Below are 288,358 nucleotides of genomic sequence, written 5' to 3'. Positions count from 1 at the left end.
CAAAGATTTCTGGGTTTTGCGAATTACTACCGGAAATTCATAAAGGGATTTTCTGCCATTGTGGCACCTATTACTGCTCTAACCAAAAAGGGGTCTGACCCAGGTCACTGGTCTTCTGAAGCTGTAACAGCGTTCGCCCAGTTGAAAGCAGCCTTTATGTGCGCTCCGGTACTCCAGCAACCAAATTTTTCAAAACCATTCTTCTTGGAGGTCGATGCTTCCTCGGTCGGCATCGGTGCCGTGCTTTCACAGTACTCCTCTGACGGGAAGTTACATCCATGTGGTTTCCATTCTCGCAAGTTCTCTCCTGCTGAACGAAACTACACCATCGGAGACCAGGAACTCTTGGCAATAAAATCTGCCCTGGAAGAATGGAGATATCTATTGGAAGGTGCTAAACACCTAATTACGATTTATACCGATCACAAGAACTTGCTGTATCTCAAGACAGCCCAGTGCTTGAATCCCCGTCAAGCTAGATGGGTGCTCTTCTTCACTCGATTCTCGTTTGTCATTAAGTACCGGTCCGGGACGCTTAACACCAAAGCTGATGCTTTATCTCGTTCCTTGACGGCTTCAGATGAGGAGAACTGCGTTGGAAAGGCTTTGATTCTCTGTCCAGTTTCTATTTCGGCAGATCCCACCGCTTTGGGTCCTCCTCCTGGGAGAATGTCTGTACCAGCTGAATTTCGACCGAAGTTGTTGCAGTGGGCTCATACCTCCAAGTTTTCCGGTCATCCTGGAGTTCAAAAAATGTGGGAGTTTCTATGAAGGTCATACTGGTGGGACACTATGAAGAAGGACATACAAGATTATGTCAACTCTTGTCCTCAATGTGCTCAGCACAAAATTCTTTGTCTGCCTCCTGCAGGGTTGCTTCAAAGAAAAATGAAAGAAAAAAGAGGTGCAAGATGGAATTGTCCTTGGGCCCTCCCACCCACCCTTATGTTGTATAAACAGGACATGCACACTTTAACTAACCCATCATTTCAGCCACAGGGTCTGCCACACGACTGTGACTGAAATGACTGTTTGGTTTGGGCCCCTACCAAAAAAGAAGCAATCAATCTCTCCTTGCACAAACTGGCTCTACAGAGGCAAGATGTCCACCTCCTCCTCATCGTCCGATTCCTCACCCCTTTCAGTGTGTACATCCCCCTCCTCACAGATTATTAATTCGTCCCCACTGGAATCCACCATCTCAGGTCCCTGTGTACTTTCTGGAGGCAATTGCTGGTGAATGTCTCCACGCAGGAATTGATTATAATTCATTTTGATGAACATCATCTTCTCCACATTTTCTGGACGTAACCTCGTACGCCGATTGCTGACAAGGTGAGCGGCTGCACTAAACACTCTTTCGGAGTACACACTGGAGGGGGGACAACTTAGGTAGAATAAAGCCATTTTCTGCAAGGGCCTTCAAAATGCCTCTTTTTCCTGCCAGTATACGTACGGACTGTCTGACGTGCCTACTTGGATGCGGTCACTCATATAATCCTCCACCATTCTTTTAATGGTGACAGAATCATATGCAGTGACAGTAGACGACATGTCAGTAATCGTTGGCAGGTCCTTCAGTCCGGACCAGATGTCAGCACTCGCTCCAGACTGCCCTGCATCACCGCCAGCGGGTGGGCTCGGAATTCTTAGCCTTTTCCTCGCACCCCCAGTTGCGGGAGAATGTGAAGGAGGAGCTGTTGACGGGTCACGTTCCGCTTGACTTGACAATTTTCTCACCAGCAGGTCTTTGAACCTCTGCAGACTTGTGTCTGCCGGAAAGAGAGATACAGCGTAGGTTTTAAATCTAGGATCGAGCACGGTGGCCAAAATGTAGTGCTCTGATTTCAACAGATTGACCACCCGTGAATCCTGGTTAAGCGAATTAAGGGCTCCATCCACAAGTCCCACATGCCTAGCGGAATCGCTTTGTTTTAGCTCCTCCTTCAATGTCTCCAGCTTCTTCTGCAAAAGCCTGATGAGGGGAATGACCTGACTCAGGCTGGCAGTGTCTGAACTGACTTCACGTGTGGCAAGTTTAAAGGGTTGCAGAACCTTGCACAACGTTGAAATCATTCTCCACTGCGCTTGAGTCAGGTGCATTCCCCCTCCTTTGCCTATATCGTAGGCAGATGTATAGGCTTGAATGGCCTTTTGCTGCTCCTCCATCCTCTGAAGCATATAGAGGGTTGAATTCCACCTCGTTACCACCTCTTGCTTCAGATGATGGCAGGGCAGGTTCAGGACTGTTTGCTGGTGCTCCAGTCTTCGGCATGTGGTGGCTGAATGCCGAAAGTGGCCCGCAATTCTTCGGGCCACCGACAGCATCTCTTGCACGCCCCTGTCGTTTTTTAAATAATTCTGCACCACCAAATTCAATGTATGTGCAAAACATGGGACGTGCTGGAATTTGCCCAGATGTAATGCACGCACAATATTGGTGGCATTGTCCGATGTCACAAATCCCCAGGAGAGTCCAATTGGGGTAAGCCATTCTGCGATGATGTTCCTCAGTTTCCGTAAGAGGTTGTCAGCTGTGTGCCTCTTCTGGAAAGCGGTGATACAAAGCGTAGCCTGCCTAGGAACGAGTTGGCGTTTGCGAGATGCTGCTACTGGTGCCGCCGCTGCTGTTCTTGCTGCGGGAGGCAATATATCTACCCAGTGGGCTGTCACAGTCATATAGTCCTGAGTCTGCCCTGCTCCACTTGTCCACATGTCCGTGGTTAAGTGGACATTGGGTACAACTGCATTTTTTAGGACACTGGTGACTCTTTTTCTGACGTCTGTGTACATTTTCGGTATCGCCTGCCTAGAGAAATGGAACCTAGATGGTATTTGGTACCGGGGACACAGTACCTCAATCAAGTCTCTAGTTGCCTGTGAATTAACGGTGGATACCGGACACACGTTTCTCACCGCCCAGGCTGCCAAGGCCTGAGTTATCCGCTTTGCAGCAGGATGACTGCTGTGATATTTCATCTTCCTCGCAAAGGACTGTAGGACAGTCAATTGCTTACTGGAAGTAGTACAAGTGGTCTTCCGACTTCCCCTCTGGGATGACGATCGACTCCCAGCAGCAACAACAGCAGCGCCAGCAGCAGTAGGCGTTACACTCAAGGATGCATCAGAGGAATCCCAGGCAGGAGTGGACTCGTCAGACTTGACAGTGACATGGCCTGCAGGACTATTGGCTTCCCTGTGTAAGGAGGAAATTGACACTGAGGGAGTTGGTGGTGTGGTTTGCAGGAGCTTGGTTACAAGAGGAAGGGATTTAGTGGTCAGTGGACTGCTTCCGCTGTCATCCAAAGTTTTTGAACTTGTCACTGACTTCTGATGAATGCGGTCCAGGTGACGTATAAGGGAGGATGTTCCTAGGTGGTTAACGTCCTTACCCCTACTTATTACAGCTTGACAAAGGGGACACACGGCTAGACACCAGTTGTCCGCATTTCTGTTGAAATAATTCCACACCGAAGAGGTGATTTTTTTTGTATTTTGACCAGGCATGTCAATGGCCATATTCGTCCCACGGACAACAGGTGTCTCCCCGGGTGCCTGACCTAAACAAACCACCTCACCATCAGAATCCTCCTTGTCAATTTCCTCCCCAGCGCCAGCAACACCCATATCCTCATCCTGGTGTACTTCAACAGTGACATCTTCAATTTGACTATCAGGAACTGCGGGTGCTCCTTCCAGCAATTGCAGGGGACGTGCAAATGGTGGAAGGCGCAACCTCTTCCCGTCCAGTGTTGGGAAGGTCAGGCATCGCAACCGACACAATTGGACTCTCCTTGGGGATTTGTGATTTAGAAGAACGCACAGTTCTTTGCTGGGCTTTTGCCATCTTAACTCTTTTAAGTTTTCTAGCAGGAGGATGACTGCTTCCATCCTCAGGTGAAGCTGAACCACTAGCCTTGAACATAGGCCAGGGCCTCAGCCGTTCCTTGCCACTCCGTGTCGTAAATGGCACATTGGCAAGTTTACGCTTCTCCTCAGACGATTTTGATTTAGATTTTTCGGTCATTTTACTGAGCTTTATTTTTTTGGATTTTACTATGACATTGTGCATCGGCCTTGGCAGACGACGTTGATGGCATTTCATCGTCTCGGCCATGACTAGTGGCAGCAGCTTCAGCACAAGGTGGAAGTGGATCTTGATCTTTCCCTATTTTACCCCCACATTTTTGTTCTCCATTTTTTAATGTGTGGAATTATATGCCAGTAATAGATCAACGTATAATACTGGTGGTCACTGGTCAGCAAAACTCTGCACTGTACTCCTCCTATATAATATACTGGTGGTCCCCAGTCCCCACAATAAAGCAGTGTGAGCACAGATATATGCAGCACACTGAGCACAGATATGGAGCGTTTTTCAGGCAGAGAACGTATAATACTGGTGGTCACTGGTCAGCAAAACTCTGCACTGTACTCCTCCTATATAATATACTGGTGGTCCCCAGTCCCCACAATAAAGCAGTGTGAGCACAGATATATGCAGCACACTGAGCACAGATATGGAGCGTTTTTCAGGCAGAGAACGTATAATACTGGTGGTCACTGGTCAGCAAAACTCTGCACTGTACTCCTCCTATAATACTGCTGGTCCCCAGAATAAAGATATTTGCAGCCCCCTGAAACAAAGTGAGAGGACGCCAGCCACATCCTCACTATCATTTCCAATGCACGAGTGAAAAATGGCGGCGACGCGCGGCTCCTTATATAGAATCCGAATCTCGCGAGAATCCGACAGCGGGATGATGACGTTCGGGCGCGCTCGGGTTAACCGAGCAAGGCGGGAGGATCCGAGTCGCTCGGACCCGTGTAAAAAAAAGGTGAAGTTCGGGTGGGTTCGGATCCCAAGGATCCGAACCCGCTCATCACTAGTTTATAAACACACATAATATAGACTATATTGTGGAGAGGGGGCCTGGACTGCACACCCTGGCTTCTTATAATGGGATGTGCTACTTTGTGCTAGCTATAAGTATGCTAGGACAACTAATACAATTACATGGTTTTAGTACTAGATTACAGGATATTTGCATACACAATGGTCACATGACAATCCTCATACATTTACTTGGCAAACCCAAGAAAGCACTGACCTAAATTATCTGAGTGGGATCCGTTCAGGAGAGGAAGGGAGGGGGGGGGGGGGTTGGTTTAGGCAACACCAAGGACAGGACCGATCCCAGACCTTGTGGAGCTCAGGATGAAAGTTTCCTTTGGCGTACTCCCCAAACCCCTCCCCCAAAGTCACCGCCACCACCAGCACAATATTAAAAATATGGAATATAGGGGTTTGGCTTCATGGGGAAGGGCACAGTCACAGAATAGTACCAATTCACATTACACCGCCCAATAGTGTCTGTTATTCACATAACAACAAACAGTAGTGGCCCTTATACACAATATGCCTCACATACACGTTTAGAGCATATCAATGAAGAACTTGTGAAAAGAGTGTATACAGTGTATCACTTAATTTGTGTCACTATGCAGTACAAAGTATCAGTACTGTATGTCACAACAGCAGCAGGAACCATAGACCACACATACAACACACACACTTTAATGTTTACAGCTCTTTTAGTGAAAAACTGTAAAATAAGAAAAAATAGGAAACAATAGAGAAAAAATATAAACAACAATGAGAAAAAAATAAGAAAAAATAACAATAAAAAAATATGAATAAAGCCTATTGCACCACCTGTTGTCTGCCAGCCGCCCGGAAGGAGAGAAGCATCTGAGGCCGTGTTGTAACCGCCGGTTCCGTTTGCCGCACGCTGCCTGCCGGCAGACCTAACAGAGGACAAGCTCCGGTGCCACACTGCAATAGACGGCTTCTGGGGTCACTCATTTACAGACGACCAGGTACGATTGTGGGACCGCCTACTCTTGTTCCTCCCTCCGACGTTGCCTGGTACTTACTCTCCCCGGCTCTGCTGTTAGCGCCACTCACTATTTATCAGCTGCCCTAGGTTGATAGCGTTAGGGTTACTGGCCCTAATCTCCCCCTCTGCACTGTCTGGGATGCTGGCTTAGCAAAGCAATTTGTCCTACCTGGACCGCAATAGTTTTTTTTATACCTTTCCCTTTTCTACTTAACATACATCCAACAAACAACGTCTGTGTCTCTTTTTACATTTGTGATACCCCGCCTACCCTCTCCATTTTCCCATAATGGCGCAAAGAAACAAGAAAAAAACACGCAGGCCCCCCACAAATTTTTTGGGAAAGAAATCTAAGGGCCCCCCAACTCCTGCATTGCTCACGGATTCTCCTTCCTCCCCCTGCTCATCGGAGATGGGTATTGACCTACAGATCCAAGCAGTTATGACCAGTTTACTTGAAGGGGTACAGTCCGCCTTTAAGAAAGAACTTTCTACAGCTATCGCCGAGTTCAAATCTGATCTCACAGTCCTTGGTAATCGTACAGACGCTCTTGAATCGAAGACAGACGACCTTTGCCGCTCTCAGCAGCGTCTTGATTCGGAGCTCTCCAGACTCCATGATGAGCTGGAGTACCTCAAGGAACGTCAAGAAGATCAAGAGAATCGCTCCCGTCGCAACAATTTGCGCATCCGCAATGTGGTGGAATCAATCCTTAGCTCTGCACTACCGTCTTTTCTGAAAGACTTCTTTCAACACATCTTACCTGACCTTTCAGATGCTGATTATCTTTGTGATAGAGCCCACAGAGCGCTCCGAGCGAAACCGGCCCCGACACAGCCGCCCAGGGATGTCATAGTTCGTCTACATTATTTTCGTTCAAAGGAACATATTCTGATGTCAATACGAGACTCTCCAGTGATCGACTTCCGGGATATGCAATTGCAAGTTTTTCAGGATCTGGCCCCCTCCACCACTCAAAAGAGACGGGACCTCCAACCTGTTACTCGTATACTACGCCAACAACAAACACGATACAGGTGGGGATTTCCCTTCATGTTACAAGTTACAGTGAACAATTCTACTTACTACATCAAAACCTTAAATCAAGGTCAGGATCTGTTGGCTAAACTTGGTCTCCTCCCTGCACCGTCACCTGATGGTGGGACTGCCTCTTCCTCTGGGCCACGACACTCCCAGATGCCCCCGCCTGAATGGACGAGGGTAACTCGTCACCGCAACGACACCAATGACCCTCCTTGATTTTGGCAAACTCTTTCTGATTACACTTGGACAGTTCTCAACACTTTAGAAATGTGTCTCCTGACGAGAGGAGACTATTGCTATCATCTTCCATTGTTTAATGTGCTTGTCATGGGCTCTGATATTGCTCACCAAGATTTAATGTTTGTCATGTGTTTCGCCTAGCCTGGTACTACTACGCTGGGCTTATCCCATTTGCCTTGTCTCCCCCTTGTCCCCCCCCCCCCCCCTCCACCCCCTTCCCCCCTTTTTTTTTTTTCTCCTCCTTTTTTTTGTTGGTTATGACACAGTATGTTTTTGTGTATTGTTTTTCATATTTTGGGTTACATTATTGTATCTTCGGCTCCAGCCAACTCAACTATTGCGGTCCAGAGGGACCCGCTTCTCCTTCATTAGTTTGCTGTTCCCACTACCCCCGTGCTCCCTTTATTTGCTACTTCAAAGTATGATGTTTTATATTTGTGTAGCGGTCCTTGATTGGGACCCTATCATTCAGGGTTTTCTCCCGTATGGGTTCTCTATCACTTTCTTTTCTTCTATATTTCTGATTCTTGTTTTCTGCTGTTCTTCTTTCCTTTTCCTTCTTCCCCGGGACGGGTTTACACTGCTCCTCTTTTGTTCTTTGGTATCACATGGCGCTTAAACTGTTTTCTATAAATGTTAACAGGCTTAACTCTCCCAAGAAACGTACAGTGATGTTGTCCGCCTGTCGGAGAGAGAAAGCTGATATAGTTTTCCTCCAAGAGACCCATTTCACCGGTACACACTCTCAACTTCACGGTAAGCAATTTGCCCAGACCTTTTTTGCCTCTGCTGACTGTAAAAAAAGGGGGGTAGCTATATTGATCCACCGCAATATCCCATTTGTCCACACTACAACCATAGCTGATCCAGATGGCCGATACCTGATAGTGATTGGAACGCTCCGCACTGATATTGTAACGCTCGTGTCTGTATACGCCCCTAATCAAGACCAATCCGTTTTTTTCGCACACTCTTTGTGCGTCTTAATAGAGTAGCACAAGGCCACATTATTTTAGGTGGGGACTTTAACACTGTGCTTGATCCCTTCTTAGATAAATCTACTCCTCCTAAAACTAAGAAGGAAGCATCCCCGTCTGATGCTGCCATCACATTGACATCCTCCCTCACGCAACTTGATTTACGAGATACCTGGCGTCTTAAACACTCCAACGCTAGAGACTATACCCACTTCTCTGCACCTCATCAGCATTACTCTAGAATAGATATGATACATGCATCTCACTCACTTTCGACGTTGATATCTGATTCAGGCATCACTCCCTGTTCATGGACGGACCATGCAGGAGTGTATATCCTGGTCGACCTCTATGGAACCCCTAATAAGTCCCGTAAATGGCGTCTTGATGATACTCTTCTTTCGCACCCCTCCACTCTCTCAGACACTAAATTGAACCTGAAATTTTTTTTGAGGAAAACGCCTCCCCAGAAGTCTCTCCTAGCCTAGTTTGGGAAGCACATAAAGCCACTATTCGCGGCCACTTTATTTCTAAGCCCTCAGCCATACGTAAGAAAGCAGCACAGGAAGTTTCCTCATTGGAATCTCAAATTTCTACGCTTTTGGCCCAACATAAAACTGCCCCACGCGACTCTCTACTCTCCCAGATAAATAACCTCAGAGGTCAGTTAAACACCCTTTTATCGCGGAGAGCGGCAGCTATACTACAGAAGCTCCGTCAAAAATTTTATGATAAAGCGGATAAAATAGATAGTCTCTTAGCTAATAAGTTAAGAAGTTAGCGAGCTGTGGGACTGATAGAAAAACTACATTCTTCTACACTTGACGCACTCACTTATGATCCTAAATTGATGGTGGAGGAATTTTGGAACTATTATAGCTCCTTATATAATCTCCCTGCCCCCCCTCTTCCCTCCGATAGTCCGGAGGGAGCATGTTCATATTTGTTGGGTGCCCCCTTGCCGGATTTGACAGAGCAACAGATTTCTCTTCTTAATGCGGATATATCGCTGGAAGAGACGGTTGTCGCTATCAAATCTATGCGGTCGTCAGCTGCCCCTGGTCCAGACGGCTTTACCGCTCAGTATTACAAAACATTCCATACGGAATTGGCTCCATACATTATCTCGCTCTTTAATAGTGTTCTAGAGGGAGCATCATTTGCGCCAGCGACTGTACAAGCTGACATTATTGTGATTCCAAAGCCAGAAAGGGATCCCACGCGATGTTCCAACTAACTCCCGATTTCCTTGCTGAGCGTAGATCTTAAGATATACGCTAAAATCTTAGCCAACCGCTTAGCTCCCCTACTTGCACAACTGATACACCCGGACCAAGTGGGCTTCATTTCTGGCCGCCAGGCATCCGATAATACCAGGAGAGCCATAGATTTGATTCACTCTATCCATAAACAGAAACTACCCTCGTTGTTGCTAGCATTAGATGCCGAGAAGGCTTTTGACAGAATTTCCTGGCCCTTCGCTTTCTCGGTACCCCGGAGGATGGGTTTTTCTGGCAAATTTGTGGAGGGTGTTTCGGCGCTTTACAGATCCCCCTACTGCCACGGTTTCTGTTAATCGCCTCTCCTCTTTCGCGTTCAATATCACTAATGGCACCAGACAGGGATGCCCGCTCTCCCCATTGCTATTTGCCCTGGTTATGGAACCGCTGGCAGCAAGGATCCGAGCCAATATAGATATAGCTGGAGTGCGGGTGGGCCCTACTGAACATAAAATTGCGTTATACGCTGACGATGTCCTAATTTCTCTGGGATCCCCATCTCAGTCGCTGCAGCCGCTCCTTTCTGAGATAGAACTCTACTCTAAACATTCAGGTTATAAACTTAATACGAGTAAGACTGAAATATTGAATTTTTATATCCCCGGACCGATTAAGCTCTCTTTGGAAAATTCCTTTCCATTTCAATGGCACAAGCAAAAGATTAAATACCTAGGTATTTTTCTAACGCATAGCCATCATCAACTTTACCAAGCTAATTTCCCTAGGCTTTTAGATCGAATTAAGTCGGATTTGTCTTCTTGGTCTAGCCTCTTTATCTCCTGGATAGGTAGGGTTAACTCGGTGAAGATGAACGTGCTCCCTCGGATACTTTACCTGTTCCAGACCCTCCCAATATTTATTCCTCCATCTGTTTTTAAATTCTTACAATTTCATACGTCACAATTCATATGGGCGAATAAGTGTCCCCGTGTCCGATTGAAACTCTTACAGCACCCCACATTTAGTGGCGGCCTAGGCATCCCAGATTTTAGAAGATATTATTTAGCCACACAGCTCTCATCCTGCGTACAATGGTGCAACCCCGAATCTAGAAGGGTCTGGGTATCTATAGAAGCCGCCGAAATGGGTCTCTCTACTATCTCTTCTCTTCTCTGGCTTTCGAAATCCTGCCGCCCCAGAACTGTAGCATCCCACCCCGTGGTTTCCCGCTCACTAACGGTTTGGGACTTGGCCAATAGGAAGTATGGCTTGGCCCCAGCCCCATCCCCTATCATCCCAATATTACACAACCCTGCATTCCCTCCTGGTACAAATAAATCACTGTTTGCTCCTTGGCAAGATAGAGGTATCTTATATCTGAATGATATTACCAGGGATACTAGTTTTCCACAGTTTTCTGAGATTTAAGAAACTATTGACATTCCCTCTAGGTACTTTTATCAATTTTTACAACTCAGACATTTTCATTCCTCAATGGGCCGCATCCTCTCTAGTAGACCTCTGACCACGTTTGAGACTATATGTTTCAGACGTCACTCAACCAAAGGCCTAATTTCCCTCTTATATACTACTCTCACTGGGGACACTTCCTCTCAGCGTGATCCTCATGAGAGAGCATGGGAAACGGACCTAGGCTCGGCTTTAGATGACGAGGAATGGTCTGAGGCCTGGGGTAACGCGGCGTCCAGCTCCATCTGCGTTAGAATCAAAGAGAATGTCTATAAATTATTGTATAGATGGTATTATGTACCATCTCGCTTGGGCAAAATGTACCCAGATACGTCGGATAGGTGCTGGAGAGGATGTGGCGCAGAGGGCTCTTTTCTACATATATGGTGGTCATGTCCTAAAATAGTGCATATGTGGAGGGAAGTGATTAACTTTATATCTAGCTTGTTGCAGATTTCTATTCCTTTTGACCCTAAATACATTCTCCTCCCCTTAAACCTGTCAACGCTGACAAAATTTCAAAATAAATTGTTACGTCATATAGTATCCGCAGCAACATGTCAACTAGCTGCAGATTTGAAAAACCCTATCCCGCCTTCCATGCAGTCTATAATTGCCCGTATCTGGTACGTTTACCGCATGGACTACATGACTAGCATTATAAACTGCTCCTCTAAGTCATTCGATAAAATATGGAGTCCATGGCTGGCCTCCTAGCATGCCCCTTCACCCTTTAATTTGTGATACCCTGCACCATATTTGATGGGACCCTCCCGGGGACTCTATCCTATTCTATTTTGTCCATTCCTCTCCTTTTTTCTCTTCTTCTCTGTCTTTTTTTCTTCCTGACCTTCTTCTACTCTTACTCTTTAACGTTAGTCGGTTAGCTGCGCTACTGACTGGCCTTTTTTCTATTTTATACCACCCGCTCTCTGGGTCAAAAATGGGTCACTGTTTTTTTCCAGCTATCTTTATAATTACCAAATGTTATGCTATATTTGCAATGTAATTAGCTGAAACCACTATCTGTTGGTATCTGTTTGCATTTGTGATCCCATGAATAAAAATTATTTAAAAAAAATAATATGAATAAAAGTATAGAAGGTGTGCTTTCAGCGATGTTAAATTTGGGCCCCATCGACACTGTTCCAAAAAATCAGTAGTGAAGGTAGAAAAGTGATGCCTACAGCCCCCAAAGCTGCAGGCACTGGAGAAGAAGGAGGCAGCGGTGATGGCCTGTCCTTATGGAGTGGGCATTGATGTCCTGTCGGTGGCACGGGAAGTGAGTGGTAGCTTGTCAGAAATAGAGAGAGAGGGGATGGCAGCAGCTGCCGGTGCTGGAGGGATGGAGGTCGGGAGGGATGGAGAGAGAGGGAGGAGGGAGACAGAGTGTCGGGAGTGGAGGAGGCAACTGTGAGGAGCAGCTGAGATACGGGTGGGGATGGCGGCAGATGCAGCTGGGACAGGCGGCAGCCGCCCTCACAGCTTGAGTGACAGCGTCCGGACTTCTGCTCCCCTTCACCTCACACACGGCAGGCCCAGGGCTCCCCACAGCCTGCTGCTCATGAGTCATGGTGGCGGGCAGCAAGAGCAGGCACTGGCGGAGTGACTGCTACACCCTCAGACCGCAACGCCCTGGACAGTAGCCCTGCTTGCCTGCCCCTAGACCCGCCACTGAACAGGGAGGGTTAGGGTTAGGCTGCGGGTGGAGATGGTTAGGTTTAGGCTGATAGAAAGGAGGCCATTCGCAATGCTGGCATTCGGGATGCTTGCGGTCAGAATACCGAACGTGGCACCCAGATGTGCAGAATCCTGACAGGGGAAGGTAAGTACACTTACCTTCCCCTGTCAGGATTCTGCACATCGGGGTGCCACGTTCGGTATTCTGACCGCAAGCATCCCGAATGCCAGCATTGCAATCCCAGCTCGTCTGAATAGGGTCTTGAGCTGTCTTACCCACCAGGCCAACCTCAGTGCTCTGTGCCATCAGCTGTAAGGATCTCTCATACTTACCTACTCTTTTGCATCGTGCAAGAGGCTCCTAGTTCAGGAAACATTACCCCTCTGTCCAGGGGTGTCAGAACATTTATAGGTTGGAGGGGGCCAGATAGACCCTCATTTTGGTGCCCCTGGGGGCGGAGCCACTGGAGAGGAGGCGGTACTATGGGGACAAAATAGGGGTGGCACCATGGTGGGAAGAGAGAGGAAGAGTGTCAGGGATGGAAAGAGAGAGAGAGAGAGACAATGTCAGGGAGAGAGAGGAGCAAGAGGAGAAAGAGTGTTAGGGAGAGAGAGAGGGGGGAGCAATAGGAGAGAGAGTGTTGTGGGGGGGAGAGAGAGAGGAGCAAGAGGAGAGAGAGTGTTAGGGAGAGAGAGAGGGGAGAGCAATAGGAGAGAGAGTGTTGTGGGGGGAGAGAGAGAGGAGCAAGAGGAGAGAATGTAAGGGAGAGAGAGATGGGAACAAAAGGAGAGAGAGGAGCAAGAGGAGAGAGAGTGTTAGGGAGAGAGGAGCAAGAGGAGAGAGAATGTTAGGGAGAGAGGAGCAAGAGAAGAGAGAATGCTAGGGAGAGAGGAGCAAGAGGAGAGAGAGTGTTAGGGAGAGAGGAGCAAGAGCAGAGAGAATGTTATGGAGAAAGGGAGGAACATGAGGAGAGAGAGTGTTAGGGAGAGAGAGAGAGCAATGGAGTGGAGTGAGCCAGGGAGAGACACTACCTGATTCATTACTCAGCAGCACAGCCACAGGTCTGTCATGGAGACGGTCGCTCCTTAGCATTAGGCCACACCCCCTTAACACCCGCGAATCGTGGCACTGCTCTGCTGGGCATCGGGGTAGGGGAGCATTGCTTAATCCCTGCAGTGCACTGCATGGAGGTTGTGATGTGCAGTCTTTCAACTAATCTCCTCCTGTACATTGGCTGGCACCTCTCAAGATTGGGGAGCACTAACTGCCCCTTCCACCCCCCCCCCCCCTTCCCTGTTCCAACTGCCCTGGAAAGCTAATTAAAAACCCTGGATTCCCCTGCCCCAGTATAATTTTGTCTCACCTTACTACACGGAAACCTGAATTTTGCAGAGCGTCTAGATGCATCTGCATCATCTATGCTCGCCGGCAGGTGCAAGGGCTCCTGTTTCCTGTCACCCACAGGACCCTGAGGTGGGAGAGACTGAGCTACAGGCTACAGCCGAATGGCTGGCCCAAAAATGGGACGAAATGTAGGACTTACACCCAACACACAGCAGCCACCCACCCAGGAGACTGCTGTACATACACAGAATAACATGCTACATGTCAAGAGTGAAAATGCATTACAGGTTGAGTATCCCTTATCCAAAATGCTTGGGACCAGAGGTATTTTGGATATCGGATTTTTCAGTATTTTGGAATAATTGCATACCATAATGAGATATCATGGCAATGGGACCTAAATCTAAGCACAGAATGCATTTATGTTACATATACACCTTATACACACAGCCTGAAGGTAATTTTAGCCAATATTTTTTATAACTTTGTGCATTAAACAAAGTGTGTCTATATTCACACAATTCATTTATGTTTCATATACACCTTATATACACAGCCTGAAGGTCATTTAATACAATATTTTTAATAACTGTGTGCATTAAACAAAGTTTGTGTACATTGAGCCATCAGAAAACAAAAGTTTCACTATTTCAGTCTCGCTCAAAAAAGTCCGTATTTCGGAATATTCCGTATTTCGGATATTTGGATATGGGATACTCAACCTGTATTACAATTCTATCAGACTGTAACATACCTCCCAACTTTTGCAACTCATGACCCTTGCGTGTGCAAGTCCAAAAAGGAAGCATGACCTCAGGTGGGAGGGGGCATGGCCCCATGGCAGGACCCTATTTTTGACATTTTGGGGGTGTGCCAATTGCTCCACGGCATCACCACCAGCAATGCCTGCCTGACACAGACCCTCCTTAGTAGCAGGGAACAGACCAGCACTGGGTCATGGTTAGCATTAACATTGCCTGGTTAGCATTAATGGTTAGCATTATTGCCTCACAGCACTGAGGTCATGGGTATATTCTCCCTGTACTTGCGTGGACTTCCTCCAGGTGCTCCGGTTTCCTCCCACAACCCACACATATACTGGTAGACTGATTGGCTCCCAACAAAATTAACCCTAACATGAATGTGTGTGCATGTACATGTGGTAGGGAATATAGAGTGTAAGCTCCACTGGGGCAGTGACTGATGGGAATGGCCAAATATTCTCTGTAAAGCGCTGCGGAATATGTGTGCGCTATATAAACTGGCAAATAAATAAGTCACTGACTGCTGGAGTCTGCAGATCAGGGGAACTCTGCACCGGGATACGGTCATTAGGTCGACACAACTTAGGTTGACAGTCATTAGGTCGACCAATGAAGGTCGACATGAGCATTAGGTCAACGTGTACTAGGTCGACATGTGCATTAGGTCAACATGTACTAGGTCGACAGGTCAAAAGCTCGCCATGCGAGGGGACACGGTGCACTAATTCGGGTTCCCCATCACTTTCCGAAGAAAACAACACAAAAAAAGTAAAAAACCTCATGTCGACCTTTTTACCTGTCGACCTAGTGAATGTCGACCTAATGCTCAGGTCGACCTTCAGTGGTCGACCTAATGACTGTCGACCTAAGTTGAGTCGACCCAACGACCCATACCCTATATAACTGGTAATAAATAAATAAGTCACTGACTGCTGGAGTCTACAGATCAGGGGAACTCTGCACCCCAGTTACAGGCCGCTTTATATGTTATTATAACTTTTTCAACGCAAAAGTTTTGGATGGAAGTAACTGTTTGATGAACACACATATTAATTATACAACAAATAGATTTCAACTCTACAATGGTGTCTGATCTGTCATTGATTATTATTTTCATGATAGTTGTTAAGTTAAAAGAAAAAGAAAAAAAGAGCCAAAGAAAGAAATACATTAGTAATATTCAGATATTTATTTTCCACACTAAATAAATAAAACTTCTTATAACCAATGCATGATTCATTACCATCTATCAGAGCCGAAACTAGGGGGGGGGGGGGCTAGGGGGGCACGCGACCTGGGCGCGGAAAAGGAGAGGGCGCCGGCGCGAGGCAGTAATCGGGAACGAGCAGTGCAGGACGGCGCAGGGTTGAAGAGGAGCCGTCCCGCTCCGCTGCACCAGGACGCTTCCGTAGCGTAGAGGCTAGTCAGAGCTGCTTCCTGATAAGAAACACAGCCGTCGCTTCTGCCAGCGCGGTGTGTGTGACTGTGACAGCGCGCTTCGGAAATGGAGAGGAGGGGGCCCTGACTGACACAGCAGATCAGCACTAAAAGTAGGTAGGGAGAGGCGGGCAGCTATATATGTACAATATGTGTGTGTGCAGTGTACTTTAACCTAATGTGTGTGAGCAGTGCAGTGTAACCCTGAGTGTGTGTGTGTTGAAGCAGTGCAGTGTAACCCTGTGTGTATGTGTGCTTGAACAGTTCAGTGTAACCCTGTATGTATGTGTGTTAGAGCAGTGCAGTGTAACCCTGTGTGTGTATGTGTGTTGGAGCAGTGCAGTGTAACCCTATGTGTGTGTGCATGTGTTGGAGCAGTGCAGTGTATGTGTGTTGAAGCAGTGAAGTGTAACCCTGTGTGTGCTGGAGCAGTTCAGTGTAACCCTGTGTGTATGTGTGTTGGAGTAGTGCAGTGTAACCCTGTGTGTATGTGTGCATGTGTTGGAGCAGTGCTGTGTAACCCTGTATGTGTGTATGTGTGTTGGAGCAGTGCAGTGTAACCCTATGTGTGTGTGCATGTGTTGGAGCAGTGCAGTGTAACCATGTGTGTGTATGTTGAAGCAGTGCAGTGTAACCCTGTGTGTATGTGTGTTGGAGCAGTGAAGTGTAACCCTGTGTGTGTATCTGTGTGTGTTGGAGCAGTGCAGTGTAACCCTGTGTGTGTATCTGTGTGTATGTTGAAGCAGTGCAGTGTAACCGTGTGTGTGTGTGTGTGTGTGTGTGTGTGTGTGTGTGTGTGTGTGTGTGTGTGTGTGTGTTGGAGCAGTGAAGTGTAACCCTGTGTGTGAGTGTGTGTGCTGGAGCAGTTCAGTGTAACCCTGTGTGTATGTGTGTTTGAGTAGTGCAGTGTAACCCTGTGTGTATGTGTGCATGTGTTGGAGCAGTGCAGTGTAACCGTGTGTGTGTGTGTGTGTGTGTGTGTGTGTGTGTGTGTGTGTGCATTTGCTGGGGCAGTTCAGTGTTACCCAGTGTGTGTCTACTGGAGCAGTGCAGTGTAACCCTGTGTGTGTACTGGAGCAGTGAAGTGTAACTGTGTGTGTGTGTGTGTGTGTGTGTGTGTGTGTGTGTGTGTGTGTGTGTGTGTGTGCATTTGCTGGAGCAGTTCAGTGTTACCCAGTGTGTGTCTGCTGGAGCAGTGCAGTGTAACCGTGCGTGTGTGTGTGTGCGTGTGTGTGCATGTGTTGGAGTAGTGCAGTGTAACCCTGTGTGTATGTGTGTTGGAGCAGTGCAGTGTAACCCTTTGTGTATGTGCATGTGTTGGAGCAGTCCAGTGTAGCTGTGTGTGTGTGTGTGTGTGTGTGTGTGTGTGTGCGCATGTGTTGGAGCAGTGCAGTGTAACCCTGTGTGTGTGTACTGGAGCAGTGCAGCGTAACCCGGTGTTGTGTGTGTATGCTGGAGTACCCGGGGTGCGTACATCATTTGTATGTATAGGAAGGGTGTAATTAATCACAGTATATTGGGGTATGTGTATATACAGGGGCACGTATATATGTTAATTTTGGCAGTATGTGTATATTCAGGTGCTGATTATTGATGGTGTGTACATGTATGGGAGGATGTATTTCTGTATAACAGGGGGGGGGCGCCAAATGACTGTCTTGCCCCGGGTGACAGAAACCCTAGTTTCGGCCCTGCATCTATCTTTCACTCTATACTGTAACCAGCCACCCCTATCAGCCATTTCTCTGCTTCACTCACACCATACTTGCCTACACTCCCGGAATGGCCGGGAGGTTCCTGAAAATCGGGTGACGCTCCCGGCCCTCAGGAAAGGTAGGTAAGTGTCCCGCATCCGCCTCCAGCACCCGCAACCCCCCTTGGCCACCCACACCGGAGCACCAGTGGGCGGTCCGAGGGGGACCCAATGACGCGATTCGCGCTGAATTGCATCATCATAGCTCCTCCCCCCACTCTCCAGCGCCTGTTTCCTCGGCACTGGATAGCAGGGGGTGGAGCACAATGACGTGTTTCATGCTGACACGCCCCCTCACTACCAGACACGCCCCCCTGTTCGCCGACCAGGCTGCCCCCTCCCGGAAGAGGGGGCAGCAATATCGGCAAGTATGACTCACACCCACTTCCCAATAATGGGGGTAATTCAGACTGCATCGCTGCAGCGGCAGCAATCGCAGTCTGAATTACTGTGCGCAGTGTGCACGTGCGGTGGGCGCACTGCGCATGTGCAGCCAGTGAGATGCAAAACCATCTCACTGGTGCGATCGCCTCTGCCTGATTGACAGGCAGAGACGGACGCGGTGCGGGAGGAGGGCGTGCCAGTGGCGTTAGAAATAGAATGCCGTTGGTGGGGTGCGGTCCGGACAACGGAGGCGAGTCCGGACCATTGGGGGGGCGGGCCGTGGTGGCTGCGTGACGTTACACGCAGCCGCTGTGACCCGGAACACGGCGGGTAGCTCCCTGCCAGACCGCAGGAGCTGCGCAGGTAGGGAGCTACTCGCCAGGTACAAAAGCATCACCGCCATGCAATGCTTTTGTACCTGTGCGGGGGGAAGGTAGGGCCTGACATGCGTGGCAGACTAGCCCTGTGCTGGGCGTCCCCCCGCATGTCAGAGTAAATGATCGTAGATGTGCTAAATTTAGCACATCTACAATCAACTCTGAATTACCCCCTATGTCCCAAGTGAGAAACTGCAGGACCTTAACACTTGCTGGACTTTAAACCTCTCTTGTCCATCTTATATACTCCAGTATCAGAAGCAGATCTGTGATCCCATTATATAATGATGTAATTAGAAGCTGTCTTTATATCCAGTAATATGTCTGTTTTCTCCATAACTGTCCCTTTGTCTGTAGATCCATGAGATTATCAACCAAGTGTAAAAGTCCCCTGTGTAACATCTGTGAGATTATTCCCTCATCCAGTCATCCAGCAACTCTTACATCACTGATGACATCACGTCTCCTGTGACTGATGACATCACTTTCTGGTTCTTTCTTCAGCACAGTGAATGGATCAGTAATGCTACACATCTCCTTAATGGACAGCTCCTCCTTCTGCATTTCCAGCTGTGTGATCAGATCAGAGACTGACATCTGCTCTTCCTGCCTGGAGATCTCACAGAAGACCCCCCTTCTCCAGAGTGTTACTTCTCCCTAGTGATAACCATCGGTGTGTTCACCATCTATGGTTGCCATCGATGGTGAAACTGTGAGTGGCCATTGATGGTCACCAACTATGCTATGGGAGACTATTGATGGTTTCACTCATCGTTGGTCATCCCTGTTATTTTACTGAAAGACCCATTTGTCAATCACAGCCCAGGAGCGGGCATTCACGGGTGTGTGGGTGGAGCTGTGCTCCCAGTCTCGGCACCTTGCATAAAAAAAAAAATGTTTATGCTGTGCCATCGATGGAGGGAAACCATATGGTTCTCAGTAACAGGTTTCAGTGTCTCCTTTTTCTCCTCTCTCCTGTGACCATGCAGACTCTGAGCTCTCCTCTCAGGGTCCTCTCTCTCAGTCCTCAGGGTCTCAGTAACAGGTTTCAGTGTCTCTTTTTTCTTCTCCTCTCTCCTGTGACCATGCAGACTCTGAGCTCTCCTCTCAGGGTCCTCTCAGTCCTCAGGGTCTCAGTAACAGGTTTCAGTATCTCTTTTTTCTTCTCCTCTCTCCTGTGACCATGCAGACTCTGAGCCCTCCTCTCAGGGTCCTCTCTCTCAGTCCTCAGGGTCTCAGTAACAGGTTTCAGTGTCTCTTTTTTCTTCTCCTCTCTCCTGTGACCATGCAGACTCTGAGCTCTCCTCTCAGGGTCCTCTCAGTCCTCAGGGTCTCAGTAACAGGTTTCAGTGTCTCTTTTTTTTTCTCCTCTCTCCTGTGACCCTGCAGACTCTGCACTCTCCTCTCAGGGTCCTCTCTCTCAGTCCTCAGGGTCTCAGTAACAGGTTTCAGTGTCTCTTTTTTTTTCTCCTCTCTCCTGTGACCCTGCAGACTCTGCACTCTCCTCTCAGGGTCCTCTCTCTCAGTCCTCAGGGTCTCAGTAACAGGTTTCAGTGTCTCTTTTTTTTTCTCCTCTCTCCTGTGACCCTGCAGACTCTGCGCTCTCCTCTCAGGGTCCTCTCGCTCAGTCCTCAGGGTCTCTGTAACAGGTTTCAGTGTCTCTTTTTTCTTCGCTCTAATGTGACTCTGCAGACTCTGCGCTCTCCTCTCAGGGTCCTCTCGCTCAGTCCTCAGGGTCTCTGTAGCAGGTTTCAGTGTCTCTTTTTTCTTCGCTCTAATGTGACTCTGCAGACTCTGCGCTCTCCTCTCAGGGTCCTCTCACTCAGTCCTCAGTTTTAAAATTAAGTTTTTATCACAAAATGAAGCTTCACACTGCAGACAGATTTTAGTAGCCAACATCGGAGCATCACAGTATGTACAGAAGGTCTGAGTGTCCTCCGGCTCTATCCGACTATATAGGAAAATGTCCACAATGTTACTCAGCTTCCTGTTCTGCTGCAGTACTGGGCGCTTTCTATATTCTGTTATGCATTCTGGACAGAAATAGTCCCCAGCTCCCTCCTGTGCATCCAGCGCCCTCACGATACAGGCCCAGCAGAAGTTGTGCCCACATCTCAGGTATACAGGATCTGTATAAATGCTCAGGCAGATGGAGCAGCACAGCTCAGCTTCCAGGTCTGCAGATGCCATTCTTGGAAATAGGGACTAGCATACGCGCACGCAGGGGGGGTTTCTGAGTACCTGGAAACCCCCCCTGCACACCGATATATTTCGGCGCAGCTCACCGATTTCTAATGGAGGAGCAGGCACTGTAGCTGTGTTCGCTCGGATGGTAGCTTCATAGGGGGAACTGCAGCGCGAATCTCCCGGCTGCCACTCAGACTAGCAGTACCCATGACAGAGCACTGACAGCGATGTGTGCTCGCATGCTTAGGGGATCCAGTCGGGGAGGCGGCGGCATGTCTTCATTCTGATGTCCCTCCCGCCCGGGAACAAATTGGCCGAGCGGGATTTCCAAGGTACTCCTTTCTCATTAGTAGCCGCGGCCTGGCAGCACTGCGGCCCGCTGTCATGTAGTGACAGCGCTGCGGCCGCACTAGGCACTAATCTCAGATGTCAGAGGAGGCGAGGCTTGTACATTGCAGCTAATTGTGTGGATGTGGATCAGCAGCAGTGGTGCGCTGCAGTCTTCAATGGCCATGGCCACACAGCTCTCACCTTCCTCACTGGTTGCTCCCATCCCCACAACAGCGCAGTGGAAGCATGCTGCGGGACCTCCTACTAATCTATGAAGGCCTTGCACGCGGTGTGACCGTGGAAGCAGTGAGCAAGCTGGTAAGCACTCACTGAAAATGGGGTTATTTTATTGTGTACAGTAACTATTGCAACCTTGCAGGTTTCATTCCTCTGTGTTACTTATCGATCCCTTATCAGTCCCTTGTCTCTGTCTCTCCACTATCTCACTCTATCCCTCCCTCGTCTCACTCTTTCTCTCTCCCACATCTCTGCCCATGTCTTACTCCCTATCCCCATGTCTCTCACCCCAATATATCTTGTTCTCCCCCACTGCTAATGCCAGCCTATCCTCTTGCTCTGCACTGCTACTCACATCCTTCCCCTTATTCTCACTACTAATACTCCCGGCCGCTTGCCTCAAAAGGTTATAGACCGTATGGAGTTCATGCTCCAGGCGTTGTCTCTGGTGGGGGGTGATAGGCTAACCAGCCCTATCCCCTAGCCTCACAGCACAGTACCACCCTAACCACCACCCCTGCCTCCGGAACATACCCATAATCCATTTTACCGCCTGGTGTCCGGAACATACCCTAGCACCAGGCCCCTTAGACATACAGTACCCCGCGGCCCCAGGGACATACACTGCTTGCTCTCCCACTTCTCCTCCCCGGCTCCAGGGATGTACACAACACACCATACCACCACCCCTCTTGCCTCAGGGGCATATACTGCCCCATATACTACCTAGTGTTAATTCTAGCACCCTACACCTTATTAATGAGGACATATTTTGAACGACTGCAATGATACATCACCTTTATAATTTTTCCCTTAAAAATATAAATATGCCCTCCTCACCGATTAGGTGGAGGGTAATGTAATGAACACTACCAACCTCCCACCCCACCTCCCTGCACTGGGGATATACACTACCCCTGCCCCATCTTTCTCCTCTGTGCCCCTCTCTCTCTCTCTATCCATGACTTTCTTGCTCTCTCTCTCTCCCCCATGCCTCTCTCTCCCCCAAAAGCCTCTCTCTCTCTCCCTATGCCTCCCACTTTCTCTCCCCCTTACATCTCTCTCTCCATGGCCCAGCTTCCAGCTTCTCTCTCGCTCTGTGATATAGAGATATAGAGATATAGAGATATATATATATATATATATATTTATTTATTTGTGTGTGTATAATCTGGAAACCCCCTCTTAAAAATCCTGCGTTTGCGACTGATTAGGGATGGCAGTCATTTGAGGTTTCTCCCCCGATGTTTCCTCAATGTTCTCCAATGTTTTTTTCTTGTGTGCTGCTGCTGTGGCTGAGAGACACTCTGGTCAGCCAATCAGCAGTATCACATAGGTCAGGGGGCAAGCTGGCTGGCAGCTATTGTAAGGTCATCAGTGATTGACAACGTCATGTGCTGGATAGATAGATAGATAGATAGATAGATAGATAGATAGATAGATAGATAGATAGATAGATAGATAGATCTATACGACACCCATAGAAGGAAAATAGAACCTGTGGCGAGCACAGCGAGCCCGCAAGATGCTTAGTTGCGCTCGTGCCCCTGTATACTGACATTCAGCATCCCGTGCGGTGGAAAATCATACTGATCCCACATGACATATGACCCTGTAATAGGGTTATATAAAGCAGGGGCGGATTGGGATAGAAAACCGGCCCGGGAAATTTCTGGATGCAGCCCTAATGGAGGCGGAGTGTTGAGGGGGGGGGGGGGGGAGTCTGTCACACGGGGCAGGAAACTCGCGCCTCATAGGGCCTGATTCTGTTGGATGCAGTTGCAGCCTTCCTTGGGTCTTTTACAGAAATTGTGTCTGCTGCTTTCTGCTAATGCAGTTCCCTAGTTTACGTCCATGCGTATGAATGAACAAGGACTGAGATGCCCACTGGGTGCAGGGGCTTGTGTGTCATTGTATGAGGTGCTGGATACAGGTATGGGACTCAGGGTCGACATTGGTCGACACAAGTATGGGACTCAGGGTCGACATTGGTCGACACTCAGGGTTTTAGGGTTTTGGTCGACACTGATGAGGTCAACACCTATTGGTCAACCTTGACTAGGTCGACACTAGAAATAGGCCGACATGGCCATTAGGTCGACATGAACAAGGTCGACATGAAAAAAGGTCAACATTACTTTTTTTTTTGGTGTCGTTTTCTTCGTAAAGTGACCGCGAACCCCAATTAGTGCACCGTGTCCCCTCGCATGGCTCGCTTTGCTCGCCATGCTTCGGGCAAGGTGCCTCGCTCTGCTGCCGCTGCACTTGGCAGAGGTTACCGTTCCCAATCGTCAGGGCCGGATTAAGCCTTTGGGGGGCCCGAGGCACTTAAGATAGGGGGCCCTCCACCTCTTGTCTGCACTGGCTCCCTGGATGTGCCCAATGTGTGTCTGTGTGTTCCTCCTTTCACATGAGGCAGCATCACCAGTACAGGTCTTACCTGCACAATGGCAAAGAACCCACCTTGTACATCCGAGTATATCTGCTTCCTTGGGTTCTCTTTAGAGAATGTAATGTCTCCTGTAAAGGTGCAGCAAGCAATACAGACACAGACATTTATAGAGATCCTGGGCTTTGGGATGGGCAAACACAGAGGAGAACTCATATCCTAAGAAGTGGGACCTGGGTGGCAGAGAGTGGGTACTGATGGTTCTAGGGTGATATCAGTTCTCAAGCTTGGAGAAGACTGCAGATTGCCTAAGGGGAGAGGTGGCAATGGCTGCCGAGGGCTGCACCCCTCCATCCCGGGTGGAGAGCTCTAGGCTGCTCCTGGCATGGACACACAATCCACTGAGCAGCAGCATATATTATGGCTGGTGGTTGCTTTCCTGGAGTGGGGAAGAGAAGGTCTCCTCCAAGCCTTGGGACTAGTGGGCAGCAGTTATGTGATGATGGCCAGAATGTGGGGTGAGGACACAGTAATACATGAATCAGGGTACTTACTTGCTAGGAGAGGACTCAGTTCTTCTAGCTGCTGCTCCTGGCTGAAGATGTGCTCGGATGGATCTCAGCATGTGGCAGGGTCATGGCAAGCTCCTGCTGCAGCCTCTCTCCCTCTGCATACATATCCATATGATGCGTGCACCACAAATGGCAGGTAACCCAGCAGGGGTGGATTGGGATGGAAAATCAGCTCTGGAAATTTCTGGAAGCAGCCCTATTAGAGGGGATCCGGTCTGAAGATCGACAGTATCTAGGTCGACAATGTTTAGGTCGACCACTATAGGTCGACAGTCACTAGGTCGACATGGATGGAAGGTCGACAGGGTTTCTATGTCGACATGTGATAGGTCGACAGGTCTAAAGGTCGACATGAGTTTTTCACATTTTTTTTATTTTTTTTATTTTTTTCATACTTAACGATCCACGTGGACTACAATTGGAACGGTAATCTGTTCCGAGCAAAGCGGTAGCGGAGCGAAGGCACCATGCCCGAAGCATGGTGAGCGAAGCGAGCCATGCGAGGGGACGCGGTGCACTAATTTGGGATCCCGGTCACTTTACGAAGAAAACGACACACAGAAAAAAAAAATCCTCATGTCGACCTTTAGACCTGTTGACCTAGCACATGTCGACCTAGAAACCCTGTCGACCTTCCATCCATGTCGACCTAGTGACTGTCGACCTATAGTGGTCGACCTAAACATTGTCGACCTAGATACTGTCGATTTGATGAGCCACACCCCTATTAGAGATGGGGTCTTTTGAGGGCGCGGGAATACTCTGTCCTCACAGGGCTTGATTCTGAGTTGGACACACTTGTGACCTTTCTTGCGTTTTTTGCTGCAGTTGCGTCTGCGACTTGATGCTAATACTGCTACACTGCCCTTCCCTAGTGCAAGGACTGAGACACCCAATGTCAGTGTATACAGGCTGTACAATCATGCTTTGTGCATCAAGAGACACCACCATCGGTTGCACCACTGACACTTTCATCAGCCCTATGTGAGGGTAGCGGTGCGGTGTAGTGCCTGCTGCTGTGCAGGTGTAGAGTCACTACTTTCCAGGCGCCGCACCCTCTCACCTTCAGGTCGTGGAAACCCCGACAGACCTGGTATACCAAATGGACCCGGACACGATGACCTAAGGTGAAGGAGATTGTTAAGTGCCGTTTCTCCTAACTGCGGACCGAAACGCCCTCTGAAACTAAGGGAAATAGAACTTTCGGGCTAGGTGAAGGCCATCCACGGCACTCAGCCTCAGAGCCCGAATTTCACCTATTGGTACTCTCGCACCAGGTGTAAATTCAACCTTGCACATGCGTGCTAGGTTCACCATTTGCCCTGAATGAAGGGAGACAGATAGGGACAAACACACACAGACAGAGATGTTTCTCACCGTCACAAATCTTGCACGCTGAACTTCTTCTTCGCTTACAGGTCCCTGTAAGGAGATAAGAGCCACACTACCGTGCAGGGCCTAGCCTAGTGTACACCACTACATTAACTACAACAACAGAGCCCTCCAACTAACTGTGTGTGTGTGGTGCAACAAACTCTAAACACAACTATAACGAGCTCCGCCCTGTACGTAACCAACATTCATCACAATATCACAGTACAAGAATATATAACGGTGCTGTCCCTTTAAATTACTATCTGCTAACTGTTATGACTACGTGTGTAGAGCTAGACCGCTCCTCCACACAGGGGAAAAACGACTTTTGAATTACTGGGGAGTGGGCGCCGTACATCCTGCCCACCTCCTCACACACTCACTCGGGCCTACTGCCCCCCTAAATGCACACAGGCCGGAGGCCTGACTTTACCCATGGGCCTAGAGCCCACCTATCGTGGGGCCGGGTGGAGTGACCTGGGCCTAATGCCCAGATCACTCTTATACAATGGGGTGCGTTGAAACTGAAATCTAAACTGCAGTGTAGAAATAAAGCAGTGAGTATTTATCCTGCACAGAAACGATATAACCCACCCAAACAGTTATCACAGGGGTCGCAGCTCATCCAGTGCACATGCTGCACCCCATGACCCCATTTTAGCTCCTCCCCCTGTCCTTTGCTGCTCTTCTTCCCGCCCGATGCTCTTTTCCTGGTGCCACTCAAAAAGCACTGGGCCAGGTGGTGGGAAGGATGTTCCATCAGATTGAGTTTTCCCCTCAATGGCCAGGGTCATCATAGCAGCGTTGGATGTGGTTCAGATGGTGCTGCAGCTGCCTATGTCCGACCGCATCATTCATGCCCCCTTAGAATATGTCCCACTTCCCCTTTTATCACCTGTCTTTTACCCCTCCCCTCCCCACCTATGTTTCTGCCCCTTCACACCTGTGCCACTGCTTCTTTTACCCATACTTACCGACATCTCAAATCTCCTCTCAGGGAGATGCCCGGAGAGGAGAAGCAGGTGGGCGGTGATGAGGGCGGGGCTGAGATAATGACGTCATTAAGCCCCGCCTACTCGCCAGGAAAAGCCCACAGTAGGTTAATTTTGCATAGGGGCGGAGCTAAATGATGTGATTAGCATATAATCACGTCATTAGGCTCCGCCCCCTCCACCCGTCCGCGATTTTGCTGTATCTTTCTCCACATTCTGCCCACTTCACTAGGAAGTGGGCAGAATGCGGGAGGTGTGCCCACTCTTCTGGGGCTGCGGGGGACTACTCGAAAAATCGGGTGTCTCCCGCAGAATCCGGGAGAGTAGGTAAGTATGCTTTTACCATCTGTTCCCCCTCTACTCCTCTCACTTGTGCCTATGTCCCTTCTCAACGTGCATCTCTGCTCCCTCCCCACCTACTGTATATCTCTACCCCCTCTCCACCTGTGTCTCTGCCTTCTCTTGTGTGGGGAAGTAGTTTAGTACTGGGATATAGGTGGTTATTCAGAGCTGTTAGCAAACCAAAAAGCACATCTATGGGCAAAACCATGTGCACTGCAGGTGGGGCAGATGTAACACGTGCAGAGAGATTTAGATTTGGGTGGGGTGTATTCAAACTGAAATCTAAATTGCAGTGTAAAATGAAAGCAGACAGTATTTACCCTGCACAGAAACACTGTAACCCACCCACATCAATATCTCTCTGCACATGTTACATCTGCCCCACCTGCAGTGCAGCATGGTTTTGCCCATTAGCATGTTTTTTTTTTTGTTTGCTAACAAACCTGAATAAGGCCAATGTGTCAGGAGATAGTATAATAGTGATATATGGGGGTTTTCAGGTTTGTTAGCAAATCAAAACAGCATCCTGGGAGGATGAGAGTGCTCCTATAGATTGTAAGCTTGCGAGCAGGGCCTTCCTACTTCTATGTCTGTCTGTTTTTGCCCAGTTTTGTTCTATAACCATTGTTATAATTGTAAGTGCAACGGAATATGCTGCGCTATATAAGAAACTGCTAATAAATAATAATAATAATAGGGGGGCGTGGCTTGACAGCAGACTCGGGTAGATGTGCTGAGCTGGAGCTCCTGCCTTGGGAATACATTTTATGCTATTTAAACTGCTCCCTGCTGATTTGGGGTACACCCTCCCGCATATTGGAGACCCCCTGCATCGGATGGTGTGGTTCGAGGAGCCGACGGATGTGCCCTGCATCTGTGTGGGTTGCGGCCTACCAATCCTTCAGAAGCCGGGGCCTCAATTTGTACACTGACCCGAGACAGCAGACCCTCAACATCACCTTACCTCCTGTTATGCCCTTTGGCTCTCCCTGCCACCCTTGGGTCTGCCCACAGCTGTGAGAAGGTACCTGCTGTGCTGGGCCCCGTTTTTGCAGCTCCCTGAGACCGCGGCCTGCTGCACCTCCGGAAGCCGGGGACTGAAGTTGCGGGACTGCCCGGAGACGGGCTCCGTGAGCGCTGTGCGGCCCGACGGAGGCTCCTGGCGGCCTGAAGACACCTTCCCCACCTGCCGCAGCCCTCCCTGCTACCTCCGCACCTTGGTGGGATCCCCCTGGAGACCCGCCGGCCGCTATCCCCGTGCCGCACTGTCCGTGGCGTCCTGCGGCCCGCGCATCCTCCGGGGACCTGGAGTTTGGAGGTTCCCCGTCGCGGACTTCCGGGAGGCGCGGGCTGCAGCTGTCTGGGGTCCGGACACCATACCCTGGTTCCCGCTGGCCTCCGCACCCCCTCACCACCCCTCCTGCACCTCCGGCCAGGCTCTTACCTGCGGTGGTGTCCCCAGAGGGCCTCTCAGCTCCTGGGCCCTGTGTTGAGGCAGTCATCACCCCCTCTCTGCTGGTCTGGTGTTAGAGGGGCATCTTCCTGCTGCTGCCTGAGCCCTGTTCTTCCTGACCTGCACAAGAATGAGCTCCGGAGCCGTGTGGTAGCCGCCGGCTTCGGTGCCGCACATCGGGGGTCAGCTGCATTGAAACTACAGTCATCGAGCCACCACCTCCTGTCTCTCCCCCCTGACACAGCGTAATCCGCGTTTGCCCCAGCCTGCAGGGGAGTCAAACCACTGGATCGCAATATTTCAAGGCAACTCCTGTCCTTTGCACATCACCCAGGATGATGACCTAATACTGCAATTTGTCCTACCTGGACCGCGACAGTTTTCTTAATACCCACCACACCTTTCTATTTAACATACATCTGCCAAGCAGCGTCTGTGTCTCCTTTTTACGTTTGTGACGTCCCGCCTATCCTATTAGTCCACAATGGTGCAAAAAAATAAAAAAAATTCACAGGCCCCCACAAACTTTTTTGGGCCAAAAGCCAAGGGCCCTTCTCCTCCTGCATTGCTCACGGACTCTCCTTCCTCCCCCTGTTCATCAGAGATGGGTATAGACCCACAGATCCAAGCAGTTATGACAAGTTTACTTGAGGGGGTCCAGTCTGCCTTTAAGCAAGAACTCTCCACAGCTATTGCCGACTTCAAATCTGACCTCACGGCCCTTGGCAATCGTACAGACGCTCTTGAATCTAAGACGGATGACCTCTGCCGCTCTCAGCAACGCCTAGACTCGGAACTCTCTAGACTCCATGATGAGATGGAGGATCTCAAAGAACGACAAGAAGATCAAGAGAATCGTTCCCGTCGTAATAATTTGCGTATCCGCAATGTAGCGGAATCGATTCTTAGCTCGGCCCTACCGTCCTTTTTGAAAGATTTTTTTCAACACGTATTGCCTGACCTCTCTGATGGCGATTGTCTCTGCGATAGGGCTCACAGAGCGCTCCGAGCGAAACCAGCTCCTTCACAACCACCCAGGGACGTCATAGTGCGTCTACATTATTTTCGCTCAAAGGAACGGATCCTAATGTCGGTTCGAGACTCCCCAGTGATCGACTTCCGGGATATGCAACTGCAGGTCTTCCAGGATCTAGCCCCGTCTACTATTCAGAAACGACGAGATCTCCAGCCCGTTACTAGGATACTACGGCAGCATCAAATACGGTACATATGGGGATTCCCTTTTATGCTACAGATTTCAGTGAACAATTCCACCCACTCCGTTAAAACTTTAGCTCAGGGTCAGGATTTGTTGGCTAAGCTAGATCTCCTCCCTGTACCATCACCTGATAGCGAGACTGCCTCTTCCTCCGGTCCACGGCACCCTCGGATCCCACTGCCTGAATGGACAAGGGTGACCCGTCATCGCAATGGCACTACTGACCCTCCCTGATCTTAGTGGACACTCTTGATTACAATAAGATAGTTCTCACTATTCTAGAGATGTGTCTCCTCCTCAAATGTTCTTTGTTGGCAGGTGGGGGCCACAGCCTCCGTCTTACTTCTTTCAGTCAACTGTTATAGGTTTTGGTATGGCTCACCGGGCTTTGATATTTGTTTGTTATATGTTAAGCCTAGCTCTATGTTATTGTGCTGGGCTGGCTTTGCTTACCCCGATTTTCCCTTGTCTCCTCTTCTTTCCCCTATTTCCCCCCCCCCCTTGCCCATGTTCCCCTCCCTCTTTTCCCTTATTTCCCCCCCCCCCCTTTTTTTCTTTTTTTTTCTTACGACACAGTACGTTTTTCTCTCTTTTGTGTGTGTTCCGAGTTATATAGCTGAATTTTCGGCTGTTGCCGACTTAACTGTTGCGGTCCAGAGGGACCTGGTTTTCTGCTCCCACTACCCCCGTGCTCCCTTTATCTGTGATTAAGTATATAATGTCTATTATTTGTATAGCGGTCCTTGACTGGGACCCTATGTTTCAGGGTTTTTTCCCGTATGGGTTTTCTATCACTCTCTCTTTCTCTATATCTCTGCTCCTTGTTTCTTGCTGTCCCTTTTCTTCCTCTTTTTCTCTTCCTCCCCGGGATGGGTCTCCGTTGATTCTTTTCCATTCTGTGGTATCACATGGCTCTTAAGTTGTTCTCTGTAAATGTTAACGGGCTTAATTCTCCCAAGAAACGTACAGTGATGTTGTCCGCCTGTAGGAGGGATAAAGCTGACATAGTCTTCCTTCAGGAGACCCACTTCACTGGTACACACTCTCGACTTCAAGGTAAGCAGTTTGCACAAACCTTTTTTGCTTCTGCTGATTGTAAGAAAAGGGGGGTGGCTATACTGATTCATCGTAGTATCCCATTTGTACATACCGCAACAATAGCTGACCCCGCAGGCAGGTACATTGTGGTAATTGGTACACTTCGTACAGAAACCCTAACACTTGTGTCTGTGTATGCCCCGAATGAAGACCAATCACGTTTTTTTCCGCACACTCTTTCAGCGTCTTAACAGAGTAGTGCAGGGCCACATCATTTTAGGTGGGGATTTTAATACTGTGATCGATCCCCTCTTAGATAAATCTAACCCTCCTAAAAATAAGAAGGAAGCATCCCCGACTGAGGCCTCTCTCACGTTAATTTCCTCCCTCGCACAGCTTGATCTGAGAGATACCTGGCGTCTTAAACACTCCACTGCTAGGGATTATACCCACTTCTCTGCACCTCACCAACATTATTCTCGGATCGATATGATCTAAGTGTCTCAATCACTCAAGACACTGATTTCTGATGCAGGTATCACTCCTTGCTCATGGACAGACCGTGCGGGGGTCTATAGCCTCATAGAGATCTATAGAACCCCTAATAAAACACGTAAATGGCGTCTAGATGACACCCTTCTTTCACATCCCTCCACTCTTTTAGACACCAAATCAACTTTGGATTTTTTTTTCAAAGAAAATGCCTCCCCAGAAGTCTCTCCTAGTCTTGTTTGGGAAGCGCACAAAGCCACTATCCGTGGTCACTTCATGTCCAAGGCCTCCGCTATACGTAAGAAAGCAGCACAGGAAATTTCCTCATTAGAATCAAACATATCTGCGCTCTTAGCCCAACATAAAAATGCCCCGAGCGACTCCCTACGCTCCCAGATTGATAACCTCAGAGGTCAGTTAAATGCTCTTTTATCGCGACGCGCAGCTGCTATACTACAGAAGCTCCGTCAGAAATTCTATGATAAAGCGGATAAAATTGATAGTCTCTTAGCCAACAAATTGAGAAGCAAACGTGCTATGGGAATGATAGAAAAACTTCACTCCAATACATTGAATATGCCTACTTATGGCCCAAAACAGATGGTAGAGGAATTTCGGGAGTTTTATAGCTCCTTATATAATCTTTCTGCCCCTCCTCTCTCCTCTGATGGTCCAGAGGGTATATGCTCGTACCTATTAGACACCCCCCTGCCATGTCTGACAGAGCGACAGATCTCTCTTCTTAATGAGTCTATCTCGTTGGAAGAGACGGTTGCCGCTATCAAATCTATGCGATCGTCAGCCGCACCTGGCCCAGATGGCTTCACCGCCCAATATTACAAAACTTTCCACGCAGAATTATCTTACCTCGCTTTTTAATAAAGTTTTAGAGGGGGCATCGTTTGCGCCGGCAACTGTGCACGCTGACATTATTGTGATCCCGAAACCAGAGAGAGACCCCACACAATGTTCCAATTATCGCCCGATCTCATTACTAAATGTTGATCTTAAGATTTATGCAAAAATTTTGGACAACCGACTAGCTCCCCTGCTTACGCAATTGATACACCCAGACCAAGTGGGCTTTATTTCTGTCCGTCAAGCCTCCGATAATACCAGGAGAGCTATAGATCTGATATGTTCTATTCATAAACAAAAACTACCCTCATTGTTACTAGCACTGGATGCCGAGAAGGCTTTTGAAAGGATATCTTGGTCCTTCACCTTCTCGGTACTCCGAAAGATGGGCTTCTCTGGCAAATTTCTGGATAGTGCCTCGGCGCTTTAAAGATCCCCTCACCTCCACCGTTTTCGGAATCACTAATGGCACCAGACAGGGATGCCCGCTCTCCCCCCTACTATTTGCCCTGGTTATGGAACCACTGGCAGCAAGGATCCGAGCTAATACAGATATAGCTGGAGTGCGGGTAGGCCCTTCTGAGCATAAAATTGCATTGTACGCAGACGACGTCCTCTTGTCCCTTGGATCCCCGACTCAGTCGTTGCAGCCGCTCCTCTCTGAAATTGACCTCTACTCTAAGCACTCAGGTTATAAAATCAACGCGAGTAAAACCGAAGTATTGAATTTTTACATTCCTGGCCCGGTTAAGCTCTCTTTAGAAAAATCCTTCCCATTTCAGTGGCACAAACAAAAGATTAAATATTTAGGCATTTTCCTAACACATAGCCACCACCAACTATACCAGGCTAATTTCCCTAGACTTTTAGACCGCATTAAATCGGATTTGTCTTCTTGGTCCAGCCTTTTTATCTCTTGGATAGGTAGAGTGAATTCAGTGAAAATGAACGTGCTCCCTCGGATACTATACCTATTCCAAACTCTCCCGATATTTATCCCTCCATCTGCCTTTAAATTCTTACAGTTTCACACATCACAATTTATATGGGCAAATAAGCGTCCCCAAGTCCGACAGAAACTATTACAGCGCCCCTCATGTAGTGGCGGTCTGGGCATCCCAGATTTTAGAAGATATTATTTAGCCGCGCAGCTTTCACACTGTGTGCAATGGTGTAATCCAGAGTCTCAGAGGGTCTGGGTAACTATAGAAGCTGCTGAATTAGGTCTTTCTACTCTATCTTCTCTTCTTTGGCTCCCGAAACCCTGCCGCCCTAGAAATATGGCCTCTCACCCCCTGGTGTCCCACTCACTGACGGTTTGGGACTTTGCCAATAAGAAATACAGCTTGGCCCCGGCCCCCTCCCCCATCATCCCTATATGACACAACCCAGCATTTTCCCCTGGTACACACAAATCACTATTTGCCCCCTGGCAGGATAGAGGTATCTTATATCTGAATGATATCACCAAAGACACTAGTTTTCCTCAGTTTTCCCAGATTCAGGAAGGTATTGACATCCCGTCCAAATATTTGTATCAATATTTACAACTTAGGCACTTTCATTCCGCAATGAGCTATGTCCTCTCTAGCAGACCCCTGACCACGTTCGAGGCAGTGTGTTTCAGACGTCCTTCAACCAAAGGTTTAATTTCCCTCTTATATGCCGCTCTCGATGGAGAACCACCCTCTCAACGTGATCCTCACGAGAGGGCATGGGAACTGGATCTGGGCTCGGCCTTAGATGATGAGGAATGGTCTGAGGCCTGGGGTAACGCTGCATCTAGCTCCATCTGCGTTAGAATCAAAGAGAACGTCTACAAATTGTTATATAGATGGTATTATGTACCATCTCGCTTAAGCAGAATGTACCCGGATACATCGGATAGATGCTGGAGAGGATGTGGCGCAGAGGGCTCTTTCCTGCATATATGGTGGTCGTGTCCTAAAATTGTAAATGTTTGGAGAGATGTGATTAATCTTATTACTAATTTGCTACAGATTCCCATTCCTTATGATCCTAAATACATTCTTCTCCCCGTAAACCTGCCAACGCTGACAAACCATCAAAATAAATTGTTGCGTCATATAGTTTCTGCAATGACATGTCAATTGGCAGAGCCGGCCTTAGGCATAGGCAAACTAGGCAAATGCCTAGGGCATTTGGTATGCTTAGGGGCACCAGCAGCTTCTGCTGATTAAAATTATATGCGGCATGCCTATATTCTGTGTGTGACTGCGGCTGTATCTGCATACGAAATGCTACGTTGCAGTGTATTCTTGGAAATCACTGTAATGTAGCATTTCGTATGCAGATACAGCCACAGTCGCACACAGAATATAGGCATGCTGCATATCATTTTGATCAGCAGAAGCTGCTTGTGCATCATAGCCACATAGCAATGCAAATAATATGATGCATTTTCATAAACAAAAGGCACCCGACGTTAGCAGAGGTGACAGCTGACTCATGCCAGGCATCTCCTGCAGAACTAGTGACAGTGCTAGGGGGCACCAGCCAAAATCTTGCCTAGGGCATCATATTGGTTAGGGCCGGCTCTGTCAATTGGCCGCGGACTGGAAAAACCCCATTCCACCTTCCATGCAGTCTATAATCGCCCGCATATGGTACGTTTACCGTATGGACTATATGACTAGTATCATTAATTGCTCCTCCAAGTCATTTGATAAAATATGGGGTCCTTGGCTGACTACACAACATGCCCCTTCACCTTTCAACTAATAATGCCCTGTGTCATATCTGATGGAACCCTCCCGGGGATTCTAACCTACCATATTCTATCCTTCTGTATCTTCCTTTTTCTCTTCCCCTTCTCTCTCCCTTTTCATATCCTATCCTATACTATTTCTCAATATTAGTCGGTTAGACTTTCGGCCGACTGCTATTCTCTCTGTCTTATTATACCCGCTCCCTGGGTCAAAAATGGATCATTTTATCTTGATTCCCTATATACGTACCAACTGTTAGGTTGTATTTGTACTGTATTATGCTATAATTGCCATCTGTTGGTTTCTGTTTGCTGTCTGTGATCCCATGAATAAAAATTATGTTTAAAAAAAAAAAAAAAAAATAATAATAATAATAATAAAAGTAACTGGGAAAAGCCATGTTGCACTGCAGGGGTGGCAGATGTAACATGTGCAGGGAGAGTTATGTCCCATACACACTATGCAATATCGTTCACAATCTGAACGATATTGTTCAGTCCTAAATGATATTGCATAATGTGTATGCATGATCCAACGTACAATGCTCGCTTCCCCGAGGCGCACGTGACGTCGTACATTGTACTGCATGCAGTCTTGATGAGGTGATATTGTGAGGTTTTGAACTCCAGTGATGACTTTGTTTCTAGACATCGTTTGACATTGTTTGTAGTGTGTACACACGATCCGATCTGATATGATATCTTATACAATATCATATGATATTGTATCGTATTAGATCGCATAATGTGTACATAGCATTAGATTTGGATGGGGTGTGTTCAAACTGAAATCTAAATTGCAGTGATATATAACTATATGAGATATAATGTGGGGAGGTAGTGTATGGATATATGGGCATATTTATCACAATAATGTGAAAAAGGGTGTTTTCACATGCTTTTCATATTCTTTTAGTATCACCGTAATGTATTAAAGGGTTTTTTTGAGCAGTTTTCATGAAAAACTACTGTAAGCCCTTTAATTTGCTTATTTTATGTAGGCAGATCGCATTTCCCATTACAAGAATTTACTAAGTGGAAATGTGGAAAAATACTGGAGTGGAGCCCTGCGATAACAACTTTATCTAGAGATGGCGTTAAGCAGGTCCCTCAGCCCCATCTGTGGCGCTAATCACACCCACTGCGCGCACACAATAAGGCCTTCATAAATTTAATCTCTAATCCCATGTGGACCTTAATCTGGTACTGGTGTCACATGGCATGGTTGAGGAACTAAGAAACTGTGCAGTGCTGGAAAGGCATTTGAAGCCGCCTACTGTGCCAACGTGACAGCACTATGCCTCACGACTGCTGGTATTTGAATGGCTGGTGGGCGGACCGGCGGGAGTAGTGTTTTCAGTGGGTGGGTGGTTAACCAGGCTGCAACAGAAAAACATTTTTTCCTGCCTCCGGCAGCTTTACGAGCAGCAGCCGCTGGCCTATTTTAATGGGAGGGCTGGAGCTGCAGCTTAACCCAGCTCATTGTTAATCCGGCCTGACCAAGTGGATCAACAGAGTCCTGGATACCTAGGAGTGTATTCAATTGAGGTCGGATCCATTCTGACATGCATTTGTCGGAATTGATCCGACAAGCTATTCAATGCCCATCTCAATTTGACTTTTAAAAAGTAGAATTGAGATGAGGGACCGAAGAGGGGAGAGCCGCGGACAGACGGCGGACAGCCGCGGGCAGATGGGGACAGTAGCGCTGCAGGAGGATGTGGCACAGCCGCCAGACCTCATGGCAGTATCCACACGGCTCCAGTAAGCGGGACCTCACTTGCTGGAGCCGGGTGGACGCTGCCGTGAGCGGCGGCTGAGCCACATCCTCCTGTAGCGCTGTGCTGTAGCGCTGCTGTCCCCCGTCTGCCTGCGGCTCTCCCCTGTCTGCCCGCAGCTCTCCCCCTTCTCCTCCTTTCAGGTCCCTCATCTCAGTTTGACTTTTTTTTAAGTCGAACTGAGATGGTCGGGAACGGGGCCAAAACCTGTCGAATTCGGTCCCGTTTCCGTCAGAAGCACGTGAATCGGCAGCTATACCGCCAATTCACGTGCTATTTGACAAGTCGAATTCACCGACTTGTCAAATAAAAATGCTGGGGACTGAATAGGTCGGAACCTCTTCAGACCTGAAAAAGTCGAAAACTGACGTCTTTTCGACAAGATGGCAGTTTCGACCTTGATTGAATATACCCTGTCGAAGTCAAAAAATATTACATAGAGAGAACATACAGACTCCACACATTATGAGTAGCTAAGCTTGCAAATACGTGCAGCGAGCACAGCAATATATGGTAACATACGCATTTACACAGACATGCCACAGAGATAGATTCGACACATATTTCATACAGCACATAATTATAACATATCAAGCGCCAGACATCATAATGTTTTAATTATATAATGGAGTAACATCATGTATGTGTATTATTGGAGCAGAGCAAGATATACATGTCGTGTTTGGTATTACAGTAATCAGATTAATGTGTAGATTCATTTGATACTTGTTATTAAGTTGTAGGACATTGCTATGAGTAGTTATGATTAAATGTATGAAAGCTAAAGTCACTCTTATTAGAACAATGGACATTCCACGCATGTGGTGGACAGGAAACTCAGGCCATCCCTTTTGATGTCTTCAAGGCTGAACTTTGTTTGCATATGAACTGATCAGTGACTCATCATGAATGAGAAAGTTCCCTCCCCTGGACTAGATGTGTGCACTCCCCCAAACTACATAGTACATTGCTGATCAGACACACGGAAGTTGCTGTTTTGTCCCAGACGATGGTGGAGTTGCTGCCAGTCCGGTGCCTACATGATTTTACAGAGAGAGAGAGAGAGTGATGTGGAGGGAAGACTTTATATGAGAAAGATATGGTAATTGTATCGCTGGCCTGTAACTGTATGTATTTGATTTAGTTTGTATTAACTGCTTACTGTATAAATTGTAACCATGTAATATATATATATATATATATATATATATATATATATATACATATACTGTACCTTGTGGTATATTGAATACATATCCTTTTAATAACAAATATACACATCAATGAGCTTTGGAACGCAGATAATGTGGGGGTGTAGTGTTTTCTCTTAAGGGATGCAGTGTTTTGCGACATACAGCGCACTTTTATCGTATATGGTAATAAGATGCGCCTGGCGTCCGCAGAATATATTAGAGCGGGCATTTTAAATATTTGTTAGAAAGCAATTTGGTATTTACAGATGAGGGCTGCGTCCGCGATATCACGGTCTTAATGATGCACTGTACATTACAAATGCGGCTGTGATCGACCGGCTAACGATGGACGCATTGCGACGCTGACAAATAACATCCACGTGTATTGTTGTGTTACCAGTAAGCCTCTGATATGAAATTCAAGGGACAGTTTTTTTCTCATAATATTTAAGATGCTAAAGCGTATTTTTATTGTTGCAAAACAAAGTTCAAATAAGTCATATTGTGTTTGATTCAGATTGGATTGTTTATCTGTTAAGTAGATTTAAAAGTACATTTAAGGGGGGCGTGGCCTGGCTGTGATTGCGGGAGGTCGTGCAGCACTTGAGCTCCTGCCCTAGTAGCAGTTCTAACTGCTCAAAACAGCGAACAAATTAGAAATTATTATCTACCCTTTACCTGCTTGAGCTCCCCCAGCACTGAGTGAGGTGGTTGCGGAGCCGACGGGTGCCTCCTGGACCCGTGCGGGTTGCGGCCTACCCTGCCAGTGGAAGCCGGGACCTCGAATCTGGAGCTGCCCCGGACCGGAAGTGCGGTGCCCTGCGGCGGAGAACCTCACCGGAGATATCCCCTCCATCCCTGGAGCCCCCACACACCTCTCCTTACCTCAGTGAGTCTCCCCCCCGCTGGGCTGCTACGAGCGGCGGCTCCCCGCGGGCCCGGCGTCTAACTCCGTGTGCAGGAGAGCGCGGCGCCGATCACGTGGTGCCGCTCCCGGGACCGGACGCGGCCGCCGCTGCCTCCAGCACTCGCCGCACGCCATCTGAGGCCCCACACAAGCTGCTGGGACGTCCACCAATACCACCACCGAGCTTTATCCGCGGGCTGGGGCTGCATGAGGCAGTCATGCAGGCACTGGAGGGTGTGAGCCTGGCGGCGCCATCTTAACTCCTGGAAAGGTGCCCACACAGAGTAAGAATACAGGCATTGGGATTTTCTGGGGGCGTGGCCTGGATGTCCTGGAGAGTAGATGTGAATTCCACAGCTCCTGCTTTCCCGACCCTCATATTGGTCCCCATCCTCTACCGACCACCGCCAGACTGCCCCAGCTCCCCTCACAGGGACCCTCTGTACCCACCTGCATCTGCTGTGGGGGACCCGCGGAGTCGGGGAGTGCTTTTAAGCACTCCTGCGGATTGCGGCCTTCCCCCCGGCCTAAAGCCTGGGGCTCGAGTTTGGAGCTGGGCCGGATCGACGGGCCGGGACAGACGTCTCGAAGAAGCTCGTCGCCTCTCTCCCTTCTCCCCCGTGCCCTCCATCAACCCTGAAGTGGATCCGGAGGGCGATCTGACCAGCTGAGGCCTCCTGTGTCCCTGCACGGAAGACGGCGCCCGGAGCTCGAACTGCGGACCCGCTGGCCGGAGGGAGCCGGGATCGAGGTCGGGCGACGGGGTAAGTCAAGAGTATATCTCCCCCTGCGCCCCTTGCCCTGCGACCCGATCCCTGGTGCTGCGGCGAGCTGCGGCCTACTCCGTGAGCCGGAGCCGGGACATCAAGTTTGACGCCGGCCCGCCCGCGAGCCTCAGACCCGACCTACCCACGTTGGGATCCCCCACAGGCACCGGAAAGGCCCTTCCCTCCTGCTCTCCACACAACATACCACCCCCAAGCTAGCTCTGCCATTGCTGGTTGCTGGGGACTCCCCAGAGAAGCACTGCAGCTACCCTCCGTCCCCTCTCAGCTACCATCCCCATAGGGGTCAGACGTGCTGCTGGCCTCCGGTCCTGCAAAAGACCCGGCCTACCTCTGCATTGGGGCTCATCACAGCTTATTCCGGACCCTGCCGGTGGACTCCCCTCCCGCTACTGGCTGCAGACCTCCCTCACCGCTGAGTGGTGCTGCCCCGGTCACTGGCTGGTCCGTGACCCGGAGCACGCCTCCGCGATTCCTGGTCGGTGGAGACCCTACGTGAGTCCCCCTCTCAACCCCGGATATCTGCCCTCCGGGCCCTCCACGGGTCACCCCCATGGACCGGACACAGATAACTACAATATAATGCACCCGTAATGCTCTCGGCCTGCCTTCCCCGGTCCTGAGTCTCACCGCTGGAGCGCCGCCCCCAGCATCTCCCCTGCTGTCTATCCCCCCCTCCCTACTCCCACGATGACCAGAGGTAATAAAAAATCCCAGGGGTCCAATCTTACACCATTCCTAACCAAAAAAAACACCCCGGCCATGAACAAGTCTGTTACTCCCGGGCCCTCCCAGGCCCCTTCCGAATCGGAAGCCGAGGAAGACGATCATACGCCCCTTACCCGCAGAGACTTCCTCTCCCTCCTTAAGGAGATGCGGGATATCAAATCCTCAGTCCAAGCTCTACACTCCCTCAAATCAGATATCGCTGACATCGGCTCCAGAACTGACCAACTCGAAAGAAGGGTCGAGGAGGTGGTAACGTTCCAGCAAACGGTTGAAACCGACCTTCACCAAATCCGCCAAGATGTCGCTCACCTTAAGGAGGAGCATGAAGATCAAGACAACAGAGCAAGGAGAAATAATTTGCGGATCCGGGGTATCCCCGAGGAGGTCGAGCCTACTCACCTTGAGCTCTACCTCAAACGCCTCTTTGCACACCTATCGCCTGACACCCCTGAGGAACATCTCCTCCTGGACCGGGCCCACAGGGCCCTGCGGCCCCGCTCCCAGGACTCCTCCCAGCCCAGAGATGTCATCCTCCGACTACATTACTTCACGGCAAAGGAAGCCGTCATGAGGGAGGCCCGACGATTAGGATCTGTGACTTTCCAAAACACCCCGCTTCAAATTTTTCAGGACTTATCCCCGCTCACTCTAGCTAAACGTAGGGACTTTAAACCCATTACCTCCCTACTCTCCCGCCACAACGTGAAGTACCGCTGGGGTTTCCCTTTCCGGATCCTCGTATGGCACCAAGGGAAACTTCTCACAGCCAAAGATCAATCAGAGGCCCAAACGCTCCTCTCCAGGCTGGGCATCTCCACCCCTGACCAAGATGCTCACCCGCCGCGCTTCCCGCCGCGGTCACAACGGGACACACCCCAATCTCCTCGCTCAGAATGGATCACGGTCCCATCTTCCGCGACCTCCCAAGCTCCACCTCCAGTTACCTGAGAACTTTCATCCCTCTACACAACCGCTTTTCACACAAAAATGGTGCGACCACCCCTGGTCGCACTCTCCCAATAGAAATCTTACGCTATTTCAGGTTCTCCGTAACCTGATCTCTTGTTTCCTCAGTTGTTGTTTTACAAATGCTTTTTCTCTATCGTCCTAGTGGATGCTGGGGTTCCTGAAAGGACCATGGGGAATAGCGGCTCCGCAGGAGACAGGGCACAAAAAGTAAAGCTTTACGATCAGGTGGTGTGTACTGGCTCCTCCCCCTATGACCCTCCTCCAAGCCTCAGTTAGATTTTTGTGCCCGGCCGAGAAGGGTGCAATCTAGGTGGCTCTCCTAAAGAGCTGCTTAGAAAAGTTTAGCTTAGGTTTTTTATTTTACAGTGAGTCCTGCTGGCAACAGGATCACTGCAACGAGGGACTTAGGGGAGAAGAAGTGAACTCACCTGCGTGCAGGATGGATTGGCTTCTTGGCTACTGGACATCAGCTCCAGAGGGACGATCACAGGTACAGCCTGGATGGTCACCGGAGCCTTGCCGCCGGCCCCCTTGCAGATGCTGAAGTAAGAAGAGGTCCAGAATCGGCGGCAGAAGACTCCTCAGTCTTCTAAAGGTAGCGCACAGCACTGCAGCTGTGCGCCATTTTCCTCTCAGCACACTTCACACGGCAGTCACTGAGGGTGCAGGGCGCTGGGAGGGGGGCGCCCTGGGAGGCAAATGAAAACCTATTTTGGCTAAAAATACCTCACATATAGCCTCCGGAGGCTATATGGAGATATTTAACCCCTGCCAGAATCCGTTAAGAGCGGGAGACGAGGCCGCCGAAAAAGGGGCGGGGCCTATCTCCTCAGCACACAGCGCCATTTTCCCTCACAGAAAGGCTGGAGGGAAGGCTCCCAGGCTCTCCCCTGCACTGCACTACAGAAACAGGGTTAAAACAGAGAGGGGGGGCACTAATTTGGCGTTAGAAATATATAAAAAAGATGCTATAAGGGAAAACACTTATATAAGGTTGTCCCTATATAATTATAGCGTTTTTGGTGTGTGCTGGCAAACTCTCCCTCTGTCTCTCCAAAGGGCTAGTGGGTCCTGTCCTCTATCAGAGCATTCCCTGTGTGTGTGCTGTGTGTCGGTACGTGTGTGTCGACATGTATGAGGACGATGTTGGTGAGGAGGCGGAGCAATTGCCTGTAATGGTAATGTCACTCTCTAGGGAGTCGACACCGGAATGGATGGCTTATTTAGGGAATTACGTGATAATGTCAACACGCTGCAAGGTCGGTTGACGACATGAGACGGCCGACAAACAATTAGTACCGGTCCAGACGTCTCAAAAACACCGTCAGGGGTTTTAAAACGCCCGTTTACTTTAGTCGGTCGACACAGACACAGACAGGGACACTGAATCCAGTGTCGACGGTGAATAAACAAACGTATTCCTTATTAGGGCCACACGTTAAAGGCAATGAAGGAGGTGTTACATATTTCTGATACTACAAGTACCACAAAAGAGGGTATTATGTGGGATGTGAAAAAACTACCGTAGTTTTTCCTGAATCAGATAAATTAAATAAAGTGTGTGATGATGCGTGGGTTCCCCCCGATAGAAAATTATGGGCGGTATACCCTTTCCCGCCAGAAGTTAGGGCGCGTTGGGAAACACCCCTTAGGGTGGATAAGGCGCTCACACGCTTATCAAAACAAGTGGCGGTACCGTCTATAGATAGGGCCGTCCTCAAGGACCAGCTGACAGGAGGCTGGAAAATATCATAAAAAGTATATACACACATACTGGTGTTATACTGCGACCAGCGATCGCCTCAGCCTGGATGTGCAGAGCTGGGGTGGCTTGGTCGGATTCCCTGACTAAAAATATTGATACCCTTGACAGGGACAGTATTTTATTGACTATAGAGCATTTAAAGGATGCATTTCTATATATGCGAGATGCACAGAGGGATATTTGCACTCTGGCATCAAGAGTAAATGCGATGTCCATATCTGCCAGAAGATGTTATGGACACGACAGTGGTCAGGTGATGCAGATTCCAAACGGCACAAAGGTGTATTGCCGTATAAAGGAAGAGGAGTTATTTGGGGTCGGTCCATCGGACCTGGTGGCCACGGCAACTGCTGGAAAATCCACCGTTTTTACCCTAAGTCACATCTCTGCAGAAAAAGACACCGTCTCTTCAGCCTCAGTCCTTTCGTCCCTATAAGATCATATCTGCCCAGGGATAGAGGAAAGGGAAGAAGACTGCAGCAGGCAGCCCATTCCCAGGAACAGAAGCGTTCCACCGCTTCTGACAAGTTCTCAGCATGGCGCTGAGACTGTACAGGACCCCTGGATCCTACAAGTAGTATCCCAGGGGTACAGATTGGAATGTCGAGACGTTTCCCCTTCGCAGGCTCCTGAAGTCTGCTTTACCAAGGTCTCCCTCCGACAAGGAGGCAGTATGGGAAAAAATTCACAAGCTGTATTCCCAGCAGGTGATAATTAAATTACCCCTCCTACTACAAGAAAAGGGGTATTATTCCACACTATATTGTGGTACTGAAGCCAGAAGGCTAGGTGAGACTTATCCTAAAAAAATTTTTGAACACTTACAAAGGTTCAAATCAAGATGGAGTCACTCAGAGCAGTGATAACGAACCAGGAGAAGGGGACTATATAGTGTCCCGGGACATCAGGGATGCTTACCTCTATGTCCCAAATTTGCCCTTCTCACTAAGGGTACCTCAGGTTCGTGGTGCAGAACTGTCACTATCAGTTTCAGACGCTGCCGTTTGGATTGTCCACGGCACCCCGGGTCTTTACCAAGGTAATGGCCGAAATGATGATTCTTCTTCGAAGAAAAGGCGTCTTAATTATCCCTTACTTGGACGATCTCCTGATAAGGGCATAGTCCAGGGAACAGTTGGAGGTCGGAGTAGCACTATCTCGGATACTGCTACAACAGCACGGGTGGATTCTAAATATTCCAAAATCGCAGCTGATCCCGACGACACGTCTGCTGTGCCTAGGGATGATTCTGGACACAGTCCAGAAAAAGGTGTTTCTCCCGGAAGAGAAAGCCAGGGAGTTATCCGAGCTAGTCAGGAACCTCCTAAAAACAGTGCATCATTGCACAAGGGTCCTGGTAAAAATGGTGGCTTCCTACGAAGCAATTCCATTCGGCAGATTTCACGCAAGAACTTTTCAGTGGGATCTGCTGGACAAATGGTCCGGATCGCATCTTCAGATGCATCAGCGGATAACCCTATATCCAAGGACAAGGGTGTCTCTCCTGTGGTGGTTATATAGTGCTCATCTTCTAGAGGGCCGCAGATTCGGCATTCAGGATTGGATGCTGGTGACCACGGAGCCCAGCCCGAGAGGCTGGGGAGCAGTCACACAAGGAAAAAATTTTCCAGGGAGTGTGATCAAGTCTGGAGACTTTTCTCCACATAAATATACTGGAGCTAAGGGTAAATTTATAATGCTCTAAGCTTAGCAAGACCTCTGCTTCAAGGTCAGCCGGTATTGATCCAGTGGGAAAAACATCACGGCAGTCGCCCACGTAAACAGACAGGGCGACACAAGAAGCAGGAGGGCAATGGCAAAAACTGCAAGGACTTTTCGCTGGGCGGAAAATCATGTGATAGCACTGTCAGCAGTGTTTCATCCCGGGAATGGAAACTGGGAAGCAGACTTCCTCAGCAGGCACGACCTCCACCCGGGAGAGTGGAAACTTCATCGGGAAGTTTTTTCCACATGATTGTAAACCGTTGGGAAATACCAAAGGTGGACATGATGGCGTCCCGTCTGAACAAAAAACGGGACAGGTATTGCGCCAGGTCAAGAGACCCTCAGGCAATAGCTGTGGACGTTCTGGTAACACCGTGGGTGTACCAGTCGGTGTATGTGTTCCCTCCTCTGCTTCTCATACCTAAGGTGCTGAGAATTATAAGACGTAGAGGAGTAAGAACTATACTCATGGCTCCGGATTGGCCAAGAAGGACTTGGTACCCGGAACTTCAAGAGATGCTTACAGAGGTCTTATGGCCTCTGCCGCTAAGAAGGGACTTGCTTCAGCAAGTACCATGTCTGTTCCAAGACTTACCGCAGCTGCGTTTGTCGGCATGGCGGTGGAACGCCGGATCCTAAGGGAAAAAGGCATTCCGGAAGAGGTCATTCCTACCCTGGTCAAAGCCAGAAAGGAGGTGACCGCACAACATTATCACCACATGTGGCGAAAATATGTTGCGTGGTGTGAGGCCAGGAAGGCCCCACAAAGAAATTTCAACTCGGTCGTTTCCTGCATTTCCTGCAAACAGGAGTGTCTATGGGCCTCAAATTGGGGTCCATTAAGGTTCAAATTTCGGCCCTGTCGATTTTCTTCCAGAAAGAATTGGCTTCAGTTCCTGAAGTCCAGAAGTTTGTCAAGGGAGTATTGCATATACAACCCCCTTTTGTGCCTCCAGTGGCACTGTGGGATCTCAACGTAGTTCTGGGATTCCTCAAATCACATTGGTTTAAAACCAGTCAAATCTGTGGATTTGAAGCATCTCACATGAAAAGTGACCATGCTCTTGGCCCTGGCCTGGACCAGGCGAGTGTCAAATTGGTGGTTTTTTCTCAAAAAAGCCCATATCTGTTTGTCCATTCGGACAGGGCAGAGCTGCGGACTCGTCCCCAGTTCTCTCCCTAAGGTGGTGTCAGTGTTTCACCTGAACCAGCTTATTGTGGTGCCTTGCACCTACTAGGGACTTGGAGGACTCCAAGTTGCTAGATGTTGTCAGGGCCCTGAAAATATGTTCCAGGACGGCTGGAGTCAGGAAAACTGACTTGCTGTTATCCTGTATGCACCCAACAAACTGGGTGCTCTTGCTTCTAAGCAGACTATTGCTAGTTGGATGTGTAATACAATTCAGCTTGCACATTCTGTGGCAGGCCTGCCACAGCCAAAATATGTAAATGCCCATTCCACAAGGAAGGTGGGCTCATCTTGGGCGGCTGCCCGAGGGGTCTCGGCTTTACAACTTTGCCGAGCGGTTATTTAGTCAGGGGCAAACACGTTTGTAAAATCCTACAAATTTGATACCCTGGCTAAGGAGGACCTGGAGTTCTCTCATTCGGTGCTGCAGAGTCATCCGCACTCTCCCGCCCGTTTGGGAGCTTTGGTATTATCCCCATGGTCCTTTCAGGAACCCCAGCATCCACTAGGACGATAGAGAAAATAAGAATTTACTTACCGATAATTCTATTTCTCGGAGTCCGTAGTGGATGCTGGGCGCCCATCCCAAGTGCGGATTGTCTGCAATACTTGTACATAGTTACAAAAATCGGGTTATTATTGTTGTGAGCCATCTTTTCAGAGGCTCCGCTGTTATCATACTGTTAACTGGGTTCAGATCACAGGTTGTACAGTGTGATTGGTGTGGCTGGTATGAGTCTTACCCGGGATTCAAAATCCTTCCTTATTGTGTACGCTCGTCCGGGCACAGTACCTAACTGAGGCTTGGAGGAGGGTCATAGGGGGAGGAGCCAGTACACACCACCTGATCGTAAAGCTTTACTTTTTGTGCCCTGTCTCCTGCGGAGCCGCTATTCCCCATGGTCCTTTCAGGAACCCCAGCATCCACTACGGACTCCGAGAAATAGAATTATCGGTAAGTAAATTCTTATTATTGTTGCCCCCTGTTGAAACGTTTCAATGTTGCGAATCTTAATGCCTAAATGCCTAAAATTACAAATGTCTCTGTCCTGAAGTGATTCCATGCTATCCTCTGAGTTAAGTCCTTCCATCCTTCGCCCCCCCCTCTCCTCTTCTTAGCCCCACGGGGCTGGCGCTCCAGCTGTCTTCTCTTCCTGTCCTCTCTCTAGCTTTCTCCCTCAGGCTCCCCCCGGGGGAGGCTTGCCTACGATTATTTCCCGAGCGGCTCGTGATCCACGAACTGGGCCCCATGCCGCGCCCCCACAGGGCCACGCGCCCTACCGCTGACCTAGGTGCTCACCCGACGCCTAGTACTCCCTCCCATTGTCAGCTCTACCGGTCCTGGCCCCCAATGCCAGATGACCAACTACCTTCCCACCCCTTCCGGTCTCCTCTCCCCCCCCTCCCTACGTGGACTACACTCTTTCCCACCTCATATACCTCCAATCTATCTCCCCCCCCCCTTCCTACATCTCTAAACATTTCCGCTCTTTTTAATCTGCCTACTTCGCTGTTGTTTCCCCATGGGTCTCCGGGTTCTTTCTCATAATGTGAAGGGTCTGAATAGCCCTCAAAAGAGAGGTAAACTGTTTGCCTCACTTAAACACCACAGAGGCGACCTGATCTTCCTACAGGAAACTCACTTTCTACACGACTCCCATCCTACCCTCCATTGCAAACCATTCCCTGTCTCCTTTCACGCCTGCGATCACTCAGCCAAAAAACGTGGAGTAGCGATCCTATTTGCCCGTCACCTCACCTTCGAACTCTTAGACTCCCATACCGACAAAGACGGTCGATTCCTTGTCCTGGTGGGGAAACTTAATAATAAATTATGCACCCTGGTCAACGTCTACGCCCCCAACCAACGACAGGAACGATTCTTCACAAGGCTGGATACTCTCCTCACACGAGTCCGACGGGGCGACCTCATACTTGCGGGGGACTTTAACTCCGTTCTCAACCCACAGCTAGATCGTTCTACCGCCTCCCCTGCCCCTTCCCCGTCGGACTCCCTCCGCTCTAGATCCCTCCTCCGTCTCATGCGCTCTCAACTCCTCTATGACTCTTGGAGGATAAAAGATCCCTCTGCCCGCGATTACACCTTCTACTCCGCCCCACATAACTCCTACTCCCGAATTGATATGATCCTGCTCAGCCATGATCTGGCCTTGAATCTCCGGGATGCCCATATTCACCCACTAATTTGGTCCGACCACGCCCCCATATCCTGCGACCTGACAGGCTTGGTTTCTCGCCCTCGCCCCATGACATGGCGTCTCAACGATTCCCTCCTACACAACCCTGAGATAAACTCTCACCTCCAAAACATGATCTCTGATTACTTCGCCTTAAATGACCATCCCGACATTTCTAGGTCCACCCTCTGGCTGGCACACAAGGCTGTCCTTCGGGGGCACCTCATTAGCCTTGCCTCAAAAGCCAAAAAGCAAACCCTCTCCCAATACAATAGACTCTCCATTAAACTCCACGCACTCGAGACCCTACACAAGGCGTCTTCCGACCCGACGGTCTTGTCCGAACTTCGCACCATTAAGGCGGAACTTGATCTCCTTCTCACTACACGGGTGGCCAAGCGTCTTAAGTGGCTTCGCCAGACCTTTTATGAGAAGGGCGACAAGGCGGACAAGATTCTGGCGGCACGACTCCGCTCTACGAGAGCCACAACCAACATTGTCACTATCAGGAACTCTCTCAACCAACTTGTTCAAGACCCCATAGCCATTAGAGCCGCTTTTCAATCCTACTATACTGATTTATACAACCTCCCGCCTCCCCCACCGGGTGCCCCCTCCCAACCCCACGCTGACCTCATTTCCCACTTTCTCTCTGCTTCCAAACTACCCAGACTACCCCAGGACGCATTGGACTCCCTCAACAGGGAGATCACGGTGGAGGAGATCGCCCAGACTATCCTCATGCAAAAAACTGGCAAATCCCCGGGCCCGGACGGGTTTACGGCACTATACTACAAAAAATTATCTGCCCTTCTCTCCCCACACCTGCACTCTCTCTTTAATGGGGTTGTCCAGGGCGACCTCTTTCCCCCTGAGATGCTAGAGGCCAGAATAGTGGTGATTCCCAAAGAAGGCAAAGATCCCCTTAACTGCGCCAGCTACCGCCCCATATCCCTCCTGAACCTAGACCTTAAAATTTTTGCCAAGATCCTGGCCACCCGTCTTAACCCATACCTCCCTTCCCTAGTTCACTACGATCAAGTAGGATTTATCCCGGGCCGCCAGGCAAGGGACAACACCAGGCGTGCTATTGACCTCATACATATCTCGAATTCCAGGAAAGCCCCCACTATCATACTCTCCTTAGACGCCGAAAAAGCATTTGACCGAATCTCCTGGGATTTCTTGAGACCCGCCCTAGAGGCCTATGGCCTATCTGGCGGCTTTCTCACAAGCATCCTAGCATTATACTCCACTCCCACTGCCACCGTCCTTATCAATGGTATCCCATCCGCCCCACTTAGTATTGCCAACGGCACACGTCAGGGCTGCCCTCTCTCCCCTCTAATATTTGCCCTCATTATAGAACCACTTGCTTCTCAAATTAGAGCACACCCGGACATACACGGTATACAGGTGGGCCCCACAAATCCCAAAATTTCTCTCTTTGCAGACGACATCCTACTCTCCCTGTCCCAGCCCCTCATCTCACTCCCAAATCTATTCTCGCTACTACAAGCCTACAGTCTTATATCAGGATATAAAATCAACTATTCCAAATCTGAGGCCATGATGCTTCATACCCCCCAGCGTGAGGCCGAGTCCCTCCATACCAACTTCAATTTTAAATGGCAACCCACAAAGATCAAATACTTAGGGATATACCTAACCCCTCGATACGACTGCCTCTTCCGAGAAAACTTTCCACCCCTACTTACCAAAACACTAGCTGACTTGACCTCTTGGAACAGTCTTTTCATCTCATGGCTGGGCAGGATCATAGCGGTTAAAATGACCATTCTCCCCAAATGGCTCTACCTTTTCCAGACCCTTCCCGTGGCAGTCCCGACCACCTTCCTCCGCACTATCCAACGAGCCCTCACACGCTTTATTTGGAACCACAGACCTCCCCGCATAGCCGCCAATACTCTGAAAAGACCAACCTCCGCGGGTGGTAGAGGCCTTCCCGACGTCAAACTATACTACCTTGCTTCCCACCTATCCCACATTGTCACCTCATACGCTCCTCCAGGATCGGTGTCCTGGCTGGACATCGAAGCAGCCTTCATGGGCATGCCAGACCTGTCCCCCCTATGGGGCCTCTCCCCCACCTCTCGATCCCCAGCCTCTAAGCATCTCCCTACCATCAAATTCAATCTCAAAACATGGGACGCTCTCTCTTTGAATTGGGGTCTCACTACCATACCCTCACCCTTGACCCCCATCTGGCAAAACCCCAAGTTTCCCTCCGGACTCTCTGTTACGAGATCCCGAATGTGGACAACACTGGGCCTTAAATTTCCAACGGACTTTGCCGATCGAGGCCAATGGTTGTCCCTGCCCAACCTCCAACGGAAAACTCCCTCACAACCACTTAACCCCTTCCAATACCTACAAATACGCCACTTTCTGGCCTCCTTCCCCTCTACCGCCTTACTCCGCGCCCTTACTCCCTTTGAATCCCTATGCGTCAACTCCCATTCCTCCAAAGGTATAATCTCCCAACTCTACTCTCTCCTACTAGACTCCTCCCTCCCTTCTTCCCGGCCCCATGAACTCGCGTGGGAACAAGACCTCGGACCTCCTCCAGAAACAGAGGACTGGGAGGACATGAGGCTGGGGATCGCTAAAAGCTCCATTGCCACTGCCTTTAAGGAAACGGCCTACAAAATCTACTACCGCTGGTACTACACCCCCGACCGACTTAACAAAATTTTCCCGTCCTCCTCCCCGTCCTGTTGGAGAAACTGCGGAGCTAGAGGCACTATGCTCCACATATGGTGGACCTGCCCAGTAATTGTGCCCTTCTGGGACTTGGTCTACTCCCTCCTTAACTCACTTCTAGACCCTCCTGTCCGGAAAGACCCCTGGACCTCCCTGCTATGTTATCCCCCCCCACTCCTCAATAAATTCTCCCAAAAGCTAACCTCACATATTTTAGCAGCAGCAAAATCATTGATTGCCCTCAACTGGAAGAACCCCTCCCCACCTTCCCTACTCTCCCTTAAAGCTAAAATTTGGCACATCGCCTCAATGGAAAAGATCACATACTATCTCCACGACCGGGGCCACGTCTTCGAGCAGGTTTGGGCTCCTTGGCTCGCCGCCGAACGTAGAAACTAGTCTTCCCTCCTTTAGAACATCCCCCTCCCCCCCAGGGACCCATGGGCCCCTACCGCTCTCTCCCTCCGACAATTCTCTCTAACCCACCACCCCCCCCGCTCTAACTTCCCTTCCTCCCTGCTGCTCTCTTCGTCCACACCCCCTTTCTGAATCTCCTCCCCCCTCTTAATCTGACTTTACTTGTTCTCATGGTATACATCATGTATAGACACAAATGTGGTCCTCCCCCCTCCCCCCCCAAACCCCATGTTTGAACTTGATTGTCTCTCCCTCATTGATTAATCTTGTTATATGCTTGAAAAATGTGGTCTACCCCGGATACTGGCTATGTTGGCCGCCTGTCCCATGTATTTTCAGTATGATCTCTGTACCTACCTGACCACGCATAAATAAAGTATTTCAAAAAAAAAAAAGTACATTTAAAACTTGCTCCATATCCATGATATGGCTGTGTTAGCATGCTGAGAAATTTTGTATATTTTTTTTTTTAAACTCAGGCCTAAAGTAACTTTGGTGCCAGTGTGGAGTGTGATTTCTTTGTGACAAGGAAGCCGCATGGTCTGTCCTCCATTTTGGACTAACCACATGACCTGTCCACCATCTTGTGTAAACTTAATGGATGTGGAAGGGGGAGGAGCAGTGGCCATTTTAGGAAGGTCACTTTCTAAATAGCTGATTTTCAATGTGCTCAGAACAATCAGTTTCCTTTGTCACATCCAGCACCATTTATGAGTTACCAATTAATTTATTTAACCCATGCCATAGTCAATTACAAATAGTTTCAATTGGGCCTAGTGAGAGTAAATGGTGAGATACGTTAATTTTTTTCCTTCTTGTCTGTGAAAAAGAGAAAGAAAAAAGAGTTTTTTTTTCTTTTCTTCCAAGACCTGTAGAGTCTGCTTACTAGGGAGTATAGCCATTGAAATGCAAATTAACCCGTGTAACTATTTTTTTTTAGTAGTGAACAGCAAATATCTTTGATATGCAAATTAGAGGCAGTGAAGAGGTGTCTCATAGGAGGCCAGTAAATGATACATATATATAATATTATTATAATTATGTGTATATTTATATCAGTGTATGTTCTGCAAGATAGCTATCCAATCTGAATCATAGCATTTAAATTATAGGTTATTAGTCATTATAGATCTGTGGGAAATCAGATACATTTGTTTGCTACATAGATAAATTTGAAGTAAATGTATTTAAGGGAGTAATTATAAAAACACAAAATGCAGTTCTGGCCCTGTCATAAAGGGTTATACAGAAAGAGTGTGGGTTGTGTTTGTGGGCGATTATAGTTTGTATTGCTCACATTTATAGAGATTGTGTGATTTGTTTTATTGCGGACGCACGTTTGAACACGTGGTCCGGACAAAGTACAGGAGAGGGCTCGTGTCGTAAAAGGCATGCTGGTCGCGTGTTTACGCAAGGTTGCATAGGAATACGGACGCTAAGTACAAAGCACACGATATTTGTTCAATTAAAGGCGGGTTAGTATACATTTAATACAATAGCACATAACTATCCGATTTCAAAAGCAGGTTACTCTAAATTTAGTTTAAAAACTGTAAGCACCGACCTAAAGGGAGTAAAACTAAATTTTCTGTACAGAAAAGAAAAACAAGGTGTATTTGAGTGAGTGAAAGTGGAGTGAGAGGATTTGAACCCCGAAAATTCGGGTGCCGTGGGTACACCAAGTAAGAGGAGGCTTGGCGGCGATAGGCAGCTGACTTACGTTAATAAAGGTAAAGGTAATACGCAAATCGTGAGGTGATTTGTAGAGGAGCGTGATATAGGATTGTGCATTGTGCAGAAGTATAGAAATTGTGAATTGAAGTTTAAAGGTTTTGTATTACACTCCGGCTAAGGTTTTGCAGCTTGTGATTCGATTCCAGTGGTCGTAGGGTGGATAGGTAACAAGTACCTTTACGCTGTGCGACTGGACCACATGTTTGTTGGTGCGATACATAGCGCAACTTGATACCCCTTTACGAGCTTTTATGTAAAATTGCGGTATCATTAGCGCTGTGTAGAGCATGCGCAAGCGTGATTTGTGTAAGTCAAAAAGGGAAGTCTTCGCTGGTCTCTCTCAGGAAAATCTTCAACGGTGGATATTCACTAGAAAAGGTAAGTTATTCCTAAAACTTCCAGTGAATAGAAGCCAGTTAGGGCCTCACTGGGCACGCGGTGGTCACTATTTCAGTGAGTCGTGGTACGTCAGCGGAGAAGGAGCGAGTGAAAGCGCTAGGTGTCTTTCACTGTCTATTTGCGGTGTGCATAGGGGATTGCGTTTATTGGCAAAAAGTCCGCGATGGGATCCAATTGCACAAGCAGTGGGCATTTAGTAGCTAGGGTTCAGGCTGAAGAAGTGGGATCGAGAAGGTTAGAAGTGCGGCCGAGAGGCTCAGCAAGGTTTATTATGTGTGAAAAATATGGTTCACACACGGAGGCTTTTTGCAATGAATGGTTACGTATGACTGCGGAAGATAAAACCCCATTTCCAAGGATGGGCAGCTTTGAGCCAGGGGTACTGCAGAACATAAAGGATTAAAATATATCTGATTAAATCCAGAAAACAAAGGGTCAGACATACAAATTGTTTAAACCTGTGGCAGCAAGAGGGGTTGGTGAGTTTGATCCTAAGGTATTGCAGGTGGTATGTCTAACCAAAGTCATATAAGACAAGAATGGAAATATAAGAACTGTTTGAACTTGTAGCAACAATAAACAAGTAGGAAGAAAAAGAGAAAGCAAGTACACCGCCTTATGTAGATGTGGAAGCAGTTACGGCCAGCATACAAACTATAGAAAATAATAAAAATATGAAAAATATGAATGTAACCTATATATGTACTAATGAATGTTGAAGTTTTATTTAGGAGGAGAAGGCGACCTGATTGGTTTCAGCCATTTCTCATGCACTCAGAGGAGTATCCAACCGGTAAAAGAAGAGCAGTAGCCTGCGGGGGAAGTGGCTGAGACCAGTGGAACTGGTAAGTATGGTATCATTCGTGTACATATATAGTAAACCCCCCCCCCCCCCCCACACGCAAAATTTTTTTTTAAATAAAAATCAAGAAAGTAACGTCAGAAATGGAGAAAAACCCGTCCGCACATTAGTATTTGCCAGTAGGAAAGCAAACAGAGACAGGGTAACCCCCGGGTATTTATTTCAGTTACCATATAAGAAGTATTCATTCCTAGTAATGCCCCTAGTCAAGATGAGCTCAGAAATGTTTGTTGGACCATGTACAGACCCTTAATACGGGATGAGAAGGATTGAATGAATACTTCGCATGACCTAGAAGCTTGTTAAAAAAAATTTTTTTTTTGTCTTTTGCAGTAATAGAAAACTCTCCGTCTAGATAAGATCCCTGGTAAACACTAATTCGGCAAATGGGAGGTGGCTGTCTCTGCGCTAATGGACGGGCTCAATAAGGCATTGAGGGACAGGGTGCAGACTTCTTTGCCAAATTGGAAAGGGGTCACAGTAGCTAATCTTAGATAGTGTGCTACTGAACATCACAAGAATAATGCTAGGCGCAGAGAACAACAGGTGGAGAGGTTGAGGACGGTAAGTATACAGGCACATACAGGAAAGATCCATCAGTCCAAACCCCAGATCCCTAATGGTAAGTCAAGGTCAATAATATGTTACACTTGTAGGAAGGAAGGGCATTTTGCCAGAGCTTGTAGGAGTAGTAGGACACATAGTCAATATAGACCCCCTAGACAGAAAACACAAGCCACATTATTAAACACATAGGGGTATATTTACTAACATTCGTAATTTTCGGAAAAAGGTCAAAGTTCAATCACGAATGACATCGAAAGTGTAAAACTGCAACTTTTTGAATTTATTACGACTAATTTACTAAGCTGTCGTATTCGGATTTTTCATTTGTTCCGATGTCGATGTCATTCGTGTTTTTTTTTACCTTTTTTACGGCAGTGATTAGCAAAACACTGCCGACTTTTTCAAAATGAATCTCGGCCGGATCTGTGTGATCCGTGCTGGGGTTAATTTTTTTTTTTTTTTTAAATAAACACTGTAAAACGGAGAGAAAAAATGCGTGGGGTCCCCCCTCCTAAGCATAACCAGCCTCGGGCTCTTTGTGCCGACCCTGGTTGCAGAAATATGGGGAAAAAAATGACAGGGGTTCCCCCATATTTAAGCAACCAGCATCGGGCTCTGCGCCTGGTCCTGGTTCAAAAAATACGGGGGACAAAAAGAGTAGGGGTCCCCCGTATTTCTAAAACCAGCACCGGGCTCCACTAGCTGGACAGATAATGCCACAGCCGGGGGTCACTTTTATATAGTGCCCTGCGGCCGTGGCATCAAAAATCCAACTAGTCACCCCTGGCCGGGGTACCCTAGGGGAGTGGGGACCCCTTCAATCAAGGGGTCCACCCCCCAGCCACCCAAGGGCCAGGGGTGAAGCCCGAGGCTGTCCCCCCATCCAATTGGCTGCGGATGGGGGGCTGATAGCCTTTTGTGAAAATGAAAAGATATTGTTTTTAGTAGCAGTACTACAAGGCCCAGCAAGCCTCCCCCGCATGCTGGTACTTGGAGAACCACAAGTACCAGCATGCGGCGGAAAAACGGGCCCGCTGGTACCTGTAGTACTACTACTAAAAAAATACCCCAAAAAAGACAAGACACACACACCTTGAAAGTAAAGATTTATTACATACATCCACACAAACATACAAACATACTTACCTATGGCCCCACGCAGGTCGGTCCTCTTCTCCAGTAGAATCCAAGGGGTACCTGTTGAATAAATTATACTCACCAGCTCCAGGGTCCCAGGCTCCTCGTAGCATCCATTTGTAATCCACGTACTTGAATAAAATAAAAAAACGGACACCGAGCCACGCACTGAAAGGGGACCCATGTTTGCACATGGGTCCCCTTTCCCCGAATGCCAGAAACCCACTGTGACTTCTGTCTAAGTGGGTTTCTTCAGCCAATCAGGGAGCGCCACGTTGTAGCACCCTCCTGATCGGCTGTGTGCTCCTGTACTGACTGACAGGCAGCACGCGGCAGTGTTACAATGTAGCGCCTATGCGCTCCATTGTAACCAATGGTGGGAACTTTCTGCCCTGCGGTTGACCGAAAGTGACCTCACCGCTGAGCAGAAAGTTCCCACCATTGGTTACAATGGAGCGCATAGGCGCTACATTGTAACACTGCCGTGTGCCGCCTGTCAGTCAGTACAGGAGCACACAGCCGATCAGGAGGGTGCTACAACGTGGCGCTCCCTGATTGGCTGAAGAAACCCACTTAGACAGAAGTCACAGTGTGTTTCTGGCAGTCGGGGAAAGGGGACCCATGTGCAAACATGGGTCCCCTTTCAGTGCGTGGCTCGGGTCTCCGTTTTTTTATTTTAATCAAGTACGTGGATTACAAATGGATTCTACGAGGAGCCTGGGACCCTGGATCTGGTGAGTTTAATTTATTCAACAGGTACCCCTTGGATTCTACTGGAGAAGAGGACCGACCTGCGTGGGGCCATAGGTAAGTATGTATGTATGTTGTGTGGATGTATGTAATAAATCTTTACTTTCAAGGTGTGTGTGTCTTGTCTTTTTTGGGGTATTTTTTTAGTAGTAGTACTACAGGTACCAGCGGGCCCGTTTTTCCGCCGCATGCTGGTACTTGTGGTTCTCCAAGTACCAGCATGCGGGGGAGGCTTGCTGGGCCTTGTAGTACTGCTACTAAAAACAATATCTTTTCATTTTCACAAAAGGCTATCAGCCCCCCATCCGCAGCCAATTGGATGGGGGGGACAGCCTCGGGCTTCACCCCTGGCCCTTGGGTGGCTGGGGGGGGGGACCCCTTGATTGAAGGGGTCCCCACTCCCCCAGGGTACCCCGGCCAGGGGTGACTAGTTGGATTTTTGATGCCACGGCCGCAGGGCACTATATAAAAGTGACCCCCGGCTGTGGCATTATCTGTCCAGCTAGTGGAGCCCGGTGCTGGTTTTAAAAATACGGGGGACCCCTACTCTTTTTGTCCCCCGTATTTTTGGAACCAGGACCAGGCGCAGAGCCCGATGCGGGTTGCTTAAATATGGGGGAACCCCTGTCATTTTTTTCACCATATTTCTGCAACCAGGGTCGGCTCAAAGAGCCCGAGGCTGGTTATGCTTAGGAGGGGGACCCCACGCTTTTTTCCCCCCGAAAATAACCACTTTCCCACCCCTTCCCACTGATATACATGCACGGATCTCATGGATCCGTGCATGCCTATCCAATCACGGGGAAAAAAAGCAGGTCTGTTTTTTTTTAGCACTTTTTTACGAGTTGTAATTTTTCACGGCAGTGTTTTTTTTTTTTTTGCTTTGCACTTCTTAGTAAATTACCGAGATTCATACTTAAACAGCCGCGTTTTGACCGATGGTGTATTCATTCGTAATTTTTTTCTTGGACTTCCAAAAAATTACGAATGCCCTCATCACTGCCGTGATTTGAGTTTAGTAAATTACCGAGATGACACTTTGAAGAAAAAACGGCATCTCGGTCAAAATCGGGACCTTAGTAAATATACCCCACAGACGGGACCAAGGGACATATAGTAAGGAATCACAAGCCATATAGAAAACACAGATTCGGCTAATGGGAAGAACAAAATAAATGCAACATTACCCTTTGACAAAACTTGCTAGGGTTAAGATGGGGCCTCTAAACTTTTGCTTCTTTTTCCTAGCAGAAATGGCCCCTGATTAACTTAACAGGAGCTTTATTAGATATGATATACATATAATGTGCTCCCGCTCAGGAAGTACAAAGTATGTTAGACACCCACGAAGACTAATGTTACATTTCACTGTTCTAGATTCATATCCATCACAGGTAGAGGAAATTATCTCACAGATACAGGGTTCCCTATGAACTTAGGGTGGACAGGACACTGGATTGATGGCTGGAATAGTCCTAATAACGCAGAGCCGGCCATAGGCAAAGTAGGCAATTGCATAGGGCATTTGATATACCTAGGGGCATCAGCAGCTTCTGCTGATTAAAATGATATGCGGCATGCCTACATTCTGTGTAGCATTTCATATGCAGATACAGCCACAGTCTCACACAGTATTTAGGCATGCTGCATATCAGTTTAATCAGCAGAAGCTGCTTGTACATCCTAGCTACATAGCAATGCAAATAAGATGCATTTTCATAAAAAAAGGTGCCCGACGTTAGCATTGAGGCAAGATTTATGAGGACACATTTGTATCCAAGCAGAGGCAGAGGTCACAGTGTTAGTGGCAGTGTGAGTGCTGTGTGCATGTGAGTGGGTTGGTTGTGCAGTAGTGTTCGGAATATGTGTAAGGAGCATTATATGTCATGTAAAAATGCATTAATAATGTGCAACATATGTGTAAGGGGCACTATGTGTGTCATTATGTGTATAAGGGCATTAATAATGTGCGGCATATGTGTAACGGTACTACTGTATGTGTGTCATTATGTGTATAGGGGCACTAATAATGTGATGTGAATAAGGGGCTGTACTGTGAGGAGTAACTTTTATAAGGTAAAGTGATACTACTGTGGGATGTAATATGAATTATGGACACTATCGCATGATCAAATGTGAATAAAGTTGCAGTACTGTGTGGCGTAATTGGAATTGGGGTTACTATTGTGTGGTCATGACCCTTCCCAGCAAAAATACCCCTTTTTGGGCTGTGCGCCAAATGTGCAAACTGTTCCTATTTAAAATATAGGGGGTACAAACACCAAAATATGGACTGCTATGGGTGAGGGGTGATGGTGCTAGGAAAGAGGTGCAAGGTCAGAGGCGGAACCAGCAGTGGTACTAGGGGGCACCAGCCAAAATCTTGCCTAGGGCATCATATTGGTTAGGGCCGGCTCTGCAATAACGATACAACAATACAGAAATACAGAATTTTTTAAAGGGGAGTAGACCAAGTAGAGAATCACTTCCCCGTAGTGCCCAATCCAGTTGTCAAAAATTTTAATAAAATCTTCTCCACCTCTACAAACTCATCTGTCACCAACCTCTATTCTGTTTCTCCACAGTTTCCTCTTCATCTTTTGCGTTCACACAGGGTGGTACAATACATGGACCTGATTACAGTTCAAACACTACATGCCTAATTGGTCCTTCAGAGTTCTGCGCGAACCAGCATATCCAATGGTGGGATTCAAATAAATTAACAACAGGTTCTATGTCCTAATGAGATATATATATATATATATATATATATATATATATATAGTCTTCCAGCAGCATCCGCACTCATATGTAAAAGAACAGCCTGCTCCTAGTCAAATTACCATACACCTCCAAAAGAACTCAGCACTCAGAGACAACAAACGGTAGAAAAAGTGTTTATCCAATGGTCAACGTTTCGGGACCACACGCCCCGTCGCCAGGACATAAACAGCATGTGAACAGTAATACGATACACTTACCCTCCTAAATACCCCACCGAGACTGATCCCCGCCACATCTCCCGCTCTGCACACTGTCCCCGTCACCACGTCACTTCCGCCATGCAGTTTCCAGTCATCGCATCGCTCGTAGTCTGGGAGACGGCTGCTTGCGTTCCACCCAGTACACGGCATGTGGTCTATGGTCACATGTGATCGGAAGACAGCTGGAGAAAAAATAGAGAGATAAGCTGCAGAACAGTTCGGTAAGAGATCCTATCTGTGGCGGGTGGTGGGGGCAGCAAACGGTTCTCAGAACCATACCTGACATTAGGTATCGGTTCTGCAGAACCGGTGCGAACCGGCTGAATCCCACCACTGAGTATATCTCACCAGCACGATAACACCAGTATTACTGCAGTGTGCCTTGTCATGCACAAAGGGTGGAGGAAGGATGAGAATACTGGTGAAGGAACATTTTGTATAAACACTGATATGCCTGTTGGTGAATGGCAAACCTGACATTTTTAATTTTCTCCTTTTTTCTCTCCTCTTGAGATGTTTTTTTTTTTTGGAGTTATGCTCATGGTACTCTACATTGCAAACACACGACTTCGTACAGTTAACACCCTTTAGGAATATTGTTATGTATTGGTGTGCACTGATGTTTTCTCAAACTGGGTAGAGGCATTTCCTGCCGCCACGGATGCTGCTGTGTTTACCGCAAAGAAAAATTGCGCAGAAATTTGTGTGTAGATAATGGTATCCCTAGAAGTAGGAGCAAAGCTTGAAATTGGACTATTGTGATCATAGATACTGCCACTAGTATTATGTAGCATCGGAACCACTCCCAGATCTTCACTTAACAAATCACCCTCTTCGAAATTTGTTTTTGTTTTTGTTTTGACCCCATATTTGAAGATGAGAGCATCCAGAGATGTCAGTCTAGCAATAAGGTGACAGACATCCCTTGAGTGATTACCACTCACCAGTGGGTAAGGTCTTAAACCAAACGGAATGTTGGATATGCTCACAGGTACCTCTAAGACGAAAAGATGCAGGATTAGTGTCATATTTTTTTTTAGAGTTAGCTAAGGTACTTGAATTACACGGAAGGGGGAGGGGAACGGTGGACCCCCTAGCCTTAAGATCCACCAGTACCATAGATAAATCCTCGTTATGTTTAAATCTCACCAATTTCAGGAAATTGGGAGGTAATCAGGAACAATCAGACAATGGCTATTCACACATAGCAGATAAAGAGCTCATTTATATGTGTAATAGAAAGGTTTATGAGTGTCTCTCCCCGAACTCCGAAGGTTTATGTTATTTAGGAAGGACACTACTATAACCCTTGTTCAATGACTAAACAGACCTAGCATACGTTCCAGAAATGGAAACAATGTTCAGAAAATGATAGGAATATGTAAATCATGAAAATTTTATATGTCACTTTCACGATTTGTTTGTGTCTTCTTCATGTACCCAACAGAACCTCAATCGAATCCGAACATCAGTGTACAAAAACGTAGGTACATGTATATGTGTGAAATGTTCGTCCAAATCAGACATTATAGGCAAAAGCACTGTCCCAGCATACTCTATAGGTTGAATGTTGTCCCACACCCAACCAGTGGTCCCGTGACCGCCGAGTGCATATAGAGGATTTCTCGTCCTCCTCCCTGTCTTCCCCAAATATGGCCAAACATCTGATTTGCGAAATTAATACATACGTGTGTCTAGGTCACCGATTATTGTCTGAAATATTTTTTTCTTATGTTAATAATTGATGGCAGTTATTGTTTACTGCCAAAGGGTGGACTGTCGAAGTCAAAAAATATTACATAGAGAGAACATACAGACACCACACATTATGAGTAGCTAAGCTTGCAAATACGCGCAGCGAGCACAGCAATATATGGTAACATACGCATTTACACAGACATGCCACAGAGATAGATTTGACACATATGTCATACAGCACATAATTATAACATATCAAGCGCCAGACATCATAATGTTTTAATTATATAATGGAGTAACGTCATGTATGTGTATTATTGGAGCAGAGCAAGATAGACATGTCGTGTTTGGTATTACAGTAACCAGATTAATGTGTAGATTCATTTGATACTTGTTATTAAGTTGTAGGACATTGCTATGAGTAGTTATGATTAAATGTATGAAAGCTAAAGTAACACTTATTAAGAACAATGGACATTCCACGCATGTGGTGGACAGGAAACTCATGCCAGCCCTTTTGATGTCTTCAAGGCTGAACTTTGTTTGCATATGAACTGATCAGTGACTCATCATGAATGAGAAAGTTCCCTCCCCTAGACTAGATGTGTGCACTCCCCCAAACTACATAGTACATTGCTGATCAGACACACGGAAGCTGCTGTTTTTTTGTCCCAGACGATGGTGGAGTTGCTGCCAGTCCAGTTCCTACATGATTTTACAGAGAGAGAGTGGTATAGAGGGAAGACCTTATATGAGAAAGATATGGTAATTGTATCGCTGGCCTGTAACTGCATGTATTTGATTTAGTTTGTATTAACTGCTTACTGTATAAATTGTAAACATGTAACTATATATATATACTGTACATTGTGATATATTGAATACATATCCTTTTAATAACAAATATATACATCAATGAGCTTTGGAACTCAGATAATGTGTGGGTGTAGTGTTTTCTCTTAAGGGATTTAGTGTTTTGCGACGTACAGCGCACTTTTATCGTATATGGTAATAAGATGCACCTGGCGTCCGCAGAATATATTAGAGCGGGCATTTTAAATATTTGTTAGAAAGCAATTTGGTATTTACAACCCCTTAGCGTCTCACCGATTAGTTCTTCTGGGGAAGACCCTTACTATAAAAAAAAAGGTAACAAGTAGCGAATAAATAATAAATAAATAAATAAACAAATGGAAGGAGACACCATGGGCTCACACAACATGAATTGATTAATTAAAATGGACCAGGATTGGGTTATTATTCAGCATCAGTCTTGAGTGGAAATAACTTACTGATTAATATATAGATAGATAATTTTTTATTATTTACAAAATACAAATAGATCTAAAAATTTAGCCACTTCTATTTTCTTTCTTATTAATTACTAGCTGGAGAACTCGGGCGTTGCCTGGGATTTTAAGAATGTCTGTTTACAAAAATAAATGTAAATATTAAACACACAGTATAAATAACATTGTAGATAGCTGAATACCCGTGCTTTGCTATGGGATGAGGATGGTAAATTAGTATGATAGTTGTTTGTTAATTTACGTTGGTTGGAGATCTAGTATATAGGCATATCTTGCTTCCCTGACGCACTTTGTGTAGTGTCCGGACCCCTTTTTGGTTCCCCAGGGGACCCTGCTCGTCCCACTATACAACTCTCAGTCTGTGGCTTCCTGTTGCCTCCATTCCCCTACTCACATCATGTCAGTGCCCCTGTGAAATGATCAATTTTTTTACAGTTTCTTATATAGTGCAGCACATTATGTATCTCCTGATATACTCTGTGCTCCTGGGGGACCGTGTTACTTCCACTATATAACTGTCAGTGTGTGGGTTTGTGCTACCTGCATTCCCCTCCTCACATCATGTCACTGGCCCTGTCACATGATGCAGCCTGTCCTCACTGACATATCATGCATGTCCTGATATAGTCTGTGCTGCTGGCCCAACCCCTAGGGGTGCTAGTGGTGTGTTACCCCCACAATGTTTGTTCCCAGAGTGTAAGTCATATGTGTAGCAAGTTTGGTGTAAATTGCTCCAGGCATTCCAGAGTTATGCTGTCTGCCTAAATACTCTGTGCTGCTGTCCCACACCTAGGGGTGCTAGGGGTGTCTAACCCCACAGAGTTTGTCCCCAGATTGTAAGTAAGAGGTGTCACAAGTTTGGTGTAAAGTGCTCCAGGCCTTCCACGGTTATGCTGTCTGCTGACATACTCTGTGCTGCTGTCCCACCCCTATGGGGTGCTGGGGGTGTCTTTCCCCCTACAGTGTTTGTTTCCAGAGTGTAAGGCAGATGTGTTCCAATTTTAGAGTACATTGATCCAGCAATTCCGGCGTTATGCTGTCTCCTGATATACTCTGTGCTGCTGTCTCTCCCCCCCCCCCAAGGGGGTGTTAGGGATTTCACATTTTTTTAGTTGCCTCCGGAGTGTTTTAATACGCTCGTATGCCAAATTTCACGATCTTCGCTTGTAAACTGGATTTGTATAGAAAGACAGAAGGACAAATTTTCACTTTTATATAGTAAGTAGATTATGTGGAACAAAGGGCGATTTATCCCTAGCGCCACCTAGCGTTCCTGGATGAAATTGTCAGTATAGCACAGCGATCCATCTTTTCCTGCGCCACCTAGCGCCACAAACTGGGTACTGCAAGCTCCCTCCCTAATCTCCCTCCCTCCGCTCCTACAGGAGAGACAGACAGAGCAGGCTGCAAGGACCCAGACGAGAGACAGCTCCCTGGGAGGATGAGAGTGCTCTGTGCAGCCTAGAACAGCAGCGGGGACTGTGTGTGGGGGGAGCCTGGGCTGCTGCATGCTGTGTGGGGCGGCAGCAGGGGATCCCATGCGATGTGAGTGAGCTATGCATTTTGGAAATGGCCAGGCTGAAGTCCTAAGAAAAGATGGCGCCTCCCCCCTTGCCCCGGGACTGCGGCTCTGCCCCCTCTTCCTTCTCGCCGCTGGGCTCTTGCTGGGGCTCGGCTCGGGGGCAGACTCGGGATGGTGCCAGCCCTGCCCGGGCAACTGCTGGTGTGGCAACGACTCGTGCCTGGTGAACTGCTCCGGTGCGGGGCTGCAGCAGCTGGAGGCTGTCCCTGCCAATGTCACCGTCCTGTGAGTATACGAGAGCCCCTCCAGTACCCCTGCCCCCCAATAGTAGCACTTAGGGGTACCTGGGAGTCATTGTCAAACTTTTATTGTACTCTGCAAAGTTGGACAAAACTTTTCAAAACTTCTTGTCACTTAGTTTAAATTAGTTTCCAATTTGTTCTGAGACTAGCAAAGTAGGGGTTAATGTTCCTGCACTCACTGCTGCTGATTTTGGAACTACTAATTATTTATCTATTTATTTAATTTTTTATTATTATTATTATTATTATTGTTGTTGTTGTTGTTAGTGTAGACCTTGTTGCGTTATATACAGAGGTTGATCAGGACACGAGTAGTGATGAGATCTGAGCCATCCTCCGCATCCCAGGATGACGGGGTGGTAGCCCCTCTTCTATGTGACGTTATCCATCCCTCTGGAATTTCCTGTCCAATGTTGTGCCACTAGGAGAAGGTTGCTGCTCAGATGCCATCCTGCTCGCCGTGCCCCTGGCTGTATCTTGCATAACCGTGTTTTTCTCATTTCTAAGGTTATTTAAAAAATTATATATATTGAGTAAAAGTTTAAGTAGCAGAGTGCACGCTGCCATGTACAGTTTCAGATCGGTTACATCTCCCTGTATGCCATACACAGCAACACCACCAGTGACGGCTGAAATGCCATGGTTTGTCTCACCCTTGTTGCTGCAAGTAAGGAGAGTCATCCTCGTTGTATTAATATTATCGCCAGTTATTTATATAGCGCGCACACATTCTGCAGCGCTTTATAGAGAGTGGCCCAGATTTATCAAGCCTCAGAGAGTGATAAATTGCACAGTGATAAAGAACCAACCAATCAGCTCCTGACTGTCATTTTTCAAATACAGCCTGTAACATGGCAGTTAGTAACCGGGGCAAACCCACTTATGTGTGAGGAGAACATACAAACTCCACACTGTTAGGGCCACGGTGGGAATCGAACCTCTAACCTCAGTGCTGTGAGGCAGTAATGCTAACCATTACACCATCTGTGCTGTCATAGGTTCATGTTTATGTGCTGTCATGTTTTCAGGGGTCCATCTCTATTGTATGCATTGATTCCTTTTTAAAACATCTTTTGCCTTTTTCTATGAGAATTTTTTTTTTTTTTTTAAAGTTTAATCACTGATGAAAACTCCCTGTTACCGTTTTATCCCGCTGAGTTCTCGCCATGGTAACTGGGAGGTGGAATGTGAGCTATGTGTAAATGTGCATTGAAGGGATACGAGTGAGGATCTCCCAGTTGCGACCTGTACAGTCTTACCAGCAGCAGCTGCGGCGATTGGGGCTTTTCCACCTATGTCCGCCTGCCTGTGGCCCACGCACAGTAGGGGAGATGTATCAAACACTGGAAAGAGAGAAAGTGGCGAAATTGCCCTTTGCAACCAATCCGCTACTAACTGTCTTGCACAGTCCTATAAAAATGACAAACAAATTACTTCCTATGGACAACTTATCCACTTAGTCTCTCTCCAAGGTTTGATGCCTCTCCCCCAGTAAAACTTATGCAACACATTAAAGGTAACGCGTTTCCTTGGTGCCTGCGGTTCAAGGGAAAGTTTTTTTTGTGGAGCTTCTCCATCTCTTTCATACAGCACCCACAAGTCTTTTGACACTCGCCATTTTAAAATGGCCGCCAGGATGGTAAGATCGGCAAATTACTTCTTTTTAACTTGGCAGTGACAGTTTTCCTCTCAGCGTGAACCAGTATGGCCGTTCTCCTATGACCTCTCACACATTAAACAGAACTGCCACTCACTAGATGTTTTTCATTTTGCGCATCATTATCTGTAAACGCTATAAACTGTTGTACGTAAAGATCCTAGGGAATCAGGAGTTTCTGAGATGCCCAGTTTACCCTGTCTGGCACCAACAATCATTTCATGGGCAATGTCCTGCTCCTCTGGACCTCACTGCCTCACCAAGTTAGACTTTCTGTGATGTTCTCTCAAAACTCGCATTTCATTAAAGCCTCCGCCCTTCTCTCCTCCCCTGTCCTTCACTTCTCTCCAGCTGATCATCCCTCCTCTTAGCATGTAGGCTTTCACAGGCAGGACCCTCCGTCCTCATGTAGCTGCCTAGCACTGTCCTTCCTTCCAGTGCCCCATTTCTCTGGTCTCCTAGTCTTTCAGCGACTCTGAATCTGTGTGCCTACCTATCATTCGGTACACGCTCATTGGGTACTGATCGTGCTCCCCCCCCCACTTGCCTGTCAAGAAACAGTGAGTTCCCTAACCATCACCTCTAGTCCACATAAGACCTAGTTTGACGGTGTATTGCTCTATGTTGTTCCATAGATATGGCACCTTAAAGTCAATGTACCATTGATATGTCGTGTTTTACTGTTACTCACTCTGCGGCGCTGCAGAAACTTTGTGGCGCCTTAAAAATAAAGAATGGTAATCAGATTAATAAGACACTTAGGGTGAAATTCAATTGTTTGAAAAGTCGGTTGGGTGTCTATTTTTTCCTGTCTATTAGATAGGAAAATTGAATACCACCCTTACAATACATCTCTTACCCTTTCTGATGCTGTTCTGACCAAAAAACAGGGACACTTATGAATCACACAGGTTCTGTGGCTTATTAAAACCAGGGGAAATGCAGCCTTAAAGTCAGCCAAACACTAGTTAATTTTTATTGATTAACAAAATGCAAAGTGAATGAACAGAAGAGAGATCTAAATCAGATCAATATTTTCTGTGACCACTCTTTGCCTTCAAAACAGCATTAATTCTTCTAGGTACACTTGCACACAGTTTTTGAAGGAACTTGGTAGGGAGGTTGTGCCAAAAATCTTTGAGAATTAACCACAGATCTTGTGTGGATGTAGTCTATCTCAAAGCCTTCTATCTCTTCATGTAATCCCAGACAGACTCAATGATGTTGAGATCAGGGCTCTACGGGGGCCAAGTCATCACATCCAGGAGTCCGTATTCTTCTTTATGCTGAAGATAGTTCATAATGACATTGGCTCTATGTTTCAGGGCGTTGTTCTGCTGTAGAATACATTTGGAGCCAATCAGACGCCTCCCTGATGCTATTGCATGATGTGTAAGTACCTGACTATATTTATCAGCATCGAAACACATAGAAACGTGCAACACTTAGGACTGTAGGCGCAGTGGTCGATCAAGGAATCTTAGTGCATAAGATGAAAGACACATCATGCTTACTTCCCATGGAAATTAGAAGATGTCCAGCAGTGTCATCAGCTTAGGACTGGCAAAAACCAGTGAGATCCAGGTACACCCATCTACTGTTTGGAGAAGTCTGGCCAGAAATGGTCTTCATGGAAGAATTGCGTCCAAACAACCGTACCTTTGATGTGGAAACAAGGCCAAGCGACTCAACCATGCATGAAAACATAGGAACCGGGATGCAGAAAATAGCAGCAGGCGCTCTGGACTGATAAGTCAAATTGTGAAATATTTGGCTGTAGCAGAAGGCAGTTTGTTCGCCAAAGGGCTGGAGAGCAGTACAATAATGAGTGTCTGCAGGCAACAGGGAAGCATGGTGGAGGGTCCTTGCAAGTGAGGGGCTGCCCTCCAGCAAGTGGAGTTGGGGATTTAGTCAGGAATAATGGTGTCCTCAATGCTGAGTAATACAGATGGGTACTTATCCATCGTGCAGTACCACCAGGGTGGCGTCTGATTGGCTCCAAATATATTCTGCAGCAGAACAATGACCCCAAACATACAGCCAGTGTCATTAAGAACTATCTTCAACGTAAAGAAGAACAAGGAGTCCAGGAAGTGAGGATATGGCCCCCACAGAGCCCTGATCTCAACATCAACGAGTCTGCCTGGGATTACATGAAGAGACAGAAGGATTTGAGCAAGCCTACATCCACAGAAGATCTGTGGTTAGTTCTTCAAGTTGTTAGGAACGGGATGTGGTTACAATCTCGACGGTCGGGATCCTGACGCACGAGATACCGGTGCCGGAATCCCGACACACAGTGAATGCTAACGCCAGAATCCCAAAAGGGGACAGGAAACCGACAGCGGATTCGCAAAAGTTGACAGCTGGGCGATAATTAATGTACCAGGGACCGGAGGGGTTCAGTTTAGGCGACCCTTTGGGTTAGGTTGCTGTGGGGGGGGTTTAGGTTTAGGCTGCAGGGAACAGATGATTAGGTTTAGGGTGCAGGGACGTGAATTTAGGTTTAGGTGCCACCCGGAGGGGGGGGGGGATTAGGGTTAGGGTTAGGCACCTAAAACTGAGGGTTAGGTGAAGGGTTAGGCTACTTACCGCTCATTGTCGGGATTTTGATTGTCGAGATGCTGCTGTCGGTCTCCGACAGTCGTTATTTCATACCTAGCCCGTTTGGAACAACCTCTTTGCAGAGTTCCTTCAAAAGCTTTGTGCAACTGTACCTAGAAGCAGGCCGGATTTAGATGTTAGTGCACCCCTAGGCATGACAATAATGGCTACCCCTGCCACCCAATTTTATTATTTTCATTCTATGGGGTCAATTCTATTCGGCAACTTAAGAATAGCGCCGGGAATTAGCTCCCGACGCTATTCAATTCAGCTCCAGTTAAGTCGGCGATGTCCCGTTCTCGCCGACTAAACAGGTTGAATTGTCGGGAGAACGGGCATTCTCCGACTTAACTCCCCGGCGCGAGGGTGATTCCCGACAGAATCAGCCTCGCGCCAGCCGCGAGGCAGCACTTTTGTCGGGTTTCTTCTCTCATCCCCCGGGGATGAGAGAAGAATTCCCGACAATTGCGGGTCACTAGCAGCTGAATTGAATAGCGTCGGGAGCTAATTCCCGGCGCTATAATTAAGTTGCCGAATAGAATTGACCCCTTTGATTATAAGCACTAATTTTGGTAATTGGTAGTTTAGTGTAATAATAAAACAGAATAGAATGTAGAATGTATTTGCTATTTATGTGCAGTATACATATTTACTAAGCGGGACAGCTTACAGGGCAGTCTGACCATGTCCTACCCATTCAAACGCAACTCAAGATGGTGTACAGTACATTAGAGTACAGTTACTGGGAACTTTTGCACAATACTTTGTGTCTGTATATCAGTGTTTTACAACCACTGTGCCGTGGCACACTAGTGTGCCCTGAGCAGTCTCCAGGTGTGCTGCCATAGAAGCACAGCCAGGCCCGTCAGTGTTTTGCCGCTACTGAGGCCCTGGAACGATCAATACTGGTGGGTTTAGTGGTTGCAGAGCCAGTTCTAATTTCGGGCCCAGGCAGTGTTGGGCTCTTCTGGCTTTCTCAGATGTGGCTCAGGCGTTACCTATGGAGAAGCTGCGACATGACGTCCTAGGACATTCAACTGCACCATGCATCACCATTATATTTGAATGTGCCTTGGCAATATTTAAATCGTGTTCAGTATGCTGCGAGTTGTAAAAGGTTGAAAATCTCTGACATATATATATATATATATATATATATATATATATAAATATGGGTTGCACTCACGTTTAGACCAAAGTCCATCCGCTGGGGTGTCATCCACAGAAGCTCTCACGAGCATCCACTTATAGAAACCAGAAAATGGAGCACTCACCAGTCTTAGTCCTTAAATATGCACCAAATTTATTTAATTGACAGCATAATTCAGCTGCATTTTGCAGCATAATAAAGGTTTTCTCAAACGTTTTCGGTCCCACACAGACCATCATCAGGAGAATATTAACAGATGTAACGAAAGCTGTCTCATCCAGATCCAAAACCATCAGCTGCATATCTGACCATGCCTCACCGGCTCCTTAAATACCCTCAAATATATTATACTGTATGTATGTAAATATATATTAGTATGTATATATACTGTATGTGTGTGTGTATATATGTGTATGTATGTATATATATATATATATATATATATATATATATATATATATATATATATATATAATTATACATTAGTATAGGGTAGATTAATCGGAATTGCACCCATACCACCAGCAATACTGACCACTGTTACATATAGAAATTGTTAGAGATGAGCGGGTTCGGTTTCTCTGAATCCGAACCCGCCAGAACTTCATGTTTTTTTTCACGGGTCCGAGCGACTCGGATCTTCCCGCCTTGCTCGGTTAACCCGAGCGCGCCCGAACGTCATCATGACGCTGTCGGATTCTCGCGAGGCTCGGATTCTATCGCGAGACTCGGATTCTATATAAGGAGCCGCGCGTCGCCGCCATTTTCACACGTGCATTGAGAGTGATAGGGAGAGGACGTGGCTGGCGTCCTCTCCGTTTAGAATTAGAATAGATTAGAGAGACACTTGATTTACTAATTTTGGGGAGCATTAGGAGTACTCAGTAGTGTACAGTGCAGAGTTTTGCTGATAGTGACCAGTGACCACCACTTTTATTTATAATCCGTTCTCTGCCTGAAAAAAGCGATACACAGCACACAGTGACTCAGTCACATACCATATCTGTGTGCACTGCTCAGGCTCAGGCCAGTGTGCTGCATCATCTATTATCTATATATAATATTATATATATCTGTCTGACTGCTCAGCTCACACAGCTTATAATTGTGGGGGAGACTGGGGAGCACTACTGCAGTGCCAGTTATAGGTTATAGCAGGAGCCAGGAGTACATAATATAATCCGTTCTCTGCCTGAAAAAAGCGATACACAGCACACAGTGACTCAGTCACATACCATATCTGTGTGCACTGCTCAGGCTCAGGCCAGTGTGCTGCATCATCTATTATCTATATATAATATTATATATATCTGTCTGACTGCTCAGCTCACACAGCTTATAATTGTGGGGGAGACTGGGGAGCACTACTGCAGTGCCAGTTATAGGTTATAGCAGGAGCCAGGAGTACATAATATATTATATAGTGAGTGACCACCAGACACACAGTGCAGTTTATTTAATATATCCGTTCTCTGCCTGAAAAAAGCGATACACACAGTGACTCAGTCAGTCACATACCATATCTGTGTGCACTGCTCAGGCTCAGGCCAGTGTGCTGCATCATCTATATATATTATATATCTGTCTGACTGCTCAGCTCACACAGCTTATAATTGTGGGGGAGACTGGGGAGCACTACTGCAGTGCCAGTTATAGGTTATAGCAGGAGCCAGGAGTACATAATATTATATTAAAATTAAACAGTGCACACTTTTGCTGCAGGAGTGCCACTGCCAGTGTGACTAGTGACCAGTGACCTGACCACCAGTATATAATATTAGTAGTATACTATCTCTTTATCAACCAGTCTATATTAGCAGCAGACACAGTACAGTGCGGTAGTTCACGGCTGTGGCTACCTCTGTGTCGGCACTCGGCAGCCCGTCCATAATTGTATATACCAGTGACCTAACCGTGGTTTTTTTTTCTTTCTTTATACATACATACTAGTTACGAGTATACTATCTCTTTATCAACCAGTCTATATATTAGCAGCAGACACAGTACAGTGCGGTAGTTCACGGCTGTGGCTACCTCTGTGTCGGCACTCGGCAGCCCGTCCATAATTGTATATACCACCTAACCGTGGTTTTTTTTTCTTTCTTTATACATACATACTAGTTACGAGTATACTATCTCTTTATCAACCAGTCTATATATTAGCAGCAGACACAGTACAGTGCGGTAGTTCACGGCTGTGGCTACCTCTGTGTCGGCACTCGGCAGCCCGTCCATAATTGTATATACCACCTAACCGTGGTTTTTTTTTCTTTCTTTATACATACATACTAGTTACGAGTATACTATCTCTTTATCAACCAGTCTATATATTAGCAGCAGACACAGTACAGTGCGGTAGTTCACGGCTGTGGCTACCTCTGTGTCGGCACTCGGCAGCCCGTCCATAATTGTATATACCGCCTAACCGTGGTTTTTTTTTCTTTCTTTATACATACATCCTAGTTACGAGTATACTATCTCTTTATCAACCAGTCTATATATTAGCAGCAGACACAGTACAGTGCGGTAGTTCACGGCTGTGGCTACCTCTGTGTCGGCACTCGGCAGCCCGTCCATAATTGTATATACCACCTAACCGTGGTTTTTTTTTCTTTCTTTATACATACATACTAGTTACGAGTATACTATCTCTTTATCAACCAGTCTATATATTAGCAGCAGACACAGTACAGTAGTTCACGGCTGTGGCTACCTCTGTGTCGGCACTCGGCAGCCCGTCCATAATTGTATATACCACCTAACCGTGTTTTTTTTTTCTTTCTTTATACATACATACTAGTTACGAGTATACTATCTCTTTATCAACCAGTCTATATATTAGCAGCAGACACAGTACAGTGCGGTAGTTCACGGCTGTGGCTACCTCTGTGTCGGCACTCGGCAGCCCGTCCATAATTGTATATACCACCTAACCGTGGTTTTTTTTCTTTCTTTATACATACATACTAGTTACGAGTATACTATGGCCCTCATTCCGAGTTGTTCGCTCGGTATTTTTCATCGCATCGCAGTGAGAATTCTCTTAGTGCGCATGCGTAATGTTCGCACTGCGCATGCGTCAAGTAACTTTACTAAGAAGAAAGTAATTTTACTCACGGCTTTTTCGTCGCTCCGGAGAACGCATTGTGATTGACAGGAAATGGGTGTTACTGGGCGGATGTACGGCGTTTTAGGGGCGTGTGGCAGGAAACGCTACCGTTTCCGGAAAAAACGCAGGCGTGTCTGGAGAAACGGTGGGAGTGCTTGGGCGAACGCTGGGTGTGTTTATGACGTCAGCCGGGACCGAAAAGCACTGAATTGATCGCACAGGCAGAGTAAGTCTGGAGTTACTCAGAAACTGCTAACTCGGTTTTGATCGCAATATTGCGAATACATCGGTCGCACATTTAAGATGTTTAGATTCACTCCCAGTAGGCGGCGGCTTAGCGTGTGTAACTCTGCTATAATCGCCTTGCGAGCGAACAACTCGGAATGAGGGCCTATCTCTTTATCAACCAGTCTATATATTAGCAGCAGACACAGTACAGTGCGGTAGTTCACGGCTGTGGCTACCTCTGTGTCGGCACTCGGCAGCCCGTCCATAATTGTATACTAGTATCCAATCCATCCATCTCCATTGTTTACCTGAGGTGCCTTTTAGTTGTGCCTATTAAAATATGGAGAACAAAAATGTTGAGGTTCCAAAATTAGGGAAAGATCAAGATCCACTTCCACCTCGTGCTGAAGCTGCTGCCACTAGTCATGGCCGAGACGATGAAATGCCAGCAACGTCGTCTGCCAAGGCCGATGCCCAATGGCATAGTACAGAGCATGTCAAAACCAAAACACCAAATATCAGTAAAAAAAGGACTCCAAAACCTAAAATAAAATTGTCGGAGGAGAAGCGTAAACTTGCCAATATGCCATTTACCACACGGAGTGGCAAGGAACGGCTGAGGCCCTGGCCTATGTTCATGGCTAGTGGTTCAGCTTCACATGAGGATGGAAGCACTCAGCCTCTCGCTAGAAAACTGAAAAGACTCAAGCTGGCAAAAGCACCGCAAAGAACTGTGCGTTCTTTGAAATCCCAAATCCACAAGGAGAGTCCAATTGTGTCGGTTGCGATGCCTGACCTTCCCAACACTGGACGTGAAGAGCATGCGCCTTCCACCATTTGCACGCCCCCTGCAAGTGCTGGAAGGAGCACCCGCAGTCCAGTTCCTGATAGTCAGATTGAAGATGTCAGTGTTGAAGTACACCAGGATGAGGAGGATATGGGTGTTGCTGGCGCTGGGGAGGAAATTGACCAGGAGGATTCTGATGGTGAGGTGGTTTGTTTAAGTCAGGCACCCGGGGAGACACCTGTTGTCCGTGGGAGGAATATGGCCGTTGACATGCCAGGTGAAAATACCAAAAAAATCAGCTCTTCGGTGTGGAGGTATTTCACCAGAAATGCGGACAACAGGTGTCAAGCCGTGTGTTCCCTTTGTCAAGCTGTAATAAGTAGGGGTAAGGACGTTAACCACCTCGGAACATCCTCCCTTATACGTCACCTGCAGCGCATTCATAATAAGTCAGTGACAAGTTCAAAAACTTTGGGTGACAGCGGAAGCAGTCCACTGACCAGTAAATCCCTTCCTCTTGTAACCAAGCTCACGCAAACCACCCCACCAACTCCCTCAGTGTCAATTTCCTCCTTCCCCAGGAATGCCAATAGTCCTGCAGGCCATGTCACTGGCAATTCTGACGAGTCCTCTCCTGCCTGGGATTCCTCCGATGCATCCTTGCGTGTAACGCCTACTGCTGCTGGCGCTGCTGTTGTTGCCGCTGGGAGTCGATGGTCATCCCAGAGGGGAAGTCATAAGCCCACTTGTACTACTTCCAGTAAGCAATTGACTGTTCAACAGTCCTTTGCGAGGAAGATGAAATATCACAGCAGTCATCCTACTGCAAAGCGGATAACTGAGTCCTTGACAACTATGTTGGTGTTAGACGTGCGTCCGGTATCCGCCGTTAGTTCACAGGGAACTAGACAATTTATTGAGGCAGTGTGCCCCCGTTACCAAATACCATCTAGGTTCCACTTCTCTAGGCAGGCGATACCGAGAATGTACACGGACGTCAGAAAAAGACTCACCAGTGTCCTAAAAAATGCAGTTGTACCCAATGTCCACTTAACCACGGACATGTGGACAAGTGGAGCAGGGCAGGGTCAGGACTATATGACTGTGACAGCCCACTGGGTAGATGTATGGACTCCCGCCGCAAGAACAGCAGCGGCGGCACCAGTAGCAGCATCTCGCAAACGCCAACTCTTTCCTAGGCAGGCTACGCTTTGTATCACCGCTTTCCAGAATACGCACACAGCTGAAAACCTCTTACGGCAACTGAGGAAGATCATCGCGGAATGGCTTACCCCAATTGGACTCTCCTGTGGATTTGTGGCATCGGACAACACCAGCAATATTGTGTGTGCATTAAATATGGGCAAATTCCAGCACGTCCCATGTTTTGCACATACCTTGAATTTGGTGGTGCAGAATTTTTAAAAAAACGACAGGGGCATGCAAGAGATGCTGTCGGTGGCCAGAAAAATTGCGGGACACTTTCGGCGTACAGGCACCACGTACAGAAGACTGGAGCACCACCAAAAACTACTGAACCTGCCCTGCCATCATCTGAAGCAAGAAGTGGTAACGAGGTGGAATTCAACCCTCTATATGCTTCAGAGGTTGGAGGAGCAGCAAAAGGCCATTCAAGCCTATACAATTGAGCACGATATAGTAGGTGGAATGCACCTGTCTCAAGTGCAGTGGAGAATGATTTCAACGTTGTGCAAGGTTCTGATGCCCTTTGAACTTGCCACACGTGAAGTCAGTTCAGACACTGCCAGCCTGAGTCAGGTCATTCCCCTCATCAGGCTTTTGCAGAAGAAGCTGGAGGCATTGAAGAAGGAGCTAAAAGGGAGCGATTCCGCTAGGCATGTGGGACTTGTGGATGCAGCCCTTAATTCGCTTAACAAGGATTCACGGGTGGTCAATCTGTTGAAATCAGAGCACTACATTTTGGCCACCGTGCTCGATCCTAGATTTAAAGCCTACCTTGGATCTCTCTTTCCGGCAGACACAGGTCTGCTGGGGTTGAAAGACCTGCTGGTGACAAAATTGTTAAGTCAAGCGGAACGCGACCTGTCAACATCTCCTCCTTCACATTCTCCCGCAACTGGGGGTGCGAGGAAAAGGCTCAGAATTCCGAGCCCACCCGCTGGCGGTGATGCAGGGCAGTCTGGAGCGACTGCTGATGCTGACATCTGGTCCGGACTGAAGGACCTGACAACGATTACGGACATGTCGTCTACTGTCACTGCATATGATTCTCTCAACATTGATAGAATGGTGGAGGATTATATGAGTGACCGCATCCAAGTAGGCACGTCACACAGTCCGTACTTATACTGGCAGGAAAAAGAGGCAATTTGGAGGCCCTTGCACAAACTGGCTTTATTCTACCTAAGTTGCCCTCCCACAAGTGTGTACTCCGAAAGAGTGTTTAGTGCCGCCGCTCACCTTGTCAGCAATCGGCGTACGAGGTTACATCCAGAAAATGTGGAGAAGATGATGTTCATTAAAATGAATTATAATCAATTCCTCCGCGGAGACATTGACCAGCAGCAATTGCCTCCACAAAGTACACAGGGAGCTGAGATGGTGGATTCCAGTGGGGACGAATTGATAATCTGTGAGGAGGGGGATGTACACGGTGATATATCGGAGGGTGAAGATGAGGTGGACATCTTGCCTCTGTAGAGCCAGTTTGTGCAAGGAGAGATTAATTGCTTCTTTTTTGGGGGGGGTCCAAACCAACCCGTCATATCAGTCACAGTCGTGTGGCAGACCCTGTCACTGAAATGATGGGTTGGTTAAAGTGTGCATGTCCTGTTTTGTTTATACAACATAAGGGTGGGTGGGAGGGCCCAAGGACAATTCCATCTTGCACCTCTTTTTTCTTTTCTTTTTCTTTGCATCATGTGCTGATTGGGGAGGGTTTTTTGGAAGGGACATCCTGCGTGACACTGCAGTGCCACTCCTAGATGGGCCCGGTGTTTGTGTCGGCCACTAGGGTCGCTAATCTTACTCACACAGTCAGCTACCTCATTGCGCCTCTTTTTTTCTTTGCGTCATGTGCTGTTTGGGGAGGGTTTTTTGGAAGGGACATCCTGCGTGACACTGCAGTGCCACTCCTAGATGGGCCCGGTGTTTGTGTCGGCCACTAGGGTCGCTAATCTTACTCACACAGTCAGCTACCTCATTGCGCCTCTTTTTTTCTTTGCGTCATGTGCTGTTTGGGGAGGGTTTTTTGGAAGGGACATCCTGCGTGACACTGCAGTGCCACTCCTAGATGGGCCCAGTGTTTGTGTCGGCCACTAGGGTCGCTAATCTTACTCACACAGCTACCTCATTGCGCCTCTTTTTTTCTTTGCGTCATGTGCTGTTTGGGGAGGGTTTTTTGGAAGGGACATCCTGCGTGACACTGCAGTGCCACTCCTAGATGGGCCCGGTGTTTGTGTCGGCCACTAGGGTCGCTAATCTTACTCACACAGCTACCTCATTGCGCCTCTTTTTTTCTTTGCGTCATGTGCTGTTTGGGGAGGGTTTTTTGGAAGGGACATCCTGCGTGACACTGCAGTGCCACTCCTAGATGGGCCCGGTGTTTGTGTCGGCCACTAGGGTCGCTAATCTTACTCACACAGCTACCTCATTGCGCCTCTTTTTTTCTTTGCGTCATGTGCTGTTTGGGGAGGGTTTTTTGGAAGGGACATCCTGCGTGACACTGCAGTGCCACTCCTAGATGGGCCCGGTGTTTGTGTCGGCCACTAGGGTCGCTAATCTTACTCACACAGCTACCTCATTGCGCCTCTTTTTTTCTTTGCGTCATGTGCTGTTTGGGGAGGGTTTTTTGGAAGGGACATCCTGCGTGACACTGCAGTGCCACTCCTAGATGGGCCCGGTGTTTGTGTCGGCCACTAGGGTCGCTAATCTTACTCACACAGTCAGCTACCTCATTGCGCCTCTTTTTTTCTTTGCGTCATGTGCTGTTTGGGGAGGGTTTTTTGGAAGGGACATCCTGCGTGACACTGCAGTGCCACTCCTAGATGGGCCCGGTGTTTGTGTCGGCCACTAGGGTCGCTAATCTTACTCACACAGTCAGCTACCTCATTGCGCCTCTTTTTTTCTTTGCGTCATGTGCTGTTTGGGGAGGGTTTTTTGGAAGGGACATCCTGCGTGACACTGCAGTGCCACTCCTAGATGGGCCCGGTGTTTGTGTCGGCCACTAGGGTCGCTAATCTTACTCACACAGTCAGCTACCTCATTGCGCCTCTTTTTTTCTTTGCGTCATGTGCTGTTTGGGGAGGGTTTTTTGGAAGGGACATCCTGCGTGACACTGCAGTGCCACTCCTAGATGTGCCCGGTGTTTGTGTCGGCCACTAGGGTCGCTAATCTTACTCACACAGCTACCTCATTGCGCCTCTTTTTTTCTTTGCGTCATGTGCTGTTTGGGGAGGGTTTTTTGGAAGGGCCATCCTGCGTGACACTGCAGTGCCACTCCTAGATGGGCCCGGTGTTTGTGTCGGCCACTAGGGTCGCTAATCTTACTCACACAGCTACCTCATTGCGCCTCTTTTTTTCTTTGCGTCATGTGCTGTTTGGGGAGGGTTTTTTGGAAGGGACATCCTGCGTGACACTGCAGTGCCACTCCTAGATGGGCCCGGTGTTTGTGTCGGCCACTAGGGTCGCTAATCTTACTCACACAGTCAGCTACCTCATTGCGCCTCTTTTTTTCTTTGCGTCATGTGCTGTTTGGGGAGGGTTTTTTGGAAGGGACATCCTGCGTGACACTGCAGTGCCACTCCTAGATGGGCCCGGTGTTTGTGTCGGCCACTAGGGTCGCTAATCTTACTCACACAGCTACCTCATTGCGCCTCTTTTTTTCTTTGCGTCATGTGCTGTTTGGGGAGGGTTTTTTGGAAGGGCCATCCTGCGTGACACTGCAGTGCCACTCCTAGATGGGCCCGGTGTTTGTGTCGGCCACTAGGGTCGCTAATCTTACTCACACAGCTACCTCATTGCGCCTCTTTTTTTCTTTGCGTCATGTGCTGTTTGGGGAGGGTTTTTTGGAAGGGACATCCTGCGTGACACTGCAGTGCCACTCCTAGATGGGCCCGGTGTTTGTGTCGGCCACTAGGGTCGCTTATCTTACTCACACGGCGACCTCGGTGCAAATTTTAGGACTAAAAATAATATTGTGAGGTGTGAGGTATTCAGAATAGACTGAAAATGAGTGTAAATTATGGTTTTTGAGGTTAATAATACTTTGGGATCAAAATGACCCCCAAATTCTATGATTTAAGCTGTTTTTTAGTGTTTTTGGAAAAAAACACCCGAATCCGACAAAAAAAATTCGGTGAGGTTTTGCCAAAACGCGTTCGAACCCAAAACACGGCCGCGGAACCGAACCCAAAACCAAAACACAAAACCCGAAAAATTTCAGGCGCTCATCTCTAGAAATTGTCCTGTTTTTCATGTGATATTCATGCGGGCAAACAGTGTGACATCCAGATGGGAAATGATAATGTGTGAACTGGTTCTTAAACCTGGCCGGAAAGGATGTTTCGCCTGTATTTTGGCCGCAGCAAATGGGATTGGAAGAGGTGTTGGGGCTATAAATTCAGAGATATTCTGGAACCCGTTTTGCAAAGACTTGCCAATTTACAGAATAACATGCGTACAATACTGCTTACATCCATGCAGACCGGCTTACGGACTTATGTAACCGAATACTTGGCGATGGTTATGTAACAGCGTCTGATGCTACAAATATAGAAGGATACAATAGCGGAACAATTATTTTGTATTGCTGTTTGTATGTTGGATGGTGGCAATCGCCCCACCGCTCCTGTTACTGGACTGTTTGGGGAGAGGATTTTTTTCTTTCTTTTCATTTCTTTTTTTTTAAACTAGTTTAAAAAAAAAAAAATATGGTCCAACTTTAGCACTTTCTGTTTTTGCAAAAGGTTTTGATGTATGCCAATGGTTCCAAAACACAGTTCTCAAGGCACCCTAACAGTCCAGGTTTTAAGGCTATCCATGAATGAGCACAGATCGTTAAATTAAATTTATTAAGGTACTAATTTAAATCACGTGTGCTCAAGCTTGGTTATCCTTAAATCTTGGCCTGTTAGGGTGCCTTGAGGACTGCGTTTGGCAACCTCTGATGTATGGATTTTATTGTAATAATTACATCCTAAACAAATGTGTAGATTTCTGAACTATGAGGACTATCTTAGGGGCTATACCAGTTGTTCACAAACTTTCTTGAATGATGGCGCCCTAGAGTATAGGCATTTTGTTACAGCATCTTTCTCCGGCAGGGTCTGCAGGATAACAATGGGATATTACGAAGCGACAGCGTATTGCCACCAAACGATCAAAGCTGTCCGGCCTCCCAGCATGCAATGGGCCCGTCCATATATCCCCGCTTCCTGGCTCAGGCAAATCAGTTTTTTTTTTTTTTTTTTTTAAACACATTTTATTGGATGGATCATAAGATAAGTACAATGATAACATAACAGAACACCCGAACATCTTGGGTGCTTAAAGAACAGACATAATTAGGGTGAATTGTTACAACAACAGAGTAGATCCGATTTTTGTTTTTGTGTTTTCCCATGTTTAGAGATTCAAGTCAGAGAATAAGAGATGGGGAACTCTCGGCAACGGAGTGGCCTTCCGTCATAGAGAGTCAGCAGAAGAGATGAGAGGAGGAAAGTGCTCAGATAGCGAGCAGGAGGGAACAGGAAAGCATAGGAGGCTGGGCACCTCCGGTTGAAGAGAAGAGGTGGGGGAGTAGAGAAAGGGTGATAGGGTGGAGGGGTAGCCTTCAGGGGCAGGAGGTGAATAGGGCCTTGGCATGTCGTGTCAGGTTATAAATGGAGACGGAGCCTGTTGCAGGATTAGCCACGGGGACCATACTTTGTCAAATCGCTTCGAAGTGTTACGAATGACTGCGGTCATGTATTCCATTTTGTGGACATACCATATCCGGGAAATTATCACCGGCATTGGTGAGGGGGTCGGGTTCTTCCAGTCTGTGGCAATTTGGCAAGTCATTGCCGAAACTATGTGTCGGAATAGTTTGTTTTGGTGTCTATTGAGGGTGGGTAGGGTCATGGGGAGCAAGAAGTTTTGGGGATCAGGGGAGATGGAGGTGTCAAATAGGCGTGAAAGCAAAGTGATGAGTTCACCCCATATTTTATAGATTTTGGGGCAAGCCCACCATATGTGTAAGAATGAACCACTGTCCGTACAGCCCCTCCAGCATCCATCTGGGGTGCCGGGGAACATAGTATGCAGACGGGACGGGACATAGTACCATCGGTAGAGTAATTTATAGATATTTTCTTTAATTCTCACACATATGGAGCTGGAAGCGGCATTGTCCCATATATCTACCCAGTCTTCATTGTCTATAGCAAGTCCCAGTTCCTTTTCCCATGCTGATTCGTGAGGGGCCCGGGATGTTGTGGGGAGGTCGTCCAGGAGGGCGTAGATATCTGATATGAGGCCTTTAGTGTTGGTGCGTTTCCAGCTAATGTATTCGAAGGGGGATAGATGTCTGTGGAGAAGAGTAGTGGTGGTGGTGGAGTGGAAATGTCTAATTTGCAGATAGCGAAAGAAGTCCGATGAGGGGATTACTGTTCCTTCACGGATATCTGTGAATTGTGGGAAAGTAGCTGTGGAGGTGATATCATTAACATATAGTATACCACTCGAGCGCCAAGATGTATGCGTGGCTCCACTCATACCTGGCGGAAAGGCTGGGTTGTGAAACAACGGGATTAGCGGGGACGGGTATGGGGCCAAGCTGAACCGTCTGTTTGTCAGGTCCCAAGTCGCTAGGGAGCGACTTACTACAGGGTGCGATAGGGCCGCACAGGGACGCCGGTTCCGGTGGAGCCACAATAGAGAAGATAGCGTGGCTAGGCCCGTCTCCTCCGCCTCAATCCCCACCCAGACCTTCCTTGTCCCGCCCTCGTTGCACCATTGTGCACATTGAGCGAGTTGCGCGGCGTAAAAGTATTTCTTAAAGTCCGGGATACCCAGGCCGCCGCCTCTGGAGGGGCGTTGGAGCAGTTTAAGTCTGACTCGTGGGCGTTTGTGGTTCCAAATAAAAAGGGAGGATTGGCGTTGTAGGGTCTTGAAGACGTAGGTAGGGACGTAAATCGGGAGGGTCTGAAATAAGTACAGGAATCGGGGGAGCACGCTCATCTTAACGGAGTTGATTCTGCCTATCCACGATATAAAATAACTGGACCAATCCACCAAGTCCTCCTTAATTATCTGTAATAAACGGGGATAATTTGCTTGGAAAAGTTGGTGGTGATGGTGAGTCAAGTACACACCAAGGTATTTAATTTTCTTGGTATGCCAGTTACAGGGGAGGGTAGTTTGAAGGTCCTGTTTAAGAGCTGCCGGGATATAAAAGTTGAGGGCCTCTGTTTTGTTCACATTTATTTTATAGCCAGAGAGCTGTGAGTATGAATTGATCTCGGATAGAAGAGCAGGGAGAGATTGGGCTGGGTCAGTGAGAGAGATCAGGACGTCGTCGGCATATAGCGCTATCTTGTGTTCGGAAAGGCCTGTGGGTATTCCATGGATTGCACTGTTATTACGGATCCTTGCTGCTAGGGGCTCCATGACTAGTGCAAAAATTAAGGGGGAAAGGGGGCATCCCTGCCTGGTACCATTGGTGATTCCGAAACTGGAGGAGGAGACACCGTTAACCATGACCTGGGCTGACGGGGAGCGGTAGAGTGCTTTGATTCCCTCCAGAAAGTTTCCGGAGAATCCCATTTTGTCAAGGACTGCAAAGGCAAAAGACCACGATATGCGGTCAAAGGCCTTCTCCGCGTCGAGAGCCAAAATGAGAGAGGGAAGTTTCCGTTTTTGGATTGAGTATATTAGATCTATTGCCCTTCTGGTGTTGTCAGACGCCTGGCGTCCAGGGATGAAGCCGACCTGGTCCGGGTGGACCAGGCCGGGCATCAAGGGACCCAGACGGTTAGCTAGTATTTTCGCGTATATCTTCAAGTCAACATTCAGTAATGAGATTGGTCTGTAGTTTAAGCAACTAGTCGGGTCTTTGTCAGGCTTTGGGATTACCACTATGTTGGCCCGGGTTGTCTCCGGCAGGAAGGAGGCTCCCTCGAGGATACCGTTAAATAAGGAGGCTAGGTGTGGTGCCAGTTCCTTCGCGAAGAGTTTATAATATTGGGCTGTGAAACCGTCCGGCCCTGGAGCAGCCGACGAGCGCATAGATCGTATGGCGGCTATTGTCTCCTCCTCCGAGATTCGACTGTTAAGGGCTTCCAATTGATTGTCAGATAGGGTTGGGAGGGGGGTATCAGATAAGTATGAGCGCACTCCCCCAGATCCGTCAGGAGACAGCAGGGGCGGGTCAGGTAGGTTATAAAGGGAGCTATAAAACAGGCGAAAATCTTCAGCCATCAGTTCAGGGTCATATGTATAGGTTCCCCTTTGTGACGAGTACAATTTATCTATTGCGCCCAGCGCCTGCTTACGACGGAGTTTGTTGGCTAGTAGGGTATCTATTTTATCCATTTTGTCGTAGAAGCGTTGTTGCAGTTTCCGAAGTATTAGTGCCGCACGGTTGGATAGGAGGGTGTTTAGCTGTCCCCGGAGGGAGTCTATCTGAGTGAGTAAAGAGGGATCGGGGGATACTTTATGTTTGGATAGTAAGGTGGCTATTTCTGATTCGAGGGAGGCTATCTCCTGTGCAGCTTTTTTCCTAATTGCCGACGATTTTGCTAACAAGGTGCCGCGGATCGTGGCTTTGTGAGCTTCCCAAAGGATATTAAGTGGGATGTCAGGGGACATATTTTCGGTGAAATAGTGTGCGATCGCTAGTCTAGTTTCCTCTAGTACAGAAGGGTGTTGTAGAAGCGAGTCGTTAAGGCGCCATTTGTATTTCCTATGAGGCGCTCGGTGTATATCTATGAGGAGGTAGACCCCAGCGTGGTCCGTCCAAGTCAGTGGTGTGATGCCCGTATCCGAGATCAATGGCACTAGGGCAGAGGATATGTGGATCATGTCAATCCTGGAGTAGTGTTGATGTGGAGCAGAGAAGTGCGTAAAATCTTTGATGTGGGGGTTTTGGGAACGCCAAGTGTCACAGAGGCCGTGGAGTTTCATGGTGGCGGTGAGTGTGCGGGAAGCCCGGGGGAGAGTCGTTATAGAAGCGTGGGGCGGAGGACTGGATCTATCTAGCAAGGGGTCAATTATGGTATTAAAGTCGCCACCCATGATAATGCTTCCCTGTGCTTCTCGTGATAGGCGTTTAGAGAGAGAGTCAAAAAACAAAGATTGGTCTTGATTGGGGGCGTAGACGGAGACCAACGTGAGAGCCTTAGAACGTAGGGTACCCATTACCATAAGGAACCGTCCATCTGGGTCTATCACTGTCCTGGAATGGATAAACGGGATATTACGATGAACTAAGATGGCTACACCCCGTTTTTTACAGTCTGCTGAGGCAAAATAGGACTGGGAGAACCATTTGCCCAGAAGCCGGGTGTGGGGACCGGTGAGGTGTGTTTCCTGTAGGAATGCTACGTCAACTTTCTCACGTCTGCAAGCACTCAGGAACCCGGTACGCTTCCTAGGGGAGTTCAGGCCATTTACATTGACCGAAAATATTTTAAGAGACATGTTTATTTACGTGGGGGAGTATGGCGTTTTGCCGGGTATAGTCCAGCAAGGTACAATTTATGCCAGGCGAAGGCCACCCCTCCAGGCCAAGCGAGAGAAGGAGCGGGAAGGTCGAGCAGAGGCCACAAGAAAAGAGAGAGAAAGAAGAACATAGAGAAGAAGAAGAAGTACCCCAAATGGGGAAACATCCCTGTGTTTGTGGGTCCCATTCAGGGGCCGCACGGGAAAAGCATCGAATAAGTAACATTATTAACAACAGTAAGGGATTATGGGGGGGTAACTGAGCTACCATGTGGGAGGAAATGAGTCTCCCGGGCCACAAGGGCTGAGGGTGGCTATAACCATTTTACATTTATGGCAGACATAATATAATATAGGACTCTGAGAACTGTGTCCTAGCAACAAAAATGCAAACATAAAAACAAAAATAGGGAGGGGGAGGGGAGGGGGGGGGATTGGGCAAGAGGGAAGGGGGAAGAAAGAGAGAAAAAGAGGGGGGGGAGGGAAAGGGGGAGGGGGGGTGAAGGAGAGGGGGGGGGGGGGGAATACCACAGGGGTGCAAACAATCATAACTTAATTATAACAGCATTAACCGAGGATAGTTACGATACTGGTATTTGAGCTGAGGTCGAGTTCTCCACTGCTCCCACTCGTTTCGAGTCGTGGAGGCGTTGCATCGTCAGTTCGTGCACTATACACGTCGGGGGGGTTTCCCCAGTTCAGGGAGGATCCTTGTCCACATTGCGCTGTCGGGTCACCCGTGTCCAGTCAGGAAGAGGGGGCTGAGGGTGTGGCGGTTTAGATGCTGAGGCCGCCATGTCATCTTCAGCTGATGTTGGGAGGAGATCTAGCTTTGCCAGCAATTCCTGTCCTTGGGTTAGGGTCTTGACCGAGTGGACAGAGTTATTAACCGAAACGTGTAAATGGAAGGGGAATCCCCATCTATATCTGATCTGGTGTTGTCGTAGGATCCGGGTGACCGGTTGGAGGTCTCGCCGTTTTTGGATGGTGGAGGGTGCCAGGTCCTGAAAAATCTGCAACTGCGTGCCTTTGAACAGGATCTCCGATGAATCTCGAACTGAGGACAAAATTTTTTCCTTCGAGCGGAAGTAATGGAAACGGACAATAACATCCCTGGGTGGTTGGGCGGGAGACGGTTTTGCCCGGAGTGCTCTATGTGCCCTGTCGCAGAGACATTCTTCGACCGTAAGGTCCGGTACCAAGTGTGTGAAGAATTCTCTCAAGAATGTTGGTAGCGATGGGCCGAGGACCGATTCTGGAACGCCGCGTATGCGAAGATTATTTCTACGCGAGCGATTTTCTTGGTCCTCTTGTCGCTCCTTGAGGGTCTCCATTTCCTCGTGCAATCTAGCGAGTTCACTGTCAATGCGGTGTTGGGAGCGGCAGAGATCGTCTGTCTTTGTTTCCAATGCGTCCGTCCGGTTACCGAGATCTGTAAGATCCGATTTAAATTCAGCTATAGCGTTCGAGAGTTCCTGTTTGAACGCGGACTGCACTCCCTCCAGTAGGCTCGACATGACCGCCTGTATCTGGGGATCGATACCCGCTTCTGAGAAACACGGGGAGGGGGGGGGAGCTTGCGGCCATGGTGGGGTTCTGTGGGCCTTTAGTCTTTGAGCCAAAGAAGTTAGTCGGAGCTTGCGTTGCTTTTTTGTTTTTGGACATAGTGGTATATATCAAAAAAAGGGAGGATAGGAGTGGTGGTAAAAAAGGAAAAAGGGAAGAAAAATTATTGATAGGAGGACACAGGTCAGAGTCCGTTTAATGAGCAAGTAATCTGGTCAGGTCTGATCCTCCAACCGCGGGGCTGGGGGTAGGGTGCCAGAGTGTTATATATGGAGTCCAACCATTTAGCTATGGCACATGTAGTATATTATTATTTTGCGTTAAATCATCTTGCGAGTCGTCTTAAGGATAGGTCTGGGATGTATGGATCCGAGTGTCATAACGCTGAGACCGCGTCTTTTCCAGGCGCCAGCTCCGCTGTCGGGGCAGGTCGCAGTCCAACCCCCTATTCAGTGGCCCGGTCACTCATGGTTGGTATTAAAGCACTTCCATAGCCGTCGCCGGAGCCGGCGGTGGTGTAAACAGAATCTGGACTCTTACAGAGGTGAGGAGTGTGTGGTATAGTGCGGCTTTTCTTTACTCTGGCTGGGTGCCAGAAAGTAAAATGGCGACTCTGGGTTCCTGTCGTGGGTTTCTATGGAGCAGGGGTGCAGATAAGAAATAGGTGCTGTGGAGACAGCGGGTACTCACAATATTGCAGGTTGGCTGGATGCTGCAGGCCCTTTTTCTTTTTTCTTTTTTTTCTTTTTGGCTGTGCTGCAGAGACTTCTAGGACGGCAGGTGTGCACAGCCTTTTCCAGTTAAAGCTCCAGGATTCCAAGATGGCCGCCGCAGCATTTATAGAGCAGCTTCCCTCCTCACTTTCACCCCTTGTGGGGCTGCCTGTGGCACAGAGGCTCCCTGAGGGTGTTGTGGGGCGTCCAGCCACACATATAGTGAAGATCCGAGGTCTCTGGGAGCCCGTCGCGGCCGCGCTCCGCTCCCGGAGCTCACGGCCGGGTCGTCCCCGAACTCTAGGCCCCGGCTTTAGGACGCGTGGTAGGCCGCGGCGGCCGGAGATAGCAGGGGGGCCGCAGGCCCGTTTCAGCTGCCGGACGGCTCCGCCGGAGGATCCACAGAGGGGATATGGCCACCGTAGGCCGTTACCAACGGTCCGGAAGGGGGGAGATGAGCGTCCCAAGTCCCGCGGACGGCTCCGGAGCCCAGGCCCGCGACGTGCCGAAATCGAGGCCCCGGCTTCACGGGAAGGGGAAGGCCGCAATCCGCAAGGGCAGCCAAGGCCACCCTCCGACTCCGCAGCACGTTTCCCCTGGCCGGGTTGATATGAACAGAGGCAGTGGGGTAAGTGCAGGGGACACCAGGGCACCAAAAGGGATATATTTAGGGTTTATATCGGCCAGTTAGCAGGAGCCCATAGAAAATGCCTCCTCTCCCATTGCCAGCTAGGCCACGCCCCCGGCAAATCAGTTTTTTGTTTGGTGCGGTAGGAGCCGGACCATGGTCAGAGGGCTGCTGGTTTTTAGCAGCCCTAAGCTTTCTTATTTTATTTTTATAGTCTTACGATTTTTTCTGAGCAATCTTTCTAAACAGCGTCTTATTCGTACCTTAGTCGCACCAACAACTCTCCGCCGGGTCGTGACAGCGCTTACCCACGAGTACATTGCTGTTTTGGCGAGCATTTATGTCGGATATACTAGCAGGTCCAGCAGGCTGTGGCCGGAGCACAGGGAGAAGGTAAGGCATCGGTTCCGCTTAGAAGGGCAATACGAACACAGCCGCACTGTTTTGGGAGGAGACTACCAAACAGTCGCTGACGCGGCTGCCACCCCGGCCTTAGGGATCAGAGGCTCCAGGAGTAGCATGAGGCCGCGATCCCTAGGGTTGATGTCAGCAGTGGGGAGACAGACGCTCTCCTGGTCGCCCCTCCCCCTGGTTAATGACCAGTTTCCTCCGATTCTCCCGCCATGAACTGTTTCCTGCATCCGTCTCAGACGCTGTACACGAAGGGGACGCAGTTGCAGCATAGGCAGCTGTGTGACTGGTGCATCTGTGTTCACTGAGCGTCTGTGTTCACCATAGGTTCATGGAGCGTCAGTGTACACTAGTAGCGCCTAGATCCACTCAACGTTCGCTAACGTATTGATCGGTCCTGGAAGCGAGGTCAGTCTCCCTGTATCCCACTCTCCTGAGTACGGTAATACAGCACTAAGTCTCTATCTACCCTTTTGAGTACGAATAGTTAGATAAGTGCCTATTGCATATGAGTCTATACATTTACTGTTGTTTCTTTCGCATTTGCGTCTGTATACGTTAGATCTGTTTAAACATGATTCAGTAATATGTTCTCCTACATACTTAAAATGTAGTTGATGATGTGCTCATATTGCTTATTATACTAATGTATAACATGTGACTGACTGCTAGTGTGTTTGCTGACTTTACTATATTTCTGTCAGTTTTGTTTTATTCCGATTCTCAATGCCGTTGCATGGGTAGGGTCGGATTGTGTGTCACTATAACAAGCTTAAAGTGATTACAGTCACAAATTGTGTAATACACTGTGGAAGTGTTGATTATTTATCATGTCTAAGAGCGGCAAAGGTGAGGAAGGTACACTCACAGCAACACCAACACTTATATCATGTTTGTCTTGCAAAGCTGTGTTATCCTCTCAGGATCTAGTTCAGGATGGTTTGTGTGCAAATAGTTTTAGCTTTCACTAGGGGTTATTGAAAAATACAAGGCAGATTCAGGTGCAGATGGATCCACCTTGGGCTCTGTTTGCACAGACTTTATCCAGTATAGCTGAATGGATAATTCCTCCAACTCCTGTACCAGGCATAGGTTACACTATTAACCCTTACATGCAGCTCCCCACCTATGGTGTATCACTTCCAGCAGCAGCCTCTCAAAAGAATCAAGCTGATAAGCCGGTGGTAAGTAAATCTTCATCCTCACAGGCTACACATGATTCAGATTAAGATTCATCGGAAGATGAAAGCTCAATTAATTCTACTTCGGCATACGAAGAGGAGGAGGAAGGTCTCAGCTCAGTGGATATAGCTGAGTTAATTAAAGAAATGAAAGCCAATCTGTCCTTAGAGGATTCAGCAGAGCCTGTGTTAAAAACCAAGGCACCTGTGTTTAAACATCCCAAAACAGTTAAGGCTGAGTTTCCAGGATCAGATCAACTGACGGAAATTATGGAAGAGGCTTGGGCTACGCCCAATAAGAAGTTTAGAATTCCTAAGAAATAGAATTCCAATTATCCTCTTCCAGCTGGGGATTGTTTAAAAAGGGAGGTGGCTCCTAAAGTAGATATGCATGTAATTCGATTAGTGCGAAAATCTAATTACCTTTGCCTTCAACATCATTAAATGATGTCACAGATAGGAGAGTGAATGGTTTTCTAAAAAACATTTTTTCCCTGTCTGGGGCAGTCATAAGGCCAGCTATGGCTTCAGCTTGGATGGCAAAGGCAGTGGCTGCCTGGGCTGATGCATTGGAGGGGGATTTTTCAATAGCTTCTAGAGAGCAAAAATCCCATATAGCACATATAAAACAGGTTGCAATGTTCTTGGAAGAAGCAGCATTGGATATGGGTACTATTGCCTCCAGGGCATCAGCTTCAACAATAGCTGCTCGCAGAGCAGTTTGGCTACGTATGTGGAAAGCTGATTCAGAATCTAAGAAGGTTTTGGAATCTTTGCCCTTTTCTGGAGATATTCTTTTTGGTAAAGAATTGACAGATATTCTGGAGTCAGAATCAGACTCCAAGAAGGTCAAGTTTCCTTCCATATACAATTGCAAACCTAAAGTACCGGCTTTTCGGCCCTTTCGGTCTCAAGGAAAAGCTCAAGGAAAAAGTGATGGCAAGCAGCCCCAATACAAGTCTGGCAAGACTAAAAAGCATTGGGCTACCAGAGGACCGGTTGGAAAAACAGATAATAAGCCATCAACCTGATGGTGCGGGCCTCCACCTGGTGGACCCCAGGGTGGAGGTCCGACTTCTTCAGTTTGCACAGATCTGGCGGCAGTCTACAACAGATACCTGGGTGCAGGAAGCGGTATCTCTAGGTTATGCTTTTGCCTTCAAGAAGCACCCTCCTCGAAGGTTTTTTTTTGTACCAGCCCGTCTCGGGTAGAGACGAAGGCAAGGGCTTTGTTAGAGGCAGTTCAGAAATTGCTTCAGTCAGGAGTTCCATTCCACAATGAGGACAGGGTTTTTACTCTATCTCAAAGTGCTGAACAAATACATTTGGGTACCTCGGTTTCACATGGAGACATTACGTTCCATTATTTTGGCCATGGAGCCAGGGCATTATATGGTATCCCTGGATGCTTACCTATAGCACTGTCCCATCAGTGCAATCTGAGGTTTGCTATCCTTCAACAGCATTTTCAGTTCCAGGCCCTACCTTTTGGTTTAGCTACAGCCCCCAGAGTATTTACCAAGATTATGGTGGTAATGGCAGTTTATCTCCGCCAGCAGGGGATAAGAATATTTCCATACCTCGATGATCTTTTAATCCTGGCACAGACGCAGGAATTGCTCTTATGTCATCTGCAACAGACAATAACGTGTCTGCAGAAACACGGGTGGTTCATAAATTGGGCAAAATCGTCTCTGGTTCCGTCACAGCGAATGACTCGGCGGCTGTACTGGATTCAAGTCTTCAGAGAGTAATTTTACCTCTGAACAAGATATCCAAGGTTCAGTCAAAGATTCAGGACTTGTTACACAGTCAAAAAGTATCCATTCACGCAGCAATGCGCGTGATGGGTTTGATGGTGTCAACATTCGACATGGTGGAGTATGCACAATTCCACTCGAGGCCTCTGCAGCGTCTGATTCTTGCCAAGTGGAATGGGTTGCATCAGACGATAAAAACACAGACTATGGTTCTTACGATAGAAGTAAGAAGTCATTAGCCTGGTGGCTACAGACATCCCATCTGGACAAGGGGAGACCCTTTTGGATATCAGATTGGGAAATTCTGACGACAGATGCCAGTCTCCTAGGCTGGGGAGCAGTATCAGTAAGGTTGTGTTTTCAGGGGCAATGGACCAAGGAAGAAAGTTGCCTGCCAATAAATATATTGGAACTTCGGGCCATATACATGGCACTGATTCGGGCAAAGGACATTCTTCGGGGGGAAAACCAGTCCAGATCCGCTCAGACAATGCGACGGCAGTAGCGTACCTCAACCTTCAGGGAGGAACTCGCAGCCGAAAAGCAATGAAGGAGGTAAGTCACATACTAAAGTGGGCAGAACTTCATCATCCAGCCTTGTCCGCAGTGTTCCTTCCGGGAGTCCTAAACTGGGAAGCGGACTTTCTCAGTCGACACGCCATTCAGGCAAGCGAATGGGCTCTACACCCGGAGGTCTTCCAGACTCTAGTAGACAAGTGGGGGTTGCCAGAGATAGATCTCATGGCGTCCCGTCTGAACAACAAAGTGCATCTGGCTTATGTGTTTCCTCCAATCACCCTATTACTCAGGGTGGTGAGAAAGATAAAGCAAGGAAAAGGTGCCGTGATACTAATAGCTCCGGCTTGGCCCAGAAGGCATTGATACACAGATCTGCAGAGGATGTCGATGGATGTTCCACTTCTGCTCCCTCAACGTCTAGATCTACTGATGCAGGGTCCTTGTTATCACAGACATCTGGATCGATTGTCTTTGACGGCGTGACTCTTGAAACCTCTATCCTGAAGTCAAGAGGATTCTCACAACAGGTAATTCAAACAATGGGGGTAATTCCAAGTTGATTGCAGCAGGAATTTTTTTTAGCAGTTGGCCAAACCATGTGCACTGCAGGGGAGGCAGATATAACATGTGCAGAAAGAGTTAGATTTGGGTGGGTTATTTTATTTCTGTGCAGGGTAAATACTGGCTGCTTTATTTTTACACTGCAAATTAGATTGCAGATTGAACACACCACACCCAAATGTAACTCTCTCTGCACATGTTAAATCTGCCTCCCCTGCAGTGCACATGGTTTTGCCCAACTGCTAAGAAATTTCCTGCTGCGATCAACTTGGAATTACCCCCAATGCTCAGAGCAAGGAAACCTTCCTCAGCTCGCATTTATCACCGAATATGGCAAACCTATATTCATTGGTGCAGTGAACGGAAAATGGGCCCTAACTCCGATATTCAATTTCCCGCACCGATTGCGGGTGTTAAAGTTTCGCTGGGGGGGCTATTTCACCCGAAAACACACAAGTTTCACTGAACCTGTGTGTTTACGGGTTTAACTGCAACTTTTATCAGCCGAGCTAATCAAATAGCCCGACCCCAGCACCCGAAGACACATCGGGGGTTTTTACTCCCGATTTCTCTTCGGGCACAATTGAATATCCCTACAAGTCTTTCAGAGTTTCCAGGTTGTTAGCATTCCTTCAGGCAGGAATGGATAAAGGTTTGAAGGTGGCTTCCTTGAGAGTGCAAGTGTCGGCATTGACTGTATGGTTCCAAAAGAAAATTGCCAATTTACAGGATGTGCGTACTTTTTCCAGGGAATACTGCGCATTCAACCTCCTTTTGTTTCTCCAACAGTGCCTTGGGACTTAAGTCTAGTCCTGTAAGCCCTTCAAGTTGCCCCGTTTGAACCACTTAATAAAGTGGATCTTAAATGGTTGACAGCTAAAGTTCTCTTTCTGCTGGCTATGGTGTCAGCTAAAAGAGTATCAGATTTAGGGGCATTATCATGTCATTCCCCATTTCTGTTTTTTTTTTTTATCCAGATAAAGCAGTTCTCAGAACTAGATCTGGGTATCTTCCGAAGGTGGTGTCTAAATTCCACCTTAATGAAGAATTTGTAGTCCCGGCTTTCCAGGTACTGGGCCTTTCTGCTGGAGATGCATCGCTGGATGTGGTCCATGCATTAAGGATCTACGTGGATCGTACCAGTGCCATCAGAAAGACAGATTCTCTTTTCATTCTCTACGGATTTCACAAGAGAGGATGGCCTGCTGATAGACAGACGCTGGCAAGATGGCTTCGAATGACGATTTCATAAGCATATTATTAGGCTGATCTCCCTGTTCTGGCTAATGTCTTTGCTCAATCTACTCGTAAGGTAGGTCCATCATGGGCAGCACAATGTGGCGCTTCAGCAGAACAGATATGTAAGGCGGCCACATGGTCTTCCATTAACACATTCATTAGACATTATGCCTTGGATACTTTTGCCTCTCATGACGCTGAATTCGGGCGAAGGATTCTCCTGTCCAATCAGGAGTGTCCCCACCACTAAATTGCTTTGGGAAATCCCATTGTTATCCTGTCGATAACCCGTGGCCCCTGCCGGAGAAATATACGTTATGGTAAGAACTTACCGTTGATAACGGTATTTCTCTGACGTCCTAGTGGATGCTGGGGACTCCGTCAGGACCATGGGGATTAGCGGCTCCGCAGGAGACAGGGCACAAAAATAAAGCTTTAGGATCAGGTGGTGTGCACTGGCTCCTCCCCCTATGACCCTCCTCCAAGCCTCAGTTAGGTTTTTGTGCCCGTCCGAGCAGGGTGCAATCTAGGTGGCTCTCCTAAAGAGCTGCTTAGAAAAAGTTTTTAGGTTTTTTATTTTACAGTGAGTCCTGCTGGCAACAGGCTCACTGCAACGAGGGACTTAGGGGAGAAGAAGTGAACTCACCTGCGTGCAGGATGGATTGGCTTCTTAGGCTACTGGACACCATTAGCTCCAGAGGGATCGAACACAGGCCCAGCCATGGAGTCCGGTCCCGGAGCCGCGCCGCCGACCCCCTTGCAGATGCCGAAAAGTGAAGAGGTCCAGAAACCGGCGGCAGAAGACTTTTCAGTCTTCATGAGGTAGCGCACAGCACTGCAGCTGTGCGCCATTGTTGTCGCACACTTCACACCAGCGGTCACGGAGGGTGCAGGGCGCTGCAGGGGGCGCCCTGGGCAGCAATGAGAATACCTTGTTCTGGCTAAAAAATACATCACATATAGCCCCTGGGGCTATATGGATGTATTTAACCCCTGCCAGGTCTCAGAAAAACGGGAGAAGAAGCCCGCCGAAAAGGGGGCGGGGCCTATTCTCCTCTGCACACAGCGCCATTTTCCCTCACAGAAATGCTGGTGGGAAGGCTCCCAGGCTCTCCCCTGCACTGCACTACAGAAACAGGGTTAAAACAGAGAGGGGGGGCACTTATTTGGCGATATGATTATAGATATTAAGATGCTATAAGGGAAAAACACTTATATAAAGGTTGTCCCTGTATAATTATAGCGTTTTGGTGTGTGCTGGCAAACTCTCCCTCTGTCTCTCCAAAGGGCTAGTGGGGTCCTGTCCTCTATCAGAGCATTCCCTGTGTGTGTGCTGTGTGTCGGTACGTGTGTGTCGACATGTATGAGGACGATGTTGGTGAGGAGGCGGAGCAATTGCCTGTAATGGTGATGTCACTCTCTAGGGAGTCGACACCGGAATGGATGGCTTATTTAAGGAATTACGTGATAATGTCAACACGCTGCAAGGTCGGTTGACGACATGAGACGGCCGACAAACCAATTAGTACCTGTCCAGGCGTCTCAAACACCGTCAGGGGCGTTAAAACGTCCTTTTACCTCAGTCGGTCGACACAGACACGGACACTGACTCCAGTGTCGACGGTGAAGAAACAAACGTATTTTCCTTTAGGGCCACACGTTACTTGTTAAGGGCAATGAAGGAGGTGTTACATATTTCTGATACTACAAGTACCACAAAAAAGGGTATTATGTGGAGTGTGAAAAAACTACCTGTAGTTTTTCCTGAATCAGATAAATTAAATGAAGTGTGTGATGATGCGTGGGTTTCCCCCGATAGAAAATTATTGGCGGTATACCCTTTCCCGCCAGAAGTTAGGGCGCGTTGGGAAACACCCCTTAGGGTGGATAAGGCGCTCACACGCTTATCAAAACAAGTGGCGATACCGTCTCCAGATAGGGCCGCCCTCAAGGAGCCAGCTGATAGGAGGCTGGAAAATATCCTAAAAAGTATATACACACATACTGGTGTTATACTGCGACCAGCGATCGCCTCAGCCTGGATGTGCAGCGCTGGGGTGGCTTGGTCGGATTCCCTGACTGAAAATATTGATACCCTTGGCAGGGACAGTATTTTATTGACTATAGAGCATTTAAAGGATGCATTTCTATATATGCGAGATGCACAGAGGGATATTTGCACTCTGGCATCAAGAGTAAGTGCGATGTCCATATCTGCCAGAAGTTGTTTATGGACACGACAGTGGTCAGGTGATGCAGATTCCAAACGGCACATGGAAGTATTGCCGTATAAAGGAGAAAAAGACAACGTCTTTTCAGCCTCAGTCCTTTCGTCCCCATAAGGGCAAGCGGGCAAAAGGCCAGTCATATCTGCCATGGGATAGAGGAAAGGGAAGAAGACTGCAGCAGGCAGCCCATTCCCAGGAACAGAAGCCCTCCACCGCTTCTGCCAAGCCCTCAGCATGACGCTGGGGCCGTACAAGCGGACTCAGGTGCGGTGGGGGGGTCGTCTCAAGAGTTTCAGCACGCAGTGGGCTCACTCGCAAGTGGACCCCTGGATCCTACAAGTAGTATCCCAGGGGTACAGATTGGAAATTCGAGACGTCTCCCCCTCGCAGGTTCCTGAAGTCTGCTTTACCAACGTCTCCCTTCGACAGGGAGGCAGTAGTGGAAACAATTCACAAGCTGTATTCCCAGCAGGTGATAATCAAAGTACCCCTCCTACAACAAGGAAAGGGGTATTATTCCACACTATATTGTGGTACTGAAGCCAGACGGCTCGGTGAGACCTATTCTAAATCTGAAATATTTGAACACTTACATACAAAGGTTCAAATCAAGATGGAGTCACTCAGAGCAGTGATAGCGAACCAGGAAGAAGGGGACTATATGGTGTCCCGGGACATCAGGGATGCTTACCTCCATGTCCCAATTTGCCCTTCTCACCAAGGGTACCTCAGGTTCGTGGTACAGAACTGTCACTATCAGTTTCAGACGCTGCCGGTTGGATTGTCCACGGCACCCCGGGTCCTTACCAAGGTAATGGCCGAAATGATGATTCTTCTTCAAAGAAAATGGACGATCTCCTGATAAGGGCAAGGTCCAGAGAACAGTTGGAGGTCGGAGTAGCACTATCTCAAGTAGTTCTACGACAGCACGGGTGGATTCTAAATATTCCAAAACCGCAGCTGTTTCCGACGACACGTCTGCTGTTCCTAGGGATGATTCTGGACACAGTCCAGAAAAAGGTGTTTCTCCCGGAGAAGAAAGCCAGGGAGTTATCCGAGCTAGTCAGGAACCTCCTAAAACCAGGAAAAGTGTCAGTGCATCATTGCACAAGGGTCCTGGGAAAAATGGTGGCTTCTTACGAAGCGATTCCATTCGGCAGATTTCACGCAAGAACTTTTCAGTGGGATCTGCTGGAAAAATGGTCCGGATCGCATCTTCAGATGCATCAGCGGATAACCCTGTCTCCAAGGACAAGGGTGTTTCTTCTGCGGTGGCTGCAGAGTGCTCATCTACTAAAGGGCCGCTGATTCGGCATTCAGGACTGGGTCCTGGTGACCACGGATGCCAGCCTGAGAGGCTGGGGAGCAGTCACACAGGGAAAAAATTTCCAGGGAGTGTGATCAAGTCTGGAGACTTCTCTCCACATAAATATACTGGAGCTAAGGGCAATTTACAATGTTCTAAGCTTAGCAAGACCTCTGCTTCAAGGTCAGCCGGTATTGATCCAGTGGGACAACATCACGGCAGTCGCCCACGTAAACAGACAGGGCGGCACAAGAAGCAGGAGGGCAATGGCAGAAACTGCAAGGATTCTTCGCTGGGCGAAAAATCATGTGATAGCACTGTCAGCAGTGTTCATTCCGGGAGTGGACAACTGGGAAGCAGACTTCCTCAGCAGGCACGACCTCCACCCGGGAGAGTGGGGACTTCATCGGGAAGTATTCCACATGATTGTGAACCGTTGGGAAAGACCAAAGGTGGACATGATGGCGTCCCGCCTGAACAAAAAACTGGACAGGTATTGCGCCAGGTCAAGAGACCCTCAAGCAATAGCTGTGGACGTTCTGGTAACACCGTGGGTGTACCAGTCGGTGTATGTGTTCCCTCCTCTGCTTCTCATACCCAAGGTACTGAGAATTATAAGACGTAGAGGAGTAAGAACTATACTCGTGGCTCCGGATTGGCCAAGAAGGACGTGGCACCCGGAACTTCAAGAAATGCTCACAGAGGACTCATGGCCTCTGCCGCTAAGAAGGGACTTGCTTCAGCAAGTACCAGGTCTGTTCCAAGACTTACCGCGGCTGCGTTTGACGGCATGGCGGTGGAACGCCAGATCCTAAGGGAAAAAGGCATTCCGGAAGAGGTCATTCCTACCCTGGTCAAAGCCAGGAAGGAGGTGACCGCACAACATTATCACCACATGTGGCGAAAATATGTTGCGTGGTGTGAGGCCAGGAAGGCCCCACGAAGAAATTTCAACTCGGTCGATTCCTGCATTTCCTGCAAACAGGAGTGTCTATGGGCCTCAAATTGGGGTCCATTAAGGTTCAAATTTCGTCCCTGTCAATTTTCTTCCAGAAAGAATTGGCTTCAGTTCCTGAAGTCCAGAAGTTTGTCAAGGGAGTATTGCATATACAACCCCCTTTTTGTGCCTCCAGTGGCACTGTGGGATCTCAACGTAGTTCTGGGATTCCTCAAATCGCATTTTAAACCGCTCAAATCTGTGGATTTGAAATATCTCACATGAAAAGTGACCATGCTGTTGGCCCTGGCCTCGGCCAGGAGAGTGTCAGAATTGGCGGCTTTGTCTCACAAAAGCCATATCTGATTGTCCATTCGGACAGGGCAGAGCTGCGGACTCGTCCCCAGTTTCTTCCTAAGGTGGTGTCAGCGTTTCACCTGAACCAGCTTATTGTGGTACCTGCGGCTACTAGGGACTTGGAGGACTCCAAGTTGCTAGATGTTGTCAGGGCCCTGAAAATATAGGTTTCCAGGACGGCTGGAGTCAGGAAAACTGACTTGCTGTTATCCTGTATGCACCCAACAAACTGGGTGCTCTTGCTTCTAAGCAGACGATTGCTCGTTGGATTTGTAGCACATTTCAACTTGCACATTCTGTGGCAGGCCTGCCACAGCCTAAATCTGTCAAGGCCCATTCCACAAGGAAGGTGGGCTCATCCTGGGCGGCTGCCCGAGGGGTCTCGGCATTACAACTCTGCCGAGCAGCTACGTGGTCGGGGGAGAACACGTTTGTAAAATTCTACAAATTTGATACCCTGGCTAAAGAGGACCTGGAGTTCTCTCATTCGGTGCTGCAGAGTCATCCGCACTCTCCCGCCCGTTTGGGAGCTTTGGTATAATCCCCATGGTCCTGACGGAGTCCCCAGCATCCACTAGGACGTCAGAGAAAATAAGATTTTACTTACCGATAAATCTATTTCTCGTAGTCCGTAGTGGATGCTGGGCGCCCATCCCAAGTGCGGATTGTCTGCAATACTTGTACATAGTTATTGTTACAAAAAAATCGGGTTGTTATTGTTGTGAGCCGTCTGTTCAGAGGCTCCTACGTTTGTCATACTGTTAACTGGGTTCAGATCACAAGTTGTACGGTGTGATTGGTGTGGCTGGTATGAGTCTTACCCGGGATTCAAAATCCTTCCTTATTGTGTACGCTCGTCCGGGCACAGTATCCTAACTGAGGCTTGGAGGAGGGTCATAGGGGGAGGAGCCAGTGCACACCACCTGATCCTAAAGCTTTATTTTTGTGCCCTGTCTCCTGCGGAGCCGCTAATCCCCATGGTCCTGACGGAGTCCCCAGCATCCACTACGGACTACGAGAAATAGATTTATCGGTAAGTAAAATCTTATTTTCTTCTAAGTCCACAGGATCCACAGGGATCCCACCCTGACGCACCTGATTTGAGGATCCTTTTACTCAACTAACCTCTTCCTTCTAGTACGGAAGGGTGTGCATGTGTGTTCTTATCGCCTGATTAGGGCTATCTATGATGCTCCTGCCTTGAGCTTTAGAATACAACTGATTTGCCTGAGCCAGGAGGTGGGGATATATGGACGGGCCCGTTGCATGCTGGGAAGCCGGAAAGCTTTGATCGTTTGGTGCCAATCCGCTGTCGCTTCATCATATCCCATTGTTCTCCTGTGGACTTAGGAGAAATACCATTATCAACGGTAAGTTCTTACTATAACGTATATATCGAACCTGTAACTCCCCACCCCCACTTAGCCGTTTACGTCTAAAAGTCATCCCAGTCTATGCCTAATTGCCTGACTTGCTTTATATGTTTGTTTGTATGTGTTATTTGAATATCAGTAGGTACTGATTTGGATTTTGCATTTTGTGCATATCTCAACTGATAGGATTCTTATCATTTGTAGCATTATGTACCCATTTTTTCTGATCAAAATGTTTATTTTGTGTCCTTGTTACTTAAAATCAATTAACTTATATTGCGGAAAAAAACAAAACAGGAAAAGCGTGGGTGCCTCAGCTGAGCTATCAGAGGGCCACATGCAGCCCTAGAAACATAGAAACATTGAATTTGACGGCAGATAAGAACCACTTAGCCCATCTAGTCTGACCCTTTTTTTTCTCTTAACGCTAGGGCCACCTGTTGCCCCTTATATCACTTTCACATATCAAACCCGGGTCCGACCCGGGAATTTGAACACGGGTCCAACCCGCCATCAACCTCTATCCTCTATCTTCGTGTTCTAAGTTCTAACTGTGTGGGTATTTATCATCAATTTGTTATTAACCAATAAGAGGATGTCCTTACTCTTCTGGATCTTAAGAAATGAGAGCAAACGTCTCATTGATTGCTACGGGTTACAGATCCCTGGCTATATGTCCGTAATGGAGGGAGATAGAAAAGGAAACGAGTTTTACTGTTCTGGTAGTCAGTGACGATATGTATGTATGGAGGGGAGACCATTGAGAGCAACGGAGACCACCGGAGAGGTAGGTATCTTTATTTTTATTTATTTTTTACTTCACTCACTGCAGGGTTTTCAGCACTGAACACCCCGCAATAATTTTTTTAAATTGGACACCGCAGTTATCGGGAGAGCGCATACCTGCAGTAATACAAAATTGGGCGCAAGGCACTCAAGGTTTTTAACATCGCTAAACCTTGCTCCCAGTTGAATTCCCCCCGGTGGTGGTGAGCTGAAGTACTGATATCGCACACATCGGCAGCAACATTTGAATACTGCCGGCGGGCGCGATGGAGGGGAGCACAGAAGATTTGAATCACGCCCAATATCTGCAATAATGACATGACACCTGAAAGGCCCTGTGACAGTATTGTACCAGTAAGAGGCGCTTTTTCTTGGCCTCCGTTACCACACCCCCTTCCGCAGAGCGTCACTCAGTCCCGGGTTTGTGGCTGGTAGGGATGGACTCCTAAGTCGACGCAGCTTTCACTTACACTTTGTATTTTATGTTTTTTTTTCTTCTTTGTGGTCTGACATTAAGATCTCCACCGTGCCGCGTTATTGGCGACCGTTACATCACGGTCCATTTCCTCATTAAATTTCCCATCCGCAGCCCAGAATGTGTCAATTTATAAATTTAGGGTGTGTCGATAGGAAGAGGCAGGATGGAACAGGCTTGCATTGTACGTGGATGTATCAAATTCTGCTTAACGCTCATTTATCTTTGTTTTCCCAGTCAACCAATTTCTGCCCTGAGTTAGGATTCTTGGCTTACAAACCGAAACTGCTAATTACTATCCAATTAACCGTCATCTGCCAGCCAGTGGTTCACACGCGTAGCGGGATGGAGAGAATGGATCAAATCCAGAATATAAACGGTTCATCTAGTAATGATGCCAAGCTTTTCTCACACTGAACTGCTGAGCTTACAGTTGTACGTTAAAAAGTACAGTATGTCGTAATAGTTGACCCTCTCATGGGTTATTATTATACTACTTTATAGAGATCCATTGCATTTCCCAGCACTTAAACAAACCCTGAATCTTTATTCATTTAAATTACTCTCTGCCTCGTTGGAGCTTACGATCTAATTTGCCTACCATATACACACAAGCACAGACGCACACACACCAGAGCTAGTTGGGCTTCCTGTGTAAAGAATTGAGGGTGGGTAAACAAGTTGGGTATGGGATCCCGGCAGTCAGGATGCCGACGGTCAAATGCCGACAGTGGCATTCCGGCTGTCAGAATCAAACACATTTTGGTAACTATTGTAACCCTTACGCTTCCTGTAGCCCTAACCCTTCCCTTCCGCAGCCTAACTCTAACCTCCTCACCCCTACAGCCTAACGCTAACCCTAATACATACCGGCTCAATGTGTCTGGATTCGGTCTCTAGGTCGACAGTAACTAGGTCGACCACTATTGGTTTACAGTAACTAGGTCGACAGGGTCTCTAGGTCGACATGTTCTAGGTCGACAGGTGAAAAGGTTGATATGAGATTTTAAAAAAAAAATTCTTTTTTTTGAACTTCTTCATACTTAACGATCCACGCGGACTACGATTGGGAATAGTAACCTTGCCCAAAGCATGGCGAGTTCCTGGTCACTGTACGGAGAAAACGATAACCACATTTAAAAAAAAACCCTCATGTCGACCTAGAGACCCTGTCGACCTAGCTACTGTCGACCTAGTTACTGTCGACGTACCAGTGTCAAATATTGTATTAAGTACAATATGAGTATTTTTGACCAATGTGAACTAGAGCAAATTTTTGTTTACATTTTCCATTGAAATCCGTACAGTTCTCATTTCACTACTTTTTGGAATTTTTGCTCCCTAGATACGTGTGAGACATTGGTCTGGCCGAGCGATCAGTGTAGTTTATGTGGGATACCTGTTATCAAGACATATTCTCTGTAAGTGCTTGTGTTGATATAAAACAGAATTTCGCCCCCAAAGCCAAAAATTTTAGCTGTGGATGTAGAGGATGGAGCTAGGATAGAACATAGAAGCATATTTGTGGTGTTCACTGGGGCTGCTAGGGTCCCTGATGGCTGTAACTGTCCTGCGCCACGTGAAATGGGCCAGGTAGTAAGTGCAGTGCGGCTGTGGAGGGGGGAAAGGGGGGGGGGGGGGTCAGTACAGGGGCCATTACGGAACTAGTGAAAGGAAAGTACGTTTTTGTATTTCATAAAGATGGAGTGCAGTGAGGTGGACATGTACTAAGCAGTGATAAAACTGGAGAAGTGAGCCAGTGGAGAATTTGCCCGTGGCAACCAATCAGCTGCTCTGTATACATTTATATATGCAAATTATAAATGTTACGTCAATGCGGATTGGTTGCCATGGGCAACTTCTCCACTGGCACACACATACACATCGGGTGCTAAAAATATTAAGCTTTAAAAACCTCACTGTTCAGGAACATTGTTGCTAGCCCAATCTAATTTCCCTAACGAACGCTCATACTTATTCAGAAAGCCTATTAACCCTGATAATATGTCTTTGGAGCACCCAGGCGAAACCACCCAAACATGGGGAAATATCAAAGCCATGAAAATGACTTTCCCAACTGCTAGGGCAACATTAACATTAGAGCCTACGACGGACAACCTCTGTTTATGGCGTCGTTCAGTAACATTTTATGGGCTGAGGCATAATATTGTATCAGATGAGGGGTAATCCTGTGTCTGGCCATTGCCGCAGGGCGCCCATTCCTTGCATTTAGGTAGAGATAGTGCAAGCAGGCTGGTGGGAAGCGTGGTATCTTCTCAGCAAGTACAGGTCACAGGGGAATACGTGGTTCTGGCTACTGACCACTCTGGAATCGCTTTCATTGCACAAATTTTTGGCTTTACTCCTCTTCAGTGTTCTTGTACCAAGGTGTGGCAGTGGGAGAAGCAGGATAAGGCGGATTATTGACTTTAACTGTTAGTGATATCTAGGATGGAAATGTGTCCTCCAATGTATATATTAGTGGGCCTAATTCAGATCTGATTTAGCACATCTACGATCAGTTTCACAGACATGCAGGGGGACGCCCAGCACAGGGCTAGTCCGCCCCGCATGTCAGGCCCGCCCCCCCCCCCCCCCCCCCCCGCACAGGTACAAAAGCATTGCACGGGAGAGATGCTTTAGTACCTGACGAGTAGCTCCCTGCCAGAGCAGCTCTGCGCGCTGGCAGGCCGCTACTCGCTGCGTCCCGGGTCGTAGCGGCTGCATGTGATGTTACGCAGCTGCCATGGCCCGTTCCCCCCCCCCCCCCCCCATTGGTCCAGACACGCCTCTGTTGTCCGGACCGTGCCCCGCCAACGGTGTTCTAACGCCAATGGCACGCCCCCTCCCTCCCAGCGACCGCCAAGTAGGCAGAGGCAATCGCAGCCCTGGGATGCTGATAGCATCACACTTGGCTCCCGGGGTGCGCGTGCTCAGTGCGGCTGCTGCGCGTGCGCACTCTGCAAAGTAATTCAGACTACGATCGATGCCGCTGCAGCAATGCAGTCTGAATTACCCCCAGTGTCCGCTGCTCCCTATTATTTATTTTTTATAATCAATAATTCTGCACATTCCATTAATAACATCAATGTGTTTATGTGAACGCTGTGATTCTGTCACATTGATTGTATTATGTTTTGGCGGTGCGGAGGTGGGAGTCATCCCTGAGTCACGAGCTCCTGATTCCCCGTGGCAGCAGCCGCAGAATTCTCCTCCGAGAATCTCGCTCCCTCTCTCCGATGCCAGATCGTTAAGTGGTAAAAGGGTTGATCGGCCCTCTTACTCCCCTAGGTCCTGTGAGCCCTGACTGAACACTGGCTCTCTGTTGTGCGCCGTGCAGCCGGAACAGTCTCTGCGCCCTGCGCCAGCCATTCCGCTGACGGTGCTGGACGGGGTCCTGCTGGGGCCCAGTGCACCTCCCTGTGTAGTAACTGTGTGTAGCTTGGCGGAGGACTGCACATCTGTTGTCAGCTGGCCGGAGAAATGTGCGTTTTTCAGCCAGTGTTGGATAATACATGGATTTGTTTATTATAACCCTGAAATTTAGATTTACATTTTTTCCTACAATATTTAATTACTATGGGATGGACAATGGGAGAAATCTGTATATGTTGACTCTACACATGCATTGTCCTATGTAACAAATAATTGTATGTAGAGTGAGGATGACGATCGTAGATGTTAATATAAATTTTTTGATGTAAAAAAAAATCAAGGTGTCGCTAAACGTACAGGATCTCATTTATTTTGATGTTACAATATCTATACATATAATAAAACTGTAAGGGTTTCTAGGGACTGTTTAAGAACGAAAGAGACACAAACCTTTATTTCTGAATTTGTGTCTGTTTCTCCGGCATTTTAAAACTTACTGGATGAATTTGGGGGATGTAGTTATGCGACCGAGCCCGCAGCGTGCCCACAGCGCAGTGAGCCCACAAGGGGCTCCATTGCGCTCCCCCCCCCCCCCCCCAGCCGGCATGCTGCGTCCGGGATCCCCGCACGGCGGTAACACAGGCCCTACCCGAAATTTGGATCCCTTTTTCTCTTTGTATAGATTAGTGACCTAGAGGTACATTTACTAAGCAGTGATAAGAGTGGAGAAGTGAGCCAGTGGAGAAGTTGCCCATGGCAACCAATCAGCACTGCAGTAACATCTATAATTTGCATACTATAAAATGATACAGAGCTGCTGATTGGTTGATGGGGAAATTTCTCCACTGGCTCACTTCTCCGCTCTTATCACTGCTTAGTAAATGTTCCCCTTAGAAAGAAACTGAGGTATGTGTGATCTCGATGTGACATCAGGGAGAGGAGCAATTAAGGAAAACCCACAACGCAAGTGAAAACGCCAGTATATTAATATGAATGTTCTTCCACTTCCCAGAAAATAATTTATTGCTTGTAACCAGTACCTCCTTAATATTAATCAGGCTTGCTTAATACTGGCCGTCGAGTGTGTCGGCAATGTCATCGGTCTCCAATGAACTGTATTTGATATATTGGTTTATCTCCAAAAATGACACCGCTTCAAGTGCTATTTCAGTTGTAAAAATAAAAGTAATCTGAGGAAAATGGGGGGAGATTTATCAAAGCATGGAGAGAGTACCAACCAATCACTGTTCAGGTAACATTTATAAAGTGCATTCTATAAAATTATACGTAGCAGCTGATTGGTTGCCGTGGGCAACTTCTCCACTGGCTCACTTCTCCACACTTTTGACTGCTTCATGAATAGACCCCTAAGTACCAGCCATGCAGCTCCTGTCATTTTTCAAACACAGCCTGTTACGTGGCAGTTAGGTGCTGATTGGTACTTTATCTCTCTGCAAACTTTGGTAAATCTCCCCTATAGTTGTTTATGGGGGGATAAACACGTACCCTCACGTTTTACTGCTCTTCTCACGATTGCTCTGGGCAGATTAGTATGCAGTGATCCACCAGAGCTGAAGTGAAGTAGTGAGGTGGAGAGTGGGGGGGAGTTAATCATTTGTGATATATTGTGATTCTTGGCATGTGACAGCAACGGGGCAGTTTACGCTCTGTCTCTGCTTGTGTCCACCTTTGTCCTTGAGCTTTCAGCTTTCCACTAAGCAGCGAAGCCCTCGCATGATCAGGGTAGCGCCCTGCCTGCACAACCTAGTTGAGTAGGCAGACAGTGGCGTGCCATGATATGGGTCGCAGCGACTGCGTGTGATGTCACGCAGCCGCCGCAGCCCGCCCCGCAAACCGTCCGGACACACCTGCGTTGTCCGGACCGCGCCCCCCTCCCCCCCAATGCCTCAAAGCTGCCCTAGAAATGCTGCGTTGACGCCCCTGCCCTTCCCATGAATGAATGAGGCGTACGCATAAGTGAGATGCCGTTGTACTTCACTGTGTGCACGTGCGCACACTGCACAAGGGCTTCAGCATGCGACCGCATCGCAGACGTGTCTCATGCTGAATTAAGGCCAGAGGGGACATGTACTAAGCAGTGATAAAATTGGAGAAGTGAGCCAGTGGAGAAGTTGCCCATGGCAACCAATCAGCATTGACGTAACATTTTTATAATTTGCATACTATAAACATATACAGAGCAGCTTATTGGTTTCCATGGGCAACTTCTCCACTGGCTCACTTCTCCACTTTTATCACTGCTTAGTAAATGTCCTCCTTTGACACTATGCAGGTCCTATGGGAGCAATATCCCTGTCTATGTGTTACAAAGTTGATCTTTATGTTGCAAGTAAACCCCATATCACACTTTGCACGGTGCGGGGCCAGCACACATTATAATGTGATCATTATTTTTTTCAATAATGATTTTTTTATTAATTTCCAAATATAGAGAAAAAAAAACAAATAAATGTACATGAACAGAGGTCGTATAAAGAGTACAACAGTGAGCTAATACATGAGACCCGATCATACATAGCAAATCTGGATTCAGAAGCTCAGTTCACTAATAGTGTACATAAATTCTCTTAACTATCAACCATAGAACCATAAAAGTAATAAAATAGAGAGCACAGTAGAGAGGGAAAGAGGGAAAGACATAACAAGACAGCGACACACGAGGGAAGAAATATAGACAAAGAGAGGAGAACATATATGTCAGGGGAGTACCTTACTCAGATATTGTAACATAAAGATAGATAGATAGGGGGCATCCGTCACACACGGGTATTATCAGATTGTGGAAAGTGCAGAATTGCCGTGTTAATGGGATCACTAAAAATTACAGATTGACCCTGTCTCTCCCGGAATTCACTCCATTTACACCTTCTCATATAGATAGAAGAAGGAGATGAAGAGTACACGCATCCCGCTGTTTCAAAAAGGAAATGCTTATGGGTATTATTAATAACCGTCTGAATGTGAGGTATGGACTGTGATTTCCACAAATGGCCTATCGCTGCTTTAGCTGATATTAAGACGTGTCCTACAATATACTTGTCGCAGATGAGGAGAGCGTGAGGAGAGTAGTAGAATAAGGCAAATAGTGGATCTAGTGGCACAGTCGCTCCCACCACTTCCCCCAAAAGGGCGAACACTTCCGTCCACAGAGGCCTCAAAACTGGGCAATCCCAGAAAATATGTAGAATGGTACCTACATCACCACAGTTTCGCCAGCATAGCTGGGAGGTCGAGGGCCAGATACGGTGAAGCCTCTGCGGAGTGAAGTATGCCCTATTGCATAGTTTATAGAACATTTCTGAATGCTGGAGACATTTATAGATTTTAAAGCACTGTGAGGAAATTGTATCCCACTCATCCTCCCGAAGTATAATAGAAAGATCCCTCTCCCACTTAATCTGCGAAGGTAGTTTACCGGTTTTATTCAAAAGAACTATATACTGATACCATCTGGATACCCCACCCCTATGACCAGAGGTAGACAATCTAGAGAGCATAATAGCAGGTAGAGGAAAGGGACTACTAGACCTGTCAATATAAGAATGGAGCCAATGGCGTAGTTGTAAGTACTTGAAAAAATCATGCTTTGATATCCCAAATTGAGACTGAAGCTGAGAGAAGGGAATCAAACCATCATTCAAGAAAAGATCTTTCAGTCTCACAACTCCAGCGTCAATCCAGTTGTTTAATATAAGATCAGGGATAGTATAAGCAACGGTTCTGATAGGAAGATCCGCTGTAGGTAATGCAATAGTTGGGTCAGACACAACCACTGAGTGCCATAACTTCAAAGTACATCTAATCGCATCCCCAGGCCCAGTCCATTTCGGAATGCTATTTATAGGCAGAAGAAATAGATCTGTAATGTTAATCGACCCTAGCAAGGATTTTTCAATAATTACCCATGGTTTGGGGGAATGAGCGGCATACCAGTCTCGGGCCTGGCTAAGAAGGCAGGCGGAGTGATATGCATCTAAGTTGGGGTAAGCAACCCCACCAAAGCCTTTGGGCAATGACAGAACCTGCCTAGAGATACGCGGTCTAGATCCCTTCCAGATGAAGTGTGATAGAATTTTATTAGCCCTAACACTAAGAGGTTTAGGGAAGTTGCGGGGGATGGCCCGAAATAAGTAAAGGAGTTTAGGTAGCAGTATCATCTTAGTTGCAGAGATACGCCCCAGCCAAGAGATTTCATGTAAAGACCACTCTTTGATCAATTTTTCGAAGGCGCTAAACAGAGGTGAGTAGTTACAGTCATACAGATCTCTGTCAAGCGATAGATGTATACCTAAATATTTAATAGTTCTCACTTGACAAGCATATCTGTATCTATCCTTAAGTAGAGCCAGGATATGTGGTGGGATATGAAGCGGTAGCGCCTCCGTTTTGGAAGTATTCAGTTTATAGTATGATAGTCTAGAATACTTATCTAATATGGCATGGAGACCGACAAGGGAGGATTCAGGGTTGGTCAAACAGAGTAGAATATCATCTGCGAAAAGGTTGACTTTATGACCCAATCCTCCTATCTCGGGTCCCGAGACCCTCGTATCAGACCTAATAGTCTCAGCCAGGGGTTCAATAGCCAGGGCAAAAATAAGGGGAGACAAAGGGCACCCCTGTCTGGTGCCGTTAAGAATATCGAAACCCCTGGATAGACACCCTTTAACATACACCTTAGCAGAGGGGGCAGAATATAATGCAAAAATGGAATCCAGAAACCTTCCCCGGAAGCCAAACTTACCCAGGACTGATCTCAGATACCCCCAGTGTAACCTATCAAACGCCTTCTCAGCGTCCAATGATAGGACGAGGAGGGGCGCTTTATTAGCATCACAATACTCCATGACATTGTAAACTCTCCGAGTGTTGTCCGGGGCCTGCCTGCCCGGGACGAAGCCAACCTGATCAGCAGCTATAAGAGAAGGCAATAAAGGGCAAAGACGGTTAGCGATAGCCTTAGCAAAAAGCTTTACGTCTGTATTCAACAGAGCTATCGGTCGGTAATTTTGAACGGATGTGGGAGATTTACCCGGTTTAGGGATAGCCACTATCCGCGCTTCAAGCATCTCCCTCGGGAACCTCCCAGCCTCCGACGCCTCGTTGAAAACTGCTAATAGCACTGGTGCCAATTCTGCTTTATAAGTTTAGTAGAAATTAGACGGAAATCCATCTGGCCCCGGCGCTTTATCTCGTGGAAGACCGTCAATAGCTGCCTCGAGTTCAGGAATAGTCCAGGGAGAGCTGAGGGACAGGCAGGCCTCGGAGTTCAGTGTCGGTAGGGACAGGTTTTTTAAAAAGGACTGGATTTCAGCTTCAATGGGTTGGGGAGTATTAGGATCTGACTGTAGGTTGTATAGTCGGGAGTAATACTCTGCAAAGGTGTCTGCTATACCATAAGGGTCAGAGACTCTAGAGCCCGTAGGAGAGTAAACAAAGTGAAGTCTAGCCTTAGCTCGCTGGCCTCGCAGTTTCCGTGCCAAGAGACGCCCTGCCTTATTTCCAAATACATAGAATCTCTAATTTAATCGAGCGAGATTGCGTTGTACTTCCCGAAGAGAAAAAACGTTCACCTTTCCCTTGCGGCAAGCAAAAGCTTAAAGGCAGTTTTATTCTGCGGGTCAGCCTTATGTGCTAGTTCTAATTTTGCAACTTCGCTTTCAGCTAAGAGACGTTCAGCATTTTGAGAACGTTTCAGCCGTGAAGCAGCCTGAAAGGCAGCCCCCGCATTACAGCCTTACAAGAGCACCAATTATTAAAGTCCGAAGTATCTTCGGGTTTGTTAGTTTCTAAATATACCTTTAAGGTTTGATGTATGGCAAGTGAAGCCTCTTGATGGCATAACAGGAAATTTCCTAGTCTCCAAGGGCCTGGAGATACTTCACTTGCCCCAAGTTTCCACACCACCTTCAGCGGAGAATGGTCAGACCATGACATCGGTAATATATAAATTTTCGTAATGGCCGGTAATGACACTCTGTCAGTCAAAACGAGATCGATTCTAGAATATGAGGAGTGGACATGTGAATAAAAGGAGTAATCTCTAACAGTAGGATGTTTAGTTCTCCACGCATCGTAGAGATCGTACTCTCCTAACAATTGGCGAAGCCCAAGAGTATTAACCGGGGAAGTTCTGGGTTTAGCTAAGGGGCTTCTAGTGGGGAGAGATCTATCAACAGAGGGGTCTACAACTAAGTTGAAGTCCCCCAATAGCACGATGGCACCTTTAGCATGCTTCTGTATCAGGGAGAATAGTTTCCTACAAAAGGAGAGTTGACCAGAGTTGGGTGCATAACAGGAAGCCAAGGTAACGGTAGTATCTTCGAGCTGCCCAATTAATATTAAATACCTTCCTTCGGGGTCTACGATTTGGGATTCTAGAGTGAATGGGCAGTCACGAGAAATTAGTATAGCCACTCCGGCCTTTTTTACGGGACCATTAGCCATGTAGCAGGTAGGGAAATGATTATCATAGAGTCTGGGGGGGGTCTAATTTCCTAAAATGGGTTTCCTGGATAGCGACCACATTCGCCTTCAGTTTATAGAAGGAAGATAAGGCCAATCTACGCTTCTGTGGGGAATTCAATCCCTTAACATTCAGTGATACCAAATTAACCATAACAAACTAACCAGGAGGCGGAGCATCCACTGAAACCAAAGAATGCAATTAAAAAAGTACAATACCCTGAACACAGAGTGAAAGAAGAAAAAAGCATGGGGGGGGACGAGACACAAAGGGAGACACACTGAGGAGGACAAAGAGAGAAAAGAGAAAAACACAGTGCACAAAACAAAGAAAGTCGACTCCGTGCAGAGACGAAGTCATAGTAAGACGCCAAAACATACAGCGCCTCACCCAACAAGGTTGGGAGGTTAGTGGCCAACCTCCCCGCAATCAAGTAACCAAAAATTTGTAAACATTATAAACAAACAATCGCACATGGCATATCAAAGGAATGTCGTTAAGAATGGAATAATAGGCTAATTTGTAATGAGTCACAGGATCCTGGAACCGGCAAAGAGTAATACTGTAATTACAGCAATAAGACGGCCCAAAGGGGAGCATACAAACCAGACCAGGAACCCGTGAAACCACAACAATCGTTAAAGAGAAAAGTCCCGCCATACAATAGCATAAAAGGTATTAAGCATGGAATAACAATACAATTGACTTATAGTAAACACTGAAATTAGTACTATCTTATAGAAACAGCGCTAGTCCTATAAATGGCCATTCTTGGCAGGGAAAGTACCGCAGTGGGAAGGGCCTACTTCCCAACCGTCGACCAGTCCGGCTGAAGTCGGCGGTCAGGAGAGACGGACCCTTGATCTCCAGCTATATTCCATTTGTGAAGAAGTCTCATACCGTCCTCGACTGAAGACACCACAATAGTTGAACCTTCTCTAGAAATCAATAAACGCGTGGGGAAACCCCATCTATATATGATTCCAGCTTTCCGAATGGCCGCGGTGACGGGCTGAAAGGAACGTCTCCTGATGAGGGTGTATTGTGATAGGTCTCCAAAAAGTTGAAGCGGGCCCAAAGCTTTCACCGTGTCAGAGGCAGGTCTAGCCGCTTTAAGCAGGGATTCTTTAATGTGGAAAAAAATGGACTCTTATTAAGATATCCCTCGACGCTCCTTCGGGAGCACCGCGGGCCTTCGGGACCCTATGAATACGGTCCAATATCAAGTCCGCAGATGTAGCGGAGGGTAGCAGCTTCTTCAATATTTCGATTGTATAGTCATGTAGGCTGCTATTAGATACGGATTCAGGAACCCCTCTGAGCTTGAGGTTATTTCTGCGTGAGCGGTCCTTCAAGTCTGCTACTTTATCCCGCAAAGCCGCCACCTCCCCCTCAAGAGTATCATGGGAGTCGATAAGGGTATTATGAGAGCCCACTACCTCACCCATCTTTGTTTCCAAATGTCCGGTCCTCTCGCCCAAATCCTCAACGGAGCGCTGGCAAGATTGCAACATAGTACGAAATTCAGACGCCACCTCATCTTTAAACTGGTGTAACAAAAGCTTCATGGCGCCCACCGTTAAGGCTTCACTGTCCTCCAGGCGTGGAGAGGAGGGGGGATCCTGAGATGAAGATAGAGCCATCATGGGCGAGGAAGTTGTAGGCGGGGGATCCGATCCGGTGGCAGAAGCCCCAGGCCCTTGAGACTTATTACGATAAGGGGAAGGCTTGAAAAAGGCAACTTGAGAGATTGATTTGGAGGCTTTATGCTTTTTTGGAGGCATCATGTATAACCTTGAGGAAATAGAAGAACCCCAGTAGAGAGGAGAATTCCGTCAGAGGCCCAGAACGGTAGATATCTTCTATGCCACGTGCGTGATTGCGTCAGCTAAAATGATTGCGGGGAGTTACGAGGAAGATACATTGGAGAGGTGTCTACATCCTATAGGTACAGTAGCGTGCACGACTCTGGGGAGTTAATGTTGTCGATTTCTCAACAGATAGGGCCCAGTGGACCTAATGGAGAATGTGGAGGCAGCTGCAGAGTCAGAGGACTCCGACCTCTGGACTGGTCATGCAGGTAGACAGGGCTTCAGGAGAATAATCTGAGCTGCTGAGGTGCAGAGTAGTGATAAAGCAGCTGATATGGCAGCACAGTGTCCTGGGCTCTCCTTATGCACAGCAGTGTGAAAATGGCCGCCACCTCCTGTCTTCTGGGCCAGATATTCAGTCCCAGATTATGAGCCCTATTCTGTGGGGGAGAGGGCCCTAGAGGAGAGGATCCAGAAGGGATATAGGGGCCAGTGCTGGTTGTTGCTGTGGAGCCTCCTGGGTGTCCGTTTCGGCCGTCGCGTCCGCGATCCGGCCACAGAGCTCGCCGCCGGGCAGGAGTATAAAATCTAGCCCCCGGCTTCCGGAGCTGGAGTAGGCCACGTGCCGGAAACCTCTTCTCCGGCGGTCCCACCACCCGGGGTGAGTGCTGTGGGCTTCCCACCACCGCGGGTAGCAGCAGGAGGGTTGTATGGGCTGCAAAGGAGGCAGCAGTCGGGCACTTTGGGCATATAATAGCAGGAGCTCCCTGAGTGCACTTCCAGTCAGCTCCGCCGCTAAGCCACGCCCCCCAATGTGATCATTATTATGGATGCAAGTCAGGTGTGTGTGTTTGTTTTTGTTTATATACGTTTTGTTCTTGCTCCGTCCTATTATTGTGTAGCCACCGGTTAGTGCTGGAGACATGTGATACCATTAGCGCAGTGTGACACATCCTCACAACTTATGATATGCTGGCTTCCCCAGGGATAGTGCTGGACAAATCATCGCAGCTGGCGTGGATCCATAGCAGAATCCTATCAAATCCCATTAAGCTGTACCGCTTGGTTTTACTACTAGAACAGGGTCTGCCAACTCCAGTGTAATACTATTTGAAGACATGCTGCAGGTCTAGGGAGCAAGTGTCACACATTAATCTATATTCCGCTTGCAGGGAAGACACATTTTATAAGCTAGATGTTTGTAGCACATATATGCGACGCTCCAAATATATAATTTCAGGACTTGTAAATCGGGACCACCCTGCAAATAATGTAACGTGTGTGTAAAATATCAGATGTAGACTACAATTATGCAATACATCTGGCCAATTCCACAATTCTGTTTTTCTTGGTGTATCTGCAACTACAAAAAAAAAAATGTAGAGATAAATAGAGGGGCGATTCACTTGTTTGAGAGAATTAGGGGTACATTTACTAAAGCTTCTAAAAGTGAAGAGAGATGTCTATCATTTCTCTATTGCATCCTAGAAAATGATAGAATCTGATTGGTTGCTATTGGCAACATCACCTCTTCACTTTTAGAAGCTTTAGTAAATTTACCCCTTAGAGTCTGTCTACAGTGGGCAGGAAATAATTCAATTGTCTGCGCGATCAGACCTCCGACTGCCGCATGCTCGCATGAAAATGCACAGGATTAGCGTTACGCAGCTTCTGTCGCGCTAAGTGCCAGCCGCACTGCAGTTACGGCGCACCCAGCACTGGGGTCCAGCCCGTGGGCCCTACGTTACGTGGATTTCTGCTTACACCCCAGGAGGCTGTTATATGTGCAGTATTGCAGCTGTTCGCCCCAAAGCAATTAAATTAGCTCTCAGCCATTTTAGACGGGAAATTTTATGGAGTGAAGCAATATTAAGACAAGACAGATCCGATTGAGTCCCGCCCACAGGTATGCTATTTCTGATGAATCCAAAGGTTGTGTCAGGTATTTGGGAAAAATACCCCATACCTTTCCCAGTTTAAGAAGCCGCAATGTTGGGCGTCATGGGGACATAAAGTGCACATTGGTTCATCCTGGAAAATGTCCGCCTTCTCTCTGTGCAGGCCCAGATTTGTGGATCCATTACATAGGTTCAGGGGTGTATTCCTATATATGTCTGGCATCATAAAGTAGCATGTATTTCTTTTACACGGTCAAGTCACATTATTATGACCACCTCCTACATTTGACGATGGCCGCATATACCCCATGAAGTACGTCACGTGTTGTGCGCTAACTTGGTGGGTATATAAGGTGTGTGATAGGCCGTCTGCACACATATCACTCGTTGCTGTCATGGGCAAAAGTGGCGATTTATCCGAGTTGCTAAAAGGGATGATTATCGGCCAAAGGTGGCAGTATTTCTGACGCAGCGCAGTTTGTGAACTGTTCACGTGCTGCTGCGGTGAAGGTGTATCGGGACTGGAATAATGGCACCATTGCGAATAACCAACTTGGAAACTGCGGAGCACCACGTGCCATTGATGTGAGAGGTGAACGTCAACACAGAAGGTGCGTGAGGGCCGACCGCCATGCTATGGTGGAGCAGCTCAACATCAAAATGAACCTAAGGGCTATCGGACGTGTCTAGAACAGGGATGGGGAACCTTCGGCCCTCCAGCTGTTGTTGAACTACACGTCACAGCATGCCCTGCAACAGTTTTAGCATGGGCCAATAGCAAAACTGTAGCAAGGCATGCTGGTATGTGTAGTTCAGCAACAGCTGGAGGGCCAAAGGTTCCCCACCCCTGGTCTAAACAAACCGTTCAGTAGGTCTATCTGCTGTCCGTGCTGCACACGGCGGTGACTCTGGCTATTAGCTGGTGGTCATAATAATGTGATTTTACCATGTATAGTTGCAGGTGGGAATACATTTCTATTTATAAGGATTGTCCACAGCGGAGGTTAGGGGTGTGGCAGTGGTGAACGGGTGGTGGTGCAGCAATGCCTTGGGGGTCACCTCCAGGACGCGGCTGTCTCCTCTCGCTGATATACCTAGGCCTCCATGTTATAAGCTTTCCGAGCCGCATGTGAAGGAGAGGATGTGATCTCTTACCCAATGTGTCTGGAATCCGCAGATGTTTACTCCTCGCTGCTCCAGGCCTTTCCCAGCCTGTTCATTATTCCAGCTGAGGGTCTTCCGGGACAGTCCGATCTAATCTACCGGGGGCTGGGCTTTGAGTCCTGGATCAATGGATGATGTTCTTAGCTCAGCTGTGGAACTGATGTTGTCTTCCCAAGTAAAAAAAACTGTGGTGTCTGTGTTGTTGCATCAATTTCAAAAAACCCTTTCATCATAATACAACATTACCCCCCAACCCCCCCACCCACCCCCAGATTACAGCTAGTGCTTGGGCACATTGGCCCTCATTCCGAGTTGATCGCTCGCTAGCTGCTTTTAGCAGCAGTGCAAACGCTAAGCCGCCGCCCTCTGGGAGTGTATCTGAGCTTAGCAGAAGTGCGACCGAAAGGATCGCAGCGCTGCTACAAAAAAAGATTGTGCAGTTTCTGAGCAGCTCGAGACTTACTCCTAGCTTGCGATCACTTCAGACTGTTTAGTTCCTGTTTTGACGTCACAAACACGCCCTGCGTTCGCCCAGCCACGCCTATGTTTCCCCAGCCACTCCTGCGTTTTTCTCCGACACACCTGCGTTTTTACACACACTCCCCGAAAACGGTCAGTTGCCACCCAGAAACACCCACTAACTGTCAATCACTCTGCGGCCAGCAGTGCGACTGAAAAGCGTCGCTAGACCTTGTGTGAAACTGCATCGGCTTTTGTGAAAGTACATCGCACATGCGCACTGTGTGCCATACGCATGCGCAGAAGTGCCGCTTTTTTACCTAATCGCTGCGAACGAAAGCAGCTAGCGATCAACTCGGAATGACCACCATTGTTGTATTATTTTGCCTTGTGTTACTGATCAGCAGGTAAGATTATACAGGTATTATGTGCTTCCTAAATTCATGGATATTGGCCTCACTTAACCTCCAGATGATCATTTTTTTCTCAACCTTCCAAGTGGAAAAGCTCTAATATTTTAAGACCCCTACCCAACTTTCCCGTCCACACCGGTCCAGCTGCAATGCTCCGCCTATTTCTCAGACACAACCTGGATGTAAAGTAGCGTTATTATATAGTAAAATATAATAGCCATGGTTACTGGTGAATTGACTATCTGTTCAGCCCAAAACAATGGCTGCCTCTGTGGGTGAAGGTGTCAAGTCCACTTAAGGAAGAGTAATGTCACCCAGTCTCTATACTTGCGTACCTGGATGACAAGGAGGCTCCTGCATTTCGGGGATTTCTCCTGGACACTCTCTAGGGAGCAGATTAATGAATTGGCCAGTTTTGGGGCTTTATTGATGTTCTTTGCGGCTAATCGCGTTATCTTGCCCTGCACCCCCACTTCACCATGGCAGCATAGTGGTAGCAGAGGCAGGGCTGAGATGGTGCAATGTCCACTGAAGCTCCCATTAGGACCTCCCTTCCCGTACCTCTCAGAGGGGAAGATAGAAAAGTCAGCAAGTATATAATAGCTAAAGTCCTCAGTGCCCTGTTTTATCATTGTAGACATTGCTGACTTTCTGTTTCAATGGGGGACATTTACTAAGCAGTGATAAGAGCGGAGAAGTGAGCCAGTGGATAAGTTGCCAATGGCAACCAATCAGCACTGAAGTAACATCTATAATTTGCATACGATAAAATGATACAGAGCTGCTGATTGGTTGATGGGGCAACTTCTCCACTGGCTCACTTCTCCACTCTTATCACTGCTTAGTAAATGTCCCCCAATGTCTCCATATTAAGAATGATAGCTGGTATTAATAAGAAGATTGTAATTGGATGCGTTGCTACATGCATGGTAGCAGACATAGTCAATCAAATCTGTGTATGCATTAAAGGGATTTTCCCCCTCTAAAAACCTATTTGATTAAATACATTTCCTTGATAATAATACTTTAGTGAGTACTTTTCATTACACTGTACTCATCAGGGTCCCGCAGATTACCTGAACGCAGAACATCTGATGTTCACCTCTTGGCGTTGTTCGTTTCTCTCCGTAGCAGGGAAGATCCGAATAAGGCATATGGCCCATATTTATCAAGCCTTGGAGAGTAATAAAATTGCACGGTGATAAAGTATTAACCAATCTTCTCCTAACTGTTATTTTTCAAACACAGCCTGTAACATGGCAGTTAGGAGCTGATTGGCTGGTACTTTATCACTGTGCAATTTATCACTCTCCAAGGCTTGATAACTCTAGGCCACTTGGCCCACCTAGACTGCCTTTGGCACATTAAAAAAACTGAAATCACTATCCCTGTGATGAAGTAAAGTGGGCTTTATTCGCATAGATAGGAGTGAGCTACCGCTAGCGAGACCGCCACGCTTCTAAGCCTGACACTCAACGGTGCCAGTTGTAGCCGCAGCGGGCCTCAAAAACAACATGGCAAAGGGTTTTAAGAGGCAAATGCAGGCGACTTTGTGTCTGAACATTTTGTTGAATTTCGGCCATGCCTTGCCAGGCCTCATAAATACGGATTTCCTTTTTACATGGCTGGTTTTCAAGCGTTGTCCTTCTCCTGTGGAAATAATTCCGATATTGTAATTTAACCCCCACATGCAGAAATGGGTTAAATATTGCCACCTACGCACCCTCGTGACGCCGCCTCTCCTTTCTCCAAAAAAAAAGCTTTGGACCATTGCTGGTACATTGTGACTGGGGCCTCTGGAAAACCACAGCCGGAACACAGTTTCCATTAGGAACAGAAGCTAATTTGGGGAGGGGGGATGCATACTCTCCTGAAAGCTGAATAAGTGCTTCTACAGAAGGCTTAGGTCGACTGTAACGCTGTCTTATTGCACTGCATCTTCCAGCAATGCTTGAACAAAGGCTGAAGGATGTTCTGTTTTGTTCTAGATTCGACGAAAAACCAAAACCGTTTTTTTTTTAATGTAATGTACAGATTCTCAGCATCTTCTGGCACTATAAAAACAAAAAACACTTTTTGCCTACGTAGAAAGCTGTACATTTATTTTATTAATATTTAACTTTTTTATGCTAATAGTTTGTATTTGTTTATCTGTAATCTCGAGCGATCTGCAGATTTCAGTTTCAGGGCCCATGTTGTTATATTTTACTAAAGTGCTCCATTCTTAGAAATTGGTAAAAGGCCCAGATTAGATTTAAAATCATTGCTCGATTTCCTGAACATCTGTTTTTAAATGGATGACGTGACTGCAAGTAATTTGTTACAGGAACAGGGTTTCTGCCCAGTACCCTGACTTACACCACCGATCCTTGGGTATGAATGGATACAAAATAACAAGTCTGGGGCCTATCCATTTACTAGGAACTAGTGACATCACTGAAGCAAGAGGCATTTGCTTCAGTGATGTCACCTGTTTCCAATCTATTGAATTTTGGTTTAGCCCAGAAAGTGCCTACCTATACTATGGGTTACATTTACTGTAACTAAGCAGTGATAAGAGTGGAGACATGAGCCAGTGGAGAAGTTGCCCATGGCATCCAATCAGCACTGAAGTAACATCTATAATTTGCATACTAGAAAATGATACAGAGCTGCTGATTGGTTGATGGGGAAATATCTCCACTGGCTCACTTCTCCGCTCTTATCACTGCTTAGTAAATGTCCCCCTATGCGTTGGAAATCCACTTTAAAACTCTGTCATGTTTTTTTTTTTTATCAAACAATGTTTTTTGTTTTTTTTGTAAAGTGTATTTAACATCCAGTTGTTACAAAATAGGCCTATGCTAAGCACCGGGAAAGATTGTAAGATTTTACACAACATGAAGGTTTGACAAACTTAAAGTATTTCACAACAAAGAGAAACTTCAACAGACATCAATTTAAGACACAGCGCCACCTACTGTACTTCCAGGAAATCTTCTCATGCAATACTAAGCCTGCTGCTATTGCTATGCTCTGTCTCCTTCAATGATGCAGATATTTTATGGTCTGGATCCATATTAATGAGTATGTAGTTTGTTTATTTCCTAGTCGAGGGCGGAATTGAGTACTGGTGGTTTTGATAGGCTGCGTTCTCATAAATATCAATTCAGTCCTCTATAGGGATTCCTCTGTATTGTGTAACGATGGGAAGTGCTTGTTACACCCATCTACCGTTTACTGCTCCTTTCAGTCACTAGTTCCTGAAAGAGAATTTATAAATATCAGTGGTTTATCATGGGTCCCCGCTTTGGTGATCAAAAATGTTAATCCATTTTCCCAGAGCTTATCTGTTAGTGGTCTCTAAAATGGCTTTCCAAGTTCAGATAACTTTAACTTATTGGTTCACGGGCGCCCTCTTGCTACTTTTACACAATATATACTGCTTTATCCTTCTGAAAAATGACAGATGTGCAAATCAAATACTGTAATAAAATGACAAACCCAGTGGGTCACACCTTAGATTGCTGATTGCATACTCATTATACATATATTGCTGCTTTCCAAAATGTCTAATATTACGTTTCCTATTAATTTACAATCTATGTTGCAAATTATTTGTCAGACAGCATGGATTTCTAAGTGACCAAAGTATAAAAGAAGCATTAACAGTCTAGTCTTACACATGTTGCGTATAAACGCAACGTAAACATAATGTTTTCAGATTACGGCAAACTCTTAACCAGCAATTTAGGAAGCATTGTAAGGATCAGTGTAATATCTTCCAGACATGAAAGTAGACTGTAATAAGGAAGACAAGGAAAGGTAAATAGGTTCGGTGACAATTACACTTTGAAGATAAATACTCTTCAGGTCTGGTTTCCGTGTTTTGTTGTGTTGTATCCTCTTCTTCCTCTTGTGTGTATTGTGCAGTAATGCGTAATAGGGCCTTTCCGTCTTATTACACACAGACGTAATATATATACACCATCTGTATATGAGGTAAAACTTTCTGCATAGTCAATACAGAATCTTGCTGATATTTTAAATTTAAGAAATCCAGGCATCTTTAGGTAAATTACATTTTAGGCCATAAACCACTTTGGCAGTCTGTAAGAAGAATTTTGGTTTTTAGCCTTTGCCATTGATTTGTTTTTTCGGGTTGGGATCGGGTGACCGCCAGTCGGGATCCCAGCGGTCAGCATACAGACGCTGGGATCCCGGCCGCCAGATTGCCGGCGGGGGAGGTGGGAATAGTGCCTATTAGTCGGAATGCCGACTGTCAGGATTTCCAACGGTCGGGATTCCGGCGTCTGTATACTGACCGGCGGGATCCCGACCGCCGGTAACATGACTACATCCCGTTTCTTCAGGCTTCTATTAATGATGTATAATTCTGTAGAGTGTCACGGGATTGCCATATTAGTGGCTTTTTGATGAGGGCTGAATTGGCATTACAGGGTGGCAACTGGAGGCAAAGGAGAGTTGCATGTAAGAGACGCGTGTTGTGATGGTGTCGGCTCTTGCAGCTAGGCGGCGGTACAATCGAATAGACTCCGAATACGGCACATAGGACTTGCAGTCACTGTAGTCCTGATATTTTACCTAGTTTTGTGCATCTCCGTATAAGGCCCCTAAGTGTGTTTGGCGTGTCAATGAGTTTAGTACTTTGTGTGGATTGGAAATTACTGCAGGAGCCTATGGTGTTTAGGGTTTACATTGCTATCATATTTTAACATGCCATGTTGTACTGTGAGGCGGCCTGTGGCTCTGTTGTGTTTAAGGTAATGACACGATTGCTGAAAAGATTTGACCATTGAAAAATGGCGTTTTCTTAGCACATATATAGAGCTGTATTCATCTCGAGATGTGTCTGTCTTTGCATGGGTATACAGGGGTGTGCTTTAGGCAGCCTTAACCCCTACCTAAGTGTCTCCAACCTGGGCCTCAGCCGGCTGCTAGGGAAGAGGCAGCCTCTTTTTGAATCCAAAATGGCTGACGTGATACCGCTGGTTCCTAAAGAGAGCAACTTCACATCTGTCATCTTGGATTCAAAATTAAGCTGTCTCTCACCTGGGAGCTTGCTGATATGTGGGGAGGAGACAAAACTGGTGACCGCTGCCCTGGAGGGTGGTGGGTGGAGTGCTTGGGGGGTGTTTTGGGCGAGCATCCTATGTCAGGGTGGGGGTGGGTGGAGTGTTGTCACTCTACCCTTGCTTTGAGCCTGCGCACACTTCTGCATGAGTACCAAATGCGTTTATTTCACCTCACGTCACCATCATCGGTGTGTATTTTGAAACTGGTGCCGGTCCTAATATTGGCCTACGCAAGAATACCCCTCCACACACCACCTCTCCAGTTGTAGGTTTACATACAATCGAAAAGCATTGTGCTTGTGTGTGCGCTCACTTTTTGAGTAAACAATGTGCAAATTCATGTTACATATGCTGAGCAAGATGGTGTATGGTCAGGTCAGCACCGTCCCCATTGTGAGCAAAGTTGCAGATGCTGGGAATCCTACAAACGCCTATCATTCTTGTTGCAGATCTGAATGTTTGTGAAGGTGAGTACTCCAGTCTCTGGTCATCTCTTGTGTAGTGGTTGTATATGTCACATGCACTTACTTTCAATGCCCAGCTTTATTGGCTAGTACAGACCTGGCCAACCTGTAGCTCTCCAACTGTTGTCAAACTACAAGTCCCAGCATGCCCTGCCACAGCTTTGCTATTAGGGAATGCTAAAACTGTGGCAGGGCATGCAGGGATGTGTAGTTTTACAACAGCTGGAGAGCCACAGGTTGGCCAGGCCTGGGCTAGTAGTTAGTCGGCGTTATTAGTGCACTCTCTGTTTAAGGTTCTTCTAAGCAAATGGAAGGCGGCTTTAGGTTGCCCACCAGTTGTATAAAGTGACATCTATATGCACACCATAAAATAATAGCAGGGTGGCTGTCCTTGCAAGTGGCGTTGTACAGAACCTTCTAACTGCTTACAAGTAGTAGAACGATGTAACGGAGAGAACGGCTGGGGCTTGACTCAGTGTTGAATCAATGCAGGAGCAATTGTGCGCGCGTTCTGTGCTGGAAATAAATGTAGATCTCCGCCTGCGTTCAGTGTTGACAGCAGCTGTGTGACTGATTGTGCAGGAGACCATCTGAAGTCTGGATGAATCTCTTCATAGACCGCAATTCCTTCTACACGTCAACAACACACCCACGGGAAACTTACCTTAAATGTGAATACATAGCTGCCAAGCAGTTACACCCACTCAGCTGCAAGTAGAGATAGGACTGCTAAAATCCGGTATCCAGACTCTAGGTCGACACCCATTAGGTCGACACGCGTTGGTCAACAGTGAATATGCCGACACTAGAAATAGGTCGAAACACAAAAAGGTTGACATGAGTTTCTCGTTTTTTTTTTTTTTTTAAACCCTTTTCATACTTTACGATCCATGTGGACTACGATTGGGAACTGTAACCTGTGCCAAGCGCAGCGGTAGCAGAGCGAGGCACCTTGCCCGAAGCATGGTGAGCAAAGCTAGCCATGTGAGGGGACACGGTGCACTAATTGTGGTTCCCGGTCACTTTACTAAGAAAACAACACCAAAAAAACATGAAAAACTCACGTCGACCTTGTTCATGTCGACCTAATGGCCATGTCGACTTATTGTCGATCTAGCCACTGTCGACCCTGAGTCCCATACCCTTAACATCCGTACGAATCTGAATTGCCCATGTTTGCTATAAGTTGCCCTTACAAGACCCAACACGTGCCGTTTACTAATAGCCCATGGGATTCGTCCACAGATGGAATTACAGCTGTTTTAGGGACTGTGGGGTCTATATACTAAGCCTTGGAGAGAGATACTGTAACGTGACAGGAGATAAAGCTTCAGCCAATCAGCTCCTAACTGCCATGTCACAGGCTGTGTTTGTAAAATCACAGTCAGGAGCTGATTGGTTCTTCTTTATCTCTCTCCACTCTCTCCCCCCAAGGTTTAGTACATAGACCCTGAGGTAGTTGTGGTGTAATTAGAAATCTCAGAGATTATAGAATACTGTCCACGGTCCGATGGTGCCTCCTACAAATCATTCTTTTTCAAAATCTCTCTGGAGGTAGGCATGTATGGCTGCCAGCCTCTCACAGAGAGGCTGGAAAGCATTTGGGACTTCTCAGTGTGTAGGCAGCCTCTATGGGCATGTGAGGGAGGGTGTAACTGAGAAGGTCTCTGAGGGGCTTTCCAAAGCCTCTCTGCTCACTGCTTTTGCTAGAGTGTACTCACTGACACTGCACATAACAGGACTTCGCCATGATATCCATCTTATGCACTTAACTTCTTTATGCGGTAGTCAGTCCTTGCAAAACTTCCCGCACACCTCTGTGGGATACGAGGAAAACGTTACCGGGATGCGGCTATTACCAGCAATTTAATCATGAGTAAAATCAGAATACGTGGAAATGTGGAACAATGGGATTGCTGCTTTAAGATGTAGATCTAATCCTAGAACAAGAATCTTTGCCTTGGTTATGACCACATGGGAGCAGAAGGGAGGAGCTCAGGCTAAAAATAAAATCTAGAGAGTGAGCTAGTGTGGAACGATCTGTACCATACACTGTGTAGGACAGATGTAGGCAGTCTGTATAGATGTGAACTACAAATCCCAGCCTGCCATGGCAACAGATGCCTGTTGGTAGTTTAGTGCCAGATATAAAAGGGGCAGCTGGCCTAACCTGTTAGAGGAACGTTGGACAGATCACCACAAGCCAATAACAAAACAGCACCAGCTGCCCGATGTTTTGATCTGCTGTGTGTGTGTGTGTGTGTGTGTGTGTGTGTGTGTGTGTGTGTGTGTGACCATATTAGGTTACCTCGGTGCAGCAAACACATCTGTCTGAGAATACACAAAGCATCATCACATCATGGAACAAATCCCTGTCAGCACAACTGGGGATTGTGGTTATTATTACACAGGCAGCCATCTCTCACCGAGACCAGGGAAACAATATGTCCCAAAGTAGCCGAAGACCTATTGCAAAGCTTCCGATTCTTACCAGAAAAACCCAAGTACAATATTTCTAACAAGAAATATGAAGTATTGTGCTCGGCTGCATGTATGGACAGCTGCAAAGCGGACGCAAGAGGGTGTGAGAGCGTTGTACAAGCAAAAAGGCGCAGGATCTTCGGGGGCAGAGTAACACGATGAATTGTACGTGCAGATACAAATATTAATAAAAATAAATTGGAAGATAAAGGATTTTTAAGTGTGATATATATTTACTATTTATTTATTATTAGTTATTTATTACCAGTTATTTATATAGCGCACACATATTCCGCAGCGCTTTACAGAGAATATTTCACCATTCACATCAGTCCCTGCCCCAGTGGAACTTATACTTTATGGCCCAAATGTATTAAGCTTTAACAAAAGATAAAGTGGTGACAGACAAAGAGTGATAAATGACCAGCCAATCCGCTTCCTAACTGCCATGTCACAGACTGCGTTTGAAAAATGACAAGGCAGCTGATTGGCTGGTCATTTATCACTCTTCATCCGTCTCCACTTTCTCTCTTGTTAAAGCTTAATACATTTGAGCCATATTCCCTACCAGATGTACACACACACACATTCATGCTAGGGTTAGTTTTTTGGGGATCCAATTAACCTACCAGTATATTTTATGAGTGTGGGAGGAAACCAGAGTACCCGGAGGAAACCCACGCAAGTACGGGGAGAATATACAAACTCCACACAGTTAGGGCCATGGTGGGAATCAAACCCATGACCTCAGTGCTGTGAGGCAGTAATGCTAACCATTACACCATCTGCATTGCCCTATACCTTGTCTATATGTATTCTTTATCTGTAATAATTGACATTATATATATATATATATATATATATATATAGATGGATATATATAGATAGATAGCTTTAGAGCCACTTGTGAATATAGTATAGCACGGAATTCAATAGTGAAAATAATATAGAACACTACCTTATTTTGTAGGCCGTCAGCTGACCCCATTGTAGGATAGCGATGTAAGTCGGTTGGATAAACTGTGAAGAGGGTTAATAGGGAGCACTGGAGTCCCAGCATAAAACATAGACCAAATTCTGTCTTTTAAAGGAGAAATTAAAAAAAAAATCTTTTTTGGGGTAAGAACAGGAGATGACAATTTATTAAACAATTAAAATACACATATACTATAAAAAATATTGTCATCTCCTGTTCTTAACACACAATTTTTGGGGGGGTTTCTCTTTTAAAGACACAGATTCATTTGGTATATGTTTTATGGTGGGACACCAGAGGTCTCTATTACCCTTCTTCACATTTTTACATAGATAATCAGGCTAATCTCGAGAACTGCTGGACAGATTTTGATGCTGTTTTCACCATTTTATAGAGCATTTGTCGAGGAAGGTTTAGGTGTATGAAACATTAATCTATGAAAAAAAGGAGCTGAGCAGTGACAATTTTTCATAAGATTGACAATTTCTGTAAGAGAATAATAGTGCTCTACTGTGCGCATAGTGGCCAAGAGTGATACTGCAGTAGCTGTGCTGCTGGATCAGCTTCCCTGTCCCTCCTCACTCTAGTAGAAGGCTTCACGGTTCTGGAAATTATCACAGCTCATTCTTCACATATGTCCCTGTCTCCATCTCTCCTTAATGCTCCTCCTTCACCTGCTTCCATGAGTCATCCGTAATATAGGCAAGTCTTTCCCATGAGTTCCTCTGCCCCCTGCCTCCCGAAGTGTGCGTCTGACCCCTCTCCCCATGGCTGCCTCTGCCTCCTACCTCCTCATGTGCACCTATCATCTCCCCTCCCCATATGTACCACTGCCTCACCAAGCCTGCCTCTTCCCTCTCCCCTTGCCACAAGTGCCTCTGACCCCCTCATCATGAGTGCTTCAGCCACCTACCTCCCCATGTGCAACCTTCATCTCTCCTTTCCATATGTACCTCTACCTCCTGCCTGATCAAGCTTGCCTTTGACCCCCTCTTCCCCATGAGTACTTTTGACACGCACACGCACACACACACACACACACACACACACACACACACACACACACACACACACACACACACACACAAGTGCCTATGCCTTCTGCCTCCCCATGTGCACCTGGAATTATCCATAAAGCTTAGTAGAAGGGAGTACCTGTAAAGGGAATTATCAGTAAAGCCCAGTGGAAGGTGAGTACCTGTTATGGAATTCTCTGTAAAGCTTATTAGAAGGGAGAACCTGTTATGGAAGTATCCATAAAGCCCAGTAGAAGGGGAGTACCAGTTATGGAATTATCCGTAAAAGCCCAGTAGAAGGGGAGTACCAGTTATGGAATTATCTGTAAAGCCCAGTAGAATGGGAGAACCTGTTACGGTATTTTCCATATAGCCCAGTAGAAAGGAAAACCTGTTATGAAATTATCTGTAAAGCCCAGTAGAAGGGGAATAGCTGTTATGGAATTATCCGTAAAGCCCCGTAAAAAGGAGAACCTATTATGGAATTATCTTTAAAGCTTGGTAGAAGGTAGAACCTGTTAACGAAGTATCCATAAGGCCCAGGTGAAGGGAAGAACCTGTTATGAAATTATCCCATAAAGCCCAGTAGAAGGGGAGTACCTGTTGTGGAATTATCCGTAAAGTCCAGTAGAAGGGAGAACCTGTTATGGAATTATCTGTTAAGCCCAGTAGAAGGGAGAACCTGTTATGGAAGTATCCGTAAAGCCCAATAGAAGGGGGTACCTGTTATGAAATTATCTGTAAAGCCCAGTATAAGGGGAGAACCTATTATGGAATCGTCTTTAAAGCTTGGTAGAAGGTAGAACCTGTTGACAAAGTATCCTTAAGGCCCAGGTAAAGGGAAGAACCTGTTATGGAATTATCCCATAAAGCCCAGTAGAAGGGGAGTACCTGTTATGGAATTATCCGTAAAGTCCAGTAGAAGGGGAAAACCTGTTATGGAATTATCTGTTAAGCCTAGTAGAAGGGGAGTACCTGTTATGGAAATATCCGTAAAGCCCAATAGAAGGGGGTACCTGTTATGAAATTATCTGTAAAGCCCAGTAGAAGGGGAGAACCTGTTATGGAATTATCCGTAAAGCCCAGTAGAAGGGGAGAACCTGTTATGAAATTATCTGTAAAGCCCAATAGAAGTGGAGTACCTGCTTCGGCTTCGTTAAAACTGTGATATTTGTAGTCTCCGGAATACAGCAAATGTATTTTACTGTCATAAATGAAAAATAAAATGTGCCGTTATTGGAAAGTTCCACAGTAACAGAACCCTAAACTAATACCACTTTCTTACTCCTTTTTATTTATTATATTTTCATTTAATAAAAAAAAAAAATATTCCCATTAGATTGTAAACTCTCAATAGCGGGGACTTCTTTCCTCATGTGCCTTTCCTTTTCTTACTTACACTATCTTATACTCCATACTCCCTTTGATGGCACCTAACCCCGGGTTTTCTATACCTGTCATATTTTGTCTTGCACTGTAAGTGCTGTTTTCTTGTTTGATCATTTGATTATGTACTGTGTAATGGGCGCTGCGGATCCCTTGTGGCGCCATATAAATAAAGGATAATAATAATAACTAGACAACATTGAGAATTTGTCCAGTTTTGTGCAGAATTGCTGTGGGCTGCTCATCCAGCAGGGAAAGGGTTACCAGTCTAGCACAAGGTACCGCTTTATGACATAAAGTTTCCTCCAAATCTCAGGAGTTGGAACATTTTCCTTTGCACAAACCTCAGAGCTTCCTCTCTGCTTTTTGAAGCGGAGCATGCGACGGCCTCCGCCCCCGTTTAAGAAACAAAAGTGGTGTCAGCTGAAAATGGGGCGAGTTAGCACTCAGATTTAGCCCTCACCCCTGAAATTATTCTGGAGGAAAATAAGATGTGTGTTTCCTGAAAGGTGCTCTTAGGAGACTCTACGCAGATGCTTACTGGCCCATTAATGTTTGTCGCCATGAAAGCTGTACCTTAACCATTTCCCTGAAAGATGGGACACTGAGACCAAACTCCATTTATGGAGGTCTGAAATTTCTGGCAACGCTGTTCAGATCTGCAGTTTATTTTATTCCATTCACTGTTGTCCTATGTGATAACATCACAAATCAGAACGCCCACCGCTCCTAATAAATAGACATACATAGGTGCTAAAATTTTAAAATGATCACTATAATTTCTCGCAAGACTGATTTTGTTGGTGGTATTTAACCTATTAATGAAACACCAAACTCACAAATAAGGAGACGCATGCCCTCATGACAGAGGGGTGTGGTCATGTGGGTGCGTCGCTGCCCCTTTACCCTCCTTTACGACCACTTCCTAAATGTCTGTACAGGGCCGCAGTGAATGAAATATGTGCACCAATAGTGTTCCCTCTAGAAATTGTAGAGTGCAGGGCGCCAGCCTGTGGGGGCATATGTGTGCGCGCGTGTCCGAAAACGGGGAGTGGCCATGCAAAATAGGGGACGTGGCCATGCAACGTCATTTAAGTGGGGCGGTGCGGCCCACAGACATTACTACAGGGGGCGTGGGCAGCCGGCTGCGTCACTGTCGGGGTCATGCCCAACACCCAAGCTCTCTACCCTAGCATGAATTGATGCCGTGCGCATGCGCACAGCATCTCTACACGCTGGGAGGGCAGAAAGCGGGCGGCTGTTTTAGCAGGGCGCCGCAGAAAGGGCAGGTACGATTTTGCCCTTAAAAAATCGGGCAGGGCGCGGTGCCCTTCTAAAACAGCCTAGCGTGAACACTACACCAACCTTCCAGCCCATTTGGGATAATGCTGGAAGAGTCTGCTGGGCAGACACCCCCTATCGCCCCTTCCCCCCCAAGACGGACTGGCCCTCCTAAATTAGGACAGTTGGGAGGTAGGCTAAGTGCTAGTGTCTATTTACAAGAGAATCAGCTGTTGTGCTTTGCTGATCAGCCTGCCCTTACCATATGTACTCTAGAGACATACACAAAATGGTAGTTTCTCAAATCTATCTATAGGCCCATTACAGGTTCATGCAGGGTGGTTTCATATAGACAAGACAAGACAAATGAAATTCCCTCAGCACACTGCAGATGGGCCAGCAAAGGAGATTTACATTCTGCATAATAAGAGTATACAGAGCTCTCGGTTACATCTAACATGGTAATACACCAGCCACGCCAAGGCGACTCTGCTTTTATTTGTATTTTTTCCGCAACCCAAAAACAGATCCGGCCCATCTAGAAGGTTACCGCTTAGCGCGGGATGTACTAATAGACATCACCGCCCAACGCCACGATGCTAATCGCATATGTACTTACATTTGCGATTAGCATTGTGGAGGACTGCTCTTCCCCAGTGGCTGCCTGACTTCCGGGATTCGGCCCAGGGAGTCCGTCTGCGCATGTGCAGGGTGACACGGGCGGGCGCGGGGCATGCTGGGGGGAATCCGATTGGATCCCTCACACAGCGCTGCAGAGAGAAGCCCATAGGCTTCTGTGCGTTTTTTTTAAATATATATAAATTAGCAAAAATCTCAAACACTTTTTCACTGGCTGGGTCCACAGGATAACATTGGGATATTGTCGAGCGACAGCGAAAATGGCACCAACACGGTCACGAGCTTTCTGGCCTCCCAGGATGCATTGGGGCCTCCACTATATAGTCCCACCCACTGACTCAGTCAGATCAGTTTTTTGCTTGGTGCGTCAGGAAGCCGCATGGTCACAGGGCTGCTGTGAATAAAGCAGCCTAAAGTTTTTATTTTATTATTTTATTTTTTATAGACTTACTATATTGTTTTTTTAGAGCGACTTCTCTTAACAGCGTCTTAAACGCATATTAGAAAGAGTCGCTCCAACAACTCCCCACTGGGTCGCAACAACGCTTACCTTCGGGTATCAGTGCTGTCTCGACGGGTGTCTGTGTCGGATGTTCTAGCAGGTCCAGCAGACGTAACCAGGCTGTGGCCGGAGCATGGGGAGACGGTGAGTCTATGGACTTCCTCTTACTAGAGGGGTCAGGACACAGCTACACTGTATTGGTGGAGACTACAAACAGTGTGTTGATGCACCGAACATCTCGAGTGTGACAGCGCTACGCCCCGGGGATCATAGGCGCCAGGACTAGGTAGAGGCCGCGATCCTGGTAGTTTAAGTCAACGGGGGGATTCAGACGCTCTCCTGGCCGTCCCTCCTCCGAGTTCATGGCCAGTTCCCGCGTGTCTCTCGTTTCATGAACTAAATGACCTCACTTCCGGCTCAGACGCTACCACGAGGGTACTCGGTCGCAACTTAGACGCTGCGGGTGTGTACACTGGATATAAACCCGCCCAGACCGAGTCGCAGGCCTTAGCGTCTGCATACACGTGGAAGTCGCTCAGCGTCCATGTCCGTTGGTGAGCGTCCGTGTCCGTTATCAGTTATCAAGAGCGGCAGTGTACACCAGTAGCGTCTGAATCCACTCAGCGTCTTACGAGCGTATTTGCTTGGATATGGAAGTGTGGTGAGTCTCCCTGTATCCCGCTCTCTGGAGGCAGGGTATACAGTACTAGAAATTTTCTCTACTTTTTAGTATGCATTGTTAATTTTTAGTACCTATTGCATATGAGACCTGTATGTTACTGTGTTTTCTGCATGTTATGTTGAAAATAGAACCAGTTAAAACAGAAGTTCAATTTTCCTACTTATGTATAAGTTGTTATGGAGGTTGTATTCTCATATGACAATGTCTAATGCTTTAACATGTGACTGACTGCTAGTATGTGTGCTGACTTTTCTGTGTAATGTCAGTCCTATTCTGACCCTCAAATCGGGTGCACTGTGGTCAGATTGATCTCACCTCTATATACTGACATATAGGGTGTTCTTCAGTCACAAATTGTGTAGGCAATAACAGGTTAATACCATGTCTGTGAGCGGCAAAAGTGATGAGGAGAATTTATCAAGCACTCCTATAGCCCTAACATGCTTATCTTGTAAGTCAGGGGTAATTGATATGAATCAATTGATCACTTATGAGGGTTTGTGTGCAAACTGTTTCGCTTTTCAGCGAAGTAAAAAACAGGAGTTGGTTCAACCACCAACAGAGCCACCATGGAATATGTTCGCAAAGACTCTGTCTTCAATAGCGGACAAGTTAGCTCCGGTAGCACCACCTCAAGGGTTAGGTTACACTATGAACCCATACATGCAGCTCCCCTCCTATGGTTTGGTTCCAGTAGCCTCTACAAGCAACCAAGGGGCAGGTAAGACTAAGACAGATACGTCTGTGTGGCAGACTACACAAGATGATACATTGGATGATGATGATGAGGAAACAATAGATTCAACTCCGTATGATGATCAGTCGCAGAGCTTTAGTTCAGAAGATGTAGCTGAACTTATTAATGCCGTGAAGGCTGTGCTTTCTTTGGAAGAGCCAGCCAAGACAGCGTTAAAAGCAAAAGCACCTGTATTTAAACGAACAAAATTAGTGAAAGCTGAATTTCCAGCGTCAGATGAGTTGACGGAAATGATGGATGAGTCTTGGGCAGCGCCCAGTAAAAAGTATAAGATTCCTAAGAGATGGGATTCTTATTATCCATTTCCTGCTGAAGATTGTTCGAAGAGAGAAGTTCCTCCAAAAGTAGATGCACATGTTCTGCGACTCGTGCATAAATCTGCTTTACCACTGTCATCTACCTCTTTGAATGATGTCACAGACAGAAGGGTAGAGAGCCTTTTGAAAAATATTTTCTCTCTAGTAGGAGCAGTGGTAAGACCTGCTATGGCTTTGGCCTGGGTAGCAAAGGCTATGGGCGAATGGATAGAGGAACTAGAGAACAGCATCCCTTCTCCTACTGGGGAGCAAGAGGATCGTTTTTGCCGTTTAAGACAATCTGCCCAGTATTTGGAAGAAGCAGCAATTGATGTAGGTACAGTTGCTTCTAAAGCTTCAGCCTTGACAGTATTCGCTCGCAGAGCAATTTGGCTACGTACTTGGAAGGCAGATGCGGAATCCAAGAAAGAATTGGAAGCATTTCCTTTTGTGGGTAATATATTATTTGGAAAACCTTTATCGGATATCCTAGAATCAGAGGCTGAATCGAAAAAGGTCAGATTTCCGGCTACCTTTAACCCTAAGTCCAAGGGTTTAAAATTTCGCTCTTTTCGTTGGCAAAGCGAAAGCAAAAGAGGAGCCTAAACAACCCCAGTTTAAATCCAGGGGTAGGAAGCAGTGGGCTAGCAAAAAGCCAGCTTCCAAACCTGAACAGAAACCCTCAGCCTGAAGAGACTGGCCTCCGCCTGGAGGATTCCAGGGTTGGGGGCCGACTCCTTCAATTTGCACACATATGGCAACAGTCAACAGCAGATGCCTGGGTGCAGAAGGTAGTATCTCAGGGGTATGGGTTCCCGTTCAGGAGGCAGCCTCCTCAAAGATTTTTTTGCACCAGCCCGTCTCGTATAGAGTCGAAGGCCAATAAATGCCCTGCGAGAAGCAGTCCAAAAATTACTGCAGTCAGGTGTGATTGTCCCAGTACCTCCATCACAAAAGGGACAGGGGTATTACTCCAATCTATTTCTAATCCAGAAACCAAATGGGTCATATCGACCAATTCTAAATCTGAAAATGTTGAACAAATACATATGGATCCCGAAGTTCCACATGGAGACGTTACGCTCCATAATGTTGGCTATGGAACCGGGAGATTACATGGTATCTCTGGATGTACGGGATGCTTACCTACATGTGCCTATAGCACTGTCACATCAGTGTTACCTAAGGTTTGCCATCCTCCAGGAACATTTCCAGTTCCAAGCTCTGCCTTTCGGGCTAGCTACAGCACCCAGGGTGTTTACCAAGATCATGGTGGTTATGGCAGCTTGTCTACGCAAGCAGGGGATAAGAATATTCCCATACCTCGACGACCTGTTAATCTTAGCACAGTCGCAAGATTTACTGTTGAGCCATCTTCAACAGACGATAGTTTGTTTACAGAGACACGGGTGGCTCATAAATTGGGAGAAGTCGTCCCTGAATCCGTCACAGCGGATGGTTCATTTGGTGGCCATATTGTATTCAGACCTACAGAAAGTTCTCTTACCAGAGAAAAAGATAGTCAAGGTGCAGGTCATGGCTCAGGAAGTGTTGCAAGCCCAGACAATGTCAGTCCATGCAGCAATGCGACTGTTGGGTCTGATGGTATCAACCTTCGACATGGTGGAATATGCGCAATTCCACTCCAGACCATTGCAGCACCTTATTCTGACCAAATGGAACGAAAATAATCAGACAATAAAGAAACAGATGATAAAGATTCCAGTAAAGGTAAAAAGGTCTCTAGCGTGGTGGCTACAGACAGACCATTTAAACAAGGGGAGACCCTTTTGGATAAAAGAGTGGTAAGTCCTGACAACAGATGCCAGCCTGCAAGGCTAGGGGGCGGTACTCGGAAGCCTATGGTTCCAGGGAAAATGGACCGCAAGGGAGAGTCGCCTGCCGATAAATCTGTTGGAGATAAGGGCCGTTTACTTGGCTCTAGTTCAGGCAAAGGACAATCTACAAGGAAGACCAGTCCAGATCTGCTCAGACAATGCGACGGCAGAAGCATACCTCAATCATCAAGGAGGAACTCACAGCAAGAGTCTGATGGAGGAAGTAACTCCCATTCTAAAATGGGCAGAACTCCATCTCCCGGCATTGTCAGCAGTATTTGTCCCGGGTGTACTAAATTGGGAAGCGGATTTTCTCAGTCGGCACACCACTCAGGAAACCGAACGAGCATTACACAAAGAAGTGTTTCAGACACTGGTGAACAGATGGGGTCTACCGGAGATAGACCTTATGGCGTCTCGTCTAAACAACAAAGTTCCGGGGTACGGATCAAGAACAAGGGACCCAGGAGAGGTCCTGGTAGACGCACTGTCAGTAGAATGGAGGTTTCAGCTGGCATATCTGTTCCCTCCAATATCTCTGTTACCCAGAGTAGTGAGAAAGATAAAACAGGCAAAGAGAGCAATCATTCTGATAGCTCCAGATCTGTTGAGAATGTCCGTGGAAGCACCGATACTGCTCCCTCAACGTCCAGATCTGTTAATACAGGGTCCTTGTTATCACAGTCATCTGGATCGCCTATCTTTGACGGCGTGGCTGTTGAAACCTCTATCTTAGAGGCTAAAGGATTTTCAAAACAAGTAATCCAAACCATGCTTAGAGCAAGAAAGCCTTCTTCGGCCCGTGTGTATCATAGAATATGGCAAGCCTATATTCACTGGTGTACTGGAAAAATTACAATCCGAGATCTTTTAAAGTGGCTAGGATTTTGGATTTCCTTCAGGCAGGATTGGATAAAGGGTTGAAAGTTGCTTCCTTGAGGGTGCAAGTCTCGGCGTAGACTGTATGGTTTCAGCAGAAGATTGCTGATTTACAGGATGTACGTACATTTTTCCAAGGAGTAGTACATATTCAACCTTCATTTGTTCCTCCTGCAGCTCCCTGGGATTTGAATTTAGTTCTTAAATTTCTCCAGGGTCCTTTGTTTGAACCACTTGAGAGAGCAGATCTTAAGTGGTTAACGGTTAAAGTTCTTTTTTTACTGGCAATAGCGTCAGCCAGAAGAGTGTCAGATTTGGGAGCATTATCATGTAAGTCTCCTTTCCTAAGTTTTTTTCCAGACAGAGCAGTTCTCAGAACGAGATCTAGCTATCTTCCAAAGGTGGTATCAAAGTTTCACCTGAATGAAGAAATTGTAGTCCCAGCTTTTCAGATATCGGGACTATCTGCGGGTGAAGCGTCGCTGGACGTGGTCCGGGCTTTAAGAATCTACATAGATCGTACTAGTGCCATCAGGAAGACAGATTCTCTCTTCATCCTCTACGGATTCCATAGAAGAGGATGGCCTGCTAGTAAACAGACGCTGGGGAGATGGCTCCGAATGGTAATAGCAGAAGCTTATTCTCATGCAGATCTCCCTATTCCGGCTAATGTCTCTGCACACTCTACACGTAAGGTAGGTCCTTCTTGGGCAGCACAACAGGGTGCTTCAGCAGAACAGATATGTAGGGCAGCCACATGGTCTTCCATAAACACATTCATCAGACATTATGCCTTGGATACTTTTGCCTCTCATGACGCAGACTTTGGGCGAAAAGTCCTCCTGTGCAATCGGGAGCGTCCCCACCACTAAAATGGCTTTGGGAATCCCAATGTTATCCTGTGGATAATCCTGTGGACCCAGCCAGAGAAATAAACGTTATGGTAAGAACTTACCGTTGATAACGTGATTTCTCTTATGTCCACAGGTATCCACAGGGATCCCACCCTGACGCATCTGATTTGAGGATCTAGACAATCACTAAAACCTCTTCCTTCTTGTATGGAAGGGTGTGCATGTGTGTTCTTATCGCCTGTACAGGTCTCTACCTAATGTTCCTGCCTAAAATCGCTGTGGAAAGAACTGAACTGACTGAGTCAGTGGGCGGGACTATATAGTGGAGGCCCCAATGCATCCTGGGAGGCCAGAAAGCTCGTGACTGTGTTGGTGCCATTTTCGCTGTCGCTCGACAATATCCCAGTGTTATCCTGTGGATACCTGTGGACATATGAGAAATCATGTTATCAACGGTAAGTTCTTACCATAACGTATATTTTCACGTTGTCATTATGGGGTATTGTGTGTAGAATTTTGAGGGAAAAAATTAATTTATTCCAGTTTGGAATAAGTCTGTAACATAACAAAATCTCCAGTTGTAAAGCGCAACGGAATTTGCTGCGCTATATAAGAAACTGTTAATAAATAATAATAAATAACAAAATGTGGAAAAAGTGAAGCGTTGGGAATACTTTCCGGATGCACTGTACCTACATGTGAGGTTCCCTTCCTATAAGAGATTTAAAAACAAACAAACAATGGGATTGAGGTGTCAATCGGCATAAAGAGCGAAGTGTATACATAGAACATTTTTGTTTCTTTCTCTGCAAACCGCAAAGACTACCAATAGACACTGTCATTAAACCAGAAAAAGGTTTCCTAAACCAAGCAGTGGATCCTTAATTCCAGGTGATCTGTCCCCAATAGAAATAAGGTTCTACGTCACACAGTTCAGTAAGCATCAGTACCGAGGTACAGCAGGTATTCCCAACCTCAAAGCTCAAGCCACTCTGACACTGCAGGTTTTAGTGATATCCAGGCTTCAGTCAAGCGTATGGAAGGTCACTCTCTCACCTGGAGATGCAGGATAGCTGGAGGCAGTAACTGAGGCCAGCATTAGGCCAGATTGGAAAACACTTTAATATAGACAAATAAAAAGAACTCTGCACACTTGGGGGGGGGGGGGGGGGGGGGGACACACTTATCAGACCTTGTAAAGAGGACAAGTTTAGATGTTTCCCTTAGCATCCCATCAAATTCTAGCTTTAATTTTACCTAGTACAGTCTAGAACAGTGCTTCCCAAACTCTGTTCTCAATGAGCACTAACAGTTCATGTTTTCCAGAACACCTGTAGATTTGTAAAATGTGACAGATGGTGATACACAGTGCACCTGCCAGGCGACCTGGAAAATGTGATCTCTTAGTGTTCTTTGAGGACAAAGGTTTGGAATCACTGGCATGGAATATGACTGCTGGATTCTGATTGGTTGCTATTGGCAATGCCTCCACCTGTCTTCCTCTTTAGAATGTTGATAAATCTCCCTGTTTTTCCAGGCAAGGAGCATAATGCTGAAATATTATTTTAGCTGAGTACAACGTATAATTGTAGGTGTTTGCCTGCTGAATAAAGGAAGCTCAGTCCTGGGCTGGAAAGCCGTTAAATTGTCTGTTATTGCATACAGAGATGTAAGAGAGTCTACAAATGACACCTGTGGTGGTCTACCCAGCGCACATCAGGGTGCAAGTCTGCGCTTAGGCGGTGCCTTTGTACGGTAAAAGTGCCACTCCGTTTTCATGGTAGCTGAAGAATAAAGTACAACCTCTTACCCCTGTAGGAACAGAAATGCCCCTCATTAGTACCCCCTCTTACCCCCATTGATTAGTTTTCCTTTGAAACTACCCAGCTCAGCCTCATTTATGGCTTAAATTAATGATGAAAGTGGTTCTGTAATTGCCGTGTGCACTGGGACTACCATGCCCAGTTTGGGGGTCTGAGGAGTCTGCTAGGGAAGCACAGTTTATCTCACAAGATAACCGGATACTGATATACACAACAGGGCATGACCCTAACTTTGGGTTCTGATGGATCTCCCGCCAACCCTGGTAATTACATTTGGGAACTTTGCTCATGGCGCTTATTAATAATTTGCTTGGCGTGTGCGTACAATTGTGATTCATTGCTGAATTTTAGCGTGAAGGTACATAATGGGCCCTATTGAAAGTATAGGGCGAGACCCAGTGAACCCCAGTTTGGGCTGGTGCAGAATGTACATTTTTTCTTCTCTTCCAATCTCAATTTTTTTTTTTTTTTATCGGCGCACAGCTTAAATGTATTAAGCCTTAACAAGAGATAAAGGGAGACGGATAAAGAGAGATAAATGACCAGCCAATCAGCTTCCTAACTGCGATGTCACGGGCTGCGTGATATATATTTACTATTTATTTATTATTAGTTTTCTCAGACGTCCTAGTGGATGCTGGGGACTCCGTAAGGACCATGGGGAATAGACGGCTCCGCAGGAGACTGGGCACATCTAAAGAAAGATTTAGGACTATCTGGTGTGCACTGGCTCCTCCCCCTATGACCCTCCTCCAAGCCTCAGTTAGATTTCTGTGCCCGGCTGAGCTGGATGCACACTAGGGGCTCTCCTGAGCTCCTAGAAGAAAGTATAGTTTAGGTTTTTTATTTTCAGTGAGACCTGCTGGCAACAGGCTCACTGCATCGAGGGACTAAGGGGAGAAGAAGCGAACCTACCTAAGTGGTGGTAGCTTGGGCTTCTTAGGCTAATGGACACCATTAGCTCCAGAGGGATCGAACACAGGACCCGACCTCGTCGTCCGTTCCCGGAGCCGCGCCGCCGTCCCCCTTACAAAGCCAGAAGCAAGAAGGTGGTCCGGAAAATCGGCGGCTGAAGACTTCGGTCTTCTCCAAGGTAGCGCACAGCACTGCAGCTGTGCGCCATTGCTCCTCATGCACACCACACACTTCGGTCACTGATGGGTGCAGGGCGCTGGGGGGGGGGCGCCCTGAGCAGCAATACTGACACCTTGGCTGGCAAACTGGCACCATATATAGCCCCAGAGGCTATATAGGTGCTTTTTAACCCCTGCCAGAATCCATAAAAATGCGGGAGAAAGTCCGCGAAAAAGGGGCGGAGCTATCTCCTTCAGCACACTGGCGCCATTTTTCCCTCACAGCTCCGTTGGAGGGAAGCTCCCTGGCTCTCCCCTGCAGTCAATACACTACAGAAAGGGTTAAAAAGAGAGGGGGGGCACAATTTAGGCGCAGTATACAATATATATAGGCAGCTATAAGGGAAAACACTCTTATATGTGATATCCCTGTGATATATAGCGCCCTGGTGTGTGCTGGCATACTCTCCCTCTGTCTCCCCAAAGGGCTTTGTGGGGTCCTGTCCTCTGTCAGAGCATTCCCTGTGTGTGTGCTGTGTGTCGGTACGGCTGTGTCGACATGTATGAGGAGGATAATTATGTGGAGGCGGAGCGAATGCCTGTAAATGTGATGTCACCCCCTGCGGGATCGACACCGGTGTGGTTGGACTTATGGAAGGATTACGTGAAAGTGTCAACTCCTTACACAAAAGGTCGACGACACAGAACAGCCGGCTACTCAGCTTGTGCCTGTTCCAGCGTCTCAAATGTCATGGGGGGCTCTAAAAACGCCCGCTACCTCAGATGGCAGAAACAGATGTCGACACGGATACCGACTCCAGTGTCGACGACGATGAGACTAGTGTACCCTCCAAATAGGTCCACCCGTTACATGATTGAGGCAATGAAAAATTTATTACACATTTATGATAATACCCCAGGTACCACATAAAAGGGTATTATGTTTGGTGAGAGAAAACTACCAGTGGTTTCTCTAACGTCCTAAGTGGATGCTGGGGACTCCGTAAGGACCATGGGGAATAGCGGCACCGCAGGAGACTGGGCACAAAAGTAAAGCTTTAGAACTACCTGGTGTGCACTGGCTCCTCCCCCTATGACCCTCCTCCAAGCCTCAGTTAAGATTTTGTGCCCGAACGAGAAGGGTGCACACTAGGTGGCTCTCCTGAGCTGCTTAGTGAAAAGTTTAGTTTTAGTTTTTTTATTTTCAGTGAGACCTGCTGGCAACAGGCTCACTGCATCGAGGGACTAAGGGGAGACGAAGCGAACTCACCTGCGTGCAGAGTGGATTGGGCTTCTTAGGCTACTGGACATTAGCTCCAGAGGGACGATCACAGGCCCAGCCATGGATGGGTCCCAGAGCCGCGCCGCCGGCCCCCTTACAGAGCCAGAAGACAGAAGAGGTCCGGAAAATCGGCGGCAGAAGACGTCCTGTCTTCAACAAGGTAGCGCACAGCACTGCAGCTGTGCGCCATTGCTCTCAGCACACTTCACACTCCGGTCACTGAGGGTGCAGGGCGCTGGGGGGGGGGGCGCCCTGAGACGCAATAAAAACACCTTGGATGGCAAAAAATGCATCACATATAGCTCCTGGGCTATATGGATGCATTTAACCCCTGCCAGAATACACAGAAAAACGGGAGATAAGGCCGCCGAGAAGGGGGCGGAGCCTATCTCCTCAGCACACTGGCGCCATTTTCCCTCACAGCTCCGTTGGAGGGAAGCTCCCTGGCTCTCCCCTGCAGTCACTACACTACAGAAAGGGTTAAAAAAGAGAGGGGGGGGGCACTAATTACGCGCAGTATTAAAGATACAGCAGCTATAAGGGGAAAAACACTTATATAAGGTTATCCCTGTATATATATATAGCGCTCTGGTGTGTGCTGGCAAACTCTCCCTCTGTCTCCCCAAAGGGCTAGTGGGGTCCTGTCCTCTATCAGAGCATTCCCTGTGTGTGTGCTGTATGTCGGTACGTTTGTGTCGACATGTATGAGGAGAAAAATGATGTGGAGACGGAGCAGATTGCCTGTAATAGTGATGTCACCCCCTAGGGGGTCGACACCTGAGTGGATGAACTGTTGGAAGGAATTACGTGACAGTGTCAGCTCTGTATAAAAGACAGTGGTTGACATGAGACAGCCGGCTACTCAGCTTGTGCCTGTCCAGACGTCTCATAGGCCGTCAGGGGCTCTAAAGCGCCCGTTACCTCAGATGGCAGATATAGACGCCGACACGGATACTGACTCCAGTGTCGACGGTGAAGAGACAAATGTGACTTCCAGTAGGGCCACACGTTACATGATGGAGGCAATGAAAAATGTTTTACACATTTCTGATAATACGAGTACCACCAAAAAGGGGTATTATGTTCGGTGAGGAAAAACTACCTGTAGTTTTCCTGAATCTGAGAAATTAAATGAGGTGTGTGATGATGCGTGGGTTTCCCCCGATAACAACTGATAATTTCTAAAATGTTATTGGCATTATATCCTTTCCCGCCAGAGGTTAGGGTGCGTTGGGAAACACCCCCTAGGGTGGATAAAGCGCTCACATGCTTGTAAGGGCTCTACCCTCTCCTGAGATGGCCGCCCTTAAGGATCCTGCTGATAGAAAGCAGGAGGGTATCCTAAAATGTATTTACACACATACTGGTGTTATACTGCGACCACCAATCGCCTCAGCCTGGATGTGCAGTGCTGGGTTGGCGTGGTCGGATTCCCTGACTGAAAATATTGATACCCTAGATAGGGACAGTATATTTTTGCCTATAGAGCATTTAAAAGATGCATTTCTATATATGCGTGATGCACAGCGGAATATTTGCCGACTGGCATCAAGTCTAAGTGCGTTGTCCATTTCTACCAGTAGAGGGTTATGGACACGACAGTGGTCAGGTGATGCGGATTTCAAACGGCATTTGGAAGCAACATGAGAAGACGCCGTATTATCAGGCGCAGTCTTTTCGTGGACAAGTGGGCAAAAGGTTCCTCATTTCTGCCCCGTGACAGAGGGAGAGGAAAAAGGCTGCAGAAATCAGCCAGTTCCCAGGAACAGAAACCCTTTCCCGCCTCTGCCAAGCCCTCAGTATGACGCTGGGGCTTTACAAGCAGAATCAGGCACGGTGGGGGGCCCGTCTCAATGAATTTCAGCGCGCAGTGGGCTCACTCGCAAGTAGACCCCTGGATCCTTCAGGTGATATCTCAGGGGTACAAATTGGAATTCGAGACGTCTCCCCCTCGCCGTTTCCTAAAGTCGGCTTTACCGATGTCTCCTTCTGACAGGGAGACAGTTTTGGAAGCCATTCACAAGCTGTATTCCCAGCAGGTGATAATCAAGGTACCCCTCCTGCAACAGGGAACGGGGTATTATTCCACACTGTTGTGGTACCGAAGCCGGACGGCTCGGTGAGACCGATTCTAAATCTAAAATCTTTGAACACTTACATACAGAGGTTCAAATTCAAGATTGAGTCACTCAGAGCAGTGATTGCGAACCTGGAAGAAGGGGACTACATGATGTCTCGGGACATCGAGGATGCTTACCTTCATGTCCAAATTTACCCTTCTCACCAAGGGTACCTCAGGTTTATGGTACAGAACTGTCACTATCAGTTCAGACGCTGCCGTATGGATGGTCCACGGCACCCCGGGTCTTTACCAAGGTAATGGCCGAAATGATGATATTCCTTCGAAGGAAGGGAATTTTAGTTATCCCTTACTTGGACGATTCCCTGATAAGGGTAAGATCCAGGGAACTGTTGGAGGTCGGTGTAGCACTATCTCAGGTAGTGTTGCGGCAGCATGATTGGATTCTCAATATTCCAAAATCGCAGCTGGTTCCGACGACTCGTCTTCTGTTCCTAGGGATGATCCTGGACACAGTCCAGAAAAAGGTGTTTCTCCCGGAGGAGAAAGCCAGGGAGTTATCCGAGCTAGTCAGGAACCTCCTAAAACCGAGCCAAGTCTCAGTGCATCAATGCACAAGGGTTCTGGGTAAAATGGTGGCTTCCTACGAAGCAATCCCATTCGGCAGATTCCACGCAAGAACTTTCCAGTGGGACCTGCTGGACAAATGGTCCGGGTCGCATCTTCAGATGCATCAGCGGATAACCCTGTCACCAAGAACAAGGGTGTCCCTCCTGTGTTGGTTGCGGAGTGCTCATCTTCTAGAGGGCCGCAGATTCGGCATTCAGGACTGGGTCCTGGTGACCACGGATGCCAGCCTGCGAGGCTGGGGAGCAGTCACGCAGGGAAGGAATTTCCAGGGCTTATGGTCAAGGCTGGAGACATCACTTCACATAAATATCCTGAAGCTAAGGGCCATTTACAATGCTCTAAGCTTAGCAAGACCTCTGCTTCAAGGTCAGCCGGTGTTGATCCAGTCGGACAACATCACGGCAGTCACCCACGTAAACAGACAGGGTGGCACAAGAAGCAGGAGGGCAATGGCAGAAGCTGCAAGGATTCTTCGCTGGGCGGAAAATCATGTGATAGCACTGTCAGCAATTCCGGGAGTGGACAACTGGGAAGCAGACTTCCTCAGCAGACACGACCTCCACCCCGGAGAGTGGGGACTTCACCCAGAAGTCTTCCACATGATTATAAACCGTTGGGAAAAACTCGACAGGTATTGCGCCAGGTCAAGGGACCCTCAGGCAATAGCTGTAGACGCTCTGGTAACACCGTGGGTGTACCAGTCAGTGTATGTGTTCCCTCATCTGCCTCTCATACCCAAGGTACTGAGATTGATAAGATGGAGAGGAGTAAGCACTATAGTCGTGGCTCCGGATTGGCCAAGAAGGACTTGGTAACCGGAACTTCAAGAGATGCTCACGGAGGATCCGTGGCCTCTACCTCTAAGAAGGGACCTGCTCCAGCAAGGACCCTGTCTGTTCCAAGACTTACCGCGGCTGCGTTTGACGGCATGGCGGTTGAACGCCGGATCCTGAAGGAAAAAAGGCATTCCGGATGAAGTCATCCCTATCCTGATCAAAGCCAGGAAGGATGTAACCGCAAAACATTATCACCGCATTTGGCGAAAATATGTTGCGTGGTGCGAGGCCAGTAAGGCCCGACGGAGGAAATTCAACTGGGTCGATTCCTACATTTCTTGCAAACAGGAGTGTCTATGGGCCTGAAATTGGGGTCCATTAAGGTTCAAATTTCGGCCCTGTCAATTTTCTTCCAAAAAGAACTAGCTTCAGTCCCTGAAGTTCAGACGTTGTAAAAGGGGTACTGCATATACAGCCTCCTTTTGTGCCTCCAGTGGCACCTTGAGATCTCAATGTAGTTTTTGGGTTCCAAAAGTCACATTGGTTTGAACCACTTAAATCTGTGGAGTTAAAATATCTCACATGGAAAGTGGTCATGCTGTTGGCCCTGGACTGGGCCAGGCGCGTGTCAGAATTGGCGGCTTTATCCTGTAAAAGCCCTTATCTGATTTTCCATTCGGACAGGGCGGAATTGAGGACTCGTCCTCAGTTTCTCCCTAAGGTGGTTTCAGCGTTTCACCTGAACCAACCTATTGTGGTGCCTGCGGCTACTAGGGACTTGGAGGACTCCAAGTTGCTAGACGTTATCAGGGCCCTGAAAATATATGTTTCCAGGACGGCTGGAGTCAGAAAATCTGACTCGCTGTTTATCCTGTATGCACCCAACAAGCTGGGTGCTCCTGCTTCTAAGCAGACTATTGCTCGTTGGATTTGTAGTACAATTCAGCTTGCACATTCTGTGGCAGGCCTGCCACAGCCAAAAATCTGTAAATGCCCACTCCACAAGGAAGATGGGCTCATCTTGGGCGGCTGCCCGAGGGGTCTCGGCTTTACAACTTTGCCGAGCAGCTACTTGGTCAGGAGCAAATACGTTTGTAAAATTCTACAAAATTGATACCCTGGCTGAGGAGGACCTGGAGTTCTCTCATTTGGTGCTGCAGAGTCATCCGCACTCTCCCGCCCGTTTGGGAGCTTTGGTATAATCCCCATGGTCCTTACGGAGTCCCCAGCATCCACTTAGGACGTTAGAGAAAATAAGAATTTACTTACCGATAATTCTATTTCTCGTAGTCCGTAGTGGATGCTGGGCGCCCATCCCAAGTGCGGATTGTCTGCAATACTGGTACATAGTTATTGTTACCAAAAAATCGGGTTATTGCTGTAGTGAGCCATCTTTTCTAGAGGCTCCTCTGTTATCATGCTGTTAACTGGGTTTAGATCACGAGTTGTACGGTGTGATTGGTGTGGCTGGTATGAGTCTTTCCCGGGATTCAAAATCCTTCCTTATTGTGTACGCTCGTCCGGGCACAGTATCCTAACTGAGGCTTGGAGGAGGGTCATAGGGGGAGGAGCCAGTGCACACCAGGTAGTTCTAAAGCTTTACTTTTGTGCCCAGTCTCCTGCGGAGCCGCTATTCCCCATGGTCCTTACGGAGTCCCCAGCATCCACTACGGACTACGAGAAATAGAATTATCGGTAAGTAAATTCTTATTTTTTCCTGCATCTGAGAAATTAAATGAGGTGTGTGAGGAAGCGTGGTCTTCCCCCGGTAAGAAATTGATAATTTCTAAACGGTAATTGGCAGCGTACCCTTTCCCGCCAGAGGATAGGTCACGTTGGGAAACACCCCATAGGGTAGATACAGCGCTTACACGCTTATCAGAAAAGGTGGCACTACCGTCTCCGGATACGGCCGCCCTGACGGAACCTGCTGATAAAAAGCAGGGGGTTACCCTAAAAGATATAGTCACACACTCGGGCATTATATTGCGACCAGCCATTGCTTCGGCATGGATGTGCAGTGCTCCCGCTGCGTAGTCAGATTCCCTGTCGGAAAATTACTATGGATAGGGACAATATTTTGCTGACAATAGAGCATATAAAAGACGTGGTCTTATACATGCGTGATGCACAGAGGGATATTTGCCGGCTGGCATCAAAAATAAGCGCTAGGTCCATTGCCGCCAGACGGGGGTTATGGACTCGGCAATGGTCAGGCGATGCCGCCTCGAATCGGCACATGGAAGTTTTGCCCTATAAGGGGGTAAAACTGTTTGGGGATGGTCTTTCAGACCTCGTTTCCACAGCTACTGCTGGGAAATCGACTTTTTTGCCACAGGCTACCCCACAACAAAAGAAAGCACCGTATCATCAAGTACAGTCCTTTCGGCCCTAGAAAAGCAAGAGGGCTAGAGGCTCATCCTTTCTGCCGAGAGGCAAAGGTAGAGGAAAAAGCTGCAGCACACAGCTAGTTCCCAAGAACAGAAGTCCTCCCTGCGTCCGGTAAGTCCACAGCATAACGCTGGGGCTGCTCAGGCGGACCCGGGTACGGTGGGGGCCCGTCTCAGAAATTTCAGCGCCCAGTGTGCTCTCTCACATGGATCCCTGGGTCCTTCAAGTAGTATCTCAGGGGTACAGGCTGGAGTTCGAGACGTTCTTCCCCCCGCCGTTTCCTAAAATCTGCCTTACCGGCACCTCCCTCTGCCAGGGAGGCGGTGTTGGTGGCTATTCAACACTATAATCACAACAAGTGATTGTCAAGGTGCTCCTCCTTCAGCAAGGAAGGGGTTACTATTCCACAATGGTTGTGGTACCGAAACAGAACGGTTCGGTGAGACCCATCTTAAAATTAAATACTTGAACTTTTATATCAGAAGATTCAAGTTCGAGATGGAATCGCTCAGGGCGGTTATTACGAGCCTGGACGAGGGGGATTACAGGGTCTCCCTGGACATCAAGGATGCGTACCTGCATGTCCCCATTTACCCTCCTCACCAGGAGTACCTCAGATGTGTGGTACAGGACTGTCACTATCAGTTCCAGACGCTGCCGTTGGAGTTGTCCACGGCACCGAAGGTCTTTACCAAGGTAATGGCCGAAATGATGATACTCCTTCGCAAGAAGGAAGTTTTTATTATCCCGTACTTGGACGATCTCCTGATAAAGGCGAGGTCCAAAGAACAGTTGGTAGTGGGGGTAGCACTCTCTCGGGAAGTGCTACAACAGCACGACTGGATTCTCAATATTCCAAAGTCACAGCTGGTCCCGACGACACGTCTTCTGTTCCTGGGAATGATTCTGGACACAGACCAGAAAAGAGTGTTTCTTCCAGTGGAAGAATAAATGTGATAAATGACCCGCGCTATATAATGTTGAGCTGCTCCTTTAAATTGATGATGACAATATAAAGTTGAGAACAGGAGCGCTTAAGAAAAAAATTGAATGAATCCATGATTAAGGACAGGCAAGTCCGAAACGCGTTGATGAGGAGTTACGAGTGAAAGCCTTACGTCATCCCGCCTGCGCCACACGGGAGTGGAAACGGCAGTGCAGAAGACGGCATCGAGGACGGGGGAGCAGATCACGATCCACATGTGAGAACTAAGGACGGACGTGACTACAGGTAGGCAGATTAAGGGAAAGACAGCTAGTCAGGTTTCCCCACTGCAGCCGCAGCACGGATCATAGCTCCGGTGTCCACAAGAGAACTCACGCACAGGACTTTCACATCAGCACAGAAGTGCTGTAAACATTACTAATTAACCATTTTCTTTTATTCACAGGTGTTTGCAATCTTTTTTATTTAGTTTCATTTTATTTTATTTCATTCAATTTTTTTCTTAAGCGCTCCTGTTCTCAACTTTATATTGTCTTCCAGTGGAAGCACACGAGTCCTGGGAAAAAAATGGTAGCTTCGTACGAAGCATAATTCCATTCGGAAGGTTCCATGCAAGGACGTTCCAGTGGGACCTGTGGGACAAATGGTCCGGGTCCCATCTACAGATACAACAGCGGATAACCCTGTCGGCAAGAAACAGGGTGTCGCTGCTGTGGTGGCTGCAGAGGGCTCATCTACTAGAGGGCCGCAGATTCGGAATACAGGACTGGGTCCTGGTGACCACGGAGGCCAGCCTTCGGGGCTGGAGTGCAGTCACACAGGGAAGAAATTTCCAAGGAGATTTCGCTTCACATAATTATTCTGGAGCTAAGGGACATTTACAATGCCCTAAGCCAAGCAAGGCCCCTGCTTCAGAACCAGCCGGTACTGATCCAATCAGACAACATCACGGCGGTCGCCCATGTAAACAGACAGGGCGGCACAAGAAGCAGGATGGCGATGGCAGAAGCCACAAGGATTCTCCGATGGGCGACCTACACCTGGGAGAATGGGGACTTCTTCCAGAAGTTTTCCAAATGCGGGTAAACCGTTGGGAATGACCACGGGTGGACATGATGGCGTCCCGCCTCAACAAAAAGTTGAAAAGATATTGCGCCAGGTCAAGGGACCCTCAGGCGATCGCTGTGGACGCTCTAGTGACACCGTGGGTGTACCAGTCGGTTTATGTGTTTCCTCCTCTACCTCTCGTACCCAGGGTACTGAGAATAATAAGAATGCGAGGAGTGAAAACCATACTCGTGGTTCCGGATTGGCCAAGAAGAGCTTGGTACCCGGAACTTCAAGAGATGCGGGCAGAGGACCTTTGGCCTCTGCCGCTCAGACAAGACCTGCTGCCACAGGGACCCTGTCTGTTCCAAGACTTACCGCGGCTGCGTTTGACGGCATGGCGGTTGAACACCGGATCCTAAAGGAAAAGGGTATTCTGGAGGAAGTCATCCCTACCCTGATCAAAGCCAGGAAGGATGTCACCGCAAGACATTATTACCGCATTTGGCGGAAATATGTTGCTTGGTGTGAGGCCATGAAGGCCCCGAAGGAGGAATTTCAACTGGGTCGATTCCAACACTTCCTGCAAGCAGGGGGGACGTTGGGCCTCAAATTGGGGTCCATCAAGGTCCAGATTTCGGCTCTGTCGATTTTCTTCCAGAAAGAACTGGCTTCACTGCCTGAAGTTCAGACTTTTGTCAAAGGAGTTCTGCATATTCAGCCTCCTTTTGTGCCCCCAGTGGCACCTTGGGATCTCAATATGGTTTTGGCATTCCTGAAATCACATTGGTTCGAACCACTTAAGACTGTGGAATTAAAATATCTCACGTGGAAAGTGGTCATAAGATGGATAGGGCAGAATTGAGGACTCGTCCTCAGTTTCTCCCGAAGGTGGTCTCAGCTTTTCACTTGAACCAACCTATTGTGGTGCCTGCGGCTACTAGGGACTTGGAGGATTCCAAGTTGCTGGACGTAGTCAGGGCCCTGAAAATTTATGTTTCCAGGACGGCTGGAGTCAGAAAAACTGACTCGCTGTTTATCTTGTATGCACCCAACAAGCTGGGTGCTCCTGCTTCTAAGCAGTCTATTGCGCGCTGGATTTGTAGCACTATTCAGCTGGCGCATTCTGCGGTAGGATTACCGCAGCCTAAATCAATAAAAGCCCATTCCACAAGGAAGGTGGGCTCATCTTGGGCGGCTGCCCGAGGGGTCTCGGCTTTACAACTTTGCCGAGCAGCTACTTGGTCAGGGGCAAACACGTTTGCTAAATAATACAAATTTGATTCCCTGGCTGAGGAGGACCTGGAGTTCTCTCATTCGGTGCTGCAGAGTCATCTGCACTCTCCCGCCCGTTTGGGAGCTTTGGTATAATCCCCATGGTCCTTACGGAGTCCCCAGCATCCACTAGGACGTCAGAGAAAATAAGATTTTACTCACCGGTAAATCTATTTCTCGTAGTCCGTAGTGGATGCTGGGCGCCCATCCCAAGTGCGGATTGTCTGCAATACTTGTACATAGTTATTGTTACAAAAATCGGGTTTTGTTGTGAGCCATCTCTTCAGAGGCTCCAATTGTTATCATACTGTTAACCGGGGTTCCTATCACGTGTTATATAGTGTGATTGGTGTGGCTGGTATGAGTCTTACCCGGGATTCAAAATCCTTCCTTATTGTGTCAGCTCTTCCGGGCACAGTTCCTAACTGAGGCTTGGAGGAGGGTCATAGGGGGAGGAGCCAGTGCACACCAGATAGTCCTAAATCTTTCTTTAGATGTGCCCAGTCTCCTGCGGTGCCGTCTATTCCCCATGGTCCTTACGGAGTCCCCAGCATCCACTACGGACTACGAGAAATAGATTTACCGGTGAGTAAAATCTTATTATTTATTACCAGTTATTTATATAGCGCACACATATTCCGCAGCGCTTTACAGAGAATATTTTGCCATTCACATCAATCCCTGCCCCAGTGGAGCTTACACTTTATGGCCCAAATGTATTAAGCTTTAACAAGAGAAAAAGTGGACACGGATAAAGAGTAATAAATGACCAGCCAATCCGCTTCCTAACTGCCATGTCACAGGCTGTGTTTGAAAAATTACAGTAGCTGATTGGCTGGTGATTTATCACTCTTTATCCGTCTCCACTTTATCTCTTGTTAAAGCTTAATACATTTGAGCCAATACAATATAAAAACCAATTGTACATTAATTGTGCGGCAATGTGACAAAAATATATTGATGATCTTCTAGATACATCACATTACATAGGGAAGAACCTTAAATACTGTAATGACACTATTTAATATATAACAAGAAAATGCTAAAACACATTTGACAAATAAAATACATTATTAACGAGATATGTGACACTCATTTACCATATTGTACTAGCTTGAAGTACCATTAACTCTATAATGGGCCCTACACACTGGGCGATAATACTGAAAGATATGAACGATCTCGTTCATTAATGAACAAGATACCGTTCATATCTTTCAGTGTGGAGGCACCAGTGATGAACGATGCGCGGCCCCGCACTTGTTCATCGCTGGTGCCCCGTCGCTTGTGCATGCAGGCCGATATGGACGATCTCGTCCATATTTGCCTGCACTGCTATGGAGCCGGATGACGGGGGGAATGAAGAAACTTCACTCCCCCCGTCACTTCCCCTCCGCCGCCAGGTTGGATCGCAAAGTGTGTAGGGCCCTTAAGACCATCTCAGCTTATATGCTCAGGTGTAAGCTACTGTAGATCCTTCTCTGTACAGAGAGAGGCAAAGTTGCAATATCCCTCTCCCACGCATCTTTTTCCTGTACTTTTTCATGCTTGTACAAAGTTGGAGGCTGTCGTGGGCTGAATTAATATATTCAACCTTTCAATTTGCTAGGAACTGAGGTATGAGGTACCTGGTACCTCGCTTGTGCCTGAAAAGATTCCCCAGATTGGTTAATTTTTTGTCAGACCTTTGTGTCTTCTTACCCCTTTACAGACCTGAAATTTGTCTTACCCTTTCTGCGCTTACAAAATATGAAACTCCCTCAAACCTGACAGGGTTAACAGACGCACATGCAGGAGCCAAGGGTGATGTCAGCCTGTATTATGTCATTGGCGGGCACAGTCTGCTTCGTTTCAGACCAAAAAAGAAGGTTTTCTTTTTTTCCGAGCCACTTTTGATGAATGGAATTTGTCCAAGACGGTAATGAGAGGAACAGCTTAGAATGAAATGTGTTCTGGGAGCGGTAAATTAGCTCCAAGACCCAAGTGAGAGTGGAAGAGGATCTTCTGTAATCCCCACCGCCACCAAAAAGAAAAGGACTATTAAATTAGCATGTATTGTGACAAAACATCTGTCTCGCTGATGTCCAGTCTCTATTCCGTCTTCAGTGCATCTCATTGCCGTCCTGCTACAGCAAGCAAAAAAACCTTAGTGGCATCTAAATCCCCTTTTCCACTGCCGCAATAACCCGGGTTATTGACTGCTCTTCTCGGGTCTAGGCTCAGTGGAAAAGGGCCCTTGAAAAATAACCCATGCGGCACTGGTAATGATGCAGTGTAAACCGGTCCGGGTCCCATTAAAAGCCTATGATGAGCCAGATCACCAGCACTTGGAGATTATGTCATCGCTCTCTAAGCCAGGTCCAGCCTGTGTTGTGGACGGGATTTCAAGCCACTGTGACGGCTTGAAACAGTGTTTAGTTACCTTGGTTGGACCAGAGTTTCAGGTGGAAAAAGGGGTACGGGTCAAGTATTCCATATCCAGAATGCTTGGGACCAGGACCATTCTGGACATAGGATTTTTCCGCATAACAAAATATATGTTATCTAGATGGGTCCCCGGCGGGTCTGATGCGCCGGCGGGAGTGGTTCTGGGGGTTCACAGAGGGTCCGGAGCGTCAGCGGGGAGGGGGGTGTCTGCGGTGAATCCGGTGCATCAGTATCCACGGTGGGTCCTGGCAGTAGTGACGGTGAGGGAATGGCTGCAAAGCCGCTCCCCCACTTGTCTGTGATTGGCTGCTGACTCCAGTGACGTCAAGACGCCGGCAATGTCATGACGTCACTACAGGGCCGAAATATTCCAGTTTCAGGTATCCGGATAACGGATACCCGACCTGTATTAGTGTGCTGTTGGTATTTATCATTGTCCCTCTTGTTAGCGATGCACAGCGGCGCAGTGAGCGTTAACGTGAGAGCCACATAGATTTATTTTTTTTCTTTCTATATTGTTGCGTCCTGTGGGTCACTGATTGTGGTAACCTTACACAGAGGCGACTGCTGATCACATATTTGCTTATGAGCGTTGGTATTTTTCGGGCAGATGGGGGATTCGGTGCCAGGATCCACTGGATTTTGCCAACTGCGTCATCGGCTCGTCGTTTGGCAGTTTGCTCCATGTCAGAGGCAGGGATAATGCCAGATTCCAGCTGAATAAACAGAGGTAGGAATGGATAAAATAATATCCCCCTCACATGAGCCAAGATATGTTTCCGAGCACCGGCTAAGCCTTTGCAACCAACTGGCATGGAGTCTGAAGCTGGAAAGTGGCAGAAGAATCCGGCAGCAATTTGTGCGCTACATACAGGGACTCGGTGGATGTTTGTGTTTCGCAGAGAGCAGTCTGCAGCCCACGTAATGCTTCCTGTATACCACTCAGCACTCTGGATATATAGATGTCCCTATATAGTGTGTGAATAAGCCTACCTCTAAATGACTGACGTTTTATTATTTCCCTACCTTAATGTATCAAGTGTATCCTACGCCTCTTAGATTGTTAGCTCATCTGGGCAGGACCACCTCTACTTTCTGCTTCATATCCACTTATGTCATGTGACACCATGGTAAATGGATCCCTGTGTACGTCAAACAGTACAATGCGTTTTGAGGGATAGGGTATGTTTTGTTGACATCGTGGTGATCATAATGTTGATATGCTTTTATTTATTTATTTATATACTAGGTGCTTCATCGCGCCCTACGGGCGCTCTTCACACCGTCGCAAGGGGCTACGCCCCCTTAACCCTTGCATGCCTTTCTGGGGTTCAATATTTGTATTATATAAAGTATTACCTGCATTCCTTTGTTAGTGGTTAAATATTGCACAATGGGGGTCATTCCGAGTTGTTCGCTCGCAAGCGGATTTTATCAGATTTGCTCATGCTAAGCCGCCGCCTACTGGGAGTGAATCTTAGCATCTTAAAATTACGAACGAAGTATTCGCAATATTGCGATTACACACCTCGTAGCAGTTTCTGAGTAGCTCCAGACTTACTCGGCATCTGCGATCATTTCAGTGCTTGTCGTTCCTGGTTTGACGTCACAAACACACCCAGCGTTCGCCCAGACACTTCCCCGTTTCTCCGGCCACTCCTGCGTTTTTTCCGGAAACGGTAGCGTTTTTTCCCACACGCCCATAAAACGGCCTGTTTCCGCCCAGTAACACCCATTTCCTGTCAATCACATTACGATCGCCAGAACGATGAAAATGCCGTGAGTAAAATTCCTAACTGCATAGCAAATTTACTTAGCGCAGTCGCAGTGCGGACATTGCGCATGCGCATTAAGCGGAAAATCGCTGCGATGCGAAGATTTTTACCGAGCGAACAACTCGGAATGACCCCCAATGAAAGGGCGTGCGATGGTGAAGGAGGCGCAGCCCTTTGCGACCGCGTGAACAGCACCTGCAGGGCACGATGTACAGAATGTAGCGGGTGCGGGGGGGACTGCGGATGGTATCTGTAGATGCTGCAGGTGGAGGGGGGGCAGAAGTGGGGGTGGGGCCCGGATGGGGAAGAGTCGGGAGGTGCTGCGGGTGGGGGAGGGGCAAAGGAGTGGGGGATGCAGATTGGGGAGGGGTCCGGAGGCACTGCAGGTGGGGGAGGGGCAGGGGTGCCATGGGTGGGAGAGGGGCAGGTGTGGGGATGTTGTGGATGGGTGAAGAGTTCCGGAGGTGCTGTGGGATGGGAAGGGGCGGGAGTGCCGGGGGTGGGGTAGGGGTCTGCAGGCGCCATGGGTAGGGGAGGGGCAGGTACGGGTGGTGCGGCGCATAGGGAAGGAGGTCTGGAGGTGCTGCTGGTGGTGGAGGGCAGGTGCGGTGGTGCCATTGGTGGGGGAGGGGTGGGTGAGGGGGGGGACCGCGGGTGGAGGAGGGTGTCTGCAGATGCTGCGGGTGGAGGGGGGCAGGTGTGGGGGGAGACATATAAAGGGGGTGGATGGTGGAGGGGGCCTGGAGGTGCTGTGGGTGGTGAAGGGGCGGAGGAGTGGGAGCCGCGGGTGGTGTAGGGGGTCTGGAGGCACAGCGTGTGGGGGAGGGGTGGAGGGGAAGGTGCGGAGGTGTGGTGCATTGGGGAGAGGTCTGGAAGCGCTGCGGGTATTGTACCTGCCAAAAAGGTAGTTGGAGGGTATGCAGTAACAGGGCCAGGACAGGGGTGACAGGGTCAGAACAGGGTTGACGGGGCCAGGACAGGGATGACAGGGTCAGAAAAGGGGTGACGGGGCCAGGACAGGGGCCACGGGGCCAGGACAGAAATGACAGGGACAGGATAGGGGTGACAGGCCAGGGTAGGGGTGGCAGGAACAGGACAGGGGTGACAGGGCCAGTATAGGGTTGACAGGGCAAGCACAGGGGTAACAGGGCCAGGATAGGGGTAACAGGGCCAGCATAAGGGTGACAGGGCCAGCATAAGGGTGAAAGGGCCAGGATAAGGGTGACAGGGCCAGGATAAGGGTGACAGGGCCAGGATAAGGGTGACAGGGCCAGGATAAGGGTGAAAGGGCCAGGATAAGGGTGGCAGGGCAAGGCCAGGGGTGACAGGTACATGACAGAACACAGGGCATGGGAGAGTTTGGTATTAGGGACAAAACAGTGGTGACAGACAGATGTGTCTTACCGGAGTCACTGCTGCTGGCTGCTGCTGTTCCACTCCAACCTGTTGGGATCTGCTGCTGGTGGAGACTTGGCATGGCTGACTCTCTTAGGCTGGAGTCCTGCTTCCTCTGCCCGTCCGCATCCCTCCCCCCTCCTCAGTCACACACCGCAGACCTCGCGCAGCTGCCGGGCACTGTGGTAAGGGAAGACTGGGAGTGACTGGTTAGCCCCCAGGAGATGCTGCGGCTGGAGGGAGGAGGGGGTCGGAGCCTGCAAGCAGCTCGGACTTCTGCAGCGTTACCCGCCGGCTAAAGTGTGTGAAGGAGCTGGGCGCACCTCACTGTGGGTGGCAGCGCTGCAGCTAGCGGTGGGGTTGCCGGGGCTGGAGATAACAGAGGCAGTACGGAACCTGCACAGCGGCAGGTGCCCCACAAAACTGCAGCTAAGAAGCGTGGAGTGTGCCAGAAAGTGACGCTCCTCTGCGCCAGAGAGGGGGGGGGGGGTCAAGCACACAGTGAGCCGGTGCCCGTCTGTCTGTACGGCATACCCCCTCACACACCCCCATACCTCCCAAATGTCCCGATTTTCGCAGGACAGTCCCATTTTTTTGGGTCTGTCCCGCTGTCCCACCCGCGGGTCGTAGTGTCCCGCGGTAACGGGGGGGTCAGTTGGAAAGCTCCTGTACTCGCTGTTCTGCTTAGCAGAGCAGCGGTGAATAGTGGAGACAGAGGGAGAGGGGGCATCAGGGGGTATGGATTAAGGGGGGGTTCCAGCAGCAGAGCCGGATTAAGGGGGGGGGGGGGGGCAGGGGGTACGTACCGTTGGCCCCACAGTTTTAGAGGGCCCCCCGGCTCGAGTAGCTCTGTCCCAGCCCAGAAGCCCCCCCCCGTCCTGCCAGCAACAACGGCAGCATTGTGCTACTGTCAGCACACGCTGCTGCGTGTTGGCAGGTCTGTGGTGTTGCAGGGAAGCAGCAGTCTCCCTGCTTTCTCCTGCCTGTGCGGGTGTGTAGAGGGGAGCGACCACCTCCCCTGGATTTACCCCTAGCTGAGGGGCCAAAATTCCATAAAAAAACAAACAAACAACAACACGGAATTTGCGTAAGGGGGCGTGGCCTCGCGTCCCGTTATTAGGCCACGCCCCCAACCCACAGCAGGCACGGCAATGAGATAGGGCTCCCCTGTCTCAAGTGCTCTAACATTCCATAATAGCAAAATTGCAGAGGTTCCCAGATGTTGTCCTCAAGTCATCCAAATGTTCCAGCTTTTAAGTATATCCGTGCTTGGCCACAGGGGACTTAATTAGTACATCAGTCAATTTGATTTAACCGTCTGTGCTGATCCATGGATATCCTTAAACCCTGGTCAGTTGTGGTGCCTTGAGGACCACGTTTGGGAACCTTTAATATTTGTATTGTTAATCCGAAAAATCCTTTTAAAAGTAGTGATTCTAATGCTACCGGCCTTCTGTTCTTTGCTGCCTATGATTGCCGTCTGTATATTTCTCTGACGTCCTAGTGGATGCTGGGAACTCCGTAAGGACCATGGAATAGACGGGCTCCGCAGGAGACTGGGCACTCTATAAGAAAGATTTGGTACTATCTGGTGTGCACTGGCTCCTCCCTCTATGCCCCTCCTCCAGACCTCAGTTAGATTTCTGTGCCCGGCTGAGCTGGATGCACACTAGGGGCTCTCTTGAGCTCCTAGAAAGAAAGTTTAATTTAGGTTTTTTATTTTACAGTGAGACCTGCTGGCAACAGGCTCACTGCAACGAGGGACTAAGGGGAGAAGAAGCGAACCTACCTGCTTGCAGCTAGTTTGGGCTTCTTAGGCTACTGGACACCATTAGCTCCAGAGGGATCGACCGCAGGACCCGTCCTTGGTGTTCGTTCCCGGAGCCGCGCCGCCGTCCCCCTTACAGAGCCAGAAGCATGAAGATGGTCCGGCAAATCGGCGGCAGAAGACTTCAGTCTTCACCAAGGTAGCGCACAGCACTGCAGCTGTGCGCCATTGCTCCTCATTACACACTTCACACTCCGGTCACTGAGGGTGCAGGGTGCTGGGGGGGGGCGCCCTGAGCAGCAATAAAAACACCTTGGCTGGCAAAATAACCACAATATATAGCCCCAGAGGCTATATATGTGGTAATTACCCCTGCCAGAATACATAAAATAGCGGGAGAAAAGTCAGCCGAAAAAGGGGCGGAGCCATCTCCCTCAGCACACTGGCGCCATTTTTCCCTCACAGTTCCGCTGGAAGGAAGCTCCCTGACTCTCCCCTGCAGTCTACACTACAGAAAGGGTAAAAAAGAGAGGGGGGCACTAAATTTAGGCGCAGTTTAATACTATAAGCAGCTATGAAGGGTCATAATTCAGTTAGTCCCTGCATTATTATAGCGCTCTGGTGTGTGCTGGCATACTCTCTCTCTGTCTCCCCAAAGGGCTTTTGTGGGGTCCTGTCTCCTTTAAGAGCATTCCCTGTGTGTGTGCGGTGTGTCGGTACGGCTGTGTCGACATGTTTGATGAGGAGACTTATGTGGAGGCGGAGCAGATGCCTGTAAATGTGATGTCACCCCCTGCGGGGCAGACACCTGAGTGGATGGATTTATGGAAGGAATTACGTGCAAGTGTCGACTCCTTACATAAAAAATTTGACGACATGCCAAATGCGGGACAGCCGGCTTCTCAGCTCGTGCCTGCCCAGACGACTCAAAGGCCATCAGGGGCTCTAAAGCGCCCGCTACCTCAGATGGCAGACACAGATGTCGACACGGATACTGATACCAGTGTCGACGACGATGAGTCAAATTTAATGTCCACTAGGGCCATTCGTTGCATGATTGAGGCAATGAAAGAGGTATTACACCTTTCTGATATAAACCCAGGTACCTCAAAAAAGGGTATTATGTTTGGGGAGAAAAAACTACCTATAGTTTTTCCCCCATCTGAAGAATTAAATGAAGTGTGTGAAGAAGCGTGGGCTTTCCCCGATAAAAAATTGGTGATTTCAAAAAAATTACTAATGGCGTTCCTTTTCTCGCCAGAGGATAGGTCACGTTGGGAAACTCCCCCTAGGGTGGATAAAGCGCTCACACGTTTGTCTAAAAAGGTGGCACTGCCGTCTCCGGATACGGCCGCCCTAAAGGAACCTGCTGATAGAAAGCAGGAGGCTATCCTAAAGTCTATATATACACACACTGGTGTTATACTGAGACCAGCTATTGCTTCAGCGTGGATGTGCAGTGCTGCTGCTGCTTGGTCAGATTCCCTGTCGGAAAATATTGACACCCTAGACAGGGACACTATATTGCTAACCGTAGAGCATATAAAAGACTCAGTCTCTACATGAGAAATGCACAGAGGGAGATCTGCCGGCTGGCATCTAGAATAAGTGCATTGTCCATTTCTGCTAGGAGAGGCTTATGGACTCTGCAGTGGACAGGAGATGCAGATTCTAAAAGGCACATGGAAGTTTTGCCTTATAAGGGTGAGGAGTTATTCGGGGATGGTCTTTCAGACCTTGTTTCCACAGCTACAGCTGGGAAGTCAGCATTTTTACCCCATGTCCCCTCACAGCCTAAGAAAGCGCCGTATTATCAGGTACAGTCCTTTCGACCCCAGAAAAACAGGCGGGGAAAAGGCGGGTCCTTTCTGTCTAGAGGCAGAGGAAGGGGGAAAAAGCTGCAACGCACAGCAGGTTCCCAGGACCAAAAGTCCTCCCCCGCTTCTTCCAAATCCGCCGCATGACGGTGGGGCTCCACAGGCGGAGCCAGGTACGGTGGGGGGCCGCCTCAAAAATTTCAGCGATCAGTGGGTTCGCTCACGGGTGGATCCCTGGATCCTTCAAATAGTATCTCAGGGGTACAAGCTGGAATTCGAGGCGCTTCCCCCCCGCCGTTTCCTCAAATCGGCCTTACCGACAACTCCCTCGGGCAGGGAGGCTGCGCTCGAGGCCATTCACAAGCTGTATTCCCAGTAGGTGATAGTCAAGGTACCCCTACTTCAACAAGGACGGGGTTACTATTCCACACTGTTTGTGGTACCGAAACCGGACGGTTCGGTGAGACCCATTTTAAATTTGAAATCCTTGAACACATACATAAAAAAATTCAAGTTCAAGATGGAATCGCTCAGGGCGGTTATAGCAAGCCTGGACGAGGGGGATTACATGGTATCCCTGGACATCAAGGATGCTTACCTGCATGTCCCCATCTACCTTCCTCACCAGGAGTACCTCAGATTTGTGGTACAGGATTGCCATTAACAATTCCAGACACTACCGTTTGGACTGTCCACGGCACCGAGGGTGTTTACCAAGGTAATGGCAGAAATGATGATACTCCTTCGAAAAAAGGGAGTTTTAATTATCCCGTACTTGGACGATCTCCTTATAAAGGCGAGGTCCAGGGAGCAGTTACTGGTCGGAGTAGCACTATCTCGGGATGTGCTACAACAGCATGGCTGGATTCTAAACATTCCGAAGTCACAACTGGTTCCTTCCATTCGCTTACTGTTCCTGGGGATGATTTTGGACACAGAACAGAAAAAAGTGTTTCTCCCGCAGGAGAAAGCCAAGGAGCTGTCATCTCTAGTCAGAGACCTCCTAAAACCAAAACGGGTATCGGTGCATCACTGCACACGAGTCCTGGGAAAAATGGTGGCTTCGTACGAAGCAATTCCATTCGGCAGGTTCCATGCAAGGACCTTCCAGTGGGACCTCTTGGACAAGTGGTCGGGATCGCATCTTCAGATGCATCAACTGATAACCCTGTCTCCAAGGACCAGGGTGTCTCTACTGTGGTGGCTGCAGAGTGCTCATCTTCTAGAGGGCCGCAGATTCGGCATACAGGACTGGGTCCTGGTGACCACGGATGCCAGCCTTCGAGGCTGGGGAGCAGTCACACAGGGAAGAAACTTCCAAGGACTATGGTCAAGTCAGGAGACTTCCCTGCACATAAATATTCTGGAACTAAGGGCCATTTACAATGCCCTAAGTCAGGCAAAACCCCTGCTTCAAAACCAGCCGGTACTGATTCAGTCAGACAACATCACGGCAGTCGCCCATGTCAACCGACAGGGCGGCACAAGAAGCAGGATGACGATGGCAGAAGCCACAAGGATTCTCCGATGGGCGGAAAATCACATAATAGCACTGTTGGCAGTGTTCATTCCGGGAGTGGACAACTGGGAAGCAGACTTCCTCCGCAGACACGACCTACACCCGGGAGAGTGGGGACTTCATCCAGAAGTCTTCCTACTGTTGGTAAACCGTTGGGAAAGGCCACAGGTGGACATGATGGCGTCCCGCCTCAACAAAAAGCTAAAAAGATATTGCGCCAGGTCAAGGGACCCTCAGGCGATAGCGGTGGACGCGCTAGTGACACCGTGGGTGTACCAGTCGGTTTATCTGTTCCCTCCTCTGCCTCTCATACCAAAGGTATTGAGAATAATAAGAAGGCGGGGAGTAAGAACGATACTCGTGGTTCCGGATTGGCCAAGAAGAGCTTGGTACCCAGAACTTCAAGAAATGATATCAGAGGACCCATGGCCTCTACCGCTCAGACAGGATCTGCTGCAGCAGGGGCCCTGTCTGTTCCAAGACTTACCGCGGCTGCGTTTGACGGCATGGCGGTTGAATTCCGGATCCTGAAGGAAAAGGGCATTCCGGAGGAAGTCATTCCTACGCTCATAAAAGCCAGGAAAGAAGTAACCGCAAACCATTATCACCGTATTTGGCGGAAATATGTTGCGTGGTGTGAGGCCAGGAAGGCCCCAACAGAGGAATTTCAGCTGGGTCGTTTTCTGCACTTCCTACAGTCGGGAGTGACTATGGGCCTAAAATTGGGTTCCATTAAGGTCCAGATTTCGGCTCTGTCGATTTTCTTCCAGAAAGAACTGGCTTCTCTGCCTGAAGTTCAGACTTTTGTAAAGGGAGTGCTTCATATTCAGCCCCCTTTCGTGCCTCCCGTGGCACCTTGGGATCTCAATGTGGTGTTGAGTTTCCTAAAATCACATTGGTTTGAACCACTTAAAACTGTGGATCTGAAATATCTCACGTGGAAAGTGGTCATGTTATTGGCCTTGGCTTCGGCCAGGCGTGTGTCAGAATTGGCGGCTTTGTCATGTAAAAGCCCTTATCTGATTTTCCATATGGATAGGGCAGAATTGAGGACTCGTCCCCAGTTTCTCCCTAGGGTGGTATCAGCTTTTCACTTGAACCAACCTATCGTTGTGCCTGCGGCTACTAGGGACTTGGAGGATTCCAAGTTACTGGACGTAGTCAGGGCCTTGAAAATGTATGTTTCCTGGACGGCTGGAGTCAGGAAGACTGACTCGCTATTTATCCTGTATGCACCCAACAAAATAGGTGCTCCTGCTTCTAAGCAGACTATTGCTCGCTGGATTTGTAGCACAATTCAGCTGGCGCATTCTGCGGCTGGATTACCGCATCCAAAATCAGTAAAAGCCGATTCCACGAGGAAGGTGGGCTCATCTTGGGCGGCTGCCCGAGGGGTCTCGGCTTTACAACTTTGCCGAGCTGCAACTTGGTCAGGGGCAAACACGTTTGCTAAATTCTACAAATTTGATACCCTGGCTGAGGAGGACCTGGAGTTCTCTCATTCGGTGCTGCAGAGTCATCCGCACTCTCCCGCCCGTTTGGGAGCTTTGGTATAATCCCCATGGTCCTTACGGAGTTCCCAGCATCCACTAGGACGTCGGAGAAAATAAGATTTTACTCACCGGTAAATCTATTTCTCGTAGTCCGTAGTGGATGCTGGGCGCCCATTCCAAGTGCGGATTGTCTGCAATACTTGTATATGGTTATTGACTAACTAAAGGGTTATTGTTGAGCCATCTGTTGAGAGGCTCAGTTGTATTTCATACTGTTAACTGGGTATAGTATCACGAGTTATACGGTGTGATTGGTGTGGCTGGTATGAGTCTTACCCGGGATTCAACATCCTTCCTTATTGTGTCAGCTCTTCCGGGCACAGTATCCTAACTGAGGTCTGGAGGAGGGTCATAGAGGGAGGAGCCAGTGCACACCAGATAGTACCAAATCTTTCTTATAGAGTGTCCAGTCTCCTGCGGAGCCCGTCTATTCCATGGTCCTTACGGAGTTCCCAGCATCCACTACGGACTACGAGAAATAGATTTACCGGTGAGTAAAATCTTATTTTTTGAATGCATGGTTTCTGCTCCTTCAAAAAGTTCCACTTCCTTAAATCTGCCCAACATGGGCACTGAATTTTATGTAAGTCCAATCGCTGTCATTGTGTTACTGTGTGTACGCTGCGGCGCTGTGGGGTGATTTACGAGGAGCAGAGACCAGCCAGTACGCTGAGCAGACTTGCTCACTGTCCATCTTATATTACCTTGAGACCCTTGAACCGATGACTGCGTCTTTATGCTGAAGCGGTGGATCTGAGACACCGCCAGTGGGCTGCTCAATACAGACACCTGCAGTTGTGACATTTGCATAATTTTGCCTAAATGCTGCATACGAGATCGCAGCTGCAACCGCATTTGCAACTGTCTTGTAATCAGGCCTCAAGGCAGGAAAAAGCGATCGTATTCTGGGGTACCCATCGCCCACAAATTGCACTGGCAGCCATTTTGCCAGTCTGTAGCCTATGAATTCACAAAAAACTGAGCCATGCAGCGCTGTGTGACTTTATAAAGACGCAAAGTAGCAAATAATGCTACTACGCTTCTGGTGCTACTATGTGTCCAATAACACCTGCTGCCAGTCAGAAAGGTCTTGCTAGAATCTTATGTTGCAATCCAAATCAGAACAGGTACCGTTTCGTTATCACGCCATTCCAAAATATAAACGTGACATGCCCACTTGAAAGTAAATTATTTACATCAGGAATGTGCTTAGTGTTCAGCGTTAAGTCTAAATGATTGTTTTATTATTTGTTTAGACATCCAATCAATAGACCTGGTATGTATAGCCTTCTGAGTCAGCTCTTCCTGTCCCTCGGTGGGTGTAGTAGGGTATGCTGGCGGCCGGGCTCCCGGCGACCAGCATACCGGCGCCGGCATACCGACATCGTGGCGAGCGTAAATGAGCCCCTTGCGGGCACGGTGGCACGCTACACTGTCTATACTCCCTCCAGGGGGGTCGTGGACCCCCAAGCAGGGAGAAAAAGTGTCGGTATGCCGGCTGTCGGGATTCCGGCGCCGGTATACTGTGCGCCGGGATCCCGACAGCCGGCAAACTGAAGACCACCCCCTCAGTTACCTCTCTCTGCTCTGCACTCATGGACTAAGGTTTATTGAAAGAGGTTGGTATTGGGAGACCGGCGCAGGGAAGAAAGACCGCCTGTCACATAACTACATCCCATTGAAAAGGGTTATCTAAAGGGGTATCCTGTCTCTAGGTCGACAGTGTCTAGGTCGACCACTATTGGTCGACAGTAACTACTGTAGGTCGACAGGGTCTCTAGGTCAACATGTTCTAGGTCCACAGGTCAAAAGGTCGACCTAAGTTTTTCAAAAATGTTTTCTTTTTTTAACTTTTTCATACTTAACGATCCACGCGGACTACAATTGGGAATAGTAACCTTGCCCAAAGCATGGCGAGTGAAGTGAGGCATTCGAGGGGACACGGTGCACTAATTGGGGTTCCCGGTCACTGAATGTTGACCTTTTGACCTGTCGACCGTATAATATTACTGTCGACCTAGTTACTGTCGACCTTACATACCACACCCATCTAAAGGGACATGACCACTAAACTTCACCATTGGTACTCTACTGTCTACGGGGGAGATGTATCAAAGCTTGGAGAGAGATAAACTAATTAGCTTCTAATTGTCATTTTACAGGCTGTGAGGTCTGTTTGCTAAGTCTTGCGTGGAGGTAAAGTGAATGGAGATAAAGTACCAACCAATCACCTACTACCTGTCATTTTTCAAACACAGCCTGTGAGATGGCAGTTAGGAGCTGATTGGCTGGTACTTTATCTGTCTCCACTTTATTGCTCTTCACATTCTACAAGGTTTTCATCTCCTCTCTAGAAATGACCCTGCACCCCCCCCCTGAAAAAGGTAAACAAATATGATTTTGCATAATATCTCCAAGCCTATCCTTCCCTTCGTGCAGCCTAAAACCCTGCGCCACCCACACACATTCTAACCCCTGCCCTCCCTTCTTGCAGCCGTACCCAAACCCCCTCCCTTCCTGCAGCCTAACCATAACTCTTCGCCCCCCCCCCCCCCCCTCCCGGGCCGGATTCATAAGACCGTTGCCGGAATCCCGTCAGACGGGATCCCGACGGCAAGCGCAGCATGTCCCCCCGCGGGTTCGCTGTGATCGACACGCTACACGTCTTGTGGCGAGCTTTGCTAATTTATTCCCCATTGTGGGGTGGCGTAGACCACCCCCCGAGTGGGGATTCATGGACCCGGTCGGGATTCCGGCTGCCGGAATTCCCCTGGCTGTCGAGATTCCAGCGTCGGTATCCTGACCGCCGGGATCCCAACAGCCGGGAAACTAACTTCTTCCTCCAGGGCCTAACCCTCTCCCCACAGCCTAACCTTAACCTTTCCCGGCATACTTACGTTCGAGATGTCGACTGTCAAGATTCTGGTGTTGGCATTCTGATGGGTGTCGGGATTCCGGCACCAGTCTTCTGCCAACTACATCCCTCACTGACACATGGGAGGCACTCATCAACATTGGTGCAGGCTACAAAATGGCTGCTTCTAATGTGTGTAGACGTCCAGTACAAGGAACAGTATGACGTCTCTTACTTATTTTAATATGCAAATATATAATGAGCTAGTTTGTTAAAGAATTAAAGTGATAATAAGCTCATACTTAGAAATGGCGAGTGTTTTCCTATTGCATGTGTACAGTATTACTCATCATGTAGGGTAATAAGTGATTGTTAGTATCTGGGACCCTCTGTAGCATCTTCCTGACTCACCGCATGTTTCTCATTTCCACTCTCTGGGAACGCCGTGTTCTCTCAGATATTTTTTCTTATGCCTTTTCCCTCCTTCTGTTCCCACAAGTTGATGCAAATCAAATCTTCTGCGGACTTCACGTACCAGCCGCGAACTCTTACCAGACTGACATAAAGCTTATTGGACATATAATAGCAGCAATTCTATCTATATATATATATATATATATATATATATATATATATATGTGTGTGTTTTTGCTTTGAAAAGCAAATTTAGCACTCCTATATGCTTGCAGTTTCCTTAGCTAGTCACCTATAGATCATTAAAAACTCTCTCTGGGCAGGATGTACTAAAACCGTAAATGCGTCCAAAACTCTGAAAATCCTGTTTTGGCCGCATTTCCATGTGTGCCAAGCTCTGGAATGCGACACAGTCCGGAGGTTAGACACAGTGGGCAACACAATCTTTATATGGCATTACCCAATAGAAGCTTATGGGCTCCTAGGTCCTAAACCCAGAAGTCCTTCTTCTATCGCAAAGGACAGCTTTTTCCGGGAGAGCTGTCCTTTGCAATTTTAATCGCATTACTAAATAAACAGGTGGTGTTAATGCCAGTATGTACCTGATAAGTGGCGGGATGTATCGAATCGCGGATGCAATGCTTAGTACATACCGCCCATTGCGTGACAAACAAAAGATGGCTGCCAGACACAGCCAGTCAGCTACACAGACACAGGCTCACAGCTCTCAACATGTCATGTGATTCCAGAGGGGGAGGATGTTACAGTGCAGACAAAGCCCAGAGGGGTGTTCCAAAGCCTCCCTGCTCTTTTTTATCATATACCATATGACTGTGGTTGCCATGGTAGTCCAGAATCTTAAATCCATGATCTCGGCATGAAGAAATAAACAAGTGAAAATAATAAATGCCAATCTTGTTCTTATAGCCTGCCTGTAATTTATGTATATAAAAAAAAAAAAAGACACATGATTTTTTCCCCCCGCCTGTATTTGCTATATTAAGTGTAAAACTACATTTGGTTCATGGATATTATTCAGCTCTGTAATACACCCTCTGATATATGTTTATGTCAAAATAGTTGCTGCAATATACTTTATTAAAGCCAGAGAAATTGTAGCTGCATGTCGGTGTATACAGGCCTGCCTTTTTCCCCAGGTTTTCCAAAGACATAATTTTAATGGTTTGAATTTACTACTTAACTTACAGTGTGTTTTGTATATATGATGTCATTGATCCCTTGTGAGCAACGTTGCTTGTCCCCCAGTAGGGGTCAGGAAGCGGCAGGCTCGCCAAGCAGGCATCGTACAATTGCCCATGACAGGAGCACAGAGCCCTGCAGGAGCAGCCATGTGGAAGGACTGCCCTGAGCAAGTGGACGATGACTTCTGAGGAGACACTGTGCATGTGGCTGTACATTCAGAGCTTGTTACAGAACTACAGGACTAGAAGAAGCACTGGCCCCTTGGCCCAACCTGTTAGTTTAGTGGTCTCTATGAGTGTGGGTCCCTTGCAGTGTGGGTGTGGAGGGAGATGTGGGGCATTAAGGTCTGCAGGGTATGACATCACTGGTGGCAGTGCCATGTACGACCTTCTCATGGCATGCACACATGGATAACATACAACTGTGTAGCATGTGCATAGGGCCTAATTCAGTCCCGATCGCTGCAGCGGCAGCGATTGTAGCCTGATGCCCTTTGGGTTAGGCACCAAGGGTTGGGTTAGGGACAGGGGAGAAATACTCTCCGAAATGCTGATCCTCAGATGCCTGCACTGGAACTGATCATCATGTGGCCGCCAGGACCCGGACGTTTGCGCTGGCGTCGAGAGAAGGTGAGAGACCACTAGATCACCAGGGATGGTTTGTCAACAGTTCATCATGTCCACATATCATCCGGGTAGATCTGAATGTCGACCTAATGACAGTTGACAAGTCATACCACACCCTTGGGTGCTGTCATATAAGTAAACATGAGGTTTTTTGGATATAAAGCAGGACTTCTCTGCAATACGGGTGAATAAGGCCACATGCAGTGTCTAATGTTTTGAATTTTCCACCATAACTTGGTTGGCTGGGAGCATGATCCTACTGCTTCCGGAGTGCCCGTGGCGTGCAGAGGGTTAAATCGTCATGTACACCAGGGGGTTAGGGGAATGCAGTGGGTAGGTTATTGTCTTAAGCTATTTTTGGGATTTGAAGCTTTTCTGATTCATGTCCAGCATTACCTCACCGCCATCGCTGCATCCGTGGGAAAGTTTACACAACTCACATTTTATCAATAGTCCAACAGGCTCTCCGGGGAGCACGCTCACTGACAGCACACTTCCAGCGCTGTCCCACCCTCTCCGCCTCGCAGACCGCGGTAGTGGTGTAACCGGCATGTGCTGTAACAGATGAGCTCAGCCTTATGTATTAAACACAGATCAAAAATATGTTTATCTCTAGACTGTGGATTGTCATCATCATAGTCTATTGGCTGCTCCTTGTTAACGGCGGATTATTGTTACATTTCCCCGTCCCTCTGTTTTCACGGTCTGACCTCTTGTTCTTATGGCCTTCACTATTTTAAATGCTTTGTTACGTTTCTCAAATTTTCAAAATCGGAGCACGAACAGTGTGGTGTTGCCGATAGCAACCAATCAGGTTATAACTTCTGTTGCACCACCGTAGGCTGTGAGCAGAATCAGCCTTCTGTGAGTTTGTGCACGTAGCCGCCATAATGCGCTGAATTGAATATCCCCTTATAGTGCCGCTAGTGTGGCCCTATAAACTGCATAAGGACCTAGGGTGAAGGTTTGGAAAGCCACAAAGCCCTAGGGCCTACTATTGCCCATCAATTGTTTAGTTGCTATGGACACTACTACCCATATCCTATGCACCTATTTTTATAAATCTAATTTGTTCTGTTTTCTGAAATATTATTTTGAGATTGAGAGAACGATGAATGCTCAGCAGTGATTGATTTTGGTGTGATGCACACAAGTGATTCCGTTGAGCCCCGCTTTTCACAGTGCTGTAGGAAAGCTACAGTTCAGGTTGCCTTATTGCAAGGGGATTTAACATGTAGCCCTCCAGCTGCTGTTGAACTAAACATCCCAGCATGTCCTGCCACCGTTTTGCTGTTACGGCATGCTAAATCTTTGTTAACATTGTCTAATAAAATAAAGTGAAAATAGAAACCTTATTAGAAGATCGTACAATTATCATTTTTAATATTTTTCAGATGTATTTTAACCTGTGACCTTATCCACGTTCCCGGTATTAAGTTGGCCCTGTTTCCTACACCTTGTATATCGGTAGCGTAGTTAGTCCCTGGCAGGTTATGTTGTGCGGTTTACAGGGGACTAGTGCACTTTAAACAATGTTCTAAAATATCGAATGATCTGTGGGATATAGATAAATTGTGTCAGAGGTTCTTATAGAATATTTCCATTTTTTTCCAGAGATCTCCGGAACAACAGCATTGAAACCCTGGACAAAGGACTATTGGAACAACTGCAGAATCTAACAGAACTGTAAGTGGAAATCTATGCCTGTCAAATCTGTACTTATCTATCCTTTTACTGGGATATTCCACCTTCAGATGACTTTAGCAATACCCCTCTCACCCCCCTGAGATTAAATGGAAGTCCAGGGGGGAAAATTGCATTGATAAATTTTGGTGGAAATTTGACCTCCCTCTGTGGCAAAAATGGGTCGTATGCATTATTCCGCTGTCTGTCTGACATGGGCCAGGGTTAGTTTGCATCCAGAGCTTTGCAGGCTGTATAAACTGTGCAGGTCTGTAATTGAACGGACTCCTTGGGATTCATCTGCAGATACCTGAGTGACAACCCCTGGCTGTGTGACTGCCGTCTCTCCTGGCTCCCTCGCTGGGCTGCTGATAATGAGGTTAGAATCGAGCAGTGGGATTCCGCCCTCTGTGACCGGCCCGCCACGGCGTCTGGCCAGCAGCTACTCAATGTGTCGTTCTCCAAGTCCACTTGTGGTGAGTAACAGCCATAGAAATAATAAACTTATAGAATCATCATATAGGGCTTCTTTATATTCTCCTGTGTCATGGCCAGGATTCACTGTACTTATACCTCATCCATTATTGGATTGACCTCATTGGAGGTAAAAACAGTTAACCACACCCCATCCACTGGCCACACCTCTTTTACATTCCATGTTTCCAGGTCACTACCTCTTGGCGTTGTGCATCGGGTAATTGTCCCGACACCCAGTAATTCTACAAAAGTTTATGGGGGAAATTTATAGCAACTATGTTAAATCATGACCCTCATAAATATACAAAAATAACTTTTACCTGGAGAAACATGTTTCTTGATGTCTCTTTGCAACAGGACACAATTGCATCTTGCAAGTTCTGTTGTTTTCCAGACCTGGGTCCGACATTACGGAGGAAAAAAATATATACTGTATTAGGAGACATTATCAATATCTTCAGATATATAAAGGGAAATTACAAAGAGTTATCAGAGGAATTGTTTATTAAAAGAACTCTGTATAAGACGCGAGATCACTCGCTGAGGCAAGAGTAGAGAAAATTCCATACGCAACGTAGGAAAGGGTTCTTCACTGTTAGGGCAATAAGGATCTAGAATTCCCTGCCAGAGAAGGTGGTAATGGCGGACTCTATATATTCATTTAAAAACGGATTGGATACATTTCTGACTGAAAAAGATATCCAAGGTTATAGCATTTAAAATATTGACATTGTTAATCTGGGAGGAACATGATTTACAGTCGATAACTAAACATAAAACATTATTTCAATTGGGACATTATAATGAACTCGGCTTAAGACAGATTACAGGTTGAACCCGATGGGCATTTTGCCTCTTTTCAACCTCATTAACTATGTAACTATGTAATTATTTCCTTAATTCAGCCCCGTTCGATTTTTATTCGCAATAAATATATACTTTATTTTTTATATATTTCCTATATGTACAGTTTTATTAGTGTAAGTGTCCACTGTTATTATTGTGGAATATATGATCATCGATGGTAGAGGTGAAGATGTGTGAGCTGTAAACGAGAACCTTTAATTTCTTTGCAGGAGGCGATCTTCTCTATTGCCCCAGCAATCTGTCTTCAGGCGATGAATTTGCGCTGACGTTCACGCCCATCTCCCTGGCTCATCCCGGTAATGAATCTTGCAGTGCCCAGTGCTTTGCGGAGCTCTACAGCCACTGGGCCCTAGACGCTGAGCGTGGCTGCCTGTGTGGTGACACTGCCCCCACCAACGCGTCTCTTGAGTGTCAGGAGCTATGCGATGAACCGTCGGTCCTGTCTGACTGTGGCCTGTCTGTGATCCATGATGTTGGCAGCGCTCAGTCGTTCACCTCATTACACATCTCCAGAGAAACATACGAACTGGGGGAAGCTGTACATTTACAGGTCAGGGCTCCGGTGCCCGTTACTCCTCTGGTCTGGGACTTGGGGAACAACCAGATTTTCAGCACTAGCGAGGTGAACGTCACGCACAGGTACGCTCAGCCTGGGCTTTATAACGTGACGGTGACTCTACGTCTGGGCCGCAGAGATCTCCTTGTGTCTGAGGAGCTGAGAGTGGAGGGGTTACCGGAGGATATGCAGATTGTGTGCCCGTCTCTGCTGAGGACTAGTGAAACTGTGGACGTCCGTGTGATGGTGATGGGTGGAACAGAGGTGGCGGTTCAGCACACGGTGACCCATGAGAACGGTGACGCAGGTGAGTTGGTCCTTTCTACCCTTTCAGCCTTCTGCTGATCATTTATAGTTTCCATCATGGTTTCTGGGAGAGATTGCGTTTGGAAATGCAGTTGGGTGTGGCCGCTGTATTGAGTTCATACAGCAGACAGACTGATTAGACTCAGCTGGCGTTTGTTGCGTTTTCAAAAAAAACTTGCTTTAACTAGAGTAATTGTTTCATTCTTCCTCAGGTTTCATTTAGAATGAAAACACATTTGAAGGTGAAAATGTTTACCCCAATTTGCTGTGGCATGATAGTCGGGGAACTGCTGTCTTTTTTTGTTGTTTTATTCCTGAATTCCCACTAGCATGACCATAACCATTGTTGTGCATGAAACGTTTGCTTGTTTTTTTAGTGGGTCAACACCTGAGTATTCAATTGCGAGCCGTTTTCACACTTTATTAAGGCATTTTCACCAATGATTTTTCACTTTTTTCTTTGCCTTTTAGCGGGCCGCGTTTTCGCAAGTGCGAAAACACGTGGATTCACTGATCCACTTGTTTTTTGCTCCTGCTGAATCCCTGTTCGCCCTAAAAAATTGTGAAAAAACATCCCTAATTGAATACCCCACTTTGTTGGGATTCAGCCAAGCATACAGAATAGCATTTTTCTCTTCTCCCTTGAAACCACTAATGTCAGCTAGATGACGTCGCCGTGGGGGCAGGCTGTAGGAAGGGAACTCCATACGTCTGGCCCACAACAGTTGGAGATGCTATACAGTCGGTTAATGCCAGATACGTTCTCTAATAGGTTGTATCTAGCAAACCCTTATTGACAATGCGCTACCAATTTATTACCTGTTAAAAGTTTTAGAACACCCCCATTTTTCCAGTTTTTATTGAGGTTTACACAGGTTCGTGTGTCGGTGTACTTTGAATTTAAAGCATGAAATTATTAGAGCAAAAAAAAAGAAACCATATAAATATTTCTCCTTCAGGGTCCATCCATAGGCATCCACAGGGATGACATTGGGGTGTGTAGGTGGTTGGAGAAATCTCATCCACATATTTAACTCCTGAAAGTAGTCGCCTGTTGCACAGCCAGCGAACACATCCACAGCATTCATTCTTCAATGGAAATCAAATATTGTGTAGGAAGTTCGTTCCACCACTGTTGTAGAAGTTCCCACAAATGTGCTGCACCTGTGGGTTGCTTTGCTTTCCCCCCCTTCTGTCCTGTTTGTCCCAAAACAGTTGGATTGTGTGTCAGTCTGGAGACCGCACGGGCATTCCATAATTTGAATCCTGCTGTCATGTTTTTTTTCCTCAGAGTTAGTTCTGACATAGGGGGTAATTCTGAGTTGATTGCAGCAGGAACTTTGTTAGCAGTTGGGCAAAACCATTTGCACTGCAGGGGAGGCAGATATAACATGTGCAGAGAGAGTTAGACATGGGTGTGGTGTGTTCAATCTGCAATCTAAATTGCAGTGTAAAAATAAAGCAGCCAGTATTTACCCTGCACAGAAACAAAATAACCCACCCAAATCTAACTCTCTCTGCACATGTTATATCTGCCTCCCCTGCAGTGCACATGGTTTTGCCCAATTGCTAACAAACTTGCTGCTGAGATCAACTCAGAATTACCCCCATAGCGCGGAGGTACTGGGTCATTATCTTGCTGTAGGAAGCACCTGTGGCTGGTGTATGCTGTAGTAGCCCTTTTTGGTTCAGGGTGCCAGTTATGAAGCCCACAATGTTTTTAATAATAAAACAGCCAGTGCTTAGTAAAGTAACCAAACAACACAGAGGAATCATCCTTACGCTTCCCCGACGTCATACATAAACCCTGTGTAATGAGCTAAAGATTTCACATTTTGATTCATCGGCTCATAAGACCTCCTTCCAGCCTTCAGTAGCCCACTGACTGCCGCCTGGCAACCACACTGGCTTCAGTAGCCCACTGTCGGTGCTTTAAAGCCCAGGCAGCCTCTATATCATTGCTGTAGAACAGTTATTACTCCATTACTTGTTCTCTGAAAAAGACATTATTTTTAGAACTCTGAGACTTACATTATTTTTCAGTTTTAGCTAACCTAGAATTTTTTTTTTCTTTTAATCTTCTAGCAGTTACCACTGATATTTGCCCCATTTCAGGTTATTTGCTGGACTTGAATTTCTTAAGCTTCAATATAAACTGGAAATACGGGACTGTCCTAAACATTTTCCACGGTAGCGTAGGTTATATTTACAAGAATTGTCTAGACCGGTCTAGTCTATACATTTAACCTTTTAAATGTAAAATCCATCAAATAGTATCTTTTTCTTCAATTCTTTATTTTGAGAGCTCACGGATGTACACATATAACTAGTACAGCAAGTAATATGGCTGAGCCATTGTTGTAGGTAGAATGAATACAGTGGAAAACAATATGTACAGGTTGGTTAATAAATGATTATTCTTGCTAACTATGGCATGCTGTTGTGAATGCAACCTGAGGAACACTTATCTAACACTTGTGCAATTGGGATAAGAATATTGATTGTTGTGTGCTTTAGCGTATACACAGACTGTTTTGATGTATACAGAATCATAAAGTGGAAAATTCGCTATAACCGGTAAGTGGTCAGAGATGCCTTCTTGGCTCCACTGTGTTTGAATAGCCTAGGTTTGCATAGTTGGCAGTGGTTGTTATATTTGCTACACGTCCTCCTTGTGTATTATATTAGATCATTAAATGCCACCGATAATCTACATATGGATTCTTACAGACTTTCTGAAGAAAAGGTTAAAATTGCAAAGCTTAGCATGTCAGTTATTTTTTCCAGACTAGCTTTACATTGCTGAAATTCCCCTCTGCGTGAATGCATTAGTCTATACAATTCATGTCTGTTAAGACAATTGGACAGATTGCATGTAGGCTTGATTAATATAATTATAAATAATTGAATTTCAGGTACAGTTCTCTCTTTAATAATATTAACCTTCACTTACCTTGGAGAACTATATATTCTCTGAGCACAGAAGCATATTGAAATTTTTGCATAGTTGGCAGTGGTTGTTATATTTGCTACACGTCCTCCTTGTGTATTATATTAGATCATTAAATGCCACCGATAATCTACATATGGATTCTTACAGACTTTCTGAAGAAAAGGTTAAAATTGCAAAGCTTAGCATGTCAGTTATTTTTTCCAGACTAGCTTTACATTGCTGAAATTCCCCTCTGCGTGAATGCATTAGTCTATACAATTCATGTCTGTTAAGACAATTGGACAGATTGCATGTAGGCTTGATTAATATAATTATAAATAATTGAATTTCAGGTACAGTTCTCTCTTTAATAATATTAACCTTCACTTACCTTGGAGAACTATATATTCTCTGAGCACAGAAGCATATTGAAATTTTATAATTCCTTACTATGTTACCTTCCTTATAATCTCGGTTTTGGTCTGTGTTTTAAGATGGTCACATGAGTATTATTTGGTTTGGTAATACAGAGTTATTCAAAAGAGACTTACGCCCAAATATTTAATGATTTTAAATGCCTAATTTTTGATAATTATCTCCTGTCCCTAATTGATTAATTGTTTTACTCGGGTTGCACTCCCCCCCCCATTCCCTAGTGTGTATTTGCCATCTAACTGTTCCCAACTTGTACAACTTTGCGTTGCCTACAGACAGCTGTAGATGCTTCAGTATTCCCAACCTGTCTATCGGACACCTTTATTCGCCACTAAACCAGTGTGCGCTGAGAAAAATGGCGGTTTAACTGGAGAAATGTATAGGGAAAAATATATGGGTTTAGTATGAAATACCTACAATCAAAATCCTGATGGTCAAAATCCTGACAACAATTGACCGACGGTCAAAATACCGACATTTAAATTGTGAAAAAGTCGACACAAGTTTTTCATTTTGTTTTTGGTGTATGTTGACACGGACACCGTATAAGTGTACCGCGTCCCCTCGCTTGGCTTGCTGTGTTCGCCATGCTTCGGGCACGGTGCCTCGCTGCACTTGGCGCACTATTATATTCCCCCTCCATGTCCACTGGGATGGTAAAGTATGAACAAGTTGGTTTCGATTAAAAATCATGTCGACAATTTAAATATCAGTATTTTGACCTTGTCTGTACTTTAAATGTCTGTATTTTGACCGTCGGTCAATGGTTGTCGGGATTTTGATTGTAGGTAAATTGACTGCACCCCAAATATGTAATTGAAATGGCACAAATTGGCTACAGATCGGTTGTGTATTAATACATGATATTTTTGCAAGGTTTCTTTTTTTATGTATTACATTTTTGTAACATTAGTGTGTCATGGAAGAATTAATGTGTAGCATCCGTGTCGGTGGATGTGTCACACCACCACAAAGGTGGGGAAAACCGCTGGTCTAGCTGATCAGTGAGGCTTCAGGCAGCAGAGCAAGGCATGATGAGACATGTAGTTCTTTGAGTAAGAGCATTGAAAGCAGTTTGAACTTTGACTGAATATTGTGCTGTTTCCTATTGGCTGAGCCACTCCCTGTGTCATCCCACAGTTTCCCCCGTGTGCCCGGTTGGATGTGTGGTATACCCCCCTAATAATCACTGTTACCAGCTGGTATCCCAGAAAGCTGCCTGGTTCGAGGCTCAGAGGACATGCCAAGATCTTGGAAATGGGGACATGGCGATTGTGAGCAGCTACGAATTGCAGAAGTTTCTGGAGACTCGCGTCACCAGGTACTGTGACCTGAAGGCGCCATAATACATATATGTGTACATGAACATAGTCCCAAGGGAATTAATTGCGTTGAGAGGTTTTAGGAAGCTGCAAGGGGCAAGAACCGCTGCTGGCAATTTTGTCAGAAGCTCCGATTCATCGGGCATATTGGATAAGTTCAATTTAGTATTTATAAATCATTACTAAACAACCCTGCAGCTCAGTCCCAGCCCACTTCAGGGAGAATGCCAGCTTTTGGGGGTTGGGTAGGTCTTGCCCTAATTGAGGCATCTCCTGGACATTCGGTAAGAGGGGGGGCTACCTGAAGGGGTATTCACTTTGACATTACTTAAAATTGTGGTCTTTAAATGCTCAACTGTGACATTATTGAATATAGTGCTTCATTTTTCTCTAACGTCCTATCTGGGGGACACTGGTAGACAGTAGGGTTTAGAGGGCACTGTTCCAGGAGCAGGCTAAGTGAAAACTTAAACTTGTTTGTTTGCTGACTCCCTCCCCTCTACATCCCATTGTGCAAAGCACCATAGTTGTTTTTTTTATGTTCAAGGAATAGGCACCATTTTTTTGGGGGGCTGTAAGTCTGTTTTACTTTTTCTTATTTTGTAGTAGGAGATGAAAATTACTTATTTTCCAGTAAAGCCCATGAAACCAAGAGGACAGTGGTTTCTGTTCTTTCATGTTTCAAAGAAGACATTACGACCTCCACCAAGGAGTTACTCCCCTAGTTCTTGTGGATACTATTAGAGAGGTATGTAGTCCAGACAGGGCAGATGTCCCGTGCCCAAGATTGTTGAAGAGCAGTTGCATGATGGCGCATCTCCCCACGTGTACCAGTCTGTGGTCGGGGACCATTCCCTGTGCTTCCACAACCAGTGTATAGCCACTTCACTACCTCAGATCGGTGGGCTAGAGACAAAGATGAACATATCATAGCTTTTTGGCCCTACAATGTTTTTTGTTTTGTCTTCTTCACAACGCTGCTTTCAGTGGATGAAGCAATACATTTTGCAATTCTAGGTTCAACTTAATGTACTACTGCGGATGATGGTTCCAGTGGACTTGCCTATTTAATCTATCTTGAACTCAAGAATCTCAACTTACATCTGAGTGTTGCCAAGTTCAAGATGGAGTCACTTTGTACGATCATCATTTCTTTGGAGCAGAGCAAGTTTTTTGTCTCCATGAATATTATACATGTGTACATGCATATTTCAATATAGAAGAGGCATATTCTCTGAAATGGAAAAAGCATACATCAGCCATACATCTTTGTGAAGTGCACAATAGATCCACAATCAGATCTGGTGGAAGTACCACTGATTCCAGTGTTCCATCTTGAGCTAAGCAAGGCCAAATATGAAAGAGTTCCACCCATTTTATCGGCCAAAAATTGACCAAAACAGTTGAGGTGCGCTGACATCCTCAGCATGGCAATGGAATCTCCTTTGCCAGCTGCCCATCCAAGCAGATATCTTCAGTCTGGCCTGTTTTTCATCAGAATTTAGCTCACTTGGCTTTGACGGCATGGCTTTTAAAGCCCCAGTCCTTCAAGCTAGGCGTTTCTCTAATCACGTAGTTCAGACCAAGCTAAGAGCCCAGAAACCAGTATTACCACTGCTTGGAAGCTTAACATCTCCTGGTGTGAAAGGAAGCAGTCCCACATACCTTCCTTCAAATTAGCTCCTCTGCTGTCATTCTTGCAGGATGATTTGGACAGTGAGTTGCACCTTTCCTTACTGATTGTACAAGTTTTATGCCTTTCCATGTTTCTCCACAATAATTTGCCTGGCATCCCTGAAGTTCATACTTATTCAGGGTGTGCTCCATACGCATCTACCTTATGTTTCCCCGTTTGTCCCTTGAGATCTCAATTTGGTCATTTCAGCACTACAGAAACCACATTTTGAACATCTATATATACAGTGGTACTGAATTCTTTGGCCTGAAAAGTTTCCTATTTGCTGGCCATTTCTTCTGCCAGGTGGATTTTTGGAGTTGGTGGCCCTTCTTGTAGGTCCTATTCTTAATTTCTCGTCAAGACAGGGCGGTCCTTTGTAGTAGACCTTCTACTTAACCAAAATTCTTTATATGGCTTTATCTCAACCAGGAGATTATAATTCCGGCTGTGGGCGATGATTTGGCTTCTGACTCTCTTGATCTTTGAAAAGTTGTCTGGACCCTGCGGATCTATGTCGATAGATCTGCTGCCTTCCGTAATTCTGATAGCCTCTTGTTGTTCTATAATGCACCGAAGCAGTTGGTGGCTGTGTTAATCATGACCACCATCCAGCAGGCATATGTTTCAGGAGTCCTGATTCCTGATCATCTGGTAGCCATTTCTGCCTGAATGGTAAGTGCCTCTTCGGTGGTGCAACAGTGTCTCTGTGGAGCATTTCTGCCAAGCAGCCACCATGTCATCTGTCCATACTTTCATGAAGTTCTTCTGCAATGTTTTTGTAGTCAGAGATGACAGTTTTTGGGCGTAAAGATTAGTACTCAGCCAAAGGTGAAAGTACTCTCCTTTTTGGAACGTCCCCATTGTTTACCAGTGTCCCCTAGATAGGATGTTAGAGAAAAGAGGATTTTTGAAACTTACCATTAGATCTGTTCCTCTTAAATCTTCTGGGGGACACTGTGTTCCCTCCCGCTCTGTGTTACACTCTGTTGTCTGTTTTCACCCCCTCTTGCTTGAGTATTGTTCTTGGGCAGTTTTTTGTTCCTGTCTCCTATGGGATCTTTTTCAGAGTTGAAACTAAGGTGCTTTGCACCATCATATGTAGTGGAGGAGGTGACAGGCCACAAACAAAAAGTTAAAATTTTGCATTTGCGTCTGCTCATGTAGCCGCTTCATATACACCCCACTGTCTACCAGTGCCCCCCAGATTAATTTAGATGGATTTAATGGCGGACACTAAAGGTCCTCTTTTCTATATTATTTCTGGATACATCAGTTGGAGGGAGTGTCACTGAGCAAATATGTTCTTGACTAATATTATAAATGTATGACTGAAAAGCACAGACATCAGTTAGAAAGCTAAAGCAATCTATGTAGCAAAAATTGCAAGAGGTACATAGAGGGTCGGGAAAAAGAACAAAACAAAATGTAATTACTGCCATTATATAACAGAGTCATTTTTAGGAAACTGGGCTGGGGGTTCCGTGAGCAAACGAATCCTATGCCCAGGGTGTTTTGTACATTATTTGCTCCGTCTCTGGAGCAGAAGGGGAGATCAATGTGTCATTTCCTCCCAAGCAGGCAGCCAGCTCCTGGCACGGGCTCCTGTATATACATATCCCTACAGCAGCTGTGTGTAATCCTCCCCCATCTCCTCTCAGGGGCCCTGACAGCAGCTTGTTTCAGCCGGTCTGTCCTTGGCAGCATAGAATGCTGGGAGAGGAGACGCATATGCAGACTGGAGTTGTGGACATACCCTAAAAAGTGCTGGGAGAGCTGTACTCCTCGTTCCCATTAGCACAAGCAGATGTGGAGCAAATGGAACTGCGCTCTCTGCTTAGAGAGCCATTCGCTGCGAACTCGCTTATTATTATAGGGATTTCTTCTGTAAATACGCTAGTTATAGGCATTTATCCTGAAAAGACGCTGGCTATAGGCATTTATCCTTCAAATACGCTGGTTATAGGCATTTATCCTGCAAATACGCTAGTTATAGGAATTTATCCTGCAAATACGCCGGTTATAGGCATCTATCCTGCAAATACGCCGGTTATAGGCATTTATCCTGCAAATACGCTAGTTATAGGAATTTATCCTGCAAATACGCTGGCTATAGGCATTTATCCTGCATATACGCTAGTTATAGGCATTTATCCTGCATATATGCTAGTTATAGGCATTTATCCTGCAAATACGCCGGTTATAGGCATTTATCCTGCAAATACGCCGGTTATAGGCATTTATCCTGCAAATACGCCGGTTATAGGCATTTATCCTGCAAATACGCCGGTTATAGGCATTTATCCTGCAAATACGCCAGTTATAGGCATGTATCCTGCAAATACGCGAGTTATAGACATTTATCCTGCGATTACACCTGTTATAGGCATTTATCCTGCAAATACGCTAGTTATAGGTGTATCCTCTATAGTCTATACAGAAACTCAATATAATGTACATTTGTAGTAAATAAATCTATACATTTATTAGGATTTTTTTTTTAGAGGGGGGTGGACGACGAAAACTTCTGTTTCATTGGGAAAACAACAAAAAAAATATGAAAGACTGGTGCTTATATAACAATATGTACAGAACATTTCTGAAAGCCTTACTATAATCTATCACCTGATTACTTGTATTACTTGATCTTAAGGGAACCTCCACTTAGGGGTGTATTCAATTCATGTCGGATCTTCTTAGACGGAGAGGATTCGACAGTTCATTATTCAATGCTAGCCGGAAACGGCCAGCATTCCAACATTGCAGATTCGACTTGTTAACAAGTCGAATCTGCATTACCCTTAAACTGTCGGAAACAGCCGCACTTCCGACAGAAACACTCCTGATACCCGGGATTGAAAAAAAGGTGCAGGATTGGCTTCCCCTGCAGCCTAAGCCTAACCCTCCCCCTGCAGCCTAAGCCTAACCCTGCATCAGCATCCTGGTAGCTGTCAGGATTCCCGAGCCGGAATTCTGATCATCGGGATCCTGTACTCCAGGATATCAACTACATCCCTGGCACAGCATAACATCAGTGCATACATAAGTACCGTCACAGAGAGGGAGGGACAGATACCAGGAACCAGCAGCGATCTGTAGCTAACAGGAGCATACTGCGGGAAGTTGTGGATGGGACTCTTCTGAATACTCTGTGATCCTGTATCCAATGTATAGGCAAGTAGCCCCAGGAAATGGTTCATTCGTACCCTTCATATAGATATAATTGCTGCTCTGTATAAGATTATCTTAGTCATCCTGAGAGCCCGCTTCTGCAAACACTCATAAGACCTATATACTGCGTATGTTTCTGCTAGTTGGGATTGATCCTGGCTTCCCCTTGTTCCTCATAGCGGTCTGGAGGTGTGGATCGGCTTCAACGACACCAGGAGCGCGGAGTCTCTCCCCGCGGGGAAGCGCTTTGACCTGGAAAGCTGCCAAAACTGGCTCCCGGGGCAGCCCGAGCCATCTCAGGAGGACCGCTGTGTGAAAATGGGGCCCAATGGGGTTTGTAACACAGACCTGTGCAGCGCGAAGCACAGCTATGTGTGCGAATATAAGCCGCAAGGTAAGCGCCACTCACAGCCTTCCAAGCGTCATTCAGCCCTATTGATGCAATACATAACGGGCAATGTGTTAGCAAGTATCACATTTGTAAACAATTATCAAATGCATTTCAGACTTTTACTGTTCATTTTACAATGTATTTACTTTCTGATTCCCCTTAGTCTGTAATAGTGTTGTATTGTTCCAGCCCTTACTCTAAACGCAGAATACCTTGTGGCTGGATCTCTGGTTTTCGACACAAATTGGCATCTGCAAAACTTGACGAGAGTTGAAGAGGAGTTATTTCCTGACGGAGAGGTGGAGGTGTGTATAGGAGGTATAGGGAGATGCCTCGCAGCCTGGGAGGATTCATTTATAGAAAGTAAAGGCTAAAACTCACACAATCCGGGTTCTTACATATGGGGGCTTTGTTGCATCCTACTCATTTGAGCGGTATTACGCACCGTAATAAATTATAATCTGCAGGGAAATAGGTTTTATTGTGGAGATAATCCTGGACAGTTATCCTACACTGATGGACAGATCAACATTGGAGAATTGTGCTGTGTTCTAATGCCTTACCCCTTTATCTCCGTCCACTTTACCCCTCTACAAGGGCTTCGTAAATAGACCCCAATGGTCCAGATTTTGAAAAGCATTTAACCCACATTTTCGTACACATATAATCAGCGGAACACAAGTGGAGACTGTGTGTATGTGCCTCAACATGGAAAAAAGTCTACCTAGTTTATTTATCATTTCTAGTTTTGGTGGCCCTATAATGGCTGAGAGGTCAGGAAGACTGAATTGCTGGAGACTTTAACCATTAGGTGTTGCAATGTTATATATAGGGGAGAACCCTTAGAGGATACCTTGTGATAGCCAGAGGTCAGTGCTAGTAGGGTAGTCATACAGAGCCAAAGATCATAATACAGGTAGACCATCTAAGATTAACAGGAGCTCTAGTTAGTAGACTTTGGTTCACAGAGTGATTTGCTACCAAGAAACTGCTTATATAGGCCTGAAGCTGCAGAAAAGAGAATCCAGTGATTACAGGTCATTGTCGGCAGCTAGTAGATAAGAGCCACCCAGACCCAATCCTGAGCAAATATAACTGCATAAATACAACTGCAGCAAATTTTAGCTGAGTCTTTGGCTCACTATGTATGTAGAGGCTGCACTGCTGCAACCCAAAGGTCGCAATTTAGCGGTTGATCGCAAAAACATCCTTATGCACGTAACTCTTGTATCATACTTTCTGTCTTTTCCCATTATTAAGTTATTATACTGTACCTCTTTTTATTTTGCATTAGGTGCTAATTTACCCTGGTTTCAGATTTAGAAAGGAAGTGTATTTATCCGCTCTAGAATTTGTCACTGTGGAGGTGCAGCAACCGGTCCAGATTAGGTTTCAGGTGTACGAACCAACCAGAGAGCAAGGTAAGAATCCGGAACTTCTCGTAAGAGTCTGTGGAACAGTCTATAGTAGGACCAAGAGGATATTCTTTACAGACATTCCAACTGTTTCCTGACTGATAACAGAGCAGAGTGGAGCATTGGCTGGAGATTAATGATGTTTGCTGTCAACATCAGGCAAAAAGGAAAAAAATAGGGACATTTTAGGTTGTGCACCTGGTTCATTTATCAGTTTGGCCATTCACCTGTGTGTGGGACAAAAAAAGCATCCGATTATCGAATGTCTGCGCTTGCGTATGCACCGCAATGCTCAGGTGCGACGCCAAACAGCGATAGGATGGTGCGAAAATTTTGATCCCAAGGTGATTGACAGGAAGCGGATGTTTGGGGGTGGTAACGGGCCATTTTCTGGGAGTGACAGGAAAAATGCAGGTGTGCCCAAGCGTTTTCAGGAAGGGTATGTGACGTCAGCTCCAGCCCCGATCAGCCTGTGTGTATCGCACTGTAGTAGTAGTAAGTCCTGGGCTACGCACACACTGCACACACTGGAAAAATCATTTGATGGTGAGTGCATTGCGAATGGATTTGCAGATGTCCGCTGTATGGTGAAGTTTTCGAACGGCGTACGCATGCATTCGCACACTTGCACGGGGCGGGTTTTCACTCTCTGTGGGTGGCGGCTGTCTGATCACAGACTGCTGGAAAAATGCACAGCAGCGATCAGGTCTGAGGGGGACATTTACTAAGCAGTGATAAAAGTTGAGAAGTGAGCCAGTGGAGAAGTTGCCCATGGCAACCAATCAGCATTAACGTAACAGCTGATTGGTTGACACGGGCAACTTCTCCACTGGCTCACTTCTCCACTTTTATCACTGCTTAGTAAATGTCCCCCTGAATTGGGCCCTACATGCGCTTGGATGTTTTAAGCAGGCTTCAATTATCTGCGGACATCGTCTGAAATTTTTTACTTTTTTTTAAATATTTTTTTTCAAGAAGATAATAATTGTCCATCTGCATTGTTTTACTGTCCACGGTGACATTGGACAGCTCACAATGTTTCTTTCTCCAGCAAAGTCTCCTCTCCCAGCTTTCGTATGTCATGCACCTGCTTTTGATGGCCAGAAGATAAAAACTTTGGCTTGCGTGCTTTTATTTTCCTGACTTTTAAATACGAGCAACTTTTATCCCGACTCAAAGTAGCTAGAGGTTTTGGAGAGTCGTCTAAAATATGTGGTTGCTATGAGGACGGCATATAAACATGAAAATAGTTCTCTGTTGTGTTTGGAATTGAGTTGATTATTTGCATGTTTCGTTTTTTTCTTAAAAATTCCAAAGGGAGAGACCATTGTTAGTTTGTGAGGTGTGCAAAAACTTGTAGCAATGTCAGAAGTGAGTTTTGTTTGTTAAAGTGGGCTTAAGGATCCAGAGTAGCCTCCTACCCCTTCTGTGTCTTACGTTCTGTATTGTACTCTTGCTTTTCCTTTTTGCAAGCACTTATTTATGAATGCTAATTTGTTTGTTCAGATTGTCCTGTTGGAAGTACAACATCTCCCCCTACCAGCCTTCCCCGGTGTGTAGAAGAAGAGATGGGCTCATCTAATTACACAAACAGCAGCTCACCGGTGGAAAGTGGGTGCCTCCCTTACAATGAGTCTACGGTCTCTGAGGCCTTACTACCAAGCCGGTTCAATAGCAGCCTCCCTAACTTCACCCTACTGAAGGACTATCACTTTAGAATCCCACCAGGAAACGCAACACAATTTTGGGTAATTATGTCTTCTTTGGTGTGTCCAAGATTTAAACTAGGGTTGCCAATCCTGGGATCGGTGGGATCCCGGACAAAAATTGTCCGGCTTCCAATCCCGGGGATTTCGGGATTGGCCACCACTTTAGTATTTTCTATGCCGGGCAGCGTTGAGCGTCCTCAGGAGGAATCACAGTTTTTTGGAAATTTATAGCTAATAAGCCAAGAAGGGGACCTTCAGCTTTGTAGGGCTATAAGGGAAATGACTGTACAGTCCGCACTGGATAGTCCTATATTCATTTGTGTATTTATTCTGTTTTAGACCTCTTTTAAGGATCTAAGAGTTCGGGTGCTCCCAGGTTTCCTCATTGTTGTCCAACACGATGCCCCACGTAAGAAGTTTCTACATTGCCACTCCTCCAAGTCCTTCCGATGTTTTCACCAGCCAAGTTGGTTGAACTGTATTCCTGGGCATCTCCTTGGTCGAGCAATGGACAACAACACAGCTGAAAACTGGTCCTGCCAGGAAGGATGGGACGAGGGAACATCTTGCCCCATCAGAGTCATTGGCACCACGGAAGAAATTGCTCCTATTTTCAGCCGTCAGCCAAACCCGGGTCTGCGCCATCCTGGGACCTACACAGTCACGGCAAACTTCAGCAACCAGATATTTGAAGCTACTCTGTCTTGTAACTTCTCTGTGGTGTCACCAATTTCCAACTTGAGTGTCATCCACCCCGTACCACAAGATAAGATGCATTACATTCCTAGCAATCACACTGTGCTGCTCCTCAGGATCCTCTCCGGCTCCAATGCCACAGCCTCTTGGCTAGGCAGCAACCAGAGCTGGGCCTTTGAGCGTACGTGCCCTCCATCGATCGCTGCACTGAGCAAAGAGTGCGCTGCGGGGAATGAAGACGTTTCTTACGCAGCGATCCATCTGAGCGGGCTTGGTAAAGGAGTCGTGGAAATTCTAATAACCGCAGAAAATGCAGTGAGCTCGCAGAACATAACGATTCTGGTCAAAGTGGAGGAACCCATCAGAGGATTGAGCATCAATCCTTACCCTCAGGAAAGAGTGCTGGTGAACACTCGCGTGGTAAGATGTGGTTTTATATAGCAGTTCGACGGTTGCTATGTAGCGATTAGACGGTGGCAAGTTATTGTAACTTCTCAGAAAGGAATTTGGGTTCTTAGGGGAAGATGTATCAAATATTCTAAGAATGATCAGGGAAAATTGACCAGATCACCCAATCAGGATCCAGCTATAATTTTTTTAGCACATTCTACAAAATGATAGATGCAATCTGATTGTTTGCTATGGGCAACTGTTAACAACAGTCCTTTTTAGAAGGTGTGATACAACACCCCTTAGGAAGTTACAGTAACAATTGCTGTACAGACTAAAGGGTGGTACACACTAGAGGAGATGTGTGTGGAGCGATCTATCACAGACCGCTCAGCACACAGCGCGATGCTTGCTGAGCGAGGGGGGGGCGCTCACTTCACACAGTGCTGAAGTGAGCGACCCGCTAGATTGAGGCTAGCACCGGCGATAGCCCCGCACATCGCTATCGCTGGGGGGCATACACACGAGAGAGCCGTGTTTAATTTCTAAGCAATCTAGTCAGATTTCTTAGATATTAAGCAGGGATCTCTCCGTGTGTCGTCGTCTCACCCCCGTTAGGCCCAGATTTATCAAGCCTTGTTGAGTGATAAATTGCACGGTGATAAAGGGGCAGATGTATTAAGCCTGGAGAAGTGATAAAGCAGTGATAAGTGCAAGGTGATAACGCACCAGCCAATCAGCTCCTAGTTGTCAGTTTACATATTGAAGCTGATTGGCTGGTGCATTATCACCTTGCACTTTATCACTGCTTTATCACTTCTCCAGGCTTAAATCATCTGCCCCAAAGTGCCAAGCAATCAGCTCCTAACTGTCATTTTTCAAACACCGCCTGTAACATGGCAGTTAGGAGCTGATTGGCTGGTACAATATCACTGTGCAATTAATCGCTCTCCAAGGCTTGATAAATCTGGACCATTAATTAACTGTCCAGTTACTGTATTCATTCTAACACATATAAACATCTTTAGTTCAGGGAATGTTTGTATAGCAGTAATTATAGCCAGAGGCTGGATTGGTAAATATATATGTGTATGATGGTAAATGGCTTTAATGTGCAGGCAGAAGGTACAGTATAGTAGAGCACTTTGCTATATTATAGCAAATTGTGCAAAACCGCAGTCAGTTCCCCGCTGCCAAGCCGCCTGTGCAATATTTTCCTGTCTCCCTTCCTATCCGGTTTCTCAGAGCGGTCTCTACATGTGGTGGCCTTATGTTAGAATCCCCCTCCCGGAATTGCAATTACAGTAAAATTAATTTGGTTCTGAGCGTGGAAGCAATAGCTCGTTTGGCTAAAATTTAAATTGATGGCGTGCAGAATTCAAGAATTGTAACGTGCAGGTAGATTAAGATGCTATCTCATATTTGCTTTTGTTTTCTGTATAGTTAATAATGTAGATCTAAGGGGTTAATTTACTGAAGCTTCTAAAACAGAGACTTTGTGATGTTACCCATAGCATCAGATGCTGCCTAGCATTTTCTAAAAGGGGTTGCTCCAAGGTAGGTAGCTCTTAGCTTAGACATATTGTAGTAAGGAGCCATTATCATGTGGCTCCTTGCTGGTTGATCTTAGACCCAGATTGGGGTAATGGAGGTGTGAGGTGTGGTGCCTCTGGACTGGCTGAGCTGGATGGCCTTAGTGTGGCATACCTTTACATTCTATTAACACTTTTCACTTATTAATTTTTTAACACTATTTCTCTATTTTAATTGCATTTCATTTTTGTATCACTTTCTGTATAGCTTCGGCTTCCTAAATACTAATTTATTAACACTATAGATTTTTCACTGGTATGCTACGCTGGGCTTTCTGGCTTATGCTGGTGTTTTGGGGTGCCACACCCTGCACCTAGATATAGCGCTAGGGACCCCAAATATACAGAGACGCCTTGATGCGGCTTTGGGGCTTATTCACACATTTGCGCAAATATGTGTAACGAAGATCTCTGAATTCTATTATCATGTGGAATTTATATCTGGTTACGGTTATCATTCAGGGTGCTGGGGGAAACAAATGCCTTATTTTCTAAAAGGCAACAGATAATTGATAGACTGCATCTGATTGGTTGCTACGGGCAACATCACCAATTCTTTGTTTTAGAAGCGTTAGTAAATTTACTCCTTAGGGGGGGTATGCAGTTAGCACTGTTTTTCTTTTCGCCTAGGCGGAAAAACTGAGCTCTTCCCTATTTTAAGGGCAAATGGGGATTCGCCCTATGCAATAGCAGGAACGGATTTTTTTCTAGGCGAAAAATACGGCAGGGGCGGAAAACACGTGGATTGGCGAATCCGTGGGTTTTCCGTTGAAAAAGCGGGCCATTTTCACTGATCTTGAGGCATTTTTGCCAATGCCTTAGCACTTTTAAAAAAAAAAGGTGAAAAGGCATTGGTGAAAAAACGGACGAAAACGGCCCGTAATTGAATACTTAATGGGGTGAATTTATTAGCTCAGAAATGATCGGAGCTAATTGCATACCCCCCTTAGGGTCTGTTCCCCAAATACATTTTGCTGCCTAGCTCACACAGTTGATTAGATACACTCCTCTAGTAGATGGTACCTAATAGGTGCCTGGTTCTGAAAAAAATAACCAACGTTTTCTAGTCAAAGGTGGACAAAGTAAGAAAGACAGATCCGGCCACAATCCACCTGATTCAGAGTAGGACGGACACAGGCAAAAATGCGTAAATTTGTGTCCGTGACACTCAGAATGAGCCCCTGTGTATTTTTTTTTTATTACCAGTTATGTATGTAATTGCGGGCCCTGATGTATGTAAGCTAGGGTTATTGTATGTCAAGGCAGGGAGGTTACGTAAAAGATTCAGAGATTACAGAACTGGCGTGATTTTGCAGAGTTTACCGCTACATTTAAAGCGGCAATCCGATACAAGGCTGATTCCTGCTATAAATATAGCTGCAAAGCTGCAGAAATCACGCTGGTTCAATCATCTCCAAACATATGACATAACACCCAGTTTGTTTGCATTGAATGTTGAACATGAATAACGGTCTCCCCTTACGGGGAAGCTAACCCCGGGCGATTTTCAGTCTCTTTGGATTCAACTTCAAGATTTGAATCGTTTAGAAAACATTGTGCAGTTTTGTTACGTTGCGCAATTAAACACCTGAGATTATTGTCTGTGAGATCTCATTACACAGGTCAGCGTGTCATTTGCTTTCAGTCCTTCATTGAGTGATTAATCATCCTATTACAGTGTGTTACATAAGTGATGGCGACGTGCACACTAGACTGCAATGAAGCCGTCCGTGCGTAAACTATTAAATACAACGTTGTTCTTGGGGAAAGGTGAAGGTGATGAGGGTAAACAAATCCTGTAAGAAGATGTCCACTTCCGGGTCACCCCTCTCATCACTCCCCCCTCATTTTGCACGTCTTCTCATTACCGGGTTCTGTGCTCCAGGCAGCACAGACCTCTCTGTTTTGAAGGAAGTGTGTATTGACAATGGCTCCTGTGCCAGAAAAAGTCAATACGGGGAGGTGTATCAAACCTTGGGAGACAGATAAAGTAACAACCCAAAGATATGCACAAATTTGCTATTTGCAACTGTATAGAGAGTTGCACGCAACTCAGAATCAGGCCCATAAAGTATACAATGTGTAACCAGCACTGCCATCATTGTTGTGTTTTACTTATAAACGCTGTTGACGACTGTGATCCCTTTCGCTATATAATAGTAAGCATAGACACTAACATGGTCATAAGAGGCCAATGCAAAACACAATTGTAGATGGAGTTACAACTATGGGGGTCATTCAGCCCGTATTTACTGCAAATGACCCCCACGGATGCATGCGCAGGTCCTGCCCGAATTTAGGCCCTCATTCCGAGTTGTTCGTTCGTTATTTTCCTTTGCATCGGTGCGATTTTCCGCTAACTGCGCATGCGCAATGTTCGCACTGCGGCTGCGCCAAGTAAATTTGCTACGAAGTTTGGTATTTTACTCACGGCATTACAAGGTTTTTTCTTCGTTCTGGTGATCGGAGTGTGATTGATAGGAAGTGGGTGTTTCTGGGCGGAAACTGACCGTTTTATGGGAGTGTGAAAAAACGCTGCCGTTTCTGGGAAAAACGCGGGAGTGGCTGGAGAAACGGGGGAGTGTCTGGGTGAACGCTGGGTGTGTTTGTGACGTCAAACCAGGAACGAAACTGACTGAACTGATCGCAGTGGCAGAGTAAGTCTCGAGCTACTCAGAAACTGCTAAGAAATGTCTATTCGCAATTTTGCGAATCTTTAATTTGCAATTCTGGTAAGCTAAGATTCACTCCCAGAGGGCGGCGGCTTAGCGTGTGCACTGTTGCGAAAAGCGGCTAGCGAGCGAACAACTCGGAATGAGGGCCTTAATGCGGGTGACCCGCAGTAATAGCAAATTCTGATAAAAAGCTGATGGACAGGCAGAGGCGTTCGCAGGGGTGGCAACGCTCCTTTTTCTAGGAGGAAACTGAGGGTTGCGGAGGCGGCGCTTAACCAACGGAGGTGTGGCGGCGCAAATGGGGGGGGCATGTCAGCAGCCAGGCTGCGCCGGCAGGAGGCATCCACAATTTCAGCACCCATGCTGTCATTGCGCCGCGATCGCAGTTTCAGCATGATCGCAGTGGGTGGGTGTGGGCTGCATGCTGGGCGGCCTTGCCCTGCAATGAGTGGCCCCCAGCATGCGATTCAGAGGATTGCAAATTCTGCTAAAAAGCTGAATTTGCAATCCTTAGTGAATAACACCCTATGGCAGCTAGTTTGAGAACATATAAACAATTCAAGGAGCATCCCAGAGACCATACAATACATAGAGCGTCTTAGTTATGGACATACAATGCAGAGAGCATCTTACTGACTGCTGTACAATATAGTGACGCCATACAATACAGAGAGCACGGTTCTTTTTTTTTTTTCTGCTTATGCACTTTGTAAGGCGCTACAATATTCTTGCGGCACCATAGAAACAAGGAATGATAATAATAATAATAATAATAATAATGTAGATACCATACGATACGATACAGAAAGACATCCTAGTACCTGTCATATATTACAGAGCTCATTGTGATGGTTGCCATACAATAGATAGAATCCTATATACTGCCATACAATACAGAGAGCATTTTAGTGACCGCTAAACAATCATGATCCTTACATAGGTGAAGTTTACTTGTTTGCAGGAACACAATGCTCTTTGCATGCTGTTTGTTTTACTCCATGGAGCCAAGCTGCATGTGTGTATTTCATTAATTTGCATATATTCCTGTACCAGAGTTGCCCATGACACCAAGATGATGATGACACCACCACATACAGCAATATATTGCCGCCGGTTTTCAGGCGTACAGAATGTGCGACGGCAGCCACGTGTCCTGCAACCTCTCGCGCGGGCCACCACCAGCTGCCTGTGGCCTGCTACCTCAGCGTAACTTGTGTTTCTCTTGCAGAATAATGTAGCCTCAGTGGAAGCCGGCTCAGATGTGGTATTTAAGTGGACTGTGGACGACCGCTCATCTTTTACCTACTACAACACAGTCTTCAACGTCATCTACCAAACTGCAGACATTTACAAGCTCACGGTATATAATTCCCATGTTGCAGCATTTGTTTTTATGCCATAACCTCATGTCTGTAACACTGGCCATCCTTTCCTCCCTACCAGCTCTGTTACTGATTTGTGTATATTTATGTATTAATTATTATACCGTTCATATTACTGCTTTTCCTCCTACCATCTGCGCTACACTTTATAACCAAGTTATGTTGTGCCCTGCAGCTCACCGCCTCAAACCACGTCAGCAACGCCTCCGTCAGCTACAATGTCACGGTAGAAAAGATGAACCCAATGCGTGGCCTGGAATTGTCTGGGGCCCCTAGCATTGTAACCCAGAATGCTTTGCTGGAGCTTTCCGCTAGTATACTCATTGACTCCGCAGTTGACGCCACGTTTCGGTAATTTTTACTCACATTTTATTTCCAACATGGAGCAGAGTTCCGTGCAGCATAATATAGATAACGAGACTTTCTAAAAATAAAAATTTCAGATGGATGTTTGGCGATGGCACGCAGCGTGATTACCTCTTTAAGCCTCCATACAACCAGTCGTTTTCCATTCCTGACCCACCTCTCCACATGGTGCTTATCGAGCACAATGTCACCCACGTCTACCAGGAATCAGGTTAGATGTCACATTTCACATTGATGTACCGTTTTTCTGCATGCAGAGATTTCCTGGTCTATGGGACTGCCTTGGGAAGTTTGCCTTTCGCCGCTAACGGACAGGTTCACCTAGCCTCACTGTGAGCACATTTTTGGTGATTGCGGAGGGAATACTTTGCCCTTTTTTTTTGGGGGGGGGGCACTGCTATGGGCTGCAAGCAACGATCAGCGCGGTTTTGCTGCCTTAATATCCCACAGAGTATTAATGTGTAAAGGTCAGACGGAACCTCACAGCTTGCTGATTCTGCTAAGTAGGTGGGCCTAGCAGTTCTTATCTGCCGTCCAGTCCTCTGTTTCTAGGACAGGTCCGATCCCAAAGAGCTGCACCATGCATCATTATGCTTTTATCTGTGACTATGAGGTCTATTTACTAAGCCTGGGAGAGATAAAGTACCAACCAACCAGCTCCTAATTGCAATTTTTCATGACAGCCTGTAACATGGCAGTTAGGAGCTGATTTGGCTGGTACTTTATCTCCTTCCACTTTATCTCTCTGCAAGGCTTAGTAAATAGACCCCTTTATACTAATTCCTTTGTGACCAAAGAAAAAACCCTACCCTAAATACCTAGTACACCAGGGGCGGCAGGAATTGTGTACTGGGTGGTCTTCTGTAAAAGCTGTGAAGCCTTTTGTAATCTTCCAGTACACGCCCAAAATAAGACATTAAGAATCCGTCAGATTCTTTTTGGATATTGCTGTCACAGTGACAGCCTACAGAGACAGCCGCAGCTTCAAATCGGCGCAGCTAGCCAATAAGAATCAGCCTGATTCTTATTGGCTGCTGTGACACGTCGATGTAGATTAGCACTTTGGCTGTCCCTGTAGTACGCTATATGCAAGCTAAAAAAGCTTAAGTGTTAAAAGTGTTACATTAATAAGAAGTAGCAACTAAGTAATACAAGTGTTATATAGATGACAAGTAGTAATGTGTTAAAGTGTTAAATGAGTAAAAAATAGTTTCAATGATAATAAGTGTTACATTGAGTGTTACAATAATGATGCCCCGAAACAGCACAGCCACGCCAACCAAGGGGGCCCATCCACCAAAACCATTCCTAATACTGACATATTATATCAATTTATCCAGGACTTACCATTAATTGTGCCTATTCCAATATGTAGACTGTAAACGCTGAGACCCATACTAAATAAAAACACCCAAGGACAAGTGGGTATCCAGATGATAGGTCGACACCAAATGGTCGACATGCATATGGTCGGAAGGTCAACGGGTTCAAATGGTCGACATGACGATGGTCGACTCAATATACATATTTTGGGTTATTTATTTCAACTTTTTCATACTTTACCATCCATCTGGACTACAATTGGGAACAGTAACTTGTGCTGAGCGCATCGGTAATGGAGGGAGGCACCTTTCCCCGATGCATGGCTAGCGAAGCGGCACACTAATTGGGGTTCCATGTGCTGAGCTAAAATTTGACACCAAAAAACACGAAAAACTCATGTCGACCTTTTCATTTCCGTGTTGACTATTTGGTGTCGGCCTATTATACCATAACCGGACAAGTGAGAGGGGTGCTAGTCCAAGCTGATGGAGTCTCCACCTTCAAGTGTACACACATGTACACAATATAGAATATATGGGGCTGCTGGACTGCACACCCTAAATCTAATAAGAGGTGCTACCACGCTGAGGCTTCTAGTGCCACACTAGAAAAAATAAAAAATGCCTATGCACTCTCTATGCCCTAAGAACACCAATAATCAGAACAATTGCAATAATCTCTGTAATTTAGCATAGAGTTAAATTGAGGTTCTTAGCATAATTTTCTGTCATAGTTTTTTTTTATATATATATTTTTTAATAATCCCCCCTGTCCTTCCTCATTATACCTGTGTTCAAGCAGGTTTGTCAGTCCCACTTATATGTTAGGCTGGCCTGAGTAGGAATGGTCACTACTGATCTGGCCAGTATTATAAGCCTAATGAAAATTATTTTTTAATTTTATTTTTATACGTATTAATATAGTTGCTGTGTTATTGCTATCCCTTTGTTTGCATAGTGCCAATAGATTCTGCTGTGCTGTACAATCAGTGGCAATGATTTAAGAGTGTCGTGATTGACAGTACAGCAGCACAAGATGAAAGAGAAGCTTAGAGGTCCTTGGAAAGAGAAAAGTACTAACCAATCAGCTTCTGTCATTTTACAGGCTGTGCTAGAAAAATTACAGAAGCTGATTTCTTGGTATGTTATCTCTCTCCAATGTTTGATACATCACCTATGTCATTAGCTTTACATTATACATGCAATCTTATTATACTTTTAATACTATTGCAGATGTTTGGAAAACATGTTTCATATGTATATATGTCCTTTTGTTGTATTAATTTCTGAATTTTTATATTTTATGCAGGAGCATATACTATGACACTGGCAGTATTCAACAAGTATGAGAACATGTCTAAGATGGTCTCCCTGCAAGTTCAAAGCTTCTTGACCAACCTAACTATTGGAACTGATACTGAAATCTTGGTCAGCAGAAGGCCTGTCAGTTTCCAAGTGAGAGCTGAACCGTCTGCATTTGGCGTCATCTACTCTTGGGACTTGGGCGATGGCTCTTTCCAGCCTAATAGCAGTGAGCCAGCAGTCAATTACACCTATGACCGCAAAGGGACATATAATGTCAGTGTTCAAGCCATGAATTGCATCAATGAAATTTGGGCGTCGAAAACCATTCATGTCTACGAAGAGATTACTGGTTTGGCTGCGTCTTCAGATGAACCAACCGAGAGAGGTTTGCAGACGTTTATTAATGCTTCGGTGGAAACAGGAGACTATATCACCTGGTATTTTGACATGGGTGACGGCAATATCCGAGAGGTCAGTGAGCCGATGATCAACTACACGTATTGTAAAGATGGAAACTACACGGTCAATATCACCGCAAGCAATCCAGTGAACTCCTTATCAGAGATCTTACAGGTCCGAGTATACATCTTACAAGTTCTTAAAATAGAGCCCTCTACTTGTATTCTGGAAAATGCAAACGTCACTCTGACTGCATATGTTACAGGAGATTATGAAAACTATGTTTTTAACTGGACCTTTGGCAATGGTTCTTCAAGTGTCACCATTCATGGTGTCCCATCAGTGGAATATGACTTTTCGACCAGTGGCATATTCCCTCTTTCCCTCATCCTCTCCAGCCAAGTGAACAAAGCATACTACTACACCAATATTTGCATAGAACCAGAGATAGTCAATATTACTTTATTACCAGCTCAACAGAGTGTCAGCCTGGGCAACGAGAGTCACTTTCAAGCCATAGTCTTCCCTTCTTATCAGTATCGATACATATGGGATTTTGGGACTAACGGCTCTAAATATCACGGAGGGACAGAAGTGAGCTTTACCTACAAAGTTCCAGGTGTCTACCAAGTCTCTGTGTCGGTATTCAACAACGTGTCTTTCCACAATGGCAGCGCCTTTGTTGACATCCAAGAACCAATTGGAACAATCAAAATTGAACACAATGGTACAGCTGTTATTGAGCTAGATCAGACGTATGTATTCACAGCTGTAGGAAATGGGACGAAAGTCACGCATCATTGGGATTTCGGCGATGGCATTACTGATGAAGGACAGTCAGTCGCTCATGTATATACCACCACGGGAATGTTTACCATCCACCTAAATAGCTTTAATAACATTAGTAGCAGTAGAACACACATGAATGTCACTGTCAAGACCAGGATGCAAGGTCTGACCATGAATGCCACCAGGACAGTAGTTCCTTTAAATGGCTCAGTCACCTTTTTTGCCTTCCTCCAAGTTGGAGAGGCCGTCCGTTACTCATGGATCCTGTGCGATCGATGCTCACCTATATTTTGCAATTCCACAATTTCATATACTTTCCGCTCCATTGGTACGTTTAACGTGATTGTGACGGCTGAGAATGAGCTTGGTTCTTTGCAGGACAGTATTATTATTTATGTCTTGCAAGTGATCGAGGGGCTTCAGATTCAGCTTCTGACCGGTGAATTGGTCAACGATTGCTGTTACCCAACCAACAAAACTCTACCTCTGCAGGCCACCGTAAAGGACGGGACTAACATCTCGTACAGTTGGCTCATCATGAAGAATGACAGTGTTGTTCAGAGTGGCACTGGAAAGAACTATCAGTTTACCAGTCTGCAGCCGGAAACATACACCATTGTCTTAAAAGCTGTCAATATGTTGGGAAATGCGAGCGTCAGCAGAAGTGTAGTGTTTGTGGAGAAGATTGGAGAAGTCCAGCTGTTTGCATATCCTAACCCAGCTGCAGTTAATACCACGGTCAACATTAGTATGAGCTTGAGTAGTGGGTCTGGGGTGATGTACACTTGGTATCTGGAAAGTGTTGTTTGGTTTACTTATAATTCTTATATCCTCTATAATTTCCAAAGCCCTAATCCAAAGCAGGTGTTTGTGGTTGCCAACAACACCCTAGGTTTAGTCAACTCAACGATTTCCGTCTTTGTTCAACAACCTATTGAAGGGTTGTTTATTACAAGCCAACACCAGAAAGGAGATTATGTATCCACAGGAACTGACCTTGACCTCATAGGTAGTGTTCAACATGGCACAAATGTTTCTTGGACCTGGAACATTCCAGGTGGTGAAGGAAATTCGGCCGTTGCATTCTTTAATGAATCTGGATTCTACACCATCAGCCTCAATGCATCAAATGACGTGAGCTGGGAAATTGCCCACAAAAACATCACCGTGCAAGACAAAATACACGGTCTAAAGCTGCTGGTAAGCAAGATGGTGGTGGAACCTGGACAGATAGTCGTCTTTAACGTGAGTTTGCTAGCTGGTACTTCTGTAAGCTATGAGTTGACAATAAATGGAGACTTCTCTATTTCACTTAATGGCAGCTGTTACACTCATGAATTCACAAAGATTGGTGGCTACCCTGTAACAGTAGTAGCACACAACCAGGTGAGTGAAGAACGGGACACGGTGATGATCTCTGTGCTTGAAGCCATAAAGAATTTAGAAATTCTGAACTGCTGTGAGGCCGCCATACCAGCCAAGATCGAGAAGAGCTTCAGAGCGGAGGTCAGCAATGGCTCGCTGGTTGCTTACAACTGGCATTTTGATTTGCAGGGGCATGCCGCAATTAGTTTGGCGGGCAGAAATGTGACATACACCCCAGTGGCTGCTGGTATCTTGAAAATCCACTTGAGTGCATCGAATGCTTTGGGTAGTCTGAACATCTCAAAAGTTATACGAGTTCAAGATCGGATTGTTGGTGTTAGGTTGACACCGGTCAATACATTTGTCAACAGAAGTGTCACGTTTACTGCTCTTGTGCTCCCAAATCCTCTAGATGTTAGGTTTGAGTGGAAGTTCGGGGATAATACTCCTAGTTTGGTGACTTACAGTGCAGCTGCCAATCATACTTACCAAACAGTGGGGGACTTCTTAGTTAAGGTCAATGCCTCTAACCTGATCAGCTTTTGGATCACTGAAATGACTGTTACCACCCGGATCCTGGAATGTGAGGAACCAGAGGTGCAGCTGGAGCTACCTACTCAAGTGATTATGAGGAGATCCCAAAAGAATTATATTGAGGCTAAGATTGACCTACGCAAATGCATTAGCTATAAAACAGAACACCTGTGGAAGATCTATAGAGCTTCCAGCTGCCTCCACTATCACCAGTCAGACAAAGTTCATCTTCAAAGCGTCGATATGAGTAGGCCTCAGCTTGTGGTACCCAAACTAGTTCTTGATATTGGAGACTACTGCTTTGTGTTCTCAGTGTCCTTTGGCGACACACCCCTGTCTAGAAGCAGCTTTGCCAATGTTACCATGATGCCCAGCAGATTGGTGCCCATCATTGCTGGTGGATCCTATCGTGTTTGGTCTAGTAGTCGGGATTTAATATTGGATGGAAAAAAGTCTTATGATCCAAACCTAGAAGAAGATGAGCAGACTCCCCTGATATACAGATGGTCTTGTACAACATTTACAAAGGTGAGAAAGTTGCTTTTGTCAAGCGTAGACCAGTTATGTTCATAGTATGTCAGTGATATTGATGTTTTGCCATAACACTGTTCTCCATGGCAACCAATGGAATATAGACTAGAAATAATTAGTTATCACACAAATGTCCAATATTTACTTAAGTCAGGGGGAGAGAGAGAGAGAGTGCAGGGAGATAAAGTACCAGCCAATCCGCTGCTAACTGCCATGTTACAGGCTGCGTTTGAAAAAATGACAGGAGCTGATTGGCTGGTACTTTATCGCTTGACTTTATCTCTCTCCAAGGCATAGTATATAGACTCCAAAGTTCTACAGCTGGGTACACACTAGGACAAACGTGGTCCTCAAGGCATCCCACCGGTCCAAGTTTTAAGTATATCCATGCTTACAGGTGACTTAATTAGTACCTCAGTCAATTTGATTTAACCATCTGTGCTGAGCCAGGGATATACCTAAAACCTGGACCATTGGGGTGCCTTGAGGACCGCGTTTGAGAACCTCTCTCCTAGTGGGTCGCGTGCCGGGCCGTTCTGACAGGCATGCTGCATGCCTCACGCGAAAGTGGGCGTGAATGATATATTGCACGATATATCGTTCAGTGTGTATATCATGGCCGATATATATCAGTCATGCCGTCAGCCGGGTTTAATGTGTGCCCACCTTAACCTATCAGCTCCTGTCATTTTGGTACTTTTTCTCTCCAAACTTTAACAAGTACCCCCCTACCCAGTTTTATAAACCAAACGGATGCAAAGTGAATAAAAGTATAAAATGTTTTTTGCTTTACTTATGGCCTACACAAAGCGGAGGCAGACGTTGCACTTGATAATGCCTCCTATCAGTACACAACGAACAAGCAACGGCGTAGCAAAAATTTGTGTGACACACATTGTAGACATACCATGATCCAAATGCAATCTGTCACTAGAAACTTGTAACATTCCTGAGGCAATTTGTGAAACACTATATGATGGCAGCCATTTTGGGACCGAAGCAATGCTCAGATGCAGCCCATCTGTTCACAAGTGACATTTGTCCAGCCCATAAAATGGCCGCCTGTGTAGTTGACTGGCTCATTATTATTTTTTTAAACCGTGCTAGCATTGAGTTGATTGTAATATTGTAATATTTCTTTGAAGAACATTGGGCATGTATGATGAAGGAAACGGTCTATCTGTGTTTGCATTTCAGAATTTTGAATGGACTGCCTGCGATTCAATGGTCACTTCAGATTTGGGGGAAATGCTTATTAACAAGTCGAAGCTGCAAACAGATGTTGAGTACACGTTTTTTCTGTCCGTCAGCAAACCTGGCAGGATTGCAGAATCCACCAATCAAACGGTCAGTTACTAGTGGTACATTCCTGACCTCTCCAGCATAACATCAATGTAACGTGTAAGGGGACAAGCAAAGTGCTGTATACAGCTTCTAACATTCATGGGTATAGTTATGTACAGTAACATATGGGGGAAATTGCATGCAGCATACAGCACTTAGTGGGACAAGTACTAAGCAGTGATGAGAGGAGAAGTGAGCCAGAGGAGAAGTTGCCCATGGCAACCAATCAGCTGCTCAGTATATGTTTATAGTATGCATATGATAAATGTTACGTCAATGCTGATTGGTTGCCATGGGAACTTCTCCACTGGCTCACTTCTCCACTTTTATCACTGCTTAGTGCATGTCCCCCTGACCCATGCAAGTGCTTTATTTCGGAAGCCATAAAGTCCTCAAGGGCCAAGATTAAATACATAAATGATTTAAGGCAGCATATGGATGCAGTTGATATTTTGTACATATACGGCAGGATGTAATAGAGTCCGAGATCGCTGGAGGTGCGGGATGGCAGACGATCTCTTTTTTTTTTTTAAACGGGCAAACACAAGGCAAAACTGTGCCTTGTAAGTCATTGCCCCTTTTAAAAAAACATCCGAAGTCGGCCTGCATCCCGCATCTCCAGCAATCTCGGTCTCCCATTACAACCCGCCGCTAGAATCAAAAGTTGTAAGTCCTCTTAATTCTGAATAAATATGAAAAAAAAAAGCCAAGCGAAAGTCGGTAAAGCAATTGATATATTATCTAGGAAACCCTAAAATAAAACCATGTTTAAAGCGCACATCTCTTCGGAACTTTTACCCGTTCCAGTGCTAATCCAAGAATAATTAACCTGTAGAGATGAAGTAGTCTCTAAACGTACATCTCCCGGTATTGTCATTACGAGTGATATTTTTCAAATCTGTAATGATTGGCAGGTGTGTTATCAACTTGCGCTTATCACTGGTTTATCACTTCTTTATCACTTCTCCAGGTTAATACATCTGCCCCACTGTTCCAGGATTTTGGGGATAATAAGAAAGTAATCTCACTGTTAATTGTCCTCCTCCTTGGATAAAAGTTTTATTTGCTTTTTAGTTAATTACATTTCTCCAGTTCGTTCTCCTTTGTACGTTCAGTCGAAACGTACACTGTTCACATACAGCTGACGCGTTTCACCTTTAACTTCTTCAGAGACTTAACCTTCTCTAAGTTGTTTCATAGTAAGGCATAAGACTGGCTAGTCTTATAAATGGTTCTCCAAAGGAAAGGTAGACCGTGTTCAGCGCCAGCTGCTGTGGATTTAGAGTCTTCTCTAAGGGCATGCTGGGACTTCTGCAATAACAGGGTATTTCAGGTTGTTTACTTTGCCTTGCAGTATTTTATTTTATTTAGGGCTACACCCTAGTATGCTCTGTTACATTCTAATATATCTTATCATATCATGGGTTCATATTTGCAGCACCTGCCAAGTGCAAAAAAATAGGAGCACTCTCAGTCGTTCCATAGATACTACTGGAGACATGCAGGGGTCTGTTGCACAAGTTGCTTTTCATTGCAGCAGAAAGTGACAATGAGCCCTAAATGAACAAGTGGTTATTTTGTCATTGAAATTGTTATTATTCAGGTGATATGTCTATCTTTTTTTGTGCAGGTATTAATTAAAAAGGGTAGCGTACCCATCATATCGCTGAAGTGCGTATCATGTAAGGCGCAGTCCGTGTATGAAGTGAGCGCCAGCTCCTATATTTATCTGGAAGGATCCTGTATGAACTGTCACAATGATGCCAGATCCGGGGTAAGATCACCATAACCCCCCCCCCCCCCCCCACCTCCTCCTCCCGCCCAGAACTCTCTTCGTCTATATAATTATCCCGGAGCTCTGAGTCATGGTTGCACATCACCGTGTACACATTCAGATGGTTATAATATTGGATAGCAGCAATGCCGCCATTTTCTAGATGGTATAAGATTCATCTAAGAGTTTTTGAAACCACGGGTACATACGGAGTACATTAAATCCATATTCTGCAGACTTTTACTAAAGATTCTGTAGGATAGTGATAGTGCAAGTCTGCATATGAATGGTAGAACTAAGAGGATGAGCACTTAAATGTAACTTTATTGCCCACGACGCTCACCCCCCTGTATAGTAGATAGGCAGATCCCACGTCATTGAGCCTGAATCGGTAAGCCTGCGTTTGCCACTGCCTTCAGCACTGTCCATTTTTTCCATCCATATCGCTTCAGTAGAGCCATAGTAAAATGTTATTTGCAGTGTGCTTGGTGTATGTTCAGCTTGCAGTGCGCTTGGTGCAGGTTGGCTTGCGGGCACTTAGTGCAGGCCTGCTTGCAGTGCGCTTGGTGCATGTTGGCTTTGCAGTTCACTTGGTGCAGGTCAGCTTGCAGTGTGCTTGGTGCGGGTTGGCTTGAATTGTGCTTGGGGCCGGTGGACTTGCGGTGCACTTTGGGCCGGTGTGCTTATGATGTGATGGTCAGCTTGCGGTGCACTAGGTGCGGGTGGACTTGCAGTGTGCTCGGTGTAGGTGGGCTTGCGGTGCGCTTAGTGCAGGTGGGGCTTGCGTTGCGCTTAGTGCAGGTGGGGCTTGCGTTGCACTTGGTGCGGGTGGGCTTGCAGTGTGCTTGGTGGTGGTCAACTTGCGGCGTGCTTGGTGCAGGTGAGCTTGCGGTGCGCATGATGCAGGTGGGCTTGCAGTGCGCTTGGTGCAGGTTAATGTTAATACAGACTCCAGCGAGCCAGTTCTGTTAGTCAGGTAATAGGAACGGACAGTGAACCCACTATACGCTGTAGATAGAGAGCAGAATGTAGTTTACCGGTTTCTCTTTCTAGTTTTTGTCTTGTCTTGACAGAGGTGGACAGCTCAGAGCTTTGGCAACAAGACCTTGATACTCAATGAGAGCACCACAACCACCGGAAACCGAGGGATGAACCTGGTGCTCAGACAGGGGGTGCTGAGAGACGGAGAGGGGTACACCTTTACGCTACATGTCCTTGACCCTTCCATGGATGAAGAAGGGTTTGCCTCGATCGATCTGCTCCCCAATAGCCCACCTTCTGGGGGAACCTGTAGAATCAACCCTAATGGGACCATACACGCACTGATCACACCAGTCCACTTTAATTGCACAGGTCAGTCTGTTATGTCACCAATAAACACATTACGAAGTACAAGATCACACAATACAAAACAATTATGAAAACTACAGCTAAGGAGAAAAAAAAAAAAAGAAATACAAAAAAAAATAATATATATATATATATATATATATATCTATATATCCTGTAACTTGCAGCATCCAATAAGAGGGCTGCTTTAATTTTCTTTCTAATAACTGCTAAAAGGATATCTCACTTGGTTGCTATGGGTAACAGCACATCTTTCCTGTGCACCAGTTTATCATAAATGCCCATCTGTGTGTGTATCCATAAAATTAATAAAGTGTTCATTGTTCATCTCTGGAGGGGAGCACAGGGGTCTGGAAGGAGCAGAAAGTTGGGAGGACCGGCCACCTCACGTACTTACCGTGGGGGATTATTGGGGACTCGACACTCTCAGGTTTTGGTGTTATTGCAGCAAGCCGATCTAAAAAAAATGTTTACCATCTCCCAGAATTATTATTGTACCTTGTTTCTTTTTAATATGTTTAAAAAACCTCCAAGATGTAAAATCTAAACACTGGCCTGTAATTTGGACTCTTTATCCTGAGGGTCAGTAGGCACAGATCCTGTGTACTGCAACTCTAAATGGTCTCTTCTTGCAGGGTGGAGGGATACAGAGGATGGAGTGTCCCTCGTGTTCATTCTGAGAGCTAAACGCTGCCGGCCCGGGCACTGTGATGACTTCTGGGTCTACAAAGGTATCAGGTCAGAGCACAGCACCTTCCTGCCTGCAGGCTACCATGAGTCCAACTACTCGGTGGAGCTGTCCGTACTGGTGCAGGACCAGCAGGGGGCCACCGCTGTGGCCTTAAACCGGTAAGGAAATCTAGGCAACTTTCCCTTGTATTCAAAAATAGGGGGTATTCGCATCATGGGAATGTAAAAGTTGCCTTAAATGGCAAGCCCACTTAAGTTTTGGAGGTTACTATAAATTGTCTGAAATTGTCTCTTGAAAACTGGGAAACATTGTTGCTGCCATTTGCCAGGTTCTAATTTTCCTTAGCAATCCGTGTAACCATGGAAACAGTAATGGCTGCATTTTTCAATTCCTTTTGTTACTGTGGGACCTGTCAGGGTCTTGTGGTGACACTTCCACTGTAGGTGAAAGGGGGAAACCCGCACATCACCAACATTCCAATGTATTTACAGTAATTTATAGAAAGAAAACAGTAATCTGGAAATGAATGGAAGCCTTCTGATTGGTCAGAGCATGGCATTTATTTACAATATCTCTGGGAAACGGCATGGAGTAAATTTCTTAGTTTTCATCAGGTGATTTCAAGCATAAGTACTACGTCCAGGTGTATTATATAATGTTACATCATCACCGTATATATTAACTTTATTATGCTAATGAGTAAAAAGTGAGTATATAACGCCCATAGAGAGATTGTTATTGATATCACATTTGAATGTTTCTTCATTTGTTTCCATGCATACAGCACGCTGGTAGTTTCTATGCCCTTCATCCCGAATGGTTTCCCCAGCCTGGCACATTGGCTGCACAACCTCACGGAGACCGCACTCCAGGGCTTGCTGAAGCAGGGAGACCCCCAGCATGTGGCGGAGTATTCTTTGGCTCTCATCACTGTTCTGAATGAGGTAAAGAATCCACTTCTTTTCACTTTTCATTGACCCAATGAGACCTTTACCCTACTGCTACATGCATCTCAAATATTTCCCTCCCACTCTGGCACCAACGCGCCAAGTAAACGTGAATGTTGAGACCTGTGTCGGCTTGTGTCTCTTTGCATATCTCTTATAGATGCTACATTTTTGCATTCTATTCTAGTAGGACTATAGATGCCCCATTTCCATAAGGGTGCCCCTTTTGTTATAGAAACCACATATTGCTTGGCTTTCCCTGACGTTCTAGGTTGCCCCAAGTAGTCAATGTCCTGAAACCAGCTGAGAAAATCATTGTTATCTAAAACAAATAAATGCAACAGTGAGATACTGTGTTATTGGTGGACATAATACGTTTGGTTAGCCATCAGCAAACTCTTTGGCTGTGTTGCAACTCATGTTGGCGAAACACAAAAGGCAATGGCTGGAGGGGTGAGCACAATATCACAATGTATAATACAAAGACCATTTAAATGATCAGAGTTTTTGGGCTACAAAATGAATTGTGTAGACCACATTTATCTATTGGAAAGATAAGAGAACAGAGGTAAAGCCGTTTGGGCGTTCCATTAAGATTGGCTTGTTCTAAAACATATTGGGTTAATATAAATAACATATATGTGAGGCAGGGAAAGCAGCCAGACGAGGTGTACAGCTGAAGGATCTTGGTAAATATATGATATCGGGAAGGTGGGTTTATCAAAGCTGCCATGTTACAGGCTGTGTTTGAAATATGACCGCTAGGAGCTGATTGGTTGCTACTTTATCTTTCACTAAACTTTGAAAAATCTGCCTTATTGTTTGAAATACTAATAGTTGCAAACTTAAGGTGCATACACACTTACCGATAAAATGAACGACGTCGCTAATTTTCACCCTTCCTGAGCAACGTTGTTCACTTTCTCGGCAAGTGTGTATGTCGGCGACGACGACCCTCGCTGTCGGCCGTGCATGCAGGCTCAATCTGGACTGTCGTCCAAGAGCTGCCTGCACGGCCCGGCCGCGGCATGACATCACTGAGCGATATGGTCGTCCTATCGCTCAGTGTGTATGCACTGCTGCCGACCGCCTGGCACGGGAGGGGGAAACACTAGACAGCGTCGCTCATAGAGCACGTCGCCTAGTGTGTACCCACCTTTAGTCAGATAACAATCATACTCCACCAAGATACCTGCACTCCAGTTTATAAGAACGCCTCCAAGTCTCCTTGAATATTTAATGTATTTTATTTTTATTGTTCTGCTTACTCCACTCTGTTTGCTGTCAGTATGAACAGGCTAATGACCGACAAGAAGAGGCCGGCGAGTTGAACCTGGGTCTGGTACGCAAGAAGGTCACAGACGCTCTGATATCGCTGAAAGTGAACACAGTGGATGATATACGACAGATCACCGCTGTGTTAGCACAGTGTACGGTAAGGAGCAAAAGCCGGATGATAGCAAGCAGTGCATTCTGGGAATAAAGTGTACCCTTTGACTAGGCACAGCCATTTAGTGTGGTGAACCATTATATATAGAGAATTCAGTTTATCAATGTAATGACCATTGAGTGACATAGAGTATAGCACAAAGTCTGCTTCATGCCTCACTGTGGTCCCTTTGAATCGATGGGGCTTATTCTCACAAACTCTGGTTCTGCATACAAAATGGCTTCCCTCTCGATGTGTACACAGCATGGTACATTTTAAGTGTGTGGTGTAAGAGGAATGGTTAGGTTGACATTTTCTCCATCCAGAATGGTGTGTAACTTGTACTGTGCACCTTCGCCAGAAGAAAGTGGATCTTCTCTCTGTCTCGCAGTCATGCCTTTATTGTCAGTCTCCTGTGCACTTGTCCTGTCTCCTATATGATCTGCTGTTATGTACGATTTGTTCTACACACTCTGACCATGACTTGTCTTCTCACCTGTCTCAAGGTGGCCAGCAAAGAATTAGCATGCGCCTTTTGTCAGCGGAAAACTCTCAACAAACTGGAGGCCATGATGTCCATTCTGCAGAATGAGACGACGCAGGGAATGATGACTCCCACCACCATCGCGGACAACATCTTGAACATCATGGGTAAGTCCTTACAGAGCTGAGTCGTCCTTGTAGAATGTGACTAGCTGATGGAAGCCTCTACAAGACCCAAGATTAGTCGTAGAGGTGTAGTCGCATCAGGAGAGGTCTATTTTCTGGGCAAATATTGGTAATGGGTTGAATTATCCTAATTATCCCAATAACTTTGACAGCTGTATGGATTTTGGCATCAACCCTCCCTGGTCATCTCAGAACTGCTATACTTCCGGCACAGGGACACTAGTGTGAATTGCAGTCCCTCATATCGGGCAGATCTCTCCTCTTGACCACACAATGTAATAATGTTTGTAAGGGCGCCTTCTCCTGCTTGTCACAACGGCTGAGTGGCCGGATCTATATCCAATCTGGCCATTCACATTTGTGGTTAAACGTAAAATGGTTTATAAGGAGTGTGTGGTTGGATAACGACTGCAGACACGGTGAGGTTCTAGTCATCGCCCCTCAGTGATGCTTGTGGCCAATATTAACAGTAGAAGTCTTCTCTACACACCTATCATAACGAATTGCAAATTATTATCTTCAACAGAGGGAGACTGGGATTCTTATACCCTGGCATCTAAAATCATGTTTTATCGGCGTTCCCTGCTCGGTCTTGCTTGCCAGAATCCTGCCAACCTTTTCTACCTGTCCTTCAATACTGGCACCTTCCCTTTCACCTGATCAATCCTGTCAGGAATTCCTCTTTCACCCCAAATCTCTCCAGCTACCGTCCCATATTCCTTCTCCCCTTCCTTCCAAACATCTCAGAGGGACAGTCTACAACTGTAGACATTACTCACACACTCACCTTGACCCTTCTACACTCTCCACTCCACCGAGACTGCCCTCATCAAGGCGACAAGTGATCGATCGTCTCTTGTCTAAGCTGAAGGTGCGCTTCTCTCTGCTCCTACTGTTTGACCTATTTGCACCTTTTGAAGTCAACAGTCACCTCCACCTTGTCAGTCACTTGGACTTTGCGGCATTTTGCTCTATGTGGCTGGTACTGTAGTCTTCATTTGTTCCACTGACCTCTCCTCTCCTGCATGTCTGACTGCTCACTGCTCTCCCAGGTGATAATGTGACCGTGTCCTCCATGCATACTGCCACATCCAGGCTCTTGCACAATCCTGTCACCTCGTACACTGCAACATTGTACAGACTTTCCTCTCCCTGGAGAGACCCTCATCCATGCTCCCCGAATCTCCTTCTTTAAGTACTGCACTCTCCCCCTCTCTGGCCTGTCACCCATATGTCCCCCCCCCCCCCCCCCCCTGCAGACTGCCCTGCATGCAGCAACTAATGTTTCTCTGCCATGGTTCCTCTTCTGTGGCACGTCTCTACACAGCCCTCCACCTGCTCCTTATTCCCTCCAGACTGCAATTCCAACTGCTCCCCTCACATATAGAGCCACGTACATCGCTGCCTCTGGTATCTCACAAGCAGGACCCTCCCTCCAGTCTCCTGTCCTCACCTCCTTGTCCTCTTGGCAAAATAACTTTAGACTCTGCGTTGTGTTGTCTGATGTTATTGCTATTTTCTTGTATTGGGTTTCTTCCGATGCCGTTGTTTGCTCCCATGTGCCTACAGTAGATGTGTTTGTATGATGTAATGGGTGTGCTTCTGCTCTGTGATTCGATGACTGTAGGGTGCTGCAGATTCTGTTACGATTACGATAGTAGGGGGCAAGGAATCTATTGGTTGCAGTGACCCTGAATATCTGCTTGGGCCTGACGTGAGGAGCGTTTGGTGTGTGGGCATCTTTTGGATGCTTCCTGCTTGGTTGTGTCTTCCATTGGCCTATTGCCCTGTTACCACCACGTGTGAAATGCAATCACAATCGATATGTGTTTTCCTAACGCCAGTGGGTGACCAGGCTGAAACATAATTTTATCTACAGTATATCGCTTTGTGGGAGAAGTCTCAAAACTTGGAAAGCGATAAAGTACCAACCAACCAGCTTCTGACAATTTCAAACACGGTGACATGGCAGTTAGGAGCTTTTTGGTTGGTGCTTTACTGCTCTCTAAGGTTTGATACATCTCACCCTTTATCATAAATGCTCATTCTAAATGTATAGTATTGTATGCTAGATAAATGTTATTGTTTTCTTAGAACAGATTTGCTCAGTCATTGCTCCATGACACGATGGGTATTTCATAGACTTTGCACCCAGGTTGCTAATATACTCCTTTTCCACCTATGAGCACGGGTTGCAGCCGGGAGCCTGACACGGGAGCTGCCCGGCAGCATATTGCTGGGTTGGTGAAGCTGCTAGTGACGCGGCAGGGGCGGCGCTGGGAGATCACATGATCTCCCAGCGCCGCCCTTCCATACAGTGTAAACGGGAGCCGTGTCGCATCAAACGGGAGCTCCCGTTTACACTACAACCCTACCCGGATCATTCCCGTGTCCTACGCAGGTAGATAGCCGGGTAGGATTCACGGGTCACTTGATCCGGGTTTTTGCGGGGGGGACCCTTTTCCACTTGCAAAAAACACGGGTAAATGCGCGCCACCGTGCATTTACCCGTGTTTTTTGAGCTCGTGGAAAAGGGGTAACAGCACAGAAACTGCAAACAATGCAAAATAATGATCACAGATCAGAACTATGGTGCAGGAACCTTTTTACTCCTTTTTATTTTTTTATAGTGTATCAAAGCCACGTTCTTTGTCCCGATGGAATTTGGTCATAAAATGACATCTTACGACTTGATTTCATTTGTCTAATCAGTCCTTTAATCAAGGATTTTGTATATAATGAAACCAAATAGCAATAAAATAAAAAAACATACAGAAGTACTGTATGTTCCTAATGCAGCTCTGGGACAGTGCTAAGTACACAGGTGGAAAGTGATGATGTACAGAGCACTAAATGTCAGCGGGAATAGGAGCCCGGGCACAGAGCTCTCATGGTGATTATGGGTTCTCCCCTCTGCCCAGAGAAACACGATGCATAGTGACCGTGAATCTGTCATTGGTCAGGCATCCAATTGTGTAGTCTGAAGACCGCCTATTTCTGGCATTTGAGATTGGACTCGGCCATTCGTGCCTTTCTAATTATGGTCTTTACTATATTCATATAATATTTGCATTTTACTTATTTTGACATTGTTTTGTGGGATTTTGTGTCATTGCAAAGTAACAGAATGTTCTGCCGTGTTCATACTCCATGTCAGCACTATTTAGATGCAGATAGATATACACTCAGAACCTACCTAGGGGCAAGACACACATAAGAAGCATATTTAGGTGCATATATTTTATCAGACACATTACTCTTACAGCATTCTGGCTCCTCCCCCTTTATCTCCTTCAGCCTGTCGGTATCCGGATGATGGTTGACAGTCAAAAGGCCGACACCGTATGGTCAACATACATTAGGTTGGCAGTTACAAAAAGTCGACAGTGCTATGGTCGACATTGGCAATGTGTGTCTTCACATGTCTTACCAACATTTGCTTGATTCTCTATCCACGTGGACATCTATTGGGAATAGTTACCTGTGGCGAGCAAATCAGACATTGTAGAGCTATTATGCCACAACCCAGCCTGCCGAGGCTGCAACGTGCATTGGTTACGGTGCACGGGTGCCGCATAGTAACCGGATCAAGATCACTGAGGCTTCATATTGCTATAATCACTGCTAATTAAATGCAGGGACCGGGTTGGGCATGGGTGGGATACCGCCAGTTACCGTACCGACGCCAGGATCCCGGTGTTTAGGTTGCTGGTGGGGCGAGCGCAGTGAAGCCCCTTGCGGGCGTTCTGCGCCACATGTTTTATTCCCACTCTATGGGTGTTGTGGACACACACGAGTGGAAATAGTCCCCGTCAGTCGGCATGCCGGACTGTTTGGTTTTCCACTGGGCGGGATTCCGGTGTTGGTGTAGTGACCGCATCCCCAGGGACCACCACATGTGATTGTTTAGCAGTAACCCAGTTTCTCTTACAGGAGATGTCATCCATCTTGTAAATACCAAGAGCTCCGTTCACCGGGAAGGGAAGCTGTGTAGTGGCCTCAACACTGAGATCGTGGCCTCGGAGGCTTACAACCTGTCCTCCGACCTCATGCGTATTATGATGAAGTCCAGGGTGCTGAATGAGGAGCCCCTGATCTTGCAGGGAGGGGAGATCCTGGCCAGGGGCAAACGGTCGGATCCTCTCAACCTCCTCTGCTACAGCAATAGGACGGGCTGCCAATTCTTCATCCCACAAGGCTTTAACAGCACGTTCCCTGACCTGACGGACATCATTCAGGTCATGTTCCAAGTAGACTCTAACCCGTATCCTTTTGGCTTCATCAGCAACTACACGGTCTCCACCAAGGTAGCGTCCATGGAATTCCAGACTAGTAACGGGAGCCAGATCCCTGTTGAGAGCTTGGACTCGGAAAAGGCCATCACGGTTAGTGTCGCCAATAGCAGCGGTGTTGGGAATATCACGGCTGGCGTGGCTACAGTTGACAGCCTGCGTTCGGTTAAAGTGGACATCAGAGCAGAGAGCAGTAATGAGAATGCCGGTCTCCATATACAGATCACTTATCAGGTGCAAGACGGTGAGTGAGTGACCTTACATCATGCGCCTAATATAAAGGCCTGAAATTAGGAGACAGCCTCTGTTGAACTTTTTGATAGTGAAACTACTTTTTCACTGTTTCTGTTTAGCTCGTTACACAAGCGATGAGCGGGACCCATACATCTCTGTTTATCTGCATGAGACTGGTCACCCCAACCAGTACAACTACAGCGACATGAAGCAGATAAGACTAGATGCCTTGGCCGGAGATGACCACAAGTTGTACACGTTCTTCATAGCTCCCACGTAAGTGATCTGCAAAGGAAGAAAAAGGGGCGGATGTGTTGTGTGGCTCGTTCATGTACATGTTTTTATTTGTTAATGTGATTAGATCTATATAAAAACAAATGTATTTTTTTTTGCTAGGGATGGAAACATGACCCGATTCTACTACCTGAACATCACTAATCACTACAGGTGGTCACCTGTGGACGTGACGGTGGGACTATACACCTCCCTCTGCCAGTACTTTGATGGTAATGACATGAAGTGGAAGACAGAGGGCGTTGTCCCCTTGGAGGACACCCGACCAGACCAGGCTGTGTGTTTAACCCAACATCTCACTGCGTTTGGTGCCAGCCTGTTTGTCCCGCCTCATTCGGTCAACTTTATCCATCCCGTAAGTAAATCCTGAAATGTGGAACTGGGAGAGGGGTGGGATTTATTATTTTTTTTATAAACTAAGGGGTCTGTTGTATGTCACTCAAAATGGATGGAATGTCCTACATATAGCCCATTGGAAGAAGATTACTTACCCAGTTTTTCTGCATTCAGACTATCCGATAGGTCCCTTGGTATCTTCCGTTTATCCTGCTGTGCAGTCTTGTTTGGAAGGCGGCAGCGTGTTGTCTACCGGTTCCATACTGCTGACAAGACTGAGCGGAATAATGGCAGGTTGCATTCAAGAAGTCAACTGACTCGCAGGATGGCCCTGTCATCTAGGTTTTACATAGGATATTACAGAAGCGGCTAGAGAAGTGGCCAGTAGGCAGTGATACTACATGCTGGACACAGGTGGCTAGAGTAGTGGTCAGCAGGCAGTGATTGTACATGATGATCCCTGGGTTCTAGAGAAGTAGTCAGCAGGCAGTGATAATACATGCTGGTCACAGGTGGCTAGAGCAGTGGTGGTGGCTAGAGAATTTGCCAGTAGGCAGTGATAATACATGCTGGTCACTGTGTACTATAAAAGTGGCCAGCAGGCAGTGATGATGCATGCTGGTCACAGGTGGCTAAAGTAGTGGCCAGTAGGCAGTGGTAATACATGCTGGTCACAGGTGGCTAGAGCAGTGGTGGTGGCTAGAGAAGTGGTCAGCAGGCAGTGATTATACATGCTGGTCACTGGGTGCTAGAAAAGTGGTCAGCAGGCAGTGATAATACATTCTGGACACTGGTTGCAGCAGAAAGTAACTTTATCCTTCCATCTTTGCAGCCACCTCCCCTTGGTATTAACTACATTGTCCTGCTTACCTGTGCCGTCTGCTTTGCCACCTACTCTGTGGCCTCCATTATTGTCCACAAACTGGACCTACTGGACGTGAACAAGGCTGGGGTTATTCCTTTCTGCGGGAAGGCTGGATTCTTTAAGTACGAAGTCCTGGTGAAGACAGGATGGGGTCGGGGATCTGGTGAGTGTGAAATACATATTCCGGCATTTGGTGTCCTTGCGTGTAATACGGAAATGAGCAGGAAATGATTGTCGCTGTCCTCACCCCCCCCCATTATCAGGTACCACAGCTCATGTGGGGATCAGTCTGTATGGTGTGGATAATAAAAGTGGCCACAGACACCTAGACGGGGAGAATACCTTCCGCAGGAATAGCGTGGACATCTTCCAGATTGCCACTGAGAAGAGCCTGGGGAACGTGTGGAAAATCCGCCTGTGGCACGACAACAAAGGTAGAGACTGGAAAGTGTATGCTGAGGTCTATAGACATGCTGGTGGTGGTCAGAATGTTTATGCATTTAAAGGGGAAAACATTTCTCCTCAATGTAATCACTAATCACTGTCAACACCGAAATGATGGATCTCCGATCAGGAATATACATTAGTGCCTCACTAATTCTTTATCGTCTGTGGTCCAAATATATTAGGTCATGGGCTTTTGAAAGTGACGAGATTTTGGCAAGTTAGAAGATTTAAAACGGCAATGTTTATTAGTGCAGATGTAGAATGGTTTAGTCCTATAATTGCCATTTTAAATCTGACTGCTAACTCCACGCAATCTCATCACTTTCCAAAACTCACAACCAAGTACATTTGGCTCCATATATGCTTCTTCTATAACCTGTGTGATCCTCTTTGGGGAAACTGGAAAACATGCTCCCAGACACCCAGGAGTAGGTTTTGAAACCCATAGCTCTTGGTGAGAACTCTGCGATGAGCTCGAAGCCACATGCTGCCATCTGCTGGCAGCTGTAGGAACTACTCATTTTGTACGATGGATCCTTGACTTTAACATGTCCAGGGTTCTAAGTTGCCATAAATCTGAAATTCAGTGGTCTTTATATACTGGGAGATGGAATTGCTTTGCAGCCAGCACGGACATTGGGAGACTTGCTGGTGAGCTGGGTTTCAGTCCCAAACAGGGCAGTGAATTAATTTCTCCTGACTGTGAAATGTAATTCTCCGTGTTTGTGGCAGGTCTTAGCCCATCGTGGTACGTACAGCATGTTATCATCCGAGACTTGCAGAGCAGTAAGAATTTCTTCTTCCTGGTCAACGACTGGCTGTCTGTGGGTCAGGAGGAGAGTGGACGTCGGGTGGAGAAGGAGATTTTTGCTGCCAGTGAGTGTTCCTTACTTTGTGTCTGGACTGTCTGATGATCTGTGTTATGTCTGTGAGTACATAGAAGCGTTCTCCTCCCTGCCCTTTCAGGTGAAACCGAGCTGAAGAGATTCACCCGCATCTTCGTGGCGGAACTGCAGAGGGGTATATCAGAGAAGCATGTGTGGCTCTCCATGTGGGATCGACCCCCTCGTAGCCGCTTCACCCGTGTCCAGAGGGCCACCTGCTGTGCAGTCCTTATATTCCTTATCCTCTGCGCCAACGCTGTGTGGTACGGTGTGGTGGGAGATCGGAATTACGGGTGAGTGTGCTTATGTTTCTGCGTCCCTCATGCATGATTTCACTTTCTTCCTTTTAAGTTTTATAGTAGAACAAAAAATGTGAAACCATCAAGCCAAGCAGACACTGACACCAGACAATTTCTTAGTCTGAGTTGGAATTCAGTGACTCTGCAGATACCAAGAGCCCACATTGCAATGCACGTTGTATGGAAGTCTAAGGCAAATATTTCCCCTCTTCCAGGGGAGGAGCGGTGTCCCAGGTGGTCCCTCTCAGCGTAGACTCGGTGGCTGTCGGACTGGTGACCAGCGTCTTGGTGTATCCCATCTACCTGTTTGTTCTCTTCCTGTTCAGACGTGCTCGCAGCAAGGTGACAGGACTGGGTTGGGGGAATATGGCGACGCATAGCCATGCTTATCACTGATATCGTGCTGCAGGCTGTAACAGTGTTATTGTTCCTTCCCAGACCTGTGTCAGGCCGTCCCTCACATACTTTGACCAGCACTCTTTGGAAATTGATAATTACTTGGACACGATGATGATGGAGAGTTCCTTCATGACGTACACAGGAATCCATGGCGAGGTGAGGACGGAATATCTGTCCAAACGGATTTGTAGAAAGAGGCACAGGCCACATCTACATGAATTTAGAATTTTTGCCGCCATCAAGTAGCTTCTGCCATCTAATGTCTACTCCACTAAGAGGCATGCGCCTCTTTTCCACTGAGCCACTCATTTCTTTTTATGTATATATTTAGGTATTTATGTTTCATGTTTATATGTTGTGTTTCTTTTCCTGTATATGTATGTGTTTATTTTATGTATACGTTTATGTGTTTCTTTTTGTACGTTTCTCTCTATGTATATGTTGTATTTCTTTTTATCTGTATGTTTGTGTTTTTTATTATGTAAAGATGTAGCCAGGCTCATCTTGGCTGCGCCCAATCGCACCCACGATTAGTTTGACGTGGTGCGTGCGTATAGTCATCCCATTAACTCCCACATTGTTCGCGCGTGTGCATACACATCGCGGGTAAGATGAACCTTGCTATATCTTTATATTTGCGTTTCTTTTTATGTGTATGTTTGTGTTTCTTTTTATGTGTACGTTTGTGTTTCTTTTTATGTGTTTGTTTGTGTTTCTTTTTAGGTGTACGTTTGGGTTTCTTTTTATGTGTATGTTTGAGTTTCTTTTTATGTGTATGTTTGTGTTTCTTTTTATGTGTACGTTTGGAGTCCTTTTTAAGTACAGTATGTGTTATTCTTTTTATGTTTATGTATTTTTATCTATATGTTTTTATATGTTTTGTATTTTCAGACATTTTTTGACCAAACCAAAACAGAAATCCCTGTGGATGATACAAAGAGGTGAGTGATTTATCAAGTCTGTAACATAAGAAGAAAAAAAATAATTATAAATAATTGCATTGCGGCATCAGTGAGGTTAGAGATCATCGTGCTAACGAGACATTATGGCTTTCGGCCTGTGTGCAGCTTCATCCAGTGGAATGCCAACGAAGGGATGCTCAGCTGGCCAGACCTACTGAGTGACCCGTCCATCATGGGAAACACTATTCAAAAGCTGGAGAGGCACCGGTCCAGCCGCCATGGGCTGGATGCCAGCTCTCACCCCAGCGAGGATGACAGTGTGGTGCTAGGACTTCCCCAGTCGTTGCCTCGCCAGTACATCGCCTCAGGTAAGAGGAGACAGGTGGGCATCATAATATCTATACAAGGTCTTAAAGAAGCCCCAAGAGACCAGTGCGGTTATTCACTGTATAATTCCTTGGTCCAAATAACATATTTCCAGCCATGTACTCAAAGGAATACTAAGTGACGGTTGTCTGACTGTGGATTCTATAGTAAGTATGGTGTGCTATTTCTAATTAATGTTACGTATTCTGTTTTCATACAGATGGAGCCAGTAGTATGTCTCTTCCCCGAGAGCTCCGGAGGATCTCCCAGACTGAGACCGATCTCCTGTCAGACTTGTAAGTGGACACATCTGTGTTCCTCAGGCATGCCGCTTGTCCTGAGTATATGCACAGGGCTGACTGTTTATAGGCACTGGTTCAGTTTACAACATGGCAGCTTCCACTGTGAGCTTGATGACCTGTGCCCTGACGCGCTATGTTGTGGGGTTGTATCTGCACTGATCTGCTGTTTGTCGATCACATTTTACAGAACAGATACCTTTCTATACCTGTATATTACATAGAATTAGTAAAGAGGATCCTGTCGCGTGTGTGGAAGGAAGAATAGTGTTTTACTTGCACGCAGCTTATACTGTGATGCGTTTGGCAGATCGAACCCTTTTGGAGACAAAACGGAAACCATTATGCTGGATAAACTGAATGAGAAGGGACAGACTCTGACCGGGCCGCCCAGGGACCTCAGCAAATCTGTCAAGTCAACTAGGACAGGTGAGAGACACATTGAGGATCACCTCCTTCCTGTCTGGAGACAGATTGCACCTTCGTGGCCGGTATGGTGTGGTCATTTTGTGCTGTGTTGGCTCCGCCTGGAATAACTTTTTTTATTTTGAAATCCAAAGCGGACGGTTTAGCCACAGGGACATGCATGCAGGGGTGGCAGCACCTCGCCTGTCATAATGTGTAAAATAATACAAAGAAGATATTTAGAACATAGGTTCTGCTTTTTATTACACTAACCCCCCCCCCCCCCCCCCCCCCGTGAAAGTGCAGCCAAATCATTTGGGAAGCAGTGAGCGGGGGCTGAAGCGGGGGGCAGGGCCTAGCCACGGGCAGTAAAAGCCTTAGAAAAAAAATATGTTAAAGTGGCACCTGCCCCATTGACAGGGGCGTGACTTAAGCCCACATAATAGCACGCCCCTGTCAGGCATATCTGATTGGATCCAGTGCTGAGCCATAACGGGAGGTGGAACACGGTGGAGGTCGCGGGCGTTAGTGGTAGCGGGACCTGTTGAAGATAGTGGGCATGGCGACAGGCATTGATCTGGGAGGATTGTCCCTGCCAGCCATACTGCACAGTTTGACAGCGGTTCCCATTACAGAAATGGCGCCTCAGCGTAATTTAAAAAAAATTCAAGATGGCCACCAGGAGCCAATCACAGCTTGCTGCATCATCTCCACATCCCTTCTGGCTGGTTTATATGAGCCAGCGCGAGGCAGCGGCTGGATGTCCGCCAGCGTGTAAGGAGCTTGCAATAGATGAAGACACCAGAAGTCCTGGGGAGGCGGCGGCGGCCATACAAAAGAACTTAAAGGCCACTGCCCCCCCAGGTAAAGGTGCAGGAAGAAGACGCTGGAAGGCCTGGTGGGTGGTGGCCATGCAAAAGAGCTTAAAAGCCGTCACCCACCTGGTAAAGATACTGCATAATAAACTAAGCATTAAGGTGGAGATGTATTAAGAAGTGATAAAAGTGGAGAAGTGAGCCAGTGGAGAAGTTGCCCATAGCAACCAATCAGCATTGACATAACATTTATAATTTGCATACTATAAAAGTATACAAAGCAGCTGATTGGTTGCCATGGGCAACTTCTCCACTGGCTCACTTCTCCACTTTTATCACTGCTTAGTACATGTCCCCCATAGTGTCTAGTTTTCTCTAACGTCCTAAGTGGATGCTGGGACTCCGTAAGGACCATGGGGAACAGCGGCTCCGCAGGAGACTGGACACAAAAGTAAAAGCTTGAACTAGCTGGTGTGCACTGGCTCCTCCCCCTATGACCCTCCTCCAAGCCCCAGTTAGATTTTTGTGCCCGAACGAGAAGGGTGCATGCTAGGTGGCTCTCCTGAGCTGCTTAGAGTAAAAGTTTATTTTAGGTTTTTTATTTTCAGTGAGTCCTGCTGGCAACAGGCTCACTGCATCGTGGGACTAAGGGGAGAAGAAACGAACTCACCTGCGTGCAGAGTGGATTGGGTTTCTTAGGCTACTGGACATTAGCTCCAGAGGGACGATCACAGGTTCAGCCTGGATGGGTCCCGGAGCCGCGCCGCCGGCCCCCTTACAGAGCCAGAAGAACGAAGAGGTCCGGTGAAATCGGCGGCAGAAGACGTTCCTGTCTTCAACTAAGGTAGCGCACAGCACTGCAGCTGTGCGCCATTGCTCTCAGCACACTTCACACTCCGGTCACTGAGGGTGCAGGGCGCTGGGGGGGAGCGCCCTGAGACGCAATAAAAACAAATACCTTAGGATGGCAAAAGAAATACATCACATATAGCTCCCGGGCTATATGGATGTATTTAACCCCTGCCAGTTTTCCAGAAAAAAGCGGGAGATAAGGCCGTCGTGAAGGGGCGGAGCCTATCTCCTCAGCACACAAGCGCCATTTTCCCTCACAGTTCCGCTGGAAGGACGGCTCCCTGACTCTCCCCTGCAGTCCCTACAGAATCAGGGTAAAAACGAGAGAGGGGGGGCACTATTGGCAGCTAAATTATAAACAGCAGCTATAAAAGGGAGTAACACTTATATAAGGTTATCCCTATATATATATATATATATATAGCGCTCTGGTGTGTGCTGGCAAACTCTCCCTCTGTCTCCCCAAAGGGCTAGTGGGGTCCTGTCCTCTATCAGAGCATTCCCTGTGTGTGTGCTGGGTGTCGGTACGATTGTGTCGACATGTATGAGGAGGAAAATGATGTGGAAGCAGAGCAATTGCCTGTATTAGTGATGTCACCCCCTAGGGAGTCGACACCTGACTGGATGGTTGTATTTAAAGAACTACGTGACAATGTCAGCACTTTACAAAAAACTGTTGACGACATGAGACAGCCGACAAATCAATTAGTGCCTGTCCAGGCGTCTCAGACACCGTCAGGGGCGATAAAACGCCCGTTACCTCAGTGGGTCGACACAGACCCAGACACGGATACTGAGTCCAGTGTCGACGGTGAGGAGACAAACGTAATGTCCAGTAGGGCCACACGTTACATGATCACGGCAATGAAGGAGGCATTGAACATTTCTGACACTACAAGTACCACAAAGAAGGGTATTATGTGGGGAGTGAAAAAACTACCAGTAGCTTTTCCTGAGTCAGATGAATTAAATGAGGTGTGTGATAAAGCGTGGGTTTCCCCCGATAAAAAAGTGCTAATTTCTAATAAATTATTGGCACTATACCCTTTCCCGCCAGAGGTTAGGGCGCGTTGGGAAACACCCCCTAAAGTAGATAAAGCGATCACACGTTTATCTAAACAAGTAGCGTTACCGTCTCCTGATACGGCCACCCTCAAAGAACCAGCGGATAGAAGGCTGGAAAATATCCTGAAGGGTATATACACACATACTGGTGTTATACTGCGACCAGCAATCGCATCAGCCTGGATGTGCAGTGCTGGAGTGGCGTGGTCGGTTTCCCTGACTGAAAATATTGATACCCTGGATAGGGACAGTATATTACTGACTATAGAGCATTTGAAGGATGCATTACTATATATGCGTGATGCACAGAGGGATATTTGCACCCTGGCATCAAGAGTGAGTGCTATGTCCATTTCGGCCAGAAGAGCGTTATGGACGCGACAGTGGTCAGGGGATGCGGATTCCAAACGACATATGGAAGTATTGCCGTTTAAAGGAGAGGAGTTATTTGGGGCCGGTCTATCGGACCTGGTGGCCACGGCAACGGCCGGAAAGTCCACCTTTTTACCCCAGGTCACCTCTCAGCAGAAAAAGACACCGTCTTTTCAAACTCAGTCCTTTCGTTCCCATAAGTACAGGCGGGCAAAAGGCCACTCATTTCTGCCCCGGGGCAGAGGAAGAGGAAAAAGACTGCACCAGGCAGCCTCTTCCCAGGAGCAGAAGCCCTCCTCTGCTTCTGCCAAGTCTTCAGCATGACGCTGGGGCTTTACAAGCGGACTCGGACACGGTGGGGGCCCGTCTCAAATATTTCAACGCGCAGTGGGCTCACTCGCAAGTGGACCCCTGGATTCTGCAGGTAGTATCACAGGGGTACAAACTGGAATTCGAGACGTCTCCCCCTCGCCGGTTCCTGAAGTCTGCTCTACCAAAGTCTCCCTCCGACAGGGAGGCAGTTTTGGAAGCCATTCACAAGCTGTATTCCCAGCAGGTGATAATCAAGGTACCTCTCCTACAACAGGGAAAGGGGTATTATTCCACGCTGTTTGTGGTACCGAAGCCGGACGGCTCGGTGAGACCAATTTTAAATCTAAAATCCTTGAACACTTACATAAAGAGGTTCAAATTCAAGATGGAGTCACTCAGAGCAGTGATAGCAAACCTGGAAGAAGGGGACTATATGGTGTCTCTGGACATCAAAGATGCTTATCTCCACGTCCCAATTTACCCTTCTCACCAAGGGTACCTCAGGTTTGTAGTACAAAACTGTCATTATCAGTTTCAGACGCTGCCGTTTGGGTTGTCCACGGCACCTCGGGTCTTTACCAAGGTAATGGCCGAAATGATGATTCTTCTTCGAAGAAAAGGCGTTTTAATTATCCCTTACTTGGACGATCTCCTGATAAGGGCAAGGTCCAGGGAACAGTTAGAAGTCGGAGTAGCACTATCTCAGTTAGTGTTACGTCAGCACGGGTGGATCCTAAATATTCCAAAATCGCAGCTGATTCCAACGACACGTCTCCTGTTCCTAGGAATGATTCTGGACACAGTCCAGAAAAAGGTGTTTCTCCCAGAGGAGAAGGCCAGGGAGTTATCCGAGCTAGTCGGGAATCTCCTAAAACCAGGCCAGGTGTCAGTGCATCAGTGCACGAGGGTCCTGGGAAAAATGGTTGCTTCTTACGAAGCGATTCCATTTGGAAGATTCCATGCAAGAACGTTTCAGTGGGATCTTCTGGACAAATGGTCCGGATCGCATCTTCAGATGCATCAGCGGATAACCCTGTCGCCAAGGACAAGGGTGTCTCTTCTGTGGTGGCTGCAGAGTGCTCATCTACTAGAGGGCCGCAGATTCGGCATTCAGGATTGGATCCTGGTGACCACAGATGCCAGCCTGAGAGGCTGGGGAGCAGTCACACAGGGACAAAATTTCCAAGGCTTGTGGTCAAGCATGGAAACATCTCTTCATATAAACATTCTGGAACTAAGGGCCATTTACAATGCCCTAAGTCAAGCAAAACCTCTGCTTCAGGGTCAGGCGGTATTGATCCAATCGGACAACATCACGTCAGTCGCCCACGTAAACAGACAGGGCGGCACGAGAAGCAGGAGGGCGATGGCAGAAGCTGCAAGGATTCTTCGCTGGGCGGAGAATCATGTGATAGCACTGTCAGCAGTGTTCATTCCGGGAGTGGACAACTGGGAAGCGGACTTCCTCAGCAGACACGACCTTCACCCGGGGGAGTGGGGACTTCATCCAGAAGTCTTCCAAGAGATGGTAAACCGTTGGGAAAAACCAAAGGTGGACATGATGGCGTCCCGTCTCAACAAAAAACTAGACAGATATTGCGCCAGGTCAAGGGACCCTCAGGCAATAGCGGTGGACGCTCTGGTAACACCATGGGTGTACCAGTCAGTGTATGTGTTCCCTCCTCTGCCTCTCATACCAAAAGTACTGAGAATCATAAAAAGGAGAGGAGTAAGAACTATACTCGTGGTTCCGGATTGGCCAAGAAGGACTTGGTACCCGGAACTTCAAGAGATGCTCACGGAGGACCCGTGGCCTCTACCTCTAAGAAAGGACCTGCTCCAGCAGGGACCTTGTCTGTTCCAAGACTTACCGCGGCTGCGTTTGACGGCATGGCGGTTGAACGCCGGATCCTGAAGGAAAAAGGCATTCCAGAAGAAGTCATCCCTACCCTGATAAAGGCCAGGAAGGATGTAACCGCAAAACATTATCACCGCATTTGGCGAAAATATGTTGCGTGGTGTGAGGCCAAAGAGGCCCCTACAGAGGAATTTCAACTGGGTCGCTTCCTACATTTCCTGCAAACAGGACTGTCTATGGGCCTAATATTAGGGTCCATTAAGGTTCAAATTTCGGCCCTGTCGATTTTCTTCCAAAAAGAACTGGCTTCAGTGCCTGAAGTCCAGACGTTTGTCAAAGGGGTACTGCATATACAGCCTCCTTTTGTGCCCCCGGTGGCACCTTGGGATCTCAATGTGGTTTTTGGGTTCCTAAAATCACATTGGTTTGAACCACTCACCACTGTGGAATTAAAATATCTCACATGGAAGGTGGTAATGCTGTTAGCCCTGGCTTCAGCCAGGCGTGTCTCAGAATTGGCGGCTTTATCTTATAAAAGCCCTTACCTGATTTTTCACACGGATAGGGCAGAATTGAGGACTCGTCCTCAATTTCTCCCAAAGGTGGTTTCAGCGTTTCACGTGAACCAGCCTATTGTGGTGCCTGCGGCTACTAGGGACTTGGAGGACTCCAAGTTACTGGACGTAGTCAGGGCCCTCAAAATATATATTTCCAGGACGGCTGGAGTCAGGAAATCTGACTCGCTGTTTATCCTGTATGCACCCAACAAGCTGGGTGCTCCTGCTTCTAAGCAGACGATTGCTCGTTGGATTTGTAGTACAATTCAGCTTGCGCATTCTGTGGCAGGCCTGCCACAGCCAAAATTTGTAAAAGCCCATTCCACAAGGAAGGTGGGCTCATCTTGGGCGGCTGCCCGAGGGGTCTCGGCTTTACAACTTTGCCGAGCAGCTACTTGGTCAGGGGCAAACACGTTTGCTAAATTCTACAAATTTGATACCCTGGCTGAGGAGGACCTGGAGTTCTCTCATTCGGTGCTGCAGAGTCATCCGCACTCTCCCGCCCGTTTGGGAGCTTTGGTATAATCCCCATGGTCCTTACGGAGTCCCAGCATCCACTTAGGACGTTAGAGAAAATAAGAATTTACTTACCGATAATTCTATTTCTCATAGTCCGTAGTGGATGCTGGGCGCCCATCCCAAGTGCGGATTGTCTGCAATACTTGTATATAGTTATTGTTACAAAATTCGGGTTATTATTGTTGTGAGCCATCTTTTCAGAGGCTCCTTCGTTTATCATACTGTTAACTGGGTTCAGATCACAGGTTGTACGGTGTGATTGGTGTGGCTGGTATGAGTCTTACCCGGGATTCAATATCCTTCCTTATTATGTACGGTCGTCCGGGCACAGTATCCTAACTGAGGCTTGGAGGAGGGTCATAGGGGGAGGAGCCAGTGCACACCAGCTAGTTCAAGCTTATACTTTTGTGCCCAGTCTCCTGCGGAGCCGCTGTTCCCCATGGTCCTTACGGAGTCCCAGCATCCACTACGGACTATGAGAAATAGAATTATCGGTAAGTAAATTCTTATTTTTATTTTCATATTTTCTGTACAGGTTGACTACAGGGGCCAGCGGGGCCTTATAGTCCAGGCATGCTGGCACTTGTGGTTCTCAAAGTGCTGGCATGTCTGGGCAGGCTTGCGGGAACCTGTAGGTCGTCTGTAAAGAACAATGTTATCATACCATAGCACTACTGAGTGTCCCCCCTTCTATGGCATTATCCCCCTGGCTGGTTCAGCCTGGTGCTCATTATTGCATTATTGTTACAAAAGGGGAACCACATGCTGCGTGTCTTTTTTTTTTTTTTTTAAATATTGTTTTTTCAGGGGGGGGGGGGGGGGGGTTACTAGCCACTGCCTCCCCAGCTATTGACGTCACACGCGGCACTGTTTATAGACGAGTTTTAGAACTCGTTGTGTATGATAAATGGTACTCCAGCTAATCGGCTCCAAACTATAATTTTTTCAAACGCAGGACAGTTAAAACTTGTTGATAAATCAGCCCGTAAGTATGAAATGTTGTATTGCGGAACTACATAGAGAGGCTCCCGGCCCCACAGTCATTACAAACGGTGTCAGGAGTGAATGACGTGTGTCAGATGTTGCTGTGATATTCATACACGTAATAGTCTGCCAACCGCTGTCAGTGGGAGCTAGTAACAGTACAAATATTGGGTCAAAAGATGCTTATTAGGAGGATTTGCCTCTAAAACACACACTACACGGCCATAAGCACTGAATCTGTAACCAGCAGACGCCATGTATACAATTACCACTGTGGTCTTTTTCCTCTGCTCGCACAGTGATCACCGACGCCTTCCAGAGACGCAGACCGATGCTGCCATCTTGGTGCACCCGGGTGGCTCACGCTCTCAGCTGCTTCCTGCTCCTTTGCTGTTTTGTGGTGTCGGTATGGATTGGGGTGGGCTTCACCTCCAGCGTGGGTCTGATGTGGCTCATCTCCGGGATATTCAGCTTCCTCTGCTCCTTCTTTCTTCTGGAGCCATTGAAGGTGACTGAAGTCGGTGTGTGATGGAATGGCAGCTTCTCTGTGCGGTTTCCCATGAAGTGTTGCGTCATCTCCACCCTTTCTGCAACAGTGAGGTTCATGATCCCTGGTACATAGGTTGCCTGCATTCTCCGCTGATTGTACACGGCACCGTCACTTTCAGGGCCTGATTCGTGGTTGTAAGTAAAGTAAAAAAGCAAACAACTGGGAGAAAGTCATGCTGCACTGCAGGTGGGGCAGCTGTAACATGTGCAGAGAGAGTTAGATTTTGGTGGGGTGTGTTCAAACTGTAATCTATATTGCAGTGTAAACATAAAACTGTCTTAACATGTGGGCTACATGCAAAAGCAGCCAGTATTTACCCGGCACAGAAAACTGATAAATGTATTTGCTCCTGTGGCATGGCTACATGGTTTGTCCTGGAAAGAGGAACTTGCTTTTTTTTGCTTTACTTACAAACATGAATCAGACCCTCAGCGCTCTTAGTCCCACCCTGTTAACTGCAAACAATAACTTCAGTTCTCTGTGTTCATTTGGAATAACAATATTTAATAGAAGGGGAAAAAAAGCACATCCAGTCAAATTAAGAATGGGATTCTGGATTCTCTATTTGTAATGCATTTTAAGTTTGATGAGCCATGTTTCATGAAACAACAATTATCAGGGGGCAATTGCTCAGTGGCTATAGACTGGTTGGGTCACATCCTGTGGCTGTATAGATACATTTGTACTAGCACTATGCAGCTTGTACTGTACGTGCCACACATACGTAATGTGGAATAAGACAGTCTGACCTTAACCTCAACTATAATCACACCACGGCTTAACAGGACGTGTCCAGGTCTCTGGGGGGTAATCTGGGGCAGCATTTGTTCATGTTCATGCCAGTATACTATGACACCTGTACAAGTTCACCATTATATATATATATATATATATATATATATATATATACACACACGAAAAGGAGGAAGCGGCACTCGGCGTCTTAAACAAGTAGAACGTGTATTTCAACAACACATCTCGTGATCCGACGTTTCGGGGCTCACATGCCCCTTTGTCAAGGTGTACACTGCTTCCTCCTTTTTGTGTGTGTGAGCAGTTGTTTTGAGCGAGCACCAGTGCTCATTTCTTATGTTAGTGGGAGTGCCGATCCTATTCATAGCTCTCTCTCTCTCTCTCTCTCTCTCTCTATTTTTATATATATATATATATATATAAAACGTTGCCCATTTCAGCTCCTAGAATTAGCTATGTATGTAATTCTAATGATTACTTCTCACTAATGTAACTCTGGCAACACATAGCTTCTACTTCTTTCTTATGTAACCTTTAAACTCTCTATATTGTGATACCTTGGGGCGGGTTGACCTGTGCTGACCTGGGGAGTCCTGCGCCCCAGGCTTGAACCGTAGCATTAGGGACCCAGCAGATGAGGTCACCTGGTCGTGGTTGGTGGATCCATATTTTTGGCAAATAGCATTTCAATTTTGCTCTGTTATAGTGAAGTGTTTGTTGTTATAATTATTCTGGTTAGCACTGCTTGGTACTATAGTGTGCATTTCCATTTTCTCCTTTTCTAGGGAGAGATTTAGCAAACCTGCTAAAGAGGGCAAGCGAAGGTGTTGCCCATAGCAACTAATCAGACTCTAGTATGTTCTGTATAACAATGGCGCAAATCTGATTGGTTGCTATAAGCAACACTTGCACTTGTCCTCTTCAGCAGGTTTGATACATCGGCCCCTAAGTATGTAACTAGCAGAATACGTCCATTTCTGGAGAACAGGTATCACCTGCTGGAGCTAGGCTGGTTCCCCTAAGTTCACTTCTCACAGGGCTTTTGCGTGTTCTGTGTCCAGGTCCTGGCAGAAGCCGTGTACTTTGCTTTGGTGGTGAAGCGTTTGCACCCAGAGGAAGAGGACACTCTTGTGGAATGCCCACTGGTGGAACAGGTCTCTGAGAGGATCACCAAAGTACGACCCCCACAGGGATTTGCTTTGTTCCAGGCCAGAGAGGAGGCACGCAAGGTCAAGCTGCTGCACAGGATGCTGAAGGTGAGTAGCCGCTGGTCCTGCTTTCTGCATTGCTTCCTATATCAAGCAGTGCAAATTCTGAGCTGCTGACATGGCTGTTTCAGTCTGGGTACCTGTGGTCTGATTCACGTGTGGTCTTTGCGTGTATCCCTACAGAACCTTGTGGTGTACATGCTCTTCTTTCTGGTAGTTCTCCTGACAAACTATGGCGACCCATCCGTCAACTCCAGTGCCTACCTGCTGCAGCGCTCAGTCAGGCAAGAGCTGGGAGGACAGAGATTCCTGCACATCAGGAGGTACCGTCCAGACATAATTAATCTACCTTAATTAAGGCTTTCTATTACACACCTATTCCTTGGTTCGAGTGAACACACCAGTAAGGCAAAACAAAATGAGTATCAGGCCTGTCATCATGAATTGGCAATATTGCAGAGCCACGAGGTTCACAAAATGGCTACCTTCCCATTAGTAGATGGACTTTTTACATCATTACATTTTCCTCATTATTGAATAAGCTCACAAAATAGCTGCCGCTTCTATGTACAAGTAATGTATGGATCACAGGTATACAGTACCTATTATGTTTTTTACAGGTCGGAGGACTTTTGGGCCTGGACATCAGAAGTTTTGCTGCCATATTTAAATAACAACCAGCATGGTAGCTACAGCAACTTGCTAGGGACGGCTCGTTTACGCCAGGTGCGGGAAAAGAAAGGTGCGGATTGCTTAATATGCCCTAGACAATGAATGCTTCATGATGTACAGTATGCTGCTTTAGATGATATGTGTTGTTTTAGCTTATTTGTCCTTATTTGGGGTATTTGACCTGTAGCGATGATCGGATCGCAGCAGGCTTGACGTGCGGGGGGTGCCGGACATTAGGGGGTGCCTGGACGCACCAGGCACCCCCTGTGCGCACGCCTATGCCTGTATGCCATCACTTGGGTAGGTTTCATTTACGATTTAAAAATTGAAAAGAAAAAAAAAGTACATAGGAATTTAATTGGATGGTTGTTTATCGTCTTCCTGTTTGGTAGTGACAGATTATTGATTCAACCATTTTGATTTCAGTTTGACTTGATGTGTAAAGTTAAACCTATTATGAAGATAGAGTTTTCATTAAAAATTATATTTTTCTTTCAGAAGATTTAAAAAAAAAAAAAAAATACTGTGGGGTATATTTACTAAAGTGTGGGTTTACAGATGTGGAGATGTTGCCCATAGCAACCAATTAGATTCTACTTATTTCTCTAGCACCTTCTAGAAGATAATCGCTAGACTCTGGTTGCTATGGGAAACGTCTCCACCTCTGTAAACCAGCACTTTAGTAAATATACCCCTGTGTGTAGATCTGTACTGATCTTTATTCTGACGCCAAATATCTGTTTCCACATTACTGATAATCGCCGTGCTTTACCTGTGATGTCTCTCTCAGCAGCGTGCAGCGCCCCCTCACTCACCATCCGGGGAACCTGTGCGGAGGAATCTGTGGTCTTTGATGATGCGGACTATGGCATTGGTTGGATAAATAGCCCCGCCTCCTCTTCCCAGGCATGGTTGCATTGCCCTCCCAATAGTACAAGGTAGGCAGCACTATGTGAATCTGTCACCTATGGAATTTGGGATGTCCGCACCTTATTTAAATGCTATTAACAGTTTCTGAGCATCTTACAGCAGCCCGGCCATAAGTTCTCAGCCTACCACTGTTCACTGAAGTCCTGTCCATGGTTTGTTTGTAGGGCCTGGTACTGGGGTTCTCTGTCCTTCTATGACAGCTCCGGGTATGTTCAGCAGCTGGGTGCCAGTCTGGAGGAGAATGAGGTCATCTTGAGAAACCTTCAACAAGATCATTGGATCGACACCCTGTAAGTCGTCTTCATCATCTCTGTTTTCCGTTGCCTTTGTTGCCAAATCCATATATTTAGATCTGACCAAGTGTAAGTATTTCCTAATAGTTATATTCTGTGCACCGGTAATCGGCCTGCCTTTGCCCCTGCAGGACGAGGGCGCTGTTTGTAGAGTTCTCGCTGTACAGCCCCGGTGTTGACCTGTACTCCTCCGTTACGCTGCTCCTGGAATTCCCCCTGGCCGGTAGAACGCTCCCATCTGCAGAGATCAGGGCCTTTCCCTTGCTACGCCTGAACAGCGGTAACCAGCTTCTCCTCATCATGATGGTGAGTCTTGTGCTGGGCGTGTAGACTCCCTGTGGGCTGGTATATGTCACTATACTGCAACTTTAAACACAATACCTTAATTAGTAATGAGTTAATTAATCTCCATAGCTAACACAGTTTAAAAACAAACAAAAAAACTCGGGACGGTGTTGATATAGGCTACTGCACCTCCACCTGTGCACCAGACATACGTGTCCGCACTGCCATCTTTGTTTTACCGGAGTATCTGATACGTTTGCTCTGTTGTGTCCCATTTCCAGGTCTTTCTGATGATGTTTGTTGTGTATTTTGTGCTGTCGGAGTGCCTGGCCATAAGGAAGGAGGGGCGACTGTACTTCACCCACTTCTGGAACTACGTCCAGTGGTTGCTGACGGTGCTGACAGTCTGCACCGTGGTGGTCTACCTCAGCCGAGGCAGCCTTGCTGACTGGCTTTGGAACACCTATGTGAATGACAAAGCCGCCTTTATTAACCTGCACCACGTGGCCTTTTTGGGGAACGCCTTCCACGGTCTCTCTGCATCCTTACTCTTCCTCCTTACTGTCAAGGTAAGCAAGCTGGGATTAGAGTTTACCAGCCCTCCATACCCAATCCCTGCTCCGTCCTAACTTCTATTTTTTATATACTTCTTCTCGATTGTTTATTGCATATAAATGGTAGAAGAAGCGTGCACCTGTCTGGGAAAACTATTCCATAATCGCCAGAACCAGCTTTCATTGATGGCCTCCTCTTCCCATGCTGGGATTTGCTTAATTCTGGGGCACCCAATCTCTAAAGCCATACTATTACTATGCAATGAAAACACTATTGGGTTTATTTATCAAGTTAAATACAGGAACAGTGAGGTAGATGTATTAAGCCTGGAGACGGGATAAACCAGTGATAAGCACAAGGTGATAACGCACCAGCCAATCATTACGGATTTGAAAAATGACAGTTAGGAGCTGATTGGCTGTTGCATTATCATCTTACACTTATCACTTCTTTATCACTTCTCCAGGCTTAATAAATCTGCCCCAGTGAGCAGTATTTCTACTCTTTCCTCCATATTTCCACTCTTCATCTATGCCTGTTAGGGGGTTTGGAATAGGGGAGGAGTCACGGTATTACTATGCATGCATAATAATGAGCATAATAATGAGATTAATCATTACTATGCAGCATGTCATGCGCCTTCCGTTTCGCTGAATTCCCTCATCACCTCAGGTGGCGGAGCAGAACTACGTTATATGTATCTACACATAGGGGCAGATGTATTTAGCCTGGAGAAGTGATAAATCAGTGATAAGTGCAAGGTGATAACGCAACAGCCAATCAGCTCCAATATGTAAATCAACAGTTAAAAGCTCATTGGCTGGTGCGTTATCACCTTGCACTTATGACTGCATTATCACTTCTTCAGGCTTAATACATCCGTCCCATAGAATCCTACGCTCCCAGTGCCAAAAACAGCATTTCTTCTTCATCCACTAGGGGCCACTGGAGCGTAGTTACAATGGGGAAATAGTAGGTAGTAATTGGGAGCTGGCACTTTAAAATTCTCACACTGTGGCTAGCTCCTCCCCTACTATCTCCCCTCCAAGCCAGTCTTAGTTTAGTGCCCGAGGTGAGCTGGTTCACTTGGGTTTAGCTGAAGAATTTTTTCCTTTTTATTTATTTTATTTTTCTTTCACACACGCACAGACTGGCAGCTCTGCCACTGCCAGTCTGCACCGCGGGAGCTGCCGGCGGGGTCCCATCGCAGCTGCGTGCGGCTCGGGATGGGCCCCGGCTGAGGGAGACACTGAGCTCTCCCGAGTTGGCGGACACCGCTGCGTGCGGCGCGTGTCGGGGCCGCTCCACCAGCAGAAGATTCCGGCAGCATGGCAGCGGTAAGTCTAAAAAGGGGCCGGACACCGCTGCGAGCGGCGCGTGTCGGGGCCGTTCTGTCGAGCAGTGTACAACGCCTGACGGAACTACGGGAAAGCGGTGAGTACAATCTCCCCCCTCCTCCAGACTGATTTATATTTATACTGTCAGTTTTAGTGACCCCTATACTCCCCAGTCATAGACAGGCTGGAGGGTATCAATGGCGCATTTTGTATGTTTTACACATTAGGGAAGCTTCAGCTCGCTCTGTAAGCGGGCTCAGCGCTCTCCGCTCCCCGGCTGCAGCATACAGGCAGCCGGGTGATACAGTCCTGTCACAGATTTAGCAAGTGTCTTCACAGCTGCTAGAGAACTTATGGCTGGCGGGTTATTGTGAGACTTGTAGTTCCACAGTAACTGGTATCTACAAGATCAAAATATTTTTCTTTGTCCCGCTTATTTTTTTTACAACAGCATGTTGAAAATTTGAAGGGAGGGGGCGGAGCTAACTCCCGCTCCGTGCAGCGGGCTAGGCGCTCCCCGCTCCCCGGCCGCAGCATACAGGCGGCCGGGGAGATACAGGGCGCTTCCCGCTTACTTACACTGCAGTGGGTTTCATTTTCAAATTGGGCGCCGAAGCGAAGGGGCGGAGCTAACTCCCGCTCTGTACGGCGGGCTCAGCGCTCTCCGCCCCCCGGCCGCTACAGCACCTCCGTTCCCCGGCCGCTGTAGCAGCGCATACAGGTCAATCCCCGGCCGCTTCAACACCGCCGCTCTCCGGGCTGTTACAACAGCGCTTACAGGTCCCCCGCTCCCCGGGCCGCTGCAAGGCAGTTATTTTACAGGTAACGGTGGGGGTGAAGCTCATTCCCGCTTTGCTCAGCGGGCTCCCGGCGGCGGTTCCCAGCGCTCAGGGTCAGGCAACATAGCCTGTCTTAGGGGGATTTTAGTTTTCTCTGTGGGCTACATTCCTCCCTGCAGAGGAGTCCTTTGCCAGGCATATTATAAAGGCTGTAGATCAGGGAGCCTGCTCTATAACAGGAGCTGGGGCTCAGTTCATTAATGACTGAAATCTAGTATGCAATATTTATTTACAGTATTTCACATTCACTGTGTGAGTGTGTGTGTGTATATAGATATATATACATATATATATGTGTATATATATGCAGGCAATACCATATATAGGGGGCAGAACACTTCCGCAATGTTTTATAATAACAAAATACCGAAAACATCTGGTGCACCTTAATTAGCGGTACACTACAGCCTTCCCTTTATTATTCCTGGGTGTCACTGGGTACAAATGATATTGGTAATTTGGGGAATGTGTATATATCAGACAGTGTGGCTCAGCACACTAATCCCCTAAACACCCATCCACAGAGGCCTGGGTCCAAGTACCTCCACAGATACTTTAAGGCATCAGACAAATAGCGCTGCGACTCGGTACGCTAGTAGCGGGTATATGAACAGGGGGACCAGGGTTTGAATCCCAACAAAAAGAGCTCCTAGTGGCTAAGACTCCTGTCCCACAGCGCAGCGCTACTGGTTCAGGTCTCCGCTGCTCCAGACAGTTTATTTGCATCGTGTCGGTCACTACACATTATAGTGCAGACCTTACATAGTGCTCTGTTTATTTAACCCACCTTTTCTCCTTTCGTTTGTCTCACCGGGGACAGTCAAAGAAAGTATGTGGTGAAGCCATCTGCTTAGCCCTCCACGCACCTGCAGGACACTCCTGTTTGAACAGCTCAGATTATGCAGGTAATGTCGCTGTTAACCAGAGACCTTGTACGTCATTTCCCCTCTCCAGGTTTCTAAATGAACCTTGATAGCCTTCCATGTTACACGACTCAGCGGTGGAAAGGCCTCTCTGGGAGAAGGCGAGAGATGTCCAGGATACGGAGGATGTCTGGTTTCGGTGCAGTCTGAACCTGTGTCTCAGAATATCCAGGTGCATTATACAGCAGTTCGTCTAATTCTGCAGGTAAGGGAGGCGGACACGTCAGGTCCATCACGACGCCGATGACGAAATGGTCCAGTTTCGGAGGGGCTGCGCAGGCTCCGGTAGGAGGCTTACAGACACCCGAATGCAAAATTTCAGGTATCAAACTATGTTGGTTTTCCTATCCTTTCCCCGCAGACGGAAGGAAATGGCATCAGAACCTCTCCAGGTATACCCCTCAATGTATCACCGGTCCAACAAGCTGCCATTTTCCTGAGGCAACATTGCTCAGGTATCTATCGAAGACACATATACGGCAGCGGGGTTCTACCTTGTCCGGAGCAGGTAGGTTGTGGAACAATTGTCCTCTAGGTTACAGGATATTTCGCATCAGGATCAATTGATACTTTGGGACAGATCAGAATCAGGGTTCTGCTTTTATATTCTTTTGAGGTCTCCACGTCTGCAGACTCGGAACCTGCATTCTCGCTTGGGCTGTCTTAACCCGACGACCTCTGGGGCTGCGACAGTGACAGGTGAACATGAAATCCTACGGGGCAGATGGTTCAGGGGAAGGAACTTTTTGCAGGATTTCTTGAACCATTGGAGGTAAGTCCACTTTTCTTTCTCCTACTACTGCCTCAGCTCCAAGACGGACCTTCCCTGGACTTTCCTTTAGATCTTTCCGTGCCCTTCCAGGCTTCCGATTCCACACGGGCGATATCTCTGTCGCCAGGGAATCTCAGGGTAACAGGCTGAAGCAGAGGCTCAGGATCCTCGGTCCATTCTGATTTTAGGTCATCCTATACACCCACTACAGGTTAGACCTTCCTACCACCTGGAGGGGCCCAGGGTAGGCGCAGGTCGGTGGTCCTACGGGGAGATCTGAGAAGGCTTAGGCGATTACAGACTAGATTTGGGAGTACAGCCGTCTCAGGAGTCCTTCGGCATGGGTCGGCCGATTTACAAGGATACATAATGCAGGCGGTGCTCCATATGCTTCTAACCGCAAAGGGTGTTGATCCCTGTTTTTCACATATCATTTGAATCGGGACAGTTCTCAGGCTTTTGTTTTCTTTTCGTTCCGAAGCCAGTTGGCTCGGCCAGGCCTATTTTGTCCTTTAGAATCCTTTCAGTCTGTGACTGCTAGTTAAAAAAAAAAAAAAAAAAAAAGAAGAAGGGGGTTTTACACGTCCCTTGTCTTCAGGGATGCCTGTTTACTCATTTCCGTTGGGGTTTTCCTCATCGGGCTTTTCTCAGATTCCCATTGCAGGATACTCATTTTCACTGTCAGTCATTTCCATTCAGTCTCTCTTCCGCTCCCACAGGGTTCAGGAAGATCACAGAATAACTCTTTTTCAAGGGCAGGAAGTGACGTTGGTTCCCTAATGGGACAATCTACTGCTACAATCCCACTCTGTACATTAGGTGGCTTCTGAATTTCCGGAAGATCCAGGAGCTTCTGGTTCGACACGGATCCAATTTATGCTCCTCGTAGGCTTTTCTCAACACGGTCTGTCAGAGGATTTTTCTTTCCTCGGCACCAGGTACTCTATTTCTTAAGTCAGGTTGCGACGCAACGAGTGGTCGCCTACACTCCCCTCTGAGCGGAGGACAACAATCTTCTTTCCGGGTCAAGCCGCCAGGTCAGACTCCCGGGTGAGGGGACATTTCCCGGAGTTTTGTCAGCTGGTCCGCTGTTGGCGGAGATTTCGGATCGACCTCAGGGTGTTCTGACTGACTCTTTAACCCTTTCCTACTCTCGGACGTGAGCTCTGGTGGCAGTAGCCGAGAATGCCCTCAGGGCTCCTGGGAGTTTTCTGGTTATTCTATCCTGCCTCCTTTACTATTTCTACCTCACTTTCGGTAACACAGGAGGGGAATATGCGTGCTAGTCCTCTCGGTGGCTCCGGTTGGGCCACGCAGGACTTGAAGATACAGCTACACCTGTTGTCAGTAGAGGAGCCTTGGCTCCTACCTCGACTGAACTGTCTACTTCAACAGGGTCCTTTTTCTTTGTTCAATCTTACACGGGTCTTGTTTAACCGTGTGACTGTTCTCGAGACCTCAGAAGGGAGGAGTTCCCTAGTTCGGTTAGGCCTACTGGGCCCCGATTTCAGAAGTCTGTTACCTCTTTTCGCTTCTGCCACTTTTGGAAAACTTTATCGGACATAATAAGGATAAAAGAGTTTTCCCCTTCCTTCAATTACCATTCAGCCGTCATCTTGGGTTTCTCTGGGAGGTTTTGCTCCAATGCGCTTCAAACCACATTGACCTGAATTTTAGGTCTCTGCCTTTTTCGGTTTTCTTCCAAAAGAGATTTGCCTGGCGGCCGTAAGTTCGGGCTCTCTTTCAGGGAGTACTCTATTGGCAACTCCCCAGGCTGAGCTTCGGCCTCAGCGGTCGTTTTTTCCAAAGGGGATGTTCGTTTTTCATGTAAATCTGACACTAGTGTTTTTCAGTCCTCTTTGACTGTTGTCAGGGCTCGCCGACTCTCTCTACAGAGGTCTTAGGCTATTCGACGAAGTGTTTTTCTTCTTTGTTCTGTACGATGCTCCCGTACTAAATAGCCGGGGTCCCAGCATATGCTGGGCTGTTGGATACATCTGACCATCAGACAGTCTTCTTGGCGGTTGCTCGGGAGCCTCCGTTTTCCATTTCAGCGCACTTTACGCGCGTTGTGGGACCTTCGTGGGCAGCTGCACGTAGGGTCTCCATGTCTTATGTCGTGCGGCTACTTGGTCGGACCGACATTCGTTTTGTCAAATTCTACAAGTTTGACACTTTTGCGGCCTCTGCATCACAGTTTGGCCGAGCGATTTTACAGGACTCTCAGCACTCTCCCACCCGTTTTGGGAGCTCTGGGACGTCCCCATTGTAACTACGCTCCAGTGGCCCCTAGTGGATGAAGGAGAAATCAGGATTTTGGTACTTACCGATAAATCCCTTTCTCCGATTCCACAGGGGCCACTGGACGCCCGCCCAGCGCTGTTCCTCCTTGTATTTTGCTTAACGGTTTGCAGATCACCATATGACTGCTTGTTGAGTTTGGGCTAGCCGGTTGTTTGTTAGGTTCTGTTCCAGGTTTGGTTTGTGTTATCCTGGTTTACAGGGCTTCATTAACCTCCTCTACCTTACGGTTTGTTTATTCCAGCTCTCCTCGGGCACAGTTTTACGTAGACTGGCTTGGAGGGGAGATAGTAGGGGAGGAGCTAGCCACAGTGTTAGAATTTTAAAGTGCCAGCTCCCAATTACTACCTACTATTTCCCCATTGTAACTACGCTCCAGTGGCCCCTGTGGAATCGGAGAAAGGGATTTATCGGTAAGTACCAAAATCCTGATTTCTGCATTAGTGTTGCCATAGACACCAATGACTGATCCCAGTGATCTGTTGCTGCAGAGAAAAAAAAGAAAGGTAGAAAAACAAAATAAATTCAAAAAAGCACAAATAAATCGATAGAACAAATATAAATACCTCCCGGTCCCCTGGGTTTCTTCCAGCAACTGTCTGTGTGAAGGCTTTGGGTACTATGTCTGTTGCCTTTATATCCAGAACAGCGGAAGGAGAGTTAAAAAAAAACAAAAAAAACAGACATGCACAGTAAGTGATTGCTATGGTGCCGCTATCGCGAATTCCGTCCAATCCTCTAGTGCTTAGCAAAGTGGAGAATGTTTCCCATTAATCCCATTGTGTTTCCTCCAGGCTGCACAACAGCTGCGCTTCATCAGAGAGTGGTCAGTGTTTGGGAAGACGCTGAGTATGTGTGGGACCGACCTGTGCGCTGCATCTGGGGCAGTGCTGGGGCTCCTGCTGGTCTATGCTCAGCTGGGCTTTTTGGTAAGTAGTAAACCATTAGAAAAGAAATCTACTAGCGCCGTCTGGAAGAGGAAGGTGGGAGAAACGTGGGTAGTCTTCTTGTTTCCCCTTTTTTATAAAGCCTACTGTATCTATACATTGGTGCCCTGGATGATCATGTGATGATACTTCCTTGTTGAATGCAGTCTGTTTTGTTTTTCAGTAGTATGATACTTATTAATACACTTTTACACAGTTTAATACACTTTTCTCTGACGTCCTAGTGGATGCTGGGTACTCCGTAAGGACCATGGGGAATAGACGGGCTCCGCAGGAGACTGGGCACTTCTTTAAAGAAAAGATTAGGTACTACATCTGGTGTGCACTGGCTCCTCCCTCTATGCCCCTCCTCCAGACCTCAGTTAGAATCTGTGCCCGGCCAGAGCTGGATGCACTCTAGGGGCTCTCCTGAGCTTCCTAGAAAAGAAAAGTATTTGTTAGGTTTTTTATTTTCAGTGAGATCTGCTGGCAACAGACTCACTGCTACGTGGGACTTAGGGGAGAGAAGCAAACCTACCTGCTTGCAGCTAGCTTGTGCTTCTAGGCTACTGGACACCATTAGCTCCAGAGGGATCGAACACAGGGCCCGACCTCGATCGTCCGTTCCCGGAGCCGCGCCGCCGTCCCCCTTGCAAAGACGGAAGAAACCGGAGGAAATCGGCGGCTGAAGACTTCGGTCTTCAATAAGGTAGCGCACAGCACTGCAGCTGTGCGCCATTGCTCCCACAGCACACCACACGCTCCGGTCACTGGTGGGTGCAGGGCGCTGGGGGGGGGGGGGGTCGCCCTGGGCTGCAATTAATATACCTTTTGGCAATAAAAAGCACATAATACAGTGTTTAACACTGTATATGTGCAGAAACCCCCGCCATTAACAATATAAAAAGCGGGAGAAGCCCGCCGTTGAAGGGGCGGGGCTATCTCCCTCAGCACAGCCAGCGCCATTTTCTCTTCACAGCTCCGCTGGAAGGACGCTCCCCAGGCTCTCCCCTGCAGTATACACTACAGAAAGGGTAAAAAAGAGAGGGGGGGGCACATAAATTTAGGCGCAAATTGTGATATAAGCAGCTATAGGGGGAAAATTCACTTTGTGTATAGTGTCTATCCCTCTGTCATATAGCGCTCTGGTGTGTGCTGGCATACTCTCTCTCTCTCCTTTGTGTATAGTGTCTATCCCTCTGTTATATAGCGCTCTGGTGTGTGCTGGCATACTCTCTCTCTGTCTCCCCAAAGGACTTTGTGAGGTCCTGCCTTCAGTCAGAGCATTCCCTGTGTGTGTGTGCGGTGTGTCGGTACGGCTGTGTCGACATGTTTGATGAGGACGCTTACGTGGAGGCGGAGCAGGTGCCGATAAGTGTGATGACGCCCCCTGCGGGGCCGACACCTGAGTGGATGGATATGTGGAAGGTTTTAACCGACAGTGTCAACTCCTTGCATAAAAGGTTCGATGACGCAGCTTTGGGACAGCCGACATCTCAGCCCGTGCCTGCCCAGGCATCTCAGAGGCCGACAGGGGCTCAAAAACGCCCGCTACCTCAGATGGCAGACACAGATGTCGACACGGAGCCTGACTCCAGTGTCGACGAGGATGAGACAAATATACAATCCACTAGGGCCATCCGATGCATGATTACGGCAATGAAAAATGTGTTGCACATTTCTGACATTAACCCGGTTACCACAAAAAAGGGTATTATGTTTGGGGAGAAAAAGCAGCCAGTGACTTTTCCCCCATCTGATGAGTTAAATGAATTGTGTGAAGAAGCGTGGGGTTCCCCAGATAAGAAACTAGTAATTTCTAAGCGGTTACTAATGGCGTACCCTTTCCCGCCAACGGATAGGTTACGTTGGGAGACATCCGCTAAAGTGGACAAGGCGCTCACACGCTTATCAAAAAAGGTGGCACTGCCGTCTCAGGATACGGCCGCCTTAAAGGAGCTTGCAGATAGAAAGCAGGAGGTTATCCTGAAGTATGTGTATACACACTCAGGTACTATACTGAGACCTGCTATTGCTTCAGCATGGATGTGTAGTGCTGCAGCAGCGTGGTCTGATTCCCTGTCTGATAACATTGATTCCCTTGACAGGGACACTATATTGCTAACCATAGAGCATATTAAAGACGTAGTCTTATATATGAGAGATGCACAGAGGGACATTTGCCGGCTGGCATCTAGAATTAATGCGATGTCCATTTCTGCCAGGAGAGTATTATAGACTAGGCAGTGGAAAGGTGATGCTGATTCTAAAAGGCACATGGAAATTTTGCCTTATAAGGGTGAGGAATTGTTTGGGGACGGTCTTTCGGACCTCGTATCCACAGCAACAGCTGGTAAGTCTACTTTTTTACCTCAGGTTCCCTCACAGCCTAAGAAAGCACCGTATTATCAAGTACAGTCCTTTCGGCCTCAGAAAGGCAAGCGGGTCAGAGGCGCGTCCTTTCTGCCCAGAGGCAGGGGTAGAGGGAAAAAGCTGCACCATACAGCCAGTTCCCAAGAACAAAAATCCTCCCCTGTTTCTCTATCGTCCTAGTGGATGCTGGGGTTCCTGAAAGGACCATGGGGAATAGCGGCTCCGCAGGAGACAGGGCACAAAAAGTAAAGCTTTCCGATCAGGTGGTGTGCACTGGCTCCTCCCCCTATGACCCTCCTCCAAGCCTCAGTTAGATTTTTGTGCCCGGCCGAGAAGGGTGCAATCTAGGTGGCTCTCCTAAAGAGCTGCTTAGAGAAAGTTTAGCTTAGGTTTTTTATTTTACAGTGAGTCCTGCTGGCAACAGGATCACTGCAACGAGGGACTTAGGGGAGAAGAAGTGAACTCACCTGCGTGCAGGATGGATTGGCTTCTTGGCTACTGGACATCAGCTCCAGAGGGACGATCACAGGTACAGCCTGGATGGTCACCGGAGCCTCGCCGCCGGCCCCCTTGCAGATGCTGAAACATGAAGAGGTCCAGAATCGGCGGCAGAAGACTCCTCAGTCTTCTAAAGGTAGCGCACAGCACTGCAGCTGTGCGCCATTTTCCTCTCAGCACACTTCACACGGCAGTCACTGAGGGTGCAGGGCGCTGGGAGGGGAGCGCCCTGGGAGGCAAATGAAAACCTATTTGGCTAAAAAATACCTCACATATAGCCTCCGGGGGCTATATGGAGATATTTAACCCCTGCCAGAATACACTAAAGAGCGGGAGACGAGCCCGCCGAAAAAGGGGCGGGGCCTATCTCCTCAGCACACAGCGCCATTTTCCTTACACAGCTCCGCTGGTCAGGACGGCTCCCAGGTCTCTCCCCTGCACTGCACTACAGAAACAGGGTAAAACAAGAGAGGGGGGGCAAAATAGTGGCAAAAATTATATTATAAAAGCAGCTATACAGGGAGCACTTATTATAAGGCTATCCCTGTCATATATAGCGCTTTTGGTGTGTGCTGGCAAACTCTCCCTCTGTCTCCCCAAAGGGCTAGTGGGGTCCTGTCTTCGTTAAGAGCATTCCCTGTGTGTCTGCTGTGTGTCGGTATGTGTGTGTCGACATGTATGAGGACGATATTGGTGTGGAGGCGGAGCAATTGCCAAATATGGGGATGTCACCTCCTAGGGGGTCGACACCAGAATGGATGCCTTTATTTATGGAATTACGGGATAGTGTCAACACGCTAAAGCAGTCGTTTGACGACATGAGACGGCCGGACAATCAGTTAGTGCCTGTCCAGGCGCCTCAAACACCGTCAGGGGCTGTAAAACGCCCTTTGCCTCACTAGGTCGACACAGACCCAGACACAGGCACTGATTCCAGTGGCGACGGTGACGAATCAACCGTATTTTCCAGTAGGGCCACACGTTATATGATTTTGGCAATGAAGGAGGCGTTACATTTAGCCGATACTACAGGTACCACTAAACAGGGTATTATGTGGGGTGTGAAAAAACTACCTATAGTTTTTCCTGAATCAGAAGAACTAAATGATGTATGTGATGAAGCGTGGGTTGCCCCCGATAAAAAGATGCTAATTTCAAAGAAGTTATTGGCTTTATACCCTTTCCCGCCAGAGGTTAGGGCGCGCTGGGAAACACCTCCTAGGGTGGACAAGGCGCTCACACGCTTATCTAAACAAGTGGCGTTACCCTCTCCTGAGACGGCCGCACTTAAAGATCCAGCAGATAGGAGGATGGAAAATATCCAAAAAAGTATATACACACATACAGGTGTTATACTACGACCAGCTATAGCGACAGCCTGGATGTGCAGTGCTGGAGTAGCTTGGTCAGAGTCCCTGATTGAAAATATTGATACCCTGGATAGGGACAATGTTTTACTGTCTTTAGAGCAAGTAAAGGATGCATTTCTTTATATGCGTGATGCACAGAGGGATATCTGCACACTGGCATCACGGGTAAGTGCTATGTCCATTTCGGCCAGAAGAAGTTTATGGACGCGACAGTGGTCAGGCGATGCGGACTCAAAACGGCATATGGAAGTTTTGCCGTATAAAGGGGAGGAGTTATTTGGAGTCGGTCTATCAGATTTGGTGGCCACGGCTACAGCCGGGAAATCCACCTTTTTACCTCAAGCTACTCCCCAACAGAAAAAGACACCGACTTTTCAACCGCAGCCCTTTCGTTCCTTTAAAAACAAGAGAGCAAAGGGATATTCATATCTGCCACGAGGCAGAGGAAGGGGGAAGAGACACCAACAGGCAGCTCCTTCCCAGGAACAGAAGCCCTCCCCCGCTTCTACAAAAGCCTCAGCATGACGCTGGGGCTTCTCAAGCGGACTCGGGGGCGGTGGGCGGTCGTCTCAAGAATTTCAGCGCGCAGTGGGCTCACTCGCAGGTAGATCCCTGGATCCTGCAGATAATATCTCAGGGGTACAGGTTGGAACTAGAGACAGATCCGCCTCGCCGTTTCCTGAAGTCTGCTTTACCAACGTCCCCCTCCGAAAGGGAGACGGTTTTGGAAGCCATTCACAAGCTGTACTCTCAGCAGGTGATAGTCAAGGTACCTCTTCTACAACAGGGAAAGGGGTATTATTCCACTCTATTTGTGGTACCGAAGCCGGACGGCTCGGTAAGACCTATTCTAAATCTGAAGTCCTTGAACCTGTACATAAAGAAGTTCAAGTTCAAAATGGAGTCACTCAGAGCAGTGATAGTGAACCTGGAAGAAGGGGACTTTATGGTGTCCTTGGACATCAAGGATGCGTACCTCCACGTTCCAATTTACCCCTCACACCAGGGGTACCTCAGGTTCGTTGTACAAAACTGTCACTATCCGTTTCAGACGCTGCCGTTCGGATTGTCCACGGCACCTCGGGTCTTTACAAAGGTAATGGCCGAGATGATGATTCTTCTTCGAAGAAAAGGCGTATTAATTATCCCATACTTGGACGATCTCCTAATAAGGGCAAGGTCCAGAGAACAGCTAGAGATGGGATTAGCACTGTCTCAAGAAGTGCTAAAACAGCACGGCTGGATTCTGAATATTCCAAAATCCCAGTTAATGCCGACAACTCGTCTGCTGTTCCTAGGGATGATTCTGGACACGGTTCAGAAAAAGGTTTTTCTCCCGGAGGAAAAAGCCAAGGAGTTATCCGAGCTTGTCAGGAACCTCCTAAAACCAGGAAAGGTGTCTGTACATCAATGCACAAGAGTCCTGGGAAAAATGGTGGCTTCTTACGAAGCAATTCCATTCGGCAGATTCCATGCACGAATTTTCCAGAGGGATCTGTTGGACAAATGGTCAGGGTCGCATCTTCAGATGCACCAGCGGATAACCCTGTCTCCAAGGACAAGGGTATCTCTTCTGTGGTGGTTGCAGAGTGCTCATCTATTGGAGGGCCGCAGATTCGGCATACAGGATTGGATCCTGGTGACCACGGACGCCAGCCTGAGAGGCTGGGGAGCAGTCACACAAGGAAGAAACTTCCAGGGAGTGTGGACGAGCATGGAAACGTCTCTTCACATAAACATTCTGGAACTAAGAGCAATCTACAATGCTCTAAGCCAGGCAGAACCTCTGCTTCAAGGAAAACCGGTGTTGATCCAGTCGGACAACATCACGGCAGTCGCCCATGTAAACAGACAGGGCGGCACAAGAAGCAGGAGTGCAATGGCAGAAGCTGCAAGGATTCTTCGCTGGGCAGAGAATCATGTGATAGCACTGTCAGCAGTGTTCATCCCGGGAGTGGACAACTGGGAAGCAGACTTCCTCAGCAGACACGACCTTCACCCGGGAGAGTGGGGACTTCATCCGGAAGTCTTCCACATGCTGGTAACCCGTTGGGAAAGACCAATGGTGGACATGATGGCGTCTCGCCTCAACAAAAAACTGGACAGGTATTGCGCCAGGTCAAGAGATCCGCAGGCAATAGCTGTGGACGCGCTGGTAACGCCTTGGGTGTACCAGTCGGTGTATGTGTTTCCTCCTCTGCCTCTCATACCAAAAGTATTGAGAATTATACGGCAAAGAGGCGTAAGAACGATACTAGTGGTTCCGGATTGGCCAAGAAGGACTTGGTACCCGGAACTTCAAGAGATGATCACGGAAGATCCGTGGCCTCTACCTCTAAGGAGGGACTTGCTTCAGCAGGGTCCCTGTCTGTTTCAAGACTTACCGCGGCTGCGTTTGACGGCATGGCGGTTGAACGCCGGATCCTAAAGGAAAAAGGCATGCCGGAAGAAGTCATTCCTACTTTGATTAAAGGAAGGAAGTAACCGTGCAACACTATCACCGCATTTGGCGAAGATATGTTGCGTGGTGCGAGGATCGGAGTGCTCCGACGGAGGAATTTCAACTGGGTCGATTCCTACATTTCCTGCAATCAGGATTGTCTATGGGTCTCAAATTGGGATCTATTAAGGTTCAAATTTCGGCCCTGTCGATTTTCTTTCAAAAAGAATTGGCTTCAGTTCCTGAAGTCCAGACTTTGTTAAGGGAGTGCTGCATATACAGCCTCCTGTGGTGCCTCCAGTGGCACCGTGGGATCTCAATGTGGTTTTGGAATTTCTAAAATCTCATTGGTTTGAACCACTAAAAAAGGTGGATTTAAAATATCTCACATGGAAAGTGACCATGTTACTAGCCCTGGCTTCGGCCAGGAGAGTGTCAGAACTGGCAGCTTTATCTTACAAAACCCCATATCTGATTTTCCATTCGGACAGGGCAGAACTGCGGACTCGTCCGCATTTTCTCCCTAAGGTGGTGTCAGCATTTCATCTGAACCAGCCTATTGTAGTGCCTGCGGCTACAAGTGACTTGGAGGACTCCAAGTTACTGGACGTTGTCAGAGCATTAAAAATATATATTGCAAGGACAGCTGGAGTCAGAAAATCTGACTCGTTGTTTATATTGTATGCACCCAACAAGATGGGTGCTCCTGCGTCTAAGCAGACGATTGCTCGTTGGATCTGTAGCACAATCCAACTTGCACATTCTGTGGCAGGCCTGCCACAGCCTAAATCTGTAAAGGCCCACTCCACAAGGAAGGTGGGCTCATCTTGGGCGGCTGCCCGAGGGGTCTCGGCATTACAACTTTGCCGAGCAGCTACGTGGTCAGGGGAGAACACGTTTGTAAAATTTTACAAATTTGATACTCTGGCTAAGGAGGACCTGGAGTTCTCTCATTCGGTGCTGCAGAGTCATCCGCACTCTCCCGCCCGTTTGGGAGCTTTGGTATAATCCCCATGGTCCTTTCAGGAACCCCAGCATCCACTAGGACGATAGAGAAAATAAGAATTTACTTACCGATAATTCTATTTCTCGGAGTCCGTAGTGGATGCTGGGCGCCCATCCCAAGTGCGGATTATCTGCAATAATTGTACATAGTTATTGTTAACTAATTCGGGTTATTGTTTAGGAAGCCATCTTTCAGAGGCTCCTCTGTTATCATACTGTTAACTGGGTTTGATCACAAGTTGTACGGTGTGATTGGTGTGGCTGGTATGAGTCTTACCCGGGATTCAAAATTCCTCCCTTATTGTGTACGCTCGTCCGGGCACAGTACCTAACTGAGGCTTGGAGGAGGGTCATAGGGGGAGGAGCCAGTGCACACCACCTGATCGGAAAGCTTTACTTTTTGTGCCCTGTCTCCTGCGGAGCCGCTATTCCCCATGGTCCTTTCAGGAACCCCAGCATCCACTACGGACTCCGAGAAATAGAATTATCGGTAAGTAAATTCTTATTTTCCACTAAATCCACCACATGACGCTGGGGCTCCACATGTGGAGCCAGGTGCGGTGGGGGCCCGTCTCCGGAACTTCAGCGACCAGTGGGTTCGCTCACAGGTGGATCTCTGGGTTCTACAAGTGGTATCTCAGGGATACAAGCTGGAATTCGAGACGTCTCCCCCTCGCCGTTACCTCAAATCAGCCTTGCCAGCTACTGCCCAGGACAGGGAGGTAGTACTGGCGGTAATTCACAAGCTGTACCTCCAGCAGGTGATAATCAAAGTTCCCCTCCTTCAACAGGGATGGGGTTCCTATTCCACAATGTTTGTGGTACCGAAACCAGACGGTTCGGTGAGACCCATTCTAAATTTGAAATCCTTGAACACTTATATAAGGAAGTTCAAGTTCAAAATGGAATCGCTCAGGGCGGTTATTGCAAGCCTGGAAGAGGGGGATTACATGGTATCACTGGACATCAAGGATGCTTACCTACATGTCCCCATTTACCCACCTCACCAGGTGTACCTCCGTTTTGTGGTACAGGACTGCCATTACCAATTCCAGACGTTGCCGTTTGGTCTGTCCACGGCACCGAGGGTATTTACCAAGGTAATGGCCGAAATGATGATACTCCTTCGAAAGAAGGGAGTTATAATTATCCCGTACTTGGACGATCTCCTTATAAAGGCGAGGTCCAGAGAGCAGTTGTTGGTCGGAGTAGCACTATCTCAGGAAGTGCTACAACAGCACGGCTGGATTCTGAATATCCCGAAGTCGCAGCTGGTTCCTACGACGCGTCTGCTGTTCCTGGGTATGATTCTGGACACAGAACAGAAGAAGGTGTTTCTCCCGGAGGAGAAGGCCAAGGAGTTGTCATCTCTGGTCAGAGACCTCCTAAAACCAAAACAGGTGTCTGTGCATCACTGCACGCGAGTCCTGGGAAATATGGTAGCTTCTTACGAGGCAATTCCGTTCGGCAGGTTCCATGCACGGATCTTTCAGTGGGATCTGTTAGACAAGTGGTCCGGATCGCATCTTCAGATGCATCGGCTGATCACCCTGTCCCCGTGGGCCAGGGTGTCTCTGCTGTGGTGGCTGCAGAGTGCTCATCTTCTCGAGGGCCGCAGATTCGGCATACAGGACTGGGTCCTGGTGACCACGGATGCAAGCCTCCGAGGTTGGGGGGCAGTCACTCAGGGAAGAAACTTCCAAGGACAATGGTCGAGTCAGGAAGCTTCCCTACACATAAATATTCTGGAACTAAAGGGCCATTTACAATGCCCTAAGTCAGGCAAAACCCCTGCTTCAAAACCAGCCGGTGCTGATTCAGTCAGACAACATCACGGCGGTCGCCCATGTAAACCGACAGGGCGGCACAAGAAGCAGGATGGCGATGGCAGAAGCCACAAGGATTCTCCGATGGGCGGAAAATCACGTGATAGCACTGTCAGCAGTGTTCATTCCGGGAGTGGACAACTGGGAAGCAGACTTCCTCAGCAGGCACGACCTCCACCCGGGAGAGTGGGGACTTCATCCAGAAGTCTTCCAGCTGATTGTAAATCGTTGGGAAAGGCCACAGGTGGACATGATGGAGTCCCGCCTAAACAAAAAACTAGATATTGCGCCAGGTCAAGGGACCCTCAACAAAAAGCTAAAAAGATATTGCGCCAGGTCAAGGGACCCTCAGGCGATAGCTGTGGATGCTCTAGTGACACCGTGGGTGTACCAGTCGGTTTATGTGTTCCCTCCTCTTCCTCTCATACCAAAGGTACTGAGGATAATAAGAAAGAGAGGAGTAAGAACTATACTCATCGTTCCGGATTGGCCAAGAAGGACTTGGTACCCGGAACTACAAGAAATGATCTCAGAGGACCCTTGGCCTCTGCCGCTCCAACAGGACCTGCTACAGCAGGGGCCCTGTCTGTTCCAAGACTTACCGCGGCTGCATTTGACGGCATGGCGGTTGAACGCCGGATCCTGATGGAAAAGGGCATTCCGGTTGAAGTCATTCCTACGCTGATAAAAGCTAGGAAGGATGTGACAGCAAAACATTATCACCGCATATGGCGAAAATATGTTGCTTGGTGTGAGGCTATGAAGGCCCCAACAGAAGAATTTCAGCTGGGTCGATTTCTGCACTTCCTACAGTCAGGAGTGACTATGGGCCTAAAATTGGGATCCATTAAAGTCCAGATTTCGGCCCTGTCTATTTTCTTTCAAAAAGAACTGGCCTCACTGCCTGAAGTTCAGACGTTTGTTAAGGGAGTGCTGCATATTCAGCCCCCTTTTGTGCCTCCAGTGGCACCTTGGGATCTCAACGTTGTGTTGGATTTCCTAAAATCACATTGGTTTGAGCCACTTCAGACCGTGGAGTTGAAATATCTCACGTGGAAAGTGGTCATGCTTTTGGCCTTGGCTTCGGCTAGGCGTGTGTCAGAATTGGCGGCTTTGTCATGTAAGAGCCCCTATCTGATCTTCCATATGGACAGGGCAGAATTGAGGACTCGTCCCCAATTTCTCCCTAAGGTGGTATCAGCTTTTTATTTGAACCAACCTATTGTGGTACCTGCGGCTACTCGGGACTTGGAGGCTTCCAAGCTGCTGGATGTAGTCCGGGCCCTGAAAATCTATGTTTCCAGGACGGCTAGAGTCCGAAAAACTGACTCGCTGTTTATCCTGCATGCACCCAACAAGCTGGGTGCTCCTGCTTCTAAGCAGACTATTGCTCGCTGGATCTGTTGCACGATTCAACTTGCACATTCTGCGGCTGGACTGCCGCGTCCTAAATCAGTCAAAGCCCATTCCACGAGGAAGGTGGGCTCTTCTTGGGCGGCTGCCCGAGGGGTCTCGGCTTTACAACTTTGCCGAGCTGCTACCTGGTCGGGATCAAACACGTTTGCAAAATTCTGCAAGTTTGATACCCTGGCTGAGGAGGACCTTGAGTTTGCTCATTCGGTGCTGCAGAGTCATCCGCACTCTCCCGCCCGTTTGGGAGCTTTGGTATAATCCCCATGGTCCTTACGGAGTACCCAGCATCCACTAGGACGTCAGAGAAAATAAGATTTTACTCACCGGTAAATCTATTTCTCGTAGTCCGTAGTGGATGCTGGGAGCCCGTCCCAAGTGCGGAATTCTGCAATACTTGTATATAGTTATTGCTTAACTATAGGGTTTTTTGTTCTGAGCCATCAGTTTAATGAGGCTCAGTTGTTGTTCATACTGTTAACTGGGTATAGTTATCACGAGTTGTACGGTGTGATTGGTGTGGCTGGTATGAGTCTTACCCTGGATTCCAAATCCTTTCCTTGTAATGTAAGCTCTTCCGGGCACAGTTTCCCTAACTGAGGTCTGGAGGAGGGGCATAGAGGGAGGAGCCAGTGCACACCAGATGTAGTACCTAATCTTTTCTTTAAAGAAGTGCCCAGTCTCCTGCGGAGCCCGTCTATTCCCCATGGTCCTTACGGAGTACCCAGCATCCACTACGGACTACGAGAAATAGATTTACCGGTGAGTAAAATCTTATTTTCTTCTCCTTCGTCCACTAGGGGACACTGGAGCATATAGACATTGGGGTATAGACGAGTGGATAATTGGAGCCTAGCACTTTAATTTTTTTCCTTTTCCCTTCCAGCTTTTTTCCTCGTCCTGGGAGAGATATCACAGCTTCGGCTCCAGCATCCTGTCTCTGTTCTTTGTGTCTCGTGGCACCATTAGTCTGAAAGCCCCGTCCCAGTACTCCTCTTATGTGCACCACCTCTACTTCATGAGCTACCTGGTCCTGGAGGTTTGGATACTGATGAGATTCTTTGCAGCCATGTTGATTAAGAGTTACCATCAGGTGCGGCTGGACATGTTCCGACCGGCATTTGAGCCCCAGGATTATGAGATGGTTGAGCTGTTTCTCAGGAGGCTGCGGATATGGATAGGAGTCAGCAAAGTAAAGGAGGTAATCAATACAATTAATGTGTTACCAATGATCAGTGTATATAGAACAATTACAGAGGAAAACAAATCTATTATTGGTTCATATGTCTTCTCCCTTTCTTATTCTTTCCCTGTCTAGTTCCGTCACAAGGTGCGATTTGAAGGTATGGAGCCACTTCCGTCGCGTTCCTCTAGTGACTCCAAGTCACTTCGGGGCTCCACCCCTAGCGCAGCTTCAGACACCTCTTCCTCCTCATCCTTCTCCACCATCTCCAGCCAGTTGGACACTCTGAGCGCTGGAAGCACCAGGGAGAGAGCAGAGGTGGAAGCCAACATCCAGCGATTGCTGCCTGTTCTGGAAACCTTACTGTCACAGTTTGACATAGTCAACCACGCCACAGAGGAGGTGTATCAAATCGAACGCAGCCTAGAAGATGTACAAACAAGGGTAGCCAAGAGCAAGCAGCAGCCCGGGAATAGTCCAAACATTAGGCCCCCATGCCAAGTGACTCAGGGGCTCCACCAGAGCTCCACCCCAACACACGGCAGACGTTCTAAATCTGGGGCTCCACACCGGCTGGCCAAGAGCTCTTCGCACGCATCACGGCCTTCCACAGTTTCTCAGGTATTAGTAGAGAGCACTTCAGCAAGCAAGGTCATTACTGTGGACAAGGTGGTGGCGGAAGAGCCTGCCCTCATCCCTATGCAACTAACACAAAGCAAAAGGAGGAAGTCAGTGCGGACCCACAACAGAGTTCACCCCAGCGTCAGTTAGCAATCAGTGTCTCTGTGGGTTCACACTTCACTGTCTCCGCTAAATTGTGGACCGCCCAAGGAGGCTCTGTTTGCACCTCTCGAGAAGTATTACGATAACTTTCAAATATATATCCAGGTATAGTTTCTGCCAACCATCTGGAAAGCTCTTGAGATCCATTGCAGACTTAAGAATAACTCTCTTGGCACATGCGCCTGTTGACGGTCGGATGTGCCATGGAACCAATTCCTTTTTGTCAGTGTTTCCAAGCTACGGCAACGAGCAACAGTTCATTCTGGACTCTGTCTTGGTTCTAAAGCTCTTGGGCCCTGGTGGCTCCTTACTTTTTAGCCATGTCACTCAGTAGGTACTAGTTGGTTTGAAAGCTTTACATTTGTAAGCCCTGGCGGCTTATACCGAATCTGTGTCCTGGTGCCCCGGTGGCTCTAGGTGTGTCATTGTATAATGAGCCCTGGTGGCTCGTACTCTGATTTATAGACAGCTGGCTGTCTCGGAAACCTGTCCTATTGACGATCACTACAGAGATTGGAGCTGGGAAACACTGAGTTACAAGGAGCTGCTAACAGTGTTTGAAAGGACACCAGGGAAGGAATTGGCAAGGCCAAAGTGTTTTGGTGTCCTGTCATCTTCAGGAGATGCTCCTTGCAACGTATTAATGGTGCTTTTTAAAAAGGACCCAAGGGTTTTATAAGGATGTGCTGGTCAGTCCTGGGGTATTACAGCAGTCCTCACTTGTCTGTGGCTTATTCAGGGTGCTGCAAGAGCTTTAGATTCCGTTTAGCACTGTAGATATTTAATACCCCTGCTGTAAATTGCCAGGAACAAAGGGAAGAGGAATCTGCTTGGCTGGGATTAACCATGATCTTGGAACGTGAGGCATGAAATAGTCCTTACTATGCACTTAGGGAACGTAAACATTTTTGATGTGGAAGCATGTTTGTAGATGGACTTGTAATGTGTGAGTAGGTTGTCAAATGGCTGCATCATATTATGGTTTGCATCTGAGTTTACATGACAAATCTTCAACCTCTTAAGTACAAAGCTCAAACAATGTGCACAGAAGAACTATTATTGTACCTTGGGCAAAAATATTTGAGTTCTAGAAAAGTATAGAAAACCCCCACAGTGATGTGTACAGCTTAGTACTGATGGGTTAAGTACTTGGTAGAAGTATGTGTCACAAAAAGGAACATCCAGCTGTCTGAGTGTATTATAGGGTGGGAATAATACTCATTACTTAAAATGGTTGCTGTAGTACACGCATCAGAGGCAGCCATGTTGTGGCCTGAAGCTGTATTAATGATAATGCAGCCTATGAACTCGCTTAGAACCAGTAACCTCACTTAGATATGAGACAATTAGTGTGACTTGTATTTAATGAATGGATAGGCTCTATTGTTTCATGACTTCTTCAGGCCACAGAATGGATGCATCTACGGTTTGAAGATGTTAGGTTTAACGCAATCTATTGTAATAACCATACCACCCACAAAAGTGAGCAGACCATCTTTTGGACTACAATTAGTCTGGGCTGTTCCTTTTTCAGGGTGTAATCTTCATTAGACGGCAAAGAGAAGCCCTGGCGCCCACAGTTAATATGGAGGTTATGTTAATGCAGTGCCTTATAGTATCCTTTAAGGGATCTTGCATAATAGCTTTCCTATGGCCCCTCTATTTCTGAATGTATATATTTCACCACCTATACATGTTAGTTTTTATTTTTGGATTCCGCAGTTTGCATGGAGCGCCACGCACTTTAATAAATACTTTTCCACTTATAACTGGGCTAGAAGCATACAATAGGAACAGGTACAGCATTTTTCTGAGGTAATTTTATTAGCCGATGACTCCCACTCCCAAAACCACCACTCTGTTTTTGGAGTTTAGCTGAGCGAAGTAAGTCGGCCATTTTCCTAGCAGACCAAAGGGACTAGTCAATACTGCAATATAGCACTTATAATATGCTGTAAAACCTGCACTTAATTAAAATGGTTTGCATTGTAAGGCCTGGTAGAAAGAAGGATAATTGTATTTCATTATACTATATTAGCAGGGGATGGATAGCAAGGGGCTCGCTGAGGTTCCGTTCTTCGCAGCTGGAAGGCGGATAAATTAGAAACAACGTTTTACCTCATCCACACAACCAAATTGTTTTCATAGTAGTCTAATTTTAAAGGCTTAAATCCAACTGAAAATTAAGGCATAAATGACAAATGTTAAATGTTTTGGGTGGGGTAACATCGTGAAACTAACCTGTTTCTAAATTAGGCCGCCTTGGGGTGCAAAGAACGTTCCGGGTCCTTCTGTCATCCACTCGTATGGATGGAAAGTCCGTTTTATGCTAAATTCTCACCACAGTGGGAGATGGTTTGAATTTTTACACCGCTCGGCTGAAATTTCAGTCTTTGCAAACCTGTGGAACACAATCACACACAGGTACAGGTAACCTCCCCCCACCCTCCCCCCTTAAAAAATAATATGTATATTTTTGTAATATTTGCTATATTTTCATAGCGTTGTAATCAATGATGCAATCGTGCAGATAAAGGTACGGAGCACTATTATCATTAGAGGTATTTAAATTATGTATTTTGTGCTCGTCTGTATTTATATGTATTATATCTGAATTGGGAATATGCATATTGGCTTGCAATATGTAGCCTGTAAAAGTATTGCATTAGCGAACCGGCTCCTCCTGTCTCATGGCCACTTATCTACAGTCCTGTCAGAATGAAGGCAGCCATTTTGTGGTTGGATCTCTGTCCATAGGAACTAGTGACATAAGGCTTCAGTGATGCCACGAGTTCTTAGCAACATGGCTGAACAGTTTGGCTATCAACACTATTTGCCTCAGTTTTCTTGCTTTATAGCTTTTTGAAGGGTGTTAATATTGTGGTATCTTACCTACATCTCTGTAAATGATAAATGGGGAAGGTTTAGAAAACCTTTTTGAGAGTGAAGTTGCCCATAGCAACCAGTTTCTGTCATTTCATAGACTGTGCTAGATAAATTATAGTTAATTGGTTGCTGTAGGCAACTTCTCCACTTTATTTTTCTTGAAGGTTTGACACATCTCACCTGATATGTTTTATGAAAAGATTTCGTAAATTGAACGTTTTTAAACAAGGCATGATAAATTAATCGAACATCTGGATAAGTGAATGATATACGGGGGAGATTTATCAAATCTTGGAGAAAAATAAAGTACCAAACAATCAGCTCCTAAGTGTCATTTTTTCTAGCACAGCTTGTAAACTGGCAGGAGCTGATTGGTTGGTAGTGTATCTGGCTCCAAGATTTGATAAACCTCCCACATAGTCTCCTGTTATTGGATTAGTTCTTAAAATGAGACAAAACTTCCCCACAGAGAAACTTATTTTAAAAACACAAGTTGCTCATTGAGGATCTACTAATCTCTTATGTCTGGGATTGTTCTGAATACTTGTATCGGAGAACTGGCTCAGTGCTATGTCCTGCTTGCAGTATGTTTAAATATTAGGGGTCTATTCATAGAGCAGTGAAAAGTATGGAGAAGGGAGCCTGTGGAGAAAGTTGCCCATGGCAACCAATCAGTATTGAAGTAACATTTATACTTTGCATACTATACAATTGTACGGAGCAGCTGATTGGTTGCCATGGGCAACTTCTCTACAGGCTCACTTCTCCACTCGTTTCAGTGCTTCATGAATAGACCTCTATATGAGTCAGTTCTCTCATACAGAATACAGCCTATTTGCTATAGATACAGGGCAGGATAGATTAAAAAGGGATTGTCAACCTGATATTCTAAAACTGGGGGAGGTTACCTTCACCTACTTTATAATAAAGTGGAATTAACCCCCCCACCGACACCACCACAAGTAAATTAACATGAAACCTTTCTGTCAACTCTGCAATTAAGAGCATTATTAGAATATTTTCCAGTGTGCTGTAATAATTAACCTTTATTCATATTTCCTAGGGTACAGATGATCAAACACCTCCCCTGACCTAGACCTGGGGAATGTAGGATAGGACTCATCTAAGTAACATCGGTACAAGGGATATGGACAGCTTGTCCAGACTTGCACCATATAACGCAAGAAAACCTGAGATTTACTAAGGATTTGTGCAAGAGACAGGAGGAAGCGGCAGCTTTAATAATGCTAAGCCCATATAAACATTTCTCAGCTGCTTATTTAATATATTTTAGATATTGATGGTTTTAATTTCTTGATGTTTCCCAGTTACTTTCAGTTTCCATCCATTCAGATCATTTGCACCAGTTGAGCAGTAGTAATGCATTTACATGATGACAGACCTGTTTAGTTTTAATTACACAAAAATAAATTGTAAAATATAGTTATTGCCGCACAAAGGGGCCTGATTCAGAGTTTGGCGCAAATGTCCGAGCTTAAGTCTAAATTCCAGTGTCAAAGTTAATGCTGTCCTGTATTTGTGGGCTACATGCAAAAGCAGTCAGTATTTACCCTGCAATTATAACTGCATTTGCTCCCCTTGCATTGCAGCAAATCCCCCCCCGAATTTGCTCCTATCTCTAAATCAGGCCCAAAGTGAACAAAATATGTGTTCTTAAAGTATTATGCACACATTGTATATATAATAATTTCCCCAAATGCTGTGCATTACAGATCTGGATAATGCGTATAGATTGTAGACTTTATATTGGAAGGGCGTCTTCTGACCCCTTTTCTAATTTACAACGATAGAAATTGGGATTTGATCATTCATTGTTCTAATATAGGTCTCGGCATTCACAAGTAGCTGCCTGCTACTTAGAATGCCGAGACCTATATTAGATCTCGGGTGGGGGGTGCCCATGGTCCAGCAAATATAGGTGAGCACTGGGACCAGCAAAGGGTGGAGGGGGGGGGAGGTTTCCCATGGTCCAGCAAAGTAATAAATAGAGGAGATTTAATATAAGTGGGAAACCCCCTTAAACTGAGCTGCCCCTAATAATCTGTCGATGCTCTGCAGTTTGCTGGCAGGGTAGCAGGATGGGGATTCTGCATCTCCGAGTACGCATAGTGATTGGCATCATACTGTTGGCACATGGAATCTGAATTTGAAGCCCCCATCAGTTATCCGGAAATGAGATTAAACTTCTTGTTTTGGATTTTGTTTGGTGCCCGGATTTCTGATCTACCACTAAACCCTGATGTTTCCCTGTGGAAACCCTATGTACCCTGCTGCAGGAATGTGATTTTCAGAAACAATGCAAAATGCCTCCACCCCCACCAATGCAGCACTTATACTGCAGATTAACAGGTGTAAACACTAAAGTATGCCCCTGTGAGCAGGCCCTCTAGTGTCTAAACCAGGGAATGGAACATTATTCAAGTTTACAAGTATGAATTTTAACAGACAAAGGCCACTAAGTTGGTGGCTGCATTACCACTCACCCACTCTCCTGCTGGCAGTAGGTTATCACGCTGTGTGCAGGAGCAGAGACTGTATGCTTCGCTTTCATCAGTACGGTTAGTTATAATGTATGTATTATATTATTTATTGCCTGGGAGGAGCAAGACCTCTCTTACTTTCATGCGGAGACTTTGTAACTATGGTGTTCCGTTGTTTGCATGCAGTGGTGGCAGCCATTTTGTGTATGCTGAAGCAATATTCTGCAGCCTATCAATTCACTTGGGCCTAGTGACCTCACTACCCCCTACTGAATGGATAGGCTCAATATTGGCTCTTCTCTGTATGCAGGTAACGGCACGGAGCGGTCTGATTTGCCCAGCGGCATTCATCACTATTGCCTTATGTTTGTAAAAACGCTTGAGAAAGCAACTTGTAAGACAAAGTCACACAATAAAAATGACTGCATAATTTATCGCCTGTGTGGTTTCCTCTGCTCAACAATGGGAGTAAGCTGAAATGCTGACAGATCAGAAGGGTAAAAATAAGCCATACTGGTACGTTCCAACAGGATTATTACAGGATTATTAAACCAGTGTTCCGCCCATATCTCCAAAGTCTAATGGGGGAGAACACAGTGCCCTGAAGGAGCCCATTAGTACTATGGGGTATAGACGGGTCCACCAGGAACCATTGGCACTTTAAGAGTGTGAGAGTGTGGGCTGGCTCCTCCCTCTATGCCCCTCCTACCAGACTCAGTTTAGAAAATGTGCCCGGAGGAGCCGGTCACAGCTAGGGGAGCTCTACAGAGCTTTTCCAGAAAAAAAATATTTTAGAGTTTTATATTTTACAGGGAGGCTGCTGGCAACAGCCTCCCTGCAGCGTGGGACTAAGGGGGAAAGTAGTGTCCGCCCTGCGGGGTCTGAGCCACTTACTCCGCTGACAGGACACTGAGCTCCTGAAGGGATAGATTGTTCCCCGCCACAGGGGATCGCTCGCCCCAGCAGCATGCCGCCAACCCGTTACAGAGCTGAAGATTGTGGCAAGTAAGTCACCAACCCCCCTAGCAAGCGGGGGGCCGGTGTGAAGATGGCGGCAGCAGGGTAGGAGCGCAGTATTAACTGCACTCCGGGATGGCTCAGCGGTACATAGTGCGGCGCGCTGAGGGGCGCCCTGGGCCAGCGCTTACACCCTACACTGGTCACAAAGCCTGTCGGGGTCCCAGGATCTCAGCCAGCATCAATCCTCAGGCCAGTATAATCTGATGAAGACAGCGCCATTTTGGGGGCGGAACTCCTCAGAGCGGACCCAGCAGCGTTCAGCGCCATTTTCCTGCCTGCACAGCGCTGATCAGGAGAAAGAAGGTCCCTCCACAGCAACTCCAGCTATCTCTCACGGTACCAGGGGGGGAGGCTGCAATACGACTGTGTATCCTATTACGGTGCACAGTCAGCGCTGACAAGGGGTCTCCCTTTGGTTATAAGCGCTGTGTGTGGGTTGGCTCCAATCTCTGTGTCTCTCTTGCATTCTTGGGGGGGAAACTGTCTGCCCTCCACTGTGTGTGTGTGGAGTGTTTTGTGGTCTCCTTTAGCTATGTCCAGGGACACACTCATATGCTGCGGAGGATATGTCCTCCCAGGATGATCCCATTCCATGTAATCAGGATCGGACTGGTTTAGCACAGATTCCAGCAAGGGAACCTGAGTGGTTTTCCTCTATCAAATCTTGGATTTCTCAGATTTCAGACAGGGTTGCAGGTAATGAATCCGCAACACAGGTATTACAGAACTCTATGGCAGTATGGCCCGATTCTGGTACCTCAGGACGCTCCGCTATATACCTCCACAAACGTGCTCTTGTTTATGTCATGCAAGATGACACGGATACCGATTCTGATACCACAGACGGTAATGGGGATGTGTTGCGGGGGTCTGCCTATCTTGCAAAGGGGGTGCAATTGATGATAGAGGCTATCAGGGATGTGTTGAATATTAATGATACCACACCTGAGCAGGTTGAGGAGGCTTTATTCACTGAAAATAAGAAAGCCTCGCTAACCTTCCCTGCGTCAAAGGAATTGAATGCTATATTTGAGAAAGCATGGGAAAACCCCTCAGAAAAAATTCCAGATCCCTAAAAGGGTCCAGGTGGCGTTTCCTTTACCTGAGGATAGGAAAAAACGGGAAAGCCCACCAATTGTTGACGCATCTGTGTCCATACTCTCAAAAAGGGTGGTTTAGCCTGTTCTGGGATCTACCACCTTAAAGGAGCCGGCTGATCGAAAGATTGATAATATGCTTAAATCAATGTACACAGCTTCGGGGGCCATATTACGTCCCACTATTGCTAGTGCATGGATTGTAAAAGCTATAGTAAAATGGTCAGGCACTTTGAGGATTTGGATACGATGGATAGAGGGGATGTTGAATTGTTTTTGCGTAACATTCACGATTCAGCAGGTTTTATGGTAGAATCCATGAAAGACCTGGGTTCCATGGCTGGGGGGATCTCTTCCATGTCTGTTTCAGCTCGTCAGGGACTGTGGTAGCGCCAGTGGTCGGCCGACACGGAATCCAGGAAAAGTGTGGAGTCCCTACCGTACACAGGCCAGGCTCTCTTTGGGGAAGCTTTGGATGCGTGGATATCCACGGCTACGGCGGGTAAGTCTCCGTTCCTTCCCTCACCTGCTCCGAAGAAATTCTTCTCTTCATCAGCCTCGCAGTCCTTTCGGCCTAACAAGCCTAGAAAGGCCAAGCCATCCAATACCTTCTTTAGGGGAGGTCGAGCTAAATCCAAGAAACCTGCTGAGGCAGGTTCCCAGGAAACTAAGCCTGCTTTCAGTATGCCAAAGTCCTCCGCATAATGGTGGACCGCGCGGCCTCGAGGTGGGGCCAGTGGGAGCGAGGCTCAGACAGTTCAGTCACGTCTGGGTATCGTCCGGCTTGGATCCCTGGGTGATAGATAGGGTCCCAGGGATACAGGTTGGAATTTCAAAATCTCACTGATTTTTCAAATCAGGCTTGCCAGCTCTGTAGGCGGACAGGACTGTCCTACAAGCAGCGGTACAGAAGTTGGTGGAGGCGCAGGTCATTGTGCCAGTGCCTCCTCATTCGCAAGCCACGGGTTACTATTCGAACCATTTTCGTGGTACCGAAACCGGGTGGTTCGGTCAGACCCAGTCTGAACCTAAAAAAATCACAACCCTTTTCTGAAGGAGTCCAAGTTCAAAATGGAGTCTCTCTCAGGGCGGTGATATCAGGTCTGGAAGAGGGGGAATTCCTAGTATCCCTGGATATCAAGGATGCGTACCTCCACATTCCGATTTGGCTACCGCATCAGACTTATCTCCGTTTTGCATTACTGGACTGTCATTTCCAGTTCCAGGCCCTGCCATTCAGCCTCTCTACAGCACCAAGGGTGTTCACCAAGGTGATGGCGGAGATGATGGTTCTACTCCGAAAACAGGGGGTGAACATCATTCCGTATCTAGACGATCTACTGATAAAAGCATCGTCCAAGGAGGAGCTGTTGCAGTCCATTGTACTCACAACCCGCCTACTCAGAGTCCACGGTTGGATTCTGTACCTTCCAAAATCTCATTTGGAACCAACCCGGAGGTTGTCTTTTCTGGGGATGATCCTCGACACGGACGTGCAGAGGGTGTTTCTTTTGCAGGAAAAGGCGTTGGTGATACAAACAATGGTCCGGGATGTCCTGAAGCCAGCCCGGGTGTCGGTTCATCAATGCATTCGCCTTTTGGGGAAGATGGTGGCCTCATACGAGGCTCTCCAGTACGGGAGGTTCCATGCTCAGGCTTTCTAACTGGATCTCCTGGACAAGTGCTCAGGATCTCATCTACACATGCAGAGAATTCGTCTGTCGCCAAAGGCCAGGATTTCACTCCTCTGGTGGCTCCAATTGCCTCACCTTCTGGAGGGCCGCAGGTTCGGGATTCAGGACTGGGTCCTTCTAGCCACGGATGCGAGCCTCCGGGGCTGGGTCGCAGTCACTCAGGGGGAAACCTTCCAAGGAAGGCGGTCAAGTCTGGAAGCAGGCCTGCCGATCAACATCCTGGAACTAACAGCCGTCTACAACGGTCTTCTTCATGCGGCCCATCTTCTAAGAAACTGGGCCATTCAAGTACAGTCGGACAATGTAACGACAGTGGCTTACATAATCCGACAGGGCGGAACGAAAAGCAGAGCTGCAACATCCTTCGGGCAGAAAAACACGCGTTTGCGCTCTCTGCAATCTTTATTCCGGGAGTGGACAACTGGGAAGCAGACTTCCTCAGCAGACACGATCTCCATCCGGAGGTGTTCAAGGAAATAACAGACCTTTGGGGGTTACCCCAAATAGACATGATGGCCTCTCGTCTCAACAAGAAGCTTCAACGCTATTATTCTAGGTCGAGGGACCCACAAGCAGTGGCAGTGGACGCCCTGATGTCTCCATGGGTGTTCCAGTCGGTGTACGTGTTTCCACGACTCCCACTCATTCCAATAGTTCTAAAGCTCGTAAGGAGAACAAGAGTTCAAGCTATCCTCATTGCTCCAGACTGGCCAAGGCGGGCTTGGTACGCGGACCTTCTGAATCTCTTGCAGGAAGAGCCGAGGCCTCTTCCTCTTCGGGAGGACCTGCTGCAGCAGGGGGCCGTTCGCCTATCAAGACTTACCGCAGCTACGTTTGACGGCATGGAGGTTAAACGCCTGATACTAGCTCGGAAGGGCATTCCGAAGAATGTCATTCCTACCCTGATACAGGCTAGGAAAGGGGTAACGTCTAAACATTACCATCGTATTTGGAAGAAATATGTCTCTTGGTGTGAGGCCAAGAAGTTTCCTGCGGTGGAGTTTCAACTGGGACGTTTTCTCCTCTTCCTGCAAGCAGGTGTGGATATGGGCCTGAGGTTGGGATCTGTGAAGGTCCAGATTTCGGCCCTGTCCATTTTCTTCCAGAAACAATTGACTGCCCTCTCTGAGGTTCAGACCTTTTTGAAGGGGGTTCTGCACATCCAACCTCCCTTTGTACCGCCTCTGCAGGAGGTTGAGGTCAAATTTCTTACATGGAAGGCTGTCACGTTGGCCTTCGCTTCTGCTAGACGTGTGTCAAAATTGGGGGCTTTGTCCTGTAAAAGCCCTTACTTGATCGTCCACAAAGATAGAGCTGAGCTCCAGACATGTCAGCAGTTTCTTCCAAAGGTTTTGTTGGCATTTCTTGTCAACCAACCTATTGTGGTGTCAGTGGCTACTGACTCCTCAATTTCATCAAAGTCCTTGGATGTTGTGAGGGCTTTGAAAATCTATGTGAAGAGGACTGTTCGTCACAGGAAATCGGACTCTTTGTTTGTCCTGTATGAGCCCAAGAAAGTTGGGTGTCCTTCTTCAAAGCAGACTATATCTTGCTGGATTAGGTTCACTACGGCACTAGGTACTACGGCAGGATTGCCGTGTCCTAAATCTGTTAAGGCCCACTCGTAAGGTGGGGTCTTCCTGGGCGGCTGCCCGGGGTGTCTCAGCGTTACAACTTTGCCGAGCGGCAACTTGGTCTGGGTTGAACACGTTTGCTAAGTTCTACAAGTTCGATATTTTGGCCTCTGATGATCTGAAGTTCAGTCAATCAGTTCTGCAGGAGCCTCTCCCTCCCGTTCTGGGAGCTTTGGTACATCCCCATGGTACTAATGTGGACCCCAGCATCCTCTAGGACGTAAGAGAAAATAGGATTTTGGTTACCTACCGGTATATCGTTTTCTCATAGTCCGTAGAGGATGCTGGGCCCCCGCCCAGCGCTTCGTTTTCCTGCAACCGTTATCTGGTTCAGTACAACTTTGTTTAGTTATGTACTGCATTGTTACTTGGTAAGTAATGTTTTCAGCAGTGGCTGAGTTTTTCAAGCTAGTTAGCTTGATGTGCCTTGTATGTGTGAGCTGGTATGAATCTCGCCACTATCTGTGTTAAATCCTTCTCTCGAAGATGTCTGTCTCCTCGGGCACAGTTTCTAGACTGAGTCTGGTAGGAGGGGCATAGAGGGAGGAACCAGCCCACACTCTCAAACTCTTAAAGTGCCAATGGCTCCTGGTGGACCCGCCTATACCCCATGGTACTAATGTGGACCCCAGCATCCTCTACGGATTACAAGAAAAGGATTTACTGGTAGGTAACCAAAATCCTATTTTCTGTATGGATTTTTAAATTAATATAGCAATGAACATAAAAAAAACACGCCCCACCCTGTATACCAGACCCCTGCATACTGCATTCCTGGATCCCCAAACATCCAAACCCCCCAACTACACTACCTAAACACCCCCCTTCCCCCAGCACAAGAAAAGGAGGGCAACTACACCCTTGTACCCACCGAAAGACATGGTGCAGTCCAGGATTAAAAGAAGTTAACAAGGAATAATATATAGCAAGCCATCACCTGTGGATGGCTTCACACATGGAATAAGAGAACGGAAAATGGGGGGGTTGTACTAAGCCTTGAAGAGAGAAAATACCAGCCAATCATCTCCTAACTGCCATGTCACTGGCTGTGTTTGAAAAATGACTGGAGCAGATTGGTTGGTACTTTATATCCACTTCTCTCTAAGGCTTAATACATCTCCCCCAATATGAGAAACCCAACATAAAACACAGTGTATTAAACACAGCACAAAAACGAGTGGCCCGGCTGCAGTCAGGGTTCAATATCCAACAGAAGTGACCTTGGTTAGCATAGTATAGTCTGATTAATATGCATCAGGTGAGTTATCTCAGCACACTTCCTCTATACCAGGCATGTCCAAACTGCGGCCCTCCAGCTGTTGTGAAACTACATATCCCAGCATGCCCTGACACAGTTTTGCTCTCAGAGAATGCTAAAGCTGTATCAGGGCATGCTGGGATGTGTAGTTTCTCAACAGTCTTCAGCATAGTCATCAGGTAGAGGGTAAGTACCTGGCTCCTCCGTCAGTAAATAGTAGGCTGTGGTTAACAACGTCACACTCTTGGTTTATCTTCCATAGGATTATATGGCCGGTGCACTGCCACCTGACCACTGCTAATAAATGACAGCTTGACGTTGGTCCTGCAGGTATTTTGAGATTGCTTAGACCAGTCTTGACTACCTGGAGTTTGTGTTTTGATGTGGGAATGAGAACATGCACATATCCTGATCACATTTTCTGCTTGGTCTGAGCAAGCCTCATGAGATTTTCATAGCGGATCCCCGGAACCACATCTGATAGGGGGCCGTCCACAACAGCCATGTCACAAACATCATCGCCAGCTTCCTTGTGCCTCCATAATGTCCAGTTCTCACTCTGACTATGGCAGTTTGACCCAAGGACACAGCAGTAGGATAAACAAAGTGGGGGGCTTACCATAGTGATAGGGGCAACTGAATTGGTCCTTGCAGGAGTCTCATATGGCAAACAGAAAGAGGGATGCATTTTCCCACTGGTAGCCCCCTGCATACCAACTAATACTTGTAACAATGGGCGGGATGTACTATCACTGATCACAGGTAATCGCAACGATGCTAATCGCATATGTACTAACATGAGATTAGTATCGCAATGCGATGCCAGGGGTGCCCTGCGATCAGTGATAGTCCCAAGGAGAGGGTGACGTGCTGGGAGTTCCTGGGCTCCTCCCCCTTCAGCCGGAAGGAGACAAGACTGTGCTGCAGGGGGGGGGCCGTACCAGCTTACTGCACACAGGTATGCCGGGGGGTGGGAGTTCATCGTGAGCGGGGCGGTGGCAAGAAGCCCATAGGCTTGTATAGAGTATTGCCATCAAAAGATGGTGAAAACCCAGCGGCCGGGTCTTAGTACATTTGAAAATGTGGTAAAACCTCAGCAAATGGGGGTTTTACCGCATTTTTTCCCTTAGTACATCCCACCCAATATTTGAAAACTATATGGTGATAGAATTTCAGAGATATTTGTTATACATCCAGATTGAGGGTTATCTTACCTTAGGAGACACCCAAATATGCGTTTCTGTATGGGCCTTTATCATTAGGCCTTACTAGAGACAGACAATTACATAGCCCGAAATGGGCACTATTACTATGTAGTATAGGGACTGCTGATAATAAGAGACGCTGTGAAAGGGTTCGGCAACTTATCATGTATTTGCAAATATATGTAACAAATATCTTTGAAATTCTATCACCATATAGTTTTCAAATATTGTTACAAGTATTGGTGTGCAGGGGTATACTGGGGGGAAAATGCACCACCCTTTCTGTCTGCTGTGACTTTCATGCCCCTGATAAGTATTGCCAGAGTGATTGAGCAGCTACCACTGTGTGGGTTTGCAAGGGTACGCATGGACCAGCTGCAGGTGCCGCCACATATTTGATAGTGGCCTTTTTGCCATACAAGTAACACTTTACAGAGAGCTAACACTCAGTTGAGCTGTCTGTTGTGGGAAAAGTCAAGACAATACTGGAAGCTTGCTTACATGACCAGTGGATGGGATCTAAAGAATAAACTGAGCCACAGCTCATGCCCTCCAGATTTGTTCCCTTATTAGACTTCCAGTAGCCATAACGGTCTTTAATCTGGGTTTCCATGGTCTCAGGAGTCCAGAGTCAAGACAGAGGAACATAAGTACCATGGTTGGCATGTACTTGTATGTGGTGTGTCCACTGGTCATACAGTCACCTGTGCCCGTTTGACAGTCTGGTGTGGTCCGGAAGCTAAAAAGTGGGCTGCTAACTGTGCAGCCACACCTTCCATGCTGAAGGCCCCAATTCAATCACCTCAGTCTGTTTAATGGTGCCCAGGATTTAGCAGGTTGCAACACCTCACGGAACCCCAGCTGGAGACTAAACATACATTCCTCTGCTATCTCCTAATACCTTCAGCAAACCCATCAGTGACATTGTGTGGTCCTTGGAAGGAGTGTCATCCTGTGCATTTACATTGCGGTGGACCCCCACCCTTCACACAGCGGCAAAGGAGGAGGTGGCGGGCTTAGCCACTAAGCCTGGGCTGGAAGATATGGCTTTAAATCTCTCACCTAAAGTATTTCCAAGCCTTGGGGCCTCCTGTAAACCAAATATGGCCACAAGGGGGAGATTTTATTTAATTCCTTTACAAAAACAAAATACATTTTACATCAGCCATAGATTTCATACATGTCACTTAGGGAACCTTTGCACCAGACAAAGTAACACCGGGGGGAGAGAAGAGGGGACCTGGACAGAGTGAGTAGCAATTATGTCCAACTGTTGGGAACAGCGCTCAGAGTTAACAAATTACTTAGATCATTTGTTTCATACAGTGTAAATGCCAATAAGCAAAACTGCAATAGGTGTAAAAAGACAGATTGTGTAGTCCTGGAGTCTGCCAAATAAATGAATGCATTATCAGCACCCAAAGAAAGTTTTCCAACTAATAAGCCCTCTGCGGTACTACATATCACATCTGAACTAAATAAAGAATGGGCTGTCTATAGGCTCAGGGAAGGCAGGAAAAATAGGATTTTAATTAACTACCGGTAAAGCCTTTTCTTGTAGTCCATAAGGGATATTGGGGGAATCTAGTACGATGGGGGTATAGACGGGGTCCAAAGGAGCTGGTGCACTTTAAATTTCTTCAACTGGGTGTGCTGGCTCCTCCCCTCTATGCCCCCTCCCACAGGCAGTTATAGGTAAAACAGTGCCCGAAGAAGAAAGTTATGTTCCTTCTCTCAAGTATGTCCTAAGAGTGGTGAGATTAACACACCAGCACACCATGAACAGAAAACGACCAGCAACAGCTGAACAGGTAACCAGATAAAGAGAACCTTCAGAAAAGTCAACGCACTGAGGCGCGCGCCCAATATCCCTTATGGACGACTGCAAGAAAAGGATTTACCGGTAGGTAATTAAATTCCTATTTTCTCTAACGTCCTAGTGGATGCTGGGGACTCCGTAAGGACCATGGGGAATAGACGGGCTCCGCAGGAGAGAGGGCACTTTAAAAAAGATTTAGTACTACTGGTGTGCACTGGCTCCTCCCTCTATGCCCCTCCTCCAGACCTCAGTTAGAATCTGTGCCCGGAAGGAGTGGGTGCATTTTAGTGGGCTCTCCTGAGCTTGCTAATAAGACAATATTTTGTTAGGTTTTTTATTTTCAGAGAGATCGGCTGGCAACAGACTCTCTGCTACGTGGGACTGAGGGGAGAGAAGCAGACCTACTAACTGCAGCTAGGTTGCGCTTCTTAGGCTACTGGACACCATTAGCTCCAGAGGGATCGAACACAGGAACTCACCCTTGGTCGTCCGATCCCGGAGCCGCGCCGCCGTCCCCCTCGCAGAGCCAGAAGACAGAAGCCGGCGAGTGAAGCAAGAAGACATCAAAATCGGCGGCAGAAGACTCCTGTCTTCACATGAGGTAGCGCACAGCACTGCAGCTGTGCGCCATTGCTCCCACACTAACCCACACACTCCGGTCACTGTAGGGTGCAGGGCGCAGGGGGGGGGGGGGGGGGGCGCCCTGGGCAGCAATTAAGTACCTACTGGCAAAAGAAAGCATATATACAGCTGGGCACTGTATATATGCATGAGCCCCCGCCATAATTTTACACAGAAACGCGGGACAGAAGCCCGCCACTGAGGGGGCGGGGCTTCTTCCTCAGCACTCACCAGCGCCATTTTCTCTCCACAGCTCCGCTGAGAGGAAGCTCCCCAAGCTCTACCCTGCAGATTCACGGTAGAAAGAGGGTAAAAAGAGAAGGGGGGGCACATAAATTTAGCGCAATATCAGTACAGCTACTGGGTAAACACTAAGTTACTGTGTAATTCCTGGGTTATATAATTATATATATATAATTCCTGGGTGTGTGCTGGCATACTCTCTCTCTGTCTCTCCAAAAGGCCTTGTGGGGGTTCTGTCTTCAAATAGAGCATCCCCTGTGTGTGTGGTGTGTCGGTACGATTGTGTCGACATGTTTGACGAGGAAGGCTATGTGGAAGCAGAGCAGGTGCAGTTGAATGTGGTGTCTCCGCCGACGGTGCCGACACCTGATTGGATGGATATGTGGAAGGTGTTAAATGATAATGTAAACTCCTTGCATAAAAGGTTGGATAAAGCTGAAGCCTTGGGACAGTCAGGGTCTCAACCCATGCCTGATCCCGCAGCGCAGAGGCCGTCAGGGTCTCAGAAGCGCCCACTATCCCAGATTGTTGACACAGATATCGACACGGACTCTGACTCCAGTGTCGATGGCGATGATGCAAAGTTACAGCCATCCGCTACATGATTATAGCAATGAAGGATGTATTGCACATTTCAGAGGTAAACCCGGTCCCTGACAAGAGGGTTTATATGTTTGGGGAAAAACGGCAAGAAGTTACTTTTCCCCCTTCACATGAGTTAAATGATTTATGTGAAAAAGCTTGGGATTCTCCTGATAGGAAAGTGCAGATTCCCAAACGGTTGCTTATGGCGTATCCTTTCCCGCCAACGGACAGGTTACGCTGGGAATCCTCCCCTAGGGTAGACAAAGCTTTGACACGCTTATCTAAGAAGGTGGCCCTGCCGTCACAGGATACGGCCTCCCTAAAGGATCCTGCGGATAGGAAGCAGGAAGGTATCCTGAAGTCTGTTTATACACATTCAGGTACCCTACTGAGGCCGGCAATTGCGTCGGCCTGGATGTGTAGTGCTGTAGCGGCATGGACAGATACTCTGTCTGAGGAACTGGATACCTTGGACAAGGATACTATTTTACTGACCCTGTGGCATATAAAGGACGCTGTCCTATATATGAGGGATGTCCAGAGGGACATTTGCCTACTGGGCTCTAGAATAAATGCAATGTCGATTTCTGCCAGAAGGGCCTGTGGACTCGGCAATGGACAGGTGATGCCGACTCAAAAAAACACATGGAGGTTTTACCTTATAAGGGTGAGGAATTATTTGGGGACGGTCTCTCGGACCTAGTTTCCACAGCTACGGCTGGGAAGTCAAATTTTTTGCCATATATTCCCTCACAACCTAAGAAAGCACCGTATTACCAAATGCAGTCCTTTCGATCACAAAAAGGCAAGAAAGTCAGAGGTGCGTCCTTTCTTGCCAGAGGCAGGGGTAGGGGAAAGAAGCTGCACAATACTGCTAGTTCCCAGGAACAAAAGTCCTCCCCGGCTTCCACTAAATCCACCGCATGACGCTGGGGCTCCACAGGTGGAGCCGGGATCGGTGGGGGCGCGTCTCCGGAACTTCAGCCACCAGTGGGTTCGCTCACAGGTGGATCCCTGGGCTATACAGATTGTGTCTCAGGGATACAAGCTGGAATTCGAAGTGATGCCCTCTCACCGTTTCCTCAAATCGGCCCTGCCAGCTTCCCCCATAGAAAGGGAGGTAGTGTTAGCGGCGATTCACAAATTATATCTCCAGCAGGTGGTGGTAAAGGTTCCCCTCCTTCAACAGGGAAGGGGTTACTATTCCACAATGTTTGTGGTACCGAAACCGGACGGTTCGGTCAGACCCATATTGAATTTAAAATCCCTGAACATTTACCTGAAAAGGTTCAAGTTCAAGATGGAATCGCTCAGAGCGGTCATTGCAAGCCTGGAAGAGGGGGATTTTATGGTATCTCTGGACATAAAGGATGCTTACCTGCATGTCCTTATTTATCCGCCTCATCAGGAGTACCTCAGATTTGTGGTACAGGACTGTCATTACCAATTCCAGACGTTGCCGTTTGGTCTGTCCACGGCACCGAGAATATTTACCAAGGTAATGGCGGAAATGATGGTGCTCCTAAGAAAGCAAGGAGTCACAATTATCCCATACTTGGACGATCTCCTCATAAAGGCGAGGTCCAGGGAGCAGTTACTGATCAGCGTAGCACACTCTCAGGAAGTGTTGCAACAGCACGGCTGGATTCTGAATATTCCAAAGTCGCAGCTGATTCCTACGTGTCTACCCTTCCTGGGCATGATTCTGGACACGGACCAGAAGAAGGTGTTTCTCCTGGCGGAGAAGGCTCAGGAGCTCGTGACTCTGGTCAGAGACCTCTTAAAACCAAAACAGGTGTCGGTGCATCAATGCACGCGAGTCCTGGGAAAGATGGTGGCGTCATACAAAGCCATTCCCTTCGGCAGGTTCCATGCGAGGAACTTTCAGTGGGACCTGTTGGACAAGTGGTCCGGATCGCATCTTCAGATGCATCGGCTGATGGCCCTATCCACCAGGGCCAGGGTGTCTCTTCTGTGGTGGCTGCAAAGTGCTCACCTTCTCAAGGGCCGCAGGTTCGGCATACAGGACTGGGTCCTGGTGACCACGGATGCAAGCCTCCGAGGATGGGGGGCAGTCACTCAGGGAAGACACTTCCAAGGGCTGTGGTCAAGTCAGGAGGCTTGTCTGCACATCAATATCCTGGAACTAAGGGCCATATACAACGCCCTGAGTCAAGCGGAGCCTCTGCTTCGCAACCAACCGGTGCTGATTCAGTCAGACAACATCACTGCAGTGGCTCATGTGAACCGCCAGGGCGGCACAAGAAGCAGGGTGGCGACGGCGGAAGCCACCAGAATTCTTCGTTGGGCAGAGAATCACGTGCAAGCACTGTCAGCAGTGTTCATTCCGGGAGTGGACAACTGGGAAGCAGACTTCCTCAACAGGCACGACCTTCACCCGGGAGAGTGGGGACTTCATCAAGAAGTCTTCACACAGATTACAAATCGATGGGAACTGCCACAGGTGGACATGATGGCATCCCGCCTCAACAAAAAGCTACAAAAGGTATTGCACCAGGTCAAGAGACCCTCAGGCGATAGCTGTGGACGCACTAGTGACACCGTGGGTGTTCCAGTCGGTCTATGTGTTTCCTCCTCTTCCTCTCATCCCCAAGGTGCTGAGAATCGTAAGAAAAAGAGGAGTGAGAACAATACTCATTGTTCCGGATTGGCCAAGAAGGACTTGGTACCCGGAACTTCAAGAAATGCTCACAGAGGACCCATGGCCTCTGCCTCTCAGACAGGATCTGTTGCAACAAGGGCCCTGTCTGTTCCAAGACTTACCGCGGCTGCGTTTGACGGCATGGCGGTTGAACGCCGGATCATAGCGGAAAAAGGCATTCCGGATGAAGTTATTCCTACGCTGATAAAGGCTAGGAAGGACGTGACAGCAAAACATTATCACCGTATATGGCAAAAATATGTTGCTTGGTGTGAGGCCAGGAAGGCCCCTACAGAGGAATTCCAGCTGGGCCGGTTCCTACACTTCCTACAGTCAGGAGTGACTATGGGCTTAAAATTATAGTCCATAAAGGTCCAGATTTCGGCTCTATCCATTTTCTTTCAAAAGGAACTGGCTTAACTTCCTGAGGTTCAGACATTTGTAAAGGGAGTGCTGCATATTCAGCCCCCTTTTGTGCCACCAGTGGCACCTTGGGATCTTAACGTGGTGTTGAGTTTCCTGAAATCTCACTGGTTTGAGCCACTTAAGACCGTGGAGCTAAAGTATCTCACGTGGGAAGTGGTCATGCTATTGGCCTTAGCTTCGGCTAGGCGTGTGTCAGAATTGGCGGCTTTGTCATGTAAAAGCCCCTATCTGGTTTTCCATATGGACAGGGCAGAATTACGGACTCGTCCGCAATTTCTGCCGAAGGTGGTGTCATCTTTTCATTTGAACCAACCTATTGTGGTGCCTGCGGCTACTCGTGACTTGGAGGATTCCAAGTTGCTAGATGTAGTCAGGGCTTTGAAGATTTATGTAACCAGAACGGCTGGAGTCAGGAAAACTGACTCGCTGTTTATCCTGTATGCATCCAACAAGCTGGGTGCTTCTGCTTCAAAGCAAACTATTGCTCGCTGGATCTGTAACACGATTCAGCAAGCTCATTCTGCGGCTGGATTACTGCATCCAAAATCAGTGAAAGCCCATTCCACAAGGAATGTGGGCTCTTCTTGGGCGGTTGCCCGAGGGGTCTCGGCATTACAGCTTTGCCGGGCATCTACTTGGTCGGATTCTAACACTTTTGCAAAATTTTACAAGTTTGATACCCTGGCTGAGGAGGACCTTGTGTTTGCCCATTCGGTGCTGCAGAGTCATCCGCACTCTCCCGCCCGTTTGGGAGCTTTGGTATAATCCCCATGGTCCTTACTGAGTCCCCGGCATCCACTAGGACGTTAGAGAAAATAAGATTTTACTCACCGGTAAATCTATTTCTCGTAGTCCGTAGTGGATGCTGGGCGCCCATCCCAAGTGCGGACTTCTTCTGCAATACTTGTATATAGTCATTGCTTATTTAAGGGTTATGTTATGTTGGCATCCGTTTGTTTGATGCTCTGTTGTTGTTCATACTGTTGACTGGGTATGTTATCACAAGTTATACGGTGTGCTTGGTGTGGCTGGTATGAGTCTTACCCTGGATTCCAAAATCCTTTCCTTGTAATGTCAGCTCTTCCGGGCACAGTTTCCTTTACTGAGGTCTGGAGGAGGGGCATAGAGGTAGGAGCCAGTGCACACCAGTAGTCCTAATTCTTTCTTAGAGTGCCCTGTCTCCTGCGGAGCCCGTCTATTCCCCATGGTCCTTACGGAGTCCCCAGCATCCACTACGGACTACGAGAAATAGATTTACCGGTGAGTAAATTCTTATTTTCTCTAGCATCCATAAGGGATATTGGGGAGATTTAGTACGATGGGGGACGTCCCAAAGCTTCCAGAATGGACGGGTATCCTTTTTAGCCAGTGTATCAAACCTGTAGAACTTCACAAAGGTGTTCTTCTCCAACCAGATAGCGGCTCGGCACAGTTGCAAAGCCAAGACTCCACGGGCAGCCACCCAGGAAGAACCCACCGATCTTGTAGAGTGGGCCTTCAGAGACTTAGGAACAGGTAAGGCTGCCGACACATAGGCCTGTTGGATAGTAAGTCTAAGCCAACAAGCAATGGACTGCTCTGAAGCAGGGCAACCCTTTATCTGCACATCATAGAGCACGAACAGGGAATCTGTCTTCCTGATCCGAGCCGTTCTCTTGACAAAGATCTTCAAGGCTCGCACTGCATCCAATGCCTCCGGAGGAGCAGAAGTACCAGAACCTGACAGAACCACAATAGTGTCACGAACCGGTCTCCCTAACCTTTGCGGGTTCTGGGGTTCATCCGTTGCCAGTGCGGTTGCTCGCGGTGCTGTGCGCCCGTGTGGGGACACGGCGTGATCAATGGCACAGGTAATGCAGAGTCTGGGAACTGTGAGTGCGGGGACCAAATGGCCTAAGGCACTGCGGTGTGTCTGCTGTATAGGAGGTGGCCATGTTGGAGACCAAATAGCTAATACTGAGCACTTGTGAAAACACCTGTGGGCAGGTGTAAGCCAATCCCGTGCTTGTGCTGCCTTTAAGTAGGCTGGGATTATGTCACTCTGGGCCAGTGCTTTGTTGTATCAAAGCTGTGCTCTAGCTCTGAGCTCTCTCCGTGCATTCCTGTGTGATTCCCGTGGTCCAGATATCGCCTCCGTTCCCAGAGGTCCGTCTGCAGCCTTCACTGCTGAAAGATCCACCGGCTCTCTGCTGTGCTGTCAGTTAATTGCACTCCTATTGGAAATAGTTGGATTCCCAGTGTCCTGCATGAGGTTACCTTGTCAGTCTGCCTATCATTCAAAATCTGGAGGATTCTGTTTCTCTCAGCTGTTCGTTTGTTCAACTCTGCATTTAACCCATTCATCACCTTGTCTTCTACTACAGTTTCACAGTGATCTCCGGAACCCGCAAGTAACCCAATTCAGTACTTTTATTTGCTATGTTGTCATTACAAGGATAATTCATCACAGTCTCTCAGTTAACTCTCAAAGCTCCATTGCCAATTCTTACAGTTAATTCTCCATGTCTGCATTAACCAGTTAAACACAATCTGCAGTTCAGCATCAAAGCTTGTTTATATTTGCTATGTTGTCATAACAAGGATAATTCTTCAGTCTCTCAGTTAACTCTCAAAGCTCCATTGCCAATTCTTACAGTTAATTCTCCATGTCTGCATTAACCAGTTAAACACAATCTGCAGTTCAGCATCAAAGCTTGTTTATATTTGCTATGTTGTCATAACAAGGATAATTCTTCAGTCTCTCAGTTAACTCTCAAAGCTCCATTGCCAATTCTTACAGTTAATTCTCCATGTCTGCATTAACCAGTTAAACACAATCTGCAGTTCAGCATCAAAGCTTGTTTATATTTGGAATCCAACATTTATTCATCAGCTTGTTTTGCATATGTTTCCATGAACATTTCTTTTATTTATTTTTGAGTTTTCTCTTGCATATTATTCCTGCTATACTTCAGTATAATATGATGATTAACAACTTGTCAGTTAACTCTTTACTGAATTGTTATTTTGAATAAATATATGAAGCGGAACTTTCTTCGTCCTCCCTGCTTTCTTCATAGCCCAGCACCTACACCTGTGGTTGGTCCCGGGTTAACGGATTCACAAAAACACCCGGACCTGACAAATAGGTTGATTTAAGTGGAACGCAGAGACGACCTTCGGCAGGAACTGCTGCCTAGTCCTGAGCTCCGTTCTGTCCTCGTAAAAGACCAAGTAGGGATTTTTACACGATAAGGCCCCCAATTCTGAGACACGCCTAGCAGAAGCCAGGGCCACGTGAGGTACTTGTCTTCTACCGTCATCAGAGGTTCAAACCAGGAGGACTGTAGAAATTCCAACACTACATTCAAATCCCAGGGTGCCGTGGGCAGCACAAAAGGAGGTTGAATGTGAAGCACCCCTTGCAAGAAGGTCTGAACTTCTAGCAATACTGCCAATTTCTTCTGGAAGAAAATTGAGAAAGCTGAAATCTGGACCTTAAATGGGACCCAGACATAAGCCCTTATCCACACCAGCCTGCAGGAAACTGAGTGGAACTCTGCAGGCAGATACATGCGTTCCTCGCACCAAGAGACATATCTCCTCCAGATAGGATGATAGTGTTTTGACGTCACCGGTTTCCTGGCCTGAACCATGGTAGCAATGACCTTCTTGGAAAGACCCTTGTGAGCTAGAATGTTCTGCTCAACCTCCATGCCGTCAAACAAAGCCGCCGAAATTTCGGGTAGACAGAGGCCAAGGGTCTTCGACGGACATGTCCAGAAGATCCGCATACCACGCCCTCTGAGGCGAATCCGGGGCAATCAGAATTGCATGGACTCTTTGATTCCTGATTCGCTTTAGCACCCTTGGGACCAATGGAATCAGAGGAAACCGGTAGACCAGCCGGTAAGGCCAAGGCGACGTCAGTGCATCTATTGCCCTCGCCTGAGGGTCCCTGGTTCGTGAGCAATAGCAATGAAGCTTCTTGTTGAGTCGAGAAGCCATCATGTCTATTTGTGGGCAGCCCCACCAGTCTATGACCTGCTGAAACACCTGATGGTGAAGCCCCCACTCTCCCGGGTGGATATCGTGACGACTCAGGAAGTCCACTTCCCAGTTGTCTACTCCCGGAATGAACATTGCGGACAGTGCTCTTGCATTTTTTTCTGCCCAGAGGAGTATCTTTGACACCTCGCATGCAGGCCCTGCTTTTTGCTCCTCCTTGTCAATTGATGTACGCCACTGCTGTGGCGTTGTCTGACTGTACCTGGATCGCGTGATCCCTGAGTAGAGGAGAGGCCTGGATCAGAGAATTGTAAATCGCCCTAAGTTCCAGAATGTTGATCGGAAGGAGGGCCACGTGGGCTGACCACCTGCCCTGGAACTGAACCCCCTGGGTGACAGCTCCCCATCCTCTCAGACTCGCATCCGTCGTAAGGAGGATCCAATCCTGAATCCCGAAACTTTGGTTTTCCAGTAGGTTGGAGGACTGCAGCCACCACCGGAGAGAAATCCTGGCCTGAGGTGACAGCCAAATTATCCGGTGCATCTGAAGATGTGATGCAGACCACTTGCTCAGGAGATCCAATTGAAAAGTCCTGGCATAGAACCTGCCATACTGGATCGCCTCGTACAAGGCAACCATCTTTCCCAACAATCTTATGCAAAGATGGATGAATACCCGAGAAGGCCGGAGGACCATGCAGACCATCTCCTGAAATTTTCTCGCCTTGTCCTCTGGGAGGAACACTTTTTGGGCCACAGTATCCAGCAACATTCCCAGGAACAGGAGCCTCTGAGTTGGCTCCAGGTGGGACTTCTGTAAATTGAGGATCCACCCATGGTGTGACAGAAGCTGGATAGTGTCTATATTATTAGCAGTTTCTTATGGAGCTCCCTGGATCTTGCTTTTATCAAGCGATCGTCCAAGTAAGGGACAACATTGACCCCCTGGACCCGGATTTGGAACATCATCTCTGCCATCACCTTCGTGAACATCCTCAGAGCTGCGGACAGGCTGAAGGGTAGCGCCTGGAACTGGTAGGGATCGTTCAGCAGGGCAAACCTCAGGTAAGCCTGATGAGGTGGCCAAATCGGGATATGGAGATAGGCGTCTTTTATATCCAGAAAGACCATGAACTCCCGTTCTTCCAGGCCCGCAATCACTGCTCGCAAGGATTCCATCTTGAACTTGAAAACCTTTAGGTAAGGTAAGGTTAGGTAAGGGTTCAAGGATTTTAGATTAAGAATGGGCCTTACCGAACCGTTCGGTTTCGGTACCAAGAATAGGTTGGAGTAGTAACCCTGAGTCTGTTGTTGCAGCGGCACTGGAACAATGACTTGGGATTGGACCAATTTTAGGATGGCCTGCTGCAGCGTAATACGCGTATCCTCCAAAGCTGGTAAGTTTGATTTGAAAAATCATTTGGGAGGAGCACTGTGAACTCCAGCTTGTAGCCCTGAGAAATGAGGTCCTTGACCCAGGTATCCTGGCAGGTACTTTCCCAGATGCAGCTGAATAGACGCAGCCGAGCTCCCACCTCGAGATCCCCTCACGGTGGGTGGGCACCGTCATGCTGAGGCCTTAGTGGAAGCTGCACTGGTGCTCTCCTGAGAACCGGTGATCACTGGTTTTCTTGTCTTACCTCTGGCCCTAGCTCTAAATCTGTTAGACCGAAAGGGCTGGTTTGATGGCCCAGAGTAGGAACGTCTAGCCAGCGGGGCCCCAGAGGGATTTCCCTGCAGTAACTTTAGAAATCCACGTACCCAATTCCACCCTGAAGAGCCATTCCCTCGAAAAGGGGAGAAACTCGACACTGTGCTTGGATTCTGCATCCGCTATCCACTGACGCAACCACAAAGCCCTGCAGGCCGACACTGCCACTGTTAATATTGCCCATCTCCTTGAGAGAGTCACACAGGACACGTGCAGTGTCCTGAATGTTATTCAGGAGAGTTACTGCAGTGACCAGGGACATATCCCCCAAGAGGCCCTCCTGAATCTGAGTAGCCCAGGAATGAATGGCATGAATCATCCAGCAACCTATGACCGGTCTTTGTGACCTACCCGCTGCTGTATAGATAGACTTCAGGGTAGTCTCTATCTTCCTATCCCCAGGGTCCTTTATGGTGAAAGGAGCCCGGGGCAGGCAGTACCGCCTTTTTAGACTGGCGCGAGACTGATACGTCCACAGCCGGGGTTTCTTCCCAGAATTTCCTGCCTTCAGGAGTAAATGTGAAATGTGCAAAAACCATTTTGACACTTGGTATTTTTTATCTGGATTTTTACAGGCTAACTTAAATAGGTCATCTAACTCTGCAGAATCAGGAAAAGGGACATTGGGCTTGTTGTGTGTGAAGAAAAACTGCTGCTGTGACACAGCATCCTCTAGAGTAAGTTTTAACACATCCCGTATAGCCAAAATGAGGGGTTCAATACCCTGTGCAGAAGGGGAATCCTCAGTTATAGGTTCCAATTCCTCCCCCTCCTCCAGTATTTCCTCATCAGAAAGTAAAGCAAATAACCCTTTAGTCCTGAATTAGAGAGGTGGGGGAGCTATGGAACCTCTGCCCTTGCAGCTAGGTCTGCAACAGCTTGCTGCAATTGTTGAGTTTTTTGAGCATTTGCAGTGAGCCGAGATGACATATCTGACATCATGTTTTTAATAAGCACCTAGCCAGGAAGGCTCTTGACCCTCCCCCTACCCCCCCCCCCCCCCCCCCACACACCAAGCCCCCTCACTGAGCTGTGAGGACTGACCACATTGTTCACATGATAATGTGGAGGAGAGAATCAATTGTGACATACACTGCATAATTTGTGTTTTACCATGTTTACAGTAAACACTTCCATACACACAGACAAGTATATGATAGCAAGCCTGCCTTTACTGTGTGTGAGAGGAAGACAGAGAGAAGGGACCAGCACACCCAAGCTAAACAGCCCCAGTGAGGCTGCAAGCTGATATATCACGGTGAAACACCTGTGTTTTGTCCTTTTCAGGACAAAGATTAGTGTAGAATAGCGACTCTCCCTCTTTGCTACACCCCTGTACCAGTTTTCCAGCCATTATCCTGAGTGTCTGGAGGAGCTGTGTGTGCCTGCTGCTGCAGCTGTAAGCAGGGGAAGGCGCCAAAACGCTGCTGGTCCCGCTCTGAGCAAGCTCCGGCCCCTGAAGAAAACTCTCTGGAGCTGCAGAGATGTGCATCCTCTCCTGAGGGCACTTTTATCTAAACTGCCTGTGGGAGGGAGCATAGAGGGGAGGAGCCAGCACACCCAGTTGAAGAAATTTAAAGTGCACCAGCTCCTTTGGACCCCGTTTATACCCCATCCTACCAAGTCTCCCTAATATCCCTTATGGATGCTAGAGAAATCCAGCTTATTATGGCAGCTGGGACATTACTCCCAACACAGCAAAGGCTTAATATAGAAAGGTTTAATCAAGACAGAAAGCTGGGAGATACTGTACCGGGAGTTTCCACACAACCATCCCAATCAATGCAGAAAACACTTTAGTCATTATTTACAAAGCAGCGTTTTTTGGAGCCGATTGTTTATAGCGGCACTAACATTCAGTACAAAGCACGGCGGGTCTCAGGACAGGGTGAGCTGACTCTACCATGCTTCAAAATGGAGACACTAAGGTCCTGATACTAAAATGCATGTAGCTGAGGCGCACAGTTTCCGATCTCTTGAAAATGCAGTGAGTGTTCCTGGAGGTGACTGGAAGGTGGCTAAGCCGACACACTGAGATGGTCCATCTTATGTCGCTTAAGTGGTTGCATACTCAAACACATAACCGCTCAGACTGCAGGCCATTCTCTGACAGAATCTGCACCTAGCATATAGCTGGAGCACGTGTCAATGGTGCTTACGATAAAAGAGTCTGAAGACACACTAAGCAATATTACAGTATCTACAGACACGGACAGCAGCAGTCTCAAATCACTGCACAACCCTACGCATGGATGTGCACCAGGGAAGGCTTTGTAGCAGCATTTGCCAAAAGACACAGACATTGCTGCTGCTCCTAATATTCCAGTTACAGTCACAATTTCCATGGCCAAAGAGATTTCGGCCTTCCTAATTTGGAATATAGTCACATTTTAGGAGTATAGTCTAAAATTGTCAAATTATTTAATGTTGGAAGTAAATAGAATGGGGGAAAAAAATAAAAATAAGATTTCGATTACCTAACGGTAAATCCTTTTCTCGTAGTCCATAGAGGATGCTGGGGTCCATATTAGTACCATGGGTATAGACGAGTCCACCAGGAGCCAATGGCACTTTAAGAGTTTAATAGTGTGGGCTGGCTCCTCCCTGTGCCCCTCCTACCAGACTCGGTCTAGAAACTGTGCCAGAGGAGATGACATACTTCGAAAGAAGGATTTACACAGATAGTGGCGAGATTCATACCAGTTTACACAACAGGCAAATCCGGCTAACATGCCGGAACAACTCAGCAACAGCTGAAACAGTAAATAATACAGAACTTACCTAGGAGGAACCAGGCAGTACTGAACTATAAAACCAATGCAGGAAAAGGCAGCGCTGAGCGGGCGTCCAGCATCCTCTACGGACTACGAGAAAAGGATTTACCGGTAGGTAACCAAAATACTATTTTCTCTTACGTCCTAGAGGATGCTGGGGTCCATATTAGTACCATGGGGATGTACCAAAGCTCCCAGTATGGGAGGGAGAGCGCGTAGGCTCCTGCAACACTGCTTGACCAAACCGGAGGTCAGAGGCCAAAGTATCGAACTTGTAAAACTTGGCAAACGTGTTCGACCCAGACCAAGTAGCTGCTCGGCAGAATTGTACAGCAGAGACACCCCGGGCAGCCACCCAGGAAGAGCCCACTTTACGAGTAGAGTGGGCCTTTATAGATTTCGGACATGGCAATCCTGCTGTGGAATAAGCATGCTGGATAGTGAACCTGATCCAGCATGAAATCGACTGCTTAGAAGCAGGACACCCAATTTTCTTGGGATCAGAGGACAAACAGAGATTCACTTTTCCTATGACGAGCCGTCCTTTTCGCATAAATCTTCAAAGTCCTCACTACATCCAAGGCCTTTGAAGTAATTGAGGAGTCAGTAGCCATTGGCACCACAATACGTTGGTTGATATGGAAAGCCGATACAACCTTAGGCAGGAACTGTGGAAGAGTCCTAAGTTCCGCCCTGTCTTCATGGAAGATCAGATAGGGGCTTTTTACAAGATAAAGCCCCCAATTCCGACACGCATCGTGCAGAAGCCAAGGCCAACAAAGTGACCACCTTCCATGTGAGAAACTTGAGATCACCCTCTTGTAGAGGCTCAAACCAATCCAATTGCAGGAACTGCAACACCACATCAAGATCCCAGGGTGCCGTTGGCGCCACAAAGGGAGACTGGATGTGCAGAACCCCTTTCAAAAAGGTCTGAACCTCAGGGAGGACAACCAATTGTTTTTGGAAGAAGATGGACAAAGCAGAGATCTGGACCTTGATGGAGCCCAATCTCCGTCCCATATCCACCCCTGCTTGCAGGAAAAGGAGAAAACGTCCAAGTTGAAACTCCACCGCAGGAAACTTCTTGGACTCACACCAAGAAACACTTTCTTTTTACAAATGCGAAGGTAATGTTTAGATGTTACCCCCTTCCTAGCCTGCATTAGGGTAGGAATGACCTTACTCATGATACCCTTCCGAGCTAAGACCTGGCGTTCAGCCGCCATGCCGTCAAACGTAGCCGTGTTAAGTCTTGATAAGCGAACGGCCCCTGCAGTAGCAGATCCTCCCGAAAAGGTAACGGCCTTGGATCTTCCAGCAGAAGATCCAGTAGATCAGCGTACCAAGCCCTTCTTGGCCAGTCCGGAGCAATGAGGATTGCCAGAACCTTTGTTCTTCTTACCAGTTGAAGAACTTTTGGTATCAGAGGAAGTGGAGGGAACACATACACTGACATGAACACCCACGGTGTTATCAGTGCGTCCACCGCCACTGCCTGTGGGTCTCTCGACCTGGAACAGTACCTCCGCAGCTTCTTGTTGAGGCGGAAGACCATCATGTCTATGTGAGGAACCCCCCGCCAACCGGTTACCTCCTCGAACACCTCCGGATGGAGGGCCCACTCTCCTGGATGGAGATAGTGTCTGCTGAGGAAGTTTGCTTCCCAGTTGTCTACACCCGGAATGAAGATTGGGCAGAAAGGCACGCGGTGGCTATGTCAGCAGAGGAGAATTTTTGACACCTCTGACATGGCAGCCCTGCTCTTTATTCCGCCTTGTCGGTTTATGTAGGCCACTGTGGTCATGTTGTCCGACTGCACCTGAACAGCCCGATCCAGTAGAAGGAGTGCTGCTTGCAGAAGGCCGTTGTACACGGCTCTTAGCTCCAGAATGTTTATCGGGAGAAGGGATCCGACCACCGTCCTTGGAAGGTTTCACCCTGAGCGACTGCTCCCCAACCTCTTAGACTTGCATCTGTGGTTAGAAGGATCCATTCCTGAACTTCGAACCTTCTGCCTTCCAGAAGGTGAGGCAGTTGTATCCACCAGAGGAGCGAAATTCTGGCTTTCGGAGACAGACGGATCCTCTGGTGCATGTGTAGGTGAGATCCCGACCACTGGCCCAAGAGATCCAGCTGAAAAGGATCAAGCATGAAACCTTCCGTATTGTAGAGCCTCGTAGGAGGCAACCATCTTCCCCAGAAGGCGGATGCATTGATGAACCAAGACCCGGGTAGGCTTTAAGACATCCCGGACCATTGATTGAATCACCAATGCTTTCTCCACTGGCAGAAACACCCTCTGCATTTCCGTGTCTAGGATCATTCCCAGGAAAGACAGCCTCCTTGTCTGCTCCAGATGAGACTTCGGAAGGTTCAGGATCCAACCGTGCTCCTTGAGCAGATGTGTCGTGAGAGCAATGGATCGCAACAATTTCTCCCTGGATGACGCCTTGATCAGGAGATCGTCCAGATACGGAATTATGTTCACCCCTTGCTTGCGCAGGAGAACCATCATCTTCGCCATCACCTTGGTGAAGACCCTCGGTGCTGTGGAGAGGCCAAATGGTAGTGCCTGAAATTGATAGTGATCGTCCAACAGTGGAAGCCGGAGATATGCCTGATGGGAATGTGGAGGTACGCATCCTCGATGTCCAGGGACACAAGGAATTCCCCCTCCATCAGACCTGAGATGACAGCTCTCAGAGACTCCATTTTGAATTTGAACTCCCTGAGGTATGGGTTCAAAGATTTTAAGTTCAGAATTGGCCGTACCGAACCATCCGGCTTCGGTACTACGAAAAGGTTCTAATAGTAACCTTTGTTCCACTGATGAGGGGGAACTGGAACAATGACCCTGGACACCAACAATTTTTGGATAGCTTCCAGAAAAATTGTTCTGTCTGCCAGCAGAGTTGGCAAGCCTGACTTGAAGAAACGGTGAGGCGGGAGATCTTGAAACTCCAGCCTGTATCCCCTGGACACTATATCCAGTACCCAGGTGTCCAGGCCCGACGACACCCAGACGTGGCTGAAATGCCAGAGTCTTGCCCCCACCTGACCTTCCTCCAGGCCTAGTCGTCCACCGTCACGCGGAGGACTTAGGGGTATCAGAAGCAGGCTTCTGGGTTTGGGAACCTGCGGGAGCAGGTTTCTTTCCTTTGGCCCGACCACCTCTGAAGAATGTGTTCGAAGGCTTGTGCTTTCTAGGCCTCACGGGCCGAATGGACTGTGACGTGGCTGGTGTAAAGGGCTTCTTCGTAGCCGGTGCAGCTGAGGGGAGAAAAGGAGACTTACCCGCGGTAGCCGTGGCAATCCACGCATCCAGCGCCACCCCAAAGAGAGCCTGACCTGTATAGGGTAGGCCCTCCACACTCTTCCTGGATTCCGCGTCCGCAGACCATTGGCGCAGTCAGAGACCCCTGCGAGCAGAGACGGACATGGAGGAGATCCCCGCAGCCATGGAACCCAGGTCCTTCATGGAATCTGCCAGGACCCCTGCAGAATCCTGAATATTATGTAAAAATAAATAGTCACCTCTATCCAGCGTAGTCGATTCCTCCTGCAGTGATTGACCACCTGGCAATAGCTTTTGCAATCCAAGCACAGGCTATAGTAGGCCGCAATATAGCCCCTGAAGCCGTGTAAATGGATTTTAGCGTAGCATCCACCTTTCAATCTGCCGGGTCTTTCAACGCGGTGGATCCCGGGACTGGCAGCACCACCTGTTTGGAGAGCCTAGAGACAGAGGCGTCAACTATGGGCGGGGACTCCCATTTTTTCCTATCTTCCTCTGGGGAGGGAAAAGCAACCAGATCTCTTAGGGATCTGGAATTTCTTATCCGGAGTTTCCCAGGCTTTTTCATAGATAGCATTTAATTCTTTGGATGCCGGGAAGGTGAGGGGGGGGCTTTTCATTGTCTATGAAAAAGGCCTCCTCTACCTGCTCAGGATCTGTGTCAGTAATGTGTAACACATCCCTTACAGCTTCAATCAACTAGCAAGTGATGCCGCCCCCCTCAACACATCCCAGTCACCGTCTGCAGTGTCAGAATCAGTGTCCGTGTCATCCTGCATAAGTTTGGCAAGTGCACGTTTCTGAGAATGTACCGCAGGGGACCCCGTGGAAGCAGTTCCAGACTATACAACCATAGAGGATTGCAGAACTTGAGTGGCATGCTCAGTCTTATCAACGCTATCAGAAATCTGAGAAATAGTCCCCCCTTCAGAGAGACTAACCATTCTGGCTCTCTAGCGGGGATCTGCGCTACAACAGTGCAATCCTGATTACATGGTATGGAGTCTTCCTGGGAAGATAAATCCTCTGCAGCATATGAAACAGTGTCCCTAGACATGTTGTCACATACACACCAAACACCCCACAAACACACACGGTACTGGGTAGACAGAGTTCACCCCCCCCCCAAGAATGGCAGAGAGAGATGGAGCCAACCCACACACAGCACTATTAGAGGTATAGGGAGACCCTAAACCAGCGCTGTGTCCCTTAATAGGTGACACAGCCTTTACACAGCCTCCCCTCCCTTCTACAACCCCCTAGTACCGTACAGATAGCTGGAGTTGCTCTGGAGGGACCTGTTCTTCCACTGGCAGTGAGCCCCAGGCAGGAAAATGGTTTAAAGCTGCTGGGTCCACTCTGAGAAGCTCCGCCCCCTTAAAGGCGCTGTCTTCCCGCTCCTGTGATATTATACTGGCCTGAGGATTTGTTTGCTGGCTGAGATCCGCAGACCCCGACAGGCTGGAAATGGTCAGTGTAGGGTTAGGTGCTGGCTCAGGGCGCCCCTCACAGTGCCGTACCGCAGTACCGCTGAGCCATCCGGGAGCGCGGTTAATACCGAAGCTCCTACCCATAAAGCCGCCCTCTTCACACCGACCCCCCGCTTGTAAGGGGGGACAGTGACTCACTCACCACTTTCAGCTCTGCAAGGGGGTGGCAGCTGGTTGCCGGGGTGAGCGTTCCTCTGTGGCAGGGCGCGATCTGTCCCCTCTGGAGCTCAATGTCCAGTCAGCGGAGTCAGTGGCTCAGACCCCGCAGGGCAGACACTGCTCCCCCCCCTCAGTCCCTTGATGCAGGCAGGCTGTTGCCAGCAGCCTCCTGTAAAAAAATAAACTTTTACCAGGAAAGCTCTGTAGAGCTCCCCCTAGCTATGACCGGCTCCTCCGGGCACATTTTCTAAACAGAGTCTGGTAGGAGGGGCATAGAGGGAGGAGCCAGCCCACACTATTAAACTCTTAGGGGTATATTCAAGTGCGGTCGAATTGACGAAAAACTGGTCATTTTGGACACAAAAAACCTGTCGAATTTGATTCGACAATTCAATACAGTACTTTGACAAAAAACCTGCCGTTTCATTTTCGACTTTTTGCAATTCGACATGTCTGCAATGTTAAAATGCGGCTTTTCGACAAAAGTATATTCAAATCGAAGAATGTTGATTCGACAACAGTGCTTATCGACAGTCATTTCGTCAATTTCATTCCGCCTCATTTTTCTGTCGTGATCTAATGAAAAATTTTAAAAACATGTATTTTTTGGTGCTTTTTTGATTGCTAATAGCATATCTATTTATATTAGAAGGGATTATCTACTTGGTTTGTCTATTTAGGAGCCACAAGTATTATTTAATCGATTTTTTTAAAAGAATATATATTTTTTTTACTAACTACAATAATATGGAGAGGTCAGTGCATGCTTTTCAGTTGGAAGGGGTGTTGAAAGTTTCAAAATTCCTGAAAAAAATAAGATTTTACTTACCGGTGAATCTATTTCTCGTAGTCCGTAGAGGATGCTGGGACTCCGTAAGGACCATGGGGAATAGACGGGCTCCGCAGGAGATGGGGCACTTTAAGAAAGCTTTGGATTCTGGGTGTGCACTGGCTTCTCCCTCTATGCCCCTCCTCCAGACCTCAGTTAGAGAAACTGTGCCCAGAGGAGATGGACAGTACGAGGAAGGATTTTTGTAAATCTAAGGGCGAGATCCATACCAGCCACACCGTATAACTTGTGATAAACTACCCAGTTAACAGTATGAACAACATAACCCTTAAGTAAGCAATAACTATATACAAGTCTTGCAGAAGAAATCCGCACTTGGGACGGGCGCCCAGCATCCACTACGGACTACGAGAAATAGATTTACCGGTAATTAAAATCTTATTTTCTCTAACGTCCTTGAGGATGCTGGGACTCCGTAAAGACCATGGGGATTATACCAAAGCTTCCAAACGGGCGGGAGAGTGCGGATGACTCTGCAGCACCGATTGAGCAAACAGGAGGTCCTCCTCAGCCAGGGTATCAAACTTATAGAACTTTGCAAAGGTGTTAGACCCCGACCAAGTAGCTGCTCGGCACAACTGTAATGCCGAGACCCCTCGGGCAGCCGCCCAAGAAGAGCCCACTTTCCTAGTGGAATGGGCCTTAACCGATTTTGGTAACGGCAATCCTGCTGTAGAATGCGCCTGCTGAATCGTGTTACAGATCCAGCGAGCAATAGTCTGCTTTGAAGCAGGAGCGCCAACCTTGTTGGCCGCATACAGAACAAACAGAGCTTCAGTCTTCCTGATTCTAGCCGTTCTGGTCACATAAATCTTCAAAGCCCTGACCACATCCAGGGACTCTGAATCCTCCAAGTCCCGTGTAGCCACAGGCACGACAATAGGTTGGTTCATATGAAAAGAGGAGACCACTTTTGGCAGAAATTGAGGACGAGTCCTCAACTCTGCCCTATCCACGTGAAAAACCAAGTATGGGCTTTTATGTGATAAAGCCGCCAATTCTGAAACACGTCTAGCCGAAGCTAACGCCAACAAGATGACCACTTTCCACGTAAGGTATTTCAACTCCACAGTTTTGAGTGGTTCAAACCAAGGTGACTTGAGGAAACGTAACACCACGTTAAGATCCCAAGGCGCCACCGGAGGCACAAAGGGAGGCTGAATATGCAGCACCCTCTTCACAAAAGTCTGTACTTCAGGAAGAGAGGCTAATTCTCTTTGAAAGAAAATGGATAAGGCCGAAATTTGGACCTTTATGGACCCTAATTTTAGGCCCAAAGTCACTCCTGTTTGAAGGAAGTGAAGCAGACGGCCCAAATGGAACAAATGGCAGCTCTGGCCTTACACCAAGAAATATATTTTCGTCATATACGGTGATAATGTTTTAACATCACGTCTTTTCTAGCCTTGATCATGGTAGGAATGACCTCCTCCGGAATCCCTTTTTCCGCTAGGATCCGGCGTTCAACCGCCATGCCGTCAAACGCAGCCGCGGTAAGTCTTGGAACAGACAGGGCCCCTGCCGCAGCAGGTCCTGCCTTAGAGGAAGAGGCCACGGATCTTCTGTGAGCAACTCTTGCAGCTCCGGATACCAAGTCCTCCGTGGCCAATCTGGAACAATGAGGATTGTTCTGACCCTGCTTATTCTTATTATTCTCAACACTTTGGGTATGAGAGGAAGAGGAGGAAACACATAGACCGATCTGAACACCCAAGGTGTCACCAGAGCGTCTACCGCTACCGCCTGAGGGTCCCTTGACCTGGCGCAATACCGCCTTAGCTTTTTGTTGAGACGGGATGCCATCATGTCTATTTGAGGCAGTCCCCACCGATCCGTGATCTGTGCGAAGACTTTTTGATGAAGTCCCCACTCTCCCGGATGCAGGTCGTGCCTGCTGAGGAAGTCCGCCTTCCAGTTGTCCACCCCCGGGATGAACACTGCTGACAGCGCGCTTACATGGCCTTCCGCCCAGCGTAGGATCCTGGTCGCTTCTGCCATGGCCGCTCTGCTCCTTGTTCCGCCTTGGCGGTTTATATGAGCCACTGCCGTGATATTGTCTGACTGAATCAGAACCGGTTTTTCCCGAAGCAATTTCTCCGCTTGACGCAGGGCGTTGTATATGGCCCTCAACTCCAGGACGTTGATGTGGAGACAAGTCTCTAGATTTGACCAGAGACCTTGGAAATTTCTTCCCAGTGTGACTGCTCCCCAGCCTCGGAGGCTTGCGTCCGTAGTCACCAGGACCCAGTCCTGAATGCCGAACCTGCGACCCTCCAGTAGGTGAGCACTGTGCAGCCACCACAGGAGAGATACCCTGGTCCTGGGAGAAAGGGTGATCCTTTGATGCATTTGTAAATGGGACCCGGACCACTTGTCCAAGAGGTCCCATTGAAAAGTCCTCGCATGGAACCTGCCGAAAGGGATGGCCTCGTATGAAGCCACCATCTTCCCCAGGACCCGCGTGCAATGATGCACTGAAACCTTCTTTGGTTTTAATAGGGCCCTGACCAGGGCTATGAGCTCCTGAACCTTTTCGATTGGAAGAAAAACCTTTCTGGTTCGTGTCTAGAATCAGGCCCAAAAAGGTCAGACGCGTTGTAGGGACTAGCTGGGACTTCTGTATATTGAGAATCCAGCCGTGTAACTGCAGCGTCTTCATGGACAGAGACACGCTGTCCAGCAACTTCTCCCGAGATCTCGCCTTTATGAGGAGATCGTCCAAGTATGGGATAATTGTGACACCCTGCCTGCGCAGGAGCACCATCATTTCCGCCATTACCTTGGTGAAAATTCTCGGGGCCGTGGAAAGCCCAAACGGCATCGTCTGAAATTGGTAGTGACAGTCCTGCACTGCAAACCTCAGGAACGCCTGATGCGGAGGGAATATCGGAACATGAAGGTAAGCATCCTTTATGTCCAAGGACACCATCCAATCCCCCCCCTCCAGGCTGGCGATGACCGCCCTGAGTGATTCCATTTTGAACTTGAACCTCTTAAAGTACAGGTTCAGAGATTTCAGGTTTAAAATGGGTCTGACCGAACCATCCGGTTTCGGGACCACAAACAGGGTTGAGTAATATCCCTCTCCTTGCTGGAGATGAGGAACTGTGACAATCACCTGCTGAATATACAATTTTTGGATTGCTGGCAACACTAGCTCCCTCTCTGACGGGGAAGCCGGCAGAGCCGATTTGAAAAATTGTCGAGGAGGAAAGTCTTCGAATTCCAGCCTGTATCCCTGGGAAACAATCTCTCATGCCCAGGGATCCACCTGCGAGTGAACCCAGACGTGGCTGAAAAACCGAAGACGAGCCCCCACCAGATCTGCCTCCCCCCGGAAAGCCCCAGCGTCATGCGGTGGACTTTGCAGACGCAGGGGAGGACTTCTGCTCTTGGGAACTAGCCGTGTGCAGCTCTTTTCCCCTGCCTTTCCCTCTGGCAACAAAGGATGATCCACGTACCTTCTTGTTTTTATTGTAACGAAAGGACTGCATTTGATAATGAGGTGCCTTTTTTGTATGTTGCGGGGGGACATAAGGTAAGAAATTTGACTTGCCAGCCGTAGAGACAAGATCAGAGAGGCCGTCTCCAAACAACTCCACCCCTTTGTAAGGCAAGGACTCCATATGCCGCTTTGAATCGGCATCTCCCGTCCACTGTCGGGTCCACAAGAGCCGCCTAGCAGAAATAGACATAGCATTTATTCTGGAGCTTAATAAACAAATGTCTCTCTGAGCATCCCTCATATACAAGGCAGCATCTCTGATATGCTCTATGGTCATTTGAATGGCATCCCTATCTAAGGTGTCAATTTCCGTAGATAAGGAATCTGCCCATGCTACAACCGCACTACAAACCCAGGCCGACGCCATAGCCGGTCGAGCAATAGTACCGGAATGATTGTAAATGTGCTTTAAGGTAATTTCCTGCCTGCGATCAGCAGGTTCCTTGTGGGAAGCCGTATCCTGAGAAGGCAGTGCCACCTTTTTGGACAAACGTGTCAGCGCCTTGTCAACTTTTGGCGAAGATTCCCAGCGTATCCTATCAGTTTGTGGAAAAGGATACGCCATGAGAATCCTTTTGGGAACTTGTGGTCTCCTATCCGGAGATTCCCAAGCCTTTTCGCACAAGCCACTTAATTCAAATGAGGATGGAAAAGTGACTTCAGGCTTTTTCCCTTTATACATGTGTACCCTCGTGTCACGGACAGGGGATTCCTCAGTAATATGCAAAACCTCTTTAATGGCAATAATCGTGTACCGTATACCCTTAGCCACCTTTGGCTGTAATTTTGCATCTTCATAGTCGACACTAGAGTCAGTATCTGTGTCGGTATCTGTCATCGATCTGGGATATGGTGCGCTTCTGAGACCCTGAAGGACCTGGCGCTCCAGGGACAGGCATGGACTGGGTACCTGACTGATCCCTAGCTTCTGCTTTGTCTAATCTTTTATGCAATAGATTGACATTTGCATTCAAGACATTCAGCATATCCACCCATTCCGGTGTCGGCGTAGCCGACCTGACATTCAAGCACTCCCCCTCCACATTAAGCGAGCCTTCCTCGTCAAACATGTCGACACACGCGTACCGACACACTTCACACACACACACACACACACACACACACAGGGAACCCCTTTCCTGAAGACAGTATCCCTGTCAAGGCCCTTTGGAGAGACAGAGAGAGAGTATGCCAGCACACACCCCAGCGCAATAACCCTGGAGACCAACACAAAATGTTTATCCCCAGCAGCGCTGTGTAATATGTAAACCGCCAATTATGTGCCCCCCCCCCCCCCTCTCTTTTAAGCACCCTTTCACCGTGGGTAAGCAGGGGAGAGTCCGGGGAGCTTCCTCTCAGCAGTGCTGTGGAGAGAAAATGGCGCTGGTGAGTGCTGAGGGAGAAGCCCCGCCCCCTCGGCGGCAGGCTTCTGTCCCGCTCAAACTTAGTGAAATATGGCGGGGGCTCTTTTATATACATGTACAGAGCCCACCTGTACATGTATATAGTCTTTTTGCCATGCAGAGGTTTATATTGCTGCCCAGGGCGCCGCCCCCCGCCCCCCCCCCCCCCTGCGCCCTTACAGCGACCGGAGTATGTGAGGTGTATGGGAGCAATGACGCACAGCTGCAGTGCTGTGCGTTACCTCAGTGAAGCTGAAGGCTTCTGCCGCCTGACGACTTCTGTCTTCTGTACTTTTAGCTCTGTGAGGAGAACGGCGGTGCGGCTCCGGGGTTGGACGCCCAATAAGAACCTGCGTTCACCCCCTCTGGAGCTAATGGTGTCCAGTAGCCGAGGAAGCAGAGCCTATCTTTGACAAGAAGGTCTGCTCCTCTCTCCTCAGTTCCTCGATGCAGGGAGCCTGTTGCCAGCAGTGCTCCCTGTGAAAAAGTAGTAAAAGTAGGAAGAAAAAATCCAAACAAAAATGCTTCTAGGCAGAGAACTCTGGAGCTCTCTGCAGTGCACCCATCTTGCTCTGGGCACAGTGTAAAACTGAGGTCTGGAGGAGGGGCATAGAGGGAGGAGCCAGTGCACACCCAGAATCCAAAGCTTTCTTAAAGTGCTCCATCTCCTGCGGAGCCCGTCTATTCCCCATGGTCCTTACGGAGTCCCAGCATCCTCAAGGACGTTAGAAAAAAATGCGTGGGGGTCCCCCCTCCTAAGCATAACCAGCCTCGGGCTCTTTGAGCCGGTCCGGGTTGTAAAAATATGGGGGCAAAATTGACAGGGGTTCCCCCATATTTTAACAACCAGCACTGGGCTCTGCGCCTGGTCCTGGTGCAAAAAATACGGGGGACAAAAGACGTAGGGGTCCCCCGTATTTTTTCCACCAGCACCGGGCTCCACTAGTCAGAGAGATAATGCCACAGCCGGGGGACACTTTTATATAGGTCCCTGCGGCCGTGGCATTACATTCCCAACTAGTCACCCCTGGCCGGGGTACCCTGGAGGAGTGGGGACCCCTTAAATCAAGGGGTCCCCCCGTCCAGCCACCCAAGGGCCAGGGGTGAAGCCCGAGGCTGTCCCCCCCCATCCAAGGGCGGTGGATGGGGGGCTGATAGCCTTTTGTGACAAAAAAAAGAATATTGTTTTTTGCAGCAGAACCACAAGTCACAGCAAGCCTCCCCCGCAAGCTGGTACATGTAAATAAAATTATACCCACAACAATCCTGTGTAGATCGGTGCTCTTCTTTGTTTGTAATCCATGTACTTGGTAAAAATAAAAAAACTAAGAACCCGAACCACGCACTGAAAGGGGTCCTATGTTTACACATGGGACCCCTTTCCCCGACTGGCGGTACCCCCCGTGACTGCTGTCAAAGAGGGTCCCTTCAGCCAATCAGGGAGAGCCACGTCATGGCACTCTCCTGATTGGCTGTGCGCGCCTGAACTGTCAGTCAGGCGGCGCACTCGAGATACAATGTAATGCCACGGCCGCAGGGTCCTATATAAAAAAGTGTCCCCCGGCTGTGGCATTATCGCTCTGACTAGTGGAGCCCGCTGCTGGTGGAAAAAATACGGGGGACCCCTACGTCTTTTGTCCCCCGTATTTTTTGCACCAGGACCAGGCGCAGAGCCCGGTGCTGGTTGTTAAAATATGGGGGAACCCCTGTCAATTTCCCCCCCGTATTTTTACAACCAGGACCGGCTCAAAGAGCCCGAGGCTGGTTATGCTCAGGAGGGGGGACCCCACGCAATTTTTTTCAGGATTTATTGAACACTTTTGTGAGGTCCATGAAGTAGAATTCAGGCCGCCCTCTATTTGTCAATTGGTCCGTTTTTCGACAGCGGGACTGTTCAATCCGTTATTTATTGAATATGTCGAATTCGGGTCCCGGCGGGAGGGTTTCGCCTGTCGAATTGTGTCAAAACCAAAAACGGTCGAATTCACGCCGGAATTCGACTGCAATTGAATGTACCCCTTAAAGTGACAATGGCTCCTGGTGGACCAGTCTATACCCATGGTACTAATATGGACCCCAGCATCCTCTAGGGCGTAAGAGAAAAGCTTAGCATAACTATAAGCCCTTCCCTGGGTTGACCGTGGAGGTATCCATCTTGTGAGACAAACTCCTGAGAGCTAGTGGCAGACTGATGGTTCATCTCATCAGTGCATTGTAAAGTAGTTCCGTACATTTCAGGCATGTTCACAAGATTGTTTCCTCCGCTGGGTGTGGCTGGGTATACTGCAGAACTCCTGTACTAGGAGGCCTCCGTACCCGAGGTTCTCAAGTGTGCTCCTCA

The 288,358-nt window shown here is 47.3% G+C and overlaps 1 protein-coding gene across 4 annotated transcripts; it reads left to right on the top strand.

Annotated features, from left to right (window-relative positions):
- Window positions 1-63,971: 63,971 nt before the first annotated feature.
- PKD1 (polycystin 1, transient receptor potential channel interacting) lies at window positions 63,972-253,010 on the top strand. Of its 4 annotated transcripts, none has more exons than XM_063934899.1 (45): window positions 63,973-64,430; window positions 167,727-167,798; window positions 168,102-168,271; window positions 169,349-170,002; window positions 174,509-174,689; window positions 179,716-179,930; window positions 180,117-180,232; window positions 181,222-181,348; window positions 182,849-183,090; window positions 183,391-184,167; window positions 189,633-189,764; window positions 189,962-190,137; window positions 190,230-190,363; window positions 192,784-196,394; window positions 197,595-197,744; window positions 199,372-199,515; window positions 200,589-200,868; window positions 201,501-201,714; window positions 202,341-202,500; window positions 203,792-203,938; window positions 204,439-204,583; window positions 208,535-209,137; window positions 209,247-209,403; window positions 209,524-209,776; window positions 210,590-210,785; window positions 210,886-211,056; window positions 211,802-211,945; window positions 212,036-212,246; window positions 212,468-212,594; window positions 212,691-212,807; window positions 213,543-213,592; window positions 213,719-213,921; window positions 214,140-214,215; window positions 214,529-214,647; window positions 222,257-222,465; window positions 224,322-224,516; window positions 224,652-224,791; window positions 225,089-225,210; window positions 225,934-226,078; window positions 226,235-226,360; window positions 226,495-226,669; window positions 226,930-227,217; window positions 234,170-234,304; window positions 246,110-246,424; window positions 246,542-253,010. In XM_063934899.1, exons 1-45 carry the CDS (start codon window positions 64,180-64,182, stop codon window positions 247,175-247,177), a joined length of 13,011 nt encoding a protein of 4,336 aa, XP_063790969.1. In that variant the 5' UTR covers window positions 63,973-64,179; the 3' UTR covers window positions 247,178-253,010. The 4 variants fall into 4 exon arrangements, 3 of the variants coding, with proteins under 3 accessions (XP_063790969.1, XP_063790968.1, XP_063790970.1); XM_063934898.1 differs by having other exon boundaries at window positions 225,931-226,078; XM_063934900.1 differs by lacking the exons at window positions 63,973-64,430; window positions 167,727-167,798; window positions 168,102-168,271; window positions 169,349-170,002 and adding an exon at window positions 170,222-170,243 and having other exon boundaries at window positions 225,931-226,078.
- The last annotated feature ends 35,348 nt before the right edge of the window (window positions 253,011-288,358 follow it).

This window comes from Pseudophryne corroboree, chromosome 7 (assembly GCF_028390025.1).
Source record: "Pseudophryne corroboree isolate aPseCor3 chromosome 7, aPseCor3.hap2, whole genome shotgun sequence".
Taxonomy (NCBI): domain Eukaryota; kingdom Metazoa; phylum Chordata; class Amphibia; order Anura; family Myobatrachidae; genus Pseudophryne; species Pseudophryne corroboree.
Note: the sequence above shows the minus strand (reverse complement) of the source record. Positions and strands in the feature narration are given on the sequence as shown.

Bases quoted from the DNA above. Each gene is read 5' to 3' on its own strand.
- PKD1 (XM_063934898.1), top strand. From the start codon at position 64,180: ATGCATTTTGGAAATGGCCAGGCTGAAGTCCTAAGAAAAGATGGCGCC. The intron at 168,272-169,348 runs GTGAGTAACAGC...ATTTCTTTGCAG, and splicing joins GTTCTCCAAGTCCACTTGTG to GAGGCGATCTTCTCTATTGC. The intron at 170,003-174,508 runs GTGAGTTGGTCC...GTCATCCCACAG, and splicing joins CCATGAGAACGGTGACGCAG to TTTCCCCCGTGTGCCCGGTT.